Genomic DNA, 245,388 nt, shown 5'->3' on the forward strand with positions numbered 1-245,388 from the left:
CTGAGAAGAGAAAACAGTAGTTTTGAGTTTCTTACCATTGCTTTCTTTCAACATGAAGGAGCAAACCAATAAGGTTTTGGGTTTACTGGTCAAACAGCATGTAAAATATTAACCAGTTCACAGTCTAATAAACTGTCATCCAGTCACTATTTAATTGTAGCCTGTTGTCCTCAACCTCCGAGTATGGAAAGTCAACAGTGCAATGTTGTGAATTATCCGACACTGCACCTAGGTAACGTCAAGTGTGTGTATGTCTGTGCGTGTACACAGACAAACGTAACCTTTGGGTTACTTGTGTGGGCGGCGGTGGAGGGTGGGTCTGGGATGTATCGGATGTTTCCAGAACTCAAAGGTAACAACTCAGATTAGAAGGGGTGGCACACTACAGCTGAGATTAGCACTTCGCATTTGACCGAGGAATGCAGAGCCAGCCTATGGCAATCTTTCTGTGTCCACACTTTCATAAAACCGCTCCCAGACGAAGCAAATGGCACAACCAACGGAGTCAGCCTCTGAAGGAAGGCATTGCTTGAAAGTGACAGCTAAAATACAGATGTATCCATAAGGTATATCTGTCTGTTTGTATCTATGAGTTAGACAGACAGACAGAGACATTTACATGATCACATACAGTACATACAAATAATAATATGAATGTCATTAGTATGATAATTTATTATAAATATATAACTTTATAATAGGTTTTTAGATAACCACTTTAGAGATTACATTATTCCTAAGTTACAGTAAAGAAAATAATCAAGTAATTCATCTTTTAAAGCACTGCAGTCAGGTATTTTAACCTTGATAAAGTTGACTTAATTCTTTGCTAATGGGGACAACTTAATGATTGCATTTCAGAAAGCATTTGCACACTCACCTCCCATCATGACAGACACATTGTTAAACCAGGAAACTCCGAAGGCTCACTTTATATTGAACACACACCAAACCTACACTATCTATATTGAATGGAAGGAGGGCCATTTTATTACTCATTCACATTTTCACAAGCATGCAAAGTTGAAGTTGTGAATACAAATTCATTGAACAAAATTCTAAATTATAAGTTCATTTTCCCAATTAAAAGTCAATGTAACTACAAAACCACAGAAAAACAAAAGACTACACTGAACTATAAATACTTTTTGAAGGCATGTTGTTTAAAACATACTAACTGATTTTTGACTGACTGAGTCTAATGTGTGATGGGATAAGAATAATGCGTAAAGTGCTGGTCCTGTAATGTAAAGGTCACAGGTTTGATTCCTGGGTTGGACACTGCCGTTCTACCCTTGAGCAAGGTACTTAACCTGCATTGCTTCAGTATATATCCAGCTGTATAAATGGATACAATGTAAATTCTATGTAAAAAGTTGTGTAAGTCGTTCTAGATATCTGTTAAATTCCTGTAATGAATGAATAATGATACTGCTTCCTCTGTACCAATAAAACTGCCAAACTCTGATATATCAAAACTGATCATACTTTTTTATTCTTGTGCGAGACAAGAACTTTGGAAATAAAAAATATCCTTTATCAGATAGCCGTCAGAATGAAATATGTCCGTCTTCTGGGTTGTATTGTATCAGCATGGCCTACTTTTGAAGTCAGAGAACTATTTCACAGATGTTATGAATTATTACTTTGGATTTTCCATTGGTTTTATCAAATTTCCAGACAGCTTTGATTGGGACATTTTCCACAACATTATTAGGCATTTTACCAGATACGATTGTCAAATGGTCGGTTTATGGCATATTTTCCCTTATTAAATTTTTTTTAAATCTTGTTGCTTCATACCCTGTTTTTGCAAGGTAAGTTTTTTTAACTGAAATAAAAATATTCAAACAAATCTCAAAAAACATCCATGTTCATTTTGTAGTGTCCTTATTATACCACAGATGTTATCATCATTGATTGAATACTTAAAGCCCAAAAATAAGAATTTTATGAAATATCTAAAAATATAGCTGTAAAATATATTTTGTGTTCTCTACAAACACTGGATTGTAATGTTTCCAATGGTTCTGTATTTACAAAATAACACATACTAATAACTATTGAGACAACTTTATTAGTTGGATATATTACAGGGGTACTGTACTGTATAGAAACAAGAATTATATTACAATTAACTGTTGACCAGAACTACTACAACTTGACACGACTGAATATACTTGTGTCATAGACACAAAAACTGAAGCCAAACCATTGTACCCTAATAAATGACTGAATTGAATGAACTGCTATAAATGTAATTAATTTTTTGTTAATTTGTTCATATTCATTGTTCAGTTGTCACTATGAACTAAAACATAACTGATGTCACCAAGAACAGCATATTCACAAATGTTTATTTATATGAGCACAGCACACTAACCGATAGTGGTGCATGCATCAGTTAAAATTAATATTATTAATTAAACATTGACTATGAAATCAGACAACAAACTACCTTGAAAAAAGTACTTATTGCCTTCCATTCATACACCTACATAGCAAGTAATATTCAATAATATTTGTGAAATTATTGTTAAAAGATATTTACTACTTTTAAGCACTCATTATCGGTCGCCATTGTCACAATAAAATTATTCTCAACATATCACCAGAAAAAAAGTTTTTAAATGTAAGCGCATTACAGTACCTTAACTTGTTCCTTGCCCTCAGATGACATATATGTTCATAAAACAACAGAAATAATAATAATAATAACAATAATAATAATAATAATAATAATAATAATAATAATAATAATAATAACTTAAGTTCTACTATTATTACTGGTGATTAGTGAGAGGCGTATTATACAACCCCTTATTCTACTACAATTAGAGTAGATCGACCCAAACTGAGATGGAGACCGAATGGATTGAATCTTTCTTTCTCTCTGAAGTTGTATCAGACCTTTTTTTAAAAGAATTACATTCAGTGATGTGGAGAATACCCTGGAAAGCAAGTCATTAACCCGGTGTGTCTTTATTGGCTCATTAGTGCAAAATGTTACAAGTTGAATTCCCTCTGAGAATAGTTCTGCGCCTGTCCTGTTATGGTGCGCTACAAGGGTCCTCTGGATTGCATCATCGGGAAATAAGCTTCCCTAGCCTATAAATAGAATGACGTCACGTATGACCAGCCTTCTTTACTACGACTCTACCCCATATAAAGGGGTGATGCAACGCTACGCTGTTATCTGTAAGTTTCCTTTCAGAGTAAAGCCCTCAAACTGGAACCGAAGTGAAGCTTTTCGTGTTCTTCAAATTGCCTTAAACGTTATAGTAACTGAAAGGTAGGTGCGATGGAATTTTATTGTGGGCAGACTGTTTTTTAAAATCATTATAAGGCTAGCCTACGAATTCTCGTTGCTTCCACAGCGGCAGTTAATGTAACCGTAGCAGGCAACACTACGGCTACGGCACGGCAATGCTAGTTCATTCATTAATGAAAGCGTGATCGAAGTGTAGCCTACTGTTTTCGCGAATTATTAATACTTATTGTTGTATTATTTAGAAGTTGGGTAGTTCATGAGGTTAAAATATTTTGGACAGCGTTGGCCAATTTTCATTAAAAAATAGAGATTATATGACACCGGTTTCTCCTATACTTGACCCATATACAAGACTATGTAGGCTATAGTATTTGCTGGTATAAACCACATGACAAGTAAACGTATACCAATTTTTGCTGTAACGTTAAATTCCTGCAGACTAAGACTACGATTTCCAAAATATCTGAGTTTATTCTATTTCTGAATATAACGCTCAGGATAAACAACGTGGAATAACCCACCTTCAAATTGAGCAGGGTTAGCTATGGGTATTTCGTTTGTAATGACATTGTCTCATTTTCTTAGTTTATGCAAATGTGTACCACAACGTAGCCGTGCGTGTCTGAGGCATTCAGGTACAGGTGGGTGTACCAAATGGTAAATAGAACGATTTCACACGCTTACACTGGCTGTTCGGGAAACTTTACCGAGTAAAGTAATACATATACGGTAACACTGTGTTGTGGACGATTGAATTAATGTTGTATATAGGCTACAGTCGCGTGGTTAATTTACGGATCTGATGTCAAATTCGAGAGCCGTTTAGCTCCGGCTAAACTGGAGCGCTAACATCCCCTAACTGTCAGCAGTCGGATTGACTTGAACGATTGTCCTTTGCGGATTGGACGGTAGGCTGCTTAACAGTGATGGCTCTTGCCTATGCCCATGCCTATGCATAATCAACCTAAAACCAGTTTTATTAAACGTGTGGCCGACTAGATTATTGATGACGTATTCTGACTCCATTTTTTTCTTCAAACGCCTTGTCACGGTGGTCAGTAATCCTAATCCAAATGCATGTTATTACAATGTTGGATGTGGAAGTGTCTGAATAAAAAGTAGCCTATTGTGCACTAGTAAGAGTGTGAATCAATGTGAAGAAATGGGCTCCGTATGTTTCTGTTGACTAAAGGCATTATTTGTAAACTATTGAACAGGAAACATTGGTATGCTTGAGTATTTTCCTAAAGCTTTTTGGGGAAAAGCATAGCCTAGTCCCCAAGCAGTCTGACATTGTCCTATTGAAATACGACGATACTTTTTCTATTTGTTCAAGCGAGATTACCTAGAATTCATCCACACAAAATAACACATCTTATTACACCATCCCCTTCATTATCTATTAAATCAAATTTTGGATTTCCAGATGAACTCGTGTATTAAGATTTGGCAACATTTTAAACCTAATTTTATTGTTTCAGGCCAAACTTTTAAATTATAGGCGAAATAGTTTGTGAAATGATGACTCGGTAGTCTCAATAATCTGCGAGCTCGTGGCTGATTAATGAGGATTTTCCATTATGACGCAAGCGATATGCCCTACACTTTTTTCTTTTTTTTTTTTTTGGATTGCCCGCATATAACGTGACATTTCCCCCCTTTTTAGTCAACATAATGATGCTTCAGCATCCTGGACTGGGTCCTTCGGAGATCAGCGCGTCTGCATTGGTGCCCTGCCTGTCTCCACCGGGCTCGCTTACGCTGGAGGACTTTACGAACTTCACGCCGCTGGTGAAAGAAGAGCTGCGCTTCGCTATCCAGAACAAACGGCTGTCGAACGGGCTGAGCGCAGTCATGAGCGACTGCCTTAGCTCGTGCTCGGAGAGATCCACCGAGCCCCCAGTTAAGAAGGAGGTAAGAAATTCTAACTACCGACTGCTGGCTGCTGTTACGTTAGACACTGTGTTATTTTTTCGCTAAATCGGGCATACTTTACTCTACACTTTTTTTTGTAACAATAAAAATGGTGATGTAAGCTAGCGTGATTTTGAAACAGTTTTGGGACAAACTGATTGTTGTCTATCGCATCCAGCTTTACTCCAATCTGCCTTGTAGCCTACCCTAGTCAGAAATAACTTGCCCAGACATGAAAGGAATGATCAAGGGCAATTAGATTATATTTTAATTTAAGATGATTCCGTAATTTGATTGAAAGAGGTTTGTAAAGCTGGTCTTGTGTTAGCATGTAATATAACACATATGTTTAATTTCCAACATACTTTGGCTTTTAAGTCCTTCAAAGGGTGCTTCCAAAGTTCACAGAATGCAAGAAAATACCTCTTCCAAATTACCTCAGACTGATTTCCTGTTGAAACACGTTCTTTTATAATGTAGTAGAGTTTAAAGGTGGCAGCTGGAGTTCATGTGTAAGTCAGTTTTAGCATGGAGTGAATTACATACTTGTTGCTTCTTATTTGAAGTAGTTTTTAAAGGAAAATTCCCACAGTACATGTAACATGTAGTGTTTCTTATAATTTGTACTCATATGAAAGGCAATTATTAGGCATCCCATTCATTTTTTTCATAATTTATTATTATTATTATTATTATTATTATTATTATTAAATGGTTATGGAACACAGACTGTAACACAGGCTGAAGGTTCGATTCCCAGATCTGACAATGGTACTTGTATCCTTCAACCTAAATTGCTTTCGTAAATATCCAGCTGCCTAAATGGATTGTATGTATATAAATGCCTGAAATGTATGTGATAATTTATCTATTTTAGGCGACCCCAGAAGAAAGTGAAAGGAGGAAAAGAAGAAGAGAACGGAACAAAATAGCTGCAGCTAAATGTCGGAATAAGAAGAAGGAGAAGACAGATGGCCTACAGAAGGTATGGCTAACATTTTATTTATTACATTGCGTCAAGGGTGGAAATGTGAAACTAGTTTTTGTGTCTTTGATCACAAAGTCCTTGTTTTTGTTTTTTGGATATGTCTGGCCCAAGGGGCTATAACGCACCTATTCTAGTTTATAACTTCTATAATTATCTGTGGGATATGAATACTAAAATAAACCATTATAGCAAAGCAGTGTTATTGGATCCCTTTTTGTTATTTCATATACACAGTAAAATGTCTGTTGTTAATTCAACTCTGACAGTGTACATATGAGTTCAGTAGGAACTATGTAATCAGTGTCCGGGCAAGGGGGAAGAAAGGCTAACTCTACCTGGTTCTGCTTAGGAGTCGGAGAAGCTGGAGTCCATCAACGCCGAGCTGAAGGCCCAGATTGAGGAGCTGAAGAGTCAGAAGCAGCAGCTGGTCTACATGCTGAACCTCCACCGGCCCACGTGCATCGTCCGCGCCCAGAACGGGCAGACGCCCGAGGACGAGAGGAACCTCTTCATCCAGCAGATCAAAGAAGGGACCCTGCAGAGCCTGATGGCGCCCTCCCCCGCCCTCACCTACCCCTTGGTGCCCACCTCGTGCGGGAGCCACTGACTCGCGAACTGAAAGGGGGAAGCCTCCTTCCCCCTGTCTACCTGCCGGTGAAAGCCCTTTCCGCCACAAACCGGGGCACCGCACTTTCCATCCGTAAACTCTTAGCGACTGCTGCCGATACGCTGGGACAGGCGTCACAAGGTGATCCTCCCTTCCACGTCCCAGGTCACCCCGTGACCACAGCACGTCAAGGAACTGTCATGGCACTAAAGAAGAAAAAAAGTTTAGTTTTTTGTTTTTTTGTTTTTTTATTATCATGAGTACGATCTTTTATTTTACTTAACTTTTACACTGTTGTCTATGGTTACTCACCGTGTGTTTGTTTGTATGAAGTTTTCGCAAATGTGTGATTTCTGGCTGACTCAAAGAGCAAAAGGGCATTGGGTTCGCAGGTCAGATGATTGTTTACACAGTGGGAAATTGCCTGTCAAGTTATAAAGCAAGCACTACACTGGATGATCTTCCTAAGGAACACAGTATGTTTGGAAAGATTGACGCGTCCGTCCTGAGTATACTGTGCGAGATGACTGTGATGTTGATGACGATGCTGGTAATGATGATGATGATGATATTGTTGACTGTTATTTATGTTATTATTTGTGTACGTACGTGGGACAGAGAGGCCCGGTCTCCCCTTCAGGCGATTTTTTGTACGAGTTCTTGCCCTGTGCGTCTTGCCTGCTGTGTCCTTTGTGGCTTTTCAGTGGATGCTGCCTCACTTTGCCTATCAGAAGCTGCTACTAATCCCTCAGGAAGTCTGTGAGTTGTAGGGGCCCCAGCCACGGAAGAGACAGTAGATTCAGACAGTGGGATCTCTCATACGGCAAGAGAATTAGGCTCGCTGGTCCTGAAGCTCGTGGGTCAGCACGTCCACAGAGCAGAGACCCGATCCTCAGGACCCCACAACACCACCACCACCAACCACCCCACCCCACCCGCCAACCCCACCCCGACCCCCCACCCCATGGAGTAAGTGCATGCGCATTGCCAAGCCAGTCAGTACTCTAGCTGATAGACCCCAGAATGAAGATATTGGGCCTGTGTCAGTTTATGGATCGTTAGTATTAAAAAGCTGCATATTACAGTAGTCTGTGATGTTGTCCTCCCTTTAGTTTGAGATTAAAGTGAGGACAATTTAGTCAAGGCTCCACAACAAGAAGGGAATTGAATAAAGCACATGTAGCTTTGTGTCAGAATCATAAATGAACTGCCAGCCATTATGGTCTATAACAAGAGCTTGTAATACATTTATTCATTGTACCGTGTATAGACTAACGTTTTGTTTGATATATAGCTATCATGAGGTATCAACTGCTGTATTTGTGGGCAGTGTTTTTCATAGCACGCGCGATGCTGGACTGTCAATCTTTTATTTCATATGTTGTGAATACAACTGAAATAAAATGGCTTCAGCCTCTGTGGTGTTCCCCGTGCCAGGGTATTGGCCCTCTCTGTAATTTCCCTTGACCTCTGTCTGTGATATCAACACTTGTACAATTACACAACTCAAACAACTTCTGAAACCGTTGAGAAATCCATCCTTCAGCAAGGTGGAAAGATTGCCTCATAGCTTAAAGATGTTCAGAAAATAACCAATATTGCTGTTCATCAGTTTGTTTCTATTATAATTGTACTCATGAAGACATGCAGTACAATTCTCCTGCACAACTTAATCGGAGCATGGGACTGTGTGTGTGTGTGAGAGAGAGAGAGAGAGATAGAGAGAGAGAGAGGGAAAGAGACGCAGGCGTCAGATATTATGAAAATCATAAATAACGTACTACAGAAAATGTAAAGGTAAAACCTGCAATGTGATAACACTGTTCTTTGTTTTTATGGTCCTTGTCATACCCTCTGTGCAATTATTTGTTGTTTTATTTAAGCTGTCCTTGTTAAAGTATTTGGGAATATGCTATGGTGCAGGCCAAGGATTTGAGTAAAAAAAACCCATAAAGATCTATTCAGGTACAATTCTCATCTCAAAATACATTAGTCATTTCTACTCTGTCTGTGAATTTGTTTTTGATAACTTTGATAATAAAAAAAACTGCATTCAACTTATGTTTTGGTGTTTCTTTTCTATTGTTAAAGACTGTTTTGGAATGGCTGAGACCAGAAACTATCTCTTCAAGACAAAGCCTTTCACATCTCATACTGACAATGAGATTTTTGCATCTCATAAAGACAAAAGTTTCAAATAACACACGGCAATCAAAACACCCTCTCTTCCTATTTCAGTGCAACAGAGGCTGCTCATTTGACATGTCTCCACATGTCTCCTGCCGGTGGAACAAGCAGCTTCTGGGCAGAAACTATAACAGCCTTTTTCCTATTGGGATTAGTCACATGAAGAGCTGTTATCGGATCGGTTGAGCTGTAAAAGTCATTTTATGTGCCAAAAGGAAAATCAATTAGACATGACAGGTGTTATTTGAGTCTCGTGAGCTAAGCTCATTTCCAATAACGTCCCTTTTGCTGTGTATGCGTTTAAACACTTCAGTGCAATGCAGAATGAGTTCATGTGAGAGCAAAGCACTCAGACCACAATGCAATTTCAGAAAACAGGCTTGTTGGGGCAACACTGTATCCACTCTATAAAGCCTTATGTTTCATAAACTTAATTTCATAGCAATTCACTTTAAGAACCAACTATTGAATTCATTATTGCAATAAATATATGAATCCAATCACACATCGTAATGGGAAATTATATGCAATTTTGCATCAACATCAAGTGAACAGAATAATGCTTAGCGTAAAAATAATTCCTTTTTTAATGTTTTTATTGAGATTTCCTCTGAAATAAATGTCTCAAATAGTGATGAAAAAACATCTGGATTTCATCTTTCTCTGAGGGGTATGTAGAATGCTGGGTTTCCATATGGCAATTGGTCTTTCATGACTGAAGAACAAGTATATCTACTATGGGAAAATCTTGGATATAATCAGGAACCAGCCTGGCTGCTAAAATTTGATTTGTCTGAATGAGATCTTTGTCTGGGAAATAAAGTCTGACATATCCTAAACATAAATAGTGAAATTTCACCTGTCAGTATAAGGTTAGGTAAAATGAAAGGAAATTACATAAAACTGCTTCCATGCCTTTAATGACCTATATGCTTAGTTACATTTGCTTACTCATGACAAAGGACATTTTTATCTTTCCAAATCAAAATAAATTTCTTCAACAACTCAATCAACGTTTGTCTTTAAAATTGACTTTTAAAAAGTTTTATTGTAATTGAAACACATTTGGCCAAGTACATTTTTGTGATTGTTCAAACTATGATGTTAAGATCAAATCAAAGGCTTGCATCATGTGACCAAGACAAATCTCAGAATAACAAAATCCAGGCCCAAATTAAATAAAAAGTATTTCCTCCCACATTTTTTTTTATTTTTCATTTTTTTGCAACTGGGCTCATTTCTCTTTTTTTCAACAAAACTGATTATTGTGTAACTTATACTGTAGGTCTCAGTGTTGTGTGGAATTGCATTTCACTTCATGCTCACCGTACTACAGGAAGAAGGAGTTCATTCAAAGTTGAGGTTCATTGCTTCATGCTATTTTGTAAGGCATTTAAGCATCTCCAAGCTGATGAAACCACGAGTACTTCTGCCAATTCTAAATAAGTCTAAAGATTCAATGGCAGGAAGTAGCTGCCCAGAAAGCATTTAACGGTTTGCACAATTCCCCAGGAATAAACATTAAGCAACTGAAACTCACAGTTCCTTAGAAGATGGTCCTCCCACATCGGAGGTGGGCAACGAAGGCCGTATCTGTTTCCGGTCTCCATGCCAACTTCCGAACAGTATGACTGTGTTCAGTGAGTTAAATATTGTTACAGTTATTGAAGTAATTTTTTTGTTAACATTGTTCAAAATTAGGTTTATAATGTAAATGAGATTGTTTCCCTGGATTAGACAGCAGTTTTTTATAAGTAAAGTTGAAGTTGAAAATGTTAATTATTGAATATTAGTACACATTGAGGTGCAGAACAATACTTCATTCAGATTCTTATCTCTTTGTCACTTCCCCTGTTACGGTCAACAGTAAATCAGTCTTATGCTGTGGCAAACAGGGTTGACCATTTTTGAAAGTCCCCCCCTCCCCTTCCCCCAACCTTCTTCCGAAAGGACCTAGATGAGAACTTGTTTCAGTGATTAAGTGTAGGGACGGTCAACTCAATGTGTTTCTGAGTTTAGGATGATGCAAGAGATTGACCACGCCATGTTCTTCCCAGAAATGACTCAACACTCAGGCAACTCTGTGCCCCAAAGTTCAGGGCTATGAGATCAGAGGAAACACAACAGCTCATCAAGAAATGGAATCAGTGCCCAACAGAATTTTTTATTTAAGCATTGACCTAGCCATGCTGTGTTGTACATAATCTGGGTAAAAATTCAGGGCAAAAATAGGATTGTGACCTTTTAATTCAGCAAGAAGAACAAAAAAGGGATGTTGAAGACAGACACACTTATAAGTAAGGATTGTCATGGTTTCCAAGGTCTTGTCCCCTGGCACTTTATCCCTTTCTATTTCTATTTATTCTAGAAAAGGAAGTTAAAATTTATGAGCCCGGTTTCCAATGAAACAAATTTTTGTGATTTCATTGGTTTAGCATCTTTTAGCCAATGTTGAGCTACAGGTCATTGGCTGTTTTCATTTCCATAAGTGCTTCCACCAGTTGTCTCGAAAGATTATGATTCAGCATCTAAAGTAACTGCATATCCCTGCACTTTGGGCATACTTATCATACACCAGTGTCAACCTGAGCAAGCTTATACTACCATAAGTATATGAACCCGACAAGTGAGATTTCCTTTTCACCAGTAATTTAGTCAATGCTGCATCAAGATAATTACTCGTAAAAAAAATGTTTTCATAATATATTGCAATTTGTCACATTTTTGGGCTCTGGTAAAATTGAATTATGTTACATTGATAAACAGAATTTAACTGATAGAGAGCTGATATTTCCCCATAATCAGCATTCATAAAACAGTATTATTAATTATAATTGTATATAAACTTAAAATACATCATAACATTTTCCATCTCAATCTACTCTGCTTTTACATTATCTTATTAGATCTTGGGAATTACTTAAACTGCAGCAACTGTTTACTTTCAAAAGTCAGAAAGTAATTGGTGAAAAGGATTGCACCTTTAGGTTAACAGCTCATGTCCATTGTATGAACTCTGAGAGAAAAAGTGAGATGATGTCATTTTAATTGCAGCATGGAATCTTGGGTGTTGCCATATAAAACTAATGGACAATGCTGTATGTTTCTTTGACTAGGAAATTCAACTATTTCATGTATGACATTGGTATTTCAGAAATCTTTAGTTACAAGAAGACACTTGGCAATATGGTAAACAATAGAAAAGACTGGGATTTTTCTAACAAACTTTTGATTTAATTATATTACCATCACTAGCTCCATTTGACATACAAATTACCCCATATCCTGGCAGAGGTAAAGTCGTGATGACAAATGGTTTAGGCAAATGCTTCTACTATGAATGATTTTAGCAAAACAATAAGCAATTGCATTTAATGCTATTTGCTCTAATGTTCTAATTAAAACAGATAATGTGTGAAACATAGCTAGCTAATAGATGCCACATTATAATTAACCGTGGGTTATTTGTTACTATTTTTAATATTTTATGTGACTCATTAAAAGTAACATACTGTATTTGCAATTTATATAAGTTAAAGTGTGTCTTAACACACATAACACACTCTATTTTAAGACTCACTGCGCTCTTCAGAGGAAGACTTGAAGTTATGAAGATATGGAAAGTACACGCGAAAACATTCCAAAGAATGTTTATTTATATTCCCTGGAAGTGCTGCATAACTCAGCATGAAGACTATGTCCCTTGGCCATCATATCTCAGTATGAAGAAAGATAAGGGAGTGAATATAAATAAATAAATATCGGTGCTGAGAAAAACTGAAAGTAGCACTACTGATTAGTTTAATCTGATAATCTTATTTTACAGCCTTTGAGCATTTGTGTGGGTTTACTGCTTACCTGTTCACACTATGAAGGTTTCCCATACTGATCACTGATGAGCCTTTAAATTGTAATTGTAATTGTAGACATTTTCCAATGGGCTTTTTAAAAAGAAATTTGGTGAGGGTGCATGGAACTGAAAACTTTAATACTGAGTAATATATTAATGATAAATGAAAATTCATCCTTTGTGGAGAAAAAACAGAAGAAATAATAGAATACTCATGATCTAATTGCTTGTACTAGAGGTTTGTATGCAGTATGTTCAGACTAGTACACCGGAATTTTCCCTTCTCATGTCTAGACAACATCCCATTTTGGCGAATTGTAAAACTGCTTTCCTTTCCAACTTTTTGCTTTCCTTAATCTTCTGTGCACAAAAGGAAAGGCAACGACTTTGTTACGCGGAAACATCCGGTTTTTTTTTTGGTTTTTTTTTTTCAACACTTCCACTGAAAATGTGATGTCATTGCCTCAGCCTGAAACACCCCCAGATGTTGCAGTCAGCACAGGAAAAACAAGTTATCATTCCTGGCATCAGCCATCCCGGGTCACAGTTTCTTTTAAAAGGTTTCCAGGAAAAGCCAGGATTGGTTGCTCTTCATGATCCTCGCACATCTGATGCATCAGTCTTTATTTGGCAGGGCGGCGGTGTAGTATATTGGGTAAGGAACCGGTCTTGAACCTAACGGTCACAGGTTTGATTCTTGGGTAGGACACTTGTACCCCTTGAGCATGGTACTTAACCATCAGTATATGTCCAGCCGTATAAATGGATGCAATGCAAATGGTAAATTGACTGCATTTATATAGCACTTTTATCCAAAGCGCTTTACAATTGATGCCTCTCATTCACCAGAGCAGTTAGGGGTTAGGTGTCTTGCTCAGGGACACTTCGGCACGCCCAGGGCTGGGATCGAACCGGCAACCCTCCGACTGCCAGACAACCGCTCTTACCTCCTGAGCTATGTTGCCCCAAATGCTATCTCTTTGGATAATCTCTTTAGTGTCTGCTAAAGGCCCGTGATGCAATGGCATGCCCATCTACAGTTGTTAAGCCAGTCCCATCGTTGCAGTGTAGGCTATCCTGCAGTTTGAGAGGGTGAGATCAGGAACACCTACCATCCGAGGTGCAGCCAGCTGTAAGTACCAGCGAAGTTGTGCAAGTATTGCACCACGGACCACAGGGACCAGATCAACCAGGGTGCCCGTTATTGCATCATAAGGGGATATGGCACGCATGACCACCAAGCTTGACTGGAAAGCATAAAAAATGCAGTAGGCCCCTTACTCAAACAGCATTAAAATAAAAGGCCAGCGGTACAACCCTCGAATGCTAATGCTCATTGTCCTCTCTTTAGTTTTAAAATGAGACACACCTGGAGGGGTGTTTCACAAAGCAGGATTACTGAGTTAGCTGGATCAGTGTGCTGAGTAAAAACCTGGAACGGCTCTTTTTACTTCAGTCCATGATCCAGATTTGGGGGGTTCCAGGTTTTACTCTGTGCCATTACCTAGCTAACTCTGTAACACTGCTTTGTGAAACAGGGACCTGGGTTGATTAGTAATCAGTAATCAGATTAGTAAACCTCTGATTTATATTATGAATAGAGGGAAGATGGGACAGCAAAATTTTACTGTATTTGCAATGTAAGGGTTGTGTGATAAGCTGTTAACGCTTGGTATGATCTTAATTTCAATAATTTGGCATACAGACCTATTTTATGATATAGTAAGTATGAAGTTATGGATATTCTGAATAAATAATACACCTTCTGTATATGTGGGAAATGTGGCTTAGTTATACATTTAATGGGAATTTTTTTTTTTCTGAAAATGAATTGCATTGGACAGGAAGTGAAAGATGTACATTTAAGGTGAAACACACTAGTGTCTACACAACTGACATATTTTTTTCCATATTATGGAGGAGCCACTAGAGGGAGGTAGAAAATTAACTATCGCATTTCACTGTGGAAGTCCGGGTGTCCTACAGTATGCAAGAATTTTTCTCACAGTTGATCCAGTTAACTAGGATTTATTATTATGCTAATTGGATGCCAATCTAGATTTTACATTATATCTACAATACATACTAAGGATGGAGTGTGTGGTTAGTGTCTTTTGTGAAGAAAAACTAAATGTCATTTGCTCATTTGTCTTAATCAACTTGATCATATGCATTAAACACTCAATAATTGCATAATTAGTGCAACTGACTGATTTTCATAGACATAGATTTTTCAGGGTTACGGCAAGTCATACGATGATAGTTATGTCGTTTGCATTTTACCATTACAAATTTTATTTAATAGCCTTGGGTACAGCCCTTATTTCTTCAGAACATATGAGTTCTCTTTAGGACAGGCAATGTACTGAAACATCATTTTTACACCCTCGGGGTTGATAGATATCTGGCGATTTCAAAGCGAGAGCACAAAAACTGGAAGAGAAAATAAGAAGTGCTCGCTCGTGCCTCTTAAAATGTACTCATTGCAGCTTCATTGCAGAAGTGAGATGCACCACAGAGCAATGGCTAATTTGTGGTCACGAAATACCTTGCACACATACTGCAAGGTAAATGAAGTGCACACGGACATGTAAAACAGTACTGCCAGACGCGCCTGTTTATGAATATGTGCGTTTGGTTGCAGTTTTACTCTGTATTTCGTGTGTTTCTGATATTCAAAAGCATCATCAGTCACTCTGGTTGCGACTGGATCAGAAGTTTAAATCTCGTTGGTTTGATAATCTGGAGACACAGCTAATTCTAGCATACCAGCTAAGAGACCTCCCCACATTGTGTGTAATTTACATATGATAAAGTTTGGACTCGACAAATGAAGAATGGTGATGGAAAGTGTAATAAATTCTACAATCATGGTTATCATTGTGCTCCACGGATGCTACTCCCCGTTGGCCTTAGGGACTACACACTGGTACTGATGAGACCCAACTTATTGCTCTCTTGTGCCTGGTGGCTGAACACTCACTGATGGAAACTACGAATGTATGAGTTACAATAATGTTAAATACCATTCATGCATCATATTCCTGTTCAGAGAGTCTATATCAGAATCCAAAGCCGCCAGGTAAAGGCTTTACTGTTGAAAAATATTCATGCTGAGGGCCCAGATACATGCACAGAAATGTCAGTGTCTGCACTTAACACATTGTTAGTATCTGTATGCCAAAGACTGCAGTCATTGCGTGTACTTTTGCATGACTTACACTAAAGTAGAACCTGGCTTCCACATAGCATGAGCCACAGTCAACTGCATATGGTTAACCATGCAGCTCCTACGGTTTGTGGTTAATGTACTGCTAAATTCATGGAAACCCTGTTCCGCTTTTACTTATAAGAAAATACTGCAAGTCACAAGAATGTCTGAAATAGTGCTTGGACAGTGTTTGAGTAAAGAGTCTGTGCAAAAGAAAAAGGTTGGTTTATTGGTGCTACGTTGATTTATTTCATTCATTAACATATTTTATGAAATATACAACACCTTTACCTTGCTATTTCAAATCAGCAGATATGTGGAAAAAACATACAACCGAAAAAGCTCTCATTGGGTCTCATTCACCAACCGTTCTTAAGAAGAATTTTCTTCTTAAATACCACTTACGCAGTTTTCGCAAAGATTCTGACATTCACCAATGTTTTCTTATTTGTGATTTGTTCTTAGGTAAGAGCAGAATCTACGCACATTCAAGAGCATACTTACGCACATTTGAGTGCTGACATGTTTGTGCAAAATAATTGGTTATTGCGTTTTCTTCAATTCTACAGTTGTATAATATTATAGGATTTAAATAACAATAATATTTTTATCATTCATAATATTTTTGAATCATTATTTTCATTATTTTACAAAGCATTAAGGTGCCAGGTACCACCTCAGAGGGTGGTTGCCTCAGCGGGAGTTCATCTGTAAATAAATGATTTAAAAAAAAAAAAAACCATTGTAGTGACCTTTTATTTTGGGGGGTTTCAATTATGCAATGTTTGGTCTATACTGAAAAAGCAAATGTTTAAATTTTGAATACAAACTAAGCACTTAGGTAACACTTTTTAAGCACATGGACATGTTGAAGAAGAGAACACTTATTCAGAGGCGTCACTAGGGGGGTGACACCAAAATGACTCGCAATACATTTTTTGTGCAGTGTTTCGTGCAGCGACGGGTTTACTCCAATGCAGTTTACTGCCGGTTGATTTAATTAGCGGAATTAATGTGACGAGAAGAGCTTTGTCGTTTGAATGCATAACACGCAATTCCTTGCGCCCACTCCCACCAGCATTTCTTTTTTTTGCCTCATATTTGACATCAAACCATTTTTTTACTTCATCAGTTGTGCGCCCTTCTCCGGATACAGCGTTCACTGAACGAGTAATAGCATCCCATGCATCTTTTTTGTGTTATTCTATATCCACTACTGACGCTACTAAATATGACGGGTCGTTTACTGTTCACTTCCCGCAGCAATACCTCCACTTCAGAACTACTTAAGTTTTTCTTACGTTTGGAGTCCGGTGCTCCACCCTCTTTAGATTTTTGTTTGGGTATTATTGACTTCGTTCGCTCTCAACTTTTCTTTTCGACTTCTGTGTGCACACGGCCCTACAGTCTCCTGCCCTTTTATGGGGATTGGTGGGGCGTTTACCTATGCTAATTAGGAACAACTGGAACGCGCTTTACATTTATGAGGACGATGGGATTCATCATTTTAATAACACGTGCGAACAATTCTGCGGTTTAAGAACACGTCGTGAAGGGTCAATTCCACTTCAGTCTAGACAATTCAGGAAATTGAGTTTATTCATTTTTATTCTAAGTCAGGACTCTAGAAAACCATTGTTTTCAATTACTAGCAGTGATTGTTGCATCAGTTTTAGAATGTTCAGTTCATCAATGCTCAGAACATTCTAATCACCTATATGCTTTCCCACACCTTAAAAATACTCATAGCACACAATGCCTATTTCTCAATGGATGAACTGAAGTTCAATTCAGTTTCTGAATTGGTCAAACTGAACTAAAAATATTGGATTTTCTGGGGTGGCCAAGGATAGTGAGGCCCAATAAGAGATGCCATCATGGGGCCCACAATAAACTGCATCAACAGCTCTACCCCACTGCACATGAGCAGTTCATCTGTGAGAGGGCAGCTACCCAGTAATCTGACCATATGGACACCCAATGATCAATGTTCAAGATGAAATTAATACACTGTTTATGTCACCCAAAGGCTTCAATAAAAAAAATTGCCCATAGGTTAAAGGAGGCAGCTTAAGAGACTGTTTATTTTTACATCACCTTCCAAATATCCGGCTTTATTTACATTTCACACAACAGGCTACAAGGTTATGTACCTGTACATGATAACAGATTCAGAAGCGCACACAATCTGAAAGCTTGCGAGATCACTGTCTTTCAATCTGGAAGCTTGCGAGACCACACCAAAAGAACCTCTATTTGACCCGCGGGCTGCAGGTTTTTACAGAACGGTCAAAACCCTGGAATGTTCCGTTTTTCCAACTTTCCGGAATCCGCCTGATCATAGAGGCAGAGTCAAATGCAGGTGTAGCCCATGCCTTGGGCACCTCAGGGGGGGAGGGGGGGGGCTCCTGAGATCTGTGTAAGTGCAAAAGGTCAACCTTGGGCCGAACTGCAGCCCTATCTGGGGAGACAGCTGGCCATGACCTCTGACCTCGGGCTGGACACCAGTTTCATGGCGCAGTGCAGGAAGGGGCACAGCGGCTCGTGGGCCTCCAGGGCCTCCGTCAGAATCCTCTGCTCCTCCCGCAGGGCTTGCACCTCCTTCTTCAGCAGGCTGTTCTCCTGCTCCAGGCACTCAAACTCCTGCGACACACGAGATCCTGTATATAATACATTCAGCTACCTTGATGCTTCATTCAGGTGACGGCGAGGATTCAATCAAACTCACAGTACTATTTCTTATTAGGCTTTCTGAACAAAATTAAAATCTAGACCGCTGTATGCTTTCAGATCGGTTCAAGATTTAGCGTAAATAAATCGGCTGGTTACATTCCCAACACTTTCTACTCCATTGCTTAATAAAAATGTGGAACATCTGACAGTGGATGATGTGCTAGTTGTACAGAGCTCTTGGAGAAGCGACGCTAACCTTGTGCAGTAAGTCGGCTTTCTGCGTCTGTTTTTTCCGACTCCTTTGCGCAGCCACTCTGTTTTTCTCTCTTCTCTTCATCTTTTTCCCATCATCCTCTGAGCTCTTTTGCGAAAGCAAAGCGCAAAAAATCACATTAGCTGGCAAGTCAAGTACATCAGCCAGTGTAGGCTGCTTGTCTGAGTGACAGAGTATGCTGATTGAATGCAAACTTAGTGCTAACTGTGAATGAAAAGTTCATGAGGACATTAGGATGGAATACTTTCAATTTCAACTACATGGCTGCTATTTACAGCAGACACTAGAAATTAGCCACCGTTCTGACTTGTTCCGCAAGTCAGGCAAATGTTTATATTGCAATAACAATGTAAGTAATGCATGACTATTGCTTTAACTGCACAAGTCTCTTTCCTTTAACAAACCATAATTTTCAAATGCAATGTGCAATCAAGTATTCTTAACATTACATTAACAATTTCACATTTAATATTGTCGCATTTCTGCATGTTTTCGACTAATTACAATTACAATGTAAAAAAGGACAAGGTTAGGTTAGGTTAGCAGACTAACGTACCGTACCTCGCAACTTTTAAGAATGTGCATGTCGTTGTCTTTTCTGTGGAAAAAGTCGATTTGTAAGTCCATCTTCAGACATGCCTTTCATGAAATAACATAATTCGTCGAGTCAATCTAGCTGCACACATTTACTGTCCACGCACTTTAACTTCAAGTGCACACTATAGTAGTAAGCAACCCATGCTTTAACCGTGTTTACGTAATTAGGAACGGGAAGCTTTCTTTTCCTTTTATCGGTCTCGGTGATGCAATGGAGACCGCAGAGAAGTTTCACTTTTTCTTGGTGAGTTCTTGAAATCGTCTCCTAACGTTCTTTTAAGTCACGTGTTGTATCGAAGCGGTACAGTACGTCGCTTCATGGCCGTAAATGCATTAAGCAGCGCTGCACGTATGCTTGCAACCTTGGGCTAGATCACTTCACAAAAACATGCAGTTAAATGCAATTAAAAACAAACTGATGGCGGGTTTGTGAAGACTGTTCTGTACATGGTCATTGACAGAAATTCGGAAAAGATCCGAAAGACATTGCAGACGGGTATTTTTATGTATTCCACTTGTGATGGCAAACAGTATTTGCCAGTATGTCATCTCAATTGTAAATTGAGGGTTACATACCTTAACTTTGCTTTCAGATTAAAAATTTAAAAACATATAAACCTTTCAAAAGGACATTAAGTTCAATCCACAAAAAAATAACCACAGCGATACTGCCTTTCATTTTTTTTAATAGACAGGAATTAGCAGGACAGTACAAATGAGCAGTAATGGATTGACATGCATGGAATATTACAAATGTACATTTTCTCATAGTAAATACATATCACCGGATTGTTTTTCAGATCCACATGTGCGTAAAAACTAGCTAGGCGAACTTTTTATCCTCCGCCTTGAAAACAAGCAGGGGGAAAGGGCGCCAATCTGAAATGAAGTCGCCCCTGACGACTTGAGACAGAGAAACCAAATGCATCCAAGAATGCAGAATTGAGGCCATCATTTATAGCGATATTTACAAGTTCCAGAATTCGGTACTTGGACTGCTCAACAATCTACACCTGCTAAGTGGAAACATGGGATGCCAATGCCCTCATTCACTCTACATTCTCGTGCAACAGTAAGAGATTGCGGTCTTCAGCCCCCTGTTGGAACGGACACTCAGGGCTCCTCAACGTTCGCCGCGGCGGGCGGTTTCTTGACGGGAAGGACGTAGGCGCTGCTCAGCTCCATCTCCAGCACGGCCCTCTTCAGCGGTTGGCCGTTCCTGGCGATGCCGCCCGGAACTAGCGGCGCAGCCTCGCCGCCCGGCGCGCCAAAGACCTCGGCGTGGATCTCCCGCGACTCGGCGGTGGGCTGCATGCTCAGCACCTGACACACCCCGGCCGCTTTCTGCTGCAAGCCCTGGAGGGACTGCAAACCGCAAGAGAACAAGATGTGCCGCTCGGCTGCGAAGTCGACGCTCATCCGCGCTTCTCCGGTTCATTTAAACACGGAGGCACGGGCTACACCGAGAGCAGTGCGCATTTGAAATGCCGAAGGGACATTGCGCGATATCACAGGGAAAATAAAACACAAATAAACCTTCGATTTTAATTTCTTTATTTTAAAAGAATCCGACCTATTCCTAATCCCCCCCCCCCCCCCCCCGAGACTTCGCCAAACCCAATTATTTGAAAGCATAGTATTAATAGCTTCTGAAAATACTGAACTGAAATATGACGTTGGGGGCAAGGGGAAGCAAAACGAGCGGCCAGTGGGATGCAGCAGAGCGTTTTTGCGCGGGCGAAGTGAGGGAAGTTTGCGAGCAGGTTTTGACAGGGAGTGTACCTTCATCACTGAGCTGGCTTGTCTGGTAATCTTGGGAGCAGCCTCCGACAAGTTCATCATTATGGTTTCTGGGGAAAGGATATATCAATGAAATATGCTTGCTGATCTACATAAAAGCAAAGTCTGTAATGTAACAAAGAGAGAGAGGGAAATAAAAAGTTGTGACATTTTAAGAGATTGTGAAACCCTACCAGTGGGAATTTACAGTTTTGCATACCCACATAAATAGCCATGAAAAACATGACTCTAAGTGGGGAAATACACCGGCAGTCAAAACTAATTAAACCCCACACACAGAGGTGAATACCTGAGTAACGTGTTTTGACCTTTACTGCACAGCTGAAGGCTTGCCTGAAATTAACACAGACAGGAAGTGTCGGGGTAAACAGGATGTCACTTGTTACCGCGCTGGCAGTGTGAGGGTGTGGTTTTGGATCACGACCGAGGTTACAAACTGGCAGTCAATCTCCTGATCCCCTTGTGATTCGCGTGAGACCAAGCGCAACCAAGGCACATGACCACAACTCCAGTCACCTCCAAGACCGCAGTGCATGCTGTCCGTAAAGGACGACCGCAGGAACACCTCCAGACTGTGTTCAGCTGCATGCCAAGGGGATGCTCAATAGCCATTTTTACAGTATTATGAACAAGACTCCAATCATAAGTTCCATGATCAAGCAATGGTCTTCTCAAGCGAGATTGTCGGTATGACTACTATTGTCAGGTGGATTGATAGCGAAACGGCTACTCTAAATATTTCCAGTCTATATTCTTAGGACATGGAAAGTTATCATGAGATTTCTATTGCATCTCCCTCAGCACCCAGTACCCCAAACACAAGTTAAATCCCTTACTGAAAACCTTTAAAAAAAAGGGACCCGTTTTTACAAAGGAGAAATGAACCCAGTATGTTGAACAGACACTCCTGTAGCAAGGCCTTCAGATATCAAAAGAGGAACAGTGAGCTTAACCAATATTTGTACACCACCCTACAGGCGTGGAAGACACCACAAACTATTTCATAGAAATTTTGAAGTTTTGCAACAAACACAACTAACCACAGTCTCCAAGTTCCTTGAGGTGACTAGCTGACTATTGAGTTAACCTCAAGAAAAATGTATGGCTCCCGATTAATAATGGTAAGGGAGAAAATTCCAAAGTGGAGTATAGAACTACTGTTTATATGTGGACACACAGTCGTCATTGATGCGAAGCACCACTATTAGGTAACACCACCAATTTTCAGCTGCTTGAGCACCAGTAGCTCCCCCTTGTGGAGAATAATCAGCCTGCTAAACATAAGTGAGCCAGCGAGTTACAAGGCAGGTACCGTCATGAGGTGCTGTGCATGTAAAAACTATTGCTGGAATGTGCCTCAGCTAAAGCACAACAACACCATTTGACTGGAACAGTATAATTCAGTGATATTAAATAATTCAACAAAATATCAAACTGTAAGCATATTTACCTTGAACTGGATCTTTTTTCATCTCTTGGGGCTTCACAACTTCCTTATACAAACCCTAAACACAAAGTCAGATATTCACATTCATTTTAAAGTATTATTTGTATATAAAGCACAATTAATTTTATCTAAAAGATCTGTCCTCACACTTAAAGTTTAAATGTCTTTAACTGTAGGTCCAAAATGAAATGAAGACATGCTTATTCAAATCATGTCAACAATTAAGTTCACTTTTGAGTTCATAGATACAACAGAGACATCTAGTGGGCATCTGTAAAATAACATGTGGCTTTTCTGAACAGTGGTATGATATACAGTGCCCTCCAGAATTATCTAAATGTATTTGTCAATTATCAGCTTGATCTTATATTCAAAATAAGAGAGAAATCTAACCTTTAATTTGGGAAAAATTATTAAAAGAAAAAAACATTATTAAAAAAAAAAAAAAAACATTTTTCTCAAAAACACGTCAACTATCGGCAGCCCTAGAAATTTTTAGGAACAAAATGTACTTGACATATATTTCCATTCATATTTAACATTTTTAAAGCACACCCGAGTCTTTAGGAACACTGAAGGTGACACAAAGGCCAAACTCCCTTAGTCATCCATCACCAGGCAGTGAGATCAGAGAATACACAAATAGAATCAGACAAAAGGCCACTGACCTTCACAAATCAGGCAATGCCTATAAAAAATGAACTTAAAGTCTGAAAACACCCATCTCCTCTAATATTGTAATAATTAAAAAGTTTCAAACAACTGGAGCTGTGGAAAACCAGCCTTCATTGTATTTTACCCCCACAGAGAGTGAGGAGGGAGGATGGTTCGAGAAGCAGAAGCATCTCCAAGGCTCACAGTTGGAGAATTGCAGAAGTTGGTTGCATCCTGAGGTCACCAAGTATCCAGAACTACAGTTAAACACCACTTCCATTCCAATAAGTGGTGCAAACTGATCCAGAGGAACACTCACAGAGTTTATGGCAAGACAAAAATGAGTTTAATCAAACTATCAAGCTGTCATTAGACAGGAAGACATAAATTGCCATGAAATCATCAATCATAAAAGGTTATCATAAAAGTTGTATTAAAACTAAACAGAGTAAATAAAATGTGTAATAGATTTCAGCTTAATCATTAATAAACTAGTCATTTATTTCACTAATACTTAATTTAATCAAATATAATGCTGAACTAGTCATTAATCAACATTATTCTGGATTTCCTTGATAATATTCCACTTCACCACAAGCTATTTGGCAGGCTTACCAGAAGGAAGCCTCTGCTGTCATCAAAGCACAAACGTAAGCAGTTTGCAAACTGTCAATGCAACTTTGGAACTGGGTGTTCTGGTTAGGTGAGAATAGATCGTTTTGGCAACAAACACCAGAGCTGGAAAACAAATAATGGTGTCGCAGTGCAAAAAGTGTAAAATCTCAATGAAGTTCAAGGCACTCTCATCGGAGGAAAAAGAAAAGTTTTAAAGACTGTATTAGATTGGCATATCGATGAGAACTGCTCAAACAAGTTCCACGCCTACACGTTTTGGCATATCAGCATTCATCGGGGCGTAATAAGCTGTCCACATTGCGTCCTATTTATAAGATGCACAATGACGTGATAAATTATGTACATAATCAATTATCCAAACGCCGGACGTGGCCAAGAGGCTAAAAATGGGGCGCGTTTGGATCTTCTAGCAGGACAATGATCCAAAGCATAGCTCCAAATCCAGACAAAAATGGTCATACCAGTCCCCTGACCTAAAAACAACTGAAAACCTGTGGGGTGAGCAGAAGTGGGGAGTCTACAAAGCAAGGACCAAGGACTGTGAGACTCTGAAGAAGAGATGCCGTATGGAGAAATGGCCTCCGATCGCTTCGTACGCATTCTCCCACATCGTCAACCATTATAAGAGAAGACTCAGTGCTGCTATCATGGCAAAGGGAGGGAGCAGAAAGTACTAAATGTAGTGGTGCCAATAATTACAACACACAGCTTTTTCAGAATAAAAATGATTTTGTGTTAAAGATGGGTTTTTTTCCTCTGAACAATTGTATCACAATAAAACTATGTCATTTCCTCATATTGCGAAGCATAGAAAACATTTGAAAAACAATAAAGTGAATGTTATCCAGCGTTTTTATTTTGCTCATATTAATTGAGGGTGCCAATAACTCTGAAGGGCACTGTATGATTAAATAATAATCATTATTATAATAATAATACTATTAATAATAACAGTATTTAAAAACAACTAGAGAATTAATATCATACCATTAGCTCTCGCTCTGCTTTCAAAGACCGAACAACATAGGGTAGGATCTTTTTTGGGTAGCCGCTACGTTTCAAGGTAGTTTCCAAAATGTTCTCATCCAACAAATCATCTAAAGCTTTACAATCTTCCTCTGGGAAAAAAAAAAAAAAAAAACATTATCAGCAGCCTACATTATTTGTTAGATTTTGATATAATGTTGTGAAAATATGTTAAATATCAGGCACAAAACAGCAAATGTTCTATTTTCAAGAACCAGTGAATTATCCATCACAAATAGCCTACAACAACAAAATAATAATAATAATAATAACTTTGTATTATTTTTACATTTTACATTCATGTAAAATTGATATTTTTTGTCAAGTCAAGGTTTGTAACATTTGTTTAACGCTAAAAAACTACTTCTGGCAACTTTTAAACCTTGAGGGGTACATTTTAGTCCAACTGCTACATTAACAATTAGGAAGACACTCACCTGGTACACTAACATCAAGTGGGCCTACCTGCTTCCTCACAGAACAATCTTTGCTTTGTAGTCCTACCCTGCCTTAGATAGAACCAAGATATGTTTCTTTCACATCTGAACTAAGATGTCTTACAAAATAGGAAGTAAAAAACAGAAATTTAAATCATGGGTCAAAGGATGAATAAACTTTAAAATGAGTAATTACTCTGGCTGAAAACTACATTCTGCACTTTGTACATTGCCCAGGTCCTTGTCTAGCACACTTTTTTTGTTTTTGTAGTTAATCATACCATCATCACCCTCATTAGGTGCATCTTCCCAAGCTTTCCCATTGATCAAAATGTTTTCTTGTACACCTCTGTCAAAGTCCTGTGAAAACAACAAAAACATGAAGTCTTATGAGACATAACTAACGTTTTCAGACCCTCTGTCAGACCGGGTAGAACTGAAGTGTAAATCAGAGGATTACACTCAGATTGTGAAGGCTATTGAGCCAGCTGCAGGTCACTTAAAAGCTTGCATTGGTGCCTAGCGAACAGCCTTGCTAACGTTATATCGTTTTTGAGATAGTCAGCGTAGACTGGCAGGCAATCCAACAAATATCAACCCAATAATAAAGGTTAGCTAGAAATGACTCAGAAAGGTACCTCGCTAAATTCCCACATACGGCCAATTATAATATGAAAAGTTATTTTAATTTAGCTAGCTAGGAAAGCATATAACATCACTCACCCTCAGTAATTCCTCCAGAATTTGCTGCTTGACTTCTTCAGTAATCGTAGACTGGCCATCTAATAGTTTCTTAATGAGTTCTCGATATTTTCCCAATTGATCTGTAACAACTTTTTTAGACTTCAACTTCACCCTATAGTCTTTCTCTGTTTCCATTTCTGCAACTCCCAAATTTTGCGCCATTTACTTTAAATTTCAACTTGGAAACGGAAAAAGAAAACAATGGTGGTTGCTGGTTCTACCCCACGGAGGGAAACATAACCATAATCATAACGTTCCGTTTAGGGAGGAAAGTACATAATTTCCATTGCTACAGTAAATAATTGCAATTCTGGCACACGTAGTTACAGTGTACACAAAACTGATATCCTAATTTGGATTTTTTAAATATAATGATACATGCACTTTTTAAATTATATTTTATCCAAGCATTTTTTTAAAATTACATTTTATACATGCACCAAATGGAACACGGACGTCACACTAGAGCGCCCTACGTTGCAAGTGGTGTAAAAACTACAGTTCTCAAATAAGTTCTCAATTCGTCAAATGTAATTCAATGGACGAAGGGTTTGTGGATTGTCATTGTCATATTTCTGCTCAAGAGTTTGACGAGGTAACTAACTCGAAGTTTATGTTTTATAGCCCAAACAGATCCTTATACTAGCTGATGAGTTGGACAGGTAGGCTTAAAATCAGTTTGGACTTAAAAACAATAACGTTAGCTAACCTTGCAAAGTAACGACAATAGCCAGCTACGGTAGTGAATATATGTATTTATAGCTGCCTTGATAACCTGGAAAAGTATTAGGTTATCTAGTTTTGACATTTAGAACAGTCTATTAGTTTGTCACGAACATTTTTATTAATTGCTTTGTGAATAAATGAAATCTGCCATGTTATCATTTTCACCACGACCCTATCTATGGTGTTGTGGTCTTGGGTGCCTGATCTAACTGAATTAGACCTTATGAATCTCCTTTACGTTGCGAACCCCCGCTTCTCATTTTATTGTTTTTGCCGTAATGATCTCAGCATCCCTCATGTTGTCCACCAAATATGAGAAACATTCTTGTAAGCGAAATACAGTTTATTTCAAATCATTATTTTATACATTTCATTTGGGAAAAAAAGTCTTAATGTTTGTACTCAAAAGCATTATACTTAAAAAGACAGAGAGAGAAGCCTTGGAGATATCAACAACGCAAAAATTCATGAACCGAGTCATTCGCACTCAGGAGGAAGGAAGTCCATTTTTTAATTTTAACAGGTGACCAGCGGGAAGCTGTTACTCTTCCTTATCCTCGCCGTGGGTGATGGTGTAGCTGATGCTCTTGTAGTCAATATTCCCTGCCAGGTCGGGCGGAAAGGCGGACCACATGTTTTTGATCTCCTCTTCAGTAAAGCGGTTGCACTGAGTCATCAGCATCTCCTCCAGGTATTCCTTTTTGAGGGTGCCCTTGCCCTCGGGGTCCAGGACCCTGAAGGCAGCGGTGATTGTGTCCTCCGGGTCTGAGCCCTTCAGCCTCTCCCCGAACATGGTGAGGAAGGTGGTGAAGTTGATCGGCCCCTTGGCCTCCTTTATCATGGCGTCCAGCTCCTCCTTGGGCACGTTGAGGCAGCCCATGGCGGCGTAGGTGTCCATCAGGTCCTCCTTGGTGATCACGCCGTCGCGGTTCTGGTCAATGACGGTGAAGGCCTCCTTCATCTCCTGGATCTTGCTCTGGTCAAAGATGGTGGTGAGGTTGCTGGCGGCCGCTGCTGAACGTCTCTTCGGGGCCATGGCTGATGAGCTGAAGGGATGCCGTTTCTTCTCAGCTTAAAGGTTTCTCTTGTGCCTGCTTCCTCCTTCATCAACGGGTTAAATATCTTGCGGCTCATTAACATGCGAGACTGAAAGTTTGGGATTCGGTCACATTTGTCATGCTGTTGGGACAGACACTAATGGTGGGAGTGTCCATGGGCATGGCCTCTGAAATAGACCAGTTGCCATTGTTTGCCGGGACAAATATGGTGGCATTGCTACATTGACATGCATTCAGCTGTTCTCCCCTGGCTCCTTGTGGTGCATAAGAGTGACAGACCAGCTGTAGTCTTGTCCTCGGTTTATGACACTACATGGTTGCCTGCTGGCAAATCTTTTGTAATCACATTTTTCTTTTGTGTTCTGCAGGACTTGGATGATGTGATACAGAGAGCCAAACAGGTTTGTTGTCTATCATAGTTCAGAATACATGATTAAGACTACAGACTGTTAAGCTTTGACATATGCCATGAATCCATTTGCTCATTTTTATACAGATAGAATATTTCTTACTGTATGCTGAAATAAATAACAGTAAGTTACTTAAGAAGGCTATTTGCTAAATAAGAACTAAAATGTTGTAAAATTATTTTTCATTTTCAGGCTGGAGTCAAGACACTGGTTTCAGTGACAGAAAAGGCCAGTGAGTTTGAAAGAGTTATACAGCTATCTAAAATGTAAGCCACTGTGTTGGGTACTACACAACTGGGTAGATAAGTTTCCATTTCAATCATCCAATGATGCTTATCTTGTTACACTCAGTTGTCATGCATGACCTGATTTTTAAATGATAATATATAGTCATTTCTTCAACTTCTAATTTCACATACAAAGATGTTTTTGTAAATTTTACAATAAATCTTGCTCATATTTAAAACTCTGTGGTCCATATCCATTTGAGCTGTTTTTAGATTTAGTTCCCATTTGGTGATGTAAAGTTTACTTTGGAGGCTGCCTGATGTCCTCTTTTATGAAGAGAGACAGAAGGAGGTGACAAGGATTCCAATCTGCACCTGTCACTTCAGTCACCTGTTCTGTTCTCTGTATCCAAATATAAACACTGGCTTTACAATGCCTTGTTAAGCTTGCCAGTATTTTACTGTATGGCATCTAATTTTCAAGGCACAAGGTGACACAGTTAAAATACCATCATTGTATTTAATTGAGCGTATCTGGCTGTTCCAGCTACCCTGGTCTGGTGGCACCATGCCTGGGAATTCACCCTGTTCAAGGCCCTGGGTCCCAGGATCTGTGCAGCGTGACAGTACAGGTTGTAATTTCATTATAATCGTATGACCGAGCAACACCTACTGACTTTACAATTATCATGTGACTTATCATATTTAATAATATTGTTTAAAAAAGCTTCAGTAACCACGTTGTGTTTTATAAGGACTTGGAGCCCGCCCTTCCCCTGTTTCAGAAGTACAGGGAAGACATTGTGGCAATTGGTGAGGTATGTACCATGAGGACCTCTGGAAACTGTCTCTGCACAAGCTACTTACTTAATATATTTTTTTGCTTTAGACCAGAGCTGCCCAACTCTACCGTCCTGTAGGTTTCCACTCGAACCCTAACAAAGCATACCTTGTTCATCGGCTAGAGATCTCGTTTTGCTGGTAATTCGTAGAATAAGGTGTGCCAAATTAGGGTTGGAATGAAAAACTGCAGGGTGATGGATCTCTAGGAACAGGGTTGGGCAGCCCTGCTTTGGACCGTGAATGCCCTATACCTGCCAAGGCCAGCAGGTCATCAGAAACTTCAGTGAATATTTAAATATCCTTCTTTGCACACATACACTGTCTGGGCCAATCAAAAGCATGCACCAAAAATGATATATCTTTTTAAAACCCCAAGAATATGAACTGTTCGTTTCATTAAAATTTAAGTTAAACGGTCATATTTTCCTCTCGCATGTCATGTGATTTCCAGTTCTGCTCCTTACCCCCTGACAGCATAGCCAAGTACATGCTGGTAGCACTGTGTGCAGAACTTTTAAAATGCTGTGACTCCTGTAAGCCCATGGATTAGACTCACAAAGTTGTCTGAAACACGGCCAAGCCACAGGGACTGGTTGAACGGTAACGGAATAACTTCTTAAATCCCTGACCTTTCCATCCTGCTGGCTAATTCCCTTTGAACGTTCTAGACTTTATGAGCTTTGGAAGGAATGCAAATCTGTCAGAGGTATTATTTCGCCCCCAGTTTAAAAAAAGGCGCACAAAGCCGGTTGTTATATAGGAGAAGGCTGAACAATGTCAACATTTTTTTCGACGCCGATGGTTCCTTTTACAATGCCGCGCGGTAAGCCCACTGCGACCGGTTTGTTCCAGTTTGACATTCCTGGGGTGTGTTTTTAATTAGGGCTGACCAGCAGGCCTGTGAAACCTTTTCCCTTCAACCACCTGCTGTCTGACCAGCGGACAGCAAAGTTTACCTTTTTCCCAGGTCTATTTTTCATCTTCAATTCAAACAATGTGTTTGGCAGATGATGCATAAAATGTTTTGTGCTGCTGCTGCTAAGCTAACCGAGGACGGGCAATCAGGCTTCTGGCGCGGTGGTTTTGAGTGATGCCCTCCTCCTCTGGGTGCGAGTGTGTTCTCTGAGTTGATATCTCCCTGCCAGCAGATCGGTCTCGACTTCACGCCGTGGTACACCCCCCACGCCCAGCAACGTGAGGAGCAGCAGGCGGTTTTCAGAAAGCAGCTGCAGATATCCAAAGAACTCGATCTGCCTGTGTGAGTGCTGGTATGCTCGCGCCATCCCGCGTGAATTCAACTTGATTTTTTTTGCCGTGCCATAAAATGTGTACATTTGACTGGCCTCGACATAGGTGGAAGCCATTATATCACGGCATGCGTAACGTTGGTTTTTGTTTTAAACTGTGACAGCAAAAGCTGGCATTTGATACAATGAGTGTGAGCAAAACTGTAGTCTGACGTGACTGACGTGAGAGCCGTTTCCTCCTCTTCACAGGAACGTCCATTCCCGATCCGCTGCGAAGGTCACCATAGGCATCCTCAAAGAGCAGGGTATGTAGCTCAGACCATTAGCGTGCCGTTACGCTGTTGGCGTGCTCGCGGTGGCTCATACGGCGCCGTGGATGTGTTTGCAGGTATTACCCGTGCACTGCTGCACAACTTCGCGGGGAGGCCGTCAGTTGCCCTGGAGGGGGTTCAGATGGGGTATTACTTCTCTTTCCCCCCAGCTGTCTGCAGAAATGAGCAGGTTAGGACACGGTATTATTATTATTGTTATTATTATTATTATTGTTATTATTACTGTTATCCAGCGTGGTTTCACGCTTAAAATTACACAGGTCCTCCATTTATAAAGCTGGGTAAGCAATCCATGTTTATGTACTGTATCTTACTCAAAGGTATAACCTCATTGTATATCCAGGGATTCAAACCCACGTTCTTCTGGTTGAAAAGTGAGGTTACTTACCACTACACCGTACCGCCAGCTTTCCAGTCTTAGCATTATTATTATTAGCATCTTTGTTATTATTACTCATGTAGTTTCACACTTAAAATGACACAGGTCCTCCATTTAGAAAGCTGGGTAAGGAATCCAGTTTATGTATCTTTTTCAAGGTTACAAACTCATTGTTATATTCAGGGATTCAAATCCACTTCCTTCTGGTTGAAAAGTCAAGGTTATTTACAGTACCACCAAGCTTCCTCACAGCCTTACTCACACCTGTGTCCTATCAGCCCATCCCTGTTAACACAGTGCATGCAGTAGTAACATGTTGTAAAAATGCCTTACCTTGATCTTTGAACGTGTACATTACACATTTACGGTATCGGTTCAGCTCATGTGTACATACATGTGCACGTTTTCCAGTTGCGTGGCCAAATACAGTGGCTGTCCAATGTGCATATATCAATGTACTGAGTGAAAACATTCTGGCTGAATCGTAGCATTAACTATGACAAAATATTAAGCGTTAAACAAAAACAAATGGCTTGTGTTGCAAGGATGGCAAAATATATCGCAGGCTTCAGTGCGTCCACGTAAATGGAACAGATTCCCACATATCCCCAAAATACAAACAGTCCAGAGGTTTCGATGTCACTCATTGTAACTGTATTCTGCTTCAGGAAACATGAAGGAAGTACATCACTCCAATGATAACATCACACTTTGTTCAATCAGATTCAGTAACCCACCAAAGCAGCACCATCATCTTCTGCTATACCTTGAATATGAGAGTACTTTTCAGTGAATTTCCAGCCTACCTCATTAAGGCTATTTCAGTCATCTGTCAGCTCTGCTCAGAATTATGCTTTGTATATACTTTGTACAGTTGACAGAAACAGCATACCTTTTTCATATTAGGAAGGTGAAATGAATCTAAGTCAGATTTTAAAATAATTATTTACCGTGAGTATTTTTGTGCGTAGTGATCCAGCCAGGGCCGCAATTATGGATTCTCAGGCCTGGGACAAAATATACCAGGGGCCACCAACCCCAACCCCCCCCCCCCCCAGTATATCTTGTAACAAATTAAAAAGTTACATCATCCAAGCATCCCTCCCCCCATCTGCGGCCCTGAATCCAGCCAAAGCTCGTTTCCATTTGGTGTTTTGCTTATTTAAATCCATCCTTTTCTTTCCATTTCTTTTTTGTCATTTCTTTTTCTTTTTCTGATTTCTGATGGGTCCTGGCAGGCAGAATGATACACTGTTACATTGGTATAGCCTTGAGTCCCTGCCACACTATTTGAAACCGGAATTGAGTTTGAGTTTTCTTTTATTAGTTAAAAAATTCAAATAGCTTTAGCTTATCTCATTTCCCTGAATAATCCTGTATCTCTCTAAACTCTTCAAATAAAGCCAATTGTATGGGAGGTTATGCCAATTGGAGTACTCATTAAGTATCCTGACATCACTTAACATTCCAGTGGGAGGAAGATCGGGGGAGTACAATATTGTAATTGTATAACTCCAGATAAGGTGTGTCATAAATGAATTGAAAATTCTACACCATCCTGTTGACTGCCTTCCCACGTGTACAAGCACTAAGGTTGTCCTCGTGATTGTACTGTGTTAACGTACAAAACAATATATGGTTTCTATATTTTTGTATGACAGCTAGCCCCCCTAGTATCTAACAATAACCAAAATACTAACAAAAGTGCTTTTAGAGAAACAAACTATGTGGACTAGAATACTACTGTACATTGTGGAAAAAATACAGTGGCTTATTGTCCAATTAAATCCAGCCTAGCATTGTAACATAGGAGCAATTAGTAATATTCATATAATTAATAAAAATACAATGAATAATAATTGATTCATATAATCAGTATTATAATTTTGATGTGACACTTTCAGAACACAAACAAAACTGTCTTAGAAAGAGAAATAAACCACCTCTTAGTTGCACAGACAGTAAGGCAATATGGTTAGTTGTGTTCATATCAGGGAGCAGTTCTACAAGCTTAGGACTTCTTAGGAGCCTACCTGTTGCGATAGAAGCTGCATTCTGGAGTCATCCATTAACTCCTCAGTAATTGCTCTGGCTTTGCGATCTGGCTAATTATCACTTTGTAACCAGAGGCAGTGGGAAGGGGGGGGGGGGGGGGGGGTGGAGATATTGTTTAAAAAGCAGTACTTGGAATGTTAATCATTAGGCCATGTTCTAGAGCAGCGACTTACCACTGCTGGAGGCATCGCTTTTACGTATTACAATAACAAACAGTCCTTTTGATATGCATATACGACAAGTCATGGCACGTATGTTTTGTAAACGTATATGTAGATATATTGTGTCAAAGCCGCCTCACAATTAAGGTTGTTGGTGATTTTGCTCTGTGGTTGTTGATTCCCTTTGGTAAGAGTTGTGAATTGTATTTATTTATTTTATTTTTATTTACTTTATTTTACAGAGAGTCCGGCTGATTAAACAGATCCCACTGGAGCATATCTGCCTCGAGACAGACTCCCCTGCTTTGGGGCCAGACAAACATGTAGGTCCCAGTGCGGGTGATCATAAGAATCTTAATAATATGATTACTACTGTTATTATACTACTTATTTTCTTAAATTGTTTCCTCTGACATCGATATCTCTTTTAGGTGAGAAATGAACCCAAAAATATCTCTCTGTCGTCGGAGTATATAGCACAAGTGAAAGGAATCCCACCGGAGAGAGTCGTCGAGACCACGACACAGAATGCGCTCAAATTATTCCCAGGAATTAAGACGAGCACACCGAAATAATTGTCCAAAATGCTAGAATTGAAGCTGTATGAATCTGTTTAGATTAATGGTATTTCTAATAAAATGCCTTTGTATATGTCATCATTTTTGTTACTTTAATAATTATATGCCCTGAAATAAGTGCAAGATGGAGGGGAACCCACCGACGAAACAGTCCACACGACTAGGAAATTATAATTGTTGCAAGCATTTAGTATTTTATTAGCTATCCGATTAACAAAGTGGCTAGCCAATGGTGTGAAGGTTGATGGCAGAAGTTCTGATGTGATCTTCACACTAAGTGTGTCCAGTCTGCAGGAATGAACAGAATAAAAACCATATTAATTGTGCAAGCCATATTAATTGTTGAATCGTGCACGAGGCCAAATGACCATGTAACGGCTGCTTACTGTTTTCTTCGAAGTGTTTCCTCTCCGGCAACCGGACAACACCTCCTATCCAGGAGGAACGCTGATCTGGTCTCTGCGCATGGGGCGATTTAAAGTTGTAGGTAGTTTGTAAATGACAGGAAAAATGTCTTCTCTCCGTTGGAGTCCAGAATTTGCTGTCTGCCTCCACTCGACACCAAGATTCTCTTTGCGCGTTCAACTGGTACAATGCATCGCCTTTAGACTTGGACATATTGTCTCCAACCCAGTAGCAACGAGTGGAATAAGTGTCCAAATTTGTTACAACGGGGTCAGTCTGTCGTTGCTTTCCAGGTGTAACCCGAGTGCGGACGTCTCTATAGCAACACAGTAGCAGAACCAGAATAACTTGATGCTTGTCGCTGAGCATCTAATGTTAGAAAGTTCATGTAAAATGCTAATCTATATTTGCAGTATGGTATCTTATTTAAGTACCACCACACGAAGGAGAATATGCATTTAAGACACGGGTTTCTCTGTGATGCCTATGTAAATGTTGTAGAAACGCTATCTGTTTAGTTACCAGTCACACCCACACCATGAGAATACTAGGTTAAACTACTATTAGCGGATTAGGAACGGAGGACGAAGACGCCATCTGTCTGACCATAAAGTTCGTTTCTACTGATTAAACTGACCTTGAGTTTGTCAGAAGAATAATTTAACCTTAAGGCACTGGGTATGCACGTGCCTAATTAACACCCACAACAATGGTCAAAGACGTACACTAAGCCATATCTTACCAAATTGTGACATTCTGTTTAAAGCTGCAATATGTAAACTGTATGCGAAAGTTTAATGCCCTATCTTATGTTCAAAAAAAGTAATTAAATGAGCCTAATTAAACGGCAGACTAGAAAATCATTTTTTGATTTATTTAAAAACGGTTTTATTAATGAACATGTCATGAAAACTACGCCTACAGATAGGCTACTGAACACAACTAGTGCTGATCGCTTACATGAGGCATAGGCTAGCCTACTTATCTTTTAACCTACGAGCTACTATTAAAATGGGCGAGCTTCATTTACATGTGGCTTTGCAAGAACCGCCTCGTCTGTATTTGATTGGTGGTTATCATCATCGGAAGGCCTGTGTGTGTGCAGTATTTGTGCCAATCCCAGTTTCTTCGTTGCGTAGTGAACAAAATCGGTAGCGCGCTAATACAGATTTAGTCGATGAACAGCCCGCGTGGAAGCAGCAGGCTAACTGAATAGGATTATTTCGTGCGCGCCCATTTTCATTATTACATTACAGGCATTTGGCAGACGCTCTTATCCAGAGCGACGTACAATTTATGATGGAACTGTAGCTTATAAACGGCAAACACAAACTCACTTTGTCTAGTTTTGGCAAACGTTTTGAAACGGTAAGTACGTTTCCAAGTTTGCCTTTGACCCGTCGCTCTCCTCAGCATCTTTAGTTTTCTTTTAACGGAACGATTGCTATCCCGTTTAGAATGTTATTATTATTGGCAATGTGGAATCGTGAGTGAGGGCTATTGAGCTGCGACTTTAAATTGGACTGGGCCTTTTTACGCACAAAGCGTGGTTATCTGTACGTTGCGGCATCATGGTCGCTGGCGAGCTCGTTCAGGAACATCTCCGGTGTAGCGACGCGCACGACGAAGATAACACAGGTCCGGAGACAGTGGAGAAAATCGGAACACCGAGTCAGTATTTGGATGTAACGGATACACCAGTCCATGTGACCGTGTTGGATTCTAGGGAGTCCGAACGGGAGATACCACCGGATGAGAGACAGGCTATGTTGCCTGGTGGACAGAAAGCACTCCAAACCCAGCTCTATTACAGAAGATTTGCCGTTTTAGCTGTGTTCAGCCTTTACTCCCTCGTGAACGCCTTCCAATGGATCCACTACAGCATCATCGCCAACATATTCACCTTTTATTATGGTGTGTCAAATGATAAGGTTGATTGGCTTTCTGTTGTGTATATGGTGGCGTATGTGCCTTTGATCTTCCCAGCAACCTGGCTGCTGGATAAAAAAGGACTGAAAATTACTGTACTTCTAGGGGCCGGCTTGAACTGCATCGGAGCATGGGTAAAATGCGCCAGTGTAAAACCAAATCTTTTTTGGGTGACGATGACGGCGCAGATTATATGCTCGATTGCTCAGGTATTCATCCTGGGACTGCCGTCAAGGATTGCCTCCGTGTGGTTCGGACCCAAGGAAGTGTCAACTGCTTGCGCTACAGCCGTGTTAGGCAACCAGGTGTGTACAGTATTTGTATTACTTTATGGAACAGCATGCAATGTATGCCTAATAAAGGGATGTAATTTAACCTACTTATCAGTTTTTAACACAATTGATGTGTATATAGGAAGCAAAATTGTACGTGCCGGTAATGTGCGTGAAAATAGGTTTTTTTTCATGACGCCATTTTATGCTCTATATGGATAAAATGCATTTTTGAAGAAATTCTATTGGTTTAAATCTTTACTAATAAGGTAAATACTAACACAATTCACTATAGAATTGCATGAATTAACGACAGAGTTAACTATAAATATAATCTGCGAAGCATACTATTTTGTGTTTGAAACCAACTCTACTTCCTGGACTACAGGATATTCAAATACTGTTGGGCGCTGTATTTGCCATGAGTAACTTCCCTTTTATTTTTTGCTTATTGCGGAGCCCTTGATTCTTTGATTCTTTGACACGCCTCTCACACGTGGGCGGGTAATTTATAGGTCAATATGCTTAAATTGGGCTGAATATTCTTTATCGATGCACTGTAAATAACTAATTGCGCGTGTCCCCGAGTGAGGCAGTGACGTGCTAATCTTGGGTGCAGGTTGGCATAGCTCTGTCGGAGCTGGACTCTTTCAGATGAGTATGCATATGAATTTAATTTTGTTTTCATATGATAAATCTATGATTACATACTTAACATGTAATGAAATAACATATTTACAATTAATACATTATTTTAAATCTATTTAGGGCTCAATTATTTTTCATACATTTTGCACTGTGATAAAAAACAAAAATAAACGTATGTTTATGTTATATGTTTTGCATTGTTTCATACTGATACTGTGATGGCTGCTGCCTTGGCCAGGTCTCTCTTGAAAAAGGTATTCTGAATCTCAATGGGTCTTTCTAGTTTAATAAAGGTTAAAGATGTTTTTTTTTAAAAAAGCTCCATTGTATTACTGTACCCTAAAACTAATCCCTGTCTGTTTCTTTCTTAGTTGGGCTGCGCCATTGGATTTTTACTTCCCCCAGTCCTGGTCCCCAACACCATGGATGACAAAGACTTGATGGGCTACAATATAAGCATCATGTTTTACGGAACAGCAGTGATTTCCACCCTGCTCTTCCTCCTGACTGCTGTGGGTGAGTACAGATGTTTCGACTCCTGACCGCGGTGCCATAAAATCATGGCGGACAGACGCCTGCAGGAGTGCAGCACGCAGAAGGCGCGTCATGTTTTTCCTGTATCGTAGTTCTGTGCGGAGAGCACCGATGTACTGGACTTGCTGTTACATGTGGGCCTGAAATTACTGCTCTACCTAGGAACAGAGTGTGTAGCTTTATGGTGTGGTGTGTTGTGGTACAGCCCAAGCTGGTAGATTGGACTGCCACCAGATTGCCTCCGGGGCATTTAGCAAACATTCAAACATTATGGAGACCAGCTCACACATAAACGAAAGAGTCCTGCATTTCCCCATTTTAGAATGTCGCAGAGAGGGGCGGCAGCCTGTGTGAACTACCCGTCTCAGAGCGACTCATGCTGGCACTCGCCTTGGCAGGCGATTCAACTCGTCTAATCGCTGGCGGCAAGTTCTAGAACGCCGCAGAGAGTCGCGAGTTGCAGCTCGTGCCTTCGCGAATCTTTGCTCCGACCTGCGGTTTTAAGGCTTGTAAACAGGAACTTATGGCGAACGCATGTTTTTGGCTGGACCACAACAGCGGGGCCAGTGCTATAAACGCGAATGTCTGTGACTGAGTGAGTGATGAAGTTACACCATTGGTCAGCCGAGTTACGAAGTTACACCATTGGTCGGCCGAGTTACGAAGTTACACCATTGGTCGGCCGAGTTACGAAGTTACACCATTGGTCGGCCGGATGAAGTGTGTTTGGCCCAGCCATATACTAGGTTTGGACCTGGTCTTGTTTTTCCCCTTAGTTATCAAAGACAGACCTCCGCTGCCCCCGAGCCAGGCTCAGGCCGTGCTTCCCAACGGCCCTGCCGAAGACTACTCCTACAAGCAGTCCATCATCAACCTCTTCAGGAACAAGCCTTTCCTTCTTCTGCTCCTCAGTTACGGTGAGATGGCAGGGGCTCTCCGAGTCAGTTGCAGCTGTCTTTCAAATACTTTTTTTCTGAAGTGTTCAGTTGAGTGGCTGCTCGGTTTATTTTCAGATAAGGTGTAGGGATCAACCAGGGAGACTTCCTGGTTTGTTACATTACATTACTAGCATTTAGCAGACGCTTTTATTCAGAGCGTCTTACTTTTTTGTTTTGTTTTGTTTGTATAACATGCAGTTATTGATTAATACTTCCCCCTGCAAGGATAGCACTGTTTTGTGTGACAGTGTTAATTGATACTTTGCTTCTATTTCATTCTGCTCAATTTCTGTGTCTATCTTCTGTCCTAGTGTTTGTCTTGTATTGTTTTAGGCACTTATCGGGCATGTCGCTCTGGAAAGAGTGTTTGCTAAATAAAGGTAAATGCATAGCTAGGTATTTATTGAATATGTTATTGACTGGACTGGGGTGATCTCCCTTGATCCCCTAATCTTAAGGATACAATGACAGTGTTCCCTCTAGAGCAACAGCCTTGCGAGAATTACTGTTTTCTGATCAATGCTCAATATTGTTATCCAATGCCCAGTGAACTATTCATTTTTTTCCCAGAGGATATTTACTTCTTTTTAGAGTATAGAAAGTTTTTGTCACACGTCCTTCACAAAATTAACTAAATGTGTGATTCAGTTTAGTATGAGTCATCTGAGGCTAGTTATTGAGGAGTTTAACTCCTCTTTAATTTTTTCCCCTGTTTGTAGGTATCATGACTGGCTCTTTCTACTCTGTGTCAACATTACTCAACCAGATGATCATGACATATTATGAGGTATTCTGAACTTGATTTACAAGACTCTTTACCATCAGCTCCATTTTCTCAGTATTAATAGTGTCATACTGTCCCATACTATCCCTCTGAATACTGTGAAAAATGTAGATTCTTGGGCCTGGAATGAAAGTTAAGTTGTGGAATGTGCTCTGCTTCGTTCTTACTAACAAGTTAGCTCAGCAGGAATTCATTGTCAGTACAGTAATGTTATGCTTCCAAAGGTTTTGCATATATGAAAATACAGAACCTGTTAATTCTTCAAAAAAAATAATGTTTAAGATGATCTTTGGTTGGAAACCCACGCAACCGTGTTTGCATGGATTTCCTCCGGGTACTTTGGTCCCCCTCCCACAGCCCAAAGACATGCATGTAGGCTAATTGGAGACACTAAATTGCCCATAGGTATGAGTGTGTGAGTAAATGGTGTGTGTGCCCTGTGACAGATTGGTGGCCTGTCCAGAGTGTTTTCCTGCCCCTGCCTCTCGCCCTACGCACGCTGGGATAGGCTCCAGCACCCTCTGCGGCCCTAACCAGGATAAGCAGGTTTAGATAATGGATGGACATTTTCTTGTGGCACGTGCAACCTGAGACCACTGCACTCACAGAAAGGAGTACTTCATCCAGGAAGGCCATCCCCTCTCAGTTTTCGGATGTTGCTTGCCAGCTAAACGCGCTAACTCGGCATGAGCTGTGCTGTGTGGGGTGTGTGCGGAGGTGTGTGGTAGTGTGGTACGGTGCCCCCCCCGCCGCTTTCCTCACGCTGACTAACGCGAGGACACTCCGCCCAGGGGGAGGAGCTGAACGCTGGCAGGATCGGCTTAACCCTGGTTGTGGCTGGAATGGTTGGCTCTATCATCTGTGGGCTGTGGCTGGACTACACTAAAACCTACAAGTACGTACCCCGTTCACCCCCATCGCTTGCAGCTTCCCTCATACCCAGCGAATGGTGGTCTAACTCATCGACACAACCTCTGTCTGTTCTCATAATATCTAATGTTTTCAGTGCATTGTTATTTGTGTCTGTCATTGGGGAGTTAAAAAGTCCAGTGTCAGGAATCAGGAATCTACTTTATGATGCAAAACGTATGAGCTTTGGTGTCACTTCACTAAACCACCAAGGTACATGGAACAGGAAGAAGCAGCAAGGAGAATGGGAAAACATCCAGTGATGCTTAGGGTTGAATAGAAGAAATATTTTATTGTCCAGCAGGTGTCAACAATTAAAGATGACTTTTTTCTTTCATCTGCAATTGTAGCTGACATGTTTTATCCTCATTTGTTTAGAACCTGAACTTTGTCTTGGTCTGTGAGTTCAAGTGACCAAGGTACTTGCATTCCGTGACAGAATCCCGCCAGTGTAGGTCTTAATTCAGGTTTGTCATAATAAAGAGCTCTTAATGCAAGCGATTTTGACCAATCAGATTTGGAAAGATTATTTGCATTGTTGCAGCCACTGTGCTGTTCTCTCAGAGTACCTATACAGAACAGATTATCCTCATTACGTTTGTACAGCATGACTTGATAAGCTGCTCATAACTAATGTCATAATAAAGATAGAAGGACCAATTACTCTTGCGGCTGATGCCTGGGCTCTTGCCAACAGTCTTGTGCTGAGTGATATTATATCCATTCATCTTAGTGTTCAGCAATGATTCATGATCCAGGAGGATTCTAAGGCTAATTTTGTGTTTGCTCCTTTAAGAATCACCACTCTGATAGTCTACATCCTGTCCTTCATCGGCATGGTGGTGTTCACGTTCACCTTGGACCTGGGACATCTTATCTTGGTGTTTTTCATGGCTGGTGCACTGGGGTAAGCCTGGGCCTTTTGCAAGAATGGGCGCAAAGTTTCAGCTTCCAGAACGAACTGTATGTCCTCATAAAAGCATATTTAGTGCCTTAAAAGCCACTGGCTTTTCTGTGGGAAAATATTATCAGGTTAATGTTCAACATTACAGGTAATGGGCCTCATTCACAAACCTTTTCTTAAATAATTCTTACTTTTCTTCTTAAAAATGTTCCTACGAAAAAACAATATGAGATTTGTGACATGTGCAGACTTTATGTGCAATCCTGTTCATGTGATTTGCATAAGAAGATAGCCATGAACAAATACAGATAGGAATAAAATGATGAATGCCAAAAAAGTTTTACGATCAAATGATCGTACGCACGTTTCTTGAATGAGGCCCAATATGTTTTGTTAGAAGTACCAATCACAGACCAGGTCAACAGAAGGACAGTACTGTAGCCTCCCTTATTTTCAGTGTTTTTTGTCTGGTGCCCTTGCATTTGTTCTGTAACTGGGTACAGCTAAGCCGTCTGGCTGACTGTGTTTTTGTGTACGGTGAACTTTCGTGAGGACACCCAGCATTAAATTAGGACATGGGGAGACAGTCCTGAGTTACTCCTTATTCCCTCTTTGAATAATGCTGCTTATGTTTGATTCATGTTATTTTATTTTTAATATGCTTTTCCATAACAGGTTCTTCATGACAGGTTACCTGCCTCTGGGATTTGAGTTTGGGGTTGAAATCACATACCCTGAATCTGAAGGGACCTCGTCTGGCCTTCTCAATGCATTTGCACAGGTAATTGCCGGCAAAGTGACTTTTAACATTGCAATTCCAAGATGGCCGAGCAGGTTTCTGTCTGTCCACCAAGATGCAAGCCTTCCCAGCTAACGTTACATATGGAGAGATACTCGATACTTTGGAATTTCATTGTTTTGAAATGTGCAGAATCCACGAGGGCCCCTATAGGTGTGAAACGTGAGATGGGAGGGCTTTGGAAAGGGAGTCTATTTGACAAAGGGATTTAAACCTGTCCCCCTGTTTATCCCTGTGGTCAGTTACAATACATTTCCCACGTTGTCTTCGCAGTACTGACGGAGTTCTCAAACCCCCAAATCCTCTGTTGTCTTCCAGATATTTGGGATCTTTTTCACTTTGATCCAGGGGAAGCTGACCACAGACTATAACCCCCTGGCTGGAAACATCTTCCTCTGTGCCTGGATCTTTGTGGGCATCATTCTAACAGGTTTATTTGGGGGGTTTTCTTTGTGGTCATTGTTGTATGAATTAATTTCTTGTGCTGCAGCAGCCACCATGCTATTATTTTTCATGCTATAACAGCATGCTATATGATATTGTTATTTACTGTCACAGTTACTCGATCTTGTGAAGGACTGTGGGCTTTCACTCAGAAACTAGGTTTGTTTTCTACTTTCTCCTGAAGAAACGTGGTGTGAGGGTGTCCTTTGGGGTATCCATATGGTGGAAATATTGGGTCTAGGCCTGCAATGGCCTAATGAAGCTGCAAAATCATGTTGTGGTTACTTAATTTTATAACTGACTGTAGAGCCACAGCCAATGTTAAGATATCTTCAAGGTCAGGGCATTAATACAGGGCCCTCAGAATGATTCTTTTGTGCAAGTGTAGATTTGCTTTTTCAGTGTACAGATGAGGAAAATCTTGTGCAGTTTCTTCAAACCAGCAGCATAATTTTATTTTTCTGTTTTGTGCAGCCTTGATAAAATCTGATCTGAAAAGACATAACGTCAATATGGGAGTGGAAAGCAAACCTCTTCAAGCAGTAAGTAGTTATATAATTTGTGTTCTCGTGCAAAAATGTCCTTCAGGCTCTGCCAATTTTCCCCCTGAATTATTTCTCATGTGAGAGCTGGAGCTGATAAAACACAAATGATATGAATATTAGAAACTGTAGGGAGAAACCCAGACTTACTGGCCTTACTGTGAGCTAAAGATTATCCTAGTGTCAGAGTGAGGTGGGAATTATTCAATACTGAGGACTTGTATACCTTGTATGTAGTATGGAATTGGTCATTTTAGATTCAGTTTACCTAAACAGTAATAATGTAATATGGTTGTGCATCCTTTTATTGGGTTAATAAAATACACAAATAGAAAATACACAAGTACAGTAATAATAACACTGACGGGCGGCCTCTCAAGTTATGTCCAAGTATGAGGCCACATTAATGAAATTTTTGATATTTTGTCGGCTGTTTGTGTGCATTTATTGTGAAGGCGGATTGAGGTAGTTTCTTTTAGTGTTCACCCAATTCATTTGACCCCTATTATTATGTTATTGCTGTTCTAGCAACAGGCACCTGGACAGCTATTGGCGTGTCCTTGACTGTAGGTTACAGGGCAGTGGTAAAATAGGCCATTGAAACGCAGTTGAGGCAAGAACAGGCATTAGATGTCAGGAGATGCATTCTTCAAAGAACGATTGCAGGGGATGGGGGACACACAGAAAATAGTGTGTCTCTTTTACTTGGCCTTCTTTTCTTTTACTCTTTCATTCTTTATTTCTTTTTCTTGCCTAGGTCACTGCTGAGTGCCCTGCAGACAAGTCTTCCAATGGCGTCGTAGTGGAACCGTCCCCTGAGTGTTCACATGAGACCTCCCTGTAGAGATCGTGGAGTCCAACATCACATCAGTGAGGCTGTCTTTGCACCTGAGCTTGCTTCAGATCCCTTTTTATTCTTATTACTGTCTCTTATTTATGATGATATTTTAATGTGATCTTTTTTATTTGTAGCGAACCCACATTTTGTTTACAGAGGTACAGCGTGATGCTGCAAAGCCGGCAAAAAGAGAGAAGTAAATAGGCTGAACTTTTTTGGATCGTCCAATTGTACCTGGCCACAGTACTCAGTGTTTAATGATCCGTTCCTGTCCAGAGGTGGACACAGCAACACTCACCGAAACGACAGCATTTCTTTAGGTGATTTCTGCCTAGTTCAAATTTCTTTGCATAAATGGCGTAAAAAAAGGCATTTGCACTACAAATTTGTGATATGTGTACAAACGTGTGTGCCAATATATATTATATATATATATACTGTATGAAGGAAAAATTCCTTGGATCTTTGAACAAGCAACATTTGCAATTTCATTCCTTTAATGGTGTTATTCATATGTTGCCAGTGTTTTCTGGAATTATGGAAATTTGAAATATTTATGAGATTATGGAAATATGGAAGTGCTGCCAGCAGTGGGAGATACAGATTGATCTGCCATTCTTTACAGAAATGTAATATACTGAAAATATGTTGAAATATATTACCAAAGTATTGATAATGTATTTATTACATAACAATATACGGGCAGATATACAAATTATTACCAATTCAGATGTTACTGTATATTACACTGCTTTTAGCACCCAGCATATGTGCAATGTTCCTGTGAGGAATTTCTCATGTACTGGGTGTTACAAAGTTACAAGGGATGCTGCTGTCTGATAAAGCCTGCCTCTATGTCCTTTAGCCTAATTTTCAAGATGTTTTGAGTTTCGCACAAAACACATCAATTGTCCTTTGTCAGCACTTTATTGTAGTTCAGGTAACTGAAACATTATCTCTGTTATCAGCATTTGTTATTCACTGGTATTAGTAGATGCTGATGCAAGGTAAAATATGGATAAAAAGCACAAAGACACTATACCATGAAGCACTGAAAGTCCAGTCTCATACTGGGGAAATGGATTGAAATTTTTTAATGTGCAATTTTTAAAATGTATCATTTGTCAATCACAATTTATGTTGAGTTGAATTAGGCAGAATTCTGAACCTCTTTGAGTTGTTTTCGACTGATTTTAGTTTGTTTTGTGAAGGTGTGCACAATCACATAAAATCTTTTTTTTAGTCTCTGCATACAATGAGGACCAACTTGTTTAACCATATTTTATTTTCCAAATTTCATTGTTTAAATTGGCTATTGAATTGTCAATTGTTTTAGTACTTTAGTGTTAGTTTACCCATGTAACATTTTGTACCTAATGTAGAAAAATAATTAACAAAGAAAGGGCAGTCTTCATATATCACTTAACATTGCTGTCTTTGACGTGTCACTCTCTTCATTTTGCCCTGAGCACCGAAAGATTGTTGATATGCATGTATGTTCATAACAGCACCAAACACTGGATCTGACCTCACCGAGTGTAGTTTTGTTTGTCATGTCCATAACAATAGTTCTGGAGCCAGCTAATAATAATCTAACGTGCAAACAAATGTGGTTTCAGGGCTACAGAAAATGGAATCATTCGAAGTCACTGGAAAACAAAGTTTCGGTTTTTTTAAGTTCAGTTAATGTACTGGTATTTATGTGTGTTTGGTTTAACCATGCAATGATACAGCTCATTTCTGTTCAACTTCTCTTGTATGGCGCTGTCACAAAGACACTTCAGATGGTAAAAATCAGGCATTTATGGGAACGATCATTACACTTTCATGTCAATCATAAACAAATCTGGAAAAAAATTAAATGTTTATCGACTCATAAAATGTGTCCCCAGAGGTCATTTTTAATCCCATTTAAAATCACGGAACATCATTTTAAAGCCTGGTTTTAAATTGTGAAAAAATGTATTGAATATAGAGACACCAACAGCCAGATTAATAATCAAGTGTGAAAACAATCAAGTGGAAAAAAACTGCAGCAGGGAAACATGCATACGGATATGTTCAAAGAGTCTGTGGACCCAGGATTACCTGATACACACAGACACCCTCAGGACTTGCAGAGGATTTCTCACACCCTACTGTACCTTTTGACATGTCGCTCCAAGAGAGTCAATTTTTTGCTGATCGGTTATGATGTTACCCAGATCTCAAGTGGTCTATCATACTCCCACACTAGAATAGCATGCAACCTTCAAACATCAACCACTGAAAAAGGAACTTGCTTGCATATTAATAATAGTCATATGATAAGCACAATAACTATGCAGAAAAGCATGTAGCGTATGCGAAAAAAGATCAATAACATGATAACCATCTGAGCTGATTCACACCAGGAGACCATGACACAGAAGGCTTAACACACTGAAGTTTGACTTAGTTACATCATCTGCTTACGTTAAAACATTCAAATAATCACATGATGAGAATGGACCTATCAGAAGTGACACATCATTTGCTTTGCTCAAAACCACATTTGTCTAGAGCAGTTCTAAACATGGATTGTCCTGACCCTGAAACAAATGGAATAACATAATCTCATGGCTAGTGCTTAAACAGTGTTGCATGTATGCTGATTGAAACTCCACAGTGGTAGACTGTCAGGTGGCATGACTGCACAAAGTAACAAAGGGCATACACACTAAGCAAAATAATGAAAGCCATTCAAAGTACGTCTTTCTTCAGTGGCATATTTCTTCAAAATAAATTCATAAATTTGACGTGTCACGTTCTACACCACATATCTCTGTTCAGTAAAACATTGCTTATATCCTTGGTGGGGGAAAAAAATTAAGTCTCAACAGAAGTAGCACTAAATTTCTTCAAAGGTTCTACATTCCCCTCTGCTAAATATAATTGATGGTCCCCTGGCGCCCCCTAGTGGAAAATAGTTTTTGTGCTTTTGTGGCAGCATTTCAAAGCAGGATTACTGAGTTAGCTGGATAACCGCACAGAGCAAAACCCAGAAGCCTCCCAAATCTGGAACATGGACTGAAGTAAAAAGAATTGTTCCAGGTTTTACTCACAACAGTTATCTAGTTAACTCAGTAATCCTGATTCGTAAAATACCCCCCTGCTTTGTGTAACACTCCCCCGGACAGCTCATTCAGTTTATTTTCAGCTTGTTGCCTAATGAAAATGACAATCCATCAAATGTTCAAGCATCAAAGTGTATTTTATTTATACAATCCAGAATTTGCAAGTGCATTGCTTAGACAGTGCTTTATAAATGACATCCATATATTAAATGCTACAATATATATATATATATATATATATATATATATATATATATATATATATATATACACACACACACACACTTAGACTTGGACACAGTACAAGCATGCTAAAATGCTTGCTCTTTGGCAGGGTGACAAAATGTCCTGAAGGGGGCAGAATTTGACATCTTAAAATGCAAGTGTTGGAAACCCCTCAGTTCTAAATTGCTTTGCAGTCACTCTGTGTTCCTTCATCTATGAAAAAGCCATTTTATATCACTTGAAAATTGAAAATCAGTTTTTTCTTATAAATTTAAACCATGTCAAAATTGTTTTATGGCTCAAACTGCCAGAATATCAGTTCAGCAGTTTCAATACATTTTGTTAAAATATATTGTATAAAAGATCACAAGGTTACAATATAAAGATCGATACTTCAAAATGTCAGCCATTCAGTGATTTACAGTTGGAGAGTGCTTTGCAAAAACAGCAACTTGGCAACGTTCAGCTTCATAGCCTTTTTGAGTTAACCCTTGGTGCCCCTCAGAGCAAAAGGATTCCCTCCCTTGTACACTCTAGCTATGGCAAAAGTCACAAAGTCTCACAGTTTTACTCCTTGCTACTACTGGAATATAGCACTGTTAGTGCTTTCGGGGCTGTCTTTATATATTTATTTATTCTATTATTTGTCACACTTTTTGTTGTTTGTCTTTTGACCAGGGGGTTATATTGTTTCTTTTTATAGTATTACTGTATAGTATATTGTTCTCTTTTGTGTGTGACTTATTTTTTAGTATTTCCTGTCGTTGTATTGTTTTCCCCATATATTTCTGAAAATTGTAACAAAGTGCAAATCAGAAAGAAAAAGATAATGTGAAGATCAATGTTTCAGCCACAACAATTTTACTGGGTTTTGATTTTCCTGTTTAGCGAGAAGCAAATACATTCAGGAGAATTGACTTTCACTAAACGGCTTATTGTGAGACTTAAAGATCCACAAAACAGTGAAGATGGAATGAAATGTAAAGTATACCTGAAAATGGCTTCTTACTATTGAATGTGCACTCCAAAACTGCCTCCCTACAGTACATCACCTCTCCAGGCTGCTCTTGGAAAAAGTTCTCAACCCATCCAATTGTATAAGATTATGTCTCCAAGGACATGCTCAAAGGTATGCCCTGTATTAGCCTACAGGTGCATCATTGGATTTGGTCCGAATTATTAATGCATGGAATTTAATGGTCAGGTCAGAGATACTAAGAATCCTTCAAGATCATACTCACCAGCAAAAATCTGAAACGTGGTTTGTGTTTTGGAGACACTGCTTATTGGTATTTATTTAGCTATTTATTTGATAAAGCAGAAATATTAGATAAGATATCAATAAATTTGTGGATGTCAACAGTGAACCAGGACAAGAGGATATTGCTGAGTCTGGGGAAAGCAAGGAGAAATGTGTGTGATGCCTTTGTATTTGTTCTAACGGTCTTACGTTTATTGCTTTTTTAAAATTATTATTATTCATAAGAAATATTAACAAAATGTCCCATGGACCACTTGCGCATAAAACTTTTTAGAAAATGCGACTGAAAAAGTGATATCTTGCTTTGGGGGAATTATTTCTTGTTTTCACAAAATGAAATTGCTTTTCCATTTCCCTTTAAATTAATGCTGTATTAATAAAAGTAATTACCTGTGGGAGGTTGAACGGTATATCAACAGATTAACATATTTCACGACCTAAAAATAAAGCTATCTTAGCTCGCTATATGTACTGTATAGACTACTCTATGTTTCTGTCTAGGAAAAAAATAATTAATTTTCGTTTTGAGCATATGCGCGCTGTCCACAGCATATCGCCATCTACGCTCGCTAATAAGTGATTTCGCTTCCAAAGCGTTCTATTTACTAAATTCACGCCTTTTTCCGGAATTACAGCCAATGACAATAAGAAGCGTTCTCCGCATAATGGATGAGCACAAGAAGACCCGCCTCTCTTTGTTGTGTAGCCAATGAAATTGACCAGAATCTGGTTGGCTGCCGGGTTACGGTAGAGAGAATAACATTATGAATACATTTAAAATTAACCATCTGATGAATTGTACCATACACTAAGAGCGGTATGTAATCATTGCAAGGAAACTGCCACATCAAGAAGAAATCCTCGATTTAAAAAATATGGCAAGCCAAAGGACAGTAATAGCAAGCTAGGTAATTATCCAGCATTATTCCTGTTACAAGCTCCAGGAGGCTGTCGCCCCCGCAGCGTTTTGGGAAAGGCTGTTGGAAGTTAGCTAGCAACAGAGTGTATTCGCTAGCTGAAACATAGGTTAGCTGGTACTGTGCTATACCTAGCCAGCCAGGCAGCACATTATTGAGTGTGTGAAGGTCCTCTGAGAAAAATGCTTGTGTGTTTGTGCGGTTTTGCAGCTTCTGGGTCGGTGTTCTCTGGTAGATTAGTTACGCAATTGTATTAACAATTCAGTTTACGCTATTGCAGGATTTTAAAATTGCAATGTGTAAAATACTCACAATGACAACATTTAGTTAGCCAACACAAACAGGTTAGCTAGCTATAGCATACCATAACAGTTTTGTTGTATTTAGTACGTTTGCCACCTACCTAGAGCTTTGCAAGTGATGCATGGTACTTTTAGATAGCTAGATATTGTTGTTTATCTAGCCCGCTCGCTATTTTCGAGGGCTAACTTGGTGCTTAGTTACCTAGATATATTTTTATTAGTTTTACCTGTTGTGAAGGCGGAGATTATAACGTTAATTGATTGCAAAACAACATGGTTATAGTTAACTGTCTAACTAAAAACTGAGGAAACGCCACTGGTTGTCTGTCTGGACAAGAACAGTCTTCCAGGGTGAACAATGACTGGACCAAGCTCTGCTGGCACCAGCTCAACAGCATCTAAAATCGGTAGACACGGCCGCTCAAAAAGCACCAACAACTGCAAGTCCACTTCGGGTGCCGAATCAGCCTCTTCCAGCTCCACAGCCAACACTGGTCGGTCATCGGGAGAGGAAGAGGAGAAAGATGGAGGTGCGCTGTTTTATGTGAACAGAACTGGTTTTCCCATTGAAAGTGTCACTTGGGAAAGAATGTGGACTCATGTTGCCAAAGTGCATCCCGATGGTCAAGAGACGGTGGACAAAATAAGGAACGCCGCATACCTCCCTAAAGTAAGTTGCCATCTTGCTTAACGCCTCTGAAACTGACAACATCATGATTTATGCTAGTGAGCAATATATATGTAACGTTAGTCTTCAGTAACACTAATATCCAGACACAGCCGAGGAGTCGGGCAGTAATAATAGCTACCATTGGCAGCCGCGCGCTACGCGCATTCAGCCGGAAACTGTTAGCTGTTACCGATACATTCTCCAAGCGAACTCCAAGATTAATTATTTATTTTGGGTTAAAGACCGTCTTCATTGTTCATGGCCAGTGCCTAGACCGAAAGAAACAACGTTGTAATTGCATTCCCCCCCTGCTGTGATCAATATTATCTGCAGTGCAACATTGATATTAGGACTTCTTTCCAGTGAGTCAACCGCATGGTAAATTAAAATGGATAGTTGGCTGACTACAAACGGGTATAGTTTCCTAACTGAACTGTCACTTTCTTTCACCCTTTCATCTGTTGTACAATGAAAACAAGCGTGTGCTGTGAACCTGCAATGCCATCTGCAGGAGGCTAGTTGTGCCTCAGGAACTTTAAGTAGCCTAATTCTGTGCATTGTCTCTGTGCTTCAGTGTTTTTACACATAGGCCTACTGAAAGGTCATGCGTGGTAGGATAGTACATTCCGTGATAGTTCCTCAATTAATGTGATGTCCATTTACTGTGTGCGTATTGTTCTTGTTTTGAAGTGTGCAGCCTTTCATCCAGGATGTACCTATTATCCAAGTAATATTAAGCCCCACTGTACTGCTAGGACCTCTGTAAATTTAATACAGTTCAGTACTAAAGAACAGATGCCTCTCTGTGAAATGCACCATTGTTAAAGCACAGCATGTGCTCTCCAACATCTGATATTAAATAGCATCCCACAGCCAATTCTCGGGCTGTATGACACCCATCAGGAAAACGCTTTGAGGAGAAGCATATTCCTGAAAGTCTAGCATCTGACCCAGTTTGCGCGCTGAAATGTAGAATTTCTTGGCTGGCAGACTGACTCAGCCAGCCTCGGGCGTAATTCAGGACGCAACGTTCGTCTCGGTGGGAAATGCTATTCCCGGTCGGGCATAGCCCAGTGCTGCACGCCACCAAGCAGGACGGTCTGCAGATGAAGGGCAGCTCGGTCTGTGGCTCGACTGTAGAGGCATTGCACTCTCAAGACAGAGGTGTTGAAAACAACACGCAACGTGTGCCATTTTTTAACACGACTCCATTACTTGTTAAGGACAACACATTTTGTGTTACTTCAAACACAGTCTGTGTTAAAAAGTCCTCCCTTTGTGACACATAAATGGTATACTTTAAACACAAAAGTAGTAAGTTTGACACAAAAAGAATGGAACAAAAGTAACTAACACATCCTTTTAAAAACTGTGAGTTTCCTGGGGCACCAGAGAGACAGGCTCTAAGATAATAGAGATAGAAATGTGCATTGTTTAAAATGAGCGTACCTCTGATTGTTTGGTGTGCTTCAAGCTGTTTATGTTTCCATTTGTAAAGACACTGATGTGGAGTCACAGGGGCTAAGTTGCATAGTTTATTAGGCCTGCCTGTGTGAGAGTACTGTGTAAACTGACACGGGACCAACAAGAGCTCCACTGAGTAGCAACTCCTCATGACCATTCGGTTTTTTTTCCATCTCGTTTTGTTAGAGATATTTAAATCGGCAGTTCTCAGTATACGTTTGTCTTCTGTCACTGTCCCCCTGATAGTTAATGCTAAATTAAAAGAAAATGGTCTGCACTTAATGATGAAGAGTTATCGTTCTGTGTTTATTTGTAGTTTTACCATGCTTTTTTAGAGACGTTTCGCATACAGGGGAAATGGAGAACAATAGGGAAAAGGGCAAAATGTCTGCGTGGACTGAAGAAAGCCCTCAGAACACACAGTCCTTGTCAGGGCGCTTGATAAATGCTCAGTACAAACTGCACAGCCAAGTAGGCCTATTCCTCTCAGCTTATCAGAGAACGTGTTTACGGTTTGTAGGCTTCCCTCCCAGCCCCTTGAAAATGTAGTTCGTTCCGACAGCTACATCTTTAGACAATGTCCAAATGAAAAATTTTTTTTTTTGCTATATATTCCCTAGTCACAGTGAAACTCTGAGGAAGGTTTTCCGGATCGCAGCTGAAATCAAAGGTTGGAGTTCCTCTGCTGTACGAAGTTCACCTTGATAGGCAGCCTGATCTCCAGGTCCTAGATGGCAGGCTAAGTGAATTCGCTGAGGGGATTTGGAGGGAGTTAAAGAGAGCTCAGGGATGATCTCCAGAGCACGTCTGTGCAGACGTAAGCAGGACCTCGCTATGCAGCCCTGCCAGACTGCTTTAAGCATGCCTTAAAAAAGACCTACCAAAAATAATGGTTACGTCATTATGTGAAGTTAGAGCAGAGTTCTAGAATAGCCACAGCTGTTTACGTAAAAAAAAAACACCTTCGTGAGTTCCAAGGAACAGTAAGGTGAAAAGTGAAAAGAAAGAACGTTTCCCCTTCATTTTGGACATATCTAACTTAATATCGAACTTAACTTACATAAAAAGGCCCATTCAGTAACGCAGCTGTCTCCACATTTTGATTATGAATTCAGTCACTGCATTGGGTTGTGTGAATTAATTTATTTGAGGTATGAGGGTGAGAAACAATCACACTGGAATTGGCTTTAATCCGTCTCATTATAGCTTTGTTTTGAAGGGCTAGTTTTTTTTTGAACAGGCAAGTTTTCCATTAAAAGCAAGCTTTCAATACTCAAACGGCGAACCGTCCCTGCATCTCAATTCAGTGCTATTGGAGGATGAGAATGCACACACTTTTTTGATTACGTTGACCAACAGGAAGTCACAACACATGTAAGTGTGGCTAAAGTTACGCCTCTGCATTCAAGCACCTGTCTGGAGACAGATGTCCGTGGAGCTGTGTCACGTGACCCCCAGGTTTTGTGTCCCCCCCCCCACCCCCCCCGGCTGTGGCTGTGGATCGGATTCAGCCCGATGGACAGTAGTAATGCCTGCCTACTTCCCCTCCCGTGTTCCCCCTTCCAACCCACAAACAAGTGCCTCCACACGGGGAGCAGCTGGGGAGGGAGTCCACCCCCCCCCCCACCCCCTCCATGCAGGTGCCCACCCCCCACTGCCGGGAGACCCCCTCCAGCCACGGCCCATTTGCAGAGCGCTCGGCCCGTAAATCGGTTAATACTGGGCTGGAGCGCTGAGGTCTGCGCTCCCGAAGGTGCCGTTTCCCGCCCGCGTCGGTTGCTAATTAAACGGCCCTTTTAACGAGGAGGCGGCTGCGCGCCGCGCTCGCCGGCATTCCGCAGCGCTCCTCCTCGCTCTATGGGACGTCTCCTCACCGCCTCCATCGGCAGGAACCGCACCGGAGGGGAATGCTGACGTGGGAATGGGGACCGGAAAAAAAAAAATCAGTTCAGATTTGCAGTGTAGATCATATGCATGCGGTGGATACAAAAGCTGGCGTGAATGAGATGAGATTTTAAAAAAAATGTTTTGTAGCCATGTGATTTGTGGTAATATATGATGGCATTATAGCCAAACGGAGGAAAATCCAGCATTGTGCAGGTTCTCCGATCCGTGTCCTCTGTACTGCGCGTCTGCAGTCTTAGCGAACCTACAGTAAGAGAGGCTGCATAATCACTCGCGGTTTTCTCTGATGCTGTACGGCTTCTCTCAGGAACGGTGGCGCTTGAAGCGATAGTGTGTGGGATTACTGAAAATGAGACCCAATGCTGAGTTTTCCCCCCGCGTGTAGTCTCGTTCGATGCGCTTTGATGCGGAGCTGCTGAGAGGTGCTTTCTGGGATAGGTGGAGGAGGCGAGCGCGTTCTTTTTCCTCTCCCTTTATTTAGGATTTGCTCTGTATCTGCTCTTGGCCAGAGCTTGCGTTCCTGTGCGGGTCTCTGATCACTGATGTCTGGTCTGTCCCTGCTGGATGGGCAGGGTCTGGGGTGACAGGAAGTCGTCTGAAAGCTTTGTGCGTTTCCTGCCTTTAATACCGCAGCTGATACTGATGCCATGTGTCATAGTGCCCAGTCTGCAGAATGAGAGGTCAGGTGACAGCACACCTGATTCGACTGATCAAGGTCCTTACCAAAGACACTAGTGGTTGATTAGTAGAATCAGGTGTGTAAATACTTGTTTGGAAAGAAAGTCTGCACCCACACTGGCCCTTTCTGGATAAGCTTGAGGACTTCTGTTTTGAAGGAACGGGCTGTTCTTCCTTTAACCAGGCGAGCTGCGTATCCCAGTGTCCCTGTGCTGAATTTAACCGTACCTATTCTCTTTCAGCACCCCGTGCCGTCGTTTCCGAACTTCAAGCCCTCCACGTCCGTCCCAGACTGGCTGCAGGCCGTCCAGAACTACATGAAGATGCTGCAGTATCCTTTTCACAGTAATCCCACAGGCCTGTGCTGTCCCTGTGCTCCTGTAGCAGCTTAGAACGGGGGGCGGGGGCGGTGGGAGGGGGGATGTATGCATAAGAGCTCCTACGCGTCCTGGTTTATTATTTATTGATGTGGCTCAGGGACACACGTCACTCCAGCATTATTCACTTTGGAACTTTGAGTTCTCCAAGCCACTCTGCGGTTGATTTGTGTCGGTGAGCGTCAGTTATTTTAATGGGGGGTCAGAGGTCTTGGGAAGGTGTGTGTGTGTGTGTGTACACGTACCTGTTGCTGCGGCAACCTGGAGTTCCATGGCGATGCACTTTGTCCGCGAGTGGCCCGCTTGTGAAGAATGCGATGCGAGGAGCAGATAGGGTATCAGGCGTGTAATCTGATAGGATCAGCTGGCCCATTGTCCACGTCGCGGTGCCTGCGGAGTGGCCCGCATTCCTCTGAAATGACCTCCTTAACAGCCGATAGATACAATCACACGGGCACTCAGTTCTTTGAAATTAGGAAGACAAGACCTCTCAGTGGGTAAGTGCAGCCATTTCACTGCCATTTTCATCTGTTTGTTTTTTTTCTTTATCTTTTCAGCCACCGTAGACGACAAAAAAAAGAGTTTCCTTTTGAAGGAAGCTGATTGCGAGGTCGAACCAGATGTTCTTTGTCGCATCCTACGCACTGTAATGCCAAGCAGGGCCTTGTGGCTATCAATGTAAACATTTAACAGTTGGGAGTGGTTTACTGGTTGCTGTTTGTTTAATTACAGTTACCGCTGAGGTCAGCTGAACATTCAGATTATATTCAGTATAGCTCCATTGTACTTTTTGCCCCCGAGCTATGCTTCGGATATAAGAAGACTCTTTACATAAGGGTCATGAGTATCTGGAGGACAGCTTCCCCATTCAAGTGAGAGCCTTTTAACTGAGACAGCCCATAATTCACGTCGAGTGTCGTCGGTTACAGTGGCGTCCAGTGACCTGGCACATAATGCCTTCAGAAGCTTTTGAGAGGAAGAGTGATGGATATCCCTTTAATTCCCCCCCCCCCCCCCCTTCACCAGGCCATGTTTAATTATCCTGTTATAATGAGATCGTTCCCTCATGAACCTGATATCTGTAACCCATCCAGCAGGCTTGGCCGTGTTTGCTGTTTTAGGGAGTGGTTTCTGTTCGACTGACTTTCTTCTCCCTTCTCCCTAAGGTTAATGGAGACGGCCAGGGAGATGATCAGGGAATCCCTCCCCATTAAATGCCTGGAGGCGGTCATCCTGGGAATGTATCCTTTTTTACGTTTGGATGCGTTCGTTTGGAGAGCGAGCCGCTCGGCCCTGTCAGGTCCGTGTGAGCTGTGTTTATTTTACAGACCTCCAGATGGGGAAGGACATTAACGCTGAAAAGCCCCCCCCCCCCCACCCGTCCCCCAACTCCCCCTTTTTCTTCCCAAAGGCTGTGAAATACTGTGCGGTTGCTAGGAAACAGAGTCAGAGACTCAGGATCGTTAACCCCCCCCCCCCCCTTCACAACATGTGTGTGTGTGTGAGGAGCAGGGAGCAAACTTTCTGCAGTGCGACGCGCGTGGTCATGTGACGCGGGGCGGGCGGGCGGGCGAGCTTCGGGGGGGTCTTTCGGACGCCGTTACCGTCAAGCGGGAGCTCCGTTTGCACCCGGGGCCGGGAGATCTTCATCGGCCCCGACGGAGAGCCGCGGGGTTGGCGGCGGCGCTGGGCTTAGCTTAGCGGTTTATGTCTAGCGACTGCGCTCGCAGCAAAGCGCAGAACCTGAGAAAAGCCCCTGACGCTTCAAACTGACATTAGCGATCAGATCTATGCTGCCCGTGAAGCCCTTTCCCATCAGGAATCATGTCGATGCACTTTCAGTCCAACCATGGCAGCTTTGAGCGTTACATTTAAGCAGCAGTTGATGCTTGCTTAAATTTGAAAGTCAAGGGTGAGGCCAAAGTGCTTGGCCAAACTGATTGAAAGGAGGAAATGGTTAAAGTTCAGGTTTTATACTTGTTTTGGCTGGTACCTGGATTGCAGTTGACGTTTGAGGCATCCTTGCGTGCTAGTTGTTTATTTCTCTGCGTACACAATGCTCTCTTGTCCCTCATCACAAACGACAGACCTGCCTTGGTGGAGCTGCATACCATCGCAACCACAAAAATGATCCTTTCATTACGTGCCACAAGTGCCATTTGTACTGTTTTTGACATTCCCCTGCATTAGATTCATGCTTCAGATTGTTGTCATAATCTGTTTACCACAGCAGTGAAGCACAAGATGGTGCCAAGGATAAAAACAGTGGGTGACTTGGTTCTTGATTTTTGCAATACTTTGGCTCGTTTTGAGTTTTGAAGATGGGAAATGAGCATAGAAGTTCATCATTATGACTCTTATCATTATCATTATGCAGCGGAAAGCAGAGATCATAGATGCAAGGCCAGTCTCGGCTCGAACTAAAATCCAGCTAACGTCTTTATTATGTCCTGATTCGGAGGTTTAAAACGCTGTGCCAACAGGAGGCGGGTTTATTGCCTGAATTTCCCAGGAAACAAACGGAAATGAGGCGTCCCCAAACGGCACGCGCTAATTACTCCAGCAGGTGTTCTCGAAACGCTCGCCGCTTTATTTAGACGGTGAAAGTTGCCTCTTCTGCGGAATGATTGACAGCTGCTCCTTCTCCGGCGAGAGGGAGCAGATGGTTCTGTCGGTCGTAAAGCGCAAGCCTTCCTCTTCACCCTGAAGAGGAACAAAGTGGGTCTTTTTGGGGTGGGGGGGGGTGCGTGGGTGTGGGTGTTCATTGTAGTGTGTCCTGTACAGAGGACGCGCCTGTGGGTGCCTCAGCTGGCTTCCGTACCGCCCGTCTCTGACCCCCGTCTGATGAAACGCCGAGCCGACCCGAAGCGCTCGCACTGCACAGATGTGACCGGCGCTGTTGGGAGCTGGGGAGGGTAGCCTCCGCTGGCGCTCGACCAAGCCCTCGCTTCCTGCGCCCACCTCCGGTTTAGTGTGGCGGACGGGCGCGGCTCGGGCGTCAAAAGAGCGAGCGAGCGAGGGAGGGCGCAGGCGAGCGAAAACGACGGCGAGGACCGTAGGCCATCTAAGCCGGGCCGTTCCGGGGTCGTTTCCACGGCAACGGTAATCCTGAAGGGTGACGGAAGCGTTCAGGCAGGGGGCAGATCAGAAGATCTTTGACCAGGCCGTCGGTCACATGCCCCCACAGCACCACCACCCCCTCCCCCTCCCCCCTACCCCCCGTACGCGTGCCGTGTGTAACTTGATCCTCCGCAGTGTCTTAATGGACCATCCCAGAGACAGAGAGGGGGTCCAGACCCAGCTGCCGCGAGGCAGGAGCCGGCCTTCCGGATGTTTCCACGTTGCCCTGGAAGGCCGGCTGTGGAAGGGGCAGGCCTGCCTCGCTGTTGCCTGGCGAGAGCCTGACTTTAATAAGCCTGTGGTGGCCCGTGGCAGTGCTCTGAACGATCACTCGCATAAATGGAAAAGGGGAATCAGAAAAAAACGCCGCTTGCTTAAAATTGCTCGCTCGGAATTTAGGAACAGATCCCATTGCCGGAAGGTTCCGCTAATTGGGCCGACGGTGTTGGCGATGAATACAGGAATGCGCTGCTCTGCGTGTGATTATTTAATGAGTGCCACGTGCCGAAGGAGCCGGGCAGGCAAGTTTGTCGAGCTGACAGACAGGCGTCTGTGTTTGGGGGGGGGAGGGGGGGAGGGGGGGCTCTGGTGGAGGAGGGTTCTCGCTGGCTGGCAGATGGCTGTCGGAAAGCGAAACGCCGGGGTGCCAGCTTCACCCGTGCGTCTGTGAGCGCGCTCGCAGATCCTCCGCGTTCAGGCGCCAGACTTCGGGCAGAAGCGCGTCGTTCTCCTGGCGTACGGGTGGCGGCGGTTGCGATGATGACGACTGCGGTTTGGAAGCGCGAAGACCGAGGTCAAACGCTGTGAGCCTGCTTTGACCTGGCGGGAAGGCGTTAGCCGTCCCGTTGGCGGGCGGCCACCCCGTGAACGCTCGCCGACCGTGCTCTCGAGCGCACGGAGACGTGCGCCAAAGCTCGGACTGTCCACGGAGTCGCTCCGTGTGAGCTCTCCTCCAGTGTGAGCCTTGCTCTCCTCCCTACGGCCTCAGTGCTGATTATTCAACATAATGAATGTACTGCATCATGTGCAAAGACGCTGCAGTCGATAACAGCCGAACATATGGCGTGGCACAGCAAGATCTCAGTTTATCAAGTTCATATCTCAGTGCATATGGCCTTGTGCAGTTCTGTTGCAGTTGATCAGATCCCTTTCGTGTAAAGGTTGAGAGGATCACAGACACCGTCTGGGCTCGTAGACGCTGTCTGGGATTGGCGTGAGCGTAGCCCAGCCGGTGCGTCTGTGGGGACTGTGGAATCTCATTCCACGTCCTCTACATTTCAGCGTTTCAAGAACAGAGAGGCGTCTGTCCCTGTTCGGTGGCTTTTAGCTTTTAGCTAATGTGCACAATTGCAGTTTGTCAAAATGACAAATGTCTGTTAATTAATATTGGGAGAGGGATGTTCTGAATGTTGCTCTTTCTTTCTTAAAATTTTGCATGCAGTAGTGCTGTTACACAGTCAGGATTTGATCATCTCTGCGGCACCCTGGAGTAATCTGCAGTGAAGCCACTGATAATTGATTGGTCTGCGATTGGAGAACAGCTTTCCTGTGGTGATTGAGCGTGCTCGGGAGTCTGCTTTTAATCTGCAGTTTTCCCTCTTGAGACCCCCTCTAACTCAGTGATTGATTCAGATATACAAGGACAGAAACTTAGCTGGCTTCAAAGGCTTCAGTGTAGGGAGGGGAGAGGAAGAGCAATAGTTGATTGGTGGGGAAGTTACTTGATGGCAATACTGTTGGTTAATTGGTCCTTACGATGTCTGAAGTGTTTGAATATTTGACCAACAGCTATTCCTTTAATTTGGCACAAACCTTTTTCTGTTCATTTACTGTGCAACATATTCATATATTCAACCAAAAATCTGAAATGTATTGGATATTACAACTGCAGTTGAAGTATTCACAGTGAAATGCTCTTACATCGTTTTAATAACCAATGTGATATAGCCTGCTAAACCCCTACATACAAACCCCCTAAATCCTTAGCTTTACTTTTTTTTGCAGATATATGGGGTTGCTTGGCTTCAAGAATGTTTTTTTTTTTTTTAAGAAAAAGATTAATGTTCAAGCCAAGTATTTCATCAGCGCTCCCAGTCTTAAGTGCATAGGACTGCCACCCGACAGGCTTTGACGGCGCTCTTGTAGAACAGGACGCGGCCGACTCTCGTCCCAGGGGGAGTTATAAATCCGGGGCCCGCTCGTCGGTCGCGCTACAGAGAGGGCGAGCGACGGCGCCGATTTCCAAGCGTGACATCCTCCTGGAAGGAAGCGGACAGCCTGCTTATTTACCCTGACAGCAATTACCTGCTTTTTTAATGTGCGCTGCATACCTATTAATCCGTTCAGGTGAAGGAGTACTTTATGTAAAGGTTTGAATTTTCAGTTGCTACCCCGTAACTGGGTTCCTGAGAAGCATAGAAACCTTGGTATGAAAAGTTCACCTCTTGTTTGAATGTACACATTCAGAATTTGTTTTTTTTTTTAAAGTTTAAAAAAACAGAAACTTCATTAATGAAGTTGAAGGGTATTTTATTCGCGGGTCAGTTTTCAGTGTAGCGCTTGCGAGAGAAACGCCATAGCATGATGCTAACGCCTTAACCTGAGCCCCAGCTACCTGACCAACGGGCTGACCTCGGTGGAGCGCTTCCCCATCAGCTTCAAGACGCAGTTCTCAGGGAACCACTTCCACCACGTGGTGCTGGGGGTCTACTGCAACGGGCGCTACGGCTCGCTGGGCATGAGCCGGCGGGCGGACCTGATGGACAAGGCGCTGACCTTCCGCACGCTCAGCGAGCTGGTCTTCGACTTCGAGGACTCGTACCGCCGCTACCAGCACGCCATCAAGAAGGTGAAGATCGGCCTGTACGTGCCGCACGACCCGCACGTCTTCCAGCCCATCGAGTGGAAGCACCTGGTGCTCAACGCCGGCCGGCTGGGCCGGGAGGACATGCGCAAGGAGCTGGAGAAGCACGCCCGCGACATGCGCATGAAGGTGAGAGGCGGGCCGGGGAGGGGTGGGCTGCCAGTCAGGTAGAGGGGGCGGGGCGCCACCAATCAGGTGCAGGCAGAGGGGGCAGGGCACCAAATGGGGCAGAGGGGCGAGGCATCAAGTCGGGCAGGGGGCGGGGAACCAACCAGGCCGGGGGGCGGATGCCAAGTTAGGCAGGGGGTGGGGTGCCAAGCAGGCAGAGGGGGCGGGGTGCCAAATCTACATGGAAACCCTGCCTATGATTAGCAGAAACCCTGGGGGCGTATAGTCCTTTGGCAGTAAATTAAATGAAATTTTTTTGGCATTAAAACAATGAAAGCAACACTTTGCTGAAAAAGCCCTATCATCTGTGGAAAGTTGCTATACTACATTCCTGAGGTTCAATAGCATTTTGATCCTGTCACAACTTAAACTTAAATATGTACGCGTATGTTACTGCTGTGTCTGTTAATGTTTGTTGTTTTTGCAGACTCGTTGCTTGTGAGTGAGTGATTTTGTATGCTTTTGCCAATGCATCTGTCATCTCAGCATTCCCTAATATCCCGTCTCGAAAGTGAGGATTTGCTTTGGGAAACTGACGCAGCCGGTTGAAATTAGGGTCAGTGCGAATCTGAGTAGGTCGGGGATGGCAGAGAATGTGCTGGGACCGCATCTCCCAGGGTGCTCTAGGGCTGTGGTTATCAGGAAATGTAGGTCATGTCTCCCCAGCTGTTCTTCAGCACAGCGGCTGTCTCGGCCTCTGCTGTTGACCCCAGTCAGCTGTGCATAGTCGGCATTTCCCAAATGATTAAAAAAAGTTAGACCAAGTGCCCGTGCTGTAAATATATCTTACTGCATTATTGGAAGTAACCCTGCACCTCAAAATATTCAAGACCTATTTTAGTATATGGGCACATTCGGCTGTGAGGGTTATTGTTTTTAAGAGTAAATATAGAATCACTAGTTATTGTGAGGGTTGTTGTTTTTTTAGAATACATATACAATCACAAATTACTGTGAGGGTTATTAAGAGTAACTCATTTTAAATCCTACTTAAATGTTAAGTAATCTTAAAATGTTCAATATAATAAGCTACCAGCACGCTGTATTTTAAGTTTGTGTTTTGCCATTATAGACCGTTTGTATGTTGTGTATATTCAAGAAATCGTTTGAGGTCATTTGTATTTACAAAACGAGGTCAGAATCCTGGGAAGCCAAACAAATTTGTTTCTGTAGAAACACTGTCCCCTCCATAAGAAACGAGGTCACATGAAACACACCCGTGACCGACAAGCGGCAAACATCATCGCATTCTCTCGGCTGTGTACTGACCGAGCCTTAGCAATTACTTCCCCGTGCTGTTCAGTTAAGGCATTTAAGTTTCTGCTAGAAGTAACCACGGGGTAATTCAATTGCGTGACATTGAGTCCAAAGTGTCGCAGATGGGAGTCGAGTTTTCAGAATGGGTCCTCTATTGGTTTGATTGACTCCCCGCTCACCACCATAATGAACGCCCTTGTCTGGGGGAGATGGCTTCATTAATGCCCGCTAGCATTCATACTAATTAGCGGGGTGTTCAAAGACCTCTCTGTTCCACCCTCCCTGCTGAGTGCGGTGTGAAACGGACCCGAAGCATTTTTCTGTGGTTTGAATGCAGAAACAGGAAGTTTCATCCTTTACAGCTCGTGGAGAAAATGGGAAGGTTTCCCAATAGCAAAAGCTACGATTTTGCGCTGTTTAAAAATGACCTTTTTGCAGCATTTATAAATATCACCAGGGGCAAAGTCCTGTCGTACCATCACAGGGGCACAGAACTCACACAAACGGCGGTGATATGAATGTTTTCCAAGGGGGAGTAACTGCCACTGTGTTTATAGTGTCTGTGTGAATCCTGCTGAACAGGATTTTTTAATTTTCCAGATCCTTCTTGCCTCGGGGGTTGATTTATTATTTAATTAAACATTTTTTTTTGTTTGTTTGTTTTCCCTCACAGATCCTGAAGTCATCGAGCGCACAGTCTCCCATCAAAGAGCGAACGAGGGGCAAGTCCCTCTCCCCCCGCCGCCGACAGACCAGCCCCCAAAGACGGCACGTCCACAGGAGAGACAAATCGTAAGTCCTGCTCTCGCAGTGGAGCGCGCTCAGTGGGGGATGCACGGGTCATTGACCCGGTAACTGTCAGGTGACTGGCACTTTGTCAAGGGCCAAACCGACATCATTAAACCTGTTTAAGTTTGGTCATTGTCTTAGACAATGGTGTTATCTATCCATCTGTTTCATATTCTTCTCAAGAAGCCAAGTGGAAAAAAGTCCACACTATTTTAAATTCTAGTTTGTATTTAATTTTGCTACATCTTGTGACTTTAATTAAGAATCTTTTCACGGATGTCACTTTGCCTCTTGAGAGTTCAAATCTACATTTCCTGAATCCTTGCCAGTATTCAATTAAAAGTGCAGTTCAGTGCCATTTAAAAATATAAAATAAAACTGCAGATTTTACAAGTTCAGCATTAGTACCAGAAGATCCCAGGAGTATGTAACACACACTGATAAAAATGAAGGAGCTGAGTAGCGGTAATTATGGTGCTTTGATTTAACTCTCAGTGGCAAATGTGTGCTTCTGCACTACATTTTAAACAAGTTCTTTCATAATGTGTTTCATTTAGGATTAATATATATAATCCCTATCACTAAGTAACAAAACCCTGAGCACATTTCATACAAAACCACTCACACAGAGATAAAGAATGCATTTAAGCATTCCCAAAGTAAAGACAACCACACTGCTCTGCGCAAAAAGAATAATGATAATAATATTCATCGTCATCATCATCATCAACAGTTTAAAAGAAAAGCATTTGTCTTATAACCAAAGCACTATACAGAATAAAACGTGTGAATAAAATTGCCCTAAGAATAAATCAGAGATAAGATTATTTCTGTAGTAAAGCTAGGAGCTTTAACTGCTGGTGTTAAAGTCTGCTGCGCCTGAACGATCGATAATGTAAGGATAACCCAGCTGCACGGTGACCAGTTAATATGAATCAGCCGTGGTCTTAGCATGGCTAGCTCTCCCAGTAATGGACCCTTTGTGGCAGTCAACAGTTATAAAAATGATAATGGCTGAAGGTCCTCCAAAATGCTTACACTGTAAAAATGTAAGGATTCGGTAGGTCACGTGAAATGGGACTTGTCAGCAGTATTTTTTTTTTCATGTTAATGAGGTTCGGAGAGCGTAAAACCGCAAAAGCTAATATGCACACAGCCCACATTAAGGCCACCAGACATCCCAGACAGTCTGAATAGACGTCCGAAGCAGCTTCCCCTGACGCCCCATTGATTGGTCAAATCAGCGGTGTTGTAGAAAATGCTTTGTCCAGCTGCAAATGCCCCCCATCCCCGGCCGGCTTATGCCTGGAGTTCATGCAAAGTTCACGGAGCTTTGCATCGCACTTTACTCCACTTTCCGTATAAACGAAGTGTCGGCCTGCGATGTGCTCTGTGGGCGGAGAGTTCGCGTCTCTCGCCCACGAGCTTCCGCGTAGCGGGTCGTGAACCCGGAGCCCCGCTGCCTGTCTCGGCAAAGAGGGTCGATGGCGCGGTTCGATGCCCGCTCTCGGCTACTGGCTGGTGCGCAGAGGTCCAGCCCCTTGCGGCCTGGAGATACTGGGTATTTTTGCTGAGGCGGTTAAACCCCGCCCCCCGTCTGATCCTCTCCAGTCCAGCCCCGATAAATGAGTGTTCAGTCTTCATTTCACCACAGATCAAGCCCTTATAACGTAGCGCAACCTGCTTCTATACAAGCACCTTTACCTGTGTTTAAGGCTGCCTCTGATATTCTGATCTATAGGCTCCTGTCTTTTTGGTGACTGGTGTTTTTGGGTCTGTAATCCAGTCCCAGGTGCCAATACAGATTTATTCTCAAATCACCTGCCAAGCAATCATTAGCAGTCATCATGCCATTCCATTGTTGTTCCCGAATCATCTCAATTAGTGCAGTAATGAGGGCTAATAATTGTAGCTGTAGCATTGTTCATAGCTATTAGCACGCGTCTGCCATATTTATTTGTATTCGCGATGCGTCAACAATACATTGTTTATAGGTAATTTGTCGCCTGCTGACATAGCTCGCTATAATTGCTAGTTGATGAGGCTTATCTGCGTTCTTTAACCAATCATCTGCAAGCGTGGGGCTGCAGGAAAAGGAACCCGACAACACCATTCTACAGCAGTTCATTTAGAGGGAGGCTGGGCCTGGCTTTGCCGCCGTGACATTTAAATACAGGCTAGAGGCTGATAACTGCCCAAAACCGCCCAACTTCCCCGTCGGAATGCAGCTATTCTTGACTTTATTCTTCGACACCCACTGTTCTCCATGTCAGTTCCCCTGAGTTCTTAATTATACTGAGCTGGAAGTGCTCCTGCAGTCTCCTCCGACTCTCTCTCCCCGGGGAAAGGCCTGGGCAGCGTCCACACTTTGTTTATCAGCGGGAGGGAGGCGGTGAATTTGCACTCCGATTGTCAGAGCGGCTCAACTCAACGGAGAGCTCTGAGGTGTGAAGGGCGGAGCTGAAGACCGAGGTTACGTAAGCGGCCCGTCTGCACCCCTTAGGTGACCAAATGCATTTTGGCACATTTCAAAAGCACGTCTATTTTAGTCGGTGGTTTTTAGTTTTTTTTTTTGTTGAGAGTGGAGAGCACTTTTCCCTGTCCGTTTTGGTAAGGGCGTTTTGGGATTGTGTAGCCGACTCGCTTAATTAACGACGCTTGCCGTTTCTCCTTTTGACGGGGGCGAGTTTTTGCGACGCACACACATCCACCTCACGCTCCTGGAGAGGAAACGCAGTGTCGACCGTGGCTGCGGCCTGCGCACGTTCAGGGGTTTAATTATACTCCGTAAATGCTGTGAATGTCTAATAAACGAGTAAGCGCTCTGTAAAAGCCTGGTTCCGCAGATATACTGCTTACCGTACTGAGCGGTGGTGCTCTTGGAGACCCCGTTTAAAAGATGAAAGCAGGCTTAAGCTGGTCTCGTGAAGCTCGGTATGCTGCGGGAGTCGCAGCAGTGAGCGATCAACGCTATTAACGCGTGATTGGATATCAGGACGCTGACAATCGACTCGCATTTTGTGTACTGATAGTAGGAGGTGAATTAATCGTTGAGCTTGTCCCTTGATCGTAAGCAATACAAATATTATTTCTCTCAAGGGTATTTCTGTGAACTAGAAGATGGTGCTCAAGCCTGTTGCCAGAGTCCCTGGATTTTAAGACCAGTGTTACTGATCTGGAGATTGTTTCTGTATGTCAGTATAATCTCCATAATGTGCAGGAATGCAAATGGATGATGGGGATTATTATTACTGTATCCCATTATCAGAATATCTCAGGCATATTACTGGTTCTGTAATTCTGGCATTGTGTAAATACTACCATTGGATAAAAGTCACATGAGTGATCGCCGCTTGGTGATGGATGGGGGCCATAACTCTCGATCTGTGAGAGGGATGCTTTTCGAAAAGGGCAGGTGGGAAAACTACAGGGAGCTGAAGAAGCGCGAATCTAAGCCAAACCCATCATTCCTCCCAGCCCTCCATCTTGGCTCAGAGTCGCCTCTCCGGCCCGCACGCCGCCCCGCAGTCGCGCCTGTCGGTGGGCATTCTCCTCAGAGCCGCGGCTGTCTGGCTCTGCTGCCCTCGGCCTTCGGCTCCAATCAGCCGGCCTGGCCTGAGACGGGAAACGCAGACACGCGGAGAGCGTCCCTCTGTCATTTTACTGAGCTCTGGGGCCACCGCCCTGCGCCACGATGCGCAAGGGCACCGCGACACTGACCGGACGCCATTCCGTTTCAGCCTCAGCGGACAGAGTGTTTTTCCACCGACTGAAGGGGTTGTTTAAGGAGCTTTTTCTTTTTTTGTTTGCTGTTGCATAACCGACTTTAAGCTCTACTGACGTTTTCCCTCTCATCCTTTGAGATTGAGTGACGGTTTCTGAAGGTATTTTGACTGGCTGACTTGATTAAAGATCATCTGACATTTTCTCTACATAGCCGTAAATGTTTCACTGTGCTCAAGTGTTCAGACCACCAAGGTCTAGACAAAAAGGCAAATGATGATGTGCATACTCTTAAATAAACTCTTTTAATTTCCAATTGATAGTCTACATAATGATAAAGGGTTTGCAATGTATTGAGCTTGTTAAAATGAGTTTGTTATAGATTTAATGTCTTATGCATTTAATATGGTTTTTATACCTTTTATATATATATATATATATATATATATATATATATATTTTTTTTTTTTTCCACCAATTGTAAAGGTTTTTTTAACGATTCAGCAAACCAAATTAAAATGTGTGAAAGGCGCCGGTATATAAGAGGAATGAAAGTCTCTTCGGCTCGGAGCGAGGCTTTCTCCCGGACACGCTCGTCAGGGGCGGATTGCCATCGATCCGCTGCAGGCCTGGGAGAACGATGCCGCCCTCGGCCGCGCTGTTCGGCGGCTCTGAAGGCGGGCGGGATGACGAGCGCGCGTTTTGGGCACCGCGCCCCCAGCACCATGCCCTTTCGTTCCGCCCCCCCCCCCGTCACAGAGCGGGAGAGACGGGTATCGATCGAGAGCGAGAGAGAATGCCCAAAACGCGCTTGCCGGACGGAGAGGCGAGGGAGGGCAAGGCCAGGCGGGATGGGGAGAAAGATTCAGGGGCTTGAAATGACATAGAATGCCTCTCAAAAAGCAATTCCCCTCCTGGAATGGAAAACAGATGAGGGATCTCTAGCCAGATGTGAGGAAAATGAGCCCGTGGAGGCTCCATGTGAGAGCTGTTCCACTTCGTTTGGTCTGCTAAAGTCTGCTCTGCAGTAGCTTTTTTAACCTCAGTATTTCTGCGGAATGATCTAGTGAGAATATACTGATGAGGACATTTTTCTTCTGCGGGTAGCTGGCTCTTACTGTGCAGGAGAGAGGCCATTAGCAGGAGTTCCAGCTCTGTGGTATTACTATAATACCGTACATGGTGATGCTTTATCTAAGGATTAAAAATACATGACTCAGTGAATGTGGCGTGTTTAAATTCTCCCAGTAAGAGGAGTCCCTTAAACTGTCACTATGACAAAAAACTTCTGAGTTGAAGCAGATTCCTCTGGCTCCTTGGTTCAAGAATGAAAGAGTCTTCTGGCTCTTTAGTTCCGGAATGAAAGAGTCTTCTGGCTCCTTGGTTCTCCTTTGCACAGATGTTGGCCAAATGGGCCTCGAACCTTCACTCATTGTCCTGCATGTGTGTTTCTCTTCAGGCCTGCCGCTGTGGACCGAAAACCTGCCGAACTCAGTACCCTGAACGACGGCTACCAAATCCGCATCTGAGGTCCTCTTCTCTCCTCTTCTCTCCTCTTCTCCTCCCCTCTCCTCTTCTCTCCTTCCCTCTATCACCTTGCGGTGCTCCCCACCCCATCCCCGGGTCAGCTCCACAAAGCTCTATTTTAAATGTATTTAATGGACATTGTGTGTATTTATGTACATATATTGCTGGGCTCCTTGCTCTCAGCAAGAAGACAATTTGTCCACGATGGAAAAGCATCACTGGAATGTTCTGGACTGTATGTTGGGACAACATATCATGGGACGTTATCCTCCCAATTCTGTTATACCTTTCAAATAGTGTGACCCAGAGTTCATTGGCTTCACTTACAGCAGTCCTTTTTGATGTGTACAAGTCAGGGCTGTGGCCAATCCGGGAGCTTGGAGAATCCCCAAAATATCTTAAGATTGAAGATAAACACATCCGTCCACAACCATCCATCCCTGCCACGGTAGTAAACTTTGGGTACACAGAGATCTATTTTTTAAAGCCCTTGCGCGGTGATTTTTTTACTATGATGTAGCGTAATCTAGGGGCCCGTGTTAAATGTCCTCTTAAACACGGGCATTATTAATATTGTGCCAGCGGGTGTTGCCTGGAGACATGCAGGAAAGTCGAACGTATCGATTTCTCCTCTGACAGACGGAGAGCAGCATCATCTGTGGATTCCGCTGCTGCCGTCTGGAGCTCTGAGAGAATGTGAAGCCGTTTTCTTTTCGCACGTTCGTAGCTTTTAAAAGACATTTTTAAGCGCCCCACACGGTCGGACCCGGTCCAGGACGTCAGTGCGGACGATGGAAGCCAACGTTTTGCTCGAGCGGTAGAGAACGGTTGCGTGAGGAGAGGGGGGGAGATGGACGGAACGACCCGAGGGGCGAGACTGCTCGGCGGACGCGAGAGCTCCGGGGGGGGGGGGGTACTGAAGGGCACCCAAAATCGATTCCCTCCCTGTTTCGGTCCTGATGGGAATTTTAATCTAGCTCGCTGCTAATGTACCTGATTGGATGGGGGGGGGGATTGATGGGCTTTTTTAACAGGTCAAACAAAACATTTAAAAAAAACAAAAGTGGTATTTAGGTGCGTCTCGATGCCTTACAGAGCAGACGAAATGTGTGCATTACTCTCAGCCAGCAGCGTGTCGGCCATTTTGTTTAGGACAAAAACGAGCTGGTGAAAAAGGTGGTGCTAAGTGAAGGAAAACCATTGCTTATCAGAATGTCCGATTACAGTATTTGGGTAGGTCTTAAGATCTCATTTGCCGAATAGCACTCGCAGAAAACACGTCCGTGGATTAATGCCGGAGAACGGCGGAATACGATGAACCCTGAGCTCAGTTTGGAAATGAGATGACCTGCTCCTGAAACAAAGGCACACATCAAATCTGTGTTAACAATTTCATTATCAGCTCTGCACTGTTAAGTGTAGTGAGATTCTTTTTTTTTGTTTGTTTTGTTTTTCGCTCAAATGTGAATAACCCCTGCGGAGTATCTCAGTCGCTGGTTAAACAGTATTAGATCTGTAGCTTGGAGGTGTGGCTGCTAATTAAGCTATGCAAACCAACATGATTTAATCGCGGCCCACAATAAGGACCCTTAAGAAAGTGGCTCTACCTGTCTCTCTCTCTACCTACAATCCTGGTCTTCCTTCATCCAAATCCAGCATCGATAACTTCGCCTGTATAATAAATGTCATTTCAAAAAATCCAGTGAGGAACAATGTAAATGGATTTTATTAACCTTTGTGTTTTGACTTAATTGTACGATACGGACACAGTCACTGCTTTCCCCTGAAGTGACAATGTTCGTGTGAAGAAGTATCACCAAAGTTCACACTCAAGTCAAGCTGCAAATTCCTTAATTGTACCAGCTTTCCAGAAGCTATTTTAAACAGAGAGGTGCCAGCTGTTGAACTTCTCCTTCTTTGTTTCCCTCGATCAGTTGGAAGAAGCACAGAGCTTACTTTACCTTTTGTATTAACATCTATCTGTCTAATAAATTATCACACAATGTATTATGGTGAACTGAAATGGATACACTAAAGAAAGAAGCCATTTTGAACCTCCCATATTATTGGAAAGGCCATATCAAGTGTTAATTTGAAAGTTTTTTTTTTTTTTTTACTGTTAAACTAAAAAAATGAATGAAGGTGGACAGGCTCCCAAGTTTAACCATTGTGTTCTTTACCCCCAAAGTAGACAAACATTACTAAGTACAGCGAGTTTATCATTCCAATTTAAATCAGTCTGCCATATTCATAAAAAAAATGCCTCGTATGACTGTCGAGTGTGGTCAAAAAAAGCACAGACTGCCGTTTGTCATTAGCTCTCAGTGTGGGGATGTTGAGTTAGTGTTGAGTTTTGTGTTGAGCTTGACAGCTCTCATCGATTGTAGGATATCATTTTAATTAACTGCGTATGTGCAAAAATTGTGTGTTCTCCAAGGTGTCGAATGAAATACAAGAAACTACAAAGTTAAAAGAAAATGAAACCACTGTTTACTACACGATATAGCCGATATCTTGCAGCAGCAATGCATAACATTTTTGGGACTGTGCAGTCTGTTGTACCGATGTAGCAGTGTTGTATATTTACCCGTTTTTAAAAGCATGTTGTGAACCTCAACACATAATCTTGCTGTTTTTACAATCCAGTGCAATCTTGTATGAAACCTGTAATACAGTGAATTTCGCTGTTTATCTTGGGAATGTATGCAAGTGGAAATTCCCGTCATTCCCGTTTTGACTAAGAACAAAGGGGTAATTAAGGGTCCTTTTTTTAAAGAATGAAGAGGAATTCTTAAAAAAAAAAAAATTAAAAAAAAGAATTCCTCTCCACTTGTCCCCCCCCCAGCAGAGTGACTGCTCAGCATGTGTGTGTGCAAAGTAGTGAGAACTCTGGTAGCATTTTGGTATTGATGTGGGGGGTGGGAGAAGCAACTATGAGAGTCTGAAATAAGTGTCACTTATTTTAACTCCGTGAAGTCTGCAGTCACCTTTTACCACTAGGGGGCACCAGAGAGCAAAATGTCCAGCTAACTAGTTGGAGCCAATATGAGCAGTGCCTGTTCAGCCAATCCTCACATTTCTCAAAAGTTCAGTCATTTTTTAGCATGACTTGAGCCAGACAAGACTCTTAAAGGACCGTCCATTATTTTCTACATAGTGGAAGATGATTTTGTAATGCGAATGTGGAGAAATGTACCCGAGCTGAAATTACTGCTGTTAAAATGGTCAAGTTGACTTATGTTTGTACCTACTGTAGCATGTGTTTTATTAAAACAAATGAAGGTTTTAAATTTCTTCGTTGCATTGATTTGCGAGTAAAAAGCCAAAGGGGTCTGCTTTCAGAGACATTGTGGTTTTGGATGATTGTAGTAGACCGTATTCGAAATTTGTACTGTGCGTTCTCAATTTTATTATCTTAATGAAATTCTAATTTCATTTTCTGTGATCTCTGTTCCCTAATTGACTTATTTCAAAGCATTCTTGTAATAGGATTTTGGAACTTTATAACTAACTAATAAGCCTACCTACACAGGCAACTGTACCTAAATTAGGAAGACCAAAAAGGGGGTTAACACAGACCAGGCTGATGGCATATGAACAGAAAGCAAAGCATAATGCATAGATTCAGAGCCGAAGATCAGAGCCATTCTGCAGTCTGCTGTGGTGGAGGCTGGCTGCCTCCAGTAATCTGCTTACAGCAGCAATATGTGACATACAGGCAGTGAAAGAGCAGATTTACTCAACTAATCCCTCATTTCTCATCTGTGAAACCACTTAGAATTCTGGGTAAAACCCACCTGGTTTTTTTCACATCCCTCTCTCTCTCTGAAATCAAGTCTCAGTGTGTCCAGAGGATAAAATATGCTGGTCACAAAGCAACTGGCACTTTCAGCAAAATAATGTCAGATTAATTACAAAACAGCGGGTTGTCGGCTAAATATATAGCGTATCCACCTAATAATGACAATCAAAATACCTTTGAACGGTTGCCCACACAACTGAGAAGCACACAGTGCTACAAAAGCAAACACTTGGCAGAGAAATTCAGGTAAAATATCAATGAATGGATATTAAACGAAGTATGCCATGGACATGCTGCCCCACAGCTTCAGACTACCCCAAGGGCACAGCTGACTAGAGATCATACCATTGAATTGTGCTTCATACCAACCGTGTATTTGTGAGAAACCAAAAACATAGGGGAATCAATAAAACAGGATTACTTAAATAAATGAAAATATTACATATGAAAATGAAACATCAACTTTTTTTTACAGGAACTGTGGGTGTGTGCATCTTGATTATTTTTTTTTTTTTTTTAATCTGAAGCATAGATTGTGTAGGAATCCTCCAAAGTTGTACAGATTGAAAACAAATTTATTTAATTTTTTTGGCAGAAATCTCACCCCGTACTTTAGGTCCAGCCCTCCACAATGTTTAAGCGGTATGAGCTAGGCTACCTAGGTTTGCATGGCGAAAAGGCAGAAGAGAGAGAACAAACCAATGTAGCAATTATGTGGTTCGGCAAACGCCCATAAGATCTGCTAGTTTTCAGCTTCAATGGCACTGGGCAATGTACGGAACTACATTTCCCACAGGCCCAAGGGTGGAGTTAAAAATGTGTAGTCTGCTAAGTGATGCCGGCGAGCTTCGGGCTTGATCCGCATAAATTTCAGGCAATAACAAAAACATTCAAGCATGCTGGGGAGAAATTGCCTGTCAAGAACCTGACGAAGGCTCATTCTTCACCTAAACGCACAGGTATACTTAATGAGATTTTTTTCTTGTTTTTAAAAAAAATATTTTTTCTGCACTGAACTATGGGTTCTTCATGCTTGGTCTGTTCTGTACCCTGAATACATACTAGATTTTTGCACCAGATAAAATGTGTTCCCTCAGCATCATGGGAAACATTAAATCCGGTTCAAACGCTGTTTTGCTTCAAGGACTGTCCGAATCCTTGGTTCTCTGCAATTTAATGACTGGCAATTCAACCGGTAAACAAAAGCAGTAAGACTGATCTTACATAAAGTGGTGAAACCTGCATCAAATCTTCAAGACAATAATGATTCGGTATACTGGTTTTAAATTGATTCTGTTCCCTATTCAATACGAAGATCTTGTCATCTAACAAAGCAAAAAAAAATTATTCTCCTGCTTAGCAGTGGGAGATGGAGGGGAAAAAAAACCTTTTCATTTTATAATAAATACTTTAATAAATCGGGTTTCCATCAGGCATCTATTCAAATCATTTAATATACATGTTGCTAGGAGACACCACAACATGAATCATGTGATAAATCCTTCCTGCCCGCCATAATGCCAACGTCAGTAAACAAATAAATTTATAAAACCTTTAAAATCTCAGATCATCCGCATGACTGCATGTTCAAGTATTTCATGAGAATAAAAATAAAACCTACACAGGTAAACATGTAAACCAAATAAAATACAATGCAAGAAATATGTTTTTCTTTTTTTTTTTAAAGCCAGAAGCAAACCAAAGCAATATCTACACAATGCTGGCACTAATTAAACACCCCTATGAATCTGTCTTCATAGATGCACAACTAGGCCAGTGTGAACGTAGCACTCCAGTTGTATACATCTCAACGCAACTCTTCCCAAAATGTGCATTCAACGTGATGCACAAGTCCTATTACAGTAAGTGAATGTTTTCATTCCATTTTTCCTGACTGACACAGCAGTCCATTTTTCTCCTGTTTCCTTCTGTCAGTCCAACTGTAAAATAAAATAAACCACGTCCCTGTTTTCCCAACGCAGAGACACAGTAAGCAAGGCCTGTATGAGTTTGTTTGTGCTGGTGTGACTGCTGATGTTTTTGGCTGAGGAGGCGGGGCCAGGCAAGGCCGGGGGCAGGGTCAGGGGCAGAGGCGGGGCCAGGCGAGGCCGGGGGTGGAGTCAGGGGCAGAGGCGGAAGCGTGTGAGCAGGGGGAGGTGGTCGGACGAGTTGCGCTCGTTGGGCAGCCCGTTGGCCGTCCACAGGTCCCTCTTGTCCACCAGCGCCAGCCTGGCCAGGAGCTGCAGCCCCTGCTCGGGAGCCGCACTGCATTCTGGGAGACAGACCGCACCAAGGTGACCTCAGCGAAACTCTCGCTCTCGATAATCCCCCACTCCACGCCCTGCAGGGCCCGTATCGGCAAGCTTCCTGCCCCGCAGTACGCACGCACACACCGTCTAATAAGAAGCAGCTATGGAACCGTGTAAGTGCAACTTAATCGCTATAGAAAAGGCTTATTGATTGAAACGCGGTCGATCTAGCTCATTCGCAGAAAGAGCTCCTGCAGATTCGTCTCAGTCCATCGGGCACATGCGTTAGCGTTAGCGATAGCGTGCCGCTTACCTGGCTGTGCCACCGTGTCCCCCCGCGCCGCGGAGTAGAAGATGTAGTCCACGGTGATGGCGGTCCTGGAGTGGCAGGTGGTGACCTCGGGCCTCCCGCCCTCCGTCAGGCGGTGGGCGTAGGCCGAGGTGAGCCTGAGGCCGTGGGCGATGCTGGGTCTGTGAGCCCTGAGAGACGGGCACAACGCTCAGAGCTTAGGCACGGCACGGCGGCCATCTTTACACCCCGTTCCCACAGGAGAGTGCAGGCAAACGTGACCTCTTCACACCCGGGATGTGGAGCCTTAAGAAACTATCCTGGGATGAAATATAAATCCCTTCTCTGCATTCACACAGCAGCTTCAAACTTAATTCCAACTTCATTTGCAAAACAGCACATCGCGCTGAACTCAAGCAGGAGCGCTACTTTATGGTCCACTCTCATTCTAGATACCCCTTCATTCTAGATACCGCACTGCATTCATTTTGTTCTTGTATTAATGTCTACTTAGCCCAGCAAAATAACCAGGTGATGTACATGCCCTTAGAAGACTCATGCTTCTCCCTACAGAAGCAGGCAGCACTCAGTCGTGAAGGGTTTGCAAATGAAAGCGTTTGCATAGAACTAATGACCTTCCTACGGTCGATGGCTCTCTAAGGGCGATGAGGAGACAGGGAAGGGAAATGGCTGATATTCGGCGACACCCCTACGCCTCGGGGCAGCTGAGGAGGCGCGGCCCTGTTGCGTGGGAGGGGCTTGCAGAGCAGACAGGGCAACGAGAGGGGGGCGGAGCGTTCTCGTCCATCCCGCTGCAGACGCCAAACCGTTTACAGTCTGGTGACCACGCGCTTTCATAACCTCGTCCAGAAAGCATTAGCGCCGAGCCGTCAAGTGCGTTTATAAACAAGACCTCCTACAGCAGGGGCCTCAAACTCCAGATCTGGAGGGCTGCAGCCTCTGCTGCTTTTCATCATTTCCTTTCAATCAGCAGCTAATTCAGGCAAGGAGTGCACACCCTTTAGCCAATTACTTAAATTAAGTAATTAAGTGGCAGGAACACATCAAAAACCAGCAGACACAGCAGCCCTCCAGGATTTGAGTCGAAGAACCTCATCTCACAAAAAAACCTCTTAAAAAAACCTGGACACTTAAAAAAACAATAACAAAAACAAACAACAAAAAACCTGCCCCACCACCGGATGGTTAATACCAGTGTCGCCCAGCAACCTCCAAAAACACATTGACTCCATAGCTTCGGTAACAGTTCACCCCTTATATCCTGTACAACTTACTCGTTGTGTGGGGCGTCTGTTCCCTCTGTGAGACAGGAGGCCTCTCCCTCAGCCTCTGTGGAAGAAGGCAGAAGAACAGACTTCACACTGATGGAAGTTAAGGAGAGCTTCTCTAGCCTGGTTTTCACCAGGCTGAGCTACTTGGCCTGCTGCGGTGCCACATGGTCTGGTGCTCCAGGCTAGGGCGTTCCACCTCAATATACAGTGCTCTGCAACGGCAAAAGGCGCTACATAAACGCTGGCGGGGTGTGCTGGCATTGGCATGGAGTGGCAGGTTACCTGCATCCGTCCCGGGCTGGCTCTCGTACTGGCAGCGCTGGCTGATGCCCACGCTCCGGGGCCAAATGGGCACGGGGAGGAGACGCTGCACTCTGTGGCTCTCCTCCTGACCGGACACCTGCAATCAAAAACCAAAACCAAAGCAGTGCTCACCCCCAGTGTCAAAGGGCATTGGGAATAACCCTCCCGTTCCCATAATTCATTCATTCTTTCAGGAACTAAGCTTGCCTTTCACATGACACCACAGACACCAGGCCCAGCCCCTATAACTGCTGGATGAATGTGTCCATTAGCATTTCCCCTGTCCCTGCAGAAAGTGTGGTGTCAGTCATGAGGGTCCCTGGCAGATGGGTGTATTATTTTGGGGGGGAAGCACAGGGCCCTCACCATCCCGATGGGGATGCCCTCGTACTCCAGCCAGCTGTCCCGGATGAAGCTGTAGAGGGGGGACCCGGGCACGGAGTTGAAATCCCCGCAGAGGACAACGGGGCAGGCGCCGCCGTCCGCCAGGCGCGACACGCGGGTGATCTCCGCCAGCAGCACGGCCAGCTGGGCCAGCTTGATGTCCCCCCGCCGCGGGTTGTACAGGAGGTGCGTGTTGGCCACGCACAGGACCTGCCCCGGACCGGGGGGGCCGCGGGGGCCGCGGGGGCCGGGAGGGCCGAGCGGGCGCAGCAGGAGCACCAGGCCCACGTTGTCCCGGTCCAGGGTGGGGACGTCCCGCCGGAAGTACTCCACGGGGTGCCCAGACACCAAGGAGAAGCGGTCCCGCTTGAAGCTCACCGCGCAGCCGTCCGATTTCCAGCCCGTGCGCCTCTTGTACTCACAATGGTACCCTGTGAGAAGAGAAGGGGACGGGCGGGACCCAGGGAACACGGTGAATCTCAAATATTACAACGCTGTACGAAACACTGTGCTACTGCGTGATTACAGGTAATAAGGAATACATTATCAGCTAATGAATAAAATAATTTGGTTATTTCTAAGCATCACAAGACAAAAAACTTTAGCCTAGTGCGCCCCCTAGTGGGAACATGACATTTCCTGAAAACCACAGACCTAAGGATCAATTGTGTCCACCTGTATCAGGTGGTAGGCCTTATCGGTTTCTGGATTTCAAGCACATTCTGCTCTTAATTATTTAATCAGCCCAATTACTCACATAATCGGCCATTTTACCCACATTTCTTGGCAAGCTCATGAATGACAGCTGAAGACTTTTCTTGTGTTCCTATAAACAATTTTACTGTGGTATAATTAGCGAGTGAACTGCTGTTGGTGCATACAGTTCATTAGCAAAATGAGCCAGGGTAATTAATAGAAATTAATAGAAACAAAAACCTGCACATACTACCATCCCTTCTCCTTGTCTAGAGGTTGCTGCACCATTCAAATAACTACATTAAAAGGTATAATTACCCAAGTGGCAAACGCAATTCAGATTTACTACTTTAATATGTAGTACACAAAGCACACCAAAATATTAATTATTTCTTTATAATTTGTTTTGTATCCATGGAGCTTTTGGCAACTAGAAAAAAGGAGGAAAAAAATAGCTTCAATACCTAAAGACTCTAGACTGGGTTTGAGCTGTTTTTGATAGTGGTCCTCTTGCACTTCTTGTAGACACAATATCTAAGGAGAAAAGGTTTTACAGGACACGAGAAAATCAAGTACAAAAGAACATCCGGTTTTGAAGTTTAGTGATGTAGAAGATCAATGACACCCAGCGTTTAACTCATCATTAACAGATATATACTGTATATATACAAATGACCAAGTTTGAAAGAATAGAACTAAAGTTGTTCGGAGAAAGATTGTGCGGAAAGGCCTTTGTGTTTGCAAACCCCGGCTTAAACTGAAGGCAACGATACAGTATTTGCCAGTTGTCGGTAAAAGATACACCTTTTCTCTGACTAAACGTCAGGCTGTCTGCAGTGCTGGGTGGCCTGTAGGGCGTGAAATAGTCACTGGCTGGTGGGTGACTACAGCAGTGCACTGAACAGTGTTTTTAGCAAAGGGAGCCGGTAGCACAACAGTAACTCAAGACCAAGAGAGGGAGAAATGCATTTTACAAATCAAGAAGAAAACAGACAGCTCTCCAGCACCTGTGTTAAGCACAGAGTAGAAGGAATGTACTGATGGGACTGGGGATGATCTTCACTGTAGTTTTTCTGGCCTAGTTAACTCACCAAAGTCGGGTTCAATACCATATACACAGCGGCAAGCATGTCCCTGTGGGAATTACATAAATGACCGTTTCACTTACATCTGCATTATGCAGCTCAAGTTCCTTCAGTATATTGGGGAAGCGGTGGCTCCAGTCAAGTACAGATGAAGGGCAGTGTTTGTACAAATAAGCGTTTTCCTGGAGGAGCTGCTGAGACAAGATGTTGTACGACATCACAGAAAAGTCAAAGGGCGAATCTGACTTTGATCTGCGCTTATAAAGGTGAGAAAAATCCTCCCACTGTCTCTTTATTTCTGCAAAAAGACAAAGAGGTATACAGTTAGCATTTGGACACACTGTCTATATGAAAACACGCAGGATGAATCATATTGTCCGGGTCTCAAAGCACTGCATTCCTCTATCTCCATTTCCATCTCTACTGAAATCTGGTGAACACTACACTACTGCAGCAATTTTCTCTTAATTGTGCATGGTCCCTGCTAAAAAAATGAACTCATGTAAACAAAACTTGACCGCATAATTACCTGTGGGCGGTCTTCTCTTCGGAGGACTTGTCTGAATTTTCCACGGAGAAGGGTCATTTGGAATCGCGCTATTTTGGCTCTCTCGTCCTTGCCTCTCGTGACAGGGAAAATGACTGGGTGAACTTCGTGGTTTCTGCCCGGCCCTCTCGTCATCTGGGCTTCTCCTCCTCTTGTGCGGAGGATCAGTTTTTGCATTATCCATGATTCCGTGGGAAAGATGTAAGGCCCTTTGAAAACCAGTGAATAAGAACCTGGGGTGGTCTGTCGCCAAACCTGAGGTGCTTCGTCCCCAAGTTCCGATATCTCGAGCGCCTGGGTTTACCAGCAAGTTCCTGTTGTGGTGAAACTGCCGAGGCCAGGGGGGGTGCCCCATCCACCATGAGGGATTGAACGGGTACGGAGTCCGCCACCACCCCAGTGATGCCTGTGCGGAGGGAGACCAGCCGGAGCCCAAGACGTTCAGGTGCCGAGTAAACATGGGGAGGCTGTGAGGAAAACAGGTTGCGAGTAAGTCCCCAAATGTGCAGTCAGTGCTGGAGAAAGTCACCCAACGAACGTTATTGTTTGCATCTCTTAAATATCACGTTCGCAAGCTTTAAAACAGCTGCAGAAAGGAGACCGGAGAATACTGCAGTCTGCAGATGTCCCAAGTCGTTTGCCCCTACACCTGAACATTATTTGTTAAAACGTTCCCACAAGATTTATTTGAAGCGCCGATGTTAAGTGCTGTATTGTCTCCAGTCTCGGTCGCTGGCTAATTTATACTGCCGCAAGTAGTGCAGGCAACTACAGATGGTAGCATAAGCAGCTTCAAACAATATAATTTGCAAGCGAATAATACATAATAAATCAGCGGGAAAGAAACTGGCAACGTAGTCAGTTGTGCATATTGAACGAACGAACTCAAAATATCAAAACAGCCCATTGGCTACTTACTGGGGTGTACATGGATATTCATAATTGGAGTTGGGGCTTCGGTACATGTATGAAAACCAGCATAAAAAGATAACCTCTTTGGCTCCAATTTTACTTTTGTGATGCTCCAATGTCTGATAGCAACAAATTTTAGTAGAAAAATAACAGATTCCCAAAATTATATCGTCCGCGTACCCAGTCCTACAGGCCTTATGAGTCCTGTAAATATGACGTCACACACTCAGGATTTGTTCGTTTCAAAATATAGTAGCTAATGGGAATTGTAGTCTTTACTGGTGTCCATCCCAAACTTTACAAACGGCATTTCCAAATAGATTGAAGGACGCTATTTACGGGGTCTGACGTGGTTTCAGATGTCTTAGCCACGCAATCCCCAGTTAAACGAACTATTTGGTAACAAGCCGTACTTTCAATATCAAATCAGATTACTGGAAAGCTAGCAGGCAAGCTAACACGTTACCTAAGTTAGCTACATAGCAGCGATTGAGGCAAGCCAGCTAGTTGTACGGACAGTCATGGATACAAGGTAGGCAGTTTTTGTAGGTAACATGGTAACGTCTGTCTGCATTTAAATAGTTGCATTCGCCGTTAACTAGTTCGGTTGTTAGATACGTACCTGCGTATGATTCTTCTACTTGACAGGATAGAGTTACAGAAGCAAGCAGGTAGAGTAGCGGTTACTTTAATGTGCAGCTCTTCCAAATTAATAGCGTTCTCTCACGAATGTAGTTTTGTCTTTAGCATCAAATCACAGAATGCATTCAGTCGGCTTCACAGCGTCCCTCCAGCGAATGTGGACCAGTAGCCGGTATTACAGGTTCTGTGTCATTTTACTGCGTTCGACGCCAGAATAGCCGCTATGCAAGATGTCGCAGTCTCAGCCGCAGGGTACTTCAATTCAGGGGTGAAATCATTTGGCTTTTTATACCTAAGTTGAACTCTCAGACGTTATTTACTTTAGCTGTGCATTTTATAGGATCAATGGCAAGGTATCGTTATCGCCATGAATTATGACAGTTTATGGACATTCACCTCCAGGGTCTGTTATTTTGAAGGGCATGAAAACAGTGTAGGCCTACAGCCCATTTACTGTTTGGTAAATGCACAATGACTGCAGGAGCAGATTTCTGGATGACTTCAAATGATGACAGTGATCGGTTAGAAACTTATTAGGCTGGAGGTTAATACGCCACCAGAGCCCAGGACCACTAACAGGAGAAACCCAATAAGATGGTAAATGGACTGAATTTATATAGCACTTTTATCCAAAGCGCTTTATATATATATAAGATCGCATACATTTTCTGAATGTTGGACATAAAGAATGTGAAATTCTGCAGTTATTAAAAAGTCTACATTGTCATGGTGATTGTGACACTAAGAGAAAAGTGTGCCATACTGCAGTCTTATTAAAGGCTTATTAACAAACATGTCAAATTCATTTAGTACTGAAGAAATTGAGAAAAAAGCAAAACCAGCATTAATATTACTGTAATTAACAAGGCGATAGGGGGGGGGGACTTTTTGAAGGATTCAAAAATAATAATAATAACAATAATAACTTTAATGTAAATGGTATGGATTCCACAATGTAAGAATGTTTAAGAAGCTGAAGAATGAAGAAAAACAAATGCTGGTTATAGGGTGTGGCTCTTTAGCCTGGTCAATTTCTGTGGACAAAGTGACTAAGATCTTTTCCAAATAGTTAAAATAATCTGTTGTAATCAGCTGCAGTTCCTGTTTTATGATGACAACTGGTAACCATGGATTAGACCAATAAGCAGAGTAGCATAATGTTAATTGTGAACAGACCATTTAGCCTTACTGAAACCTGCAGGTTTCTTTGCATATGCTATACAATGTCGAAGGCAATACAGAAGAAACTCAAAAGATACAAACCTCATATGAACTTACTGGTCAAATGAACGTAAAATGTAATTTGTGTAAAATGCAATTCTGCCTCATTAATGTCTAGATCTTTACAGTCACTAGTGCAGCCATTAATCGTTTAATTATCTCATCAATCCCAGTCATCTTGCTTCCTCATTTCTCTGGTTTACATCCTACATTGATTATATCTTAGCTATTAATTTCTTTAGTTGTCTTTGGCTTTATTTTTTGTTAGTATAGTGGTATTATAATGAATTGTATGTTGGTGTGATGGATTATTTAAATGTATGGAACACCTATTTACCAATATGGCAATTTTTCCCATTTCTCACTGAATTTCCTTTGGCAACTTCCAGGGGAGCTAGAAACATATTATTATTGAATTGATATATACATTAAGAAGGTGCACAAGTTCAAATATATTAGCAGACAAACACTTTTTTTCATACTTTAATTTTAATTTCTGTAACCAACACATCCATCTGCAGTCGATCAACTTCGCCATGGAAAGTCTGTAATCTTCATGGTATTCAGGGTCAGTAGAAAGCGAGTTAATGCACGTGTCACAAGTCCTCGTTTTTAAAAAAAAAAAAGAAAGAAAAAAGAATCACAATCATGATAAGCATTCAGGCACATGGCCAAGCCTGTTTGATGTCCTGTAAGCCAATTAAATATTCCCCCCCTGACTGAGTTCAATGTAAATTTCAAACCTAAAATGCATGTCAGTTCTTTAACCCACCATAATGAGCCACTTGTTTAATGGCTTTTCACATTATGGTTGACATCCACTACAGGACTGAGGCAGCATTAATTCTTCCTCTTGCTGGTAATTAATGCCGCAACAGATTATAAGACTTATAAGGCTTCAGTGACCACTGCAATGAAACACGAAATCTCCCGTGTCTTCCTGTCCTGTGACATGACACGAGACTTCAGTCCCGCCAATTACAATGTTGATTGTAATCGTAGTAAAAGAGGAATCTCTCAAGTATCCAAATCACACTCATAAAATAGTTAGAAATCTCTGTCACTGACAGAGTGAAGGAGGAGTATCCCCCCCCCCCCCCGCGTGTCGGCCATCTTTGGTGTCTTGTCCACTGCTTCCCTGGCCTCCGAGTCTCCACCAGCAGAGTTCTGAAGCCAGGAGAGTGTCTTTTGGTCCCGCCCCTTGCGCGCGCGCGCGTCTGACCGCGGTGGCGTTCGTCGACCGCCTGCGATCACGAGAAGGGCACCTCCCATCTCTGAGTGTAGGCGGACAGTTCGCAGGGGCTTATGACGAGCATCTTGCTGCTCTCGATCCCGTCCAGCGCCATCTCGCTGTCCAGGCAGTAGTGGGAGGCCAGGTGCTCGATGTGGGTTCCGGACTTCTGCCATTTCTGGGGAGCGAATATATAGTGTTATCCAAGGAAGGAGTGCCTCAGTTGGCAGGCTCTCCCCGGCTAACACAAAACATTCTCCCAATGTTACAGCAATGTAGTGGCAATGTTATAACACCGACAGAACATTCCAGTAACATTGTGAGAACATTTTGTCTTAGCTGGGGTCTAGTTAGTAAGCTTTGAGGGCATTGTATATTGTACACACAAGCTACTGAAGGTAATGTATGGTATAGTAACACGGCCTACGGATTTATGCCATCATTGTCACCCCTAATGCAACCACTAGGTGTCTCTGTTACCTCACATATTCACACATTTGTGCACTGTGTATAAACTGGGTCGTGGGTTTACAGGTAAATCAAATTCATACACTGTCTGGGTCTTAAGATCTCGATTTTTAATGCTAAATGTATCACGTTAAAAATACAAATAGAAATGACATTTTAAAAATCATCTAGAGCTGCAGTTGCTTCAGCAGTTGTTATTCTCCACACAAATTTTTACTCTCTCACTACAGAAAATCTTAAACCGATTCATCTTATCTGCAATATCTACCTTGTGCCTCTGTCTTGGAATAACTCCAAATAGATTATGTAATGCACAAAAAAAACAAAATCACCGTTCACCGGTTTAGTTTATGCATATTTTTTAGAAGTAACTGAATAGAAACCAACGCTCCGCTTTTGTCCCTGATCAAAGAAAATCCCTTCAGATTGCCATGACACATTCATAGCAGTGGGAGATCGCTTCTCTAATTGAAAAAGAAAATAGTTAGAGCGAAATTAATTAGTATTCAGGGCTTGGAGGGCCTCAAAGTCATTCTTGTTACTGGCTGTTGAATCGCAAATTATATTGAGACACGCTCTCGGGCTCTACCTTGAATTCAGACAGCGCCTGAGGGATCATATAAATGTAGCTCTAATTAGCTATCGCTGTACAGTTTCCAGTTTCCCTCTGTGAGCTGGAGAGAGCACACTGCTACGGGGAGAGCTTTTTTCCAACAGGGGAGATGCACCTGAAGAATCCACGGCTGTGTAAAAACCGAGCCCACAGTAAGCAAGCAGGAACTGTTTAAATTCGACCGCTGAGATAGTGTTCCTGGCAGCACCGGCGAGAGAAAGCTCATCTGCAATTCAGAAAAGGTTAAACGGAGCCCTCCACCTCCAAGCTAACCGATCGATTCGAAGATGGTTTTGAAAACGGCGAAATGATAAATATGTCCTTTCAAGCAGCGATATCCGATTAAATGGCCCAGATTTATCCTCAAGGTAAGCCCTGAAGGCCAACGCCACCAAACACAAACCTGCAATTTGTCGACTCGCATATGTGCAAGCCTCCAGGTTCTGCCGATGTAAACAGACAACTTAAGAAGGTTAGAGACATCTCATTACCTTTAATTTAACTTTCTCTCTCTCGCCTCTTGTTTTCCCGGCTGAAACATACCAGCAGACAATCAAGCCTCCTTTTTTTCTCCTCCAAAACACAGTCATGCCTAATGCATAAACACTCCCACACACACGCTGATGGATTGCGCCAGCAGACGGTTCAATTTATTCCAGTTTTTAAAAATAAACAAACCCCCTACGTAAACCGGCTTCCTTGAAAGTCGTGGCAGCCTTCTGCTACCTCTCATTTGCGTTCTGAAACGTACAGCAAATTGCATATATAGGTGTGTGCCCAGAGAGAGAGAGAGAGAGGCAGCGGGAAAATGCAGTAGCAGCTGCCTGCAGAAGCCAGAGGACAGAGAGCTTGCAGGAACGATCTCGGGGGGTGGAGGGGGTGGAGGGGATTTCTCGGGCAGGCAATCAGAGGCTGTAAGTGAAACTTGATTTATGGGTTGTCAGAAGCGTCTTTCTGGGTCTGTGCCTCTGGGGTGCGGCGGGCGTTAGCGCGCGGCGCGGTGCGGAGTCGAGCGGAGCAGAGCGTCGCGGTTTTCGCGGAGCCCCTTCCTCACCTGTTTCCCGTCGCCGATGTTGCAGGGCACGAGCAGGACCTGGGAGGCCGGGAAGGTGGTGGCCAGGGAGAGGCAGTGCTGCTGCTGACGGATCTGCTGCCCGTGGGTGTACAGCCACTCCTAGAGGGGGGGATTATAGAGTTAGCACACTGCACTGTGCACTCTGTGGGTGTACAGCTACTCCTGGGGAGTATTATTGAGAGTTAGCGCACTGCACTATGCACTCTGTGGGTGTACAGCCACTCCTGGGGAGTATTATTGAGAGTTAGCGCACTGCACTGTGCACTCTGTGGGTGTACAGCCACTCCTGGGGGGTATTAGAGAGAGTTAGCACACTGCACTGTGCACTCTGTGGGTGTACAGCCACTCCTGGGGAGTATAAGAGAGAGTTAGCACACTGCACTGTGCACTCTGTGGGTGTACAGCCACTCCTGGGGAGTATAAGAGAGAGTTAGCACACTGCACTGTGCACTCTGTGGGTGTACAGCCACTCCTGGGGAGTATAAGAGAGAGTTAGCACACTGCACTGTGCACTCTGTGGGTGTACAGCTACTCCTGGGGAGTATTATTGAGAGTTAGCACACTGCACTATGCACTCTGTGGGTGTACAGCCACTCCTGGGGGGTATTAGACAGTCAGGGAACTGCACTGCACTGCGCCTGTGACTGTAGATCCAATCCTGAGGGACATTACCCAGTGTTAAAACACCTGCTGTGCACTGTGACAATCTATGAGCCTACACACATTCCTGAGGAACATTACAGTAATAAAAGACTAACTGTACACTGCCACTAAGAGTGTAGAGCCACTCCTAAGGGTTGTTACACACCGTTAACACACTCCACTGTACACTGTGTCTGTCTATGAGTGTAGATCTATTCTTCAGGAATATAACACACTTGAGTACTCAGTGGACTGTGACTACATAGTGTGTGTACATGTGCTTCTGAGGACCATAATATTGTATATATCTATGCATCTCTGTGCCATGCTCCTGAGAAGAAAAACAGTGGGCACATTCCTTCATCACATACGTATGTATGTACCACATAGATGGCAGGGCTGCTGGGTGGCTCACCCCGCTAAGGCCCTGTTCTCGTGTGTTGCGGACGGGTTCTGCTATGGAATCTGCACTGTGTGCCAGCGACTGGCAGCCGCGCAGGGGCGCCGCCTCGCCCGCGTAGGGAGTATCTCGGCCAGCCGGGACTTCGTCAGCTGCGTCTCGTCACGCTCGGGCGCCGGCGGCGGCCCACGCCGGGCCGAGCGGCGCGCCCACAGCCAGCCTGTCGCGCTCCGAGCCCCCGTTTCGCGGACCGCGGCGCGAAAAGAAGCGGCGCTCTGGCATCGCACCGCCTTAAGGAGGAGAGCATGTGCTCGTCCGCGCCACCCCGGCTCGGTAAAAATAGCACGCTTCTGAGAACGACGGGGCGTTCCAGATTGGGAGAGAGAGGGCCAAAGCATCCAAATAAATTAAAAATAGTCTAGATACATGTTTTTCGTCATTGAGTCATTGAACTGGGCATCCTTTTCTAGAGAACATGCCAGTAGGGAAATGGGTAACTTCTTTGGGAGGGGCCATAATGCAATAAACAAGTCAAAACAAGTCATGCAAGTAAGACTACTGTGGTCAGCACCAAGCCCTGTGTGTGCAGCATTTTTGTGCCTTAGTTCTAAAGAACTGGGATAATTGGCTTGCACACAGGATTTATTATGTTGATTGGATCCACAAGGATCCAATTACTTACATATATTAAGCCACAGTGTAGTGTTTAACACTACAATATAAGGCAGAAAGTCTATTGTGAAGACACCGTGATATATTTTCTAAAGGAATAAATGGTTTTGTGGAAAGCCCGATATTCCTATGAGATTCTGAGACTAATGTTTCCATGGCTATGCACAAGCATTAAATCACAGTAAAGCAGTAAGCTTTCCCTGATAACATATATTATTATACGCATTATGTACGCAATGTACACGCACCCATACATTTAAATGTACATCTGTAACACCTATCTATTAACGTATTCCGCTTCTCGAAACATTTATTCATATAATTACCTTTTGAACAATAAATCCCTGCCTGGTGCAACTTCCCATTAGAAATGTGCCGACAGCCAAGGACACCGGAGGCCATAAGCAGACACGCAGATGATAACTTGAACGTAATTGAAAGCAATTAGGCAGGCATCTCCTGGACCCGAAGCAGTAATGAGGTCCTTCCCTTCTCCTGCACCCAGGCTTTTAGCTGTCAGCAAGGTCAAACAGTGGGAGTGCACCCATGGCAACTGCGTCTACCGGACCCGGGGGTTGCTTTATATTGCCGTGGCCCACGCAGCGAGCGTCTGGCGCCGTGGCTCTGTGATTACGGCGCTCAAAAATCCATCCCCTCCTGCCTTAGTTCTGGTCCTGTTCGCGGAGAGGGAGACTTCATTTCCGCATCACATTTTCTACAGCGATTTACGGCTTCAGCCGACGCCGAGCGCCGGGCAGGCATCAAATATTTAAATGCGTCCTGGAAACGGCTCGGGAAAAGGAGGGCAGCGTTTCGGTATGTGGGTCAGCGGGGCTCTTATCTCAGGTGTGTTCAGCCCGCTGCTTTCCGACACATTCTTCTGACGGTCAGGTGACCGAAAGTGTGCGCGGAGCCGGGTCAGCCGGGGATTTACAGTCAGCGCGCAGTAGCTCCTGTCTGCCAGCGATGCAATATTCACACTCTTTTCAAAGATACTTTACTTTAAGCATTAAAAACTTTCTGAAACCCCAGGAGAGGGAAAAAAAAAAAAAAAAGTGCAGGAAAGAACATTTTAGAAACGTAAAAAAAACCGTCAGGACGGGACTCGATACCGCGGCGGGAACACGATACACCGCGGCGGGAACACGATACACCACGGCGGGAACACGATACACCGTGCCGCATTCGTAATTAATGCAGCGCCTCGTCTGCCTGGCGTTCGCTCGGAGATCCGCGCTCCTGAGAACGGTGCGCACGCGACGACGCACGTGGGGGACGACGCACGGGGGGGGCTCGCCGCTCTCTCGAGGCCGTTACGGAGGCGTTCGGCTCATCGCGTGCTCTCTCGCCGCGCCTCGCCTCGCCTCGCCCGGGAAGAAAAAGAGGGGGAAAGGCTCGGCGAAGTGGGCCGCTGGAGACGCGGCGGCTCGTCCGCCACGCCGGGCCTTGGCGGCGGGGGGGGGCTCAAGAGGCCGCGGCGAGCCGGCGGCGTGGGCGTTCAGACCGAGCGGGCCCCGTTAATGAGACGCCGCGGGATCATGGGATACACGGCGGGTGGGCCGCGGCGCGGCGGGGCGCATTAGAAGGTCAACGAGCAGGAGGGCGTTAGCATATCTCTGCTCTGAAAGGGGAAACGCGGCCCGCGGTCAATATAATTAGGCCCAGATTATAGCCCTGCTTTACGACTGCCAGCAGGGGCAGGGATATATTAATTTAATGTGGGTCTGCCCAGCTGTGTTCCCGGCTACAGCCGTTCACCGACAGTGCCAAGCTCTGGTCTGCGTGTGCGGCCGGAGGCAGCACTGAGGACAGTCATGCCTCTCGAACGTTCTTATAGATCCGACTCGGTCAGCAGACCTTCTGCTCCGCCCACTAACCCGGGGGTGTCTTCATCAGGGTCCCCGTCAGGGGTGGGGGTGGGAGGGGGAGGGGACATCAATCGGGTGTGCTGTCCTGGGCCCTGGAGGGGGGAGGGGCCCATTGGTCCCATTTAACTTGTGTAAATATTACTGTACTGTACCCAGGAATGATATAAAAATATAATTTTACCCGGCAGCCCTGGTCTTCGTTGCAACATCGAAAACAAACAGGTGTCAATCATCATTTCATTTCAATCAAACAGCAGCTGTGACAACAGTTTTATCAGTGGTAAGCATAGTGAAATCTGTTTTACTTTTAGCTTTTGGATTTTTTTTTTTATCTTCCTGATTTCAGGCTCTCAAAGTAAAATTTTAAATGAAGAAATTCACAGTTCTTATCTGTACCAGCATGAATGTTATGGTATTTAGTCTCTCATCTGTACCAACATGAATGTTACGTTATTTAGTACAATAGGTTAAATCCAGTAATATACACAAACATCCAGTAATATACAAAGATGCAGGATGTTATGCAGTTTGCTTAGCAAATACTAACAATGCTGTTTAAGCCATTATAAGCTACCAGTACTACTCATCGCAGAACAATGTCTTTATTTCTGTCAGTATTAGCCATAATAGCAATAACACTGCGAGCAACAGTACGATCCTCCACATATTCTCTCATTCTGTCATATCCATTCAGGAAAACAAACTGCAACAAACAACAAAACATGTTTTGTTTCCTAAGTATATGGAGACAGCCCTTTCCTTTGTGTCTTTTTTCCTCCCATCTAAGCCACTGCCAGTAAAAGTGGCTTTGGGAAGGGTGGTAGTTAGAGCGCGGGGTAAATATCTTGCAAATGACCACTTAGAGCAGCGCCGCCTCTCCAGCAGACAGCCCAGAGAGAGAGAGAGAGAGAGAGTGGGTGAGATGAACTACATTCCGAAAGTACATTCCGAACTTTACTCTACGCCCTCGGCTGGGGTGGGCGGGCATGCTGTTTGGGATTCAGCCGATGCATTCCTCTACAGTCTGTAAGTTCAGCTGGTGCCACTCAGACGCTGGACTAGATTTCATTATCCATCCATCCATTTCCTAAACTGCCTTTTCCCGGTCAGGGCAGTAGGCGGAGGGTTGGGGAGGGGGGGTGGGCCGTGGATAGGGAGGCACTGGAGCCTATCCCAGCTGACATTGGGTGATAGGCAGGAACACACCCTGGACAGATCAGCTATCTGGCACACACATCATTCACTCAAACATCCACACCTATGGCCAATTTAGAGTCTCCAATTAGCCTACTTGCATGTCTTTGGACTGTCGGAGGAAACTGGAGTGCCCGGAAGAAACCCACATGGACACAGGGAATACATGCAAACTCAGAAAGGCCCCTGGCTGGGATTCAAACTCTTACAGTGAGGCAACTGTGCTATTCACTGCACCACTGTGCTGCCCCTAGATTACATCACCCACATAATATATGAACAAATGTGTCGTCTCGTCTCCGGACCTGCTGAAGACTCTTAACCTCATAAAACACTGTATGTGCTATTTGTTTTCCATTGGATAAGCAAATGTTTAATGTGATATCATCATTGCAGTCGATTTTGTGGTAGGTGCCATAAATGCTTCAAAAGGATGTTTTTATCTGTCGGTCACCCTTTTCCTTCCTACCGCAGACTTCACAGGGTCCAGGTCATTCCTGCAGATGACACAGTGTTCTCATTTTCATCAGCAAACGTGGAGAACAGAAAGTAAGACCACGGCATCTTATTAAATTATCATGCCCAATTAAATTTTTTTTCCATATCATCTTCAGATATTAAACAAAGAAAAAAAAAAAAAAAAGGTGCCCTAATTAGGTTGCTTGGTGAATTAATTCCCATGGTAACACTGTGACAAACAAGCCTGACCGTGTGAACCTCTCGCTGCCTCTGTCATCGCCCTTCCGTTTCACCAGTGTCTCATTTGCATCGCCTAATTACCCGTCAGCAGGTAGAGCGCAGGTCCCGGGCTGGAGCGGAGGAACAAGGCCCTTCTTCTCCACGTCGCGGGGATGTTACATTTCACTACGCGAGCGGGGAGATCCGCGCGGGGCCCGCGGGCGGAGCGTGATAGCCCGGCGCGCGGGGAGGGGGGCCGCCGGAACGGAACGGAAGGCTCGACAAGGCGGCTGACATGACAGACAGCGCTCCGGAAAATGCGCTTATCTGCAGAACTAGCGATCGTGCGTTCGTCTGGCGCGCCGCAGCCGCGGCACGTCTGGGCCCCGCCGGCGACACTGACGGCGGGGAATCGGCTGTTTTGCCGGGCGGAGCGTGACGGAGGCGGAGCATGACGGCGGCGGCGGCGGACGGGCGGGCGGCGGGCCTCCCGGAAAAACCGCCGGCTCCCGTGAAAACTCCGCCCGGGCGAGACTCGGAGCGTGACACGCCAAGGGGCGGAGGCGAACCGCGTCGCTCACTCCTGAGAGTGCTCACTCGCTCCTGAGAGCGCTCGCTCACTCCTGAGAGCGTTCGCTCACTCCTGAGTGCCTGTTCAGCGTGTGCCGTGGCAGATCGCTGATCTTATTATGAACAGGATGGGATGATGTTACGCAGGCGAGCACTTTACATCATCCAGATAACATACATGCACAGCTGCTTACCTTCTTCAGGCTCTTACTGCCTCATAAGACATCTTGAGTTCCAAATGTGTTTTCATATCTGTGGGTAATGCATTTTCTTCAAAATAGACTTCAGAGGGCCATGGTCGCACCTGTACACAAACTGTGTGTGTGTGTGTGAGTGTATGTGTTTCTCCCTTTGTACTTATGCCTTTGTGTGTGTGTGTGTGTGTGTGTGTGTATATGTGTGCATGCATGTGTGCGTGTGTGTATGTGTGTGGGTCTGTATGTGTGTATGTGTTCATGCGTGTTTGCGCGTGTGTATGTGTGTGGGTCTGTATGTGTGTATGTGTTCATGCGTGTTTGCGCGTGTGTATGTGTGTGGGTCTGTATGTGTGTATGTGTTCATGCGTGTGTGCATGTGTGTGTGTATGTGTGTGGGTCTGTATGTGTGTATGTTTTCATGCGTGTGTGCATGTGCGTGTGTATGTGTACGGGTCTGTATGTGTGTGGGTCTGTATGTGTGTATGTGTTCATGCGTGTTTGCGCGTGTGTATGTGTGCGGGTCTGTATGTGTGTGGGTCTGTATGTGTGTATGTGTTCATGCGTGTTTGCGCGTGCGTGTGCTGTGTGGTACCTGGTTAAAGGCGGGCACCGCCTTGGTGCCCATGCAGGGTCCCAGAGTCAGCACGGGCAGGTCCTGCCCCTCCACCTTTCGAGACTCCAAGCAGTTCTGCCTCTGTCGGATTACGCCCGTCTTGATGTCGGAATCATCAGGAATTCTGGGAGAAAGAGGAGTGCTATAAAATATTCACACTCTGCTAGGCAGAGGTACAGCATTCATTAAACTGAATATTTATTAACTTTACAATAAAAGTTGTATTAGTTTTTTTTTGTTTCTCCAGATTTTCAATGGCCAATCACATTTCTAGGCCCATCTCGTCACTGCCTGCTGCTAGCTCTTGCTTCTCTCCACACTGCAGTGCACCAGTGGAGTTGCAGACATTTTAGAGGAGTGCACTTCATGTGCAGCTGGTGCAGGCACCCAATTGGCTGAGGTGCAGCTGGTGCAGGCACCCGAATGGCCGGGGTGCACAGCTGGTGCAGGCACCCAATTGGCCGGGGTGCACAGCTGGTGCAGGCACCCGATTGGCTGGGTTAGTCGATCCAGTGCGATCAGACAACGTCAACCCAGCTGACTTATACCAACCTTCCGAGGACCACACTAAGACCAATCACACGCTGCCCTGCGTGGGCGAAGGCCACAGGCGACGCTGACACAGTCGCGAGCGTAGCAGGATACGGCTCACGTCACGCACTCCGCACGCACCCGTTATCGCGGGAGGCGGCGTCTTTTAAAAAATGACGGGCGCAGCTTTTCCGCTCATCATCCTGACGGACTCATAAAGCCGCCAGCGCCGCGCGCGGAGAGGGGACAAAGCGCTTAGCGGGCGGCGGCGCGCGGGTGTCACACCGTCCCGCCGTCCGGCCCCTAATGTTTTGTCAGATAGCGGCGGCGCTGAATTACGGCGCGTATTAAAACGCGGCGTTATGAATCGCGCTCCGGGGCGGACGCATCCATCAGCGGGACGCCCCGCGCACCGCCCCGCCGGGGAGAGAGAGGAAAACTCTGTGTAAATAATGAGGGAGCTGCCAGTGCGCCCCGCTCATTCACTTACTCAGCAGAGAGGGTCCCGGAACCGGGGGGGGGGGGCAAATTCATCAGACACCCCCACCCCCACCCTCTCTCCAAAGCACAAAGCCATTTTTCATTTTCTATCAGCATGCTGATGATTCCGCAGTCAACAGACTCTGCTACTGCGCTACGGCTGGGTCAAGCTGTGCTAGCAAACACACACCGGGGGGGGGGGGGGACCGCCCCCCCGACACAAAAAAAAAAGAAAAAAAAAGGACGCCGTTCATACGACGCCGATCAGACCGCCATTATGGATGAACCAATTTCACCAAGCGGCCACAATTTCGCAGGGAATTCTGGGAGATCTATTGAGCCATCGACCGACCCCGCCAGTGTGAGTGTGAGGTGAGACGACAAAAATATATAAAATATAAATAAAAAAACGGCGAAAAAATATGAAAGGAGTTATTCTGAACGCTTCGTAAACAGAAAGCGTGTGTGGTGCAGCGGGGGGGTCCTCACTTCAGCTCGGGGTAGACGTTGTCTAGATACCACTTGAAGGATTTGCAGTTCAGGCTCCTGCGTAGCTCCTCTCTTCCGTGAACGCTGATAAAAACAGGGGGAGGGGAGGGAGGGTGAGCAGAGTGAGGGAACAGCCACTTCCGTAACCCGGTCCACCTCTTATCATACAACAGACAGCGGAGGGAAGAGGAGAAAAAAAAATAACAATCAAGACAAACCACGGCAGCGGTCATTGGTATTCCACGCCAGGCAGAGAAGCGGTTTCTTTTCTTTTTTTTTCCGGAACTATCTGGCCGCGGCGGTTGGAGCCCCCGCACCCTCGGCTGGTTCCCCCGCTCTTTCATGTCACGCTCGCTAATTACGTTCGGTAATCAGCGGCGGGCGACACCGCCTCCGCCGCACGAAGCGTCATTTCGCCGCGCTCTCCGTCTAAGGTTGAAACTCAGAGCCGTCGCGTAGAGAACCGGAGAGAACACGCCACTCACTCGCCGTAAGGCTTTCCCCGGGCGGCCGGTCGAGCCGAGTAGTAGAAGAGCTTGAACTCGTCCATCCACACCTCCGCCGTCCGCCTGGTGTTTCTGAAAGCCAACGAACAGCAATGAGGGCGAGGCCTGGCCTTCGTTTCCTGGCTCGGCTGAGTCTGTGGACTTGTGGTCTGTGGAGCTCTGCACCTGTGTGGATTAAAATGGCTTCCCAAGCTGTGACTTTGTTAATGTCTCACATCCATACTTAACAGCCTTTAAATGTTACAATTTGTTTGGCTGAAAGAATTATGAAATGGAAAAAACAAAAAAAAAGGTTACAATAAAAGCTATTTCCAAAGCCCTGGCACAACCTTTCCTCTACTGATACAGAAGTGTGTGTGCAAGCAGCCTGAGTTTTCAGTCCCAAGGCTCTGAACATCATGTACTGAGCTGCAGCGTGCTCACAAACATGGCCTTACCCGTGGTCACCCGCCGAGACTCGACACGCGTACACACGTGCCCTTAAACCAGCTCCGCTACCACTATTTACGATAGGAGAGGTAACTAAGGCTCCGAGGTCCAGGAAGCACTTCAAATTCCATTTCGGTAATTCAAAAAAAAAAAAAGAAAAACGGGCTCCCGTTTCACTTCCTTACAGAATTACGCTTTGCCTACGAGGGGAGCTCATGTGCGCCTCCCCACCTCCCCTTGTGCTCCCAGGGCTGGAGTCGCATTTTCTCGACTGAGACGCAACTGCTGTGCCGAAATAACCCCCCTCCTCCCCCCCCCGCCCACTCAGGCCAATGTTTACGCACAACAAGCCTTCTGAAGGCCCTTGCTCTGCTGTGCAGGTTTTGATAAAGGCTTTTAAAAAAACCAACGTTCCATTAGCCTGGATACAAATGAATAGGTGCCACGTTTAATGTGACGCCAGGTTGCGGGGGGGGGGGGGGGGAGTAAATAATATTTGCACACATAATAACCTGCTTTATTTCTTTATTTCCCCCCCCGGATGCAGAAGCCTCTCAGACAGTTAGCCGCGTAGCCCCCTACTCTCTCCTGGGAGAGACGCACAGATCCTGTTAAACGCATCGAGGGGCGCGCGTGTGCCTCCGTTCGCCTTCTGCTCGGCCCTGGAAAGCTAATTAGGCTAATTTTCCTCCTCATACCCCCCCGATGCTCGCAGAGGCGGGAACAAAGTTTCTCCCGGCCTCCCTGCCGACCGGCGTTCCTTTGAAGCGCGCGATGGCTCGCTGCACCTCCGACGCTGCCGCGATGCGCCGAGACACACCGCGATGCGCCACTACGCGCACAAACCTACGCCAGCGCCACGCCCGGCGAAACAGGTGGGCTCTGCTGTCTAAAGCACCTCGTTTTCACAAATAAAAGAAGTGAACTGTGCTAAATAAAGCTTTTAATGTATTAATTCCGTGTTCATTTGGTATGGTGATCAAATGTAAAGGGTCCTTTTCTCATATGGTTTTCTAGATTTCAGTTGAGAGGAATCTATATGTTATAACATGTTTATAAGAAGGTTCATTTACCATATAGCATATATAGTGCAGTGTGTAAGTGTTTGGACAGTGGCACAATTTTAGTTTTTTTTTTTTTGGCTCTGTGCTCCAGCACATTGGATTTGAAATGAAACAATGAATATGAGTTTAAAGTGCACCAGACACTGGATATCTTCCCTGATGATGCTCTATCTGGCCTGTACTGCAGCCATCTTCAGCTCCTGTTTGTTTGAGGGGCATTTTGCCTTCAGTCTTGGCTTCAGGAAGTAACATGCATGTTTAGAAGGTTTAAAGGTGATTGACTTGGCCAGTCAGAGAACATGCCACGTTTTGAAAGTCCTTGGTTGCTTTAAAAGTTTGAGGTCATTGTCCTGCAACAAGGTGAAGCACTGTCCAATGAGTTTTGAGGCAATTGGTTGGGTCTGAGCAGATAAGATGTTTCTGTACACTTCAGAATTCATCCTGCTGCTGTCACACCATCAAATGAAGACAAGTGAGCCAGTTCCAGTCGCTACTGCTGAGCTCGCTAGTGTGTTTTTGCTCCTTAACAATGAACCAGACAGTTGGTTTTGACACGCCCAATGTTTGGTCTGTCTCTGATTGATTTATATGGATTTTTCAGCCTTGTGATAGCCAACTTTACTGGCAGTGACACTTATTTAGAGAGAACAGCAACAGCCTCCAAATACAAAATCCACACCATTAGAAGCAACTCTAGACCTTTTGTAAGCTTTCTTTTGCATGAACTAATGACGCAAAGACACACAGCTGGCCAAGAAACAGCTAAGCAGCCAACTATCCAAATACTTTTGCTCCCCTAAAATGGGCTCTATGTCTTAAAAGGGCTTTAATTCCTACACAGATCGCCCAATATGGATGTAAATACTCTCATATTAAAGCTGACAGATTGAAATTTAACCTCACATTCACTGTTTTATTTCAAATCCAATGTGCGGGACTAAAGAGCCAAAACAACAAAAATTGTGTCAATGCTTGCGTACTGCTATGTATATATAACTTCTTCATGTTACATATATTGTCAACTGTAAACTTTGAGATGTACCTCTTTCTGCCAGGTGAACTGATAAATAGGCAGCTGGCAATAATATAAAACCTTTCATCCATTGTCACTTATGTCAAGTGATTATTTCTGAATTTATGACATATTTGGATATTTTCAGAATATATTTAATAACCATAAAAGGGTTGGACACTGCAAAAAAAGATTCTTTTTCATGGAATAAAAACCCCCATTCAAATACCTGCTGCGACAAAAAATTCTAAGTAGCCTAATACATGATTTAAAAATAGGTTCTAATTCTGGCCCACTTATTTTAAAAGGTTGTCACCTGATTATAAGAAACCATCACAGAAAGGAATGGTCCTTTTAAAATATGATTTAAACTCTCCAAGTTCTTCAGAACGTCATTTACAAGGTTGAACTCTTCAATAAAATAGAAACTTCCTCCAAAAAATACACTGAATAGAATGGGTTTGTTAAAGTGAAATTATTGTTCGTGCATTTCAGGGCCTTGCTTAAATTTAATTTGAGATTTACATAACAAATAGAATACAGAATTACCTTCCACGTTCTCTGCAAGACTTTCTACTCGTACGCAAGCTGTGCTACTTAAATCTCCTGCAAGGTAGTTTTACATATAAATATGAATTACGACAGATATACAGTCCAAATTCTCCTCTTGGAAATAGAAGTGGCTCCATTCTGATTTCTCCCAGAGCGCACAGTTGAACAGGGCGGGTTGATAAGAACAAGAACAACCACCAGCAAACCGCTTCTCTTTCTCAAACACGTCATGAACGGTCTTACGCATTCATCATTTTTGCTGGCTTGTGACTGGCCCACAATGCAATTTACTCGACACAACAGGACCATACTTTGTAGTTGCCCTTGTTATTTGCACTTGCGATGGTGCTGTTCGCCATAATGATTTCATAATGATTTCGACATAATGATGAGAAAAAACAAACATCAGCCAAACAAATACATTTAAATGTGAAATGTATATCTTGGGATAAGACTTTAATGCTTTGCTGATACTGCTTTTTGGATTTAGGCACCCATCTTATTCTCTTGCTTTCATGTGGGCTGGCACTGTGCCGGAATAGAGGGGGGTACAGCCAAACTTACTTGATGTAGGTGTTGGCGTTCCCCTCCGGAAAGATGTACGGGTGCTTCTTGCGGAAGACGTGGCCGACCCTGCTGCAGGGAATGATCTCCAGACTCCCTCCGCACATCCACACCCGGAAGGAGATCTCTGCAGGGGACCGACGCGGGAGAGAGCAGCCGTTCGTTATCGCCGTTAGAGACCGGCGCGGTCAACACCCTCGCCGCGCCGCGATTCGCGGCGGATGCCGCGCGGAGCCCAGGCCTGCGAGGGAACCAATCGGGAAGAGCGCAGGCCCGTTCTCCTGGGAGCACAGGAAGGGGGTGGGGGGGAGTGCATTTACTGCAGCATCACAGCAGGTAGCCAGCTCGCCTCCCCCACACACCTCTGTGTGTGAGCAGTTTAAGTTTTTCTTAGGGGATATGTGGGCTTTAGAGTGTGCTAGATACTGGGAGAACAAGTGCTTACATAATGAACAGGAAATCAATGGAAATCTATCCATCAAGTAAATGATCCCCTAAAAAAGAACTCCAGGTAGATTTTTCTGGTCCAGGGTCAGCTAACACAACTCTGACCCCAACTGTAACTACCATGCAAACCTCTGATGCTGATCCCAGATCAGTATTTATGGACAAAGTCTACCTACACCTACACAAGACTTACATTTAACATCTTGGAATATCAGACCACAATTCTCCATGGCTTTAATATTATGTAGCAGGCAAACAAGGGCTTCCTTTAATGACAGTAACACAATCGCAGTGCTGAAACCAGATACAGAGAATAAAAGGAGAAATTTGTAATTATCTGGTCTCTTTCAGGTTTCAGGCATTACCATGTGTGAAGAACACATGGCCTGTAAGGTGTTAGAATCTCTTAACACACATCAGGCTTTTTGATTAATATTCAGCACTACTGATTACAGTTCGAGACACAATGACCTGGATAGAGATGGGTGTTCCACTGCACTGTGTGATCCAGCACCACACACGCGTACCTAATTTTTCTCTACAAGCCCACATAAAAGAAGTCTATCTGCCTGGCAGGCTGTGTGTAGCTTAGCAATCTGTCCATTTCCGGAAAGTTCTCCACTACATTCTGTGCCTTTTCCACCCTGGGAGCTGTGTGCATCCCCAACCGCAGAGACACAGAACATTCTGCGGTTCTGTCTGCTCCTCAGTCTCTCTCTGTGACTGACACATAGATCAGCCAAACGCTCGTGCTCACGTGCAGGCACAGGTTGAGTTCCCCAGAGCCCCCCGACATTTCCACAAGAGAGGGGTTTCGGGGGGGGCGTCTGTTCCACAGGAGCTGGCTGTGGAAGGATGTCCAAGCCCTTTTCTGAGAAGGGACCACCGGGAGCCGTGAGCCACAAGCATCCAACAACAAAGACGCCAGAGAGAGCTCAACATGAGATACAGGGGAACAGAGAGGGAACACAAACCAGGCAACAGGACGACTCCAACTCACTGTGCTTCTGGGCTTATTGTGGCAAGACGGTGAATTGATACTGCTTGCATTTTTGTATTTTACTCAGGAATGTGGTGAAAAATGTCTGTTCACCAAACACAACGTCAGCACCCGATATATAAAATTTTAGCTTGAATAAATCTTACGTTCACAAACCCATTTAAAAATCGAAGGACAGGAGCCCGTCCTGGTAGGATGTATCGGGGGCACGGAGGTCACGTTCTAAATTGCTCCCTAGCAACTAGCCATCTTCTGCAAGCGATCGTTTGCACACTCTCAGAGAGTGATTGCATGGGTGGCCAGGGAGTGGGAGTGTTGAAGTAATGCACTTTAGTATTGGCACTAAGCAAAAAAAACATTTCCAGCGAAACTATTCACAGTATTGAAGAAACAGGTGAAATGAATCTCTTTTTCTGTTCTCGCTCAGACGCAGAAAAAACCCAGAACCCAGGGCCCAGAATTCTTAAAGTGGGTGTATATGCAAGTGAAACAGGATATGACATTTTTCTAAAGAATCCCTCAAGCTCTCAGCTTGAAATGAATCACTTTAATGTCCAATTAATATGCCGTATGAACTGATAAGTCTGAAAAGTCTGTTTGCATTTCTGAAAGGGTAGCATCAAAGTCCTATCCTTCCTGAAATGTTAAAAGATGCATGCAACCAAAAATATTCCTAATATGTGTGTATACACATCATTGTTAGGATCAATTCCTTATTTTCTTACAACTCACATGTATAGAATTTTTAGAAAGACATTCAAATATAGCCTAGATAAACTTACTGTAACACTGTCACCAATGAAAGTAATATCCACAAATCAAAATGACTGTGATATGTCTGAACTAGCTTTTCTTAGTAACCAATATCTGCCTCACTAGAGATTAAAAGATTTCATTTCAAACCATGAGTCACTTGCAGTCCCACAGACACCGAAAAAGCAGAAAATCTTGTAAGATCAAAATTTTCCACATTTTCTATCTCACTTTCTGGCAACACAGTTTTGATGTGCTGAGATTCAGAGCCAAAAAGAACATTTCAGGTCAGACACGGCGAGCTAACTGCAGAAAAATCTCCATTAGGGACCCACTGTTCATGAGTACATCCATCAAAAACACAATTGCTCCAACAACAAACCGAAATCTCTCTGACCTCAAAAATTCAGTGGAAAAAATCAATAAAACCATAAATCACAATCTAACACAAAACAAACTCTTCTCTAGTCCAACCTAAAAGTTCTCATTAATAAAAAAAACTCATTTTCAGAAAATCGTGTAAACAAAAAAAGTGATTGCTTACGTTCAATGTTATCCATATGCCAGTCGGAGGCACTTAAAATAAATATAACCCAGAAAACAGGCACTACGTTTTCAATACTTGAACTCAAAAAACTACCAGCGCTCTCAAATGACAACAAATTATTCTGTGAAAATGATTTGGCCATCCCTTCAATGAGAATCTACAAGAGCGCAGACAACGTTGCGCAACAACCTTACAGCAACGCTCTGCAAACATTTCAGAATGAGAAAATCCAACGGATTGAATACAAAGTCACTCGAAGAGCACGCCTCACCCAGCACAGACACTGACACAAGCTTGGTCCATAACCGATAATTATTTTGCATCCCCGTTGATCTATTCATCACATTAAGCGCTCGTGGAAAGCGGTAACGGATAAACTGTCATTTATTTTGGGTCACCGCACAGCTTTTAAACCATCTGCGCCCGTCTTTAAACCCCCCCCCCCCCTCGAAAGAATCGCTCGTTGGCACTACGTCTCTCCTTAGCAGGAGAGTAACTGAAGTGAAAAAGAACCGATTATCGCTTCTGAAATGGATCCACCTTACGATAAAACCGTCCTCTCCCGCCCGCAAATGGAAATCCTTTCATAACCATAGTTATGAATATTTTCTGGGAATCGCTCGCTGAGTGAACACGCTGGACAGTGGCTGCCCTCTTTGTAACGTGATACACCCTTTTTTTAATTTCAAGATTATTCTTTCATAACAATTTCATAGCAAAATTCACTGTTAATTCAACACTTACATAATTTATATGAGTCTTCTAAGGATCAAATGTACATACATTCATACATTCTTGACATAGAATGCATTCATACAGTAGAATGTTCTAATACCATATTAACATTCAAGGCATTGAAAGTTATCGATCGTGACATTTTAAGCTGATCGCCCATAAACCTCTCTCTCTCTCTCTCTCTCTCTCTCTCTCTCAAAGGGGGATCGTGGACAGTCAGGCAACTCACCAAAGTTCTCACCACCCCAAATGTCCATGGCAGTATCATATTTCCCCAGGTGATTAAACCAGGACTTGTCAATCACGAAGAGGCCTCCGGCAATAATGGGGGTCCTGTAGGCGAGAGAACTCGAAATACCACACTGGCTCGCAAAACACATGACTAATGATTTCTCCCCTACTCAAATGACAGGACCTTGAAAGCAGCTCGTTCCCAGCAGCTGTTGTGTCTGCATTGTAATGTTTTACAAGCCGCAGCCAAACACATCAGCAGTGTGAACGTATTGAGCGCTGAATTTGTAAACAAATAGAAAAACACAGGGCACAAAAACATACTCAAACCGATCAGAGCCTTTAATAGCTATCATAATCATAATTAGACTGAAATGCAAATCTCAGTTGAACTACTTTGTCCAACATGAATTTTTCATAATTCTAATAATTTTGATTCCATTTAATCTTTCAACATTAATCTGCACACAGTTCTATTCTACATTTCCCACGTTCCTCAGTGAAGCCAGACACTCTCGAGCACTGAATGGAGTGTAAATGATCTGCATCGTAAGGGCCAGGCTACGCTACAGGAGCACAGCCAGCAGCGTGGGGCTACAGAGACCTGTAAGAAGATACATCCTCATTATCCGAGGACAGAAACATGAGCCTTTCCCATTCGGGCTGAAACAGGGCGGACACGCCCGGGGCGTGGGACGGGCGATGCTCTTCGGGTCCCGCGCTTTTATTCCGTCTTTTGCAGACAAATAATGCAAAATAAAAGCCCTCGTCTCCCTCCCTTCACCCGAAAAAAATCCGCTTTGTTCATCCACGGGCGAAAAAGGCTGCTCTTACAAATTCATTTCTTCACACGTTTTTTTTTTTTTCTTCTTCCTTTCTCCCTCCCGCCTCTCCCCGTCTTCGCCGGCGCGTCTCGTTCGGACCGACCAATGGCGTCGGGGGGGGGGGGGGGGGGAGAAAGAGCAGAAAGAGCGGGAATTGATTCCCGGGGCAACCGCCAACCTGGCGTTATTTATAACTCCTCTGGAGGAGTCCGGGGGCGATACCGTAAAAGGCAGAAACTAATAGACACATTGACATCTGATAAACTGCCAACCCCCCGACCGTACAAAACATGAACTTTGCCTCTGTTCTGAGGGGGCTGGAGACAAATATACGGCCTCTGCCCCCCCCCCCCCCCCCCCCCACCCCTCCCCTCGGTTCTGGACGGTCCGTTTGTAGAGCTGACCGGCGTAATGGCTCATTAAATTAGACCGCCTGGATACCGAGCAGCGGTTCCCCGGGGCAGCCGCCGCCGCTGCTCCCGTCGCCGCTCTGACACGGATAGCGGTGCCGCGGCCCGCCGCTGTTCCTAACAAACGCCTCCTTTGTTCTTCTCTGCCACGCGTGTGTTTGCCAGGCTGAGCAACAAAAAAAATGCCCGAGTGTAAAAATACAGCTTTCAAAAAGGAGGCCAAAATAGCAAAAAAGCTTAGCCGGGTGCCGTTTAGAGACCCGGGGGGGGGGGGCTGAATGTATCACGAAGCTCACGCCATTTAGAGTTGTTTTTCCCATTTGGAGACCCTACTGCAGTGGCTGATGGGAGTGGAACAGGCACGGTTAGGTCAGACAGTGGGGCATGTATGAACAATTAAATAAAAGTATTACATATAAATTAAAATATGTAATAATTATACAAAAAATAATGAAAAGCACAGCCTACAACAGGGGCATGACAGGGCTGTACAGTGGAAAATGAGACCCGACTGTGCTCCTGAAGCCAAGACTCTGCACTTGATGCAAACTGTTCTCCTCATCTGGGCCGAGCTCAGTTCTGTGTTATTAACCACGACCATTACTTCAGCTGGAATCCGAATGTGTCTAAATGAGTCTATCTAACCATCACTTCCCCGCATACATTAACCGCAGTACGAACGCACCTGAGAATCGCTACTGTAAGAGGAAGAGGAAACCTCTTTCGCTGCGGTGGTCATCGCCTGCGCTCCTTCGCTGAAGGGGGCATTAAAAGCGTACTCTGCTATCCCCCGCGGGAATGGGACAACCCGGGAGGTGGGCAGAGCGCCAGCGGAAAGTCTTACCGAGGGTGAGAGCGGCTGGCGAGCGGCTGGCGAGCGGCTCCTCCAGACGCGCGTGCCGTTCTCACGGCTCATCTCACCCCGCGCGGGCGACCGCGCGCGCATCTGTAGGCATGCGAACGAGCGCACGCGCACACACACACGCACGGCACACACACGCGCGAACTCGAGCTCCGAGCCAGCCATCTGTGCCCCCCTCTCGCGCTCTCCCTCCTCCCTCCACACTCAGCCCCAGTGAGCTCGCCTCAGTCACGGCCGTGCCAGCCTCCCCCCCGGCTTCTGCTTCCTTCGCTGATGAACAGCCCCGACTGCCCGCCATTCCGCACCAACTAGCCTCGAGCGCTTGGGCTGTGGGGGCGGGGTCTAAACGTGAGCTGTGGGGGAGGAGTCTAAACGTGAGCTGTGGGGGAGGAGTCAAACGTGAGCTGTGGGGGAGGAGTCAAACGTGAGCTGTAAACGTGAGCTGTGGGGGAGGAGTCTAAACGTGAGCTGTGGGGGCGGGGTATAGATGTGAGCTGTGGGGGAGGAGCCATAATGTGAGGTGTGGGGGCGGGGTCTAAAAACGCTACACTGTCGAGCTGCTTGCCTGCCCCTGCTTTTGGCGGATTTTGTAGACACACCGCCGGCATCACCGTGGAGTCGGTGAGGGAGCGGAGGGGACGGAGGGCTGGGCTGGGGGGGGGGGGGGGGCGGGGGGGAGCAGGCAGACCAGGGGACGGAACCGGGTGTGGCAACGCCTGGATTCGGCACGTCTGACGGAACCAGCCACCCCGCAGATGGCAGCCAAGGCACGTCCATGAGGAGCCGAGCGGCTCCCGGTAACGCGCCGCGGCGTCGACGAAGACGAGCGTCCGAGCGATGGACGCGGCGGCGGCCCAGTTCTGACACGGGAGCCGAATGCACCGCAGTGCCCATTTTTTTCACTGACAGAGAAATAAACCACCACTGTCATTCCCATTCAGACATATAAATGCACCATAAAAAAATCACTCTCTCTCCCTGCCAGACAGAGGAATGCAATATAGCCCCATTTTCCCTCTGACATAGAAATGTACCATGAACATCATTCTCTCTGACAGAGAAATGCACTATAACCTGCATGCTCCCGCTCACACAGAAATACGCCGTAAACACGACTTTATCCGACAGGAAAAATGCGCAAATATCCCACGTTCTTCTCCCGACACAGAAACACAGAAATCCACCGCGGATATCCCCCTCTCTTTTCCCGAGACAGAAAGGTGCTCTTAATGCCCCCTAATCGGAACTCTCTCTCTCTCTCTCTCTCTCTCTCTCTCTCCGTGACCATCCAGGCTGGATGAGCGACGCCGCTAATCCGCAAACAGAATCAGAAGGATCAGTGTCCGGCGATGTCAGGAAGAGGGAGCGGGGGCCGGACGGCTCTCTCTCTCTCTCTCTCTCTCTCTCTCTCCCGCGCGGAACCGCTGTCTCGCCGGCGTTCCGCAGCGCCGACAGGATCGCCGTGACTGACGCGCGCTGTCAGGGGGACGGCGCGCCGCGCGCGGTGAGCAATCTCGCCGACGAGAGGCGGTCATCCGCGCCGAACACCCGGCATCCTAAGCCGTTCGGCAAGCTTCGCCTCCCCCCCACCCCACCGCACCCCACCCCCCCGACGAGGACGCCTCTGCTTTCCCGTACGGCTGAGGACTAACCTGCCCCCCCCCTCCTTAAGCGGAATGAGCCGGCATTAACCGCGCCTCGAAGGAAGAGGGGAATAATCAAAAAGAGGCGGGGGAGCTCAGTCAATCGTGCCCCGGCTCAGGCCTCATAATCAGACGACGGTCTCCTGCGCTGGCCCGCTGTTTAATAGAACGGGGGGGGGGGGGATCCTGGCGTCGGAGATATTGAGAAGCTGCTTAATTGCCTCTCATTTCTTCTCGGGTGACTTTTCTCATTATGCACCTTGGTGTTCCTGCCAAGATCAATGGCCATGCCGCTTCTTCCAGCTGCTTTTCTTTATCAAACTTCTCCATCCCCGGCGAGGACTTTACATCACGGTGTGGCAGTTTGGAAAAAATGAAGGCTGCGGTGAGAGGATTTATGTCGTTCTGGTCTAGTTTTCGTAAAAAGGCGGGATTGGCCCCTGGCTGCTCCCCCTCTCCCTCCCTAAAATAAGGCCGGGATTGGTTTTGCCCCAGCAGCTGGCCACTGAGCTGACAGTCTGTGTGCCCTCACTCCCTTACCTGATGGGTTCGGTGGGGTCGACTCTCCTGGCTTTTTGTTCAGCAGACAGTTGCTCCCACTTGAAATGCAGACTCCAGTCAAAGCCTGCAGTCGAGAGGGATGGACCGTTAGAGCCAAGATTCAGGATTGGAGAGGGCAGACTAGGGAGGAGGGATTAAATCCACTCAAAGCCAAGGGATTATGGGAAATGGAGTCTGTGACCTAGGTGATGAGGGTGTAATTGCAGAGAGACCACACTTCATCAATCACACGGTCTGTTAATCTCACGAAGAACATGACCACAAATTAGCACAGGCCATCAGCTAAAAACAACTTTTCCCCACCACACAGATAGGCTTTTAATGTGCTAATAATGAATCCCAATACTTACTTTTACTCATTGCCTGCGCATTTTAGACATTCAGGGGACGCCCATACTGAGAGAGACTTAGGCAGCTTAAATCTGTTTAGTTTACAATCCATTTATACGGCTGGATATTTATTGAAGCAATTCAGGTTAAGTACCTTGCTCAGGGGTACGACAACAGCAGCCCACCTGGGAACGGGATATACACCCTTCTCGTTACAAGCCCATTTCCCTAACTATCACGCTACTCAGATCGCCCCGTATATTTGAGGAGCTCCGCTTTATTTGTTGAATCGCTTAATTAAGCGCTTAATTGAAGATTTCCAGCACATCTGGGCGGCTGGGGCGGGCCGAATTTTTGATTGGCGGGAATGCCGCGCGCTGCAGCAGCAGGGATCGACGCCGCGCCTCGGGGGCGTCTATGCGGCACCATCGACATCGAAACTTTTCCTCGTTACGAACTGAGACGTCGTGAATAATTGAGAAGTTTGCGCCGAGAGTGGCGGGTTGGCTTCCTGGAACTGCCTGTCCATCACTACCGCTGTACCATGTTGGCAGGGGAAGGGAGAGTTCAGGGTGGGGGGGGGGGGGCGGCTTTACCTCCACGCAGGTCTGATGAGGCTGCCACGTAGGCAAAGGAGTCCATGTTGATGATGTCGATGACCGGGCTCACGACGCACGTCGGGTCCTTAAGCATGCAGAACAGAGGAGTCACCAGCGTTTCAAGAACACGCATTAACCCTTTAAGGCGTGAGGTCACAAATATGTGATTAGAATGTCCGTAAGTGAACACTGTAACGCTGATGTAACAATCACTAATTGAAAGCAAAGGAGTTCTAGAACACTGACTTTTACATTTAACATGTTTTTTGAAACATCCTAAAAACCTTCAAAGAGTTAATGCTTGTGCACCATTATACAAAAAAAAAAATTTTGAAAGGAAGGTTTTGGTCTAGGCATGGAACACACTCATCTATTATGGGACATCATTTTAATTAAATTTCTACTTTAAGTTTTTCCCCTTAATTATACATCTGCAGAGAAGGCAGCTGATAGACCTTTATCGTCAGCCTAAGCTGAAGACCGTTACCCATCAATCTCAGCAAAAATAGAGGCAATAAAACAGAATCAGATTATGAATAATCTTGACACCCGCCATTGAGTCAGAGCACGAAGCGAGAGAGGGGTGCAAAAAAAAAGGCAAAAAAAAAGCCTTTGACGGCAGTCGGCAGGACAGCTTGAGCCAGCGGCGGCGGCGGCGGGAGATAGCCGCGCTCGGCCAGACTCCGCCCCCGGCTTCGCCAACGCTCCCGAATTAGACGCGCCAGCCCTCCTCTCCTCCGTTGACATGCTCCGCCCCCACACCTCTAGCCCACACACTCAGCCCGCGAGCGCGACGGTTGGGCGCTCCGCGTCTTTCGGGCTGATTAGGCGAAGACGAGCCCCGCTCTTCGCCGAGTCGGCGGCGTCTGGCTGGCTAGCGGGGCGGCCCGTGCCAAACCGACAGAGGGGCCGCCGCCGCGTGATCTGGAAGGTTCCGCTCGCAGACGCGACGTCAGCCGCGCCGCGCGAGAAACATGTTGCCGTGGGAAGAGCCGTCGGTTACAAAACAAGAGGGCGCGTCACGCTAATGATGTATATGTGTTTGTGTGCGTGCGTATTTTCGCGTGGGTCGATAAATAATGCGTACAGAAATACACGTGCGCGCGGACACTGGTGCATAACTCCTTGGTAAAAATCAATGCCTCTCACTCTCCGCATTATCGACCGCTCGAAGAAAAAGGAATTCCTATAATAACGCATAGATTACACAACTTGATAGTTTGACAGCGATGCCCGGCTGCAGAAAATTAAAACTGATGTTCGAGCCACAGTCGAATCAGCTTGAACCAGATCCAGACGTGACTTCGAGAAAAAGGCTGAAATGCTCTCGTTAATGCTTGCGCATAGGCCTCACCTCTTGCACTTTTTTTTTTTTAAAACAGCATTTTTCAGAACAGTCCACAGCACAGGCTACGGATTATAAAATCTTTTCTGTGGACTGCACCCTCGTCATTTCTACACGGCAGGGTGTGTTTTAGTTCCTGGCCTGTCAACAAGGAATGAAAAATGACTGCGCTGCTGCAAATTGTCAGAGTGCTGAATATTGTCAGTCTATTCCCATCGCAGTGGGCTTCTAGAAGCTACTATAACTGCGATAATAGGCCTCTTTCAAGTTTCGGGAGATGGTTTACTAGTGGCCTGACAGCCAATCACGAATGGAAAGAAATTCTGGAAAATTCTACAAGTAAAAACAGGCCTGGGGGGGCAGCTGCTCAGAAAAATGTCCAATTGTCAGACGCTGAGGGAAAGGAGGGGGGGGGGGCGTACCTCTTTTATTCTGTGGAGCAGTGGGGGCAGCCAGTCTTTGTTCACCTCGCAGTGGCTGTCCAAAAAGGTCAGGACCCCGGCCCGGGCAGCATCCGCACCTCGAACCCTGGACCGGATCAGCCCTGGATGTGGCAAGAGGTCAAAGGTCATCTTGTTCTTTTTGCTTCTGTGTCCGCAATGACATGATCTACTGCCCTGCCCTTCCATATATGCGAGCAAAAACATTATTATCATTATTATTATTCCAAATAAAGAGGAAATCATTAGCTGCGGACAACACGGTGGCCCTGCTCGCCCCATGCATTAACAAGATGTGTGAAGGTTGTTTGCATCTCATTAAAAGAAAGAGCAATTAAGGATGCAGGCACAGAACCCATCTAGAGGACGCAGGATGTTTGAGAGGGCTGAGCGATTAAAGGCCTTTTTGCTTTGGATTAAATGGTTAGATCAATAGTTCCTTGCTTTGGTGGGAAAGTCACTGACGAAAAAAAAAATAAAAAGCACAGGACGTTTTGGCACCACAGTGCTACTACAGCCAATTAAAAAATCCCATCGTTTCATCCTCAATAACACTTTATTCTTGGGGTGGGTAAATAACCCCCCCCCCCCCTTTTCGCAGTTGCTAGGTGAAAGCAGACAGCGTTCAGAACGCAAGAACAGAGGAAGGCCTTTATTAACTACATTCACCTCCAGTTAATAAAGGCGTGCTGTACGTGGTATTAAAGAGACAATCCGTTTTTAAATGGCTTACGCTTCTCCAGTTCTGCAGCTCAGCGGAGGCCTGTGGGATTGTTTAAGTGCACACAGACATCAGGGCGTAAGCGTACCTCCCGCGCGGCTCAGCGACAGAGACAGCTCAATCAAACCAGCCACAGGACGAGGACGCGGAGACAGGTGAACAGCATAATGATGTCCATTATTTACGCGGGAAAACCCTGCCTTGGGTACGCGGGACGATACGATCAAATTAAGCTGCTAATGATTTTTATTTTATTATTTATTTATTTTTTTACAACTGGTTTGAGACAAAAGGCGAGGCTCCTCTCCGAGGCACGGAGCATGCGGATAGTGCGCGAGAATGCAAACGAACGGCTGCTATTTTCGACGGGCGCAACGCTGCAATTTGTCGAAATTCCTGGCAATCTCGTCCCTGCCTCATTATAAATCGCGGGTACGCGCGAGCGAAAACAATCCTGTGGCGTTTTAGCGGCTTTGTGTGTTTTTTTTTTGCAAATCCCCGTTTAAAGCCGCGTTATCGTTTCGGTCAAACCCGCCCGGCGCGATCTAGAGCCGACCGCGGCGAAGGAATGTGGGGGAAAAAAAAAACAAAACGACAAAAACAAACTCTATTTAATAAAAGCTCATTTCATAACCAGCACGCATCCCGGCTCATTTGACAGTCGGGGAGTCACGCTGGCCCCCTCGAAACCGCGGCGTTCAAAAACACCTCAGACCGAAATGAGAGGACGCGGGGAGGCCATCAGTAACGAAGCGGCCGACCCGCGGAGCGGCGACAGCGCCGCGGAGAGCTTCTCAAACGGGGCTTTCATTAAACTGTAAACAGTGTCGTACATTAAACAAAGCCCCTCCCCAAGGCCCCGTCCCTCATGCAGGCCCCTGATCCAGCGCAGAAGGGGCCCGGCCAACGGAGAGAGCTGCTGAGCATTTCTTAAGAGGGCCGATCGATACCGTCTGCAGATGTGCAAGCTACGTATTTTTTTTTCTTCTTCTTCTTCTTCTCCTTCGCCAGACTGTTATTGAAATGCTTTATCAACTGATTGATTTTTTTTCCCATACCGTGTGTCCTAATGCCCCCCCTCCACTTCCCCATACAGGGGGGTTTACAACATAATCCCCGCCCCGCCCCGCCACACTGCGGCTCCGACACCAGCGTTTGTCCGCCTGTGATGTAATCGAGATTTATTCGAAGGGGAGGCTTCCCCTTAATGAAAGGCGCAGATCAATCTTTCGTGGGCACAGCTCATAAAGCGCAGGATTAAAACTCATCTCCTGAGTTCCCTCCTGAAATAGCATCCTGTCGATGTGGGCGGGGGGGCGGGGCGGGGTGGGCAGCTGCGTCAGGAGTCGCCAGACGCTGATCACGCTAGCCTGAGTTATGAGTTTAGAGCACTCTGAATGAGTAAAGGACTGTTATATAGCGTTATCCAAGCGCTTACAATTGAGCTTCATTGAGAGCATTGGGTTAGGGTAGGTCTTGTCAGACACTTGACATGCCCAGGCGGTTTGAACGCACCCGACGCCAGACAAGGGTCTTCCTGAGCTATGTCGCGTTACTTTGCATTTCAGCTACATACAATGTAAGAGAGCATCTAAGACCATTCGTCAGAGTTCAATGAAGTGCCAGTCCAGCCCAGCAACATCCCAACAGAAGCATGCACGCAGGTTCAGTTTAACTGTGCTAGGCAAGAACCAGGATACTAAACCTGAGCAGGCCCTATGCACAGACAGTGTCCATAGCAAGCCACAAAATGTGTCGTTATCTTAGTTTGTGAAGGGAAATTTCGAAGCTGAACTCACACATCCCTTTTACACCGATCTCCTTATCTGCGTAATACTGACTATCCTGAGATAAAGCATGCGTTATGTACAAAACACTGGATAGCAGCTGCCAGGCTACGGTGTGCTGGTACTGCAGCTACAAGTAGCTGTAAAAGACAAAGAAGAAATTACTCCTGCTTAAATACAAATTAAATACAGAATGGCACTTTGTGATATTATAAGTTGCATCAACATACAAATACAACTAAAATATCATATATGAACATAATGACATATTCTCCTAAGATGCAGAAATTCATTTTTGTCCCCTGTAGGGAATCTGGTCTCAATCTCGAGAACCATATATTCTACTATGCTGAAACCTTCACTATAAATTGACATTCAATAAAAATGAAAGAAATTATATTTTTGATTTTGTCAGACAAGACTCTTGTATTATGTAAAAAAAATGTAATACTTTAATTTTTTTTCTGCCGGGCCTCAGACGGATATACTGCAGCAACATCGATGAGGCGAGAAAGTTTTCGGCTGAGGGAAGTGTTTCAAGAGAAAGCAATGTGCTGCTGCCAACGCAATGCCATTTACAGACGCTTCATTCAGAATCGATGTATTGACACCGATCCACAGACAAACTGTTCCAAATGCTGACCTCGCCTTCTCGTGTAGAGGCTTAACGGCGCTGGCTGCTGACGCGTCAGAAAAGGCAGGACCGCCGCCCGTCAAAATCAGCGCTGCCCCGTCACTCAGCGGAATCCGTATCGACACGCCGCACTACGCCATTTTCAACTTTTAATCGAATCAGAGCGGCGGACTTCCCGGATTCTCTGCCAGCATAATGAAGGCACTACAGCAAATTCAAATTTAGGTCCTGCAATTTAGGTCCTGCAAAACAACTGATCAGAGCCAGCAGAGGTTTTAAAGATATTTAAGAACAATGAAACGGACAGCCAGGTTTACAACTATTATACATGCGTGCCAACTACAAGTGCTTTGCAGCGAATTATATTAATATTGTGTAACGTTAGTATTTTTACAACATAGATCTTTTTTTTTTACAAGCTCATATGGTGACTAACTATATGAATATGGAACAGACCAGGGGTGGATGTCCAGGTGTCAGACAGTCCTGCCATGCGTTACTGCCACCCATGAGCTCAGCCAGCTGATTTCACTAATTAGCTCTAGCTCCTGGCAAAAGATCTAGGGCAAATCTAGGGGACTGGAACAAAATACTGGGGAGGACTATTTCTTTCCAGACCTGGATTTTCCAGCTGTGGAAATAACACTGACCTGATACATGGGGGACTGGCAATGTTCAGGGTTTGGAAATGGACACAGGGTGCTTAAGCTGCACCTGATCACCACGGGCCAGGTGGGCTGGCCCAAGCAATGGTTAAGATACCACAACATGCGTGGTGTCACTAGCTAAACAGACACACGCATGTAGAGATCTATATTGCTGGGGCACGGTGTGTTTTTATGTAAACAGACACACACACACACACACACACACACACACACACGTGCACATACACAAGCCCAGCTCACACACGCTCACACATCCATTCGTGTACCTTCTCGCCGCTCATTCCGAAGACACTTCACTTTGGGCAACTTGGTGAGAAGAAGGCAATCGTCAGCTGAAAGAACGCATTATTCAGAGTGAGCGCAATGTACACATCGCACGTTACACGCGAATGTTAACACAAAAGATGCAGAAGAACCGGGTCCTTTTATTCGGCGGTTGACTGAAGGGACCGTTTCATGTGAAAGATAAAGATGTTGTAACAGTGACAGATCTTCCTCAGAACCACAGGCTACTCACGGTCTTCGCTGAAGTCGTCCACCAGCAGGATCTCGTGAATTAGGTGAACGGGAGTTCGATTGAGCACGCTGTAAAAGAAGACACACAAAAACCTCAAATATATTATTTCATTTCTAGCTACAGTTACGTGTGTTCAGTAATTTCTTATTAAATAAAAAAAAAACTTTATACCATTTTTTTTAAAGGATGTGTTTCTTTACTGAATCAAGAAAAAAAAATGCGTTCCCAGGATAAATATATCAAAGAAGAACAACAAATATGCTTAAGAAAAACGGGCATCAGTTCAATGCCCTCTTCGGAAACCATTTTTTAAAAGAGAAAATTGAAGGATTAACCTGAGGCGTCCTTATTTCGAGAATAAATAACTTCCTAAAGGAGAAGAATGTTCTTTTATTCAGCACACATGAACAGCAATCATCTGCAGGTGCAGAGGGAGGATGGGGAAGGTGGGGGGGAGGGGGTGAGGATGTAGCCAGAGGTACCTCACCCCAATTCGAGTTTCAAAGCCCGGACGCCCCCACGGCTCCTCCATCCCGCATTCCATTTAATTTTTCATTTCGCGTTCGCGTGAGGCCGCTCGGCCGCAAAAAACTACTTTCGCTTTCGGCCGACGCGACTTCCTGGAAATTGCCGGTGTGTGAAACAACGCGCTCGATACCTCGGCGATCGATAGCGCAATCCCCCCGACCGCTAATAGGCCAGAAGTACGTTAGCGAATAGCGAAATAATCATTGGAACATCGCGTTAATTGCAAAGTTTCTCTGTAAACATCGGCGGCGATTTGCGCGGCTGGCTGAAGCCGTCTCCCCGCGGTCGCGCTGTGCTCGCTCGGCGCCCCCTGTCTTCGTGAATAATCGCGCGGCTGTCAGACGCGCGATTCCGCTTTTTTCCAACCGCCATGCAGACCAGAGACATTCATCATTTCGCCTCCCTGTGTCCCTCTCTCTCTCTCTCTCTTTCTCTCTCCACCGTCAACACACTCCATCACTCCTTTAGTACCCCCATGCCTTTATTAAGGCCCCTGACAGAAATCCTTTTCTATTGGAAAAAAGGGGGAAGCGTCCACAGTGAGACAAAACTATGATTTCAGCTCTTAATTACCGGACCAAACGTTGCTAGGCAGCGATACGGTAACGTCTAATGGCGAAACATCTGACGATTAAAAACCAGGCCTTTGGTGTCTTAGGGTTTCTTCACTGGTTCCCATTTCAAAGGAACATTTCAAAGTTTCCCTTTATGTTAATGTACATCATAGTTTCTTATTGAAAAGACACTTAAATATACATCCACAGGGCAGCACACAACTAATGTTGTGGATGCAGTACGATCACGCTCAGCTTCAATTCAGCATATGAAAATAACTATAACTATATAAAGCAGCGACGAAAGAAGTACAGTATGTGATCCACAGAGCTAGCTGCGAGCCCGAGGTCGAGCGCTACAAAAAGCTCCAAAGAAGCTATGAAAAAATGTCTCACTTTCTGTTCTAACAAGGTCGTTACAGCGATTTCACGCAGTGTTTATTGGCCTACACGCCACTCGGTGCACTGCGACTTTGAAGTCTTAAACTAATTAAACAAACAGAGGAAGGGTCTTTGACGAGCTGAAGTGCTTCGGTTTTCAGATCAGACGCGTTCCCAAATTAATTTGATTTGGAGCAATTCCGAGTGGGAGGCATTCATTAGAACTAAACGTTTTCACCGCTCTTCTCCGTGACATGTGGAACAAGCTCTCCGCAAAGTTAAATCTAATTAATGCATTAGTTCACTAAAATATAGGGGGTTTTTTTTTTTTGCCAGGTAATAGAATTAATCCTCAAAAGTGTGGATTGGAAACATTACGGAAGTTGACCCCCCGCTTGCTAATGAAGCCTTCGCCAACCATTTCCTGGAGTTACGGTCACCTCCTGGCCCGTAACGACACTTAAGCAAAGGGACCTCCGGGATCTCCAAAGAGAAAAGTAAAATATGGCATCCCTCTGCAGCCCGTGACAAATGACCGCACGCCCTGTTCATATTCCCCGCCCCCCCCAGGGAGCGAGAATAAGGGCGGGCCTCCGCTCTGTATTCCTTCAGTCCAGCGCAGTTATCGGCGGCCTTAATCTACGGCTCCCGGTGCTGAGTGAGGAGCCAGGCTTTCCAAGGATTTTCAGGCCGTTGGCCCCCCCCCGCCGCCCCCCGCCGCCCCCCGCCGCCCCCCCGCACCTCTGGGGGCTCCGCTGCGGTAATGGCCTCTGTCAGCGCTTACACAAATCAAACTGGGGCCCGGGGCCCCGTATCTCAGACCTATTTTACATCACGGCTCGGTCCTCCAGTGTCCCCGTCGCCGGGGCGAGTCTAGGGGACGGCGGAGGTCGCGGCGGGAGGATCCGCGGGGCCCGGGCGCCGGGGGCCTCTAGCACCCGACCGAATCCCCGCAACCGCTCCTCTCCCAGGACCCAAGCACGACGGACGGACAAACAAACGGACGACCTGTGAGAGACACCTGGAAGACGAAAGAGAAAAAAAAAACCGCGTCGTTCTTTTCTCCTTGAGCTGAGTCACCGGCGGCCGCCGCTCGCGGGGATAACATAATTAAAGTCGTGTCACACGGCGGCTGGCGTGACACGAATGCGCCGGGAGCGATGAGATTGAGGGCCTAATTAAACCCCTCCCACAGAGCCGCCGCCGCCGCCGGGCCTCGGGGACCGCGCTACCTCAGGAGACGCTTACCCACAATGCCGAGCGGGTCCTCGCATGCGGCGGGAACGACTATGTATAAACACACACACACACACTCACACGCGCACACACACAAACTAAAGTTACAGAGACAGAGAACCAGACAGGGAGGGCATTTTCAGCTGAGCGCAGGCGTTTTTTTTTTTTGTTTTTTTTTTTACAGGAAACCGCACTGCGTCACGCCGCAGCCCAAAGACTTCCGAGTTGTAAAGTCGAAAAGCGAAAGCAGCCCGCGGACGTGTCGGGGGGCTGTAGGCACAAGGCACTCTTCCGCGGCGGCGCAGGTACTTGAGGCGGAGTGACAGACTGCGCCAATAAGGACAAGCCATCCAGGAAACGGAGGCAGGAAACCAACTGGGAGCGGTGGGGTTTTTATTCGGCCCAAACTGCCTGGCCGCGAGACGGTTTCCTGGGCCGCTTCTCACTCGGGGACGCTCCGCGCTCGTAAAAAGATGTGGTCTGTCTCTAATGGCTGCTAAAGGTGGAACGAGGCTCAGCCCGACGCAGACAAAAAGGGTTGATTGGCAACCCTGCCGATGACACCGCCGTCGCCTGAGCGCTTAATGAGACTGCTTGAAGGGGTCAAAGGTCACGTTGCCGTCTCAGCGAGGGTAATTAGAGCATATTACAGTACGCATCCGTCAGCCACTCAGCTCTGCACTCTTAACACCGACAGCACTCTCCAGTCTCCTTTCTCTCGATGCAAAAAAAAAATTCAGCTCTGTTGAGAAAAATACACTACATGGCAAAAAGTATGGGGTCACCTGACATCCAACATCTCATCCAAAATTATGGGCATTAGTATGGAGTTCATCCACCCTTTGCTGCTATGGCCTCCACTCTTCTGGGAAGGCTTTATACCAGATGATGGAGCATTGCTACAGGGATTTGCTTCCATTTAGCCGAAAGAGCATTAGTGAGGTCGGTCACTGATTGGGCGATTAGGCCTGGCTGGCAGTTGACTTTCCAATTAATCCCAAAGGTGTTGGATGGAGTTGAGGTCAGTGCTCTGAGCAGCCCAGTCAATTTCTTCAGCACCGTTCTCCACAAAACCATTTCCTCCAAACTGTTGGGGAAGCACAGAAGGAGATTGTATGCTGTATCATTAAGAATTGGAACTGGAACTAAGGGGCCTAGCCCAAACCATGAAAAACGGCCCCAGACCAAGGGGTGTCCAGATACTTTTGGTTAGATGGTGTACTTGATGCATCTTTTAAAAATGTAATAAGGGGAGTGACCAAGTCCAGTTGCAATGCATATTGTGAAACAACAGAAATTTCTGTTACCAACCAGAACTCTCAGTGAAAAAGGAGGGACTGAAGAAATGCAGGAGATGACCATCTAGGTAGACTATTATCATAAAAATTTGATTTACCCTCAGATCCTAGCTTTAAAGCTTACACAGACAAACTCTGGTGGAGCCTGGGAGATGAAACAACCTCATATGGGATGTGAAGGTGGAGATCTGTGACCCATTGACATATTAGCTGCCTTACCTCCTTACAGTGCGCAGCAGTGTGGATCTGGCCTCATTGTGGAAGGTAATGATGATGGACGTGGGCGGCAACTCCGGCCCATAATGCAATGCGCTGCACCTGAAACAGACAAGACGCAGCCTGCATATTAATCCAATCGCAGGTGGGGGCCTCTCCTCGCCCCCGCCCAGTGTGGAATGCCCAACTGCGAGGTGTGGACCCGCCCCGCCTCCGGAGCACCCTCGGTCGATTCAGGAGGGCGTAGTCCCAGCACAAATCTCCTCAGAAATGTGCACAGTCAGCTACTTCTTCTTTTTACCCTGCCATTCAAGACCGGAGCTGCTACGCTTGCTAAAACCCCAGGGCTGCCCAACCCTGTTCCTGGAGATCTACCGCCACTCCAACCCTAACAAGGCCACACCTCGTTCAACAGCTAGAGAATCTCCCTGAGCTGCTAATTAGGAGAATCAGGAGTGCCAAATTAGGGCCGAAATGAAAGCCTACAGGACGGCAGATCTCCAGGGTCGGGCGGCCCTGGTCTAGATGAACCGGTGAACTGCGACGGGCTGCCTCCAGGGGGCGCACCGCCGGCGAGCCCCGCGGCGCTGAATATTAATGAAGTCTGCATTTTTTCGAACTGACCTGGCCTCGATGCTGTTTCCTCCCTTCCCACCTGTGCCTCCCCCTTCCGTGAATTAATTTATCATGCGGAACAATAACGACACAAAATATCAGGTCAGGCTCGCCATAAATGCCACGGCCAGAAAGACTGGCGCGGCTCGCCGCGGAACGAAAACCTGCCTTTATAATTGGGAGCACTGTTGCCGGGGTAACAAGACAAAAGCATCCCGTCGCGTAAGGATGGAACAAATGTGTGATAAGAATGATAAAGGAAGGTTATAAATTATAGATGAACGCCGGCTCATTAAAAAAAGAGAAGAAGAAGAAAAAAAAAACGACCACGCAACCCGTGGTAACCTCTGACCGCGAGCGGTGTGGGAGTTAGCGTCTGCCCCCTGCGTCAGGAATATTTGGCTCGATGCAGAGCGGGCTGCTACGCAAACAAGGCTGGAACACAGACAAGAGATCGGAGCAGCACTTTAAAAGACAATTTGTCGATCGTTACGCAGCGACTGCTAATTCATCATATTCACAATTCATTCATAAGTCAATATAAACTGTCATGTCCAGCAGATCTAATGGATGGTTGAAACGGACTTAAAGTTAAGTGGAAACAGCACTTTCTGCACGCGCACCAATAGCCTTGCAATGGTCATTTCAAGGCAGCCCGATAAGCATGTAGCATGTTAAATCAAACCCTTACCATGGGTTTTACTGTTGTAATAGCATTTGTGTTATCAGAAACATATTACAAGCAGGTCACAGTGAAGCTGTGGGTCCCAGACACCGTGCAAAGCCAGCCTTTCACTGTACCGAGTAGTGTTGTGATATGACAAATGTGCACATTACATGGATTTTTTTATTTTATTTTATTTTAAAAATGTATTTAACAAAACAAATGTATTGATAAGGTGATCACCTTTGAGAAAAATGTGCCCATTTCGTCTGAGAATTAGACTAAAGCCTCAAATTCTATGATGATTCTCAAGGCAGGCTTTTGAGAAAGACGAGCTAAATACCGTCATAAATGAGGCAAAAGCATTGCCGAAATATTCATCCTTTTGTTCTTAAAATCTGATCATTCATGAAATGTTTACATTGCACTGGCATTCAAAGAAGCAATATTAGCTCCCTTCTAAATACTGACTTCCCCTCCACACGAAATTCTCATTCTCTGAATAATCCATCACAAGTGGATGTTTTCCTTTCCGTTTCCGAGCAGCCTTGGGAGAATTTGTTTGGCTTTCAGGCGCAGCGGCAAACTGGAGTCATTCATATTTGATCATTTGCGTTTGGGGGACAGCGATCCGTTTCATCTTTTTTTTTTTTCGCAGGACTTTTGAAGCTGTTTAAAGATTCGCCTCGCGGTGGGAAAAAAAAACCCGCGCGGATCAAACGGATCAGACGACGCGGCGTCTCCGGGACGTGGCGGTTCGGCTCTCCCAGCCCGTTACGGGACCCCTTTTCCCCACTCCTGCCCCGTTTCCGCGGGAACCGCTGGCAGCTCGAAGCGCCCGTGCGGAACACCTGTCACAACCTTTGTCTCCGCGGAACGGTGCCGTCCCCCGGCGATGAGGAGGCCCGCGGATGCTGTCAAGATTTGGGCTACTCCCCCCAAGCAGGGCGGCGGCGAGGAATAGAGAATGAGCTTTCTCCTCTCAGTCCTGGAAGTCAGCTCTCTCTCTCTCCCACACACAACAACAGCACCTTCGCTCAGCCATTAGGGTTCTGCAAATTGCTCTTCTCAGCTTCCTGAATAGGGATTTTATTTTCTCTGCGCTCTTATTTTGAAGGTGTGAAGTATGGTGAGATGGGAAGAGTGAGGTACATTAACCTCAGAGGCCTGTTCCAATGCATAATTCAGCCAGAGGGTGGAATTTCAAGATGGGGAAAACCTCTGCCTTTTTTCCTTAACCTGACCCGATGGCCAATCTCAGATAGAAGCTTCCAGAAAAGTAAAAAACCGAGACGAAGTAATTAAGGTGCCTTGTGCCACTGCAGAATCCCATTTTGGGTCTGGCACTTTTACGGACTGAGTGGCACCGCAGTCCAGGGCCAGGGCACAGAGAGAGGGGTGCAGGTAGTCTCAGCTGAGAAACGGTGCCCCAGAAGTGGGCGCAGGTCAAAATTCGGCCAGTTCCAACACGGGTCGTTGGCACACGCCGGACACTCACTCACAACAACTGCACTGGAGGGCTTCCAGATCAGATGCTGGCATCTCACATGAGGACAAGCCTCTTCAGCTGAGCTTTTCTGAGCGAGATCATGAGTCTTTGAACGGACAGCCTTCCTGGTGGAAACCGTAACCAGAGGGCAAAAGAGAGATCGGCTCTTTGTCGTGCATCATCGTTAGATGATCTCTTGCATGGATTCATCGCTCGCAAGAAAAAGTCGCCCTCACTCGCTCTGTTCTCTATGCAGCTTTCAAAGGTAGACACAAGGCTGCATACACAGTGGAGACAGAAAAGCCTGAAATCACTTTGCAGTCAAATCTCAGTCAGAGGTGCATGCATACTGTCAGGGCACTCAATGGTTTCTTTAATATGCCTATGCTTCAACATACTCGCGCACCTCTGTATGCAGTTTCCAATAATTCCTCATACATAACTCATACATGCAAAACCAGCACGCAGCACATCTCCTCCAGGTCTGACGTACCATCTAATCTGAAATCATATTAATTCCCTCGTTCACGATGCAGAAACGTCTGCAGCGTGACATAAATAATTGCATTCCCGCAAAAAGCGAAACTTTCGACAATGCGAATTTCCACCAATCGCAGCAGCGAAAGATAACGGCTGTTTCTCGACAGCGGACACACAGTTTCGACGGTCTGACCGTTCCATTTAATCGGCTGCTGAATTTTGAGGCGCAGAATTTGGATGTTGAAATATTGCGAGCCACGGGAGTCAACGCCGCAACGAGCCACGCCGCAACGATCCTCTGCGTTCCTTTTTTCTGTATCTGCGCACACGTGTAGTGTCTGCTCACCAGAGAGGTTTGAGGATAGGAGATACAGCGCTTTAAAGCATTATTCGCAGCATGGGTAAAGGTAGTGGAACAGGATCTTTATCAAGACCGACTCGCTCGGGCCTGAGTCACAGACAACACAATCAAATTCCACAGGGAATAGCTAAGAAATAGTTCTTATCATCCATCTTGCACTTTAATGGTATTTTAAACATTCATTAAAATTCACAGCTGCTCTCGACAGAGAGCTGAAATACTGATTTATTATCCGCGACAAGTGGCAAAGAATGCCGTCCTTTGGGGACAGTGCTACGGATGTATCTGAAAAAGATCCATCTCGGAAGTTGAATGATTTCTATGGCGGCGGGTGATATCAAAGATGTTCTAAGCAATGAACAGATATTCAGTTCCTGTGTTCTTATGTGCTTCTTTATTCAGAAGAAGTTCTGGTTGGTAACAGGAGATTCCCGTGCTCTCTGTGTTGCCCTGCTCATAATGGATGCTCTCTCTTCAGCCACGCCCAGCATGAATATTCATAACAAGCCAGCCTACCAGAAAACTCTGATGTTCAACAATGGCAGACGCCAGAACGTGAGAACATTACAGCTTCACTGGGTAACTGAATTAAAATTCACAGTTATTAGCGAAAAACATGTAACAATAATGAGATTTTCCAAGCTACTGAAACATTTTGCAACTGACTATTCCTTGGATGAGAAAAATATTGGCTTGTGTTATTCGGTGATGAGAGTTAAAGGTCAAAAAATGGGTTTATACATGTAGGTTTATACATTTTTCACTCTTAGAAATGTGTAAAAATATCAGCATAATCAGTATTCATAAAAATTTGAATAAAGAATAAAATCTTTTGAATAATGTCTACTGATAAACAGTTACTGTTTGTGGTCACAACTGTTCCATCTGCACATTATGGACAAATACATAATTCCTTATGGACTTATGGATTTAATTTGTTTATTTGAGAGTGCCATTTATGACGTTTTGATGTGTTTATTAAAGTCTAATGCATCTCTAAAAAGACATTACTGGGAGAATAAAACAACTGCATTGGCTGAAAGTTCTATTAGATTAGTATAAATCCATCCTGTCCAGTTTCCTGTCAGTTCGGCTTCCATCACAGATAAAGTATTGCATTACAAATATTCTCATTTCAAGGAATCGCCATGGGGACGCCAGGCGACAGACGCGTCTGATCATTAAGCAGAGTAAGCTTATATTTACGCCGTCAGAAACAGTGTTTGCAAGGCAATTCTTACAGGGGCATTAGAAATAGAAAAGTAATAGCAAGTCCCAGTCCTGATTTATAATTAGCATATAAAAGAATCAGTGATTCTTTATCCAAATGTAAATACCTTTTACCAAAATGCCAAAGCACTTTTTACTGTTACCATGGAAATGTACAGGAGCACAGTTGGCTGTTTCTGGGTATCATGAGAATGGCTTCCTATGCAGTGAAGACCATTTGGAATCATGGCGAACTGTACAGGATGTGAATGAATAAAAACAATGCTAGTTCATTTTAGCTTAATACTGTAGAGAGGTATACACTGTACCATGTAATTCAGAACACGATTTCCTGGTGAAAAGATAACAGCACTGTGCTACCACGATATGTTTTACTGCTTCTTTTGGTTGCTTGTTTTAAGGCATACAACTAACATCAAACGGTAGCCCTAATGAGCAGAATCGATACTCCAAAAATGCTCTGTATTTTTATTCGAATTGATAGATTTTAAATAGATAGAAACACACTTGAATATATGAAAACAGTTCCATACAGTATGCTCTGGAACTAAATAAAACTAAAGAACTTCAGGCAATGAATAATTTACACAAGACTAAAAACGTAGATTGTATAACAGAAGTAAAATCCTTGGACTGAGAACTGTCTTATTTCTCAAGTCTAACTACTATGCAGCTGGAAGGCCCAGAGCCTGCTAAATCAAGGGGCATTAAACGATTTCCGAGCAGAATTAAACACAATCTACAGACGTAACATTCTCAATGAACTGCTAACAAGCCAGTAATAACGACACAATACACAAATAGTCATTTTAATTAGTAATGCCACACTAATAAAACAGCAAGAATGGTTCCCTGCACTTTAGGAGCTGAACACGCTAAAAAGCCTTGAACGCTGAACTGCAATTAGCCAAACGAGACAGCCATATTGCGAATGCTGATAGACAGCAAGCTGCAGCCAATAAAAGCGACCCGTAAAAGTCTAATCTTTACGCGATGGCCGCTCGAACTGTGTGTGCACATTATAATGCATGGAAAACTGCCCCATTTGTGTCCATCATACCTAGGATGCCAGCACAGGAGCAGCGAAGGAGAGGGACGGGAGAGGCGGAGAGGAAGTGACAGTTGGCTTCGCTCCAGTCGCCGAAGACGACGGCGATGAAGGAGCGACTGGGGAACCGGAACAGATCATTAATCCCAGGCACTGCCGAGGATCCATTATAGATGGGGATATTTTAAATAGTATCCATACAGCACATAATGAGAGTCTTCGTCAGCCAAAACATCTGTGCGAAGGAGCGCGCCGCTACGTGAATGGGATTAACGCAAGGATTGGCTGCTGGAAGCACCCTGAGGCGTGGGACAGTGCCATCTTTGGATAGGATTTTTTTTTTTTGACAGGTTGTTATGCTTCCCCGTTCTCGTTTCAAAAAGTAGATTTCTGAGCTTCCGCTATCCATATCTTAATTTGCGAAGTTGTGTATATACGTAATCCCATATGTTTGGAGAGAAAAACAACATCCGCATGTACTCAGCTGGTAGATGCTAAATTAGATTCCCAGAAGGAAAACGTGTTTGATCCACCATCCGAGCATTCAGAGAATAACATCAATATTTGACTGAGAAATGGATGGAGACGGCTGCCTATTATTTCTAATTATCGACATTCCGTTCGCTGCCAAACTGGCGCGAAGCTTAACATGTTGGGGTTTTTTTTTTTGCCGTTGTGTTTCGGCGAGGAAGGCGCTATGCGTTACAGGCTCATTTTACACCTCATTAAAAAGGAACACCTTTTCTATTAATCAGGTTGTGCCATATGTTCCGTTTCTAAATCCGTTGATGCCTCTCTCTCTCTCTCTCTCTCTCTCAAGGACGGGTTCGGATGCGGCGCCGACGCGGTCGGGGTCACGTGACGGACGTCAGACAGCCTCGGCTGAGGGAACGCGGTTTATAAGGTGAACGCGGACGCTCTCCCTCGCCCGTGCCTCCCTCTCTCTCTCTCTCTCTCTCCCCGATGCCTTTTCCCCCGGCTTCACACGGAAGATGGAATCATTCCCCGACTCCTCCGGAGAGATGGTGGAGCAGACGTGAAAACCGAAAGAAGAAGCGAGCGGAATGTTCCGGAGAGGACACCACCAGGGGAAAGCGGGGGGGGGGGGGGGTGGGTTGGTTTGGAATTAGCCTGGTCTGGCTTTCTTTTGCGGGGGTGGAGGGGGTGGGCGGGGGGGGGGGGGGGAGGGGGTGAACAAAAATAAATAAAACAGCAACGGCCTTCTCCGCGTGGCTGGCTGTGACGAGCCTCTCTCCTGGCTTGCTGTTCACCGGGCCGGGCGAGGAGAGAGAGAGAGAGAGACAGAGAGAGAGAGAGAGAGAGGCAGAATGAGCGAGCGCCCAGCTGGGAACACCGGCCATTCTCTCCCCATCTGTCACCACGGCGATGGAGTCCACAGCCCAGAAAAAAATAACCAGCCCTCACAAAAAACGCGCCAGAGCACGCCGCTGCGTTTAATTGCGTTAGGCGGGACCCTCTGGTTAATCGGCCCCTGCCATCCACTGCAGCCGGAGCCGCCCGCACCCAAAAAACAACCGCGCACAAGCCACCCTTTCTGTTCCGCGGGCAGGTACTGGCACGGCACGGGATACAGAGCTCCTCCGTCTTAGCGCTGGAACGGAAAAATACTGGGAGCGAAGGTCTGAAAACACATTTTCCTAAATGTGTAGCCTACTCAGATACATACACAAACACGCACACACACACCCACAAACACACACACACAGATATAAAAACAAGTGCATACACACACACACACCTCGGGACTGACAGCACAACTAAAACAATTAGCAACAGATTCTTCTCGCGGGCGTGTCGATTTTGCGCCTCCGGTTTTTTTGTCTGGTCTTATCTGACAGCTATTGGTTTTCTGACAATCACTCCGGCGCTGCACAGAAAGCCGTTCCCTCCCCGCGAGGCGTGTTGCCGTGGGCCCCTCCAGGTTATTTTCCCTTGTTTGTTTTCCACACATGCCTCCACTCAGGAAATGGCTCGCGGACAGACGGAGGCTTTACGTTTACCAACACCGACATTATCGGAGGTCTGGTTCACGGAAAAACGTTGGCTCCTGGTTGCCATGGCGCTTCATTGGCACGGTTTCCAGACTGGGGTTTTACTCCCCACCCCAAGTGTATAGTAGCTTACTTGTGAATAATGCAAAAGTGCAAATATGCAGAGTCAACGGCAGATGGAGGATTATTTAAAGGGTGAACATTTTGGGGGGTATCTGGCAACACTTTTCCTGGGGGACCTCTCAAACTTTCAAAACAGCCACAGCATTCTTTCAGCAAGGCTACACATAAATACTGAAAATACTGACTGAAATGACAGTCTGTGCATTTCATTTCTTACAAAGAAAATACCAACAATGCCATTCCCTTCTCCCTATCTGCTCTGTAAATGTTGTGTTGCGCCAGGTTTGCTGTGAACTTTATCTTCATCTTCATCTGTGAAGACACAGTGTGGCCCTGTATGTTCGCTGCCCAGCTGAAGCCCCTCTTCCACTGTTAAATGTGAATCAGAGGTTCTGACAGGCAATCTCTGCTGAATCATCCAATTAGTGAAAATGTCACCACCGGCAAAAAAAGAAGGAAAAAAAAAAACTGTCGGACGGGAGGCTTGAACTTAGAACGCACTCTGAGTGTTTTTGTCTCCTCGCTGAATTAGATTGCCATTTTAACCCGCCCTCACCCCCCCCCCCCCCTCACACACACACACACACTCACACACACACATCCCCCCTCCACCCCTTCCCGCCATCCGCTCGCTCCGGCTTAATGGTGCTGTCTGATGGAGGGGCTTAGCGTCAGATTCTCCATTACATTAACCACCCCCACGCTTCAGACAGCATCCCCCCGGAGGGCCAGTTCAGACCCACACAGCCTTGTCCAGCCGAAAAAAAAAGAAAAAAAAAGTGTCAAAGACCAATAAAATGTTTTCTTTTTTTTTTTTTTGTGGCCCTAATTGAGATATCGCTTGCGAGGAGAGACGGTTCTCTCCGGAGCGTGACTAAACCGCCGCGTTTCTCTGGAGCTTTCGTTCGTCCCCTGGACTCTCGCAACAGCGGTTTGCGCGGGTCATTTGGTGAGCTTCTTCAGCGGTTTGTTACTGTCGTTTGTGCTGTTTTTTTTGGTGGTTTGTGCGAGTTGTTTGTGCTGGTTTTTGTGTTGTGCAGTCGTTTGGCGGTGTGTTTGTGGCGTGTTTTTTTTGGTGGTCTGTGCGAGTTGTTTGTGCTGTTTTTTTGGCGGTTTGTGTGAGTCGTTTGTTGAGCTTCTTTGGCGAATTGTGTGTGTCGTTTGTGCTGTTTTTCTGGCAGTTTATGAGAGTCATTTGTGGAGCTTTTTTGGCGGTCTGTGGGAGTCGTGTGTGGAGCTTATTTGGCACGGTCTGGGATCCTCATGCATTACACCGCCTGTCCTGATTTAGTGGCCAGTCAGTCGGCGAGCCGTGTCTCTGCTCTCTAATTGGGCCCTGTCAGCACACTGAAGCCTCCCTCTGCCAGGCCTTTGATGTATCTGCATTGACAAAATTAATTGGTAACCAAATCCAACGCTTAAACTGTCCATAAGGGAAGGCAGAGGGGTGGGGGTGGATGCTCGGCACTAAGTGGCCGGATGACCATTAAATATAATTTGCCGTTCTGTTGAGAAACGGGTCCTGACAGCTATCAGAGCTTCATCCCTGAACAGATGCTGAAATCAACATTAGGTCCCGCACTGGAACGATGCCCGGGCCTGAGACAGATGTTTGCTGGCCAGCCTTTCAGTCGAAACCGTCCGCCACTGACATCCAGGCTGCGGACCCGCCTCTCACGACACCCTGCTGAATGACTGGCCAATACCTGTGACCTAAGCAAGCGCCTTCCAGTTCCACCACACCCCCTCCACCAAAGCAATGCACGTAATGCAGCTAACGCTAAAGAAACATGCCACGTTTTTTCTAGGGTATACATTCTTAGCGTGGTGTAAATACGGGTGGATCGGTTCCATTTTGGCACTCCGCTACGATCCTGACGACTCCCCGTCGGCCGAACCCGACAAGAGAAAGAGAGAGACGCTCAGCTCGTTGGGGCGAAAGCCGGGAAAACAGCAGAATTCACAGACTAATTGCAAAAATGCACAACGCGAGACGTGCGAGGCGGTGGCGTGCGCAGTGAACGCCGCGCCGCACTCGTCAAACGCTGCTTTGTGCACGCTCACCGGGGCATGGAGGCGTGCTCTCCTGTAGCTTATGAGTGATTACATCCCCCGGGGGACCACTGCTCTATGCAGTTTTTTTTTTTTGCGCTGAAGAGCTCGCGTTTCTGTCAGCGCTGCAAGGTCTGGCTTTTTTTCCCCCGAAAATAAAGACGGTCACACCTTCTTTACAGAGCAGCTCCGAGCCTTCGGCACGGGGCCCTCACCCCCACCGGCAAGACATCAGCGAGTGGCAACAGTGTCACAATTTCACCTTTAAATTCGCTCGCTTAAATTGCTTAAGGTTAACTGCTCAGTTCCCTTACTTGGAAAAAAAGTAAGAAACTAAAAAAACAAGGCACGGTCCTACCTTCAAAACGTATATTTGTGGGTTAGAAGGGAGGATGTTGGTCAAATGTTAGAAAATTCTATTATATGTGCAATACCAATTACTTGCATAATATGTAAAAACATATGCACTGCGATGTATGTATGTAGGATTGAGCATTCCAAGCCACATCATATAAATAAGACCCCAAACTTCCTCTTCCATTTATTGATGCAAGTCAGCTTGACAACTAGCCAGAGATTCTCAAAAGAATGAACAAGAGTATTCTTTGCACGACTCTTGTTTACTAAAAGAAGCCTAGAATCATCTACACAAATGCCTTGCGCATGTGTCAGTCGGGGTTCGTGCAAAGTACCGACTTCATTGTTTAGAAACTGAGAGAAAAGCAGGCTTTTAGACTTCACTGAGTCATCTGCCATTAAAACTGCCAGCAAAGTCTTCTGCCTTTCGCCTTTGTATTTCTACCTTTTCACGCGGCATCATTTGAAATTTGGCCAGCACAGCAGTACCACATAAGCCCTCATAAATGTGTTGGTGCAGCTGACAAGTTGGACTGCAGTTCAAACCAATTGTGTGTCTCCTGTCTACTATTAACCTCCACTGCATTCATTGATATTTAATTGGTCCCTTTGGTCTTGCCATTGGACAAACTAAGCCAACAAATGAAAACATTACGCCAAATCCCTACCAATCCTGCTCTGGATTCCTAGTGAATATTTTTCATGTTCAAAAGAGGGATGGTGATGAGAGGCATTTCTTTCAGACAAAACATCCATTTAGTGTTCCTTCTCAGGTATGAATTATGGATGTGTTTTGCAGAGAGAAGCTGAGGCACCGACAGACTCAGTTAAAGCCGCGCAGAGGGATTGGTGTGGAGTTTAAAAGGAAAGTTTCCAGATGTCAAAATTAACTTTCTGAGAAAAACATCATCAATTAAGTATTAGCTAGCACCGCACCCTGAATAATGATATTCAGTCTCTGAGAAGCTTCAATATGAAATTAGGCATGGTATTAGGGGCTAGGAAATATGCCCCAATAAATACCAGCCACCATTATCACTACTCACTCCTCTGCTTAAGACAGGTCAAGCAGTATATCAGAGAACCATAACTATGTAACTTCTGTTCAGTAGCACTAGTGGGCAATCTATACATATGCTTGTCATCACAGACAGCATTTATAACCGATCATGACTAAGTGTGGCGATCTCTCCGTGATCATTGTGACGGGCATGAGCAGGCAGGCACCCGGTGAAGCCCTGTAGCCAGAAGGACTCTGTCCTCCACGGCATCGGCACCATTACCGTATAGTCCGCAGCGATGTCGGCAAAGGTTAGGGACCGATCGGGGGGGGGGGGGGGGACTGGCTTTGCCGGGCATTCATGCGTAACCAGCGCCCACGAGGGTGGAGGAACGTCGGCGTCTCTGCGTCCGCTCCTCGGTGAGTCAGACAGCTGTCTGGGCCGATTACGACCCAGAATGCCTCGCAGCGCCAGCTGAGCCGCCGGCCGCATCAGTGAGTGTTTTCCTGTGAAGGTCAACGGAGCCAGAGTGATAGGGCTAACAGGAACACATTCGACCCTCGATGGCCAACCGTGGGGTGCTTCTGGTGTCCTTTGTGCAGTGGAATGCGACTATGTGCCTCCTGCAGCTCCCGGGGGGTGAATCACTAGCCTGGGCCTGGTACTCAGGAGATACAAGGTATCTACATTAGAGGTGGCCATTTCCGGGTCCTGGAAGGCCGGTGTGTATGCAGATTTTTGTATCCACCCATTACCCTGGCTAAATGAGTCAACTGGCTGTACACACCAACACGGGTTCGCTCGTGGATTAGATCACAGTAAATTGTTTCACACAGGGACACAACAACGGTCTTTGGCTCTCGTTCATGCAATCACCAAGAAATGTAGCTAAAAAGTCAGATGGCATAATAGTGAGAGCAAATGAACTAAGTAAGGCCAGAAGTTGGCATGAAAACCAGAGACACACACGGCCCTTGTTGTCCACCTCTGGTCTACAGCATCACGGGTGGCAGACAAATGCCTGCTGAAGCAGACTGGGGTCCAAAATGTCTGCTTGTGCTTCTAGATACGCGTCAAATAAACCCTGCTGTGTGGCTCCCAACTGTCAAGCCATTCTTACCGCCTTTAAACCTGCTCTCCTCTGCAGGTCCGAGGGCAAAACAACCCCTGAGGCATCCAAACTTAATCCAGGGTCCTCTCCACTGGGAGATGGTATTTAAAATCACAGGACTGCACGTAGAATGGGAGAAGTGCTGGATCCAGTACCACCAGTGGTTCAGAGGTTGTGCAACTGGACCTTTCTCAGGTTGGCCCTTGGTCCACAGTCACACCTGTAGCGGGAGTACCTACGGTCAGGGCGTCCTTGGGGTGAACAAGAGACACACAGAGAGGAGTGGCAGCTGAACCCTGGTTACGGTCACCGAGGTTATGAGCCAGTCTGCTTATTTCCACAACAGGGAGTCATAAAACCCACACACAACAGAAATGTCACGAGTCCTAAAAAAGGACTCAGGAGGCACTCTACCTTGTACAGGGGAGAAAGTCTGTAGTCTAAACTGTAGAAACTAAAACTGGAGCCTAGAGCTACAACTAGAACTGCATAGTCTGTCGGTGGTACTGTAGTTTTGCTCTCCTTCTACATCGAGGAAAGCACAGGGAATATAACTGCACAGGTTTACATTTCCCTTCGAAATATGATGGAAGCAAAACACAGTGCCGCACTGTATCCATTCAACAAAGTCCACTTTGTCCGTGTCCATTCAGTTAGACCGGGCTGTACAACCACGCCCTTGAATTTACAGCAGGTCGTCATTTACTTCCTGTTCAACCCAGAACACAGCAACATCTTCAGTGAAACATGAACTCTGATAGTACCATCAGCCCTAGTAGAGTGCATATTGTCCCTACTGTGGTCTGTAAGAGTTTATTTAACACTAGTAATGTTGCTGCGAGACTTTACAGAGCTTTCGCGTGTGATTTTAGCTGTTCGCGCTTGTTGAGTTTGTATTCAAAGACATTATACGCACAGGTAGAATGCTGTCAGCTCTAGCTTCAGTAATGTCTGAACTGTGTCTCAGTAGGAGACTGCTTTCAGACTGCTCGCTTTTACCTATGCATTGGAAAATGTCAAGCTCTGTAATTGATATGTGCACCTGAATAAATTACATCAATTTACTTTTTATTGCACTGTCTTCGAATTGTTAAAAATGGTCCCCCCGTTCAGCATAATGGTTTCCTATCATTAACGAGATCTATTGATTGCAGGCAAGCAGGACACCGTATTGATTTACAAATTTAGAATTTCACTACAGCCGTGTAGGCCATTTGGACGCCATTAAGTAGTCCAGTCATAACTTACAACATAATTGGATCAGAGGGCAATTTCAAATGCTTGTGCGGGGCTCCAATTGAATTCTACATTCATCAATGAAAAAAGAGATCTCACCGTATAAGATTTACAGGATTTATATCGTCGCCTGTGTGTAAATCATAGAAAATGTTATCCTTTCACCCAATAAAGCCAAGACCGATCGTTCCGTCCACTACCAGATCCTATTCCGGCTGACTTAAACGATTAGGGGAATAATTAGAAAGGAGAGCAGCCCAGCAGGATTCATTCCCCATGGGCTGCTGACGATGGCCTTAATACACTGTTAACTGCCGTTTAAAAACGAAACCAAAAAAGTCGCCATCTGCGGCAACGGGAGGTTGCCGACACTTAATTCAGAGGACAAGTCCACCGGTTCAGTGGGTTAGAGAGGTCGGAGCGCCGCCTTAACTCCATTTACGCATTTAAAAATGGCTTCGGAGACGTGGCTGGTCACGTGCGGAAACCACGCCGGAAAAAAAATTCAGGAGGCGATTGTCTGCCGAAGAAACGCCGGCTTCAATTAACGGCGCGCGCGGCTCCCGGTGACCGCGCGGCTTATCAGTTAATAGCCCGAGAAAAGGTGCCTCCCTCCGCGGGCAGCCATGCGCGAACGCTGCGCTCCTCCTGCCCGCTCCTCTCCCCCCCCCCTCTCTCTCACGCCCTCGCGGCGTAGCCCCCCATAGGCTGCACCATCTGACACGGTGGCGAGAGGTACGAGGGTGCCGCGGCAGATGTTCGAGGAAGTCTAATTTCGCATGTGATTTAACACTCCGCTGGCTAACCTGCGGCCCGCACATTTATTATATCGCTCCCGTATGAGCAAAAAGGGCTCAGAGACACGGAGAGGAATGCGCATGCCGTGCTCCAGCGATTACGCCGAATTTATTTCCATAATGCAAGTCCCATTCTCTCATCGCGCTGTAACCCTTTTTAGGATGTTGGAATTAATATGTTAATTTTGATGACATGTATTAACTCTCCATCAGTACGACCCACTTAAAAGACGTTTTAAAATTCAAAAGCTGATTTTTTAAATGTGAAACTATCAATTAACTGGAAGTGGGCTATTTCATACAGTGATACATCTCTGTGTCTACAATTAGAATCATTCATACTTTTACATGGCTTTTTAATTCTTCTTGATAATAACTCACCAATTAGGCCTAGTTATTTTACATTGTTTGTGTTTTCAAAAAAAATGCATGCAAAACTGTTGAAATAGTCAACCAATTCCCGTTGTACTTTCAAAGCCAAACAGGCACCACCATGAATGTTTATTTATGAATACAGTGATGTAATCTTCTTAATATCTTATTTGAAAGCGGATCCTTGCCTAGGAAAAAAAAAAGGTCTGATTTATTTAGGCTTGGGCAGAGTAACCCGTCCTATCCACAAGAAGTGACAAATCACTTAGAAATCTGACACCCAGCCATCGATGCCAGCAGCAGCACCGCCTCAGACATGGCATTCGGCGAGGCGACGTGTCTGAAAGAGGCTTTTCATGTTCTATGACGACTATTCCCACTCACAGTGACTATTCCCATGACCCCGCCACCGCGCCCGAAGTGCGTTTTTTCAGACTCCAAATAGCGTGTGCTGCACGTTGCTCCAGATATTCCTTAGCTGTCACTTCCCATTTTGTTAATTTATGGGGTTATAAACATTATCCTGTGCAAAGATCACTGAGCTGGAACATGAGAATTTTAATGCAACTGGAAACTATCAGCAAAAAAGACATTTGTAAAATGTAATTTTTTTCCCCTAGTACATTTATTTGAGACATTTTTTATTAGTTCTCACTTTGAACTATACCTGCTATTTGTAGTGAAATGTAAAAAAAAAATGCCTCATTTGAATCTTGAACTTTTGTTCTCTGCAAAAAGGCTTTGTCGGTAAGAGGCATCTTTTTTTCCGCTGCATTTGACAGTGGTCTGTCTCAGCTGCAGCCCCGGCTTATTATTGTAAATCAAACGCACACGCTCGGCAGGCTGTGAAAGCGCCGAACGTGTGGAGCTCCTTAAAGCGCATTATCAGCTGACTGTAATCCGTTTAAAGGATGCAGTCTCGTAGACAACCGCGCGAAGGACACGACCGAGACAAACTCTCCTCTTTCGCAGGACGGATCTGTAACGGGACGGGAGTGCAGGCTACCCGACGGAGCGGCTAGGAGTTGAAGGAAGTAATCTTTCACATCGATCCCATCGAAACATGTCAGAATGAAAAGATCTGTGATTTACTCGGAGATTTGGATCTTAAGCAGCCGGTGCCGTGCCTTACCTTAGCTTTGAGGGGGCATTAAACGTTTGTTGCTTATTGGCAGCAATGTAGTGTTCACGGAAACGGATAATCATCCTTACTTTAAACGGCCACTTATGTCAGACGAGCTTCGCTGCTAATCACGTTGGACTATTAGGAACGATGACAAAGTGACAGACTCTACATCCTGGATTCAATCAAGGTTTATATAGCGATTTCACAACTTGTAAATGCAAGGTGTTTATTATTTTCTTCACAAATCCAGTTTGATGAGTTCATTTTGGTGGGCGTTGAACTTGCCCAACTGTACAGGCCAAATAATTTCATTGTTATCATTCGCAGGTCTAGTAGCATAGTGCAGGTCTGATTGTAGCTTTGCTTACCACTAGGTTTTCTGCCCTTGTTTAAATACACCTTCTGTGAGTTGCTTTTTATAAGCATCTCCTAAATGTCTAATCTGCACATAAAAATAATTAATTACGAGTCAAAGTTAAGGACGAATGTCAATCGAGTGTAGGCCGGTGTTGTAATCGCGTTCCTGGCCCATATCTGACCCTCGGTTTCCTGGGTATTCACGCTCCCCCTCTGCCTGGAACTCTCCCGGCCTTCCCCATCTGGAGAGGGTCACAGGACGCCTGAGCCAACTCACGGGGAGGCGGCCGTCTGTCCCTGCAGTTTACGTAGAAGGCCAGAAGCCCCTGAACCCGACAGCCTGACGCTCATATGGTCTCTTCCATAACAAATGTAAACAGTACAGAGCAGGTGGGCCGAGCTCTTTATAAAGTCACCTCCGTGACATCGAGTTACGACGATTAACTAAAAAATAAAACATAGCGTCGCAAAGATGCAAGAATTCTGCAAATACGAATACGAAAAATACAAATACGAAACGTTACTTTCCGTCAGTTTCAGTTTGGCCAACTCGCGCTGAAGTCGCCCCCGGAAACGCTGTCGGTTTGTGCGAATGGGCGGTGAAGTGGGGGGGAGGTGGGGGGGGGGGTATTAGGTCTATTCTGAATTCAGAAAATCGGAGAGCGGCGACGACGGCGCGGACTGCCGTCGGGGGAAAGCGTAAACGCGGGCCGGCTTTATCGCACATCTCGACACGGCGGATTCAGGCGGGCCAAACGGAGCTGAAAATTGAATACACATGACGCATAATGCGAACAGCCATTCGAATAAGCAGCGGCGGCCCGTGTCACACCGAAGAGCACAATGGATTAAACCGCATGTTCGCCTCTCGAAAATAACTTGCAAATAACTCCGGTAGCGCATTAATATTTATAAGCAGTAAAAAAAACGACTTGTCTGCGATGGGTCTGGGCAATATAGGTGCTAAGCCATGTCAGCACGCAAGAAAAAAGAGTTTAAAGTTTCAACATTTCACTGTTTTTTTTGTTTGTTTTTTTACCAGACTGCCTTAGACTATTAAACTTGGTAAACATGGCATAAGTTTGCAGCATGAATGTCACACGGTGCGTTTTAGACGCCGATTGGCTCGAGTTGTAAAACGGTCAAGTGACTGAGGCGGCAGTTCCTGCGGCATTTGAAGCAAGGAGAGGAATAAATAGAGCGGTTCCGTCATGGAGAGCACAGGAATAGCAGAGGGCCTGTGGGGTTGGGCGTGAGACGGCAAGGCTGTAATTCAATAGGCCTATTAATGCTTTGGCGATGCCCCCGCTAGACGGAAAACGATCTTCCGGCGCGACCCGAGGTCTTTTCGGGCGGTCCCCCGACCGACATCCAGGACGTCACGTGCATTCCTGCGGCCTGCTAATGAGAGTTAAATATACGCAACTCCGACCACACACAACCCGGCAGCTATTTTGCCGCACTGGCGTAACCGTCCCTGAACTTACAAAACGCGGCTTTTCGACTGGGCCTGAAACACTCCTGCAGTCCCGCCCGCCTCTTTTTTAGGGCCGCTGTCCACGCCACATAAATTACGCTGTTAAAAAAGGGGCAGTGATCTCACAGAGGAGACCCTTAGATCTCCCGTGTGCTCGGACACGGAAACGCTCGCTTGTTCAACGATTGCCTGTCAGGGAGAGGGGAGAGATAGGAGGATGTGAAACAGACACCAGACAGGAGGGAGGAGGAGGAGGAGGAGGAGGTGAGAGACACTGGGCAGGGTGTATATCAGCCCACTCACGAACCATAACGCATCCCTGGGATGGAAACGCGACTACAGACGCGACCAGCCAGCCCAGGCTCTACGGGAGGCCGATGCCCGAAGGCAAGCCGCTCTGGACCGCTAAATGAACACGATCTAATGTAATGCTGGTGGTATGCTAACCTGCTGGTGGTAAGACCTGGAGCGGCTCAAACCGCCATACATTAGCAGTGCTATTGCCATCTCTGTATCTGCAGCATAGAGCAAATGAGATGCCAGGTTCTCTTGTTTCAAACTGCTGTGTGACCCAGCACTGTGCGTGGGCTCTACCAGAGCTGGGCGGATCTGGCAGCCCAGACCAGGGGAGCCACAGGTCAGGCCACACTGGGCCAAATAACACTTGACCCAGAAAAAGGGGGAGGAGATAAAGTCAGATCTGCAGGTTTGGCGATGGGTTACGATGGGACGGGTGCAAGCCGACACTCTGAAAGGGGGAGTGGAAGGGTTATGTGACCCCCTGGTTGGCAGGATGCCTGAAGGTTTCAAATAAGACCGGCTGGGATTCTACACAGGACTTACGCTATCTCTCACTGCACTGCAGTAACGTCTCTATCAAACAGACCACTACAGAATACACTTGACTGAACAGCTGTCTTTGGATCTCCGTATGGTGAATTGAAGGACACTACATTTTTTAAAGCGAACGTAAGATACTGTAAGATTTAGGGAGTCATGAATATTATATTTGTGCTAGCGATTTGATTAAATGGACATCATACAGGAGCTGTTACTTACATTTCCAATAATTGTTTTGCAAAAAGGCACATTAGATCATAACGTCATACCTTATTGATTTTTTAAAAATCAAAGTCAAGCTGATATTATTTGGTTGTGCTTCAACTACTGCAGCTACATCCAAGAACTGAGCTGCCATTAAATAAAGTTGTTTAGTTGTTTGGGGAGGTTGAAAATTACTTTGTGTTTCCCCGAAATCAAAAAAAAAGAAAAAAAACTCCCTGGCTCACTAACTGCCCATAATCTATATACTAACATTATATAACTCAACTTAATAACTGCACAACAGCACTACTGTTATAATAAAAATCCCCAAAAGGTTTCAAATGCCAGGCAGTAAAAACGTGTGATGCAGGCCGCGGGAAAGCACGCGACATAGATCAAAGCGGGAGCGCGCTACCGCCAACGCTAAGGCCGCCGAAGCCTCCCGCGACTGCGGGGGCGGGGGAGGGGAGGGGGGGGGGGGGAGGCGCTCGGTCGCTCCACCTCCGCTCCTTTCATCTGGGGAGCGCTCCATTATCCCGCGCCTCCTGCATGAATTATCTCATTAGCGCTCCGAAAAAACAGAGACGGGTCGAGGGGCCCCCGCGGGAGCGCCCCCCCCCTACGCCTCCGCGGCTCTCCCGGCAGCGCAGTGGAGTCCCGCTCACGTACGGGGGAAGGTGGGGAGATGGGGGGGAGGGGCGTCACGTTCGGGGCTGTCTGACCGCTGTGGTCATAAAGGCCGCTTCGCTGATCCATCTTGCTGTCTCAGCCATCTTGAAAGTCAAACAGAGACGAGAAGAGGCCCGAGGTGCAGGGGTGACTGCAATGACTGGTTTGGGCCAATCAAAGTGTTTCATTTTGCAGAGAATTATGATTGGTTCTGAGGTGCAGGGGGCGGGAGACGGACGGCTCGCGTTCAGTGCTGTGCCAGTGCCTGCTCTCCAGGTCTGGGATCAGAGAAAGGACTTTAGGCCTCTGGCTGCTTGACAGTTGTCATAAGTCCATATCCTGAGCTAATGAAATTACTTTGGTGTCCTTCAGTATAATCATTTACAAATTCTTCTGTACATAATTAAATGTGTACACAAATAAATATGTCAATAGTTTAATATTTTAGTTGATAAGTGTAGATTGCACAATATCATATGGTGTAGGTGAAAAACTGTTATTTAAAAATAAATTACAGTGGATGATAGGAACTAGCGTTCAGTATCACAAATGCAAATCATAATAGGTATAAACGATTGCCTTTCATGTCACACTGAGACAATTTTGTATTCAGTCCTTGCAGCCAAGTACCCAGCATGCATTTAACATCCCAGAAAATCTTTCCCTTCTATTCTCATAAAAAGAGCAGGCGGAAAGAACAGCCAAGGAAGAGATTTTTAACATGACTAATCTGTATACGAGGGTATTAAAAAAAAATCAGCTTAATAAGGCACACAACGCTTCAGTGATCCCGATTTTAATATGCCTCTTTTTTTTAATCAAAGGTGAAAAACGAGCCACCTTAAAAAGAATGTAATCCCTTCAATCTGTCCCCACTGCCTTTTTAATCAAGTCGACAGAGCAAGGAGCAGGAGCAGTTTTACCGGAGCTGTGAATGATTCATACTTGATTTCACGTACAGTGGACCACCGGTTTCTCAGAGGACAAGACGGTGTGCGGAGGGGGGAGTGATTGATTGGCCTTATTATTATTTCTTTATCTTGATTCCAGTGAGCTGTGGCTTGTTTGTACAGACTGTAAGTGGTAAAAACCTGGTGTGATTCAAAGCTTCATTTAGTTAAGCAACAAAAAAGGAGAAAAAAAACCCAGAGAGGCAGCGAAAGTGTAATTATCTCTTTTCCTGCACTGTATTTTCTCCACAATCACAAAACCCCTGAGGCGTAATAGAGATTGGTGTGCGCTTGAAAAGCAGAATGAAGACTCGGGGAAAAAAAAAACACCCAAGCACAAGCACTTCCTGTGAGAAATAGCTCCAGGAACAGTCCTAGCCGAAGTATGAAACATCTCGGTACATGCTGCTTCTACGAGGAAGACCGAGGACGAGGCGGTTGGAACAGTCGCGAAAAGACTTTTCACGTTTTACCGTACGCGCGTCAGGAATCTCAATTCGATTTCGGTGAGGCGACCACAACTCCGCTCGCACGTTTCCCCGCGTCCACGTTCCGTGTGCGTTGGCGGTCTAAATGGTCACTTGCAGCCGTTCTTGGACTCCTTCTCAGGAAGAACGCGACGCGGCTCCTGTATGAGGAAAGACGCATCGCGGTGACGGGAACGCATCGGACGAACAGACGAGGGTCCCTGTGGCTGGCTCGTTAAGGCTAGTCATGCCGCAGCACCGTGTTGTGTCTTCGGAGGGGAGGCTGGATATTCCAAATTGGCTCACCGTCAAGGCAAATATTACAGCGAAGGGATGCCTGCCAGCCAGCGGACAGATATTTCCAGCCCTGCTGATGAGGCACGACAAGGGCCGACGTTTCAGTTTTTTCTGCAAATACGACTTTTTAAACAAAGGCCGCATGCCAAGAATGGTTTGCTAATCTCTTAGTCCCTTTCGCTGGGAGCAAAAACCTGTTGGCCTTAACCCTGCTGATGAGCAGGGCTCGAGCACCAGGACCAAAAGGCAGCACAGCGTGAGCTTTCCTACCTCATAATCAAACCTGGATTTCAGGAGAATATGAATGCACTGTCGCGTCTGACTCAGGAACGCAGGGGGTAATGCTAGGCGTCACCAGATACGCAGACAGCATCAGGCCTAGTCAACAGGAAGGACTTCCGCAAAAGGGGAACGAGAATCTTAAGCACAGTGAAGGGGAGACATGTCAGGCCAGATCTATCGTGTGCATTCACTGATTGGCTTCAATGACTGGTTTGGGCCAATCAAACGGATTCCTTTTGCAGAGAATTATGATTCGTTCTTATGAGACAGTGACTGGCCCTACTGGGTTTGTGATGCCTCACTGTCCCAACACGAACTGTTAACCTTTGACCTTTTCTCAGGCGAGCCCAATTCCACAGAGAACACTTGGCAAAAATTTATTTTACCGTCTGCCCTTTCCAAAGGGATCTTTGTTTACCTTCGTAAAACACCCGAACCGATGAACCGATGCTCAAAGTTCATGTTTGTTGGTCTTGAATGCAAACAATGGGCAATCTTGAAGAACACTACTCCTCTTTCTGTAAATATGACATGACTTTCCTTAATTAATTTTTAAACCCTCATTTCTGTTTTCTCCCTGAAGTTCAGGAAGGTGCAAACTAACACAAGTGTCTCCCAACCAGGTGGAGTCAACCAGGCCACCAGCTAAACTGGGCTCTGGGCTGATAATTCCTGCTAAGACCAGCTAGGATTCTGAGCTGGTTTAAGGTGGTTTAAGCTGGTTAAAGCTGGCCTATGGCTGGTCAAAGCTGTCTCTAGCTGAACAAAGCTAGTCAAAGCTAGATAAGCTGCTAGACTAAGTCGGTGGTCAAACAGGCTGGTCAGCTGGTGAGCAGCAGGTCGAACCAGCTAGAAGTGTTGAAAACACAGCTCAAACCAGCTTAACCAGCTCAGGCTGGTTTAAGCCCGTATTTTCTCAGCAGGGCTTGTTACTGCTCTGGAGACCCGCTGCAAGCAGATCACAGATGTCTGATGGGCCAGAGGAGTCAAATGCGACCAATAACCTGCTGACAGAAGCCCTCACTCCCAGGGTAACGCTCTCGTAAATGATTACCGCCCCGCAGGGTTTGCTGGCCTCTGACAGGACAGGCACATTCTGGATAGATGCCAGTGAGACTCAGAAGTGTAGGCTGTAATGCATATTTAACTATCATTGCAACTCCCTGAAGTGAGAGAGGAAAATAATAAATGCCCTGTTAGAAAAGGTCAATTTATAATTCAGTTTTTAGATCCTTCCTTTCTGCCAATGCGCTGGCATTAGTGGCACAAGAAGGAAGCAGAAAATTTGTCATTAAAAATTTTTTTTTCTTCGCCCGAGCTGAATAACCCCAGTGGGGTACCGAAATGTATTATTTCGTATGCAGCGCAAGATGTACGAAACAATACTTTGAGAGAGAGTGATGCTTTCAGAGTGCTTTCAATCTGGAGCTCGCTGCTGACAACTGATGTTCAAACTAGCTCTAGGCCATTTCAGCAAGTCAGGGACAGGAAGTTATCATTAAAAGAAGTAGGCCTACTTATACAGCTATATTGTACAAATTCCCGAGTTGCATAAGGGTTATATTCCTGGGACCGCATTTATGCGTAACTCTAAAATTAATGTATAACTAAAGGCACTATGGGTCAGAAAAAATTATAAACCTTAAGTAATGTAAACCGCAATCATAGCCCAATATTTAAACCAAACGCAAATGCTATTTTACAGTTGGAATAGCAAGACTTGCTTAATAACACAGTACGAAGGAACAATATGAACACTATTACTACAGTACACATACGCGTTGGGAGGAGCTTTGGGCATCTCACCACGCTCATCTTCTGTGAGCGTAAGCTCCCATACAGCGACGTTTTGCTTCTCCCGTATTGATTTTTCAATTTCTCAGAAAACAATTTACCTACGTGCAGATTTACATAACTCGAAGTGACGTAGGTCAAGGGCCTGCCAGAGCCTCTTAAAGAGGACCCACGTTTGATCTCACCGGGGTAAACAAAACACAAGCTGACAAATTTAAAAAATGGAAACAGGGTAAAAGGCACTGCCCCCGCGGATGCATGCGGCCTCCGATGAGACGGTTTTTTACCGGGACGGGAAGACAATGGCGGATTAGAGGCCGTGAATATTTGAACAAATGTCTTTGCAGCAGCCGTAAAATTCACCTTGCCACAGCACATAATCTACAACGTCCCGTTCACCCGACCTCGCACAGTCGGGCTCCAGCATCCCGCTACGATTTAAACAAGGGGGGGGGCATTAACCACAGCTACGCCTCGCCCACGCTGGTCTGGGGGGGAAGGTGGGAGACTTTCCAAAATCCACGCGGGGAGTCCGCATTCCTCCCACTCACTCACGCAGCCTGTCGCGGGGCAAGCCGGCTCGACTTCGTTATAGCGAACTGAAAGGGCGATGAGTACGAACGCGAAACTCACACGCCGACCGGGGAGGGCAGAGAGACACAGTGAGACACAGCCTCCTGCCAGTGTGGACAACGCAACACCCTATCTCCGCCACCAGGGCGGCGCCATTAAAAGACCGCCCTTTTTTTTCCCCCTTCCTGCTCCCAGCCGACCCCCGGCCGCTCGGCGCAAACTACGCGAGCAGCGGCTAACGAGCGGCGCAGCTAATGAGAGGCTCCGAGCGCTCGGAAGACGAAGACAGCCACAGCCGGGGAAAAATCAATAGAGACCTCCTGTTCTCGCCCTTTCAAACCTGACTCAGCTGATTGTGCACGGAGCTTTGGGAACGGCATCTCGCCCCCCCCCCCGCCACTCTGTTCTCTTTCAGCAGTGGGGGGGGGGGGCGTTAGGCTGACCCTCTGAGCCTCATCTCCAGCGGATGAGCACTTCCACGCCCACGCAGTCGACGGCACACTACCTACCGACTCCCACCAGATCCGGCAGACACCCCGGCCTCGTCTCACCAATTATTTCAGCATGTGCAGCCACAGCACCGAGCCCCCGTCCTCCATGATCGGCGTGGGGGCGGCAACAACAGGAATCCATATAATCGCATTCATGTTCAGCAGACAGCGGGGCCATCTCGTATCATCAGAGTCTGATGGGCAAGCATGCTTTTGATTCTGACACGCATCTGATATGCACAGAATCAATAAACACCTTTTGCATGGGTAGGCCTACACCACCAGGTGTCAAAACTGACACATTCTGGTCCCAGGTCCAGTACCCGAAAGACTGTGTCACTTTGACTATACGCCAAGAATAGAACAGCACCTTCACACACATGACTTTGCCATCAGTAGGAATGACAAGGAGCGTACCTTCACATTACATGCAGTACAAATATTTCCAAGCTAACTTAAATTTTTTTTGTGTGTGTTGATGCTGTTAGTTACACGATACATTTAGAGAGATACTAATGAAGTGAAATCTAACTGTAAAATAAAAGGGTTATTCGTTGAGCTACAGTACATGTACATGGTCCAAATGTACAGTGCTGGGAATAATGTCCTCAAGAGTACCGAGGCAGAACACAACTGGTCCCCAGAATGACTGACTACGAGACCATTAACCCCACCATAAATGTCTCACTTAGTCAGCACTTAGTCAGCAAGTTGAGCGCCCCTCGCAGCAGACCCTCTTTGCATACAGTCGGCTTCCTTGTCAAGCGGGGCAGATTTTTTCTTTTTTTTTGGGGGGGGGGACTACAGCGGGGTAGTGAAATGTGCAATCATTTCCACTTTAAAATCTGGAGGAGCGCGGTTCAATCGAGGGCATCAGGATAAAGGAAAGTTAATGAGGAGTCGGAGCGAGGGGGTGCTGTACGCACACACTGGCGCGCGTGTGCCCCAATTATCTCTTTCCACGCTCGTGGCGTCAAGCCACGACTTCCCCCCCCGACAGATAAATCTGCTGTCATCTGTTAAGAGCTATATCCTCCTTCTTCGGCTGAGCTCGGAACAATGTGGAGAAACAAGCAATCCTTCAATTCAGAGGCAGCGCGGTCTGGCAGCCTGAGAATAATCCGGAACAATGCGAGTCATTTATACAGCGACAAGTCTTTCAGTGGAAAAGGCAGGGATTCGTACTTGTGTACACAGAGACAAATGTGCAGATTCAACAAGACAAGCCCACGCACACGAAAAAGCACTCGACGGCAAAAGCGCACACGGACGCACATACACAAAACACTGAACAAACACACACGCGCATACACAAAACCACTCAACAACAAACGCACACACCTACACATTCATGCAGGCGCACAGATGCATGCATAACCACACAAATACAGGAACACACACACACACACACAAACACACACAATAAAGCTACAGAGAAAGCCAAATTGATAAACGATTCAAATGCGGAGTTCCGTTTTTGCACGACTTCCTTCCTGTTCCACACCGCAGAGCCTGCAACGCAGCCTCTCCGCGGCGAGAGCGCACGCCGTAGCCTACCTGTAATGGCGGGTGTCTCGGAGGGCGCGGTTGCTAGGGATCCGCTCGCACTCGCGCTGATTGAAGGCGTACAGCCTGTAGGGGTCCTGGCCCGGCTTCCATCTCCGGACACTGAGGTAGTGCTTCTCTTCGAACTGATCCAGGAGGTCGTCCCATTCGGCTTCAGTGAGCTGAAAAAGGGAAAAAAGCAAGGAGATGCCATTGCTGTCCGAGAAGAAAAAAACGCCAAGCCGAGACTCACTCAAGCCGTCAGTTTTATCTCTTTATCGGGTTATTTTGTCAAGAGGGAGTGATGTCTGGGTTATGGTCTCTTACAATTTTTTGTACAAGACCTGCAAAACTATAATGCCTCGAGATATCGTCTCACTTGAATTAAGACTGCAAAGCATTGATCTACACCTTTTTTTCTATTTCAGCTTTTAAGGCGCTTAAATACTGCACCTGACACTGTAGACACCCGGTTCTGTAGCTCAAGTATTAAAATGCTGAATTAAGAAGAAAAAAACAAGAATTGTGTAGGATTTGACTCCTAATTGACACCTCTCATGTCAAACCGTGAAAAATCATCAAATGACCATCCTGTTAAGAAGCAGAATGTTAAGATAACATTTGTCTGTGTTATTCAAGTTCATGAACGTCTGTCATCGTACTCAGTTTTGACAACGCGTCTGTTGTTACGGAAACTGCAAGCAAGCTGCTTACACTTTGAAAATTGGCTGTAAGACACGAGAGGGTGAATAAATAACAGCCTGATACAAGCAACAACGCCGGGCTCCATTTTCTGCAAAGGCAGCAGCTTAAAATCACTAATAAACTGAAGCATCCGTCGCCAAAGTGCCAAAGAGTCCCTCCTTTCCTGCGTTTTGTTTCACTGATGCAACACATTTTATATCAGGGTCTATTAACAGCACTAGCAGCTGACTCCAGCATCCTGGCGGGCTACCGCTTGTAATTTACCAACTAACTGGTTCCTGCTTTCCCCCTGGTGACTGTTAGAAAGTGGGAGTAATGATGACTCCCCGCCGAAAACCCAGAAGACAGGAGCAGTGCATTGTGGGAAAGGCTGTCAAGTCCCAACGCCGGCTGCTGGGAAACAAAAGGCAGCCACCCCCCCCCCCTAAACCAAAAGCCTAAAGAGAACATGAATCATCCCCCCGCTGATGTAATGTGATTAAACTTGATTTTCATGCAACGCTGCTTCGGTCGAGCTAATAGCCAGCCGACGACATCATAGTAATAAAGGCCGCTAATATGTTCAGTCGGGTTGTAGCAACAATATACCTCAAACCTAATCCACCTGCGGGAGGTTCTGCTGGAGGATGCGGCAAAGGTTATTCTCTATTCCCCGCTGGAACGGCGGTGAATTTCATTACCTTTTCAGACATAAGTCCTTGGATTATTCCGCTCGTAGGGGACAACGGGACCGCGATAGCTTGCTGGAGAATAATGTGCACAATATAGCGTTCCGCACTGTCTTCTTTAATATGTTTTCATTCCTTTCTTACATTTATGACACATAATGCCTTGCCGAAGTCTGCAGATGGATTATTTTCGAATCACGTTTTCAGTTTCTTTTCTAATGATGCGCTGCAATGTTTACCTGCTTTTTCTCTCCCTCTCCGGCCCTGTTTTATCAGCCACAAACCTGGCAATGAAAGCAATGTCTTCACGGTCGTACAGAAATAAAGTTTCACTTTTTGTATCTTTCTTATGGCGCAACGCATCAGTTCTGCAGTGTCAGCAATAGAGGAATTGATGGCCGTTATTACCCGAGAGCAGATGTGACCCTTCACCCTTTCCTAAGAATAGAGGGGGGGACTGAAGTGAACTGAGCGAGTTTGTCATTATTTGAGGTTTCTAGATTATTACAAACCTGTAGGAGCTGCAAACTGCACTGGGGCTTTTCACAAAGTTTTGATGACTGAAAGAGATTCAAATTCACGTTTCTCATAAGGATTGCGCAAATGCGGTCTCATTAAAATGAGAACACGCAGCCAATCAGCGTCAAGGCCTCTTCAAACCCTTCGTGTCATCTGGTGCTGCTCTCATATTAAAGTCTGTCTCAAGGAGCCCTCTGAGGAAGAAGCCATTACTGCGTTGAGGAGACGCAGCGTGGTCAGAACAAAAACAACGCCGATGATTCCGCCGCTTGGGATTCTGGACGAGAGTGCGATAAATCTGCAGGTTCTGGCAAAGGGGTCCGCAGGCTCGAGCAAACTGCCAACACCCAGTCCAGCTCGCCGAGAGGAAAAAAACACAGGCCTGGCAGAAGCCTCCGCATTATCTGTGACCAATATGGCACAGCCTAATGTTTACACAAACAGTGTCACAGAGGAAGTCAAAATGGAACGGACGTGCTTGATGTAAACACCGAAGCAGACACAACACATTGCAAGCTCGAGTAATTTCAATCTAGTGTTTTCTTTGACTGCTTGTTTATCATATCGCTAACACTACAGAAAGGCAGCAAGGTAGCATGCAAATTATGCATTTAGAGTTGCTGACTAGTGAGGATCAGAACAGCTCGTTTTTGCTACCTATTTGGCTAACACTGTGTCCCAATTATATTGTTGTTAATGACCATCCACTCACACACACCCATTTTTAAAACAGTAATTTTGTCTTCATCCTCTTCAATAATATAAATCTTCTCCTATGGAGAGAGAAAGAACTCCTCTTCAGTTACTGAGATAAATCCAGTAATATAACACATAACTTATGATGGGGGGTCCCTTGGATGCCTTTTTGTCCGGGTGAGGGGCTCTGAATCAGCAAAGGTTGAAAACCCCCCTGCTGTAGGATAAAGGAAGAAAGTCCCCTTTTCTGACTCCACAAAACAGCCCAGGCAGACAGTTTCTCCATCTGAGGCTGCGGTGTGGGAATCAAAGATGGCTCCCGGGAGCTTTCGCGGTAAGACATTCGCGAAGGCGCGTTCGGGGTGCCCCCCAGCACTGACGACGGGGCCGCGGCGCAGCGGGAAGCTCATTAGAGCGCGCGTACAAACAGCCACGCGCGGCAGACTGCATCTGTGGGTCCGGGCGGGCGCTCAACGGGGACCACAACAGGGACCACAACGGGGACCCCAACGCACGGCCGAGCCGCGTAACCCAAAGCGCGTGGGAAACGCGACTTCCTTCTTTCCACGTTCTTAAAAAGAGCAACGGTAACGAGCCCCCCCCCACCCCCCACACACCCTACACCCCCCCCCCACATCGAGACTACATTAACGGGGGTTTCGGGCCTTCAAAGCTTTTCTGCGCCAAGAATCCTCTACCACTGCAACATTCACTGACCCCTCGAACCCCACACTGAGATTCATCACCGACTTTGGCAGAAGTTGCAGCAGAGACCTCTGCCAAGAAAACATGTCTTTCAAAGAACGCGGACGAGGACACGGCGTAACGTTATGAAATTTAGCCGATGTCGTGAGCGCACGGCCTGGGCTTCCATCAGAAAGAAACAAAGAGGAGGTGACTGATTTAAGCTCAAGAGCAACGGTAACGACCAAGGCCACCCCCCACACCCCCACCCCCACCCCCCACCCTCCGCCCACATCGAGACTACATTAACGGGGCTTCGGGTCGTCGAAGTTTTTCTGCGCCAAGAATCCCCTTCCTTGTCGGGCGCTGTCAATCACAGGCAGATGTCATGCCCTGCCGATTTACAAGAGGCCCAACACCGTCCCCGCAGCCCGTAATGGGGGCTGGTAATTGCAGACGTCTGCTTCTGAAGATAGACTGTTTAGCATGATAATGGTTGGAGTGCGGCAAGCGCCGGCATAACTTATGCCAGATGTCTCTGAGTGCTTTCGGTAATGGAAAATATTAATAAAATGTTTTCGTCGCGGCGCTTCATTATCAACCTCCTTCTGCAATAAAGGAAACAAAAAACTACGCAACGAGAACATAGCAACGAAGAGGTTTGCGCGTTAACGCGGTGATAAATTAATTCTATACTGCGTTCTCCCCGTAACAGAATTAACTGAGAGAGTAAGATCACCTTAAAACACCTTTAAACGCTTTTCAAAGCTTTAAAAGACACCGAATGGACTCGAAATGCCTATTCCTGATTTACTTTGTAGAATACTGAAAAAAGCGTGTAAATGAATACAGACGAGCACTGCGGAAGCACATATTCACTTAAGAAATGACAATAAAGAACATTTTACTGCTCAGCTGCCCATTTTGGCACACCAATGGCCTATTTAGAAAAAACAATACATTTTAGTTGTGGTTCTTCTCATGCATAAAAAACATTACATTTGCTCACAAATTTATCCATAATCATTGATTACAGCATGTTGGAAGAGATGCATTTAAAATTTTCTAAATCATAAAAAGCGTTCTATAATTTTAACGAAATCAATAACACTGGTGTAGCTTAATATATTGGCATAAGATCGTAAAAGTTACACTTGTACTCATACATTGTGAAGACTGTTTAACTTATTTGTCCTTAGGGTGAGGATGTGTGTACGCAGCAAGTACAGAATGATTATTTTAAATTTACACGATTGGTCATTCACTGTACTCTACTGTGTAAAACCTAATCAAGACAGGAAGACAGGACGTCAAAACAATTTATAACCTGCTCTTCTAGGAGAGGCTACAGATTGCATTAAAAGTATTTTTGCAACACATGTCAGATCTTGTTAAAGATTTACATTTCCTGATTTAAAGCACAGTGCTGGGTTATTTAAGGGAGAAAAAAATTTGAAATATCGGCATGCTGTGGTTGCTTGGCCCTGATGGCTTTTCATCAAAATAATTTGCAACCACCCCTTACTCAAGGTGACATGGCTGACTTTTTATACGTTATTACCATTTTCCTATTTTGTAGGCTAGACATTCACTGAAGCTGGTATTCAGCTAAATATTGATGGTTCAGGTTACCTGCCTAACTCAAGAATATGTACTGAACCACCAATGAAATAAACCCATAAGTCTGTGACTAAGGGCCCAGTTCTTTAAAACAGCTATTGTATGCCACACGATCCGGATTGGATCTGATGCTTTGATAGTGGAAGTCCACAAAGTGACCAATACCCAGTGCAACTTCAGTAGTTAAGGATGGCTAAACTCTCGCATATAGAGCTCTGTCTCCTGATTATATGTGTGACCGGGACATCAGCAATTTGACAGAACCCCCCCCAGCAGCCCCTAAATCCCCTGCCCCCCCCCCAACACAGACACACACACACAAAAGAAAACACACACACTCACTGTCACATTCACTTAGCAGACACTCTTATCCAGATTACACTCAGGATTACTTGCGCTCTCTCTTTCACACGCTCTCCCTCTCTCTCTCTCTCACACACACACACACACACACACACACACACAGGAAACCGTCACACATGCGTTTGAGCACATCATAGACGCCACAGACGCCGCCGTACGGACCCCTTCTCCCCCCCCCCGCCCAAGCAGCTCGGCATAACCCGACACCAAATCAATCTGAAGAATCTCCGCTGACGGCTACGAGCTCCATGATGACGCCGCGCAGAAAGCCTGAGCAATAACGCGTTCTGACTGTGCCACTCACTGGCACCCCGTGATCTACGGCTGGTCCGTGCGTGCGCGATAGCGGAGCGCGACAGTACGTCCAAGGCCTCGGCTGACTTATCGTTAGCCCGATGACAGCGTCTTCCAGATGCTTTATTGCATTAGGCGGCTAATGTTTAAGAAATGAAAAATAGCAAATTCCGTGATGCGTGCCAAGATGTGCCACTGCAGTTTCATCACAGACAGCTCAAATTTTTCTTTCACGACAGAAACACAATTTTAACCCTGCCCTTTGGACACAAACCTTCTGAAGGGATGTTTTCTCTCGATATTTTTTCCAATTCTTCCACCTAAGGCTAGTCAATTCATCTTTTACTTCTAAGGCTAACAATAAGATGCGCACACAGTTACCATCACGGCCAGACGTTCCCCTTCTGTGGAGCAATTGTGCTCTCTAAGTTAAATAGATTTAACTTAGGAATAGAAAATAGAAAATTTCCCTCTCCCAGAATGCAGTTCACAGCGCCTTTCATATCTGTGGCCTGACATAAATGTATTTTAAACTTAAAAGCTAAAACTAGTCAGAACGACCCACTTGCTCCCTCAGTTTCTCCAATGTCACGATTTCTCTACCACTGCAACATTCACTGACTCCTTGAACCCCACACTGAGATTCATCATTGGCAGAAGTTGCAGCAAAGACCTCTGCCAAGAAAACATGTCTTTCAAAGAACGCGGAAGAGGACACAGTGTAACGTTATGAATTTAGCCCCGATTTCGTGAGTGCACGGTCTGTGTTTCCGACAGAAAGAAACAAAGAGAAGGTGACTGATTTCAGCTCGCTTTCTTATTTTCTACCCACACTGCTGCAGATAACAAGGACAAATCAGTATTGGTGAATTTAATCCTGCGGAGAAATTAAACCAGCCAAGAGACTGAGAAGACTTACCAATTAAGGGCAGGGTAAATGTATCACTGCCAAATTAACAACCAGCTTTAGATTGTTTTCTGTTTAAGCAAATTCATCTATGTCCAAGCGAACATAGATGCACGCGAGTGTGTGTGTGTGCGCGTGTGCGGTTGTGTGCTGTGTGTATGTGTGTGTGTGTGTGTGTGTGCGCGTTGTGGGTGGTGTGTGTGTGTGTGTGTGTGTGTGTGTTGTATGTGGTCGTGGTGTGTGTGTGTGTGTGTGTGTGTGTGTGTGTGTGTGTGGGTGTGTGTGTGTGTGTGTGGGCGCGTGTGTGGTTGTGTGTGTGTGTGCGTGTGCGCGCATGTGCTGTGTGTCCGTGTGTGTGTGTTTGTGCAGTTCATTGCCAGTTGTTTGGCTGCTAACATCTTTACCCAATAGGGTTCATCAACCCTCTATAACTAAAGCAAAATGAACAAGTAACCTTTGTTTAAGCAGCCTATGTCCTTTAAGTGTATTTGTACCATTTCAGTTGGTTAAAGTGCATTATTAAACTGATCTTGTGATTACAATTTACTTATCCTTGTAGCAGACGCTCCAAATGCCCTATGCTACTACCCACGAAAAGGGAAATACGGTATTAGTTACTGTTTCCGGGCACTTCATTTACTATAAATAAACACAGTTCAAAAGTTGAAATGCTTGAAATAAAATGAATAAAATCTAAAGTAAGCTAGTCTGAATTTAATTTGGTCAGGTGAAATTTGCCATGATATGAATTTATGAGATGCATGTATGATTTTATCTGTTATTATTACACAAATGTGTCTTGTTTTACACGTTTACAGTTGGAAAAGTGGATTGCCACACACTGACCTCCTACACAGTGAAATGTCCTGTGTTAATTAAACTCTATAAGAGTGCATATGAGTTCAATAGGGACCATATATACTCTGTTAGAGCTGATTTAACACTGAACGTACTGCACAGAAGTCATGCTAAACAAAATGTAGGTTCATGTTGTACAGTAGGTCATCATCACCAGACACACAGGTCTACTGTGATACTCTGAGAGGGAAAGTGGCACAACAATATTTAAAAGGTGTATGGAATTGTTGAGTGCACTTATCTCTGTGTTTCTGACGATTAAAAAGAGAAATTCTTCTCACTGCAATGCAGTAATAACAACATATCATGCTGGCACATCCATATGGACAACGCTACACAGACAATGCAATCTTGCTGCACGAGAGAATTATACAACCTGCAGTATCTACTAAATTCAGCACTACAAGCTGTGCACCCTGATTTGCATGGAATAAACAATCAACATCATGTTAATGTCTCACATAAAAATATAACCAATTAATGGTGTACCGAAACACATATCCATGCTTGGAGGTGCATGCGCAATCATTGTACAGGTTTATGTAAATATGCAATACAATTAAAAATTTAAATGATATAAAGCAAAGCAGATATAATATTGATACGATAGCACACACAGGCTGAAAATGAAACAAGCAGTGAATATGAAATATATGACTGCTTCATTTCTAGAATAAACAATGAATTCTTCTATTATGAATTATAAATGAACAACAGAGTAATGATCTTGCTTTTCACATGGAAGAACCAAACATCCAATACGCATTCTAATCAGCGACCAGCGATTTAAAGCAGTGATTTGCCATGGTCTTTCTGCGGCTTTTTTCCTGAAATCTGAGTCTTCACTTGAATCACAGATGTGGTGGTCACTGAAATCAACAAAAAAAAACATTATTCATGAGAGCAGCCACAGCTGGTACAACTGCACATAATAACCCTTTTTTTACCTTGGAGGTAAATGCTGTTTGATGCTGACTACGCAACCGAAGTTCTACCTGCACAGAATGTAGTTCACTTAATCAAAGCTATTCAGAGATGTGTTCCAAGTCTGCTTTCCCTCTACCTCTGCTGAATATGTATGACCCATTCCTCTCAACTACTCTTATAAACACAGTCATGTACATGGGTTGTAAGCAAGAAATATGCTCCCAATATTCCCTCCTTTCCTCAGGTCATGAAATAAAACAATAAAAACGCATTAAACTTTCTCGGCGCGATCAAAGCAATCTTGGACTTGAAATTCTGTGTGTCTGGCTGTTGAAGCAGCTGCCTTTGTTCCAAATTGAATTATATAGCATGTCGTTCAGCCGAGGGGGGAAAAAAATAAAACCACAGAAAATAACACGCCCCACTGACACACACACGCGCTCACACACACACACACACACACATGCACATATACACACGCATGCACACACACACACAGACACACACACACACGCACATATACACACGCATGCACACACACACACAGACACTCACACACATGGACACACACACACACACACACACACCACATAGACACACCACAGCACATAACACACGCATGCACACACACACACGCACATATACACACGCATCACACACACACACACACGCACATATACACACGCATGCACACACACAGACACACACACACGCGTGCATATACACACGCACGCACACACACACACACAGACACACGCACGCATACGCTCACACAGACACACACTCACACAGACACGCACACACAGGCGCATGCACACACACACACAGACACACACACACATACGCACACAGACACACACACACATACACAGACACACACAGACACACGCACACGTACACACACAGACACACATGCACACACAGACACACACACACACACACACACGCACACGCACACGTACACACACACACACACACATGCACACACACACACACACACACACACACACACACACACACAATCCACCCGTGCTTCCAGCAGGCCCGTGAACATCAGAGTAGAGGTTATCAGAGCGACTGCAGGTACCGGTGGAACCTTAATTACTGGAATCGCTTTCTCTGTGAAAGCAAGCAGCCGAGTATTTTTTTTTTTTTTTTCAGCAGAAGCCGAGAAGAAATTGATTCAAAAGCAATAAGCTGAATATTGCTATTACCACAATTCCCAGAAATACCAGCTGACGCGGCGGCGTAGCCTGTGTGCGTTTTTGAAAATCCCTTTCATCAGAGCAACACCTAAGACACTGGACTGATCAAACGGGAAAACCTCTGCTTTGTTTTGTGTTATTTTTCTCCACAAAAAAGACGCACGTGCTTCGGCCCTCGCCGGCACCTCTGACACTGTGACATTTTATTACGGCTTTGACAGCACACTGCCACAGCAACAAAAGTAACCCACCAACGGAGGAATTGATGGAATATTAAAATACCATAAAATAATATTCAAATGCACATTAAAATAATTGTTAGTGAAAACGCATCTGAAAAGGCACACGTGTATATCTGTGTGGTTGTGTATTACTGTGTGTGTTTGTGTGGAGACCTCTTGTCCGTTAGCCCAGTTCAATGACATATAACACTGTATCATTTATGTTATAATACCAATCTTACATGACACAATATATGAATCATTAGATTCATCTATTTAATTGACCAACTGAACAAAGATACAATAGGGATGTTTTGCTTTTAAGCTTTGAAAGGACACATCCCACCAAGCTATAACTCTATCCACAAACACACAGGTTGCAGTGCTACAGCCTATTTTCATGTTTTGTTTTTTTTTTCCATCCCGATACTGTCCCGCACAGAAAATCATCACTTCGCTTCAACAGCTGTCACGGATAATTTCAACAAATTCACGAATTCATAAATATTTCAGCCTTTTATTGTGCCGCTGCTGCAGAGTTCTGTCGTCGCTCGCATTATTACACGGCACCGGCTCTCCCAAAGCGTTGCATGTTGAAGGCAAGGTTTATTGACCCGTTCCTCGCAGCGAGAGGGAATTACCCCTAAGGACAGCATAATCTCAATATGACAACTGTTCCGAAGCACTTAGCGCGAGAGTTACAATTAAGCAAAGCCCTTCCTTCGCCTCCCAAATTGTGACGAACAAACAATTAGCTTTAAAGTGATAAGCGATGCGTGGAGGTGTTTTCTCCTCGCTGGAAAGCAGCTTTATAAAAGCACGGCGTAGACGAATATTAAACAGGCGCATATTTTGCTGGAAGGCTCCGGCAGGTTTGAACAAGGACTAGATTCCGTGAAACCAGATTCGCGCTAAACCGTAGCTGCAGGGTACGTGTACTTTCTGAATGAGTGAGCACCACCCTCCGCAAACTGCCACATTACACTTTGGCCACATAGGAAGCTGCTAATTGTATGCTGTACACAGTCCACATATGTTACAACACACCAGTCTTTACTGTGATTGCACATGGCGGGGAAATATGTGCGTGAAAATGATAGACTACTGTCGACACCAGTGAAGACTGTTGGCCCACTGAAGCATATTTTGCTTTACAATAAGTCAAGCATGCAGCGCCCACGTTCCCGAAAATGCACATCTGCCATAAGAAAACAGATGGATTCCTCAAACTTGCTTATCCTCTTTCTTTGGGTTTGTAATGGAAAGCTTGCTAACATCCTTTTGCATGTCTGACAGTCCGGAAATCCAACTGTTGCCAGGTTGCACCCATAAACTGTCGATTGGTTCATGGTCCCTAAAACATAGTGATCATCTTCAGAATGTAAGACCACCAACGCTAGCAAAAATGTGCTTTCTTTCAAAGGAAAGCATTCTTCAATATATTTCATTATTCCCATTGGATTCATATCCTCATTCCCCTTGCATAAGAGCAGAGACTGATGAGCCTTATTGATTGAGAGGAGTCGATATTGAAACTGACCACTGAAAAAAAAAACACGTTTTTTGGTGTTGCCAAAAGCATTATTGAAAAATAGAACCAACGAGAGTTTCCCTCATTCAAAGAGTCAGCTGCCTATTTAAAAAATGAGTATAAATCTTTAAACACCATACAAATGTGAGCTTTTTGAAATTCCACTTCTGAATCTGCAAGATTTTGAATTATGTTACTGGTAAATTGTAGCCTGCAGGGCAAAATGGTTTCAGTAACTTACATGCTAAAAATGCTTTTCATATTCCGTTTTGTTCTGTCAACACATAAACGCAGTACTGCTGTAGAGAACAGGAATAGCATTTTGTGTTGCGTAAAAAATGAATAATTGGAATTGTGTCAGCCGTTTGAGACCCATTGGTGCTGTGACACACAAGCTGAACACGGTGATTGGAACATCTATCTTGTTTGTTCACAGAGCAAATGTTCCGTTGAACAAAGATGTGACTTACGAAGGAATGTACAGGTTTTGACTGCTGGGGCAGCCAGAGAAAGCAGGCGTTTGTGCCAGAAAACAATTTAAGAAGCAGACTACTGTTGAGACAAGCGCAGGCAGAATTTCACTGAAAGGTCACGCCAAAGAAAAAAAAAGAACATGAGACCAAATTGATCAAGGATAGCAAACAAATGGCTAATTGTGAAGAGGGAAACAGATCTTCAGGTATCAATATAACACCATGAATTGAGCACTGCTACACTGAACAAAGTGAACTGGCCTAGTTTAAATAGGACAATGACAAACATTACACAAGTTTCACTTCTACGGCCAGATACCGTCTCACATTTAAAAACAAGTCTTTTCTATATCCCTGGTCTCACAATGCCCTGATCAAGGCCTTTCAGTGATCTTTTCTCAGATATTGAAAATCTATCTGCAGCAGCAAAATCAAAGCAAGCAACTGCATAAGTTATGGTTTCCACCAAAGATTTACCTCCTCCAATGTACCACCAAAATACAGGAAGAGCTATCATCTAAAAAAGCTAAAAAATAAAATAAAATAAAAAAAACATTGCACAAAACCAATCACCCCAAGTATTACCACAAAGTACTGTTGCTCTGGCAGTGAAGTGACTACGACCGACTGTAACCCAGTCAGCAAATCATTCATATGCTTCACATCTATGCAGAGTGAGGTTTTAAGAATTTAGATATGTAAAAAGTACCCACTGCACAGAGCGCAATGAAAATTCACCATCAGAAGACAAGACATTCAACCCTAGAAATCAAGATATTCAACACAAGGGTAACAGGAGGTGGTTACAGCGAAGCCCCCTCAGCCTCTCCAGACAGATTCACCAGTGATATTCTTAAAACATGACCACCCTGTGCCCAATCTGATTCCGATATCACTGCATCTCTGGATCTGCCGCCACAATAAATAGCACCCTCTACAGTCCAGTGCAGGAAGGGGAAGCAGGCTGTGATCTTCAAAGGTGAGCTTGGTTCAACGTCTGTTATGGAAATGCACACCACTTTTACACCTTGAATTACTGCCACGTTATCACCACTATGCTAATATGGAAAATGATGTATGCTGCATGATGTTTTATGATGTTAGGACTGCTTTCATTTTTGAACAAATTGACGCAGTCCTAACATGCACACGCGCGCACACACACACACACACATTTTTTTTTTAACATGCTAGCTCAATACTCTTCATCTTAGTGTATTTTAATGGTTTCTACACTCTAACACATTTCCATATGGACAGCCTTATCTTTCCAAACAGAAAGACATCTCACATTAAGCAAGGCCTGTCTTTAGTTTTTGGCACCAATCAAAAACTGAGGTCCCACTTCACACACCCAACATTCCATCAAGCCTATGCTTTAAACTTTTAAGGACACCAACAGAATGTTTACTTTAAATATGTTTACTAAAATATGAAGGTGAAGCATTTGGTGAACTGTGCATGAATCCTTACAAATGAGTAATATTCAGGGGAAAACAAAGTATTTATTAAAGAATGAATAGAATTTAATGTACCACTTTCAGACCACTCAATCCTCCAATAGGCCGTGCACAGATGAGGACTTTAAAATAAATACTGCAATGATTATTCTCTCTCTCTCTCTCTCTCTCTGTGTTTGTGTGTGTGTGTGTGTTTATTTCATAACAGTCCTGTTGTCCATCTCACCAATAGAATTGTCAGTTCCACCGTAACCTCCTAAAACCTGGCAATTCATTTTTGTCCCCTGTAGAGGACAGTCTAGTCTTAATCTCAAGAACCATATTTTCTACCATTCTCACATCTACACTACATAGGACATTCAATAAAAATAAAACAAATAATATTTTAGAAAATATTTTCACCGCAGCATGTTTTGTCTGCCAAGACACTCGTATTATGTCAAAAACATTAACATACTTAAACTTTCTTTCTTCATCGGGAGGATAAAAGCATTAGAACCACCCATATTAATTACAGCAACAAACTACTGAAATTATCGTACTAACACATGATCTAAACGTTGACCGAGCCCTCAGCCACCCTTGATGCATTTACAAGTGCACTTAACAATACTATACAACTAATAAATGCAACACACTTAGTTGTACAACTAAATTTAGATCATTCTTGCAGTCGCGTAATCTTTGGTACAGAAGGTCTTCTATGACACTCACACCAAAGAGGACACAGTCGTATCGTGTAGAATTTATAGAGCGAGGCTGTTTTTACATTTTATGTTTGCGCAACATTCAACTAAAATGCCCAAGAGCGATATGTCCCACAAATATCCATGAATTACATTTTAGTGCTTTCTAAATATGCATGTATGAAATGATACGTGAAACGCATACCTGGACATCTACATTTAAGAATAATTACAAGATCTCTTCCATCTCCCATTGGCACTGACACACAGATTCCAATAATGAATCAAACAAGAGTGTTCGGCTCAGATGTGTTTAACTACAAAGACCGTCAACACGTACACATATTTTCTATAAACACAAACTTTTCAATGACAGCTGGATTGCGAAGTGAACGTAACCCATCGGTTGTATCCAATGTTTTAGGTAAATAGGAAATAGCCTTAGGAACAGTCTATAGTCTATTTAGCCTAAATGTTTTATAACCTGTGTTTAACAGATGTCAGCGTGCCAGAATGACGAAGATAATCACTGATCTCACCTTCAGCAAATTCGAAGTTACGTACTAGGCTACATGCAGATGGAGAAATGTGTTCGCGCAAGTCAGCTTGTTAACGGTCTTACCTTCCTGTCCTGAGCGTCTTCTGTCTCCAGATCAGATACTTTCCTTCTACTTAATAGGAGTAAATACAGTAGAGCGGCAACCCAGAACAAAACTGCCAAAGCCAAAGTCAGCTTTCGAGAAAGCCTTTTCATTTTCCAAAACGTGTAATGTGTGCTGTACAAGCCCCTGTATTGGCGGGGCAACCTACGAGTGATTCATTTCGAGAAGAAAGCTTCACCCTCGCACGTTTCTCCGTAAGTCCGCAGCTCTCTTCCTTTGCAGCGCGCGCTCGGCGAGCGACTACAAGGCGAGATTTCCAGAGCTGGAGCGGGACCTGACTGCGTGCGTGCAGCGATGACCCACTGGAGCTTCGAGGTACTGCGCTGGAAGCCGTCCAGTTTGATTAAAATCACCCAGTTTGGGATACTCGCACTGGTGGGTTTAGCACCACCTACCGTGGAGATCAGAGCACGCGGCGCCAGGTTCATTATAGATACATCCCAATGTGTCCGCGATAAAACAAGTCATTAGTAACATTGGAACAACGGCCAGGTTTGTTCAAATTTAGCACGATTAAATTAGTTTATATTAACCCAAAATCTCACGCATAATTGCACTCGTTTGCATTCAAATGCAATATTATAGCACCCCCAGCTGTAGGCTACAGGAATGTGTAGGCTAAGGTAATTTAAAACCTATCTTGCGGATAAATTACCTGTGCTGTGTTGTTCCGTCTTATCGATAACACGCATCTGTTCGTTCACGTCTGTATGTTTGGTGAGGAATTTGTGGACATATTGGACTCCGTGCGCCCATTCACGCTTATAATGTATTTCAGCTCTTAAATTTGCTGTTTAAAATGCTACAACATGAACGTGACATCATTAGCCTACATTAGAGCTTCAGACCTCAGCTCCACTCTCCCTGACCTCCTCGAGCTCTTTTATTTAGCTTTCGCGCCTAATTAGGTGTAACTTCTCATCTTTTCAGCCTGGTGTTCTTTGTCGCTGTTCATTTAATGTAGTTTAATGCTTATTATTATCGGGTTCTTTCTTGGTTTTAACACTTAGTCTAATGTTCAATAGGGTAGTTGACAAATTGTCAATCTAGTCTGCACTTCTTGTACGTACTATCTGGGGCTATGTTTGTATTCTCTGGGTTATTACTGTGTTTCAATTCTTGGTCCTTGCACTTGCACCTGATGTTTCCAATGTAAATCGCTCTCGATAACATTCATCTGCTAAACGGCAATGCATTATACTGGAGTATCATTATCCAAATATATGATGTTGATTACTGCTAGCATGACAATAGAGCACTGTGCACGTTTTTTTTTTTTTTGTCACACTACTCGTTGCAGGCTTTATGAATTTGAATGTTTTGCGAGAATGTGTGTCCCTGTTATCTTGCACAACTGGCAAATTGACTGTTGTTCTATAGCTCAGTGATGTAGTGCAAATTAAACCTGACCCGGAGAAATCGATGCTCGGTGGCCTAAGTGACATTAACATTTCTTTCAACGGGGTTTAATAGGGTTACTGTGCAATAGACACATTTTCCAGTGGCAATTAGGAGTAGTGGCAACAAAGTGTGTTTCATGCGAGGCATGTCTGTTTCTGGAACAGCTGGTAAGATTTTACTGTAGTATGAGCACATTCCTTGTGTACGACACATTTGAGGTGTGCTTATCAGTTGGATGGATGGATGAAAACAGAGAGGTAGAAAGCCTGATAATACAAGAATGATGTGAACTTGCACGGTCCTATAATGTTAGATGGCGTGCCCATGTGGAAAGTTATTTGCAATTTAATCCAAAAGCATAGCACAGACTTATTATACTGTAAGTGCCCTGGGGATGGAAGGAAGAGCATGAAAGAAAGCTGAAAAGCAATTCCTGATATTTTTTAAAAACCATATGAAAGGACATAAATTCAGGTTGAATTTTAATCCACATGCCGAGCCGAATTTAATTTCTTGAGGGCGTGAAATAATGAATTCAGGGGCTGACTTATATGTCATGCATACTTTTTGTAATCAGTGGGTTATAATAGGCTATACATGCAATAACATGAATTTAAAATGTAATAAAATGTTAAAGTAGGTACAAAGTACTCTGTGGACTGGACAACAGCGCGGTCCGTCGGCGCCCTCTAATGGTTAATTGTAAGATGCAATCTGAGTGGGGACCAATGATCGGTAGCCTACAGTGTCAAAGCTCAGTAATAAAACACAAAATAAATTTTAAAACATATTTTTATTAATTTAAGGAGGTTGGGAAGCCATATGGCCAAATCTGCACTGCTGGTCCTGTGGAGCCGTATTTTTTGTGGCGAAGTGGAAAACTGTAGCAAGTTTGCTTGATACATGTGAACTGCTTGGCTTAATTTTTACAATGTTCCATTTTTTTTTAAATTGATAATGTTCATATTATTTATTTTTCTATTGTAATAGCAAGATCTAAATTGTTACGTTGTTATGTTTATAAACTATACCAGCTGCTTGAAGACAGTACTAAGCTTTTGTGGGAAATTTTGACATGGCCTTAAGAATCATGTTTTTTTCTTTTAAATTAAGCAATTTAACTCAATTTGAGAGTTCGCATTGTATGTTATCAATTATAACAGAATCTAAGAAGTGTAGGCATGCTATGCACAAGCACTATTATGTGCATTATGAATTGCCTCCAGCAGGTGTCGTCAGGATGCCTTAAGTGAATTTAGAAATCAGAATTCAAGTAGGTCTAAATTATCAATACCGTTATTTTTAAATGATTTACAACAAAACATGATCCTTTCGTCTGCTTTGCTTTACTGACCCCAATAAGTAAAAATGGCCTCAAAATCTATAGGACAAAGACAAGAAGCACAGTTAAACGTTCAAACACTGTTCAACGTTAAAATTCCAATAATTACACCTACACTGATTCAGCAGCTTGCCGTTAAGCAATGACAAGCAGGCACATATTAATTTGTTCCAAATACTGCTTCTCCACCGATGTGTTGACCACAAACCACGCCGGCGCCATCAGATGATTCACAGGGGAAAGATTTAGAATACAACTTAGTCATTGACTGTCATGCTATTATTTGGACAATGGGTTGTTGGGTAATGTAATGAGTGCAAGATATGGCAAAGTATCTGGTTTATGACATCAGATTTAACTGGCAATACTAAGGTGTCTTTATTTTATTTCTCTTATGGCGCAGGTTCTGGAGTGTATGTGGAGGGAAACAAACAGTATTACCGGAAAAGGAAAAGTACTGGCATGCATTTAGCTTGTCTTTCAACCAATTTCAAACTCGCACATTCGTAAACGCAGTCGTTACAACGACCGCTGGGGGAGCCATACATAAATCGTCACGCTTGTCTACCAAGATGGCGCTGCCATCACTGACTTCAGTTCCTCCGGTTGTTGGGTGGGGCTTTGCCAGGAGTTGGGCATTTCCTTTCGGGTCAGGTTTCTAGAAGGGCTGGCATTTAAATCTGCTGCAGTGAAGAAGCCGGGGAGACCCGTGGTCATCCGAAATTTCACCCTGCAGTAGGAGTATCCGTTTTATGACATTTCTTTTTATTTTATAATTCGTAAAAAAGAGAAATCAGCATTTGGATAGTGTTTTGTGTTGAAAAAGCGCTTCAGTGTTCCAATGTAAGAGATCTTATTTTGATGGCTAGGTAGCAACGCGCATCATCTTGTGGGATTCAGCTAGCTAACGTAGCAGTTTGAATGAAAAGCCTCCCTTAGGCATCTAGTTAGACGCCATGAATACACGCATGTAAATATCAGTATGAGTCGTTGATAGGTGCGAAGAAAATTTGTTTAAAAAATTATTCGAATGTATTTTCGTTCTTGCTTGGCCTTGAACACCCTGGGAAGATATCGCTTCCAATGAAGAGAATTTCTGATGCAAAATGCTATGACTGAAATGAAAAACATCTAGGAATTTCCGTCTGCTAAAGCAATTGTAAATTTAAAAATCCACGTTAACAGAAAGCAGGTTGTAGATAAACACTCATATTTTGTAGAGCATAAAACACTACAGTCTACAGATCATCTGTATAAAGTATTAAGGTTATCGATTATCGAACTGCATCATGTTCAGCTGGTTGGGTACCGATGACAGGAGGAAGAAGGATCCCGAGGTCTTTCAGACAGTCAGCGATGGACTCAAGAAGCTGTACAAAACCAAACTCTTGCCCTTGGAAGAGCACTACAAATTCCACGAGTTCCACTCGCCCGCCTTAGAGGATGCCGACTTCGACAACAAGCCCATGGTACTGCTCGTGGGCCAGTATTCCACTGGAAAGACCAGCTTCATCCGGTACGTTCATTATCAAGCTTATTGGCTTGCCACTGACCGGCGGTGTTCGCTGCTGAGAACCCCGGTGGTACAGCCTAGTTTTCCGCCTTGGTGTTTCCGCTGTCATTATGGAAAGTTACAGCAAAATAAAATAAATTCGTTTGTTTGATAATTGTGGTAAATGGCGAAGATGTGTGCATAATAGGATCCAAGGTTGTTTTGGTGCGCAGTATGTCAGCTATTTGTAAACAAGGTTGAAGTGCTAATCGGATATATTAACAAGGGAGGAATTGTGAACATTTTCTCATCAGCGTCTGCCTGCAAGCGGGCTGATGTTTACACAGAGGGCTTGTTTGCTCTCTCAAGTACAGCGTGCAAACTTGACATTCCTAGAGTCTGGCATCCCTTTTCATATTCTATATTCCATGCCATTATACGCGTTGACACGTCCTGAATGTCATTTGCTAGAGAAAGTCCCAGCGATGAGAACATTCCGGTACATAGCCTACTGTCTGTAGAAAAATCAGCGCGTGCAATCAGTCGAAGCAGAAATGTCATACAGTGAGATAGCTAGTCTGGGAAAACGCAGGACCCCTACGTTTAGAAAAATATGCCAGGCCAAATTCCTGGAGGTCCCGATGGGCTGGACAGTCGCATCATGACCCCGTTCCGTATGTTCATACAAGGACTGGAACGTAGGCATTCTGTAATGCCAGGTTTAACATTTTTATTGCCTAACCCTGTGGGAAATAAGCTATATACTTTGTATTTTTTTGAACATTAAAATTAAATTATGCTGGCATTGAAGGTCACACAGTTTTATGTCATTTGCCGTACATTTTATATGTCAGAGACAACAAGCAGGCAGTCTTAAAACGCTTATAAAACAGTCGAAAAGAAAAACTACTGTAATAGTAAGTTAGTCACCGGGCGCCGTTCGCAGTGAGATGCTTGTAATATGATACCTCGTCTCTTATCTGAAACCAGTTTACTGCGTTTCAATCTGCAGTGGACCGGCACTTGGCACTTTTGGCTGACATCTATACATTGACACTATCTCTGCACTGCATACCTAATGTGTGTGACAGATGTTCCCTGGCAAGCTTTGTTAAAATGTTGAAAGTATAGGAACACACAAATGATAGCCAAACATATGCTAATATCAATATTTGGATTTTCTGTGGCTCATATTTCACATAAATTTGTAACCGACTCCACAAGGGGTCCAAAAAGCATCACAGGCTCCACGGCGTGTCTCAGAGTTGTTGTCGGGGTGCCCCCGCGAGCTGTCCACCGTGTGACTGGTGTGCGTGAGGCTGCGCAAGGGGCGTGGCCTCTCTGCCTGGACAGCAGCGTGGAGCGCGCCCCCTTCAGCCGCCGAACACCGTCCGTTGCCGTGGGGACACGTAGGCCCTGCTCGCCGCGCCGTGAGCTGACAGGCCATCGCCATTAAACCCTGTGTCTTCACCGTGGCCGGTCTGCTACTGCTACTGCTGCTGCAGCTTCCCCTGTTTCTATGGCAACCTGTCGCTAATAGCTTCCAGGAGCTGTGATCATAAGAGAAGCGGGAGGTTCGCCGGGACGGGGAGGCGGGAGCGCGGGTCCGCAGGCGTGCCGGCGAGCGCTCGTTATCTCCGGTCAGAGAGCAGAGCGCCTCGCAGGCGTAGCCATCGTTTCATAATCAGAAAACTTTTCAGAATAACAAAAACTGCCCTGTTTTGGGCACCAGATTTCCAATACGTCAATTCTTCAGGGAGGCAGGATCAGCGGCGGGTCTGTCTTTCTCTGCGTGAACAAATTGGGCCAAGACGCACCGGCCAAAAATACCTCGTGTGACCCGAGAGCCAATGGGTTCAAGTAAATATGAACGCACGAGAGGCAGCCATGTTGCAGCGGCCTTTCCCATGTGAAATGGGTGTGTCTCTCTTTAAAAGAAAAAAAAAAAAAAAGAATAAATTTGATTCTGCTTCAGTATCATTCTTTGGTTGTGAGGGACGGCATCCTGTCCGGTGTTTCCTGGTGGCGTGTCTCGCTCGCTGGATGGGGGCAGTGGGACGGAGGTCTGGCTTGTTCTTGTGTGTCTGCAGTAATGCTTGTGTGAAAATGCCTGTCCTGCTAAAGAGGACCTACCGGGCATCTCCAGTTTCCTCTCCCTTTTCCTGCGGTGCATTATTCATGTGTGACTCAAGGGAGGCCGTCGCGGCTGTGGCCCTCTCCGTCTCGGGGTCCTGCGCTGTCCCGCGAAAGCAAAACAGCCTCTCCTTTTCCCCCTCCGAAATTCCTCCTGCGTCCCAGGAGGCCGTGTTTAAGTTGTGCGTCTTGGACGAAGAGCAGCACCCCCCTCCTGACCCCAAATGGCTCTTATCATATAGGGCTGCTTCCCTGTCCCACGGACCCCATCAGTAGCAAACGGAGGGAGTAAACATTTGGGTGTGTGCTCAGTTTCTACCGCACGATCTTTCTCTGGTTTTTATCAGTGCTCCTGGTTATCGTTAGAGTAATGGAGGAATGACAAGGCTTTAATCTGTTACATAAGAGCAGGGAGAGTTATATGGGCCAAAATATTAGGAGTGTCCCACAGCGGAAATTCATTTTTCAAATTGATTCCTTATAATACAAGTACATGGGTTATAACTTGTATTATGCATTCAATATGACATGTACTTGAGGAAAAGTATCAGTATAATGCATTATTGTAACCGTAATTAGCAGGGTTTATAACGTTGTATATTTTGATGTATGTAAGCATGTTATCCATATATGAAAATTGTGTTGTTTTTTTTTGATATCCATATTGTGATGCCCATATTGTGAATGTATGTATGCTTTGCCTGAGAACAGACTCACCTGAGAACACTCGCCTGTCTCCCCGTCTCCCTGCAGGTACCTCCTGGAGCAGGACTTCCCCGGCATGCGGATCGGGCCGGAGCCCACCACGGACTCCTTCATCGCGGTGATGCACGGCGACGTGGAGGGGCTGATCCCGGGGAACGCCCTGGTGGTGGACCCCAAAAAGCCCTTCCGCAAGCTCAACGCCTTCGGCAATGCTTTCCTCAACAGGTGATGCCCCCCCGCCTCCCCACCCCCCTTAGCCACTGCCCAATCCGTCGCTCTCTTTGCTCTGTGTGTTGGGTAGACCTAGATTTAACCTGGAAATCAGTTGGACACCATGTAAGTTCCACACGCATAGATAATGTTTAATTAAGAACCCCTTAATTTCATACTAACGTGTTCCTGGCTTCCTCAACATCTGTTTGTTGTTCTACTGTGTCAGGGAAACATCCCAGACTAATTTCTGATCAGGAATTTCATTTGATGACTAGGGGATAAACAGAACGCTCAGATAGAAAGTGTGAGAATTTGACTTGAATACTCATTTAAAATGTTAAAAAAAGTCATCCGGTTAGGCTATGTTGAAAGTTTTAAAAGCTGGGATAAAATTCTGCCTTAGCTGACAACCAGGGGACCAGATTTATGCAGGCATGGTCTCAGTTGATTTGGCATTGGGAGCAGTATGCAGTTCATGAATTGCTAGCAGAGCTGGAGCTCGTCCCAGTTTTTTGTGCTGAGAAACAACTTGCGTCTTCAAATGCCCTCCCTGGGCAGGACACCCGTCCTTGCTTTTAACTTCGAGTGCCAGTCAGGCACTTTTTTTGGCAGCCGAGTTCACCCCAGGTTCAGGGCAGCTGGTCTAACCAGTGCACCAGTTTACACACAGCTTTCAGTTTTTACATTTTTTATTTATTTATTTAAATTTCTGTATGTAGATTTATTTTTTCCCCCTCAGCAGTTATTGAATGCACTCACTGGTCCTGCTGAAATCCAGGCAGTGTTTGAGATTTATATGGGAAATCAAAGCACACTAGCTGGGAGCATGAAAGGGATAAAATATGTTAATCCATTGAAAGGCTTGTTACTATCGGAAAAAACTAATTTGTAGTTTTGTAGCTTATTGACGCTGGCAGCTTCCGCAATGTAGTCTCTCACTCTCTCTCTCCCTCTCCCTCTCTCCCTCTCCCTCTCAGAGCCTTTCAGTGCTAAAGCTTGCCATGCATACAAAGGGGAAAGATTGTTAGGGACACAAACATTTGGCAAGTATGTGACAATCAGTGGTACCAAAAGCAGATACCCACACGACATACTAGCCGAAAGGAACAAACCCAGCTGTAGCAGCCGGTGACTTCCGTGATTCATTGCTGAAGCATGGTCTGGGGGGGGTCTTTGCTTTTTCAGATTAGTGGTCCGTTCAAATTCCTTTGTTTGGCCATGACTCACAGCTCGCCATAGTGCCCCAGAGTGAGAAACACAATGGGAAACGTGCTGTGGTCTCGCACACAGAGAGGGGACAGGGTAATTACATACGCACGGGCATATCCACGTTAAGCGTTGATGACCACGCCCGTTGTAGCGGGCACCCGTGAAAGATTCTCAAAGCCGTGGGTGTTCCCCTCACTTACCCACCACTATACGCCAGCCCTCTGTGGTACCGTGTGTCTGAGACAGACAGAGACAGGGAGAGAGAGACAGAAAGAGAAAGAGAGAGAGAGAAAGAGAGAGAGGTACTTTTCCACCCGACTGTAGCTCTACTTGGGCTTGTTTTTTTTGTCACATTGCAGGGTGACATGATGGCGTAGTGGTGATTCTTGAACCTGATGCACATTCCAAAAGTTCTTCTTACTGCTGGTTCAGTTTTTCCCTTTCTGTGTGTGTGTGTGTGTGTGTGAGAGAGAGAGAGAGTGTGTACTGTAATAACATGGCAAAAATTGTGCATCCCAGGTCTGACAGTCGGTAGATGTTCATTTGATTTGATTACAGTACAGGAGGCAGCAAATTAAGAATGAGAATGCTGTACAGAATTCCCCCAGAAGGTTGTAAGGTTATGTATATATCTAATGTCTTTGCATTGGTTTGAGAACAGTAAGGAGTGGAGGACATGGACTGAGTGCGAGTTTGTAGTGCGAGTTTGAAGTTTTGCTGTATAAATCATCCTTGTGGAATCCTGTAATTAAACACAAAGGTTAGACTGGCAGTGCCAAAAGTTTGCAAAAGACAGCTGCGTTTAGTAATAGTAATGTCTAAAGCCAGCAGGCCTCGAGAATGCAAGACATTTAACTTATTCATCTTGAAATTATTATCTTTAAACGCTATGTTGACACCATGTTTCAGAAACTGAGTGAGGGAAAAATGTTCTGTGTGGCATATGCATGAGATTAACATGGCAGTATGTAGTCAGTGCCTTTATGATGTGTAATAGTGAGCATGGTTTTTTCAGTGAGTTCTCACAGGAAGTTATCACCAGACTATAAATGAATAGTGGCTTTATTTAACGCTGCCCTAATGGCTGTTCCCTTGCTCAAGGCCACTGGTGCCCATTCATGTGCCATGGAGGGCTGAGACTACACAGGTTTTCAATCCAACCAATCACTACACCTGCTGCTTTCACTGATTAGCTCCCTCCTCTCTGGCTGTAATGTAACATTCCCTCCTCTCTAATGTAATGTATTGCAGGTGTGTTAATTAGTGAATTCAGCAGGAGTAGTGATTGGATGGAATGAAAACATGCGTACACTCCATGGCCTGTGATTGGCAGCCACTGGGACTTTCTCTCCTAGGCCACATGACCTCTTGACCCCTGATGCCTGCCTTCAGTGCACCCCGCAGAGCCTGGCCTCGCTGTGTCAGCAGCGAGGGAGAGGATGGTCTTAACTGCCCGGGCGGAATGTGCCGGAGCTTGTAACGCTGATATGGATTGTGTCCTGTGCTGTTTGCTTTAGGGGAGATGTGACCAAAGGATGCTAAGCTTCCTTTTTATGCCCTGCTCTCATACCAACCTATTGTGTTCAGAATGCTGAAAGAGTCTTTGGTAATCGTGAATTATCCCCCTTTTTATATGTCGGGACGTGTTGTACATCATGCCTCTAAACCGGCTGAATTGAGTGGGATGTTCTCCTTTTCGTTCTGTTGTTCCATGCACCTTCTCCCCTGTAGTGACATCACTGAGAGAGGGCATGTACAGCACAGGCACAGCATCACTGACCGTCACGTTTACCCCCTCCCACCCCCCAACAACACCCCCCCACACACCCCCCCCCCCCTTGCAGGTTCGTGTGCGCCCAGCTGCCCAATCCCGTGCTGGAGAGCATCAGCGTCATCGACACCCCTGGCATCCTGTCCGGAGAGAAGCAGAGAATCAGCAGAGGTAGGAAACCCTGCCCTCTCACCTTTAGTGCAGGAAACAAGAGTGCTTCCTGTATTAGCATACATGTGTGTGTGCCCATGTGTGCCTGCCTGTGTGTGTGAGTGCGCATGCCTGCATATATGTGTGAGTGCACATGCAATTCTATCCTGGTATGTCATGATAAAAGCAAAGTCTTCATGTGAGATGTGTCTGTTACATATATTATATATCTATATAACATGCCTGTACCTGTATGTATAGTATATAGTTGGACAGGTAAACACACAGCAGTTCACTGCAGCATAACATGCATCTGTAAAGCAGAGTGCAGACATCTGTCTGTCATCCTCTCCATTGTGTTCGGTGTGGGTGCGGGCGTGTGGTTGGAGACGGTTGTTTACCCCACGACAGAACATGGAAATCCTGACACCTGCGCCGTTAGTGACTAAACCCCGTTCGCGTCGAGGTTTTCGTGTTTGGGCAGGGGCGCGGACGGGCCCTGTCCTCAAACCGGCGCTGACCCCGTCCATCCCCAGGGAGGAAGGCCCGGTTCGAGCGTCAGCCGTTTTGTGCTGTCGCTGATTTCCGATCCCTCTGACGGATATTAAAGCGTGAGAGACCTGAGATTGCCCTGCTTCTTATTATCCCGAGTCCAGAAAAAAAAACCTCTCATTCAGGAATCTGTAAGCCGTTAAAGGTCAACAAGCCTCCTTCACTGCTCAGCCGGTCGGATGAGCGGTGAATAATGGCTCGGCCTTGCGCGCCGGGTATTACACGCTGCTCCATAACACGGGCCTTTCATGAACGGCTGCCCGCTGGAATGGCCTGACATCACGGTCGATTTGTCGTACCAGGCTCTTAAAAGCTTCGCGCTTTTGCGCTCGTCTTGTACGTGCTGCGAAGTTCGAGGTTATCGCCTTTCCAAAGGGCAGCTTGGAGAGGGGGAAAAAAAAAAAAGGCTTCCGTCTCAGACTAGGTTTCGTTTCCGGTCGTGTTTAACGCGAGCGGTCTGCGCTGGTGACTCCGGTAATGTCGCTGAAAGCGTCGTTCATCGATTTTTAAAGATTTATACCCGTCGTGTTTATGTGTGCGTTACTGAGTATGGGAGGTTATGCGCAGATTATTTTGGCTTCGAGGAGGCGAACAAAGAATACTTGCGCTGACAAGCACGCCATCTGTTTTTGACTAGTGGACACAAGCAAGCCAGCCAGCCGGCTGCAGTTCTGCCGTTTTAGCTTTTAAATAGACAATTTGCCTCCAGTGAACCGTGTGCGCGTTTAACTTTCATGCAAAGCGAGGCGGGGTCTTGTGCTTTTTCCTCTGGGTTTGATGACCTCACTCACTGGAACCTATTTGCATAACCAGTTGAGTACTTGTGTGTTTTTGGGTGCTGTGAGTCATACTGTGCCCCTATACTTGCTTTTTAAGTAAGGAAAGTATTTTACATTCCTTTCCCAAGTGCCTCCGCTGTTTGTTGTGAAAATATCAAGCAAGCTGAGCATACCGCACTTCTTGGCGACATATTTCTGGTGACGACAAACGCCCTTACATGGAACTGAAGTTGGAATACCCTTTTTTTTATACATCAGATTTAATATCTTTTAATATCCATTTGTTGGTCTGATTTAATTGTGCTCAGTTCATGGGTGTATGTCTGTTTTTGGGTTTTTATAACATGCAAGTGAAAGTAAAATATTCGCAGCTGTGTTTGCTGTGTTTGGAATGTAAGCGAACAATACAGGTCATTGTGTCTCGTCTTCTCCCAGGAGCAGCAGAACTCGGGTTTGAATTTAAATTAAAATTCTGCTTCTCCCCTCTCGATCCCGAATGGATAATGTTTCCACATTTGCTGTGCGAAATATTCACGCTGCAGTCCATTCCCTGTAACTGCCAATGTACACCAGCCTATCTGCAGCGTAAGGATATGCAGCGGCGCAGAAGGAATTTGTATCAATGGGTGTCGTCACCTAATTTTTTTTTACCGACAATCACGGCTTATTTTGGATCATTAAGCAGAATTCTGGAAGCGGTTAGCGTCGTGGTGTAAATCCTGTTCGAGTGCCGGGCTAGGCGTTGGCAAACACGAGCCGGCACCTGAACCGCCTGGCTGGAGTTGTATCGTCGACAAAAATTTGTATGTTTTTCTCAGATATGCTAATGCGAATTTATTTGGACGAATTCCAAATCGCGGGAAGGCAGCACAGCTGCAACAACACGCGGCCCTGAATTCAAGCCATCCGGAATTCGATTCGCGGGGGTTAGCGCGTAAGAGTGACGCGTAAGCGAGCGCTGTCTGCTGCGCGGCCGTTTCGTCGTTTTTTAAACGTAAAAGCGAATATTCGGCGGTATAGCGGAAGGCCTCGCGCCGCTTCAGACGTCTCTCTGTGTAAAGTAAGAGATGGCGGTAAGCGGCGTTTCCTCCTCTGTTGAGTGACGGAAGTTGGCTCACTTGTGGGTGAAGGGGTGGGTGCCGTTTCCTGTGTGGCTACAGGGGTTCATGCGAGGGAGGGGGTAGCTGGTTGTATAGAATGGAGCAGCCCTATTCTGTGCCCTTATGCCAGTTTGCTTGTCATAGCTCTTTAATTAACAGGAGAATCGGAACTCTGTGGTGAACAGATAAGGGCCTTATCGGCTCACTATTAACCCCGGAGGGGGTGGGGTGCAGGGCATGCAGCTGGTCATGTGACTGCCTGGGCGGTCTCAAGGTTACAGACGAGGCGCCAGATCAGGTTTCCTGGAGAGTATATTGAGCATATTATTATTATTAGCATTTCTCAGGTGTTCTTCTTGTTTAAACGTTTGACCAGCTCGAATTTAAAAACATTTTTAAGAAAAGGGTAATTTAGCAGTGAAAACCCTGTGCTTTCTGGCTGGTCTGCACAGCTCTGTTTGTTCAGAGATCTTGGCCTTGCATCTCTGTCTCATTGTGCGGGATGTGGATGCAGTGGACACTAATGAGAAGGAAGATAGTATGCAGCACGGAATCCATTGTGGCTCGAACACGACTCCGATGCCTCAGAGGAAGAGCCTCCGATTCATTCTCATAAGACAGGAATGCCTGTCCCTGTTCCCGGAGTTCTACTGCCCTGTAGGTTTTTCACTCCGGCCCTGACAAAGCACACCTCGTTCAAATGCTAGAGATCTCATTGAGCTGCTAATTGGCAGAATCAGGTGAGCCAAACCAGGGCCGAAATGAAAACCTTCTGGACGGTCGATGTCCAGGAACAGGGTTGGGCAGCCCTGTCACAAGGAGATCATCTCCCTGACCCCAGTTGAACCTGCCTGCTCATATTCCTCCCACAAGTCACCTGCTCCCACCTGCTGACTCTACAGGAGCCTCTGGGGGGAGGGCGGTGTCAGGAGGGACACGCGGGGGAGGGAGGGGGGGGCTTGCCTGTGCACGCGTCGCGTTTAAACCCCTCCCGAAAAACAGCCGGCGGCACTTCCCCCCCCCCGCGGCCTCCTCTTTCTCGTCGCCGTGTTTGTTTAGCGAGCGGTTACTTCATGTCTCGTTGGGCGAGCCCGTCGGACGGCCAGCCGGCCGCGGTAATCGCCGGCCGCGCGGCTCGTCAGCACTTTCCATTGGGCCCGTTCGTCCGCTTCTGCGGGGGGGCCTCTTGAAACAACATCCACCCGGAGGCCGGCCCACAAGGCCCTGGGATTAGCCTGCATTTAGACTGGCCCCCGCTGCGGGCCCGGGGAGGCACAGGAGAGCGGGCCCCGTTTTAGGATTCATCAACACGGATAAGCACTGGAGACGCAGTCAGCCGACGCGGCCTGTTTACGGCTAACGCGCACTGAGGGCTGCGTACGTGATTCACAGGCTGGGAATCTCCTTTTCCAAAAACATGCCCCTCATAAAAAAAGGGAATGAAACCAAAAGTTATCCGAGGTGAATTTGCTCAGTTGAAGAGCTCACATTTGATTATTGGAATTGGCAGGATTGGCGATCGTGGCTGTTCCTCTTTAGTTTACCAAAGAGCCAAAAATGTATCTTTTTCTTCCATTTTAAGGTATAGCTGAGCTGACAGTGGTGTGAAATCAGCAGGCAGGCAGAGCAGGCATGAGAGGAAAGAGCTGTTGTGTTTGTGTGAAATAAAGCCCTTTCTGGAAGAGGTGAGGGCCTGAAGAGACTTGTGCAGTAAACATTTCCACACAAGCGGTTATCTTACCCGGCCTTAGCGGGAGAACGCTCCAGTGCCTCTGATTACAGGTTATGGGGTTTGTTTTTTTTTTGTTTTTTTTTTGCAAACACAAGTCTGCCCCGGACCCTTTAATTTGCCCCTGTTTATTATTGCAACTTGTCTTTTTATTCACACCCTCTGGGCCTTAATGACAGGAAATGGGTGTTAACCAAAAAAAAAACTAAACAAAACAAAAAGAAATAAAAAATAAAAAAATGATTTAGTCTCCCGCCGCCCTTATCCACAGAACTCGATCCTGCACCCTCAGTGTGAACTTTCGCGCCGCCGCAGAGGAAACCAGCGGGATCACATAAAATTCTGAGAAGAGGACACGTTACACGCAGGGTGACGGTGCGAGACGTGACTGTAGCTCAGCGTCTTGTTGGTCCGACGTTTTTGGAACGCGACTGTTTTTCACTGGGAAATGAAATGCAAATCCGGGGTCGGCCGAGTTTACCCTTTACCCCGTCGTTTACCCCGTCTCCTCCGCCCCGGGGGCGGGGGGGAGAGGGGGGTTGAGGCGGGGTGGTGCGTTGGGGTGGGGTGTGGCAGGGGTTAGTTCCCTGTTTTCCAGCTGAGTCATACCGGTTTTTACCCCCTCCATTCACTCTGCAGTCGTCCCCGTGGCGTGCGACGCTGGCCTTGTCCTGGGGCGTTCGTTTGCATTCGGGACCCGCTCTTCCTAGGCCCTGGGTGTTCGGAATGAGCTCCGTCGTTCCAGAATCCCTGGACGAGCGAGCGGTGCGTTTGTGTGTCGTAGTGTGGAAACGCTGCTTCATTCCCCCCCCACCCCCCCACCCCCCTCAGGGCTCTAATGCGCTACGCGGCGTTCCTGGCAGGCTCCCCCCCTGTCCCGTGTCCCTGGGTCAGGACGCGCTCTCATTAGCACGGGCTCGTTACAGCCGGATTTAGCGGCGGGGCGGACCCCCGGCCCTTAATGAGCGAGGCACGCGCCCCGCCTACGGAGCCCCCGGGCCCCGCTGGCGACACGCCGCGAAATGCTTCTCTCAGACACCGGGGCGTATCCAGCAATCGCTTCGACGGCGCCCCCTACAGGACGAGGCGCGGCATAGCGTCGCTGCGGCCGAGCTTCGACCCTGAGAGGTTTTCTAAGGCCCGTTTCTGTTTCAGGGTAAATGTAATTACAGCTTGAAAATGGCGTGTGTGCCTGTCCAAGACTGCTAACAAGATGAAGCTTTGAATCGGCTTCTGGGAACACTTTCAGAACCTACCAGTTCAGACTTCAGAGCCCTGTCTTGCCCTTTCTATGAACTCTGGCTAAAATATGATGCTGTGTAAGTTTAAATAAAATTCATTTCAGGTGTAAGGTTCATTTAAAGGTGCTTTAAGCACATCGGTACCATTCAGAATAACATTTCTCTCATTTGCTATTGTTTGTCACCATGAAGCGAACGCTCTTGTGTAGGGTGAGCCAATTTAGGTTTTTATAAATCAATGTTAAGCACTTTAATGTCCGTGTAATGCTCGGTGTTATTTCTCGGCTTGCCGCTCGGTCTCCGTGTAACTGGCCCATCGCGTGTCAACGTTCCCGTCGGTTTGGAAGCGCTTCGCGTGTAGCCGTCTAATGCGTCTCGCCTTAATAGAGAGCTACTCCGGGTAAGGCCGGCCGCATAGTAAATTATAGTAATAATATAGCGTCGGCTTTGCAGTGGCTGTTGAAATTAGCGATGCTGGGTAATGTGTGCGCTGCAGGTTTGGCAGAGGCACTGTTAGCTGGCTCTGCGCACTAGGGAGTGCAGGGATGTCCTAAAGCATTCTGGGCATGGAGAGCTTCTCTCCTGTGGTTCTTCTTTACAGTCACTGAGCGAGTCCTCTCTGCTGGCTCCTCATTCCACATTCTCAACATGTCCGTTCATTTCCTGCGGGAGTACGCCAAGTAACTCCAGTCAGCATTCAGGTGAAACTAATTTTAAAAACGGAACATGATAAATGACACTAATTTACTGCTATATATATATTCCGCATTGTATGTAGAGTGTGCACTTTTCTAATCTTCCTATTGTGGATTTAGCCTTTACTTTTGCTGTCGATCTGTGGTGCGGTGGAAGTTTTTCTCTCTGTTTTGGTGAGAAGGTTGTGTTATGTGTTGTCGCGTGCAGCAGCTGTTTTCCTAAACAAGTGACTTGACGAGGTTTGATTTAATTCATCTCATCGGCCAGTTCATATAGGAGGTTTGAAATTTTTTTTTTCCCCCGTTTTATTTCAGTTCAGTTCCCCGATGGGGAATTTGTTAGCAGTCAAGGTAAAAAGGCGTACATGGATAAGTATAATGGCACGCTTTAGATGAACTTGAATAAATAACTTTGTGACTGAAACCGGAGAGGTGCAACATCCTGTTGGTTACCTACAGGAAGCGTTCTGTCTTTTGTCTTTTGGTTCTGCAGAAGTAGGATCATTTTTGCTGCGCAACTTTTCATACACAGTCATGACCCGAACTCTCCAAATTCAAAAATTATCTCCTAAATCCTCTTATCGGAAATACCCATAATCCCTCAGGCTGTGTCGGAGCCTCCCAGACTGAGAGTGCTGTTAAGGCCTAGTATAGAGGGAGTCTCATGCTCATGCATCACGCTCACACTCTGTGTCCTTTTGTGACACGTGTTCGGGGAAGGGAGTTGGGGGGGGGGCGGGGGGTGAGGAACGTGTTGACATCAGTAGCCAAGGTGCAGCCATCTGTGCTCTGGTGCTTAGACTCATTAAGACTTATTGGCCTAGCACAGCAGGCCAGCAGATTGAAATGACTCTCATCTTTGACCCCAGTTAGGGCACGTATCAAGGCTGTGAAGGTGATAAATCTGCAATACACACACACACACATGCACACACACAAACACACTCGCGTGCACACATACACACACACACACACATGCACACACAGAAACACACTCGCGTGCACACACATACACACATATACACACACACACACATACGCACACTCACTAGCATGTACACACACACACACACACACAAACTCAATGAGGATGGAGGTACGGGGGGGCATCAGGACGCTACTTCCCGTGCTGATCTCCTTTAGGTTGCAGGGGTGTTGTTTTGCGTCCACCTCGCCCCTCTCTCTGAGCGGCTGGCTGTACAGCCCGTTACAGACGGCGTTAGAAGGGAACAGGCAGCTGGACGCTGTCGCTCCGCCAGCTCGTCTCCCTGGAGACCCAGCTCTGCCTCGCTTACATTCCTCCAGAAAAGCCAGTGCCTTACAGCCGCTTTTATTCGTCTTTTTTTTTTTACCATCATTTAAAAAATTGCTGCCCGAAGAAAAGAGCCTGGTACACATTTTCCCCCCGCTTTGTTCATGTGCATGGCGGAAGTCAAGGACGACTCATAACCGCGTCCGCTTTCGCTGCGCTCGGATTCACAGCTGGATGTTCACTGGAGCCGTTCTGCTGCGGGACGGGCCACGGAGTTTAAGAGCAGTACCCCACCCAGGGTTCACATCTGTGGGCTTCCGCTCACAGCTGGGCTCTCCAAACTCTCCTGCTCCGCAGCGCTGGCTGCAGTATGTCGCTGTGCAGAGTACCTCCGCCTTTCTGGGGGTTCGTGGGTCTGACGAGCTTTGCAGCTGTGTGGCTGTAGGAAGAGGTTAGGAAGATACCATTTTAAGAAAAAAGCTTTTTTTGGGGGGTGGGGAGGGGTGTCGCATCTGGTTACTGTGCTGTTTGTGGTGGTTGAGAAAACTGTCTTAATTCAGCAATTTGAACAGAATGCTATGACTGCCACCAGCACTTTAAGAACCGCTCATCGCTGTCACCAGTGTTCACCCCTCACCTATATTTTTAAATTACACCATTTTAGCAAACATTGCAAGAGAAGCTTAAAAAAAAACTCAGTGCTTGTTTGCAAACGCTTGCATTGCTGGCGTGGAAAGGAACACATTGCAATACATTTATTTGGCAAAAGCTTTTATCCAAAGCGACATACAATGAGTGCATACCGAAGGTCACTGGAACAACTACAAAACACAGGTTCGATAAGGTACAATACTCATTATGTAACAGTTACTCACAGCCATGAACCCATTAAGCCCAGTTTACACAGTAAGCATAGGCTAGGTCAGAGAGTAATGTCAAGTCAAAATAGGGGGCGCGACAACAAGCTACGACATCAACACAATGATACGGACAGATGGCACGACGAAGAAGGGCAATGATGTTTCACTCGTGGAGCTCTCGCTGACGCAAATCTACCCTGACCCTGACCGAAAAATGAACGATCGTCCCCTTCTGCAGCGCCCTTCTTCTGTTCACGCTGGGCTACCAGCGTAGCACAGGGCCTGTGATGGCCTGACTGTAGCTCACCGCCCGAGCTCCTCAGAACTGACTTCACTGACTGAAGCTAATTCACTGTTTCTCGCCTCATGCATATTGAATATTAGCCGTTATTCGCATTAATTAATGAGTGGAAGTATTGATGGTACAGTCTGGCAGTAAATGTCCTAATATAGCGCAAATGGCTGTTTAATCCCAGAATCCTTTGAGGCTGGAATAAATTTCCTTCTGCTGTCGGTTCAGTGGAATCACTCACCCAGTGCTGCCGGGTAAGATTCCCAGCCCCAAGAGAAAATTATATTATCATATCATTCCTGGCCTTGGACATTAATATTTACCAGAAGTACATAGACTATTGCCCCCCAAGTGGCCGTGCACTCACCAACCACAGTGTATAAAGCCGTGCATTACTTTCAATGAATCTGTGTTTCTTTAACATCTGATTGGTCAGGGTTTTCAGTCTTCACTAGGGCACTACTGGTATAGGAGTCATTATGAGCTTGACTTATGAATACTTTATTCTCACTTCATGTAGGCTATCATATGTTATGCTGTGTAGTTGTATCCGTCCACGTTCTCCACAAATAATAACCAGCAGCATGATCTGAATGTGGTTACTTAGGAGGGGAGAAAGGACCTTTTGTTGCCGGAACTTCATGAATAATTACAGTCCTAATGTGAATGCGGTATTGTAGGACAGTCCTGGGATTCAGAGGTCAGAATTGCAGAGCTACGCTTCCGTACTCCGTAGGTGGCTGTCCGGGGCCTCTGGGTCAAGTTGCAATCAAGGGGCTTTGTGTCGAGCAGCGAAAGCCTTTCAGATCCCAGACGAGTAAACAAACCCATGCAAACTTCTTTTTTTGTGAAAGAAAAGAATGTGGGATGATTTTTAAACCAGGTTGCTCCCCACCCGAGTGAACAATGGCCCTCTTTCACAGGGTTGCTCTCCGCACCCGCTCGATCGCTGTCTCGTCTGGTAACTGAGAGGCCGAGCATTCATATCGGCCAATTAAACGATTAGGGCTCCCAACGTCCTGATGGCCTTGCATTCCATTGGAGGAAAGTGGACTTTCTCATGGAGAAAGCATCTCAGGGTACACTTCCCTGCAAAAACCTTAAATGTTTTATCTTGAAACTTTTAGTCTTGTAACGAGACTTAAAATCTTTTTTTTTTTTCTCTGAAGTAGAAAGTGTTTGATTGTTTTAAGTTATCGTTTGCTTGTCAAGTGAAATTTTCCTACCCTTCTGGCAAATCATGAAATGAGTCAAACTGTTTCGCCTCACTGGCAAACTGTTAGCAAAAAAAGTAATGTAAATCTTTAAGTGTAAATATAAGACTGAAACACTTTTTCAGGGTTTTTCAGTATTCATTCTATAGTATCTAATGAGCCAAAAACAAATGCTCTCAGAATCTCATTAAGTGGGGCACGGGTCCCTGGATGAGAGTGTCTCTGAGTCGAAATGTTTTCATGTAAAAAGGTTTTTTGTAAAGTCTTCAGCCAGACGAAGATGGGAGGTGTGTGGTGTTCCTGTTGGCGCTGCTCCAGGTGTCCGCTCACTGGTGTGGAACCGCAGGCAGGTGAAATATGGAGGCGATACTGGCCCGAAGCTCCAGAATGAGGCCCATGTCCGCACCACCTGACCATAAACAGCTACATTAAACATTTCCCATTTATTTAACGGTTAAACTAGCCAGACATTGTGTCCCAAATAAACTCTGCAGTCAAATGATCTTATTACAAGCCTAAGAGCATGTAGCCTGTAGCATATACAGTATGTATGGCACACTTTTTTGTTTTAATAGCCTAAATCGGTCAAGAAATGCATACATTTTTTTGATCAGCTTATATATTGAACAGTCTTACCATGACCACCTCAGTGCAGAGATTAGTTGTCATTTTCCGTACCGTAACATTCTTCCTTCTGAATTTCAGTTCGAAGCGACTGTCAAAACTGTGAAACATGCGGAGAGCCGTGTTTGTATAACCAGGACTTTTTACCCACTTTGCGAGGCACAAGGTCTCAGAAACTGGCGCGTTGCCATAGTAAATAAACAACCCGCCCCGTACGGCCTTTGAATGTGTTTTGATTGAGCGGCGAAGCCCGGCTCGGCGGCCGCCCCCTCTCTCGCAGCTGTGTTTACGCTGACACGGTGCCGCGGCGCGGCGCGGCTGGCCTCGCGTCCGTCTGAGGCCCCGCCCCCCGGAATGTCGACGGCGCGATTCCGTCTTTGTGTATGCGCTGCCACTTCAAAGGCTCTCTGAGCCTCAGTTCAAAGATGCACTTCCTGGTTCGTGTTCTCCGGCTGCCATGGCGATTGAGTCTGTCGCAGGTGGAAAATGCGGCAGACTCAACTTTCAGAATGAAATCGCCTTAATGTGAATCTTGAATGAAAGGTGTTGTTTATTTATTGTATGAATTTTCTAATTTGCATAGATGATAATTAGGCTGTTGGTCACCTTTTGAACTGCACCTTCGTCCTCCTCCCTGAATGCTCTCTGACAGTGTTTAACGTTTTACTTGTAAATTCTCCCTGCTGCGGAATAGTCCTTGCAGTGAAACAGCATTGCACGGAAATCCGATTTGTCTGCAAGCATAATGTCAGAAACCAGAGTTCGCACAGGAAGTTGAGTCACCGATTCAAAGCAGACGTACACATTGCCGGCTCTCTCAGCTGGACCGGTTAAACCCCCTTTCCCTTATTTTTCAGAAGGCGAGCACCTGAACATCGTCTATTCATCTGCCCTTTTCATTGCTGTTTTGTCTTTTTTCTTCCCCCATGTACAGCTGCCCAGGAAGAGGGTTTTAGCTTTCTGCGTAAATGTCCGTATGGAGGTATTGTACTGGAAGCCAAATGCTGAAATAGCCCTTGCTGTGTTAACACCCGCAGCTTGCCAACAGAACCTGCCCTGAAATAACTGGGTCCCCCGACATTAACACAACCTGGCCCCAATTTCAGTAATCACTGCTGTAATGAAAGCCCCCCCCTCCACACCCCCCCAGTTTCACTGCTCATATTGTCCTGCCTCATTCAGCACGGTGGATCTTATTCAGTGCATCCCACTTATCAGTTCAGCGAGACCTTCCCCACTTATCAGTTCAGCGAGACCTTCCCCACTGATCAGTTCAGCGAGACCTTCCCCACTTATCAGTTCAGCGAGACCTTCCCCACTGATCAGTTCAGCGAGACCTTCCCCACTGATCAGTTCAGCGAGACCTTCCCCACTGATCAGTTCAACAAGACCTTCCCAGCTTAGCAGTTCAGCGAGACCTTCCCCACTTAGCAGTTCAGCGAGACCTTCCCCACTTAGCAGTTCAGCGAGACCTTCCCCAGATTCTCATCTGCAGTAGCTTAGCCTGCTGCAGAACTCTATTCCCGGTGAGCAAACGACCTGACCTCCTTTAGCCCTGGCGCTGCAGGCCGCAATACAGCCCTCACGTGAAACTGCCAAATCGAAAGGGATGAGCGTTCATCCCCGTTAGCGCATGGAATCCCCCGAGGAAACGTGGCCGCCGACGCCATATTCCATGCCGCTGATTTGAAGAATTAACACACTAATTCACCCCCCCCACAACTAAATGAGCACTTGTTGAAATACTCTGTGACTCCCGTTCTCTTGAATGGTTTGCGAAATTGCACCAAGGTAAGGATGCATATCAAAGGGGAAAAGTGCAGGAAAGTGCTGAATGTGACGGACGGTCACCTCAATTGACCGAACCACTTGTAATTTGAATGAATCACATTCAGATACAACCCAGCATCGAGGTGAAACGACACGGTGAATTTGATTCACCGGGTTTCCGCACCCCAGCTGTAACAGACTGCCCCGCGGAACGTTACCGCCGTCAGGGCGGGGCAGCCACTTCTGTCTCGCGGTCTCCACCTATTCAACAGCTTTTCACGTAGCCACTGCGACCAGCGGCCACGTAACCACGGAGATCAGACGGAAACATTGTTTTCCGTTGAGATCAGGAGCTGGTGCCGTTTGGTGCGGTTTTGAAAGCCCGTCTGTGATCATCGCATTGGAGTGTGACATTACTGGCCACGCCCACGTGATAGAGCGCAGAGCTCCAGGACGAGGTGAAGATTTTTTTGGGGCGGGGGGGGGGAATTAATTTTCCTCACTGGTTTAAAGCCAAGGAAAGCACTTCAGCTGTCACGAGTAATCCCCAAAAAGGAGAAAAAATGTAGGGAGATAGATCATCGATTCAAGGCCTGCTTTCAATCAGGGCTTGCATTATGAAAGTATGAAGGAAATGAAATTCCATCACACTCAAGCTGAATATATTTTCTGTTGAGATGTCAGACAGTGAGATGTTCCCAGTGCCCGTTAATGTGCGTAATATTCATAAGCACATAATCTTCTGACAGAGATGACACTTACGGCTATTGAGTCTGTTTTGACGGTCCAGACTTGCGGCGTTTGGGGTTAACTGAAACAGAGTTAGCTGAAATAGGGCGTGTTGCTTGAACGTGCGCTGTGGTGGCTGTTTCAGAACCATGTGGCATCAATTTCACAGAAGTAGAATGTGACGGTTACATGGCTGCTGTGCTTACATTCCGAACCGTTTTATAATTCATATTGGCTATCGCGCTGCAGCGGTTAACTGCTTTATAATGAGCATTTCTCATTACACTGCAACGGCTACAATCTGGACTGTTTTATAATTAGTATTGCTTATGACAGATGTTGGACATATCTTCATTTTTCAAAGAAATTCGAAATAAAATGTATTCGTTTTTTTTTCTTACACAATGTTTGGACCGTCAGAATAGAACCAATTATGTAAGGGACAGAGAAGTTTATTACTGTGTGTTACTTCATTCTGCTCAAGTTGAAGGCTTTGTATTAAATTCTGTTCCTGTTCAATCAGCAAGATGACCAGTTGTTTCTCTGAGTCACGCTCGGGGTTCACGGCTCGGTCTCTGTGGTTCCTTCTGTTGGTGTTACAGTAATGTGGTCCCCCTCCATTTGGCGACGTTTCACGGTTTCTCCACAGCTGCGAGAGGAGCAGGCCCCTGCGTCGTGCGAAAGCTGTCGGGTTCGCCGCCACGTCGGCTGACTGCGTTAACCCGGTCCCGCGGTCGCGCAGGGATTCGAGAAACGAGTCTGCTTTCTGCTCTTTATGAGTGGGGGGGGCGGGGCGGCGGGGGGGGTTAAAAAAGAAAAACCTTGTCAGGGTGCAGTGACAGGCGATCTTCAGGGAGAACTCCCCACTACATTCGCACAGTGCGAAGATTCACGGGAAAAAGGAAGTATTGCTTTCAACCGTTGCAACAGTACGGTAAGGGGGCTTGAGCCGGAATGGTGACGACTGTCACTCAGGCGTCACCGTTTCGACGCGAGCGCCGAAGTCTCCCACGGTCGGTTTGGCTGCTCTTGCAGGAGCTCTGGCAGTTCAAGTGAGGATAGTCTGCTTCCTCTTCGTACTTCCCCCTAAATTAATGAACGCTGTTGAAAGATGCGTCCAGTAATGAGCCTCAAAAGTTCATTCCACTCCATTGTTTTCTTTACCAGAAGCAGATCCGTAAACATGGCTGTTTCCAAGGACTGGTCGTTAACAGAAAAATGAGTGCCCCATTAGGTTGTTGATTGTTGACCGTTCTCACCCCCCCCCCCCCCTTCCGCACCCTCTGCCCCCCCTCCCAGGTTACGACTTTGCGGCGGTCCTGGAGTGGTTCGCCGAGAGGGTGGACCGCATCATCCTCCTCTTCGACGCCCACAAGCTGGACATCTCGGACGAGTTCTCCGACGTCATCAAGGCCCTGAAGAACCACGAGGACAAGATCCGGGTGGTGCTGAACAAGGCCGACCAGATCGAGACGCAGCAGCTGATGCGCGTCTACGGCGCCCTCATGTGGTCGCTGGGCAAGATCGTCAACACGCCCGAGGTCATCCGCGTCTACATCGGCTCCTTCTGGTCCCACCCGCTGCTCATCCCCGACAACCGCAAGCTGTTCGAGGCCGAGGAGCAGGACCTCTTCAAGGACATCCAGTCCCTCCCCCGCAACGCGGCCCTCAGGAAGCTCAATGACCTCATCAAGAGGGCGCGGCTCGCCAAGGTAGGCCTCAGTCCAGAGCCTGACTCAGTCCTGCGTCTACACACGAGAGCCAGTGGTTAACACGAGCTCCATGCCATGACCTATTTAGCCAACTGACTTGTGATCTATGAGCAATGATTGGAGTCCCATCTCACACAATGTAACAATCGTCCTTCGTTGAACACCATGTGACTCATCAATTTTCACCAGCAAATTGGTAGTCTTGCTATTTGTCTTTCCTCTTGCATTCAAGTCATCTGTTAGCTCAAGTCAAAACATCATATATATAGCTCAATATATAAGCTCAAGTACAAAGTTAGGCAAAAATCAATACTCCAACCAGGTGCATGGGTGAAACATCTTTTAATGCTGGAAAACAACAATGCATCTGATCAAATTCTATTTTCAATGACCCAGAACCAACATTGCGGCGGTGTAGTAGGTAAATATTCAATAATGTACTATCAGATTCATTTAATGAACATGTATAAGGGAATTGTGCTTTGACCTATTATGATGGAGTTTCTGAGAGTTCATTTACTGTTTTCCACGCAGAAGGGAAAAATGCTTTGCAGGCGTAAGGGATTCGAGTGTGAAAGTCGGCCACATCGTTTTGGTTGCTGTAAGAGTTGCTGCTGCACGAGAGTCATTTTGCAACCCGTGTTAAAAATCCCCTTCTTTATAACGGTATGATGGTGAAGGGGAAAAATCCCCTTCTTTAGAACGGTACGGTTCCCACGGCAGTCAAAATAAAGTTGTGCCGGTCTAGTCATGCAGCAAACCCTTTGTGGCTGCTCTGCAAGCAACCCTGGGACACCCTCGCCGAAACACTTTACCCCCCCCCGCCAATACCGCCACCGCTGCCGTAGCTGGGGCCTCCTCCACAGGAAGCACGCGCGGGGCTGTAGCTGACAGCGAGCGGCGCTGTCGTCCGCGTCGCGGCGGCCTGCATGTGGGCGGGGCCTTTGATCAGAGGCGCGGGGGGGGGTCTCGTTTTCACAGCCGGCCCGCCGAGAACCGGACCCCGCCCCCCCTCCGCGCTGAATCGATCCCCCGCGGCTGCAGCCCGAAAAGCCCATCGATTGGCGCGGGGCGGGGGGGGGGGGAGGGGGGGCTGGGCGACGTGCGCCGCCGCTGCGGAGAGGGGGGGCGGAGGGCAGCTTGTGAAGGGCCCCGCCCTGTTTTAAAGGCATCTGGAGGAACGCTTGTGCAGAAACGGTCCCGCTCAGCCCTTAGCTTGCCTGCGCCGTCGCCTCTCCATCTGTTAGCTCTCTGAACTCCGAGGGCCTCTTACGGGTCTGAGCCGTAGAGTGAAATATGCTGAGGGGGTTTCGAGCTCCCTCACAGGATGGGGGGGGAGTGGTGGTGGTGGTCCCCCAGTCATTACAGTGACTGCTAGCCTGTTGAGACCACCCCCCCCCCCCTTCCCTCCAGCGTCAGGGCTGTGGTTATATGCGGGGAATGGTTATTTAGTAGTGTGGCCCAGCCTGCACACTGCCCAGGGTTTTAACTAACCTCTCAGGATCAGCAGGAGTCTACCCCCTCGCTCTCTCTCCACCCCCCCTGGCCCTGTCCACGGCCCCCCACCCCCCCGCCCCAGGTCGTGCCTCCCCAAAGCAGCCCAGCTTTAAACGCGTTTTTCTCCGCAGTAAATTATTGCAGCTTTAAAGGGGGGTGGGCCAGCTCTGCGCGTCTGTCTTTGACCCGTCTCTGCTGATTGATGAGCGCGTCAGAATTCTGGGCTCGTCTCCCGCCTCCCGCCTCCATCCCGGCCCGGAACCACACGTCCACACTTCGCCACGGAGGGGGGGGCGGACCGGGGGCGGACCGGGGGCGGGCGGAAGGGTGGCCCACCAGGCCGTCATCGAGCTCCGAGCCGAAGGGACCTTGAAAGGCTTCAGGACTCGGTGACATCAGCAGTATTTGTCGCTGCGGAGATGAAGCAGGGCTCCGATTTCAGTCCCCCCCGGGCTCCCCTTTTTTCCCCTCTCGCTGTTTGCGGAGTAGATGACAGGCTTGGTTATTGTAGGCCTCACTTTGCAGTTCTGCTGACAGGCAAACTATCTCAGAACAGTCCCCTGTTCACGACACGGGTTCGCCTGCCTCTCATTCGTAGAGGTCACTTTTTTTTCAGCAGAAATGACATAATTGGCCGTAATGAACGTGAGACCGGACGCGATCGATCGGAGGGAGCGATGAAGGTGGGTGAAACTAAACAAAAGGCTGTGTACTGAGCCGTTGACCGTGCCTGGGACTCTGCCCTGTAGTGCCCAGGCCCTGTCTGCTGTTTGCCCAGAGCAGAGCAGCGTCCCAGAACGGGGGGCGGGGGGGGGGGAGATCCTGTGTTCCAGCGCCGCGGTGACGTGCCGTGCCCGTCCCAGATGGGTCGTTCCGGGCCGGGAGGAAACATTGGGAGAGCTTGTGGGCGGCTGCTCTTCTCAGAACAGGACGTTTGCCGCCCTCAAACCTCCAGCGTCCCCCCACCCCACCCGCCCCATTTGCTCGCGGCTCCATCCCCGATGCCCCGCTCTGTCCTGGGCAAAGATATACGCTTTCCCCCCTGTCAACAGCGACGTGATATTATGAGGAGTGGTGTTTTCCAGAGGAACGAGCGGTCAGCTCGTTACCGTGCCCTTTGGCTGCGGCCTTCCTCTACCCCTACAACCCCGTCATAGAGGCTCTCGCTAATGCTTCCTGCTCCTGACATAAAGCGGTCTGTCATAAGGAAGCAACAGGACCGAAGGGACCTAGAACTACAGTCAGGGACAAGCACACGCCCTCGTAACCACGCTGTAACTAAGGTGTACACATTTCTCTCCGTATGTGAAAGCGCTCATTCGTTTTTTCTCATACTATTTTATGTTTCCTGTCAGACTCGTCCTGGCTAGTCCTGGATAAAGTGGCACCAAAATGTCTACATTTGATAGTGATGAAGGGTGATGGATCACTCGAGCTTTTGTTTTACTGTGTCTTCCTTGTGCTGATCACTGGAAATGGATAATACCATGCTGCCCTTGGGTATAGTGCATCACGGCAAATGTCGCTCTGAATGTACTCTTGCCCCTGCATGTGTATTTAAATTTGAATTTTAGAACTGTGTATCTGTAAAAGGTTAAGTGGCAGTTTCATACCTTACTTATAGGAAACTGCGATGCAAGAGAATTGCTTGTAGTACCAACACTGAGAGAAAATTATTCAAAACCTTTTTGAGAGTTCTCCTGATTGAATGACTTGTCCTCTTGGTTTTTTCCATCATGTAACATCTGTAGCTTGTTTTAATAAATATTGAATCATGGAGTTAATCCTATGTTAATCCTAATCATAGAGGGATCAAGCTGTTAATTCTGTGTGAACTTTAATGGCCAGTAAACTGGATTTGAAGGCCTTGTCATAGACTCTATTCAGGAGACATTCAACCTGCTTGCATTCCCGTGCATAAGTACTGTATGGGTCTGTTTTATTTAGTCTCAGCATGTTTGGTCTCCTCCTGCAGGTCCACGCTTACATCATCAGTTCCCTGAAGAAGGACATGCCCTCCGTGTTTGGCAAGGATAACAAGAAGAAGGAGCTGATCAACAGCTTGGGAGAAATCTACGGGCGCATCGAGAGGGAGCACCAGATCTCCCCCGGGGACTTCCCCAACATCAAGAAGATGCAGGTGAGAGCGGGGGTGCTGTAAGTGGGGGCAGAGGGGGGGGGGGGGGATTTTAAGGGCCCTGACTGATTTACAGGGGCCCTCAAAAAATATTACAACACTGGATCTTCTGATGTGGTGGGGTTAGGGTGTGAGGTCTGTTCCTAGGGCCCAAAATACCTGGTGGCGCCCCCTGGGTGAGAGAAGCGTTTGATCCCTTGGACGTGTCAGACTCCAGTTACTGGAGCACCACAGTGTCTGCTGGACTGTGGTGCATTTCAGCACTTCAGTGGTTAAGTCATTGATTGGCTAAAGTCCACACGCCTAAATCGTCTGCTGACTGAAGGGAAATCCGCAGACGGTACAGGACGATAGTGCTTGAGTTTGACACCCGTGTCATGTGCATGTACCCAATCACCCCGTAGTGTACGAGCGCTGCGGAGGGGATTCTGACATGGTAAAGAATCGGTACTCTGAACAGCAGGCTATATCTCGTACCCGCATCTGAAGGCCAGACCGCGCCCGAGAGTGCATTAGCAACCCCGAGCCAGATGCACTGACGAGGGAGGCGATCCTTTTTCCTTCAAGATTTACGGCATTGCTTCCTCCAGTAGGAAGTGATTCAGCACTCGGGTTAAGGGCTGCTTTCCTCCTCTGCTCTGTGAGTGTGTGTATTTGCTTTTGTTTGCTTTGTGTGTGTGTGTGTCTGTCTGTGTGTGTCTGTGTGTGCATGCGTATGTGTGTGTGTGTGTGTCTGTCTGTCTGTGTCTGTGTGTGCATGCGTAGTGTGTGTGTGTGTGTGTCTGTGTGTCTGTGTGTGTGTGTGTGTGTGCGTCGTGTGTGTGTGTGTCTGTCTGTCTGTTGTCTGTGTGTGTCTGTGTCTGTGTGTGTGTGTCTGCGTCTGTGCGTGTGTGTGTGTGTGTCTGTGGCGCGTGTGTGTGTGTGGTGATCGTGTGTTGTGTGTGTGCAGGGCACGTGTGTGGTGTTTGTGTGTGTGGCAGTGTTTTGTGTGTGTGTGTGCGTGTATATGCGTGTGTGTGTGTGTCTGTGTGTGTGTGCGTGTGCATGTTTTGTGAGTGTGTGTGTGCGTGTTTTGCGAGTGTGTGCACGCTCCCATGAGCATCTGTTTGGGTGGAAAGAACCGCAGAACAGTTCACTTTTCATCCAGATCCTGAATAATTAAGTGCTGATTTTTGGTCCCTCTCCTGATGAAGTGTGGCTCCGGTACTGATGGGCAGTGAGTGGAGTGAGTGGGTGTTCGCGCTTATCACAGGCCAGTCTCCTCTTCAGCAAAGTACACACTGCAGTTTATCAGCAAACACAGTTTAAAGTGACAGGTCCTGTGGGGACCAAACAAGAAATACTTTAATTGGTTCATAATCCCTCCACTGGCTTGACAGATGACTCCCCTTATTGAAAATGATCTCAGACTATTAATATTTGTAATGCGAAATGACAGCCTTCCACTCAAGAGACTTCTTGTCATGTTAGTACACGATTTTAGTGTCTGCTGTGGTCCTTATCTGGGGAAAATTTTAACAGCTTTTTTAAACTCATGTCTTCATGTTCCTGTGTTATTTAGTATTTTAGTATTGAAATAAAATTGAATTTTAAATGATGGAAAAATTATCTTATCACTGTGTGTTACATTATTAAACATTTTTTCACTGTGCTGTAATGTACTTTGGGCAAACCTTAACTACTGCATGAAAGGTGCCACATAAATTAAGTAGCATTATTATTATGATGATGATTATTATTATGGTGGCATGGTGATGCAGTGGTCTCTGTGTTGCCTCACAGTTTGAATCCCTGCCGGTGCCTTTGTGTGTGGAGTTTGCTTGTTCTCCGCATTTCCTCCCCCCCGTTCAAGCATCGAATCAAAGCCCATAGGTATGAGTGTGTGAGTGAATTGTGTATATGTTCCCTGAGATGGATTGGTGAACTGTCCAGGGTGTATTCCTGCCTCTCGCTCCAGTGCATGCTGGGATAGGCTGTAGCCCCACAGGAGACCAGGAGTAAGCTTTCATCCAAAGCATGCTGGGATAGGCTCCAGCCCCCCAGGGGACCAGGATAAGTGGGTTAGATGATGGATGGATGGATGGATGGATTATTACTGAGCACGGCTTCTCCTCCCCTGCCACAGGAGCAGCTCCAGGCCCACGACCTGAACAAGTTCCAGCCGCTGAAGGCCAAGCTGCTGGACACGGTGGACGACATGCTGGCGCACGACATCGCCCAGCTGATGGTCCTGGTGCGGCAGGAGGAGACGCAGCGGCCCAACCAGGTGGTGAAGGGCGGGGCCTTCGACGGCACGCTCAACGGGCCCTTCGGCCACGGCTACGGCGAGGGCGCCGGCGAGGGCATCGACGAGGTGGAGTGGGTGGTGGCGCGCGACAAGCCCATGTACGACGAGATCTTCTACACCCTGTCGCCCGTCAACGGCAAGGTGACGGGCGCCAACGCCAAGAAGGAGATGGTCAAGTCCAAGCTGCCCAACACCGTGCTCGGGAAGATCTGGAAGCTGGCCGACATCGACAAGGACGGCATGCTGGACGACGAGGAGTTCGCCCTGGCCAACCACCTCATCAAGGTCAAACTGGAAGGTCACGAGTTGCCTTGCGACCTGCCGGCGCACCTGATACCCCCCTCCAAGAGGAAAATTCCAGAATAAAATGCGTTGTGGGATGTGTTGGTTTGGGTGGGTGGCGGGAGGAAGGGGTGCGATGAAGAGGAGGCAATAAATCGGGTTGGGTGACGAGGCTTTGACAGGATGCAAATAAAAATCATCACGAACATTTTCGAGACTGTGACCGTTCTGAGCGGGAGGGACTGCAGACGTTTGCTTGCCGTTTTGCTTTTGCGTTATTTTTTGTTTTATTTCTTTTTGTTTAAAGGGACTTGTCCTGCTGAAAAGGAGTGGGAGGGGGTTCAGGAAAGGTTTGTCTGGGGTAAAGCTTTTGGGGAACTCATGCGCACATCTGCACATACATACATCCACAGGTCAAGTGAAGATTTTGGGTCAAAGCCATGAAACGTGACTCCAAAAAAAGCTCAAAAACTGTAGGAAACTGTTTAACAAAATATATATATTTTCTGTTTGTCAAATATCAAAGGATCCCTCTGATGGGACGGACATGGCATGCTTAATGACAAAGAAAAGAATAAATGTCAAGCTTCAGTCTTACTTCTCCTTGTACTGGTAGATATTATCCTTAATATAAAATTGTATTGGAATAATGTACTGATATGAACCCTTTTTTTAAGTAGGTCTAGTGAGATTCTCTTCATGTGAACAGGCGGCATCATGATCAATGCAAGGCCTTTCTAGCCTGACCGAGAGACTGTTAAAATGTACAGCTGTCATGTCGGAAAAAATTTCCAGTCGAGACTTTTAAATGTGTAGTGTTTGAAATTGACATTAGAACTATAGTATCCCTGTCTGATGACTGTGTTAATGCCTATTTAGCCTCTTACAGTAATGTTACTTATACAGTTCAGATCAAGTCGGATGGAGGAAAAAGAGAGAGACCTTACTACACAGGGAAGGCAAAGGAGAGTGGCGTTTGTAAAATTGTCCGGCATTCATTTGGTCAAAAAAGTAGAGCTTTGCAGTGCCTGTATTGATCTATACTTATTGGATATTTGCTTAATTAAAAAGGATGATGTAATCAGATATCATTTGGCCTTTCTGTTCAGTATGTAGAACATGGTTACCTGTATTGTCTATGTACTGTTTTCAGAAGAAATAATTTCAATTAAACTCCTCATCTCCCCTCCCAGTGACACCCAACCTAGCTCTCCCATACTTAAATTTTCTGAAAAAAAGATTATTGCTACTTTCTTTTTTTTTTCAAACTGTGTGCTTGGACTCTGGTATTTGTAGTTTCTTCCTGAGTAAATGATGTGGCCTGCTTCTCCGTATTGAAATGTATGTGTACTTAATGGCTGACACATAACGACTGTCAGTCCTATCACTGAGACTGTGAGATCAGAAGGAAGTTGCTGTGGTCCAGCGGTGGCGTAACTGGCTGCAATTTGTGTGCGATGCTCTGCGTTTGAGAATAAGCCGGAAGCTTAGAGTTTGGAGGAGATCACGGGATAGCCTGTTTGTATTTGTGTTCCTAATCATGTTTCTGGTAGTCTTCCACTACTAGACGTGGACTACTATACATCAGTTTGGATTGGCCGTGGTGTGCAGTACGTATGAAGGAAGGAAGTGTACGGAGCCAAGGTGATTATCAGACTAATGTACTTTGGGTGGGGAGAGGGGAGGGACCCAGAGGATGATTTTGGCGGTGGGGGGCAAACCCAGAGGGTGATTTTGTTTTTGATCCTGAGTGTATGTGGAAGTCTGTGTTTCTGAAAGACTATGAAGGAGAGGCTGTTTGTCTCGTTTAGTTTCTTTCGCATAGGCACTGTTTGGATAGCAGAAGTTGGTGGTCGGTGTTCTTGCTTCTGGTATTTTTATCGTCAACAAAGAGGTGTTAAATGTCCCGTGGAGTGCTTGTCAGTGCCGTGGTAATTGGACAGATGTTCGCAGCCGGTTTCTTTTTCCATACATTAGCGCACGTTTCAGCTAGCAGCTGCAGCTAAACTGGGAATAGCCCAAGCTGTGAATGTACTCATTGGCCATTTGCAGGACCCATATTGTAGCACACTGCCCAGAATACAAAACCGCTCGCTTGCTTGCTTGCTTGCTTCACTGAAACCAATTAAAATTTCAATTTTTCAACAATTACACTGTGGAAAATTAAATAGATGTTCGTACTCTGTGTAGACGGTGGAACACACTTCGCAGTCTGCGGCGTAACGTTAATGTGCGCGTTGACAGCGTTTCCTTGTCTCGCCGTCGATTCTTGGTCGAGATTGAAAATAATTTTGCTTTGTCTTTTTTTCTTTCTCTCTACTGAATCGCTGAGTGGTCTTTCCATTAGTGTGGTGTGACCTGCTGGACTGTGTTCTGCGTTAAGGGGCTGGATCAGAACTTCCTTCTATCTGCAGTGTGTACGCTCATTTCTGGATTTCTGCAGGGGGGTGGGGTGTGTTGGGGGTGGGTGTGAAGGGGGGGAGTGGGCAGACGGGCAAAGCCGAGCTCTGGGGGGCTGCATTGTTCATAACCAACTGTGTGCTGTCTGTCTGTCTGTCTGTCTGTCTTTCGGGCCTTTTCCTCTGTAGCTTAGTTATGTCTCCACCCGATTTCTGTGTACGTGTTTAACCAGACTATGTATCAGAAGCTGATGACCGTGTGCTCCTTGTAACCTTTCCCTGAGGGTGAGAAACGGGTTCCGCGAATGTGCGTGTGTTTGTCGGGGTGAGGGGGAGGTGGGGGCGGTGCGGGAGGGGGGTGGGGGGGAATGCTCAGCTTTCACAACCGAATAAAATAAATCCCGTTCATTTAAACCAGACTTCCCCCGGCTCGCTTTGCTTGTGTCCTTTTTCCAGAGCGCGTTATTCCGTTTGATTGAAGCCGCGTGGACGGGCGTGACCTCACGAGAGGCGGGCGGATCCGCGGCGCGACTCCGCCCTCCCCTCCGCTCGGCCGCTAACGAGGGAGGGGTGCGGGGGAGGGGACACGTGTTTTTTAGCGGCTTTCTGACATTTCTGTCGATGGGGTTTCCCCCCACAAGAAATGTGGGATGTGCTGTGTTGTTTTGGCCGCATGCACGGCAGGGGAGAGCCGGAGCAGGAGGCCTCGTTTTCGCCAAACAAAAAAAAAAATGTTGGCTAAAGTTTTTTTTTTTTTCCACTCATTCCTTGGAGTTTGTTTAGCGAGACGGCTGTAAATTTGAACCTCTGCGGCTCGAAGGCGTTCGGGATGCTGCCCTCCGTCTCCTTAGACGCGGAGGTATTCACAGACATAACTCAGGAAGACGAACAGCCCATGACCTGGATAACTGATGTGTGAAGAATTCACTTCAAGGGTAATTCTTTAAATTACACACTCAGCAGGTCTGGAAGCACTAGAAAGGGGTTAAAAAAAACTTTCAAGTGCAGTAAATACTTATTTTTCAAACCGAACCCGATGCTAAATGTGCTGCTCATGCAGAAAATATGACACTTATCATCGCAGAAGTGCTGCTGCAGATGTTTTCAATTGTATGAATCGTGTTTGCACGTGCTAAAATGTGCCTGCCTTGAATGTGACATTTTATCTCTTTTGCCTGAAGAGTGTTGTACGCAGCATCCGTTTGTCTGTCTGACGGTGTGACGTACAGCCTGCTGCAGATCCTCTCTCGTCCCCTCAGTTCGGAACCCTCCTGTTTTCGAGCGGTGCTCAGGGGTGCCGTCTCTTCACATGAACACCAAATTTAAAATTCGGGCCGCCTCTCCCCCCTGCGGTTCCTCTCCCCGTTAGGATGAACCCCCCCATGATTTCAGATCCCCAGGGTATTTGCAGGGCAGGAAGTGTAAGTCAACGGAGAGCCTGCCATTCTTGTTTGTTTGGAAGAGGTGGACAGTTGTTGAATCCTCCTCTTCCTGGGTCAGAGTTCATCGTGAGCTCAGGACATTTCCGCACGCCGTGCTCTCCACGTCATTTGGAGGTGAGGCAACGGGGGGGACAATCTCTTGTTTCCCACTGACATTCACCTCAGTAGGGTACATGATTATCAGAGGGTGATATAAATGATCCCAAATGGACCAATCAGGAGGCTGCAAGTTTATGGTGTTCTGTCTGCTGATGGTAGGGGTGAATGGGCTCTGTTGGATTGGATGGAACACCACTGGGCATTTCTCCAATCAGGACCAAACTGATGTCTATCACAACAGTTGTGAGATGGTGAGATTTAAAGCATCTACTTGCCATTTTGCAGCACTGAAATTAGTCAGTCAGTTAACCAATAAAAATCCAGAGTCATAATTTATCTGAAAATGCAGCTGTGGCTGCTGGTTCTCGACACTACGTTACATTACATCACTGACATTTTACATGTGCATCAGAATGAGATATGTCGCATCATAGCTCAATTTCCTGAAATTAGACAGCGTGATGGACAGTGTAGTTCAATCGTAGCCTGTCATTTGTATGGATTTATGCAGCTTCAGTGTGTTATCTGTGGAGAACGTTTGCGCGGTTGATGCAAAAATAAATGGGCTGCAGTGTGTCCATCGATCATTTCCCATCTCAGGAGCATAACGGTTGTAAAATGCACGCTCAATCACACTTGGTAATTTTCACACAAACTGAGGCGCGTGCAACATTATGTCCGATGAACAATTCTCCACGCAGGCTAACATGACAGACACCACAAGCAGAATCTCAACACCTCCCTGAGCAATGTTAACAGGCTTTAATTTTTTTTAATATATTGCTTCGTCATGCCTTCCTTCTGGTTACTACCAGGTATACTGCTAAATGCCCATGTAAGACATGTTGACAGTGTTTAGGGCTGTAGCAGTCTTAATATTAGCTCTTTACTGCACATTGAGAACACAAATGGCAACAAAAAGTGTTTGAAATCACTTTTGTTGCTTATGGGGTTTTTTTGTTGTGTGGCAGTGAGGTTTGATGGGGACTTTGACTTTTTGTTTTGTTTTTTTAAATCCTGGGAGGCCAAGTGTTTTTTCTTCTAGGTGGAAACTACAATTGTGTAATTCTAAATTATCTTACAGAGAGGCAGCTGATTTGAGGGTCTGATATGGGCGAATGAACACTTGTCATCACTGCGAATACAAAGCCAACACCTTTCGTTTCTTTTCACGGGCTGCATTCTCTGAATTCTCTCGAAATGAAAGAATGATGGCCCACATCTAATTCGGTATGGTGTGGATGAAGGGAGACAAAAGCAACAGATATCTGAATAAAGAACAGGTAATACCAGACCCCTGAGTAAATCGGGCTCGGTCAGGTGGAATGCACTGTAACAGGAAAATTAATGGATGCTGGATTGCTGTAAATTGAATTACAGCAATTTACTCCTGTGGGGGTTTAGGCCAAGGTTGTCTGTTAAGCGTATTGTGACAATTGTTCGTGAGATGAGCTGTATAAATACGTTTTGATTTGATTTGATTTGATTTGAATTTTAAAATATTTCAAATGGGTTTCTCAGGGACTGAGGGACCCACAAAAAATGGGGCCATAGGCAGGAAATGACCTTGCATGGTCAGGGTGCCGGGAAGTTCCCCTGAAAGGTCACAGAGAAACATCCCTTAGCTGGGAAGGAAATGAATCTCTCCCTAAGCTCCCGAGGACCTCGTCATTTCAAATCAGCTCTTATTTTAAAACCGGCATGGGGCACACGAGGAGACCGTTGCTATCAACTCCGCCAGAGGTCCATGGAGTTGCGGTCTGTTCTCACGGTGCGAAAGAAAGGAAATAATGTCCTTTGTCACGGGAGCTTCATCCACAGTGCGGTGCGCTACGCTTGGCCGCCACCCAAGGGGGCCGGCTCCTCGAGAGGGGTACTCGGTTTTCGATTCCCGCGCAGGGACGGAGGAAAATGCGCGACACAGGACGCGCCGAAGTAACATCCGCCACGCTCTCCATTTCCCTCAGGAAGAGCCGCGCATATGCCGCCGGTTCCCGGCACACTCTGACCGGGCATAGGCCAGGGTCTTTCCTTTCACGCCCAGCCTTGTTTGTTTTTTTTTTTTAATCGCTCCCCATCCCTCCATCCTCCTCACCGTCTATGTCCCCGCGGAGAGGTGCGTATCGCTAGGCAGTGCGCTTTACTAACGGGAGCTCGTTATAAAAGCAAACGTTACAGAAACATTCCCTGATACATATGAACGAACGAAGAAAACAGGGAGGGGTGGCTTTAAAATGCATTTTATAGTTTAAATGTGCATTATGTACTGTGCATTAATTGGAAGACTAAGGGCCAGTTTCTAGTTTATGTGCATTTGACCCTGTGCAGAATGAAGCAGGTTAAATCAGCGCTAAACGGCATCTGCCATTCTTTGACAGCGGCAATGCAGATGGCCATTAAGTCATAGTTCCCGCAAGCACATTACAAAGCCTCATTATGGGTATCATTGTTGCTTTGAAATATAAATAACACACAGGTTTAATTTTAGAAAGGTTTTATTACCCTGGTGGGGCTTGGCGTGAAACAATGCTCCCAAAAACAATACAAACTGTACGGTACATTACATGATATTTTAAACTACTACTATTTCCTGGAAGCTGGGAAGCAGAGTATTCTTCAACAACAGGAATTTCTTATCACTTCCAGAGGAAATTCTTATCGTATCACTGAACCTTAAAATGGCTGTCACTTTTTTTACCACAAGAGGTTTGAGTAAATATATGCTTTTTCCAAAAAAAAAAAAAAAGGAAACAACTAAAACATTCAGTGAATGTCACTGACAGTTCCAACAATGAGGGCATATCTGTAAAGGAATGTGCGCACGTGCGAGTGTGTGTTCACGCACGCGCGTGTGCGCGTGCATACAGGCTGCGGTATTTTTTTACTGACTGGTCTGAACATTGTTGACTGGCAGTCTAATTGTCATTACAATAATTTTAAACAAGGCCAATCACAGTTAAATGTGTCAGACAAAGCTTGTCTCATAAGGCATGGAGATGACATTACGGACCCTCAGTTCATAGTCTCTCAGCGTTATCTCACCTGGAGTTCAGCACAGTTACTGCAGAGCCGTTCCATCTGCTGTACGCCTGATAAAGGCCTCAGTAATACCAGTCACTTCATTAACGTTGCGAAAGACCACTTCGCAGTGCGGACTCGGTTTATAAGGAGGTGATGACAGGCGTGTGGGGCACGATAGGGACACAGAGGAATAGTTTTTCAGCAGTTACTTTATCATCGCTAAATTGTCAGTTTCTTGTTCATAGTATGGGCCTTGTATCGTTAACCTCTTTAGACATTTTTCTGAATACAGCCTACATGAAACATCTCACTCAAAGCTAGACTGTATTTATTCGAGACATGTTTGTATTTAAATAATATTTATGTAAATTATTTCAACCAACCATACAGATATGTACCATATCTTGGGAATACTGTGCTTTTTCATTTTGCCCTTGTAACTTGATTGCAGAAGTCTTTCTTTTCCGGACAATGCTGACTTTCATTTCCGTACAGTGAGCATACATTTTGATTTTTGTGCCCCACAAAAAAATTAAACGGGGTTTGCAGAAAAACGGCAAAGCCACGGAATGCGTTTCACTAGATCTCGCAACCAAAATTCCATCGCCATAGCGATGCTCTCCCTCAGCAGGACGTGCTGTTCTTCTTTCTCGCTCTCTGACCGGGAGGTGTTTTAATCAGCCCGCTGCATCTGTGACAGCACTTTGAGCGATGCCCGGCGTGACAATGGAGCGCCCGTGCCGTAAATGGGAACAACTAGCGCGTCGCGAATCTGCTGGTGTATAAATCTCTGCCGTAGACGGTATCTGAGATTGAGTTTCTCAAATGAAAATAATCATTCTGCCAAGGTCTGTATGATGGGCCAGCGCAAACCGAAATGGCTCCTCGCTAATGACTCCATCTATCACGCGCCTGAGCGCCTCACGAGCGCTTTCCCGTAGCTGCTGGAAGCTGCAACCCGCGTGTCGCAGATGCTGTGTTGGTTGGGAAAGTCCTCTTCCTCGCAGCTCGGCTCTATTTCGCGACAAACGCGCACCCCTGGTTCGTGTCAGATGGGAGGATGCCGAGTCACGCGGCCGGTTTTATGCGCTACTCTGAAACCTTACACCAGGGTCCTAATTATTTGTCCTGGCAACGTGGAAACTTCGGAAGGTGAGTCAGTCTGCAGTGTAGTATGTGGTTGTGCTGCCCGTTCAGCGGGAGGCGAGAAACCACGTGATATACAGACAGTCATATTAACTCGCGTCGTGACCTTACAGCGAGTGTGGAATTGTGAGTTTTATGGCACTATTTTCCCAGTTCTTTGAAATGGCTATATTTTCCTGAATAAAATGACAGCTGATCTTTTCTTAAATTACTGCAGGGGTCCAAAGAAATATACCTTAACTTGCTGAACACAGCCTACGAGCCACTATCAGACTAATCTCGCCATTGTATTTACATAATACAACGCCAGCATCATTCCACAGATAACATAATTACACTCTGTTGTTCAATAAACAGTGTGCCAAACTTCCCCACGAAAATTCCCCAGGACCCCATAGGTTTCATAGGTGTGACGTCAGTACACTTTTAAAAGATGTGGCAAGAACAAGCCCTTCACTGTCCTGTAGTACCGGACCTCTGTCGCCTCCTTGTGTTTGCGATGGAGTTGAGCACATGAGGGGAAAATGGGAAGACACGAGTCCGTCAGCAGTATGGGCGTGCAGCAGGGAGCACATTGTGGGCAAGGTGAACTATTTAACACTGTGGTTAATTAAGCTGTGATTTTAGCAGTGTTCCCCCACGGTCACCCGCCTTGCTCCATACGCAATGTCCCCATCCAACCCAGGTGATGCTCTCTGTCTCCAAGCCCTGGCTGGGTAACCTGTTGGAGGTCAACAGAGTTATCATTCTGAGAATCTTTAACACGTGTGCTGGGGGCCATCTCTGCTGTCTCCTCACCCACCTCCAAAAGCCCCAGCCCCCCCACCCCCGTTTTGCCGGGACACGGCTTTGGGTGTTTGTTGTTCCAGCCCGTCCCGGAGAGTGCGGTGTGTCCCGTTGGGGACCTGGGGGCGTTGCAGCTGTGGAAGCAGCACCCGCTATTACACCACCACCATCAGAGGAATTCTGACCCCCCGCCACCAGAAACTGTGCTCTCCCGACTGTCAAAATAAAGACGCTGAAACTCTCCTTGTGATGGATCATGGAGATCAGTCACTTGCGATGAATAATGATAGGATTGCATTCTGCGTTACTGGAGTCCCTCTCTATTACTTGTCCCGTGCAAGAATTCTAAAATTTTAATAAAGTCCATAATTCCACTTTTTCAAAAAAAAGTGCCTTTGAAAGTTGCCTTTCAAAAGTATATTTACGGATGTTCCACTCATTTCAAGACCGAATAAAAACATTCCTTCATTTAGCTTTTCAAATGAATGCATGATCTTTGTGTGTAGTGCTTTTTATAGAGACACTGTCACAAAGGGTGCTTTGCTGAAAAACAGGAAATAGGAAAAATTGGGCAAGACCATGCTTGAACCCCTAAAAAATCCGGCCAGCGAGCAAAGAAAACTCCCCAGTTAGGAAGATAAAACGTTCAAAATGGGAGGTCATAGCCAAAACTCTGGAAAGATTGATTAGAAAGATAGGGTGGAGTCAGACAGTCGGAATGAACTGTCGGTATGTTCTCTCATGGGTGATTTAGAGGCTATGCACATTTCCACTGCATGTTTAGGGTAAAAAAAAAATGCAGATTGAATAATGAAAAGTAGGTTCCTGTGTACAAGGTGAAAGACAACTGCCTGTGACGACCTTCGTGTGACCTCACTCTTTGTCCTGAATGAAGAGACAAAAATAAGGGTGGGGTAGTCTCCGTGCGCCCCTGGGACCAGTTCAGAACGTTCCCAACTGCCACAACTGCAATCCCGGAGACAGCTGCGTGCCCTGCTCTCCAAAAACACGACTGTAAGCTGAGGACCTCTGGCCAGAGATTCTGAAAATGGTGATTTATTTCTCCAGTAATGCAGTCAGAAAAGCTAATGATAACCACAACAGCAAGCCTAAAAATATAATAACCATCAACTGGTTATTATACTATTAGGCTTGCTCCATATGGATGGAATGGCTTTTATTATTATTATTATTATTATTATTATTACTCCAAGCACCTGAATAGAAACAGGCTGTCAGTTTTCTAACACATAAAGCCATCATCTTAATGCCCTGCGCTGGCTGTTTGCAGGGGCTTCCTCCCAGGTGATGCACATTCGGTGATATTGTTACTTTGGGGGGTCACCCCTCTGCTGAATTGGACACCTGCTCTCTCGGCTCTCTGGGCTGCTACTCAGTGTAGAAGTCCTCTAATGCTGTGGCTTAGCTGGTATCTGCATGATAAGCAAGAAGCTCCTGAGTCACCATTGGCTGACTGAACCTATGCACGTGCATTTGCTTTTGCTTATTTTGACAGTAGTTACTCTCTATATTGTGTTGCTATTTTTTAATGTGTTTCCCCAAAGCAAGTCAGTGCAATCATGCAAGCTGAGAAGTGTCTCTGAACTCATGTTATATATTTTGCATGTGTGAATACTGTAGTGAATAAATTCATATTAACTACATTGCTAGAGGGGACAATGCCTGTGTTGCACCAGGATTAGAATCTGTCTATAATCCCACAGCAAACAAATTCACAAATGACTTCCAGTCCCCCTGGAATTTCTTTCACGGGGAGCAAAAGGGACTTGAGGCCACGAACATCGGTCCCGACCTTGACGTAACAGAAGTTTAAAAAGAACAGTTCCCAAATCATTCTTTGTGTGGTATTTTTGCCCTGTGTGTTACCCTCCCTGATTGATCGCCTGTCAGTTGGATATGTATAGTAAGGATGTGTGTGACCGAGATGTGAGGATAAGAACAGAGGATCTATGTCCTTTGTGACATCACTTAGAAGGGAGGTGGCACAAAGTTGCCGTAGCGACTAACAATGGCCAGAGGTTAAGAAGACACCTAAAAATAAGCTTTTGGGGAGGCTGGTATTTGTTATGCATTGATTGCGTGCGCTAAGTATGTGTGAACTTGGTTTGACCCAGCTGATTAAGAGGGAGAGGAGTAGTGAGGCTATCTAGCTGTGGCTGTTTCGTGAGTTCATGCATTCTTTCAGTGACAAATATATATTGGAAATCCTGCTGCTCAAAGATAATTTGCTGCATATTTCTACTGTTCAAGCATCAGAGTAATTCCTGAAGCGATTCCTGCAATGATCTCCTGAATTATGATACAAAAACATGTACATTATGTGTGCTTAGGCCACTACAGCAACTTTCAGTTTTCTGGAAGAGGAAAACAATTGCAAGAAAACATGGACCCCCAGAAAACCCATTAGTTGGAAATAGTTTGAATTATGGAATTATGGAATTATGGAATTATACTTCTAAGTACTTATACGTTTCTAGGTGTTGATTTCCGTCACAAAGTGGACCGTGGTGCCTTAAGGACAAACATCTGTTTTCTCCTGCAGCACAGAAATATATTATAATTTTCATTTTTATACTTCACAATAAAACTCTGCAGTGATGGTGAAATAGATTATTGTGAGCAAAGCAAAACAAAAACATGGAGCAAAGGCGAGTTGGAGGGGGGGTTTAGAATGTAAACAGCAGGCATGCACTGTTGACCCTTATTTTTTATTTATTTTTTTCAGCCGATCTTTTGTTAGGCACTTTCATAAAGTGCTCGAAAGAGACCGAGGGCCACTCAGAAGTTGTGCAACTTCTTTTCAAAAGTTTGCATAATGGCAACACACAGCAAAGACCATAATCCCAAGGTATTGTGTCCTCTCGCATTTTTTCGGGGCAGTCGAGGCCAGGTCGTTCTTCTGGTTCCGCCAATGGGAAAGTGGGACAAATCGTGGAAAAAATGAGGGGTATCTTTTTGGTGATTTTGTCTCCTTGGAGAGCCGGTCGCAGGCCTAGAAAAACAAGCACTTCCACGGTCCGCAGTCACCACGGGGTGCCGAACAGCTGGAGCAGTGTACGCTGCTCCGCCGCTCGTGAGCATTAGACAGCACAAAGGCAGGCCCAGGGCATGCTAAAAAACCGAACCCCCCGTGGTCGTTCCCATGGAAATGACCTCAGCTTTGCCTTGCCGCCATCGTTCACCATTCGCGCGTGCTCCGCTGGATATCGAGACCCCACAAATGATCTGAAGACAGCAGATCGAGCCCTTCTATGGATGTGCCGAGCACATGGCATGTCCCTGGAGTGGAGCGGATCGGGGAACACACAGTTTGTCCGGCTAACATTTCCCTGGGGCTCGGTACTTTCTGGGTGGGTGAAGAACTCAGTCGGAAAATGTCGCCGGTTTCTCACCGGCAAGAAAATGGGCGTGGTTGCATTTCTGCGTTTGTCCAGCTAATAACTTTTCTTTATTTTCCAGCATTTTCCCGAAATGGTAAGCTTGGTAACCCCACCTCCACCCGCCCCACACAGTGATTACTAAGCCTGACTATGGACACGGGTTGTGCAATAACAGGCATTGTGCAATACTTTCGATGATGATTGTGTATGACGACTTGCACTTTTTATACATAACTTTTATTTATAACTCTTTTCTATTCTTATTTTTATTAACTTATTTTGTTTTGTTTTTGTGTTTTTATGTCTGAAACTGTCTTGGAAGTGTGCTTTTTTTAACTGTGTCAGTGTCTGCAATGTTTTTATGTGGCACCAGAGAGACTGGCGAACAAGGATTTTTGTTATTCTGGAATGGTATAATGATAAATTGATTTGAATTGAATTGAATAGCTTTCATTCCCTGCTTACCCATGCCTCTGGAATGGTGAGTGAGTGTGTGAGAGAGAGAGAGAGAGAGATTGCAAGAGAGAGAGCGAGAGAGAGAGCTCACACTGAAGTGAAATCTAACGGAGTGCTCTGGCCATGTTTGCTGGGAATGTCGTGAGAATCCAATAAGGAGGCTGGCCTACAGGCTAGCCTCGCGGTGACCTCCTGCCTCTCTGCTTCGGGCAGTTTATTTGATTCATTGGGGCTCTGCTGTAGAAACACACACGAGCTTCACTGAACCCGACTGTGTGGCATCAGGAACCCTCACTGTTTCTGCGGCTTAAACGACAAGTAATTACCAACAAAAAGCCTGGGATAGTGCTTTCCTTAAAATCAGATGCTGTTTTGTTGATCTGGGAAGGCCCGCCTACAGTAATATTGTATCATCGGTTAGATATCTAATCAACATCGGTCATGGAGGTCAACGTAACGTTGATTATAGTTGAAGACGTTAGATGTTCCTTGAAGATGCCAGTCGGGGAGGGGCCCTGAGTCCCCATCAGTGACATTCAGGGACAGTTCTGCACTCCTCAGTGAGGCAGCATCCGCTGCGCACACGAAGACGGTTTATGCAAAACAACGCAGCACTGAAGTCACCCGATCTCAGCTCAGTTTCAGCGTTTCAAATATTTGGTGTTTTCCCATGACACGCCTTGGCAGAAAAATATATCTTGCGTGGAAGCGAGTGACCTGGAGCAGTTGAATTTCCAAAACAAAGACAGAACAGAACGGCCCTTAAAGAGAAACCTTATCGAACCTGTGTTTTGTAGTTGTTCTAATGACCATGATATGCACTTTTGTACATCACTTTGGATAACAGCATCTGTTAAATAAATGTAAATGTAAATGAAAGGGCCTTCCTCTTTTTACCCTTTTAGAGATGTCACACAAAATCCCAGAATCCTTTGCTGGTAATCGGGATGCGATTTGTCTGTGAATGGGTGAGATGATCTATAATTATGCAATAGTGAATTTCAGTTAGATTTTTGGTCATTAAATGGCACTCTTACATATACCGTAGGAATGTATCTACAAACCGAGTTTGGTTTTGCCGGCCCTCAAGTGCGCTGAATGAATTCAGGCAGAGCGGATATTACATAGGAAGTGCAGGAGAGACGTTACGGTGGGCAGTCAAGGAAAAGAACACAGGAGGCGATAATGGGTAATGAACGAGGAGTCCGTCTGAGATAAGATGTGCTTCCCACTGGCGCGATATCAAGGGAAATTGATAGACCCGATGAACGATATCTGCACAGTGACAAAAAAAGAATACAATGGCTGAGATACACTCCTGGTACCTCGGTGAGCCTGGTGCCAAATTTGACAGAAATGCAGAAAGGAAGAAGCAGATTAAATTGCAGCACGCACACAAACACACACACGCACACACACACCACACACATATGTATACGCACTACACACACACATATGTATACGTGTGTATGTGAAATGGATGAGGAGTGGGCAGCTGGCTTCTCCCTCAGATGAGCCTCATCTTCCTGTTTCCTCCGGTTGCTATCGTGTCCTCCGGTGGAGCAGGGGGAAGGAATATCCGAGCGCGCGTGGCAGGATGTTTTTCGGCGGCAGGCCCTCGTCGCCGGGCGGGGAGGTTGGGGGGGGGAAGTGGACTCACGCGTTCTCGTACGCGGACATCCGGGGGGGTACGTGAACCTGCCAGCGTCCCGGTTGCGGAGGTCATAGGGCTCATTTCGTAAAAACAGAGGGCCAGGTTTATTTTTGAAACACGGTGACAGTAGTTCATGAACAAATTACAGCAGCGGGGACCACACACAGGTCCCCACTCACGCTTCTCGTTCTGTCCTTGCTAAACTACGCGGGTCGAACAGGATAATTCCTGACTATTATTATTTTGGGTAATGTGTGAGATATGATGAATGAAATGCAAATGCTTGAACCTACTGGCTTGTTTGGTGATTAAAATTATATTTAATGAAGGCTTTCGGCCAACTGTTAGGGGTGAGGGTAGGGTGCTGCTGAGTGCTCTGGAAGGCAGCGGGTCTAACTGAGCCAAAACTGTAGATTGGCACTATAAATTTCCTGTTTTAATATGGTCCTCTGCACTGTTCATGGATCCTTCGGGATTAGAGTCACGTCATATTTCCCCTGCACACAGACCTTCACACCAGTCAAGTTTTACCATGCAACATGTATCCACTCATACTTTGTAAACAACAAAAATGGCCCTTTGTGAGTTTTTGCCTCCACAGGTAGAACATCAAGGTTCAGAAAGCTAAAGCCTTCCCTAGTATTTTGTTCCAATCACCTTACTAATTAGCACAATTCTTCATCAAGGAGGTAGAACTAATTAGTGAAATCAGCTGGCTGAGGTCATTGGTGGAAGAAACACATGGTAGGAGTTTTACTTTCTGACCCCTGGGCTTCACACCTCTGTCATGGTAAATATTTGTTGAATATAAAAATCTAATTTAGGAAGTAAAGGCCCTCAGATGCCTTTTGAACCAACCGCTGCATGCTTATTCAACACAGATTTAGGAAGATCTGCTTGTTTGAGTTGAGGTTAGTTGGTGTGCACTGCTGCTTCAGGCCCAACTACTGGTGTGATTTTATGCATTATTATGGCTCTACCTAGTGGCCAGGAGGAGAAATGCAGCATGCTGGTGTGGTGTGATCTGGTGCTGGTATGTATTGTATGTGCTGGGATTAGTTCCCTGAAACTATAAGCTTTCTAACAATTTCTCCTCCATTTGTGTCCTCCATTTTTTTACCCAGAAGGGAGGAGTCTCAGGTATAAACCTATACTACAAGTGGCTTTCAATAAAAATAAAATATAATATTTGAGAAAATATTTTCACTGTAACGTTTTTTGTCATCCAAGACACTTGTATTAAGTCAAAAAATAAATTAAATGTTTACATTTCTTTTTCTGCCAGGTCTCAGGACGTTAAGATATAATAACTGATTTCTCTAAAAGTAAGAGCTAAGAGGTGCCATTTAAAAGGTTTAGCAGTATATCAGCAAAATGTCTTGTATAGTTCTGAGCTGAGGTTTTTTGAATTTAACTGCCAGGTGTATTCAAATTTGTCATCTAAGGATAGAACTGCAAAAATTCCAATTTCTTACAGCAACACGATGTGATTTTACAGCTTAATAAAAAAACAGGAATGCAAAGCTCAACAAAAAACAGGAATGCAAAGCTCAATAAAGAATAGAAATGCAAATGTTGCTAACACCTTGTTAGGTGTTCAGCGACAGCTGTATCGAATACAACACATTTTAGTTCTCATGGTTCTCACCTTGTGAGACACATGCTCTGTGTAGTATGGGAGACATGCCCAAAGTTTCGCAGGTGTTTCAGAGTCTATAGTTTTAGAAGTGTATGATTTCAAGCAACCTTTGAGTAAAAATCTTCACTCAAAATTGATCCGGCTGGGACTGGGGGGGTTATCTTCTGGGATGTTCCGTGTGTGGGAGCTCCAGCGTCAAAACCTACCATATAGTAATGCATAACACTTTTCAAAAAGAGGCTTTGCTTTCCACAGGGATAATACGGAATGACATGGTGACCTCTGGCACGGGTCAACAGACAGTAAATTACAAATATACCCTTCAAATTTCGCATGGAAGAACGCCCTAGTGAGAAATGCCTCGCAGGCCAGTCACAGCGTGTGGCCCCTGCGGCAGTATTGGACCCTGACCTTTGCTAAATTTGACAGACGCCCGTCATTATCTGAGCTTTCACTGTCCTTATACAGGTCTGTGTGCGTACAGTAAACCACCGGCAGACATGCTCGGGAATAAATGGAGGAGGTAGCAAAAAAAAAAACTGGTTTCTCCTCTCAGGAATGGATTTCTAGAACAATCCGAAACCTCGCTCACGCTGTTCTTATCAATGCATTTAGATGCTCTTATCTGGAGCGACTAACACAGATTGCCATTTAATTCCCCTTCGACGGTCGGCGATATGTTCCCTAGCCGCGTTTATGAAACCACCGCCTCATCTGTGAGGAAATGTACCATCAGACCCGATCGGTCACTGCACAGTGGAGCTCTATTATCACAGAGCGATAGCTATTACGGTTTAACTCTCCATCCATTTCTCGTTGACACCGTGGTGCCCCGTAGAGGTTAGGGAACCAGGGTTTGTAATGAGAAGGTCGCACGTTGCATTACCAGATAGACCATCGTGGTGCTGTTCCTGCTGTGCTGTGCCTGACTTGCACAAGTAAATGCACACAAAAAAGGACACGTTTTTATGTAGAAACATAACCTGTGTGACACAGCAGGGGGTTGATTCTCTGCCACAGAAATGTCTGTAGTATAATCTCATTTATGTCTGTAACTCTCTCTATTTCTAAATGTTCCAAAACAGGCCAACTAGCTTGTTTTCTGGCAAATTAGTGGTGTTCATATACATTTAACGCTGCCATTTCAGTAAATAAAACCCCTATGGGCTAGTATAAAACGCCGATGTGCTCTTATAAAACTCCTATGTGCTGGTATAAAACTCCTATGTGCCAATATAAAACGCCTATGTTCTAGTATAAAACTCCTATGTGCCAATATAAAACTCCTATGTGCTAGTATAAAATTCCTATGTGCTAATATAAAACTCCTATGTGCTAGTATAAAACTCCTATGTGCTACTATAAAACTCCTATGTGCTAGTATAAAACTCCTATGTGCTACTATAAAACTCCTCTGGGTGACGCGGAATTGCCGATTGCCTCGCTCAGCGGTCAGTGGTCCGCGTTACATCGCTCTTCAGTGACCCCTGCTGGTCAACCAGGTGCCTGTGGACTGAACGTCAAAGCCGCACACGACAGGTCCTCTTCCAACGCCACTCTGTGTCAGCCTGGTTGTGGGCAGCAGTGTGAAAACGAAGCAGGCTGGTGACATCACATGTATCGGAAGAGAACCACGGATGTCTGCGCTCTCCCAGCTAAGCAGTGGATTGCGCAAGAACACGGCTGCGCTCGCAAATAGCCAGTTGGACCTTCCAAATCAGGATGGGAATTGGACCTGTTCACGCATAATATTTTTTAAAAAAACATTAATTCAGTCTGAATTATTTGCATGTTACAGTTCCCTTGCTGCGTTTATCTGAAAGCACCCCCCCCCCCTTTTTTAAAATAATGCCCACAGTACCCTGTGCCACCTGCACCGCCCTCAGGCACAGTAGGGGGGACAGTTTAGCTGACGAATTGTGGGACTGTAAAATAAGAATTGGCCAAGTTCATTCCTCCCCCATAGCTCGTCGCCTTGTGAGTACTGTAGATAGATAACCGTGTGGAGTGCAGTACTCACACTCAAATTCAAAGGAGCAGGGCTTTAATCACTGAGACCAGATATGAGTCACGTGATATTCATTTTGGGCGGGTCATATTCCAGGTACCTTGCACGGGGGAAACTGATCACTTTTATCGGCTTATATTGAACCGTGGATAGAAGGTTAACGGTGATTTTAGCTTTGCCCGGTGAAATTCCAGGGCACAAAAAGCATCAGGGATAAGAAAGCAACATCCAGCCAAAATTGTGAAGGTTTGGTCAGAGTATGGTGACAACTTAGCACGTAAACGTTAGGGACTGTGGAGAAATTCAAAAGACATACAATGCTGGTTTTCACACCAAAAATCAATCGTTTCTTCCACATCCTTCATATAAGGAGACATATTGTAATGATGGTATCTCTTATCTGGTTTGTTTGTTAAGTCCTTAAGTCCATTTCAAAAACATAAGACCCGTCAGTTCTGTTGGCAGAGGTAGTTGCATAAATTGAATTACACTAGAGAAAATGCTATCACAGGTCCACTTGCCATTAAAAACTGGGCTAGTGCCCACTGTGGTTATAATGCTTGTTCCTCTCAGTAGATAAAAATGCTGTGTGTCTCCCCCACCACACCTGTAGGTGGCGCTGTTTTTTCACATATCTGAATCGACCCAGCAACATGTAAAATTTCCTGTTGCTTCCTCACCTCTTTGGATCTGCCCCAGAATTACGCAGTTTAATCAGTATGTAAAACACTTCAATGAAATCTTATCATATCTTTATTTAATTTCTCCTTTATTATTATTATTATTATTATTATTATTATTATTATTATTGTTGTTGGTGTTGTTGTTGTCGATATACCATCACTATCACCACCTCTATCATCATCATCCCTTCTCTAAACCACTTACTCCTGGTCAGGGTCGTGGGGGGAGTGCTGGAGCCTATCGCAGCAGACATTGGGTGAAAGGACTATGAACAGGTCACCAGTCCAGTGCAGGGCCCCCCACACCATTTGCTCACACAGTCATACCCCAAGGACAAGTTAGACTCTTCAATTAACATAACCTGCATGTATTTTGGACTGTGGGAGGAAACCAGAGTACCTGGAGGGAACCCACACAGACACAGGGGAGAACATGCGAACCGCACACAGAAAGGCCTTCGGCTAGAGTTCAAAGTCGGTACCTTCTTTCTCTGAGGCGACAGCACTGCACACTGCATCGCCGTGCCAACCGCATCTTTACTTTCAAACAGAAAAAAAAATGCATTTTTATTTCAATCAATATTCAAGCAATTTAAACCAGCTCAGGTTAAAAATAAACCAAGAGCCTGTAACCTTTATGCCACAGTGAAATGTCATTGGCTCGTGGCAAAAAAGAAATGCATCATCTGGGCTCGTGGAGAAATTCAAGAGCCAATAAATCTTGACGGAATTAGGTCCTGCTTCTCCAGAAACAACCACTGCAGAGGTACAGCTGCCCTAATAGCCAGCTTCCATAACAAAATGATAATCAGCGCAACGTGTTACTGAGCCAGCAGTGACCCGGGTACCACGCAAAGTGCAACGGGGATCTACAGTCTGATGTCGGCACATTTACATGCTGGCTTTGTGTGATCTTTCCTTTGACTGACAGCTGGGGCAAATAAATGAGCATCTTGGAGATTTAATTGCAGGCAGATCCTTTGTGTGCCCCGAGGAAAGGAGCGGCTTACCTTCTGACAGCTCGCGGCGCGTGCCAGCACTGTAGCTACTGACGAGAGGGGGCCCCCGCTGGATCCGAGCGGCTATTTTTAGGAATCGCGGCAGAGGCTGGGGACTTCGTTATTCGCGCATGCAGGCTTAATTATGCCTGGTATTGGAGACAAAGGCTCTGCCACATGCAAACGTGTTCAGATGTTCTCATAGAGCCCTCCAATTTAACATCATTATTCCCTCTCTTTCATGAGAAACACAAGGTAGCAACAATGGTAGGTTTTTTTAAGGCCTACCGCTTGGATAAACCCACACTCGATTGCATGCTCTGTACTTGAATTGAGCGCTAGCTAATGGGACTTAGATTATTCTTAATTGTTTATTATAGTATTCCGTTTGAAAGCTTCAGGGAAAACATTACAAAACTAGTCATGCTGGGCAGTTAGTTGTAAGAGACAGGAAACTGAAAAGACTCGGGGGCCTGAAGCAGCCAATCACGCAGGGCCTAATCCACAAAGCAAATAGTGAAATTTGTTCCGGAACTTTAGTGCACAGATTAAACTCAATGGGGATTGCCATTAAGCCGTCAGCATTACATGCACTAATTCTGTGATTATATGAACATTAACTTGTTTACTGTACAGCTTTTAGTTTAGTTTAAAGTGCCTCTCTTCAGATACGATGACATCGGTTTGATTTCTTTGCACTTACTCCTAACAAGATATTCATAATTTGACTGTGATGCTGACTAATCTCAGTCATATAGATTAAGGGTTTAGTTGAATGATATGGCAAGATGATAAATAGGGAGAAATTCCCCCACAGCTAGGAAATACTACTTTTAAGAAACATAAAGAGAAAACATATATAGAGCTATATATATAAAACATAAAAGTATCCTGACAGAAAAGCATCAATTATGATTTACTGTGGGAAGTTATTTTATATATAAATCAATGCTGTTATGCAGAGCAAGATGCACTGAAGGCTAGTTTTCCAGCTTCATGGATGGTTGATGTTCTTTCTCCTTCAGCCGCAAAGTAATATGAATCGTCTTGAATGCCTTTAAGTGAAATAGCTTTTGTTATTGTTATTGTTATTCTTTTTTTAGCTTGCAGCGTAAATTCCCAGCGCACTTACTCTATCCGATTGAGTATATGCTCTGTAGAATTTAGCCTTACCAGCTCCACTACTGTGCAGAGTAGTCAAAATCTCCAGAGACCATTGCAGAATACCGGTAATTTAGATAATTAGGCAGTAGGGGAATAAGTAATGTAATTAACTTTCTGAGCAGTATAACACAGAGAACCATGTCAGTACACAAGAAAATGGAAATGAATGAACAGAGTTAGCCACACTAACAGAATGCTAACAGAGATTTTGTCTTTTAAATTGATAAGTCAGAAAGGAGAACAAATGGGACAAATGTATAAAGTGTATAATTAAGAAATGACAATTCTGTATAGTATAATAATTTTGACATCATTTGAAACAGAAAAACAGTGACAGAAAATGAATACAGATGAATACAGTACATTTTACTCATGAAACAACCCAAGAAGCAGCATCTGAATCAGTAGTTTAGCCATCTATGGGTAGATAAAGCATGTTGATGTACTTTTGCTGTTACCGACATCTCGACAAAAACACAAAAGACTTGCTAAGCTATTCCCACTAAACACTGCTGTAGAACGTACCATCCTGATAACTTTAGGAATTTCACAATATCTTAAAGCCGTTCCCACTTTTTCAGGCCATCAATGCTGCGTGATGCGATGATGTATTCTGACAGAAAAAAAATAGAAATATGCAATATTACCAGAGTGTCATTTGGCACCACTTCAGTGTGTAACAGCTGTTTAGTCATTTTAAAGGAGCGTAATTTACAAAGGAAGGAGAGCAAGATAACTTCCATTTGAATGCTTTCTTTTACAGATCAGATTATTTCAGCATTCTCGGTTAGCACGGTGCATAATCAAAGGGGAAAGAAAAGCTTTAAGAGCGCTGAATAGTGAGCACATGAAAGAGAAAAGAATTGCTTTTTCCCTCAATAACCCCTTTTCCTCATTGATGAATATGAATATATTAATGTGTGTAGAAGTAAGACATTACACCGTAAAATGCTGCTAAAGTTTCAATTAAACCCTAACAGAGTTTTTATGAGTCCACTCTGGCCAAAGTGGACTCACATAAACTGTCAGGGGCATCATAGTGGGGGAAAAAGTGGGACTGACTACCCAGGGCCCGAATGGGGGGAGGGCCCTCGAAAAGCCTGGAATGATGCGTGAGAGACATGGATCAAGAGAGGAAGGGGGCCCACAGAGACAGCTTATGTATAGGGCCCAGAATTGTGTGCTACACCCCTGTAAACTGTGCAAGAGTTACTTTAACACTGAACATTTTGCTGTGTACTGTACAGGCAGTCGTGGCAGACAATGCAGGCGAATCTGTGCGTGTGAAGGAGCCCAAACGATTACTTTGAAAGGCGTGCTGTAGTCCTGAGTGACAGGCAGACTTCAGGGCTTTGAACCCCACCCCGGCTCGCTGTGAGGTCACAGACTCGCTGGCCCCAGCTTGCCCTCCGCGCAGCTCTTGATCTCGGGCTGATGTTTTATTCAGAGCAGCCAGCACAGCAGGGCGTCCCGTCAGCGCGTGGGACCCTCGACGGCGTCGACCCCAAAGCTCCCCTCTACCCAGCCCACGCCCCCCCCCCCCCCGAACATTAAATGTCACTCATTCAGCCCGATGGGAAAGGCCGTTACAGACCTCCCCAACCCCCCACGCCCCCCCCTCCTCCCGTGTTCAAAAGGAGATGCTGCTTTAAAATGGGGCTTTTTACTCTGCAAATGCTATTGAAATGCATCTGGCCCATACTAATGCAGGCTTATGTTACTTATTGCATTCTTTAATTGCGTTCGGCATTCAGTACACAGCACACAGTGAGGGCGACCCGCCCAGTTCATATTAACTGCCACAGATATTTTTTCTTGAAAAGCACTTTGGCCTTTTCACAGGTCTATGGAATCCATTATGTACATGAGTCTGATTGCCTTCATCCCATTGAAATGATTTTTAAATGCCTAACCTTAAGATAATATTAGAACATCAGACTTAAGTCAGTGCATAAGGCATCCAGTTGCTTTGGAGAACTGTCACATATAGCACTGGAGTGAGGAAAGAGTGAAATAATCACTAGCTCCAAGAGGAGTGTATCAGGGAATGCATGTGTTTTGTCATATATGTGATGTCACACAGGGTTTCACAATGGAAATTTTCCGGTGGGAATAAAAAAAAAACAGGAAAACCCCAGAAAAAAGGAAATAAACTTAAAAAGCCAGCACTCTTAGCAGTGACACAGAGACTCTGTCAGTCTGTCAGTTATTTGCAAAAATGATGCTTATGAAGGCTGTGAATTAGCAGTCAGTTCAGGCATTTGATGGGATTCGTGAACACGGCACACAGCCGCTTCTCCTCATGTACTGTAGGTGTGGCTGAAACAGCAGATATTCCAGAAGCACAATTGGCAGCTGACACCTGGCGAACAGAAATTGTCAAAAAACCGCAGGCTACGGGAAAAATAGGAGAGAGATGAGTAATAACCGAAAAAGAGGAAGGAACAACCTTGGAATTGCAACAAGCGAAACTTTATTGACTCCCCGGTGCTGGATGTGCGCACGGTGATGAATGGAGCAGTTTTCTTTTTATCATTAATAACCCTTGTATCTCGGGTTCGCCTTGTTTTTTATGCAGCATACCAGCTCTCCTTGCAGCAACATCCATCAGTCTGGGTGAGAGTCGATCACACACCATATTGCGCGGTGGCTGTATTGGCATCCTGCAGGTCTTTTTTATCTCATAGTTTTCAAAAGAGCTGTCTGTGTCAGAGGCGTGAGCTCAGCATGATCGATGTGCAGGGAGATGTGGACACTCCCACCCAGTCCTCCAGCCAATTACCCATCGCCCTACAGGGCTCCCAGCTCAGTCAGCACCAGCCAGGGACATCTTGGGGGGTAGGGGGGAAGTGGAACTGAGTACCCAGAATCCAGGCGGGGGGGGGGGGGGGCTGAGGGGCCCTCAAAATGCGTGGCCTAAAAAGAGGAAGGGGGCCCACAGAGACTGCATTTGCACAGGACCCAAAATTTTGTGCTACACCCCTGGCACCAGCCAGAGGTGGAAAATCCAGGTGTCACAAAGTAAAAGTCCTTCTTCCACTTATGAAATCAGCCAGCTGTTAGTTCTACCCAATTGGCTGACGAATTGTGCTAATGAGCAAATCCAGGTGATTGAAACAAAATAACTGGGGAGGACTTTTACCTTCTGAACCTGGACTTTCCACCTCTGGCTTTCACTATCACAGTCAGGATGAGCATTCAAGAAATTTACGAGGGTTTATCATTTGTGTACAGTTTTTATTAACATATAAATTACCAGGCATAGCATATGTTTTAAATAAAACATCAATGAACAACCTTTATCTGTATTATTACTTGCCAAAACACTTGAGAGGTCATTTAATAGCAAAGTAAGGGCATAATGGACAGTCATACATTTGGGTGAGAGGTACACAGAGTAACCACACAATGGCTGTGTACCGTGTGATATTTACAAAAATCATTTTTATTGCACAATCAACCACCAACAAATAACCAACCTCAAACTGAAAGTCATGTATGTCACATGAAGCAAGTTAATACTTCCCTTTTCCCAGAAAAGTAAGCTTTGCCATACATCTGTGCTCAGGGGGTTTTGCCCAATTCAATAGCAAAGTTTAACGCTTTAAAAACTTGATAAATGACACTGATTTGATGAGCCCTGTTAATTCTCAGCGGCCCGGTCGGACGTGACATCTGGTTGAAATGTGCAGGAGCTCCGCGGCAGTTCCTGTAAGGTGATCCATCTCTTTGTCACTATAGAGACGTAGCCTGCTCTCCTTGTGCTTCGGCAGTTACCATGCCGAAACTGAGTCAGGCATAGATCTTTTTTTTTTTTTCATCTGTACAAACTGCAGGGTCAAGCACAGCTTTATCACAGTAGTCACACGTACGCTGTGGTGTCAGCGCGAAACTGACCTCTTACTCCTTTACACCCATGATTTATTTCTTGCTCTTCCGATAGAACTGTATTTCAAATCCCTTTATTGATGACCTTAAGAAAATCGAATCAGAGTATTTTACTGAAACTAAAGAGAATAAGTGAATGAAGTCTATAATCATAACTTATGATTGATATAAGAGTCAAGTGTTGGTGGCTTTCTCTGTACTTGTCCAGTAACTACTGGGTACTGCTCATATTGCAGTGCCCAGCAGGCGACTGGTTTTGGAGGCCCGAAATGAAGGCAGTGGCCAAGCATCCGTGCTAGTGGGTGCCAACAAACGTGCACCCCCCCCCACCAGTCCACAATGTCTGACGCCCTGACCTAAACACGGTGCTTTGAACGTGCCCTGGCACCTGGCACTGCCCAACACGATATGGGCAGCAACATTCCAATAATGTGCTGTTATATATTCCTTTGTGTTACTTGTAGAAAACTGATGTTCCTGGTTCGTAATAGTACTGTTATCCTTTGAAAGGCCAAGGGAAAACACAAAAGGACAAAGACATTTTAGTCTTTTTAGATTAATCTTAAATATCATGCATGCTTCAAAATTATATTGTTTTATGCATAAAATGCACAATACTGGACCATGCCAGACAAATGTGGATGGGATCATAATCACACAAAGGGGAAGCTATATTTTACATTTTGATTGAAATGGTTTAAAGATATTTTACAATGGCAATCGAGTCACCAGATTAAATGAGCAGATTGCGAACAATGATTTTAATTACTTACTCATGGAGCCTTTCTGATCCACGGTGAAGGCCTCAATGCCGAATGATATATGCAAGAAAAATATCAAGAGAGAAGAATATGTATTATTCATAATTGAATCATATTAGACAGGAAATGAATGAGGTTAATATAATTATATGTGAGCAGACAGCAGAAAGGCTAGGAGTGCAACAGAAATGCAAGTTTAAATGCTGTGTACACATTTAATCATCGTGCAAAGACGATTTTATCTGCTGGTCAGAACACGCCTGCAGCTGACCAGTTTGTTCATTTAACTTGGTATAGAGAAGGTTACATACACTGTCAGAATAAATGTACAAAAATTATATGTATCGGGGTACAATGGCTTGTCACAGGGGCAGTACCCTCAAAGGTATGCCCATTGTACCCTTTGCGCTTTTAGATTAGCAGGCTAAGGTTCAAACATGAGCCAGTAAGGGAACATTAACAGGAACTGTACCTTAGAGAACAAAAACGGGCCGCTGCCATATCCATTCTTCTGGCAGTGTGGCTCTCCTTTCATCTCAGACCATACCCATCACAAACTGCCCACTATCCCACGCCACAATGCCCAATGCAGAGGCAACTTCAAAGTGTGTTCAAAACCCATCAGCGATCTTATCACGGTAATGAAACCCTTGATGATTTTCTGCAGTTAAAGTTATAAAAAAATCAAATGGATATTTCAAAGCAATTGCACTCAGCACAGAGCCAAAGTATGATGAGAATTAGATTTTTGATCAGGGCGACCTTCTACCCCAAAAAAAAACCACCTCGCTAGGCCCATCTGGCCCCCAGACTGGGCAAATTTTTACCGAAGGTTGGACTGAGTGGGGTTCAGGTGGAGTTGAAGGCCCCAGGCCCCTGTCCGTTCCGGCTGCCCATCCAGCAGTCACTCTCGAAGTAAGTGTCTTTAGTTTCATCTCCTCGGATCAAACGGCCATTGGAATGGCTGCTGCTTACGTTTCCCATAGAGAGTCAGCTCTCTCAGTCAGCAGTTTCCCCTCATTTAGGGAAAATATCACGAAGAGGATCAAACACCTGTCACAGGATGATGTTCTGCACAGTTCTCGGTTAAAATGGAAGCAACGCTTACGTGCAAACGTATTCGGCTGATTAGAAATATAATGAATATTTTGCAAGCATATTAAATAGGACAATTGTGACATTGTAAAGAATGTCCAATAATCCTAGTACCTTAGCTTCGATGACAAAAATGTAGGTATAATATGTATAATGGAAGCTTTGTATCAGGATTATCTTCAAGTTTAAGGAGTTACCAGAGTCATGCTAGGAGACTTTACGATTCTCAAGAAAATTCTTGAACATTCTCATCCCAGTAAAAAGTAAACACAGCTTCCTTAATTTCAGGGGTGCAATTCTCTCTCTCTCTCTCTCTCTCTCTCTCTTCGAATTCCTGAATTTCCTGGATTTTCTACCTCTGACCTTTACCTCATCATCTCTGTGGATCTTTAACTGTTATTCAGCCACCTTGCCTCTTCTCCCACACAGGTGCTGTACCTCCAACTGTACATGTCACGTGTCCTTTTCCAAGCTCATTGTTGCTGTCGTAGTTCAGAGGTCAGAGGTCAAAGACCACTCTATGCATCAGAGAGCTGGTCCCTCAGCGCTTAGCCGGCAGCCCCAGGAGTATACACAAAAAACATCACCTCTCTAATGGTGTTTAACTGTGTGATCTTAAAGCAAAGAGCCAATGATAACATCAGGAAACATCATAAAACATAACGTCCTTGCATGCGCTCCAGGCACTGGAACTAGATTTCCAGCATGGACAATTACTGACAATTACCCCTTCAGGATGAAAACTTCAGCCTTGGTCCTGACCCAGTGTTGTTGTCAGAACTCAGTTCAGTGATTCTTCTTATTATATATTTCTTTCTAGATCTGTTAGTATTCTCTTTTTGGAATAGAACACCAAATGTACATGCTTTTAGATTTATCTGTTTGGAAGATAAGCCATGATGTTCCGTGTCCCCCCCCGGTGTTACTAATGGACCTGCTGGACTGGCTTCATTGCAGAAACAGGAGAGAACAGAGAGATCTAGAGCAAGCACATGGTCCCCTCTCTTACCAGAGGTAAAGTTACAGTCAGCAGAGGTCTTACCACGTGTGAGGTTGCCCTTATCCAGGGTTTCAGTGGAATGTACAAGTGACGCACACTAGCATGTCTGGTAGGCCAGTGTGAAGAACATTCCGGAGGGATTCACAGTTTTACAGTGTCAGGAGCATTACTGAGGTTGATGAAGCATAGATAAAGCACATATGAAACATCTGTGGTCTCTCCATAATCAGCTCGTCGGTTTCACAACCGCCTCGGTATCTTTTAATATTTTATTAAACAATTTATACGACACTGTTATAAAAGATAGCAATTTTAATTAAATCAAATTGCTTGCATTAGTGCCAAATGCTCAAAGCACAGATCGTAACCGTCGTTCTTTGACTTTCCCAGTCAACCTGAAACGTTAGACTGGAGAGACATTTTGCTGCAATTTTCCAATACGCAATTTCATCATAAGCACAACCTCTACAGCTCTTGCTGAAATTATATGGGGGGAATGATCCAGCTGAGAACAGCTAAAATGAATGCCCAACCTGGCAGGCCAAGTAGGGAGACACTGTCGTTGTCTTTATAGTGTGTTCTGAAGCACTGGTTTTTAAATAACTGTAGACACACGCCACATGGGCACACAAAAATCTTCCATGGGTTGATATAAATGTTCATCAGTTTCCAAGGAAACATGCTGCAGTAATGCCATTCAGTACTACTACTGCATTGTGAAATATAGCAGCAAATTAAAAAATAATTGATTTGAAAATCACATGTATCCAATCATATATACTAAGCAAATATATACATATAGTACAGAACAGAGAGAGAAAAACACTTTTCTAAAGGAATCTAATGTCAAAAATCCAATTTGATCTCACATTAGAACACCCACGTATCTAACTGCATGAAATATAATTCTTGTGAATCATGTTAGACATATCAACACTTATATTCTTATCTCTAAAATGTTCTATACAATTTCAGTATCAGGCTACCTAACCCCAATATCAGACTGTGAAATATCAACAATTAAATAAAAACGTTGCGTTTTCAAAATGCATTTTAAAGATAAACACATTCAACTAATTGAATCTGTGGAAATCCCACATATCTGATATGAAAATATATCTATAACACACACACGTACAAAAAAAAAAAAAAAAAAAAAAAAACAGCGCACATTAATCAGTTCCATTAGGCCCTACTCACCGTTGCTAAGCGACCTGGTGGTGATAAAGAGTGACTTAATCTTTTGGGGGTCAGACTGATGAATATGTATTGGGCAGCGGCGATTGCATGTTCCCACTCTTCATTGAGGCGAATTAAATCTACAGTTTTGTGAGTTCATATTGTGTCTTTTAAAGAATACACATCAATGTACCAATTATCATAGTTAAAGACAGACACGCTATTATAAGCTATTTTGTATCACACGTAGATATATAGATCATACTCCACCATTATTGTATTCTTGCTGAGTAGACTCTTAGAACGACGGTTCTATAAAAATGTCAAGCTTGTCCAAATGAAACGACCACCCTGATATCTGATATTTAGATGTCTTTAGCAGGAAGATGAAAATAAAATAGTAAGGATGGAGATTAGTTATGTATTTGACTGGCATTCAGGTCGGCCCAATTGTGGCAAATAATTGTACACCTCTGTGTCTCTGTCGTTTTTGCCCTCGTAGTATATATTTTTAATGGAGATGAACAGTCAGTGGTAAAAAAAAATATAAATATTAACCAACCAATGAATACCTGAATATATTCATTTTTGCCAAAAAAACATTTGGAATGGATCAAAACCTAATGTGCGGTAACGGGTTTTTTTAAGAAGCGGGAACGGCACGGCGGCGTGGTGTTGCTCTGGGAATTGGCTTAAATTATTGCCGCTGAGCAACAGTTCGCCGTTTTACTTTTACGTGTGCTCATACATGCAAGGACATGAACTACAGTAAAGTATATTGTGCAGGAGCGTTCAGTAGGGCAATGCCAATGGCTCTCGATGTGAATTGCGAACCATACGAACATTTGACCACTAAATTAATTTCAGCGAGATTACCAGGGATGCGAGTAGCCTACATAGCAAGCATGGTCATTCTCCAAAATTGATATTGATCGGATTCTGCCAAACGCTTATAGTCTTTGTCATTGATTGTGAATAAATCAACTGTAACCCTCATTAACAAAACATACGGTACAATGTTTTTTATTTATTTATTTTTTTAGATAATGTTAGATAAAATAGACATTTCAACGCAGTTGATTTTGTGTGACTGGCCCTGGATGCTTGAAATCAACCATTTGATCTGGGCTGCATATTGTGTAATGTGGTTAAACAGATACATGAGATATACTTGAACTTTAGGCGAGTTTTATGGTTTGGGGCCACCTTCATATTCATAATTGCGATGGCATATACTCATACCTTCCCATGAAATATTAAAATAAGTCCGTTTTACCATGCTTCATCACACAAATTGCCAGTCCAAGCTTCATGTAAAGATGAATAACACTTCTTTTTTCATTATAAAATATTGAAGAAAGATAAACAACAAACGTATTTTTCGGTCAAATGAAGCGTTTTAACATGTCAGCGCAGCAGGATACTGTCGCTTTAAATCCATCCCGCAAAATTAAAAGTCCGCTGGCCGCTAGTAAATCTGAGCAAAGGAGGAGACGGTGCGCGTGCATGCATAGCTAGTCCAATTCGCGCAGTTGGACAGCGTCTGTTGAGCGGAAGCTGTCGTCGGTCGTAGTTTACAGGATTCACCTCAACAAGTCGTGAAGGGGAAAATTGCAATATTTTCCCCTCTGTGAAGATGGACCAGAAAGATACAGAGATGAACGAGAAAGGAGTGCCTTCCTCAACCAGCGGAGTTGTGGTCCAAGTGCGGGAGAAGAAAGGACCTTTACGTGCAGCCATCCCTTACATGCCTTTTCCGGTAGCAGTAATTTGCCTGTTTCTCAACACATTCATACCTGGATTAGGTGAGTTCGTTTTTGATAAACTGTTTCCTGAATGCTTTGCGCGCACATGTTTCTAGCCCTGACAGTTATGCATGCACCCCATTCTCTGCATAAGCTACTTAGTAAACTAGCTATCGGAAAAACAATCTATGTCTATATCTGCATGCAAACTCGTTACGTTTACTATATTTCTTTAGAAAGAACTGCACTTTTAATTAACAGATTGCCATGTCTACTTCTGTGTGAATGTAACATGTTTTGTATACATTTTTTTTCTCATTTCACTGGCATGAGTCCATTGGTAACATTGTGAGAAGCTATTCTGAGGGTAGGGACTGCCTACTGAAAGGACCGTTAAGGCAGTAGTCAGGCAGTAGTCACACAACGGGTGTGGTTTTCAGTTTAACACAAGAGAAGCTGTGTGTGCAACTAAATGAATTATTTTGCACTCGATGGAGAGCAGATATAGTTGCGCAACACCGCTCTTAAACTTTACTCCCCCTCGAAAGCAAGGAGCGCACTGGCTAAATCCATGAGAACCAGGTGCCTTCCCTCTCCTAAAGCCCTTTTACACTTGCTCATTCTCTCTGATTCCGATAAAATGATATTAAGCCCGCACGTCCGTTTGGGGACCGCAACTGAGCGCGTAGCAAAAGGCACGCTGATCCAATTTCTCTTTGTTTTGGGTCTTTGTTTTTGAGTATATGCAGGAGGTATTTTTATATTTTTATGGCATTTTCAGTAGCCTATATTGGAAACACGTATTTATTTGTTCAATATAAATATTTAATTGTAAGATTGAGTTTAGCCCATATGACTTCTCCCCAATTACACGTTTTTTATACTATAATATATTTTATAGGCTAATGGGATCCGATCTTTGGTTTCTCTGTAACCACGTTGAAACGGGTAGTCTACATAAGCCATATACAATATATATGGCTTTTTTTTTGGGTCTATGGCAGGATTGTCTGTGGTGTTATATAAATATAAAAACGGGATTATTTTTGGCAATTTTTGTAGGCTATTTTCCACCAGTTATATTTGCTTTTTTTAATCAACCTAATGTAAGCGACAATCGTTGAACCCCTTATACAAGCACCAAGTAGGCAGCACTTTTATCTCCGTTGTAATTACAAACAACCTTCACCTGCTCTGCTTTGGTCATGTTTAACAGTCTCTCCTCCACTGACATCAGTGTGTCACTCTAGATCTAGAATTTGACTCTTGACTCCCTGCCCCCTGGGCCATGCACAGTGATTGGACCAGTTTTGGATTTTCTTTCGGTTTTTGTATGTATTTATGCCACCACCCCCCCCTTTCCACATTCCTCGTTCCTTCTTGGTTCCTAATTGTCACGTGCCGACGTTATACTGTTCTCTCAAGGGAATTCCCAAAGGGTATCTACTCTCCACAGACGCGACCGCCTCGAGTACAGATATCAGATGGCGACGGGGGCCAGTCGTACCCTATCTCTAGTGTTTTTTTTTCTTGTTCTGCATGTAATATTGTACAAGGCATCGGGAAATCATTGATCTCCCTCCTCCCGCTTGCCTAATGAGCCCCGAAAAGCGCGTCCCCAAGGGAGCTCATAAAGCAAACCTGGATGTTCGATGTTCCTTTCATAGGCTCGCGCAAGGTGCCGTGCTGGAAAGTCTTGTCGCGTTTCCTTGCAGATTTATCATTCTCGGTGAAGCCTTCACGTGCATACAAACATCATTAGATGTCGTTTCTATGTTCACTATGACAGTGGATCACTCCTCCAGAGTCACCTGTGGCTACATGAGTCCATTTTTCCTTTGACGTTCTAGGTAAACGGATATTTTTGTGTGACTGAGTAAGACGTGTGGATTAACCGGGGCAGCACATTGCGTGTGACGGTGTGACTGGGTGGTCATTTATTGGCGGTTGGCCACTTGCATTATGCATTATGGTTAAAAGATACAGCCAGCTGGCATCAAGCGGATCTAACACTAAGATGGCTTGACGGCCAGGCAAGCTGTGACTTGGGGCAGATTTTCCAAACCCCAGGGGGAAATCCATCAGCCTATTCTGGTATCTCCCAGTCCAGGAGCTACACATCTGACAGTCCATTGAAGAATAACAGATGCATCACATCTAGTGACAGACGTACAGCACCATGATAAAATAAAATAAATGCACTAATATGTTTGTATGATGTAAACAGATGAGAGGGTAGAAATGTAAGAAATTATTTAGATATATGCCATGTGATGGTTCTAATTATTTCCTTCCTTAAATGGCATTCCTCTACCATAGATCGCTGACAAAAAAAATCTGCATCTGGGATCAAGTGGGAAATTCACACAAAAAAATAGCACCGGCAGCCGCTATAATTCATTAGCAGGCTCTATGAACTTAGAACATGGATATTAGTCAATGTTTCTAACAAGCTTGTGTTTTGTTTGACCTTGTTTTCAAATCCACTCAGGTGGGAAGACACAGGACAGTTGGCATGCTGTGCATTTATACAACTCTGCCTGCAATCTTGTCACCCTCATGATGATACCATACCTGTTGTTGACAAGTGTGTTGCTATATACCTAAATAAAGCAGCAGTGAAATTAAATTAACAAGCTCTGAATGTTTTACTACATTGACGAAACTTGTTGGCACCATTGTCTTTCTCACTTTCCACAGGAAAGAAATTGGTGCAAGGCAAAGTTGGTGTCTTATAAGGGCACAGAAGTCTGCTCTTCATTAGAGAACCTCGTTTTATGTGGGTCAGGTTTTGCATAGACGAAAGTGCGGTATTAAAGGTGATGGTAGGTGGCATGTTAGTTTTCATCCTTTGTGATCCTTGTCTGTTTAATAGGACCGTGAATGGGTTGGCGTTCAGCCTCTCTGTTTGGTGATATTTTTTATGTTTCAGCAGAGATCAAGGTTTATTGCTGCGGCTGTTATTAATGTAAGCAGCTGCGGTTGCCGAGGTTTTGAAGAGAACCTTGTAGCTTGTCGGAGACCGTGAGTGAATATTTCAAAATATTTAACTGACCATTAAAAAAGGCTCACTGTTTGTCGAGCAGAGAACAATAAAAGACGTGCATTTTACCCAAAGCACTTATATTCCAGCCTTGATACTTAAGTGCAAAACTGTTTAGAAATGAAAACATCTTCAGTCTTCTTTTTAAAATGATTTATCCTTGTCATTTTATTTTGTTTTGCCAATACTATTATACTATTATACTCCATGGAGGACAATGCATTAGTGGGATGTTGTAAACTAAGCAACAGGTGTGTAGTCGGAAAATATCTTTTTTTACAAATGGAGAAGGCCATTGTTATTGCTCTCCCAGTATAACCTGAGACCAAGAGGCAGTGTGCTCGCAGATCCAACGCTCACAGTGGGCCAGGAGGCATGGTGTGTTGGGAGTCGGCAGTGGGTCTCGGCACATAAGATATCATTTAGTCTGCTCCTGTTGGAAACAGCCAGGCAACGACTACCAGACCCAGTAAAAGCCAAATGGGAGTTTCTGTACAGCCCCCCCCACCTCGCCCCCCAGGACAGATCAAAGTGGATCTGTGGCGGATTTCTATATCAGAAGGTTCTCTGACGGCTTCCTGAGCCTTTTGTGGTTCACCCTACTTTCAGTTGTGCTTGAGCAGTTTCCATGGCAGCAGATGATTCCAGAATGCTCGTTTCAGAGCCATTATTTCCCTTCCTTATTGTTGCAGTTGTCTAAGATGACAAGCGGAACAAGATGGTATCCGCTTAGGACCTGAAAATTACCATCATATTAACCTGGTTTATTTCAATCTATTGCTTAGAAAATCAGTTCTTACTCCTATCATTCTTCGGTCTTCTTTTATCTCTGAGCAGAAGAAGACCTGAATAAAGGTATTAACCCTTTGAAGAGTTGGTTTTTTAGAATCTTTTTCCAAAATTCTAAGACCATCTTCAAGAACTCAGTTGCTTTCAATTACAAAAAAGTGATTGTTGCATCAGTTAACAACATTCTAATCAGATATTTGTGATGGTACACCTTAAAGGGTTAATGGTTTTAGCTTTCCTGATCTAAATTTCTCATCAAAACCTAAGACACAGGTACTACATTTCCCAGCTGTTGTGTTTTTACGAATCGTAGTCTCATTATATCATGTTGTGTTTTATTGGTTTCCCAGTGAGTAACCACTCGGGACAAATCTTTTTATTGCGGCGCTACTCGACGGCGGTTCTGGAGGGTACTAACCCAGCAGTTTTCCCCAACCCTCTATCAAACACAGAGCTAAGGAGAGGAGCCAAATTGCTTTGTTGAAGATGGTCATTACATTCAGGTTGCTAAGTGCCTGGGGGGGAAAAAAAGGCCGTAGGCGCCCTGGTCTTTCTGGGCTCGGCCTGAGTTGCCTCTGTTGAGCTGAAATCATTTCAGGCTTTGAAGTGTCTTTCAGTTAGAGACATGGGCACTGTACAGCACTGCAATGATTCAAACTTGATGGTAGCCTCACAGTAAGCGTCTTTCAGTTGGTGACCTGGGTACTGTACAGCACTGCAATGATTCAAACTTGATGGTAGCCTCACATGAAGTGTCTTTCAGTTGGTGACATGGGCACTGTACAGCACTGCAATGATTCAAACTTGATGGTAGCCTCACATTAAGCGTCTTTCAGTTGGTGACCTGGGCACTGTACAGCACTGAAATGATTCAAACTTGAAGATAGCCTCCCATGATGTGTCTTCCAGTTAGAGACCTGGACGCTGTACAGCACAATGAAATGATTCAAACTTGATGGTAGCCTCACATGATGTGTCTTTTAGTTAGAGACCTGGACGCTGTACAGCACAATGAAATGATTCAAACTTGATGGTAGCCTCACATGAAGTGTCTTTCAGTTGGAGCCCTGGACGTTGTACAGCCCTGAAATGATTCAAACCTTGATGATAGCCGCTCGTGTACAGCGCGGGCACTGGTAGGGGATGGCGTTAATTGCTCAGTTGAAGCAGCGGAGGGGTGAAATGTGCAGTACACTGTGTGCAGAGTGATGTAATACCCTGTAAGCTCTGCGCTGTGGCACAGTTTGCAGCACAGATGTTAGTGAGCGAAAAACATGGGGCTCCCATGCACATGCATGGGGGAGACATACCTCCCACTGACCTTGATAGGACATGACTGAAATAGACTTCCTCCACAGCGGGGATACATGCACTGGCTCCGATGACACCATGATTTACTTTATCAATAACCGATGCCATGGCCTTTCTACCGGGTATTTGATCTGTATTTCTTCCTTAAGACACGTGACATGAAAGAGCTCCATTCGTCTTTGTTCACCTGTCCTGTGCTCTGAACTGCTTGCCAAGGCCTGTATCCTAACTTTTTTGTTTGTTAAATCCCTTGGATTATTTTCTTAATTGCTGGCAGCCAGCAGGAATCAGTAGCAGGTTAACTTTCAGAAACATTGTGAAAACTGATGATTGAACACAGTCGCTAGCTAATTAGCCTTGAACAGCTGCTCACTGGACGTGCTGAACAGCTGAAGTAACACAGTGTGCTGCCATGTCCAAAGAACACAGAGGCTGAGTAAACAGTCACTGTGGCCAGTCACTGCTGCTCCCATATTTACTTTGATGTTAAATGGAGGGGCTCTGGGGTTCACTAACTCTAGATCAGTGGTGCCCAATCATAGAGGGCTGAGAGTATGCAGGTTCTCATCCCAACCAATCACTTCACCTGCTGCTTTCACTAATTTGTCCCTTCCTCTCTGGTTGAAGATATGCTAATTAGGGAAATCAGCAGGTGTAGTGATTGGTTGAAATGAAAACCTGCATACTCTCGACCCTCCATGATTGGGCACTACTGCTCTAAGATAAATCACATATCAACTGAGCCCCGACTCACGACCTGGTTACTGTCAGCAAAGCAATGAGTTGATTTGACGTCACAGCAAAGCAGTAAGGGCTAGATGTTTTGGCCAGAGGTTGCAGGTTCCATTCCCAAGTAGATTAATTAAAGCTGTGTCACCCAGGATAAGGGGCATCTGTCAAAAAAAATAATGAATTGTGTTAATAATGTGCCTTTTATGACATTGTTCCATTGCTTAGAGTGAGAAGCAGTCTGAAGCATTTGAAGAAATGAAGCCATTTTATTTACAGCAAAATGTATTAATCGTTTTTGGACTGGGTATCCATTCCATTACTGGGAAAGAGGAAAATGTAGTGTGTCAAGTAATGACTGCCATTGAAAAACGATCAATCTTACACAGTGTGGGCTGTGGGGAACATTAACACACATTAATGTGTACTCTGCAGAATAATCCATTGGTGTTTTGTTGGGAAAAGTGTGAAGCATATTCATTTTTCAACAAAATTATCATTGGTTCTGTTTGTTTATTCAGTAAAAGCAGCTCAGAATGGTCCTCAAATCTGTTTTCATTGTGTGTGATGGGGGGAAAAAAATTGGATTTGCTTTCAGGGGGAAGTTCAAACTCAAAGCTGTGGGGGATGCTGTTGAGGTCACCTTGCACTGATGTGCTTATGACATCACTTTGCAGAACCTTTGTCTGAACCTGGGTGACCTGAGAGGGGGCGCGGCCACCACAGGCTGCTTCTCAGCGCGGGTTACAGAAAAAAGCGAACGCGTCTCAGTGTCGCCCTTTTGGCGAGCTGGAAGCCGTTTTTTAGCGTGCGTCCCTTCTCCCCTGACTGGCGTCGTGATTCACCGCGTCTTAAGTGCTCTGAGACATCCCTCCTCTCTCTCCCCGCTCTGAGACATCCCTCCTCTCTCTCCCCGCTCCTTCCAACGCTCGATCCCGTCCAGATGACTGTACAGCCTGTTTAATCTCTCCATGTCTGTCCCCCTCACAGGTCTGCGTTGCTCCAAGGTCAGATTAATTTAATGGGGCTATTTGACCCCAGTTAAAGCCACCTGTTCTTATTTATGTCCTCTAAATTGTATATATTATTTTTTATGAAGGCAACACTCTTCACTCTTCTCGGACATAATTTGAGGGATAAACGGAAGGTGCTGGAATAATTGTAGTTTTTAGAATTATTAGACTGTAATAATTTAGTTAATTAATTTCAAGGACTCACAGTCTGTTTTATGAAAGCAATTTGAGGTTTTAAAATGTAGTATGTGCAATCTTCATTGACTGGAGAGTTCTGTGCTTTGAAAACTTACAGCTTGTTTGTACAAATGCTTCTGTCACTGACCGTATCAGGTTCCATGGTAGATTTAAGGGACGTTCAAGCTTTATCTAATCCATAAAAGTGGTTCATTTTGCACTGCTTGCTCTGCAGATCCATCACTTTAAAACCTGGGTGAGGCATTTATTTTTTTATTTATTATAATTTATTTATTTACTTATCTTAATTTGGTGCCTAACACGGGGCTGAACGTGTTGTTTTACTATCCTAATTTGGGATATCCAGTTATCTGCAACCCAAGCCACGTTCTTGCATGATCCACTTCCTGGTTGGGAGAGCGTAGACATCTGTGGTTCTCCTGCGAAACACGTGCTGTCTCCAGCTACTGCTTTTCACACTGCGTACTGGTAAGCTCGCGTAGAGTGGAGTCGGAGGAAGACCTTTCAGACGTGGTTTTAACGTGCAGTCCACGGGCTCCCGGTCGACCAGCGGGGGCCATTGGAGAACAATGAAACGTAGTCCCCTGACCGACTGAATCCTCTCATGCCCTGGGCGACGCAATCGCCGATCCCGCATCGCCCTATGGAGCTGCCTGCCACAGTCGGCGCTGGCGCGGTCTGGATTCGATCCGAGACCGTGGAGCTCATACGAGCCACCCAGAAGCTGGACGTGCCATTTCTGAAGAATAACCCAGCGTGGTACTCACGTAGTAACATTCAGCACAGTCCTGTCGGCAAACGAAAACCAGACACTGGTAGTGACGTTTCAACCTTCCAAACCAGTGCAGTTGCATGCGTGGTGTATCCCTAGAAACAGTACGGTGGCTGCGCGCTCGCCTCTCTAAGCTCCATTTGTCAAAGCATCTTGGCCTGTTTGTCTAAAGAGCTGCTGCTGTTTTTTTTTGTCCTTTGGCATTTGCCCCTTTTTTTAATGTCACAAATTGAAGTTTACCATATTTGGTAAAAAAACGGTTCAATTTATGGTTGAGTGCCAGGCTGTTTTTCCCAAAGCAGAACGGCAGTGCTCGACAATGCCTGTCCAACATCAAGGCCTCTCTCTCTCTCCCTCTCTCTGTCTCTCTCTCTCCCCCGGCTGCTCTCCCGACGACTCCTTCAGAGATCAATCTGTCGGGCCCAGACATTATTTTGTCCGGGGGGAGGGGGGTGGGCGTGGGGGGGACGATATGAGGATCATCATTTGATTAGAGGTTTTTCATGTCTTGCGTTTCTCTCATCATCATCCTGCCTGCTCCGAGCCGCCTGTAATAAACAAATGGCATTCACGGTTAGCGCGCACGTATTAGCGTAGCCCTCGGAGAAGGAGCACAGTTATATAACCGCCGCCCTGTTCCCTGCGTCGGAGAGGGGCGGGGCCTCGATGATTGATTATGTGTGTATCTCCTGCGGAGACCCTCGCAAGTGATACGGGAGATGGGGGCAGCGGGGTAATGTCGAAAATCTGCGACCCGTCTCAAGTGGTGAGCTGGGATATGTTTAGAGACCGAGAAGTTCAGCGGAGGAACTTTTGCTATTTTGGTCTCGCTCTCTCCAGTTGTCCCAGGACGGTCTCTGTTCCGCGGTTTGGATCCAGTTCTGTTATTTCAGCATGGGAGACGGTACTGTGCCAGCTAGTTTGCAACGTCTATATCGGTACGCACAGAGATGTAAAACATGCTGCTTATTCCACAGAAGACTTGCTGTCAGGGTTCTCTGTATAACGAGGAAGTTGTGTTGGGAGGGTAGTTGTTCTTGACTTAGAGTTTTGCAATTTGTTCAATGATTTGTTGAAAACAGTTGTGGGTCCATGGCCAGCTGTGATGTCATAGCCTACTGTTTTGGGGCTGTCTATCGTAATTGGTCAGGACGCTCTGAATTGTGGCTGTTGTCTGTGGCTAGCTTGGCTCTCCCACACCCAGTGATGAGGTACATGGTGGCTCAGTTGGTCTTTTCAGGATCAGGCTTTCCAGTCTGAGGATGAGGCACAGATTGATCTGGAAACAGTTTCCTAGAAGGGCTATGGCTGTCCCATTGGTCCATTGCAGCTAGGTTTGGTAAATTGGCTGTTAGAATAGTTGCTGGTAATCCAGGGTTGAGCTTCAAGTGCTTTAGATCGACATGACATTCGAACAACCATTTGAAGGGATGGAGTGCTTGAAAGCATTCACTCATGCTCCCATCCCATGAAGCATTTGAACACCATTTTCCACTGACAGTACATGCTGCTGATAATGTTGCTCGTATCAAAAAGAAAAATAGCCAAGTCCAAATAATTAAGTGGTCGTGTTCAACTCCTGTAAATAGCCTGACTTCGACTTGTATTTTGGTCTTTTTCACCACGGTCTCTTGAGTTAGAATTCTGGTCACATTTTTCAGAGTGGGGAAAACTGTAGCGCACAATTGTGCGTTTTCGCTTGAACCTCAGAAGGAGAGCCCACTTATTGGCTTACAAGTGTTTCCAAGCATATGTGCAATGAGCCGTTCCACTGTTCACACGCAGTACGCAGACGGTGAAGCAATCCAGCCGCGAGCGTGCTCTCCATTCTCAAAAAAAAGAGAATAAAACGGGGTAATTAACCTCCTTTTTCCAGGGGACAGTGAGTGTGAACGCTTCAGTAAATTACAGTTATCCTGAGAGTAATGCAGGAGGAGGCTGACATTTGCCAAACCCCGTTGTCTCTCACTCTGGCGGAGCGTGTAATTATTTGCGGGACGGCGGTTGGTGGAGCTCGGCGTCCGTTTATTGGTCGCGCGGCGTCGATGGCGTCGCAACGAAACGCGGCTCGGCGGAACCTCTCCGCGGGGCTTTCGGGCGCCGTGGAGACGCTCGCCCCCCGCCCGGGAACCCTCTCGGGCCGGGGCGGAGAGAGGCAGCTGCGCGGCTCGTTGCCAGCTTTGTGTCACGCCGTGCGCCGCCGCCACGGCGACGCCCAGTTCGCCGAGGACAGCCGCCGCGCTGTAATCAGAGTCCTATTAGCACGCGACCTTTGACCCGCAAAGGTCGGGCGCGAGCCAATAAATGCGGACGCGAGCGGGGGGTCAGTCGGAGAGGGCCCGCCCCTCTCGCCCTCCCACAGAGCAGAGGCAATGTCGGGCCATTTGATTCCATCCACTCTCTTACGGCCGGTAATGTTGCCGTCGTGTGCCTAATGGCGCCAGATTTTAGTGAAGGGCTGTGAGGAGAGGTCCCTTTGTACCCTGAGACGAGGTCGAAAACAGAAGCTCTCGCTGGGACAGACGTCCCCGCCGCTGCCTGGTGGAGCACATTTGGGCTGAGGGCGGGGTCAGATTGCCTTTCTCCGCCCGAAACGCTCGGTGTTCCTGTAGGGTTTCCCCCCCCCCACAAGCTAGACTCGGGTTTTTTTTTTTTTAGCCCTGTCATAAAGGGTCTCGCTGGAGATACGCCACTGAGGAGAAGGCGCAGGCGTTCTCAGCGTAAACGCGGGGTCCAGAGATTTATGGGGGGGGCGCGGCCCCGTTCTGTGTAATTCGCTCGTTTTTATCTTGCGGGCTGCGGGCGCTTCGCGCCTCCCCAGAGGGCCGTTCGGCGTCGGGGCGAGACGCCTCCGGGGCAGAGGGCCCGCCCACACAAAATTGGCCGACGGTTGATTTAGAGCCTCGTAATTACCGTCGATAGTAGGTGAGACGGCGCCGGATAAACACGCCGGCGCGGTGGGACGGGCCGATCGTGCCCGCAGTGATACGAGAACAGACCCTGGGGCGGCGGTTTAACGAGAGCGCGGTCGAGTCGTGAAAAGGGGCGGGACAGGGCCTTCATTACGGTGGGAACCGCTGCGGGTCCCGACAACGACCGCTCGTCACGCTTGATCTCTCGACCGCATCAAAGCGATTTAATGAGCTTCTGAAATCGATACGCTAAGAAAGCTTATTTGCAGAGCCCGGCTGAATCTCCCAGCTGATAATCCTGGCGTTTGTTCTCCATATACTTTATGACTGGGGATTTGGAGGCCGCGACTGCAGAAGGTTAAGATTTATACTTTTTGGCTGAAGTCCTGCCTGCCTCCCAGGATGTGCAGGGGTGTGTGTACATGACCCCGTGACCCGTGATCCACCACTGTTTTGATTTTGGGGTAGACAGAACAGCGTGCGTGGTTGATGGGCTTTTTGTCATGTGAAATTGCACGGCTTTTGGCAATGCTGAATTAGTCAGCTCAACAGGAAGTGGCTGGCATTTGACCAATAAACACAAAGATTGGCTTTCAGCTGCCTGTTGACTGCTGTCAAGTGGATCCGCCAAATAAGGAATGGCTATTCTTGGCCAAACTGCCTGATGTTGAAGAGGCTGTCTGATTTTTGTCAATGTGAAAATTATTACTCTTTTTTTTAATGTACTAATTTATTAGTATGGTCTCATGGAAAAATCCAAAATAAACCTAGAGCTTTTTTAAAATATATTTTTATCTGTAAACTTCCTGTGTTCTTGTTTTTGGAATGTGATGTATTACTGACAGTCTGGCTAGGCTGTTCACTAGAGTAGATTACAGTCATTCCTTTTGTGTTTTCCATTAATGAATCTTAAGGGGTAATTGAATCTATGAGTTAAGTTATTGTTTTTGGAATTTAACTGTGATATATTACTGACAGTCTGGGCAGGCTGTTCACTAAAGTTGATTACAGTCATTGTCATTTGTGTTTTCCATTAATGAATCATAAGGAGGTAATGGATCTGTGAGTTAATCAATCTGTGCACATTCACAAACTATAGAAAATGCGGGCAAAAGGCCATTGTTGTATATTTCTAATCACATTTAACATAATGGCTGACGTGATTAAGGAGCTAATGGAGATTGCAGTTCATCACATATGTCATACATATAGTACAGAAGATATTGTGCAGCGCACTACGGCACATATATTTTAATTAGCCTAGACTAAGCAGGTCTTTAGCCACTTCAGATTCTTGATGCTGTGTTTTGTCTGTATTTTTTTGGATGCGGTCCAACAATCTAGACCCACGGAGTGGGCCTACTCCCCGGGCTGGCAATAAAGAGCCAAAATGGCGTCTCTAAAGAGCCAGATTAATTTCAGTCTGTGAAAGGCGAATAATGAGGAAATCTGGCCCAGTTCTGTCAGGCACTGTGGAGGCGCATTTTGAAAAGGGTTGGGAGTTTGAGTTGGATTCCCACAGGCAGACGCCGCGAACCTCGGCTGTTAGCTTCAGCGGGTGCTCTCGGTCTCCGCGCGTCAAACCTACAGCAGTTTGTGTCGCGCGGTAAAGATTCTTCTCCTGGACTCGGGTTTTGACTGGGATACCCACAGGCAGACACCGTGAACGTTGGCTGTTGGTGTGTCAGCCGTATTCTCTCTTTGTGTCGTGTGGTACCGATTCTTGTTTCTTGGACTGTTTCTTTCTGAGGCAGTCCCAGAACCAAAGGGGCCTCACAGGGTATTGAGACCCCGCAGCTGAGGCCCCTTTCCCTGGGAACAGGGGAGTCAGTGGAAGAGGAAATGTTGCTCTAAAACTCCTCTGAGTTTGGCTGCTCTCTGTCCGCACATGTTTACTTTTGTAAGACGTGCTACTGCTGTACAAGCCGTGTTTATGCATAATTTGTTAGACTAACAATCTCCTCTGTCCTGGACAGCTTGCATTGCATATGTATGACAGATTACATATTTGTGCTGCTCGATGTAACCACGTAGGCCAGATGCTTTACTTTTTCATTTGGTTTATCCTGAGAGGGAAAATCATTCTTAACTATAGCTTGAATGGCCATATTTCGCTTGGCTTGTGTTTCGCCAAGCAGTTTCTAAATGCTCTCCCTGGTGTCTGTTTTCAAGTGTCAGTGACTTCTTCTAGTCTATATATACAGCATATACATGCACAATATATAATTGTGTGCATTCATGTATATAACATACATACATGCATGGATGCAAAAGGAATACTTAATTGCATACAGGCATATATTTGTAAGTGTAGAGCTGAAGAGAATAAGGAGAATGGGAGAATATTAATTACTGTGTAGAGCTGATCATGTGGAGCAGGTCCTTCCCCTTGATTGGATCACTGACTCTATGTGCGCAGTGTTTGACTGTTCCATTCCTTGGATCACTGACTGTGTGTACGTGTGTTTGTGTGTGTTTGTTCCATTTATTGGATCACTGACTGTGTGGTCGTGTGTGTGTGTTTGTTCCGTTGATTGGATCACTGACTATGTGTACGCGTGTTTGTGTGTGTTTGTTCCGTTGATTGGATCACTGACTGTGTCTGCATGGGGTTTGACTGTTCCTTTGCTTGGATCACTGACTGTGCGCACGTGTGTGTGTGTTTATTGTGTTGATTGGATCACTGACTGTGTGTACGCGGTGCTTGTCTGTTCCTTTGCTTAGATCACTGACTGTGTGGGCGTGTGTGTGTGTGTGTTTGCCTGTCGCCCTCTCCGCAGGTACCTTCGTCTCGGCCTTCACGGTGCTGTGCGGGGCGCGGACGGACCTGCCGGACCGCCACGTGTGCTGCGTGTTCTGGCTGAACATGGCGGCCGCCTTCATCCAGATCCTCACCGCCATCGTCATGGTGGGCTGGATCATGAGCATATTCTGGGGGATGGACATGGTCATTCTGGCCAGTGAGTAGCGCTTCTTACGCCGTTCCGCGCCCTCTTCTGTAAGCGGCCGCATGCTAAAAGCCTCCCTGGAATGTCCTTGCAATCCTGCTGTGTTCTCAACAAGCTCAAGCCAGGGGGGTCACAGTGTGGGGGGAATAGTGGAACTGAGTGCCAGGGGTTCAGGCAAGGAGAGGGGTGGAGGGTGGTGGGGGGTCCTCAAAAAGCCTGGATTAAAAAGGGGAAGGGGGCCCACAGAGACTTTGTGTTACACCCCTGCTCAAACCTAGGCACAAAAAGCAGTTTTCATATTATGGCAACCCATGTTATGAAAACCAGATTTATTGTAGGTATTACATGTTTAATGGTTTTAAAAAAAAATAATATTGTAAGTAAATATATCAGCTGTTATAAAAATATGAAATATGGTAAATATGAAAACATTCCCATATTTAGGGTGCTAATCTTTATGATTATGGATGATGGCCACTGGATGATAGTGTTTGGTGACATATTTAGCTTGTATTGCCTATTACTTATGTGAATCCGGTATTTAGCTTTCCTTTGTGTGGTTTGAATTATGATAACATCAGTTGCTACAGGGGAACACCAAATCCAGAACAAAGCAATGCTCAATTTTTGCATGAGATTGGATTAGTGGTTTAATTGAATATTCTTTTTTTGCTTGGAGTCTAGTTTACTGTAGAGATCCTGCCTTTGTGTGTTTTGTAGAAAAAAACCCTTAATTGTATCTAAAAAAAAAAAACTAAAAAAAACGTTGGTTTCAAGGGAGGAGCTGAGCTGTGATTTCTCTGTAATAATTAAGATGACAGGGTACAAGCAAATCTCTTCGGTACAACAATTTTTTTTAATGTGACGTGCAAAGTTAATGTTACCACATTACACTTAATTAAATATGAAAGGAGACAGCTGCAACTGACTGACCCTTATTAAATTTTCAAGCTTGTGAATCTTGGAGAGAGAAAAAAGCTGATTCAGAACAATTGCCGTAAAAGCAGGTTTCAGAATAAGTATATTAAATTCTCTGCCTCCCCTGTTGGCAACTCAGTTTTCCCTCTAAATTATCTGCTTGTGTCTTTCCAACAGCCCTGTATACGCTGCAGAGAGTTGAGGGGTGGGATGTCTCTCTGTATGTGTATGAAATGGGCAGTGTTGTTTATATTTCCTGTGTATATGAGAGATAGTCAACATGTCGATTCCAACTGCACTTGTGGTATAAACCGTATTCAGAATTTTCAAAAAGAAATGGACAGGGTACCATATGTGTGACTCCTTATCCAATAGAAAGCTAATTGAATTAGTTTTGCTAAAGTGGATTCAAAATTGGCTTATAAAATACAAAGGGCAGCAAGCGATGGGGCTTAACCAGGGTATTGTGGGAAGTGAAGTCCCCCAGAGCTCAGTGCTAGGAGGAGGATTTTTTTAATGTCGTTCCACAGCAGTTGAAAGTTGCTAAAATAGTTAAAGAATATTTGAAAAAGAATCCAGAAGTATGCAAATATTTTACTGTAATATATTGATTTTATACAATGTCTTCATCAGGCGTGGTATAGTCACAGTTTAGCATAAAATAATGATAATCCATGCAGTATTTTGCAATGAAAGCCCATAATACCAAAATACCAGTTGGAAAAATGTTTTTATGATAAAAAATCCTTTACTTTATAAGCAGTTCATGTGTTAAAGTTTTTCATTGACAATGGCTGTAATTATTCAACAATGTCACAGATGGCATCCAGGACTGCAATCTAACTCTGGCAGCAAGATTAGTTTCAGATACTGTATTTAAATTATGGAAACCAGAAACTCAGTCTCTTTAGTCTCAGTAGAGACAGACTGGGAGAGGAGGTATTTGGAAAAATATTGAAAAGGATTTAATGAAGTTGTTTACAGAAGCTATTTACTGGGTGAGTGAGTCCAGTCATATTCCGGCATCTGTCATACTAAATTATGTTCTGACTCAATGTCAAATGGTTTTACTGGACTGATATTGAGCTGCAGCAGTGCCGAATTAAACGACAGATGTTCAGTTAGTTTGACTTTAGCTCGTGTATCTTTGGGTAGCTGGAGTCACGCAGAGTGGAAGGATATGAAATAGGAAGCTGGGAAATTGTGGGGATGACAGGTGTTGAGTCCCAAAGTGTCACCTTCATCCTCATTTAATACATCTCTCTGATTTCACCGTCATTTACTGTAGTTGTGTGTTTGTGTGTGTGTGTGTGTGTGTGGATGTGTGGCATGCATGTATTATGTCTATACAGTCTAGGCTATATATATAACACTATCAGAGATATAACACATATATACTGTATGACGTAACATTTTTCATTACTAATAATCATTCCGAAGTACGCAAAGGAAAGTGCTATCTAAGACATATTAGCGAACAGAGCTTGACATTTGTACCCGCCACTCGCCGAATGTGGGTAGAATTCAGCTGTGGCGTGTAACTCTGTCAGTCTTACCAGCTACTTTGGCGGGTGACCTTTTCGTAGCATTTCCTATAGAAAGAAAAAGAAGTCTTTGTAGTTTACAAAAGGCATCTGAACTAATCAAGTCAGTCTGAGGTGATACTACATGATCCTACAACTCCCATGAGCACTGGGTGTACACTGTGTGCTTGTCCTTTTGGCCCATCCAGTTCGCTCGTGTCTTGCCTCCGCAGTTGAGCGGGGAGTATAATTGATGAGAAGGAGAACTTGGCCGAAATTGAACCACTGTCGAACATGGCTCTGCATACTGTCTATACTCATTATGGCTTTCCACTTTTCATTTAGTGACACTCCACACCAGTGGAGATTCTGTGGTTGGGAAAACACAGAATTTTAAATGATTTCCACACTGAACACAGAAAACAACAACGGCTCGGTGAAGGAGCATAAACCTTGATAGATGGACGTACATGATTTGAGTCGCTTTCATGATTTCAGAGTTTACTCAGGTTGGATAGCTATAATAGTTTCTGTTCAAATAAAAAAAGGTGGTAGGGGATTTTGGAAAACCACTAGCCACAGTGGCTGGTGAGCCAAAATGTTCATGTCAAGCCCTGTTAGCGAAGCTCATTTATCTTCATGTATGAGCAACATTTTCATCTGTCTTCACCTTTACATCATCATAACACCTGACTTGGAAAAATGTCATTGTTTTGTGAGGCGATGACGTGACCACGGACGTGAGTGACGTCTTCGTCAGCATAACTGTGACTCTTCTTTGTTCTGGAGGGAACATTTCTATACCACCGTATTTCTTGGTGGTTTCAAACACGAATGAGTCATACCTTATCTGCGCGGTCGGTCCTGGCATTTCTTTTTTCATTTTTTTTATTATTATCAAAGTCTCTTTTTCTGATGAATGGAGACCTTTTGAATAATTGCATTTATCGCCATTGAAGTTTGTCGGCTCTGGTCTTCCGAGCGCACAAAAGAATGAGTTACGGGTGGGCGGCCATCGGCCAGGGCACTGTTTTTCTGCTTCCTGTTTTCAATTAATCTCTGTGTTCCTGTGTTAATTGTCAAATTTCTTCTTCTTCTTTGTTTTTTTGTGCTACATCTCTTCATTGGCCCCAGTTTCCGAAGGTAGGTGTTGATCAGCGTGGCCCTCCCCTCGTCTGTCTTTCATCCGCACGCCTTGCTCCAGCGCACAGCTCACCGCTGCTTTTAGTTCACACCGTCCACTAATGCGCCTCCCGCCACTTCCCCGTGTGTTTGTCCTCCTTTTTTTCTCCCTTTTGATTCGTCGACATCAGTCACCCTGCGGTGACACGATCCATTCTTCTGCTCCGCTCCGCTCTTCCACGTGTCGTCCGTCTCTAACTCTCCGTCTCCGTATCTGTCTATCCGTTCATATTTGCACACGCATATGCATGAGCACACACATGTACATGGATATCAAATACGCACAAGCTATATTTAATGCACAGCGTGTGTGCATCCCAGTCACCGTGTCTGCATGTCTGTTAATGCAGGAATTCCAAAGTGGCACCAACGGCATTTACTGCTTGTAACAACACAGTGGAATGAATCGCCCCCTTTTTTTTTTTAAAGGGTACCTTGAAGACTGCTTGCTGACCGAGTTACAGCATGTGCGCTGCTGAGAATGTGCATTCTGAATGCAGTGTGATTTTAGCACCCAGAACTTGTGTGAAGCATTCTTTCCAGTTCACTGCACAGTTGAGCGCTGTCTCCCCATTTGTCACTGTGATCTCAAAAACAGAAAAAAAAGTGGGTGGATGTAGGACCTGTGTGTGTGTAACGATTAAGACACACAGAAGATTGCGTATACGCAGTGCATTGCGTATTTGCGACAGTGACACCATTTCTGTTTTGGCTCTGCCTTCCAAGTACATTGGATTTAAAATAAAGCAATGAATGTGTGGTTAAAATGCGGACTGTCAGCTTTAATGTGAGGGCATTTACATCCATATGGATGTAAATGTTGAGCTACGACATAATTCAAGGTTTTAGGTTTCACAGGATGCCGGCTGACAAGATGACCTGTAAATGCCTGGACAGATTCTGTTCGCTTGTTAATGTATTCATTACATGGATAAATAGCCCATATTATTTCAGAGAAAACTTTATAGGCCTGCCATTTGTTAAGAGCCCCTGTGTGGGCTGTGTAGATACTGAGGACGTAGAGCAAGACTGTTCTTGTGTCCCTATATGAAATGCATTACTTTGATCTAATCCACAAGAGAACCAGTGTTGGTGTATACAGCCAATTAGCTCATTTGGTCAGTGTATTTGGTGGAAACACAAACCTGCATAAACACCCCCTGACGTAGAGGAATTGTGTGAAAGCAAAGCTTACACTTTGCCACACTTAAATTCCTCATGCATGTGGTGAAAGCTCATTGGCTCAAGCTCAGTTTAGTAGACACACAAACGTACAGAGGTGGTCATGCCCAATGTCCTAGACACGCCCAGTTTTTGATTGGTACACCCAAAAATTGGAGGTTCCACGCACAATCTGTGATCACAGTCTCTGTCTCCTGTCTGGTCTGCCATCTCCCATCCCAGTTCACCCGCACTCAGTAAAACGTTCAGTGTTAAGTTGACTCTCACAGAGTGCATGTGGTCCCAACTGGACTCGCACGTACTTTGTAGGAGTCAAATCAACACTGGATATTTTACTGGGCAAATTTATTCTATACACCCATGATTGACACTCTGATGCTGCTTCCGGTCATGGTTGATAATGGCGTCATCGGTGACCTCACGCCTCTGGCCCCTCCCCCCTCTGTGTGCAGGCTACAGGGATCAGGGCATTCCCCAGCAGCTGTGAGGCTCCGCGGCCAATCTGAACGCGAGAATGTACAGTCGTATACTGGTCTCCCGGCAACAGCCCCGCCCCGCCCCGCCCCTGGCATGGGGCCGGAAGCACAGACACGCCTTCACCATCACTCCCAGGGGGGGAGGGCTCCTATTCCAGACTCTGCCCCCCACCCCAGCCCACCACCCAATCCCCCGGATGCCTTGTACTTCACGGCTCAGAGTGAGTACGAAGATCCTTCGGAAAGGAGGGGATGAAGTTTCTCCACGCGCTGTAAATAAAGAAAACAAAAAAAAAGCAAAATCTGTGGGAAAGAAAAAAACCACCGTGACAACCGTGTGTGCCGTGTGTTATTGACATTTCCATCCTGTCAGGGGCAAATTCAGTGTTAACAGATTTTTAATGACAAATATTAAAAAGTGTAGTTTTATTATAATTTTTCTTATCTTGTTTTTTTTTTTTTTTGGCTGTACAGATGGGTTTTGAAGTTTTCACTAGCTGGATTTGGTGGTACAGCACGGTGTCTGTTGTCCTTCCCTGAAGGTTTATTACTCGATGTCAAGCCTTATTTTACGTGGAGATGAACTTGTTTTTATATACATATTCTGCATGGTTATTAAATTTCCACTTACCCAGCTGAGTCTGTGATCTGTAAACACTCAACCACACAGAGACAACCACACAGGCCGATTATCTTTTATGACTTTTGCATCACTATTTATTGGTTGTTGTTTTGGCGAAGCATCATTATCATAAACCTCAATGTACTGTTTATCGAATTTCGCTGGGCCAGTTGCCATAGATACTGTCCATTTCCACAAAGTCAATGTGTACTCATGGGATGAAATAAACGTAATTGGTATGGGAGTGAGTTTTGCTTTATTGAAGTTACAATGAAAGCTGAATACCGTGGGCAGAAAACAAGCTGGGTCATTTGAAAGGCGGCTGGACTTTTGTTTCTTAGCCGGGAGGGTGAAAAACACGCAGTCAAGAAGAGAATGGTTGAAATGTGAATTGTGATTTTTTAAATTAAAAATTTTTTTTTATTTTTTTTTACTGGCGTTCATTTATCACAGAGCATTTCTCACTTGTATTCCCCTCAGTTGGAACCAGGGAAGGCATCTGCGGATATGTATTTGCGCATATCTGCATACATATTTTCATTTTAATGGAATCTCTCAGCTGTTCATTAAAAATATTATGCTGTATTCCGTATCAGTCGGTGATGGTTGCGCTGGAGAGCTACAGAGATGAAAGAGCTGGAAAATATTCAGAATGAGAAAACAGGCTGCACCCCAACAGTGGACTTAAAAAATTAAGCCATCTGGCTGACAAACAAGGAAAATTAAAATATCCATTAGAACTTGGTTTGGAGGCTGCTGCACATGTTTTAGCAGTTGGATTCAGCCTCATTACAAAAAACAAAAAGCAAAACAGGAATATGTATTGGACGTTCTTCTGGGGGTGGGGGAGGGGGGGATATGCTTTTTTGCTGCATACGGCACTAGTGTGTGTTTCAGGTCTGAAGCCAGGTCGTGCAGACAATGGCAGCAGGTGTTGAGCCCGGTACTATAGAATGAAAGGTTTCCCCCGATGCAGAAAGCGAGCTGGGCATTTCGTCCTCATAAGCGGATCTATTGTTGAGATGTTTCTGGTGCTTCCAGTCCAGCTGTTCCAGCATCACTTGAACAAAGACTCCGGGGGGGGGTGGGAGGGGTGCTTGGAGGGACAATAAGGGTTCTGACTCAGGCCGATGTGGGGCAGGCGTTATTATGGTGTGCGTGCGGGGTGCGGGAGGGCGAAAGGGAAACAATGACCCACGCTCCCGGCTGTCACCCGCTGTCACGGTGTCACGTTGGCGGTGGGGGGGAGTTTGGGGAGGCACTGTTTGGGGCGTGGCCCTGACCAGATGACCAGGTAGGGGTTTCAGTGCCGAATCCCCCGCCTCCGCGTTCGGCCCGGGGGCTGGCGCGGCTCGCGGGAAAACGTATTCCTCTGCAGAGGATGCACAGGAAATGTATTCTGCTCTTCAGGGGTTCCCCCGTATCTTCCTCATTAGCATCCTCACCTTTAACACCGAACATGGCCCCAAAAACCCTGCAGTCATGATTATTATAATTTTGTTGTCTTGGCTGTAGTATAGTATTGTAACACATTGTAATATTGTAATGTACCTTGCCATCTAAGGGGCCTCAAGTCAGTAAAAAAGGATTCAGAGTGTATGACAATGTGTAAAACTACTGTCATTTGGTCTTTGTTATTGTTATAGTATCGCTGCTCTTTATTTATTTCTTCTTTTTTTTATTTTTACATGGATTTATATCATGTTTGAATTTTATATCCCAATTTGGGAGCCCAAAATGGTGCCTATGGCCAGAGTTCAAATGATAGGAGAACGCAGATCTTATAATAATTTTAATCTCTTCTGTAACTGTGTCATGTTGCATTGCCTGCTCTCAACAACTGCAGTACTCCTAATAAATCAGTCAGACATGTTGGATATCAGTCTGTTCATGTTAATCAGTCACACATCGTATAGATATATTGTCACGTTATATTTGAAAGTGTTTCACCTAATAATTTTCTCACTTGATAACAGCGGTAAATGATGAGACAGAATAAAATCTATAATATCTGCTATGAATCACTCTGGCAACATTTTGGACTGAATATTGTCAGTTTTGTATTAAAACCTTGTCACCTTACGTTGTTAACTTGTTTTGGTGTCCAAGTTGCTGTAATGTGGAATGTACCCATTTTTTTTTCTTTTTTGAAATTTCTGAAGTAAACTTGCCTCTTGTCTGTGAAATTCTTGTCTGTTTCTCTGCCACAATAATCTTCTTTCAGCTTCACTTGCCCCGTTTGGCTTTGTTTGAAGTGAACAATGTGTTCTCTGGTCTGCGGCAGATAAAGATGTTATTCATGTCTGGGGCGGGTCTCCTGTCAGTCTCTGATTGGCTCCTCCTCGACCCTGGAGAATGGCGTGCCATCTCGCAGTCTTTGAAAAGGATGCGCCCTTGTTCTGTGTTCATCCCATAGGGTGCTCACTGAGCTACTGTGCTTTCTGCCAGATCTCCTGTACCATCCTGTAGGTTTTCACTCCGGCCCTAACTAGGCCACTCCTCATTTCACAGCTAGAGCTGCAAATTGGTAGAATCAGGTGTGAAATCAAATTAGGGTTGAAATGAAAACCTACAGGATGTTATATCTTCAGGAACAGGGTTGGGCAGCCCTGCTTCATGTTGTATAGCAGGTGTGTGCAACCCCTAGTCCAGGGGTGGCCAAGCCTGGTCCTGGGGAGCCGCAGGGTCTGCTGGTTTTTGTTTTCACCTTAAATACAACAACCACTTAGACAAAAGAAACCAGGTGAGGTGAGTTAACTGTGTAATCAACTGCTTTAATTGATCAATTAAGTGCCGAGTAAAAACAAAAGCCAGCAGACCCTGCGGCTCTCCAGGACCAGGGTTGGCCACCCCTGCCCTAGTCCATAGGGCAGTGGTAACCAGCCCTGTTCCTGGAAATCTACCATCATGTAGGTTTTCATTTCAACCCTAATTTGGCACACCTGACTCTACTAATTAGCAGCTCAGAGCAGATCTTTAGCTGTTGAATGACGTGTGCTGTATCAGGCTTGGAGTGAAAACCTACAGGATGGTAGATCTCCAGGAACAGGGTTGGTTACCTCTGCCATAGGGTCTAGTGCAGCGATAATCAAATCTGGTCCTTGAGGCCAGTATTACTGCCACTTTTATAATTACACATGATAATTGATTGATTAATGCCACTGCTTAGCCAGAGATATAACTCACCTGGTGTGCCCAGATCTAAATCAGTCCTGATTAGAGGGGAAGAATGGAAACCAGCAGCACTGCTGGTCTCAAGGGTCAGATTTCAGTACTGCAGGGCTGGTGCTTTTTTTTTCTTTTGTGGCACTTAATTCAATTGCAGCAGTTGATTACATAATTAACCCACATCACCTGCTTTCTCGGGTTTTATTAACTGTCTGATAAATTGGCTGGTTTCAAGACACAAACAAAAACATCAGGCCCTGCAGTGCTCCAGGATTACGGTTGCTGGCCCCTGCTGTACGAGATAACTGGAATATGGAAGGATAGCTCTTCTGTTATCACGACTGCTGCAGCTGTGCTGGAACCATCGCTATTGTGTAAGTGTAGAATCCAATACTGTAATTTTCTCGCTAATGAACCTGCTTTATCCCCCACTGAAAAAAAGTGATTTCATTATAAGAACTGTATTGTAAAAAATGATCTGGAGAGCACTGCAAATGGTCCTAAATACCTGGGAGCGTCACTCATGCCATTTTCGCGAGGTATAAAGAAAGGTGCGGAACCTCTTCGGCGCCGGTGTCACCTGGCAACCGGCCGTCTGTGATGTCACTCAATCAGACTAGTTGGGGGGTCGTGAGCTTCCGCTGTGTCCAATCAGAGGCCTCGTTCTCACTTCAGCTGCCTCTGTTGCAGGTCTGCGCTGACAGAAACACAGCCCTCGGCGGATACGCTGTGGAGTAGGATGTGTGGAAATGTTCTCGCGGGCGCGAAGCGCAATTTTCACAGAATTACCGCGTGCCGTTCCCTTTGTTACTGAAATATCACCAAATATAAGGCCACAACCTCAACCTTTTGTTTTGCATGTCGGGGCGTGCTGGAACATTTTTTTCCCTTTTTAAATTTTTTTTTTTTTACAATGATTCATTGGGCACTTCAGTGTGGGCTCGGAGAACCATTTGTTGTGTTGGGCATCTGTGATTCTTTGACTTTCGCTGTGAACCCGAAGCCGCTTTTATTTAATTGTAAATTGAGAAGCCAATAGGGGGGGCATTCTGAGCTCAGATCGTTATGGATCAGTGATGCAACTGAGCATCTGGTACTGTTATGCACAATTCAGTAGGAAAGTGATCAACAAAATGTTTTATTTTATAAACTGACCATCTGATCGCTTTCTGAGCCAACAGCATCATTCTTGTTTTGGGGTGCTTTGGGGCTGCTAATTATCTCTGTGGTAATGTGCCTAATTTGGTTTTCCACAGTTACAAATCTGTTATTCTCAATATTCAAATAAGCCATAGGCCTACCATAATGACATTTGCTGTAAAGATAAGAACTTAAAAAATAAAAAAAGAAAACCCAGAGAGCGAAATATTTTCACTTTTTATTGGAGAAATTGCCATAAAGCAGTGCAAATTTAGGCTTCGTATCCAGCAAAGTGCTTTCTTAAAAATCCCAGTGCTTACAAATGAATTGGTTATTTGTGTGATTATTTAGCCTTGCTTTTAGTTAATGTCAAAGCCGCTCTGTTTTCTGTTCCTGGGGTGTGTGATTTTATTTTCTTTTCTGACTGCAGCTGGTTCCGTTAGCTTGTGTTTGCATTCCTCCGCCTCTGTTTCCCAGGCTGAGGCCTGTCTCTGGGTCAGTTCTGGAATGTACCGTCTGCAGCGTTCCGTGACCGGCTGCTGCACATCCCCAGCGACGTCACAGTTTAAACGGCTCGTACGTGAGTCCGAGCACACGCTGATAAACCCTCGTCGCTCTACGCGGTCGGGTGATGAACATCCCACTGACGTGTTTCCGTCATAAGAATACCCGATTGAGTTTACTTTGGGAGACTATCGGCATGTTTGAATCTGTGCACTTGCCTACTACTGAGTGTACAAGTTGCATATATGTTGTACAGGCCTACAACTTTCATACTTAATAGATTGCGTCTATGCTGTTTCGGCCTATGATGCAGCGCTTGCTTCCATTTTTTTTGTATAAGCCTTCAAAGCCGGGGTGTCAAACCGAAGACCCGACGGACAGCTGGTTTAGGCCAAGGAAACGGGGTGCATGAACAACCAATTTAATTTGGCCATCAACACCACCACATTCCTGGAGATGCTAAGGCCAAACCAAAATGGAGCGTGACACAATCTTCCCCTCTGATGCGGGTGTATTTTATTTCAGTGAATCGCATACGTCACAAATAACTTTTTTTTTCTGTATTAGTGAGACGATTTGTTTTTTTTTTTTTTTGCATAGCAAGTGCCTATTGCAGTCTCTAATGTATAAAATTGAAGAAAATTGTTAATAGATGAATTAATACATAAATATTTTTTCATTAGAATACAAGACTCCACAACACCTAAAAAAAATAATTTTATAAAAATTAAAGATTTAAATAAGCAAATAAAACATAGCTTGACTGGCAGCTGACAGATTAAACGGGGGCCAAGATAGCCATACACCAACGGACTATTAAACCTTCATAGCAACACATTAACGTCGCAGGCAATCCCCATTACCCGATCCTTCATCACACTAAATATAGGCAACACCCACGCGGAACATTTACCAGCGGTCTGCATAAATCCTGCTCGGTGTCAACAAGATGAAGGGGCGATGCCATCCCTTTGGACGTAAGAGTAAACGAGAGCTCTGAGCCAGCACTTTTAAAAGACAACTGTAATAGATAGGAACCGCTACTTCGGCAAGAATTGACCATAAAGAACTTCTGATTGCAATCGAAGCGGCCGTAAATCGGGTTCGTCGAAAGCGCTGTCGATTCTACGCCTTCCAGACTGGGTGAACCGCGTTCTCCGACCACCCGCCCCCGCGATCAGTGTGTCGCTTTAAAAACGCCAGCTGCGTGTTTGGGCTTTGTGTTCTACTCCGGCAAGCCATGGGAGCACAGATCTGTGGGCGGGCGAAAGCAATGGCCCCTCTCCAAACTCCCGGGTCTCCAGGCCGCGATATCTCAGGCTGCAAGCCAGGACTCTGACTCAAGCCAAGCATTACTAAATAAGGAAGCAGAGCATTTCGCGAGAAAAGCCCCTCGCAGTTTCTTCCAGTAACACTGTGAATAGGACGCAGGTGAGAGAAATGATGTACTTCGCTGTGGCTTGCAGGTTGTGTTCTGCTTATTTTCTGTGATACTTTATTACATAGACATGCCTTGATGACCTATGTCTCTAAGGAACCTGAAGTTTAACCCATCCACAATCTGTTTGCAA

General features: G+C 45.1%; 11 protein-coding genes and 1 long non-coding RNA gene across 23 annotated transcripts; 6 read left to right on the forward strand and 6 right to left on the reverse strand.

Annotated features, from left to right (window-relative positions):
- Positions 1 to 3,156: 3,156 nt before the first annotated feature.
- On the forward strand, positions 3,157 to 8,837 carry atf3 (activating transcription factor 3). Its single transcript, XM_064340173.1, has 4 exons — positions 3,157 to 3,292; positions 4,938 to 5,185; positions 6,063 to 6,170; positions 6,523 to 8,837. Exons 2-4 carry the CDS (start codon positions 4,946 to 4,948, stop codon positions 6,778 to 6,780), a joined length of 606 nt encoding a protein of 201 aa, XP_064196243.1. The 5' UTR covers positions 3,157 to 3,292; positions 4,938 to 4,945; the 3' UTR covers positions 6,781 to 8,837.
- Positions 8,838 to 18,084: 9,247 nt separating this feature from the next.
- Positions 18,085 to 19,832, reverse strand: batf3 (basic leucine zipper transcription factor, ATF-like 3). The gene is made up of 3 exons (XM_064340183.1): positions 19,537 to 19,832; positions 18,958 to 19,062; positions 18,085 to 18,671 (listed from the first exon to the last, which is right to left on the reverse strand). Exons 1-3 carry the CDS (start codon positions 19,600 to 19,602, stop codon positions 18,486 to 18,488), a joined length of 357 nt encoding a protein of 118 aa, XP_064196253.1. The 5' UTR covers positions 19,603 to 19,832; the 3' UTR covers positions 18,085 to 18,485.
- A 409-nt stretch (positions 19,833 to 20,241) lies between these two features.
- Positions 20,242 to 26,548, reverse strand: nsl1 (NSL1 component of MIS12 kinetochore complex). The gene is made up of 6 exons (XM_064340181.1): positions 26,296 to 26,548; positions 25,854 to 25,932; positions 25,097 to 25,227; positions 22,823 to 22,877; positions 21,355 to 21,422; positions 20,242 to 20,937 (listed from the first exon to the last, which is right to left on the reverse strand). Exons 1-6 carry the CDS (start codon positions 26,476 to 26,478, stop codon positions 20,686 to 20,688), a joined length of 768 nt encoding a protein of 255 aa, XP_064196251.1. The 5' UTR covers positions 26,479 to 26,548; the 3' UTR covers positions 20,242 to 20,685.
- Positions 26,549 to 26,596: 48 nt separating this feature from the next.
- On the forward strand, positions 26,597 to 34,410 carry tatdn3 (TatD DNase domain containing 3). 4 transcript variants are annotated; one of them, XM_064340178.1, is made up of 10 exons: positions 26,597 to 26,911; positions 28,469 to 28,501; positions 28,703 to 28,776; positions 29,285 to 29,369; positions 29,493 to 29,555; positions 30,726 to 30,838; positions 31,077 to 31,132; positions 31,216 to 31,328; positions 33,997 to 34,077; positions 34,186 to 34,410. In XM_064340178.1, the coding sequence occupies exons 1-10, from the start codon at positions 26,855 to 26,857 to the stop codon at positions 34,327 to 34,329; spliced, it is 819 nt and encodes a 272-aa protein (XP_064196248.1). In that variant the 5' UTR covers positions 26,597 to 26,854; the 3' UTR covers positions 34,330 to 34,410. The 4 variants fall into 4 exon arrangements, with proteins under 4 accessions (XP_064196248.1, XP_064196249.1, XP_064196246.1 ...); XM_064340179.1 differs by having other exon boundaries at positions 26,601 to 26,911; positions 30,729 to 30,838; XM_064340176.1 differs by lacking the exon at positions 26,597 to 26,911 and having other exon boundaries at positions 28,328 to 28,501.
- On the reverse strand, positions 27,365 to 28,078 carry LOC135257446 (myosin regulatory light chain 11-like). The gene has a single exon (XM_064340182.1). It carries the CDS (start codon positions 28,076 to 28,078, stop codon positions 27,584 to 27,586), a length of 495 nt encoding a protein of 164 aa, XP_064196252.1. The 3' UTR covers positions 27,365 to 27,583.
- Positions 34,411 to 36,012: 1,602 nt separating the features above from the next.
- flvcr1 (FLVCR choline and heme transporter 1) lies at positions 36,013 to 46,159 on the forward strand. Of its 3 annotated transcripts, XM_064340174.1 has the most exons (11): positions 36,013 to 36,971; positions 37,958 to 38,102; positions 38,897 to 39,037; positions 39,370 to 39,438; positions 39,778 to 39,845; positions 40,634 to 40,737; positions 41,548 to 41,658; positions 42,331 to 42,436; positions 42,773 to 42,884; positions 43,373 to 43,440; positions 44,198 to 46,159. In XM_064340174.1, exons 1-11 carry the CDS (start codon positions 36,309 to 36,311, stop codon positions 44,282 to 44,284), a joined length of 1,674 nt encoding a protein of 557 aa, XP_064196244.1. In that variant the 5' UTR covers positions 36,013 to 36,308; the 3' UTR covers positions 44,285 to 46,159. The 3 variants fall into 3 exon arrangements, 2 of the variants coding, with proteins under 2 accessions (XP_064196244.1, XP_064196245.1); XM_064340175.1 differs by lacking the exon at positions 39,370 to 39,438; XR_010330652.1 differs by lacking the exons at positions 42,773 to 42,884; positions 43,373 to 43,440; positions 44,198 to 46,159 and having other exon boundaries at positions 40,634 to 41,218; positions 42,331 to 42,357.
- A 3,448-nt stretch (positions 46,160 to 49,607) lies between these two features.
- On the forward strand, positions 49,608 to 71,909 carry vash2 (vasohibin 2). Of its 2 annotated transcripts, none has more exons than XM_064340187.1 (8): positions 49,608 to 49,767; positions 50,416 to 50,748; positions 55,038 to 55,126; positions 55,613 to 55,669; positions 56,339 to 56,413; positions 60,903 to 61,284; positions 63,254 to 63,372; positions 68,552 to 71,909. In XM_064340187.1, exons 2-8 carry the CDS (start codon positions 50,437 to 50,439, stop codon positions 68,619 to 68,621), a joined length of 1,104 nt encoding a protein of 367 aa, XP_064196257.1. In that variant the 5' UTR covers positions 49,608 to 49,767; positions 50,416 to 50,436; the 3' UTR covers positions 68,622 to 71,909. The 2 variants fall into 2 exon arrangements, with proteins under 2 accessions (XP_064196257.1, XP_064196258.1); XM_064340188.1 differs by having other exon boundaries at positions 50,421 to 50,748.
- Positions 71,910 to 73,857: 1,948 nt separating this feature from the next.
- angel2 (angel homolog 2 (Drosophila)) lies at positions 73,858 to 81,211 on the reverse strand. 2 transcript variants are annotated; one of them, XM_064340185.1, is made up of 9 exons: positions 80,801 to 81,211; positions 79,249 to 79,733; positions 78,803 to 79,017; positions 78,099 to 78,168; positions 76,921 to 77,369; positions 76,534 to 76,651; positions 76,255 to 76,309; positions 74,984 to 75,150; positions 73,858 to 74,693 (listed from the first exon to the last, which is right to left on the reverse strand). In XM_064340185.1, exons 2-9 carry the CDS (start codon positions 79,724 to 79,726, stop codon positions 74,542 to 74,544), a joined length of 1,704 nt encoding a protein of 567 aa, XP_064196255.1. In that variant the 5' UTR covers positions 79,727 to 79,733; positions 80,801 to 81,211; the 3' UTR covers positions 73,858 to 74,541. The 2 variants fall into 2 exon arrangements, with proteins under 2 accessions (XP_064196255.1, XP_064196254.1); XM_064340184.1 differs by lacking the exon at positions 80,801 to 81,211 and adding an exon at positions 80,185 to 80,389.
- A 1,447-nt stretch (positions 81,212 to 82,658) lies between these two features.
- On the reverse strand, positions 82,659 to 157,949 carry galnt14 (UDP-N-acetyl-alpha-D-galactosamine:polypeptide N-acetylgalactosaminyltransferase 14 (GalNAc-T14)). The gene is made up of 15 exons (XM_064340186.1): positions 157,616 to 157,949; positions 143,189 to 143,358; positions 117,160 to 117,258; positions 112,944 to 113,011; positions 112,693 to 112,758; positions 108,599 to 108,720; positions 106,829 to 106,916; positions 105,882 to 105,966; positions 101,601 to 101,704; positions 97,890 to 98,016; positions 94,248 to 94,340; positions 93,763 to 93,846; positions 92,242 to 92,386; positions 85,408 to 85,527; positions 82,659 to 83,450 (listed from the first exon to the last, which is right to left on the reverse strand). The coding sequence occupies exons 1-15, from the start codon at positions 157,745 to 157,747 to the stop codon at positions 83,292 to 83,294; spliced, it is 1,662 nt and encodes a 553-aa protein (XP_064196256.1). The 5' UTR covers positions 157,748 to 157,949; the 3' UTR covers positions 82,659 to 83,291.
- Positions 157,950 to 160,983: 3,034 nt separating this feature from the next.
- ehd3 (EH-domain containing 3) lies at positions 160,984 to 190,019 on the forward strand. Of its 2 annotated transcripts, XM_064340189.1 has the most exons (7): positions 160,984 to 161,914; positions 164,777 to 164,953; positions 167,995 to 168,092; positions 179,344 to 179,391; positions 182,208 to 182,620; positions 186,093 to 186,257; positions 188,380 to 190,019. In XM_064340189.1, the coding sequence occupies exons 1-7, from the start codon at positions 161,688 to 161,690 to the stop codon at positions 188,905 to 188,907; spliced, it is 1,656 nt and encodes a 551-aa protein (XP_064196259.1). In that variant the 5' UTR covers positions 160,984 to 161,687; the 3' UTR covers positions 188,908 to 190,019. The 2 variants fall into 2 exon arrangements, with proteins under 2 accessions (XP_064196259.1, XP_064196260.1); XM_064340190.1 differs by lacking the exon at positions 179,344 to 179,391 and having other exon boundaries at positions 160,986 to 161,914.
- On the reverse strand, positions 177,741 to 178,551 carry LOC135257453 (uncharacterized). The gene is made up of 2 exons (XR_010330653.1): positions 178,422 to 178,551; positions 177,741 to 178,194 (listed from the first exon to the last, which is right to left on the reverse strand). It is a non-coding gene; the product is annotated as an uncharacterized LOC135257453 (long non-coding RNA).
- A 29,086-nt stretch (positions 190,020 to 219,105) lies between the features above and the next one.
- Positions 219,106 to 241,191, forward strand: stum (stum, mechanosensory transduction mediator homolog). Of its 4 annotated transcripts, none has more exons than XM_064340211.1 (4): positions 219,106 to 219,447; positions 232,935 to 233,114; positions 236,678 to 236,686; positions 238,360 to 241,191. In XM_064340211.1, the coding sequence occupies exons 1-4, from the start codon at positions 219,279 to 219,281 to the stop codon at positions 238,392 to 238,394; spliced, it is 393 nt and encodes a 130-aa protein (XP_064196281.1). In that variant the 5' UTR covers positions 219,106 to 219,278; the 3' UTR covers positions 238,395 to 241,191. The 4 variants fall into 4 exon arrangements, with proteins under 4 accessions (XP_064196281.1, XP_064196282.1, XP_064196279.1 ...); XM_064340209.1 differs by lacking the exon at positions 219,106 to 219,447 and adding an exon at positions 227,785 to 228,180; XM_064340212.1 differs by lacking the exon at positions 236,678 to 236,686 and having other exon boundaries at positions 219,107 to 219,447.
- The last annotated feature ends 4,197 nt before the right edge of the window (positions 241,192 to 245,388 follow it).

The sequence above is a fragment of the Anguilla rostrata genome, chromosome 6 (assembly GCF_018555375.3).
Source record: "Anguilla rostrata isolate EN2019 chromosome 6, ASM1855537v3, whole genome shotgun sequence".
Lineage (NCBI taxonomy): Eukaryota > Metazoa > Chordata > Actinopteri > Anguilliformes > Anguillidae > Anguilla > Anguilla rostrata.

Excerpts from the sequence above, each read along its gene's own strand:
- atf3 (XM_064340173.1), top strand. The coding sequence starts at position 4,946 with ATGATGCTTCAGCATCCTGGACTGGGTCCTTCGGAGATCAGCGCGTCT. Across the intron at positions 5,186-6,062 it reads AGCCCCCAGTTAAGAAGGAG|GCGACCCCAGAAGAAAGTGA; the intron begins GTAAGAAATTCT and ends TATCTATTTTAG. Across the intron at positions 6,171-6,522 it reads AGACAGATGGCCTACAGAAG|GAGTCGGAGAAGCTGGAGTC; the intron begins GTATGGCTAACA and ends GGTTCTGCTTAG.
- batf3 (XM_064340183.1), bottom strand. The coding sequence starts at position 19,602 with ATGGACTTACAAATCGACTTTTTCCACAGAAAAGACAACGACATGCAC. Across the intron at positions 19,063-19,536 it reads ACATTCTTAAAAGTTGCGAG|AGCTCAGAGGATGATGGGAA; the intron begins GTACGGTACGTT and ends CTTTCGCAAAAG. Across the intron at positions 18,672-18,957 it reads AAGCCGACTTACTGCACAAG|GAGTTTGAGTGCCTGGAGCA; the intron begins GTTAGCGTCGCT and ends CGTGTGTCGCAG.
- nsl1 (XM_064340181.1), bottom strand. The coding sequence starts at position 26,478 with ATGGCGCAAAATTTGGGAGTTGCAGAAATGGAAACAGAGAAAGACTAT. Across the intron at positions 25,228-25,853 it reads ACCTAATGAGGGTGATGATG|AGGAAGATTGTAAAGCTTTA; the intron begins GTATGATTAACT and ends TTTTTTTCCCAG. Across the intron at positions 21,423-22,822 it reads GAAAAAAGATCCAGTTCAAG|AAACCATAATGATGAACTTG; the intron begins GTAAATATGCTT and ends TCCTTTCCCCAG.
- LOC135257446 (XM_064340182.1), bottom strand. The coding sequence starts at position 28,078 with ATGGCCCCGAAGAGACGTTCAGCAGCGGCCGCCAGCAACCTCACCACC.
- tatdn3 (XM_064340176.1), top strand. The coding sequence starts at position 28,328 with ATGCATTCAGCTGTTCTCCCCTGGCTCCTTGTGGTGCATAAGAGTGAC. Across the intron at positions 29,370-29,492 it reads TGTGCAGCGTGACAGTACAG|GACTTGGAGCCCGCCCTTCC; the intron begins GTTGTAATTTCA and ends GTGTTTTATAAG. Across the intron at positions 29,556-30,725 it reads ACATTGTGGCAATTGGTGAG|CAGATCGGTCTCGACTTCAC; the intron begins GTATGTACCATG and ends TCTCCCTGCCAG.
- flvcr1 (XM_064340174.1), top strand. The coding sequence starts at position 36,309 with ATGGTCGCTGGCGAGCTCGTTCAGGAACATCTCCGGTGTAGCGACGCG. Across the intron at positions 39,038-39,369 it reads TCTTCTGCTCCTCAGTTACG|TGTTTGTCTTGTATTGTTTT; the intron begins GTGAGATGGCAG and ends CTTCTGTCCTAG. Across the intron at positions 41,659-42,330 it reads TTCATGGCTGGTGCACTGGG|GTTCTTCATGACAGGTTACC; the intron begins GTAAGCCTGGGC and ends TTTCCATAACAG.
- vash2 (XM_064340187.1), top strand. The coding sequence starts at position 50,437 with ATGACTGGACCAAGCTCTGCTGGCACCAGCTCAACAGCATCTAAAATC. Across the intron at positions 55,127-55,612 it reads AACTACATGAAGATGCTGCA|ATACAATCACACGGGCACTC; the intron begins GTATCCTTTTCA and ends AACAGCCGATAG. Across the intron at positions 63,373-68,551 it reads GTCCACAGGAGAGACAAATC|GCCTGCCGCTGTGGACCGAA; the intron begins GTAAGTCCTGCT and ends GTTTCTCTTCAG.
- angel2 (XM_064340184.1), bottom strand. The coding sequence starts at position 80,231 with ATGTACCGAAGCCCCAACTCCAATTATGAATATCCATGTACACCCCA. Across the intron at positions 76,652-76,920 it reads AGGGCATCCCCATCGGGATG|GTGTCCGGTCAGGAGGAGAG; the intron begins GTGAGGGCCCTG and ends TTTTGATTGCAG. Across the intron at positions 75,151-76,254 it reads ACAGACGCCCCACACAACGA|GGCTCACAGACCCAGCATCG; the intron begins GTAAGTTGTACA and ends CCCGTCTCTCAG.
- galnt14 (XM_064340186.1), bottom strand. The coding sequence starts at position 157,747 with ATGAAAAGGCTTTCTCGAAAGCTGACTTTGGCTTTGGCAGTTTTGTTC. Across the intron at positions 143,359-157,615 it reads AAGACGCTCAGGACAGGAAG|CTCACTGAAGCCGAATGGGA; the intron begins GTAAGACCGTTA and ends TCCCTTTTTCAG. Across the intron at positions 117,259-143,188 it reads CGAGACACCCGCCATTACAG|GTGCAGCGCATTGCATTATG; the intron begins GTAGGCTACGGC and ends TGTCTGTTTCAG.
- ehd3 (XM_064340189.1), top strand. The coding sequence starts at position 161,688 with ATGTTCAGCTGGTTGGGTACCGATGACAGGAGGAAGAAGGATCCCGAG. Across the intron at positions 179,392-182,207 it reads GCGTAAATGTCCGTATGGAG|GTTACGACTTTGCGGCGGTC; the intron begins GTATTGTACTGG and ends CCCCCCTCCCAG. Across the intron at positions 186,258-188,379 it reads CCAACATCAAGAAGATGCAG|GAGCAGCTCCAGGCCCACGA; the intron begins GTGAGAGCGGGG and ends CCCCTGCCACAG.
- stum (XM_064340209.1), top strand. The coding sequence starts at position 227,919 with ATGTGTGTATCTCCTGCGGAGACCCTCGCAAGTGATACGGGAGATGGG. Across the intron at positions 228,181-232,934 it reads AGTTTGCAACGTCTATATCG|GTACCTTCGTCTCGGCCTTC; the intron begins GTACGCACAGAG and ends CCCTCTCCGCAG.